This window comes from Dendrobates tinctorius, unplaced genomic scaffold (assembly GCF_039654945.1).
Source record: "Dendrobates tinctorius isolate UK_male_01 unplaced genomic scaffold, ASM3965494v1 ptg000035l, whole genome shotgun sequence".
NCBI classification, from domain to species: Eukaryota; Metazoa; Chordata; class Amphibia; order Anura; family Dendrobatidae; genus Dendrobates; species Dendrobates tinctorius.
This window is the reverse complement of record NW_027361703.1, coordinates 66,454,632-66,731,117: the sequence shown is the minus strand read 5'-3', so window position 1 is coordinate 66,731,117 and position 276,486 is coordinate 66,454,632. Positions and strand designations below refer to the sequence as shown.

The window sequence follows — 276,486 nt, the reverse complement described above, 5'->3', positions numbered from 1 at the left end:
GCAGCACTGCCTGTGACAGATCGCTGATCTGTCACAGTGATCTGTGATGTGACAGATCAGCGATCTGTCACATGACAGTGATGTCCCCCCTGCGGTAATGTAATAAAGTTTAAAAAAAAAGTGTAAAAATAATTTAGAAAAAAATCGCTAAATAAATAAAAAAAAAATATCCCCTAATAAATTCATTTTTTGAAAATAACAAAAAACAAAACAATAAAAGTACACATATTTGGTATCGCCGCGTCCGTAACGACCCACCCTATAAAACTGTCCCACTAGTTAACCCCTTTATTGAACCCCTTAAAAAATAAAAATAAACTAGGCAAAAAATAAAGCTTTATCATTATACCGCCGAGCAAAAAGTGCAATAACACCCGATCAAAAAGACGAATATAAATAACCATGGTACCGCTGAAAACGTCATCTTGTCCCGCAAAAAATGAGCCTCCACACAGCGTCATCAGCAAAAAAATTAAAAATTTATAGCTTGCAGAATAAAGCGATGCAAAAATAATTATTTTTTTATATAAAATTGTTTTCATTGCATAAAAGCGCTGTGGAGGAACGCACACGGACCCGTTCCTCTCATGTCACCACCGTGACATAACTACACAGGCACAGCTCTCCGGCGCCCCCTTTGTCTCTCAGGTCAGTAAGGGAACTGCACCTAGAGCAAATGGTCACCGGGGAGGAGGTCCTGTTACCCGCTGGGGGTTCTAAGATTTGTGATCAGAATAAAAGCATCAGCCCAAGATTAAGTTTATATTTTAATTGCCTTAAGGGCGCACTAGATAATTACAGAAATATACAGTAAATTTGCAGTCAGAGAAAAGATATAACAATAAGGGTACAAGACTTAAGATATTAAGCTGGAGGTCAATTTACCAGATTGTAGGGTCATGTGGGTGCTGGGGAGCTCTGCAGTCCACAGGTACAAGAATCTTAGTTGCCGAACAGACCCCCAAAGCATGGGCCGCTGCTCCCCTCGGCAGGTCTGTCCCCAGGTCCTTCTTAGATCGTCATCGTCTGGATCTTCTGTGTGAAGGAATGAATGTCTGCCAGGGGCTGCTAGTCCTTAAACATGCTAGGTTCCTCCCCCTGTGTCAGAGGGTGGGCTAATAATCTCCACCCTTTTAGCTCTCCGCAGAACTTATTTCCAATATCTAAGAAAGGGGATAACTTTCTACAGCATGATTGGATCAGAACATGAGAGGTACCAGTAATGCGGTTTGTTTTGCCTGTCGTGTGGAGTGCAAACATGGCCCCATTGGGTCACTGTAGAGGGCCAATCTCTATATCTCAGGAATCAGTGCTCTAATCAACTCGGGAGTCACACAGCCAGATGCACGATTTCCTCAGGGTCACCTGGATATTTTCATGTGTCCATAACTCGAAAGATGAGTACATAATCCATGCTCCTAGGATGGAGCCAAAGCGTCTGGGACACACAAAGGATGTATATTCCTGCGTCTGCTAGCAGGTACATTCTAATTGAAGCCCTAGGCTTTTTTCCGGCCCCCTGCTGGCACGGCTCCGTACCTGAGCTTTGAAGCTCTGTTTTGGGCCTATCCTCATTATCACACCAATGGCCCTGGCTATTTAGCATTGGCACACTAAATCCTGCTTGTATTTACTAAGTACACAGCACCTGGGGGTATGTTAGCTGCCTGTAATTCCTGCACTTAGACCAAAGTGGATGCCAAGCTCAGACATGTGGCCCCATATCTGAGGCCGGTTTCACATTAGCGCTTTTTAAGCGCAGGCACGGCCGGGGGTAGCTCCGCCCCCGAGCCGGCTCTCTGCCCGGCGTGCCCGCCCCTTGCTTGTAGCGCCGCCTACTAGCGGACAGCGGCGCCTGCGATCGGCGCACCCTATCTTTAGCATAGGGTGCGCAGATCGTGCGCAGGCCGTGCGCTAGTTGCGCTTTGACCTGCGCTGCGCACTTTTGACGGTGCGCCGTGCGTGCCAAAATCAAACTTTTCGGATTTTGGCGCGCACGGCGCACCGTCAAAAGTGCGCAGCGCAGGTCAAAGCGCAACTAGCGCACGGCCTGCGCACGATCTGCGCACCCTATGCTAAAGATAGGGTGCGCCGATCGCAGGCGCCGCTGTCCGCTAGTAGGCGGCGCTACAAGCAAGGGGCGGGCACGCCGGGCAGAGAGCCGGCTCGGGGGCGGAGCTACCCCCGGCCGTGCGTGCGCTTAAAAAGCGCTAATGTGAAACCGGCCTAAGATGGCTGCTCCTTCATCACAAGCGCCAAAACATAACAAAAGACATAAATGAGGTATCGCTGTAACCGTACTGACCCGAAGAATAAAACTGCTTTATCAATTTTACCACACGCGGAACGGTGTAAACGCACCCCCCAAAAGAAATTGATGAAACGCTGGTTTTTGTTCATTCTGCGTCCCAAAAATCGGAATAAAAAGCGATAAAAAAATGTCATGTGCCCGAACATGGTACCAATAAAAACGTCAACTCGTCCAGCAAAAAATAAAACCTCACATGACTCGGTGGGTCAAAATATGGAAAAATTATAGCTCTCAAAATGTGGTGATGCAAAAACTTTTTACAATTAAAAGTGTCTTTTAGCGTGCGACAGCTGCCAAATATAAAAACCGCCATAAATAGTAAATCAAACCCCCCTTCATCACCCCCTCAGGGAAAAATAATAAAATTAAAAAAAAGTATTTATTTCCATTTTCCCATTAGGGTTAGGGCTAGAGTTAGGGTTGGAGTTAGAATTGGGGGTTTCCACTGTTTTGGCACATCAGGGGCTTTCCAAACGCGACATGGCGTCCGATCTCAATTCCAGCCAAAAAAGTCAAATGGCACTGCTTCCCTTCCGAGCTCTGCCATGCGCCCAAATAGTGGTGTACCCCCACATATGGGGTATCAGCGTACTCAGGACAAATTGCACAATAACTTTTGGGGTCCTGTTACTCTTGGGAAAATAACAATTGGGGGTGAAAAGATCATTTTTGTGGAAAAAATATGATTTTTAATTGTACAGCTGTACGTTATAAACTTCTGTGAAGGTCTTGGGGGTTCAAAGTGCTCACCACATATCTAGATAAGTTCCTTGGGGGTCTAGTTTCCAAAATGGGGTCACTTGTGGGGGGTTTCCACTGTTTAGGCACATCAGGAGCTCTCCAAACGTGACTCGGCGTCCGATCTGAATTCCGATCAAACGGCGCTCCTTCCCTTCCGAGCTCTGCCATACGCCCAAACAGTGGTTCCCCCCACATATCAGGTATCGGCGTACTCAGGACAAATTGCACAATAACTTTTCCAGTCCAATTTCTCCTGTTACCCTTGGTAAAATAAAAAAATTGAACCTGAAGTAATTTTTTTTTGTGAAAAAAAGTTAAATGTTCATTTTTTTTTTAAACATTCAAAAAATTCCTGTGAAGCACCTGAAGGGTTAATAAACTTCTTGAATCTGGTTTTGAGCACCTTGAGGGGTGCAGTTTTTAGAATGGTGTCACATTTGGGTATTTTCTATCATATAGACCCCTCAAAGTGACTTTAAATGTGATGTGGTCCGTAAAAATAAAATGGTGTTTTAAAAATGAGAAATCGCTGGTCAACTTTTAACCCTTATAACTTCCTAGCAAAGAAAAATTTTGGTTCCCAAATTGTGCTGATGTTAAGTAAACATGTGGGAAATGTTACTCACGTTTTTTGAGTGCCGTATCTCTGTGATTTAAGGGCATAAAAATTGAAAGGTGAAAAATTGCAAAATTTTTGCCAAATTTCTGTTTTTTTCACAAATAAACGCAAGTTATATGAATGAAATTTTACCACTAACATGAAGTGCAATATGTCACGAGAAAACAATGTCAGAATCACCGGGATCCATGGAAGTGTTTCAGAGTTATTACCTCATAAAGGGACAGTGGTCAGAATTGTAAAAATTGGCTCGGGCATTAACATGCAAACCACCCTTGGGAGTAAAGGGGTTAACCCCTTCCTGACATCCGACGTACTATCCCGTCCATGGGACCCGGGCCCCTATGCCCATGGACGGGATAGTACGTCTACCGCGATCAGCGGCGCCCACGTGGTGAGCGCCGCTGATCGCGGCCGGGTATCAGCTGATTATCACAGCTGACACCCGGCACTATGTGTCAGGGGCGGTCACGGACCGCCCCCAACACGTTAACCCCTTGCACACCGCGATCAAACATGATCGCGGTGTACCGGGAGTTAAAGGGAAGCATCGGCAGGGAGGGGGCTCCCTCCGTGCTTCCCTGAGCCCCCCACGGCAGCGCAATGTGCAGCGCTGCTGCGGGGGCTCCTTTCCTCCAGGCCCCCGAAATCCAAGATGGCGACGGGGGCCTTCGGGGGGCTTGGAGGAAGCTGGCTTCCTCAGTGCCTGCAAAGCGCAGGCAAGAGGAAGTCTTCTTCAATGCCTGTGACAGATTGCTGATCTGTCACAGTGATCTGTGATGTGACAGATCAGCGATCTGTCACAGGACAGTGATGTCCCACCTGGGACTATGTAATAAAGTTAAAAAAAAAATAAAAAAGTGTAAAAATAATTTAAAAAAAATCACCAAATAAATTAGTAAAAAAAAAAAAATATTCCCCAATAAATTCATTTTTTGAAAATAAAAAAAAAACAAAACAATAAAAGTACACATTTTAGGAATCGCCGCGTCCGTAACGACCCGCCCTATAAAACTGTCCTATTAGTTAACCCCTTTAGCGAACCCCTTAAAAAATAAAAATAAAAAACGAAGCAAAAAATAATGATTTATTATCATACCGCCAAACAAAAAGTGTAATAATGCGCGATGAAAAAGACGCATATAAATATCCATGGTACCGCTGAAAACGTCGTCCCGCAAAAAACGAGCCACCACACAGCATCATCCGCGAAAAAATAAAAAAGTTATAGCTCGCAGAATAAAGCGATGCAAAAATAATTATTTTTTATATAAAATAGTTTTCATTGCATAAAACCGACAAAACATAAAAAACGACCTAAATGAAGTATCGCTGTAACCGTACTGACCCGAAGAATAAAACCGCTTTATCAATTTTACCGCACGCGGAACGGTGTAAACGCACTCCCCCAAAAGAAATTCATGAAACGCTGGTTTTTGTTCATTCTGCGTCCCAAAAATCGGAATAAAAAGCGATCAAAAAATGTCACGTGCCCGAAAATGGTACCAATAAAAACGTCAACTCGTCCCGCAAAAAATAAGACCTCACATGACTCGGTGGGTCAAAATACGGAAAAATTATAGCTCTCAATATGTGGTGATGCAAAAACTATTTTTACAATAACAAGCGTCTTTTAGCGTGCGACAGCTGCCAAAAATAAAAACCGCCATAAATAGTAAATCAAACCCCCCGTTATCACCCCCTTAGTTAGGGAAAAATAATAAAATAAAAAAATGTATTTATTTCCATTTTTCCATTAGGGTTAGGGCTAGGGTTAGGGCTAGGGTTAGGGCTAGGGTTAGGGCTGAGATTAGGGTTAGGGGTGTGTTGGGGTTCGGGTTGGAGTTAGAATTGGGGGTTTCCACTGTTTGGGCACATCAGGGGCTCTCCAAATGCAACATTGCGTCTGATCTCAATTCCAGCCAATTCTGAGATGAAAAAGTCATATGGTGCTCCTTCCCTTCCAAGCTCTGCCATGCGCCCAAACAGTGTTTTACCCCCACATGTAGGGTATCAGCCTACTCAGGACAAATTGCAAAATAATTTTTGGGGTCCAATTTCTCCTGTTACCCTTAGGAAAATAAAAAATTGGGGGCAAAAATATCATTTTTGTGGAAAAAAATGATTTTTTTATTTTCACGTCCAAGCGTTATAAACTTCTGTGAAGCACTTGGGGGTTCAAAGTGCTCACCACACATCTAGATAAGTTCCGTGGGGGGGTCTAGTGTCCAAAATGGGGTCACTTGTTGGGAGTTTCAATAGTTTAGGTACATCAGGGGCTCTCCAAACGCACATGACACCCGCAGACCATTCCATCAAAGTCTGCATTCCAAAATGTCACTGCTTCCCTTCCGAGCCCCGACGTGTGTCCATACAGTAGTTTTCTCCCACATATGGGGTGTCAGCGTACTCATGACAAATTGGACAACAACTTTTGCGGTCCAATTTCTCCTGTTACCCTTGGGAAAATGAAAAAATTGGGGACTAATTGATCATGTTTGTGGAAAAAATACGATTTTTTTATTTTCATGCCCGGGCATTATAAAGTTCTGTGAAGCCCTTGGGGGTTCAAAGTGCTCACCACACATCTAGATAAGTTCCTTAGGGGTTCTCATTTCCAAAATGGGGTCATTTATGGGTGTTTCCACTGTTTAAGTACATTAGGGCTCTCCAAAGGCAACATGACACCCGCAGACCATTCCATCAAAGTCTGCATTCCAAAACGTCACTACTTCCCTTCCGAGCCCAGACGTGTGTCCATACAGTAGTTTTCTCCCACATATGGGGTTTCAGCGTACTCAGGACAAATTGGACAACAACTTTTGGTGTTCAATTTCTCCTGTTACCCTTGGGAAAATAAAAAAATTGGGGACTAATTGATCATGTTTGTGGAAAAAATACGATTTTTTTATTTTCATGCCCTGGCATGATAAACTTCTGTGAAGCCCTTGGGGGTTCAAAGTGCTCACCTCACATCTAGATAAGTTCCTTAGGGGGTCTAGTTTTCAAAATGGGGTCATTTGTGGGGGGTTTCCACTGTTTAGGTACATTAGGGGCTCTCCAAAGGCAACATGACACCCGCAGACCATTCCATTAATGTCTGCATTCCAAAACGTCACTACTTCCCTTCCGAGCCCTGACGTGTGTCCATACAGTAGTTTTCTCCCACATATGGGGTGTCAGCTTACTCAGGACAAATTGGACAACAACTTTTGGGGTTCAATTTCTCCTGTTACCCTTGGGAAAATAAAAAAATTGGGGACTAATTGATCATGTTTGTGGAAAAAATACGATTTTTTTATTTTCATGCCCTGGCATTATAAACTTCTGTGAAGCCCTTTGGGGTTCAAAGTGCTCACCTCACATCTAGATAAGTTCCTTAGGGGGTCTAGTTTTCAAAATGGGGTCAGTTGTGGGGGGGGTTTCCACTGTTTAGGTACATTAGGGGCTCTCCAAAGGCAACATGACACCCGCAGACCATTCCATCAATGTCTGCATTCCAAAACGTCACTACTTCCCTTCCGATCCCCGACGTGTGCCCATAAAGTAGTTTTCTCCCACATATGGGGCATCAGCATACTCAGGACAAATTGGACAACAACTTTTGGGGTCCAATTTCTCCTGTTACCCTTGGGAAAATAAAAAAAAATGGTGACTAAAAGATCATGTTTGTGGAAAAAATACGAATTTTTTATTTTCACGCCCAGGCGTTATAAACTTCTGTGAAGCACTGGGGGGTTCAAAGTGCTCACCAGACATCTAGATAAGTTCCTTGGGGGGTCTAGTTTACAAAATGGTGTCATTTGTGGGGGGTTTCCACTGTTTAGGTACATCAGGGGTTTTCCAATCGCGACATGGTGTCCGATCTCAATTCCAGCCAAAAACGTCAAATGGCGCTGCTTCCCTTCCGAGCTCTGCCATGCGCCCAAATAGTGGTTTACCCCCACATGTGGGGTATCAGCGTACTCAGGACAAATTGCACAATAACTTTTAGGGTGCTGTTACCCTTGGAAAAATAAGAATTGAGGGTGAAAAGATCATTTTTGTGGAAAAAATATGATTTTTTAATTGTATGACTTTATGTTATAAACTTCTGTGAAGCCCTTGGGGGTTCAAAGTTCTCACCACACATCTAGATAAGTTCCTTAGGGGGTCTAGTTTCCAAAATGGTGTCAATTGTGGGGGGTTTCCACTGTTTAGGTACATCAGGGGTTTTCCAATCGCGACATGGTGTCCGATCTCAATTCCAGCCAAAAACATCAAATGGCGCTGCTTTCCTTTCCGAGCTCTGCCATGCGCCCAAATAGTGGTTTACCCCCACATGTGGGGTATGAGCGTACTCAGGACAAATTGCACAATAACGTTTAGGGTCCTGTTACCCTTGGAAAAATAAAAATTGGGGTGAAAAGATCATTTTTGTGGAAAAAATATGATTTTTTAATTGTACCGCTGTACGTTATAAACTTCTGTAAAGCCCTTGTGGGTTCAAAGTTCTCACCACATATCTAGATAAGTTCCTTGGGGGGTCTAGTTTCCAAAATGGGGTCACTTGTAAGGGGTTTCCACTGTTTAGGTACATCAGGGACTCTCCAAACGTGACATGGCGTCCGATCTGAATTCCAGCCAATTTTGCATTGAAAAAGTCAAACGGCGCTCCTTCCATTCTGAGCTCTGCCATGCGCCGAAACAGTCGTTCCCCCCCACAAATCAGGTATCAGCGTACTCAGGACAAATTGCACAATAACTTTTGCAGTCCAATTTCTCCTGTTACCCTTGGTAAAATAAAAAAAATTGAACCTGAAGTATTTTTTTTGTGAAAAAAAGTTAGATGTTCATTTTTTTTTAAATATTCAAAAAAATTCCTGTGACGCACCTAAAGGGTTAATAAACTTCTTGAATGTGGTTTGAGCACCTTAAGGGGTGCAGTTTTTAGAATGGTGTCACTTTTGGGTATTTTCTATCATATAGACCCCTCAAAGTGGCTTCAAATGTGATGTGGTCCTAAAAATAAAATGGTGTTGTAAAAATGAGAAATCGCTGGTCAACTTTTAACCCTTATAACTTCCTAACAAAAAAAAATTTTGGTTCCAAAATTGTGCTGATGTAAAGTAAACATGTGGGAAATGTTAGTTATCAAGTTTTTTGTGTGCCGTATCTCTGTGATTTAAGGGCATAAAAATTCAAAGTTGGAAAATTGCGAAATTTTCAAAATTTTTGCCAAATTTCCATTTTTTTCACAAATAAACGCAAGTTATTTGAATGAAATTTTACCACTAACATGAAGTACAATATGTCACGAGAAAACAATGTCAGAATCACCGGGATCCATAGAAGCGTTCCAGAGTTATGACCTCATAAAGGTACAGTGGTCAGAATTGTAAAAATTGGCCCGGTCATGAACGTGCAAACCACCGTTGGGGGTGAAGGGGTTAAACTTTTAAGCGGCAGCTGCAGTCTACCTAGTTGCATATAACTCAATGTATTGTTTTTGACCGCAGCTGTAGCTAAAAAGTTAAGTGCTATAAAAAGTCGCTGTGTAATCCAGGTCTTAACATAAAACTTCATACCAACAGACAACCAGCACTATGTATCACTGTTCATATGGATGTTAAAGATGGACATTAGGTACATAGCCTTTTAATAATTTTACAACTTTTAAATTAACAAATCATTGTTAGAAAATGTCAGTCGTTATTAAAGGGAATCTGTCAGCAGATTTTATATGTAGCAGGGCTCAAAAATCTTCCCCTGCCCACAGCACAACTTTCTGTGTATATTGTCTATTGACAGTGAGCTGCTTATTACAGGAGGTGGCATGGTCATGGGAGCTGTAGTCGAAACAGGCATAATCTCCTGGTGATAAATCATTCATTGTATTGAAACAACAGCACACAGTCTAATAATTGACACATCTCTGAAATCTCTGTCCCATCCTTATGCTGTCCTCAGATTACAACAAACGATTATACAAAAATGGTCTATTTTCAATTCCACAATGACAAAATTAATCCTAGATCAAACTTTGGCAAGCTACTGGTTCTGCAATCCAGATTTTAACACTGTGCTAATCCCTTGCCTTATATTGCTCACATACTCATAAGGTTAGAGCAAGTCAGTATTATTTTCCTGCTGAATGTTACACAACATATCTCAGAGGACACTTGATAGTTGTATTTTCTCAGTTTGGCAAGCCATGCTAGTGCGAGACAGAGATGTTGGAGGAGGCAAAGACACAAAGGTTAGAGCATTTAGAAGAGGGAGGAAGAAAGAGAGCGGGCTCCGCATGGAAAGTTCTCCGAGCTCTGAATTTGCAGGTCCACAAGCATTAGTGAATACATTTTTAAGAGATGGTACGATTTTCCCAAATGTTGTGTATGATTAATAGCTCTGTCATTCTTTCTGGTAGCTTCTGCTCATAACTGAAGTCACTGTGCTGTTAGAGATCGGTAGCACAATGGAAATGAGCGGCACACCACTGAGCCCATTGGCCTAAATTGTGGGCTCCACAGATTCTGCCACGGTGTCTGGTTTTCATGGGGGAAGAAAGCAATCCTAGTTCTATTAAGAACAGAATTTGGGATGGAGCCTAATAGCACAAATGTGATTTTTTTGTAATATTGTCCATTATTATTTTTTTATGAAAGCAGTTAGATCTCGATACAAGGATGCAACAATAATCAGCTTACAGTGGGTACGGAAAGTATTCAGACCCCTTTAAATTTTTCACTCTGTTTCATTGCAGCCATTTGGTAAATTCAAAAAAGTTTTCTCATTAATGTGCATCCCTTCTTGACTGAAAAAACCCCCCAGAAATTTAGAAATGTTTATTAAAAAAGAAAAACTGAAATATCACATGGTCATAAGTATTCAGACCCTTTGCTCAGTATTGAGTAGAAGCACCCTTTTGAGCTAGTACAGCCATGAGTCATCTTGGGAATGATCGAACAAGTTTTTCACACCTGGATTTGGGAATCCTCTACCATTTTTCCTTGCAGATTCTCTCCAGTTCAGGTTAGATGGTGAATATTGGTGGACAGCCATTTTCAGGTCTCTCCAGAGATGCTCAATTGGGTTTAGGTCAAGGCTCTGGCTGGGCCAGTCAAGAATGGTCACAGAGTTGTTCTGAAGCCACTCCTTTGTTAGTTTAGCTGTGTGCTTAGGGTCATTGTCTTGTTGGAAGGTGAACCTTCGGCCAAGTCCGAGGTTCAGAGCACTCTGGAAGAGGTTTTCATCCAGGATATCTCTGTACTTGGCCACATTCATGTTTCCTTCAAATGCAACCACTCATCCAGTCCCTGCATCTGAAAAACACTCCCATAGCATGATGCTGCCACCACTATGTTTCACTGTTGGGATTGTATTGGGCAGGTGATGAACAGTGCCTGGTTTTCTTCACATATACCGCTTAGAATTATCACCAAAAAGTTCTGTCTTCTCATCAGACCAGAGAATCTTATTTCTCATAGTCTGGGGGACCTTCATGTGTTTTTTAGCGAACTCTGAGGGCTTTCATATGTCTGGCACTGAGTAGAGGCTTCCTTCGGGCCACTCTGCCATAAAGGCCCGAGTCGTGGAGGGCTGCAGTAATAGTTAACTTTGTGGAACTTTCTCCCATCTCCCTACTGCATCTGTGGAGCTCAGCCACAGTGATCTTGGGGTTCTTCTTTACCTCTCTCACCAAGGCTCTTCTCCCACGATTGCTCAGTTTGGCTGGGCGGCCAGGTCTAGGAAGACTCCCGGTGGTCCCAAACTTCATCCATTCAAGGATTATGGAGGTCACTGTGCTCTTAAAGGGAATCTGTCACCCATATTTAGTGATATCATGTAAAGATTATTCAATTCTGTGTCACAAAAGTATTATATTAGTACTTTTGATTCCCCCTGACCCCGCACCTTTGATGCATAAATACCTTTTTTATCAGGGTTGAGAATTGAATGATATCTTTACATGATATCACTAAAAATGTGTGACAGATTCCCTTTAAGAACCTTGAGTACTGCAGAAATTCTTTTGTAACTTTGGCTAGATCTGTGCCTTGCCACAATTCTGTCTCTGGGCTCCTTGACCAGTTTCTTTGACCTCATGATTCTCATTTGATCTGACATGCACTGAGAGCTGTGAGGTCTAAGGCCTGTTTCACACTTCAGTTTTTTGTCTTCAGTTGAAATCTGCCAAAGATTTAAAAAACGGATAAGTTTCCGTTTTGCAGCAAATGGATGTCACCGGACAGTTTTTTTGAACGGATCCGCTGAAGTTCCAACGGTCAGAAAATTTAAAGGAACCGGTGTGGAGAGAGAGAGAGGTATGTTTATGCCGCTTCCAGAACGCTGTTGAGGGTTTAAAATGCCTGGCAGAGGGCATGCGCAGTTAAAAATAGCGGTCCGCTGCTAGAAAAAAACGTTATATTGTCCGTCCACTTCAGCCGGCGGCCGCTACAATTTTAACGGATCCGTCTAAAAACGGATGCAACGGACGACCATCAGTCAAAATCCGCCGCTAATGCAAGACTATGGGGAAAAAACGGATCCGTCAAAAAAGTGGCAGATCCGTTTTTTTTATAAAAACGGCGGATTTTGACTGACGTCAAAAAACTGAAGTGTGAAACAGGCCTTATATAGATAGGAGTGTGCCTTTCCAAATCAAGTCCTATCCATTTAATTAAACACAGCTGGACTCCAATGGAGTAGAACCATCTCAAGGAGGATCACAAGGAAATGGACTGCAACTGACTTAAATACGAGTGTTTGAGCAAAGGGTCTGAATACTTATGACCATGTGATATTTCAGTTTTTCTTTTTTAATAAATTTGCAAAAATTTCTACATCTTTGGGGTTTTTTTTCAGTCAAGATGAGATGCAGAGTGTACATTAATGAGAAAAAATGAACTTTTTTGAATTTACCAAATGGCTGCAATGAAACAAAGAGCGAAAAATGTAAAGGAGTCTGAATACTTTCCAGGCCCACTGTATTTCAAGCCGCCTAACTGTACTATCAGTTAGATTGCATTGTTTAAGCACAGTAGTGCTTTGATCGTTAACCCCTATTTTAGAAATATTTATATTCCATTGAATAAAATTGTTTTACCCTTTTAGGGACTAGGTCAGTTTATTGTTTTTGTGCTCTTATTTTTTTACCTTCTCTTGTTCCAGGAGCCATCATTTTCTATTTTTCCTTTGACATGACGGCAAGTTTTTTTGCAAGACAATATTCATTTTGAATGATGCAATTAATTTCATCGTATAATGGACTGAAAACCGAGCAAAATAAATTCCAGCAAAATAGTTAAATAGCAAAAAGCAATTCCGCCATTGCTTTTTTGGGGGTTTTGTTTTGCATTCATTATGCTGTAAAAATGACCTGACAATATGATTCTTCAGGTCAGTACCTATACAGCAATACCCAACTTAAACAGATTTTTTAGACATTAGTGGTTAAAATATAATTCAGAACTGACAGCTGACACGTTGAAAGCTGTTACATCATGTTGTCAGTACCACCAGCAAGGCGTGGGAGTGCCGTGGTTCAAGCCTCTAAGACTAGGTCACGCTACAACCCTTACCTCATCAACGTAATAGCACAATAATTGTGAATGTAATAAGGAAATCCCATCGTTCCTCCAATATCTAGGTGACACATTAACCCCTTTCTGACCTTGGACGCAATAGTAAGTCCAAGGTCACAACACCCGCTTTGATGAGGGCTCCGGCGGTGAGCCCGCATCAAAGCCGGGACATGTCAGCTGTTTTGAACAGCTGACATGTGCCCTCAATAGGTGCAGGTGGAATCGCAATCCTCCCGCGCCTATTAACTAGTTAAATGCCGCTGTCAAACGCTGACAGCGGCATTTAACAAGCGCTTCCGGCTGCCGGGCCGGAAATATGCACATCGCCAACCCCTGTCACGTGATCGGGGGTCAGCGATGCGTTGGCATAACAACCAGAGGTCTCATAGAGGCCTCTATGATTGTTGATGCCGGATTGCTATGCGTGCCACCCGGTGGTCGGCGCTCATAGCAATGCTGTAACTCTGCTACATATAGGCAATCTGCTCATCGCCTATATGTAGCAGAGCCGATCAAGTTGTGGCAGCTTCTAGCCTCCCATGGAGTTTATTGAAGCATGCCAAAATTAAAAAAAATGTTTTAAAAAACATGAAAGAAATAAAAAAAAATATAAAAGTTTAAATCACCCCCCTTTCGCTGCATTCAAAATAAAACAATAAAAAAAATCACACATGCACATATTAGGTATTGCCTCATTCAGAATTGCCTGATCTATCAATAAAAGAAAAGGATTAACCCAATCGCTAAACGGCGTAGCGGGAAAAAAAATCAAAACGCCAGAATTACGTTTTTTTTGGTCGCATTAAAATGCAATAACTGGCAATCAAAATATCGTATCTGCATATAAATGGTACCGCTAAAAACGACAGTTCGGCACATAAAAAAATAAGCTGTCACCTGACCCCAGATCACGAAAAATGGAGACGCTACGGGTATAGCAAACTTTGGAATTTTTTTCACCACTTTGATAAAAAAGAACCTAGACATATTTGGTGTCTATGAACTCATAATGACCTGGAGAATCATAATGGCAGGTCAGTTTTAACATTTAGTGAACCTAGCAAAAAAGCCAAACAAAAAACGTGTAAGATTGCACTGTTTTGCAATTTCACCACACTTGGAATTTTTTTTCCCACTTTCAAGTACACGACATGCTAAAACCAATGATGTCTTTAAAAAGTGCAATTCGTCCCTCAAAAAATAAGCCCTCACATGGCCATATTGACGGAAATGTAAAAAAATTATGGTTCTGGGAAGAAGGGGAGCGTAAAACGAAAACACAAAGCCGGAAAAAGCTCTGCGAGTTAAGGGGCGTAACAGCACTATAATTGTGAATGTAATAAGGAAATCCCTTCCTTCCTCCATTATCTTGGTGACACTTTAATAACCACACCGTCAAAACAGAAACTAAATGATTAAGACCCGGAATGGGTCGAAACGTCGTATAATATATAGTTGCTTTTTGCACCATTATCCACCTGCTCCCATTCTTATTTTCATTATGGACACTTGAATAAATTTATTTTTACACCATAAACTTAAGAGTGTGCAGTGAATTCTGTACCTCCAGTGCTGTCATGCTTGGCAGCAGCCTTTAAGAGATTAAACTGATGCAATTGGAGTTTGGTACTGTCTTGTATCGGCTATATTTTCTGCATGGAGCAGGCTCAGCTGTTGAGCCATCTCCATACAGTGATAGTGCACAGCCTTTATGCATGTATGTAAAAGGGTTAACCTGCACAACATATTCTCGAAGATCTCGTCCCATCCATATTAGGTGTGATACTAGATGAAAAATTGCTGTTGATTTCACCTTCATAAAAGTACTGAAACATATGTAGGCAATGTTCCAATGTGATTTTGAGTTTCATTGTTGTTTTCATATGTGAGTTACAAATAGTGTCAAGGCAGTTTATTGTATAGTAGACAATGATTATGTGTGACCGTGCTAAATTACAAGTACGGTAAGTGGTTTATACTGCAGCTTCTACTTTAGATTCCTGCCAAGGTATTTTCATTTTCTAAGCTGTTCTTAAATTGTGGTGCTGGGCATACAAATACATTGTCCTAAGCGCGCAAATTTTTTTTTCATTTTCTCATATTACTGTATTGTATGGTAACTCTATTAATCTTGAATAGCAGAGATATATAATAAAATAATCCAACAGGGACATGTTTGGGCCTTATTCACTATGAGTTTTAGGCTATGTGCCCACATTGCAGAAATGCTGCGGAATTGTCCACAGCATTTCCGCAACTCCCCGCTGCGGGTAAAACGCACGCCGAATTCACATGTGTTTTCCCGCAAAACACAAGCGGTTTGCAAGCGTTTTTAGCTTGCAGAATGCTAGCGCTTTTCCAAGCGATTTGAAGCATCGCTTGGAAAAGTGATTGACAGGTTGGTCACACTTGTCAATCATAGCGCTTGACAAGTGTGACCAACTTTTTACTATTGATGCTGCCTATGCAGCATCAATAGTAAAAGATAGAATGTTAAAAATGATAAAAATAAATAATAGAGATATACTTACCCTCTGTCGGTCCCCGGAGTCCTCCCGGTTATCAGCGGCGCTGCCAGCAATTTACGTTCCCAGGGATGCATTGCGCGAATGACCTCTGATGACGTAGCGGTCACGCGACTACGACGTCATCTGGGGTGATTTTCGCAATATATCCCTGGGAATGGAAGTTGCTGGCATCGCCGCGTGCACCGCTGAGGACTCCGGGGGCCGACAGAGTGTAAGTATATCCCTATTTTTTATTTTAATTCTATTTTTTACAGGAATATGGTACCCAGGGCATGGAGGAGAGTCTCCTCTCCTCCAGACCCTGGGTACCATCCTCACATTAATATCCGCATAGCCACATACGTAAAGTGAGCGTTTCAATGCAATCCTATGGCGGCGGTTTCACAGAATTAATGGACATGCTGCGGATTTTACCGCTAAGTGATTCCACAGTGGGAAAATCCGCAGCATTGGCACAGCAACTGCGGAATCCCATAGGATTGTATGGGAATGCGTTTTGTTAGCATTTTTTAAGCATTTCCGCAGTGGCAAAAGCACGTCAGAAACGCTTAAAAAGCGCAACGTGGGCACACAGCCTTACAGTAGGGTCAGGGTCACACAAGCGTATAAAAACACTCATCCAGTAGAGTGGGACGATTTTTCTCACAGTGAAGGAAATAATTATTTGATCCCTTGCTGATTTTGTAAGTTCGCCCACTGACAAAGACATGAGCAGTCTATAATTTTAAGGGTAGGTTAATTTTAACATTGAGAGAATATAAAAAATAAAATCCAGAAAATCACATTGTATAAATTATATAAATGTATTCTCACTTTGCAGTGAGAAATAAGTATTTGATCCCTCTGGCAAACAAGACTTAATATTTGGTGTCAAAACCCTTGCTGGCAAGCACAGAAATCAGATGATTTTCGTAGTTGATGATGAGGTTTACGCACATGTCAGGAGGAATTTTGGACCATTCCTCTTTGCAGATCATCTCTAAATCATTAAGATTTTGAGGCTGTCACTTGGCAACTCGGAGCTTTAACTCCCTCCATAAGTTTTCTATGGGATCAAGGTCTGGAGACTGGCTAGGCCACTCCGTGACCTTAATGTGCTTCTTTTTGAGTCGCTCCTTTGTTGCTTTGGCTGTATGTTTTGGGTCATTGTCTTGCTGGAAGACCCAGCCACGACCCATTTTTAATGTCCTGGCGGAGGGATTTTACGGTACATAGCTCCATCCATTCTCCCATTGATGCAGTGAAGTAGTCCTGTGTCCTTAGCAGAGAAACACTGGCAAAACATGTTTCCATCTCCATGCTTGACAGTGGGGGCGGTGTTCTTTGGGTCATAGGCAGCATTTTTATTCCTCCAAACAAGGCGAGTTGAGTTAATGCCAAAGATATCAATTTTTGTCTCATCTCACCACTGTACCTTCTCCCAATCACTCACAGAACCATCCAGGTGTTCATTGGCAAACTTCAGACGGGCCTGTGTCATGATCCAGCGTGGATCTGACAGTTTAAATGGACAAAGTGAACTTTTTTTTCCTTTGGCTTGGTGCCAAAGTGGGTTGATTTCCCCCAGTGGCCATTAGAATTATTACACGTGGTGTCGTTCATTCTAAGTTGCCTGGTGGTGGTGAGTGGTATCGCACCTTAGTTTTAGGGTTAATGTGCACGCAATTACAAATCAGGTGTTAGGCTCTATAAAAGGGAGCCAAGTGGGTTCAATCACTGTTGGTGATATTGTGTGTTCATTTGGCAAGAAAGCCTGGGGGAGGAAGGAGCTGAACATGAGTCATGCGCAGCCCAGCCAGAGGGGACGAGTGGCAGCTAGGTGGTTTGCAAGAAGGGCTGGCATGGCGTGGTGGAGTCACAGTTTATGGTGTTGGCAGGAAGTGCTTGCATGGCTTGGTAGAGTGACGACTATGGAGAGAGTTGCACTCAGCATGCGGGACTTGGTTGCTGAGAGCTGGACTCAAGCATGCTGGACGTTTTGGCAGAAGCTGGACTCATCTTTGGGACTCTGTTTACTGGACAGCTGCAACTGGTGGTGGACTCTGCTCCAAGGCTGCACTATGGTGAAGGATCAAGTTATGGTGATGGATCCGGGTGGAGGAGAAGATGCACACAGGTGGTGGGCTCTGTTGCTAGGAGCGTACGCAACAGAGCAAAGCTAAGTGGTGTTTCCCCTGTATTGTCATTTTCCCTCATGTGTGTTTAGTGCAGTGGTGGGATTAGTTTCCGCACCGACCAATTCCCTAGTGAGGGTTTAGGTCAGGGCGAGCTAGGGTTTTTAGGTCCCTGTTGCGTGCCCGGTGCGGAACCGGCATAGGGAACGTTAGGAGTGCAGGGACACTGGCTCAGGGGAGCTCAGGAGGTCTCCACTTCCCTATTCCCTATCGCAGTGCCCACCATTGTTAATGTGGTTTCCCTTATTGTTTAAATTCGCCTTACTGGTGGCGGGGTTTCCAGACTTGTATATACGTGTAATGTCTAAATTCGCCAGTTGGAGGCGGTGTATCCAACTGCACGTGTTTATTATTTAAATTCGCCCCACTGGAGGCGGTGTATCCAGGGTCACGTGCGTCACATGGGTTCGCCTTGCGGTACTCGCTGCGTCCAGACACACGTGACAGTGACAGCCTGCACATGTGCCTTTCTTGAGCAGGGGGACCTTGCGGGCACTGCAGGATTTTAAACCTTTACGGCGTAATGTGTTACCATTGGTTTTCTTGGTGACTGTGGTCCCAGCTGCCTTGAGATCATTAACAAGTTCCCCCCGTGTACTTTTAGGCTTATCTCTCACCTTCCTCATGATCAAGGATACCTCATGAGATGAGATTTTGCGTGGTGCCCCAGATCGATGTCGATTGACAGTCATTTTGCATTTCTTCTATTTTCTTACTATTGCACCAACAGTTATCTCAAGTTGATTAGGAGCGTCTTACTGGTCTGTAGGAGCCAGAAATCTTAATGGCTAGTAGAGGGATCAAATACTTAATTCTCTCTGCAAAATGCAAATAAATTTATATAATTTATACAATGTGATTTTCTGGATTTTATTTTTGATAGTCTATCTCTCAATGTTAAAATTAACCTACCCTTAAAATTATAGCCTGTTCATATCTTTGTTAGTGGGCAAACTTACAAATTCAGCAAGGGATCGAATAATTATTTCCTTCACTGTATATGTAGGTTCAACTGTAGTGTTTTGACATCTCCTGGAAACTGTTATTATGGGTGAGGCTGATTTAAATTTATTGTGGGGCATGATTTTCTCTGTCACTTTATGTTAAATGGATAGAATTGGTGATGGTGATTTTTGTCATCTCTTCTTATAATATTCATGGGTCTTATACCCCTTACATGGTTGGTCTACGTGTGTCCCTGCCTTAATATTTAGCAGTGACTTATGTCACTTTTATTATACTGAATTTGGTAACACATTGATATATATGAGTCTTTGCTCTAATGCTGGGAGTAGCTCATGTGGTTGTTTATTTTTATTTATTTATGTCATTTACTTTTTTGATTATTTGTGTCGGATTATTTATTTTTTTATATTGTCACTTTATTTAGTCTGATCATGTGTGCACTGTAACTTTAAATTATTAATAAAATAATTATTTGCCTCACTATGATAATCTGGAATACGTATGCAGAGGGTTTCTTTTCTAGTGGTCCTTGATCCATCTTAATTTTCTGTAGATAGAGAACGATTTTTATATTGCCCATATTTAAAATATCCTCTGTGGCCTCAGCCCTTACATAAGATGGCACCATGCTAGTGCACATGCCTGTGATGTGACACCTTACGGGGCATCATCGGCGGCCTTTCTTTTCCTTGGTGCGAGCAGGAAAGTGATGTCACGGGGGATTTCCCCCGCTCTTCAGCATTGAGGATGAGGCGGGATGTAATGTCAACACCAGGGCACGATCCACCACGTATGCATCGATGTATTAGCAGCTTTTGGGGAGTCCTATAAATAGATGACAGCAACACAGAGTAAGCAACAGCCCCCTAGAAAGCCCGTGCGAAACGTGCGTTGGGGCTGGCGGCAACGCCGTCCTAAGTGGGAACTATGGGTAAGACCTAATGGTAGAACATTATCTTATTTATAATACGCCACTTTGTTTTTGCGAAACTATTATCCTTAATAATTACCGTAGATTACAAAAAATGGATAAATGGATTAATCGGCATTAGTGGTCTATCTTGATGGAGTCATATATGTGCGGGATATTAACCTTATAAGCACTGGCACTTTATATAATTTGCTGCTATACAATAGTCTTCCCACCCACGAATGATATTATTGTGGACAATGTGTTTTATACTTGTGTCCAACTATCTCCTTTATGAGTATTATTGTAATTTTGTTGTTTTATGCTTAGTTTGTTCTTTACATTTTTCAATAAACTTTGTTATCATTGATTTTGGACAATATTACTCCATTTTTTGTGGATTTACATCTAGATGGCAGGCTGCATGATGTAACTATACAGCCTGCCATCCAGAAGAGAGTATCTGGCGGTAAACTCCTATGACCTGGTTAATGTCACAATGAGTGTGAGAAAGTTGTCACTTTTGCGGTGCCATCAGAAAGGTCCTAGGAGTCCACAGTCAATTAAGTGAGTTCAACTCACTGATGTCAGCAGAAGCGCCATGGGAAACGTTGTATCGGCACTCACGCTGACGTCAGTTAGTTGAACTGAGGTCACCAGGTTGTCATGGTCCAGGTGGAAAACTATTTAATTATTTAAATAATTTAAAAAAAAGCGTGGGGACCCCTCTATACTTGATAACCAGCCTTGCTAATGCTGACAGCTGAGAGTTGCAGACCACAGCTGTCAGTTTTACCTGGCTGGTTATCAAAAATGCAGGGGAGGGGGGGCGTGGCTATGTAGCGCGGCGGACGGACGCGCTGAGAGGGAGCTCCTGGAATCCTGACAGTATCCGGTCAGTGGACCCTCACCACCGCACTTTACCTGCCTCTCTCTGGACCCCCCTGTATTCCGGGCACTCCTGGACCCCCGTGAGAGAGCGCTGCTGGGCTCCTGTGTGCTGGCAGCAGTTGAAAGCTGGAGCGGCTGGCGGGGCCTGCAGAGGCGGCGGCCATCTTTGAAGCACACGCGCTGCCTGTGAGACGCGGTGCTGGTCCCCATTGCTGCAGCGCTGATGGACTGGTGAGCACATATCCTTCAAGGACTGTGGAGGACAAGCGGTGAGTGCCCTGAAAGATTAGGCACCACGTTCCTCCTCTTCGCTACGTCACCTAGCCTGCTGGTGCTATTACTTTAAGGGCTTGGGTCCCTTCCTAGCTGCAGTCTTGTGGGGTGCTGTGATCTTCCCCCCCCCCCCGGGTTATAAGGGTCCTTGTTTGCTGCTTGGAGCCGGACATTGTTTCCCTGCGTGGCCTTACAGATCTGTGTCACCTTTGGGGCTCTGCTGCCACTGTATGATAGCCCTGCTGCGCCTATAATAGAGGTCTCCAGTGTACTGTTCTTAATAACCAGCTGTGCCATATTGCTGTTAAAATGAGCCGCTCTAAGGGGTCAGGAGCAGCTGAAAGACTGAAAGAATGTGCTAGAATAGATCATTCTGATGTCTCAAGACCCCTTAAAAATAATCCCTCACAGGCTCAGCGTAAAAGCCACTCTTCTGGAGGCGAGGAGGAGAGTGAGCAAGAGGAGTTAACCCTTAAACAGGCATCTGAACAACTGATGCAGGCCATCTCCTTAACCAGGACATCTCTGGAAAGATTGAGGACGTGCACACTGAGGTGGGACGCCTCCAACAAGATATGCAAGCCATGAGGGGCCGCATTACGGAGGTGGAGACATGGGTGTCCCAGGTAGAAGATACCATCACACCTATGGAAGCCAAGTTAACGAAAGTGGCAGGCTCTATGAATGCATGGAGGCAAAAAGCGGAGGACCTGGAGAACAGAATGCGTCGGAATAATATCCGAATTATTGGGCTCCCGGAACGTACGGAGGGTCCACACCCGGAGCAATTTCTGGAAAAAAAACTACTTTAGGAGACGAATTCTCCCCAACATTTGCGGTGGAGAGGGCCCACTAGGCCTCTTCCTCCTGGAGCCCCACGTAGACCTTTTCTGGCACATCTCCTTAACTGCAGGGACAGGGATGTGGCTCTGCATTTGGCACGGCAGAAAAGCCCCATCAAGTTCAACAACGCCACGATCACGATTTTCCGAGACTTCTCCAAGGAACTTCAGAAACAACGGTTCATGGAGGTCAAAAAGAGCCTCCGGGAGAGGAATGTTATGTACTCAATGATTTATCCGGCGACTGAGTGGCTACGGTCCCACAAAGGGTTTGCTGCAAAGGAATCCTAGTGCCTATATTGCTAGTCAATACCTTTGCATCAATGGTCTGATTGGAGCTCTATCCGCATGCGTCCAATTACCAACAATACCGGACACTGTGCTCAGTGATGGTATCCCCTTGTTTGCTTCATGACGGGCGTACAGGACTCTGTTACCATACTGTTTGTTGTTTATTTACTTTGTTTTTTCTTTTGTTGTGGTTTTATATGTTTTTTTAGGTAAGATTCGCAGCCAATGACAATTTTCATCTTTAGGTGATGTCTCTAAATTTTACATGGGTAATGATATGCCCCATATTCAGCGGAGTAAAACATGGGGTCTGAGTTGATATGTATGACATGGAATGTGAAGGGTATAAAAACTCCCCAGAAAAAGATTAAGGTTTCCTCGCAGGTCAGACATTATCACCCTCACATTGTGGCCTTGGTGGAGACGCACCTGACCAGGGATACAGTTCGGTGTGTGCAGAAGCCTTGGGTACAATGGTCTGTTCACGCATTCCATACCAGCTACTCGAGAGGGGTTTCATTGTTGGTACATAGAGACGTTAGATGGGAAGCCAGGGAGACTTGGAGGGATCCTGAAGGTCGCTTTGTTTTTGTGCATGCACTGATAAATGCCAGGGAATATGTAATCCTATGTGTCTATAACCCCCCTCCGGCTAGTATGTCCCTTCTTTAGAGGGCATTGAGTTTTGCCCTGGATTATCCAGATGCGGATGTTATTTGTATGGGAGATTTCAATATGGTTATGAACAACTGCCTTGATAGATTGAGATTGGATGATGGAATGACTGGGGGAGCCTCTTCGCTGACTACAACTTCGCTGTCACTGTTTATGGGGGAGGGCGGGTGGCTGGATTTGTGGAGGATGCGTCACCCTGAGTTAAGAGAATATACCTGTCACTCGTCCACTAAACGCTCTCTGTCGCGCATAGATTACATATTTGGTTCCAGCGGTCTGGCAATGTGGGTGGATAACATAGAGCATGGCACTAGGGGGATCTCAGATCATAGCCCTGTCATCCTTAAACTTAAATATGTACAATTAAACAACGGGATAGTTTGGAAATTGAATCCTTTCTGGTGGAAGTTAAAAGTGTCCCCCGATAGAACGATCGATCAATTGCATTGTTTCATCGAGTCTCATCCGGAACCTCAAGACATTAATCTTTTTTGGGATGTCCTTAAGGCATACTTGAGGGGTTGCCTGTCCTCCACGATCTCTTAAATTAAGCGGGTAACCTCAAGGGAGGATGAGGAAATGGAGTGACAATTGAAAGACGCAGAGGCTACATATATATCTAACCAAACTAGTGGCAATAGGATTGAGTGGTTGGCTGCCCAGAGGTTGTACGCCCAGCACATAGACACTAAATCTAAGCATAAACTATTCTTCACCTGTCAATCTTATTTTGAACTGGGAAACCAGGCAAGTAAGTTTTTGGCCTATTTGATGCGCCAACACAATACCTCCAATACAATACTGCAGATTCGTAAGGCGGACGGCTAAGGCTAGTTTCACACTTGCTTTTTTTTGCAGCGCGTTTTTCCCGCAAAAAAACGCATTGAAAAAACGCATACAAAAGCATACAACTGCATTTTTATGAGCATGCATGAAAAAAACGCAGCGTTTTTATGCGTTTGTATGCGTTTTTAGTGCGTTTTTACCGCGTTTGCGTTTTTTTCCAACATTAGGTGGCCCCTCACACTAACCCAAACCATGACTTTACTAACCCTAACCCTGACCCTAACCCTAACCCTAACCCTGACCCTAACCCTAACCCTAACCCTGACCCTAACCCTTAACCAAACCATACTTAACCCTAACCCAAACCCTAAACCCTAACTAACCCTAACCCTAACCCTGACCCTAACCCTTAACCAAACCATACTTAACCCTAACCCTAACCCTAACCCTGACCCTAACCCTTAACCAAACCATACTTAACCCTAACCCTGACCCTAACCCTAACCCTGACCCTAACCCTTAACCAAACCATACTTAACCCTAACTAACCTTAACCCTAACCCTAACCCTAACCCTGACCCTAACCCTTAACCAAACCATACTTAACCCTAACCCTGACCCTAACCCCAACCCTAACCCTGACCCTAACCCTTAACCAAACCATACTTAACCCTAACCCTGACCCTAACCCTAACCCTGACCCTAACCCTTAACCAAACCATACTTAACCCTAACTAACCTTAACCCTAACCCTAACCCTGTCCCTAACCCTTAACCAAACCATACTTAACCCTAACCCTGACCCTAACCCCAACCCTAACCCTGACCCTGACCCTTAACCAAACCATACTTAACCCTAACCCTGACCCTAACCCCAACCCTGACCCTGACCCTAACCCTAACCCTAAACCCCCTTAACTAACCCTAACTCTAACCCAAACCCCTAAATTCCATGGTTAACAAAAAAAACGCATGTGCAAAAAAACGCATACATGAGCATGCCAGTGCGCATGTATGCGCATCCATAGGCTATAATGGCCAACATGCTGCGTCTGGAAAATACAAACGCACACCCCAAAAAAACGCAGCGCATGAAAATCGCATACATGCGCTTACCAGCGCGCAGGTATGCGCACCCATGCTAAATATAGGGGAAAAAACGCATGCGCACATATGCGTTTTTTTCCAGCGCTAAAAAACGCAAATGTGAAACCAGCCTTACTGGTGTCTTCGACCGAGGAGATACTTGGTTGTTTTTACGACTATTACAGGTCACTATATGAACCTAAAAGTGACTTTGATAATTTGGGATGCCTGGACTATTTATCAGATGTGGCATTCCCTACATTAGGTCCTGAACAGCGAGCCCTTATGGACGCTGCATTCACCGCGGAAGAGATAGAAAATGTTATAACGGACATGGCTTCTGGGAAGGCCCCTGGACCAGATGGGTTCCCCATTGAATTGTATAGGAAATACCGGGATATACTGATACCACCTCTGGTGAAGGTATTTCAGGGAATTTGGGAAGGGAAGTCTATGCCTGATTCTTTTTATGAGGCTAATATCATAATGCTTAGGAAGGAGGTAAAGGACCCCTTGGAATGTGGATCTTACCGTCCTATTTCATTAGTGAATGTGGACTATAAAATTTTTACTAAGATCCTAGCTACCAGGCTGAACTCAATTATATTGAACCTTGTACATCCTGATCAAACGGGTTTCATGCCTGGTAAGAGCACTTCCATTAATATCAGACGGGTTCAGTCAATAGTCCAATATAGCTCCCTAATACCCGACAACAAATGGGCATTGGCGTTGTTAGATGCCATCAAGGCTTTTGACTCTCTTGAGTGGCCTTTTCTCTCCGCGTGCTTGCAAAGATATGTGTCAGGATCCTGTCAACGTCGGCAAACTGCCACGGCTGAGCAGGGTGACTTACCCACACTACGGGAGGGCCCGGGGTCCGATACTGCAGTGAAAGTTCAAGCAGACAGGACCTGCGACCCTGAAAGTAGAAAGGACAAGAACCTACGCTCATGTGACTGCAGGGAGCGGGGCTTAGCGTCCTACTGCTGCAGATGATGTAATATACTTACTGCAGGGATACTGTAGTAGAGGAGAGGGAAACGCAGGTCAGACAAGCAGAGGTCATACACGGAGAGGGCAGCGCGGTACCAGAGGGATGAGCAGAGAATAGTCAAGTCACAGGCAGAGAGTCATACACAGAGAGGGTAGCGCAGTACAAGAGGGACAGGCAGAACTCGTAACAGGGACGGAACCAGATCAGAACCAAACAAGCAACAAGTTATCAGGAACAAGGCACACGTACTTAAGAGGTCAACTAACTCAGCCGAGGGCAGGAGTACGGAAAACTAGGCAGAGACAAGAAACATGAGAAGCACTACAAGGCTCAGAATAGCAAAGACCAGACATGGCGAAACAGGCAAAGGCAGAGAACAGGGGAAGTACTACAAGGCTAAGCAAGGCAAGGACAAACATGGCACGAGAGACAACACAAGACATGGCACGAGACAAGAGGCAGAGTACAAGCACAGAGCGTGTGCAGAGACGCACTACAGAGCAGAGTGCAGGGGCACAGAATACAGGGAGCGACCGAGCAGACCAAGCAGCCGTGCAGGGAAGCAACACGATACTCAGGCCCCGACCATAGGAAGGGGCGGTCTGATATAGCACCATAGCACCTGCACTTCCGGGTGAAGATCAGGGATGAACTTCCGGTTCAGGTCCTCCAGGACCATAGAGAGCGTTGATAGAACAGACTGGGCTGAACCATAGAGAAGGTCACATGATCAGGGGTTCCAGGAATACATAGAGGATTGCAGAATCAGACAGTGCTGGAACATAGGAATGGTCACATGATCAGGGGTTCCAGGAATACAGAGGATTGCAGAATGAGAGCAGAGACGGATGGTTACGAAGCAACGGCGTGCAGCCATGAGGTAAGGCGTGCGTTCACACCGCTCCAGGCATCTTGCAGCATGAGACATAACGGGCATGAGAATTCAGTGCACGTGCACACCGCTCTAGGAGTCATGCGACATACCAGACATGGCGGGCATGATAGTTCGGTGCACGTGCACCAGGGGTCATGCGGCATAACAGACTTGGCGGGCATGACAGGCATAACGGACATGACAGGCATAACAGACATGGCGGGCATGACAATATGGCTTTGGTGATAAATTTATAAAATGGATCAAAATACTATATATGAAACCCAAAGCCCATATCATAGTAAATAACTCTATATCTGAGTCTTTTCCATTACATAGGGGGACTCATCAAGGCTGCCCTCTCTCCCCCGCCCTCTTCACTCTTGCAATTGAGGCACTGGCAATACGTATAAGGTCTTCCCCGGCATTAAGGGAATTGATGTAGCGGGACGGGTGGACACTATAGGTCTATATGCTGATGATATGATGGTATTCATGGATGAAGCGGAAGAAACTTTGCTGCAAGTGATAGCCCTTATAGATAGATTCAGCAAATATTCAGGCTTACATATAAATTGTTAGGGATGGCGGAACGCACCAAATATAAATAATAGGAGGTGCGTTTGCCGCCCGGGGTCCACCGGGCGGTAGGTGACTAGACCGCTGCTGGACAATGGCAGATGCACCAGAAGGCACGGGTTAACGTCACCTGAACGCTAGGAGCGGCTCTGTTCAGACACAGAGTCGCTGGGCATACATAAATGTAACGCCGCTAGCCCTGTTAACGTCACAGGAGCCGGCGTGTGGCGTCGCAGCCGCGAACACCAATAGCTGCTGTTAATGCAGCGTAGCGGCAACTATAGCCGAAGCGTCGGCGCCGCGAACCAGGCACCGACGGACGCTAGTGTAGGCGAGGAAAGCACAGTGGCATGTAGCTTGCCACAATCTGGAGCTGACTAACCCAACACACAGTCACCATTCGTAATATCCAAGGGAAGGGGTTTCATAATAAGTCAGACACCAGTCCATGCATCCATCACCATACACACACAGCATAATATGCTACACTAGCGCATGGCCGAGCCGCCATGCAGGCTTTTTATAGCCATGCGCTTCCGGGACCTTCCAGTACCCTGGAAAGGACCAATCAGATCCGACACAGGACCTGAACATGTGACCCCTACTCTCCAGTGAGAGGTCACCTTGCGGGTATGCCCAGTAGCACGGCATGAGGACTTAGCCTCTGGAGCGGTTCCCTGCAGAGCAGGTTGCGCTACCATTGCTGCACCAGAGGTGGCAGCAACACCCAGGCTGTCAGAGCGAGTCTGAGCAGTACGCCTGGCTCGCCGTGATTGCTGAGCAACTCCCGGAGCGGTCGGAGGAGAATGGGAGACCGCCGGATGTCTGGCTCTGGATTCCTGCTGTGCAGAGTCAGGAATCCGACGTCTAACATAAATTGGGAGAAGTCGGCTCTGTTACCCCTTTCTCATGCCCCGATGCCGCAGCTAGAGGCTCTCTCCTCACTGTCTATTGTATCTAATTTTAAATATCTGGGTGTCTACATAACCCGTGATAGTGCGTTTGATTCACAACTTAATATCCACCCACTGCTGGAACTAGTTAAAGTTACCAGAGGTAAGACATACTGATAGGGAATTTAGATTGTGAGCCCCATCGGGGACAGTGATGATAATGTGTGCAAACTGTAAAGCGCTGCGGAATATGTTAGCGCTATATAAAAATAAAGATTATTATTTATTATTATTAAAGTTAAATTCGCATCGTGGAGCAAGCTTCCGTTGTCTGTAGCCGGACACATTAACTTGATTAAAATGATAATGTGGCGCCCCCAGGAGTATGGTCGCCACAGTGGCATTGCCTTCCACCAGGGAGGGTGATGTCATGCTTGGAGGCAATGAAGGGTCTCTCTGACAGTTAACCATGTCATGCAGCACAGTTCCCACTCCAGGCCAGAAGAGGGAGCTCTGAACCAGGATTGGGGGAGGAGTGCTCTCTGAGGGCCAGGAAGGGAAATGAGGAGTTAGTGTGAGGAGGGCAACGTGTGTAGACGTGTGGAGAGAAGCTGAGGTTGAGGTGAGGATAGAGAGCTCCCTCACAGTGAAAGCGTATGATCTGGAGCCTGGTCTCCACGGTTGTATGGATACTGAAGGTCTTGCAACAGACACCAGAGGAATATGAAGCTGTAAATGCTCTATTCCCAACTAAGACTCAGAGGCACAACAGCGAAGGGTGAGCCAAGAGAGATAGAGGGCTACGGCTGTCTGCCATACGAGGTAGTTCTAAGAGAAGATAAGAAGGAGGAACTTCAGTGTAACACTGTACTGCATGTACCTCAAGCCAGCGCTAGGAAGGAGACTACACAACCCATCTGATAGAGAGATCCCTGAGTTGCTTCCAGGCTAGCCTGCTCCTGTGCCATCTGTAACCAGGACCCTGGACTGCGTTTGCCAAGTAAAGGAAAATAAACTACACCCTGTTGTGTCCTTGCCTCCTTCCTGCAACATCCTCAGCACTGCTACATCTCTGTGCCAAACACTGCACCCTCTTCCTAAACACTCCGCTACACTGCCCTGGGACCAACAGCCCAACCTGTGGAGGGCTACAACATCATTGCTGCACTACACCATCTGTCCCAGAGGATCTGTCTGCAGCGTCGGCTTAACACCTCCCTTGCCGAACACCAGAGGTGGCGTCACGAATCACTTATAAACTTTGTTTCCATCTCAACCCCTTTTACATGGGCGCCCAGGGCCACGGACCGGGTCACCGCTGCTGTGACAATCCCTCTGAGAGACCGGGCCCGGTACCAAGTACCCCACAGCCCTGGGAGGGTGACCCAATATTACTTCCCAAGCTTAGCTACTCCCTTCAGCACAGTGCTGTGATGGTGCCCAAATCTTTCTTTGTGAATCTCAACTCCCAAATCACGTCTTTTATTTGGGGGAAAACTAGGCCCAAACTTAAATTGGCCAGCTTACAAAGACCTAAAAAGGGAGGTGGAGCAGCGCTACCAGTTTTTTTTCCTGCATTATTTGGCTGGGCAAGCTAAACTTTAAGTAACTGGATACCGGGTAGCTACATTCCCAACTCTGAAAGTCACCTGCTTCATGCTGCACAGACTGATTGCCCACTGGGTTTCCTTGAGTTAGAAAGAACTAATGCCCCTCGTCTGCTGTCCTTGCTCCGATTGGCACGATTAACATGGAGGCAAATCAAGAAAGTAACTGGGTTTAAAGATTTTATAGCTGAAATGCCCCTGTGGAATAATGATTATTTTCCAGAATTGCTAAACCAGCCGTCCACTGAATTTTGGATTCAGCATGACGTCTCTTCGATGGGAGACTTATATGATCAGGGGACCTTGAAGTCTTTTGAGCAATTACAGGTCACGCATGATATCTCAAGATCCCAATTTTTCCCCTATTTACAACTGAGATCAGCACTTCAATCACATGCGAGATGTAAGGGTGTAGGCCGCACTATTTCATCTCTACCTCTGATAGGAATCCTTAAATCGCAGGGCCCTCAGGGTCTCATCTCCTCTTTATACACATACATGCTGTCAGCGGGAGCAGAATCTGCCATAAGTTCTATCAAGAGAAAGTGAGAACAACTCATCCCTAATACGCAGGACGAGGAGTGGGAGGAGATTTTGGAATCTCCGATTGGAGTATCACCATCTATTAACAACAGAATGATACAATTATATATAATTAATCAGTCGTACTTGACTCCGACACGACTTTTTAGGATGGGTCGATTCCAATCATCAGAATGTTTACGGTGCCACTCTCCAGACGCAGATTTTATTCATATGGTATGGCAGTGTTCCACTGTCCTGCATTACTGGAGAGAGGTGACATTGTTACTGTCATCCCTAGTAAAAGCCCCGGTCCCTCTAGAGCCACTTGTCTGCTTGTTTGGGGTGTGGGATGAGATCTGGGATTGATATAATGGGGTCTTCCTGCGTGAGACATTATTTATGGCCCGTAAGGTACTGGCATTACAGTGGATGGGAACTTTGTCCCCCTCCCTTAGAATTTGGATTGACTTGGTGAATTCGATTGTTCCATACAAGCGCACGTTATACCAAAATAGAATGCCTGGGTAAATTTGAAAAGATTTGGGGGAGGTGGAACTCCTCTCATCTTACTTTGCAAGGTTGAGACAACACATACGAGATAGCATGCTGTAGGATACTAGGCTGCAAAATAGTACATATAGGTTGATGTAGTGGTAGTCGTAGTTTAGTTTAGGAATTTCTGATTAGATTTCCTTATCCGAATAATATGTTAAAGGCTTATGAGATTTGTTCGATATACATGTTTTATGATATATAGCCAACTATCATTTGCACATACTGGTAAGGTTATGTACAATGCTACCTTGTTTTTTAAAAAATAGTGTGCAATTTCTTGGCTCTATATTTTATAATGGACGGAAACATGTATGCTCTGTGGAAAATGTTTATTACCATAGGCCAATTGTATGTTGTGCATTTTTTATGTCCTGAAGTTCAATAAACAAATTTAAAAAAATATATATATAGGGGAGCCCACGTCAATTTTTTATAAAATTATTTATAGCGCAATTAATAGGTCAATTGATGCCTCTTTTCCTGGTGTCTGCCCCTAATTTTAGGTGTATTGGCATCTTTTTGGCCCCTTGAAAGTGTTTATGCATTTGATTTTTCCTCCCATTGAAGTCATTGTGGTTCGGGTATGTTCATTGAACCATTTTCCGAACATGTTCGGCAAACATCGGGAAATTCGCCAATCCAATACGAACCGAACTTTGAAAGGTTCGCTTATCTCTAGTCACGACCGATGTAGAGGCCCTGTATATGTCAATCAGGCATGAAGATGAGCTACGGGCCACAGCCTGTTTTTTAAAGGCCAGCAATATTGATGCTCATCTAGCATAACTATTACTCACTTTACTAAAATATATACTGATTAGCTGCAGACCCAAGGGACAACCATGGGGGCTTTGTGTATCCAATTTTATGTCAACTTATTTGAGAGATTGGGAAAGTCAAATATTCCTTACCATTCCTGATCCTGACATCCACAAAGTACAAAACTGGATGCGGTTTATTGACAACATTTGGTTCGTGTGAGACTGATCGTCACCAAACTGGCACAGCTTATTCAAAGAATCAGAATGATATCAACATCCAACTAACCTTCAGATATAGCAAAGAAGTAGATTTTCTTCATGTCAAAATAAAAACAACCATTGAGGGTGACACCTGCACTGATGTATATAGGAAATAAACATCTACCAATGCACTACTTCCCACTTAACATCCACTCTTAAAGACAATCCAACTGCTCATTTCCTTAGAATCAGACATCTGTTCATCGGAGAAAACCTTCAAGGTTCAAGCTAAAGATCTAGCCAGCAGTGTTATGAATGGGTCAGCGAGGAGGATAGCAAGCCCAGGCTAAGCTACAGAAAACCAGAGAGGTTGGTAACTAAGCGGATGCAGACCCCTGATCTTGTCCACACAACTAGCAGTAGCCGTGGAGCGTACCTACGATGATCCTAGACACCTCGGCACAGCCGGAGAGCTAACTAAGCCTAAAGCAAGAAAGGGGAAATGTAAACTGCCCGGGAGCAGACCCCAAAGGAATAGATAGCCCCCCAAACATATATTGTCGGTGAGACAAGATGAAAACACAAACGCAGGCAGAAAAATAGACTGAGCAAACGATGGGGCCCACACTGACTAGACAGGACAGGAAAGGAAAGACACTGTCTGCAATCACGCAAAAAAACATGCAAAAGTCCAACACGTCTGATGCACAAAAAATCACTGAAGTCGCACGACTTCGCCCCCACTATATCAGCACATCAGCACACTGGTATATTCTGAAAGCAAACCAAAGGAGACCAATATAACAGGGGACAAAACAAACTGGCACAAGCAGTAACATATGGGCGGTAATTCAGCACAGCCCCAGCCGGAGCTGGCTGACCCAAACAAGGCAGAGATAGACAAAACCAGATCAAATGCAAACAGAGTAGCAAATGAACCACTTAGCTGAACATGCAGGGACAGAGCAGGAGACATCAGACCTCAGGAGGCATAGGAAAAAAATCACCAGCAGGGATGGAGGGAGTCGGCTATCTTAAATCCCAATCTGAAACCCCAGATCTCCAATCGTCTTCCTCATTATCAGGTGGCAAGCCTCTGTCAATCAGATCAGCTCCACTACCTCCAGTAACCACCAGAGGGAGCCCAGAAAGAGAACTCGCAACCCCTCTGTCAATCTGGGCAGCTCCACTACCTTCAGCAGCAGGGAAGCCAGAGAGAGAATTCACAACAGTACCCCCCCTTGAGGAGGGGTCACCGAGCCCTCATCCACGCCACCAGGCCGGTCAGGATGGGTCCGGTGAAAAGCACAAACCAATCTTTTGGCATGAATGTCAGAAGCAGAGACCCAAGAATTACCCTCCTGGCCATATCCCTTGCATTTGACCAAGTACTGGAGTCTCCGTCTAGCCAAACGAGAATCCAATATTTTCTCTACCTCATACTCCAAATTACCTTTAACCAATACAGGGTCAGGAGGCACCGCCATGGGAACTACTGTCTTTACAAAACTCTTCAACAAGGATTTATGGAACACGATATGAATCTTAAACGTAACTGGAAGAGCCAAACGGAAAGAAACAGGATTAAGGATTTCCAAAATCTTATCAGGTCCATTGAATCTTGGCTTGAATTTTGGAGACGCAACCTTCATAGGAATATTCTTTGAAGACAACCAAACCATATCACCCACTTTAAACCGGAGACCCTATGTCAGTTGGAAAACCGTTGGGCTTTTTCCTGACAGTGGGACAACTTATCCACCACTTGGTCCCAAATCTGCTGCATTCTCTCTACCACAGAATCCACACTTGAGCAGGCCGAAGATTCCACCTGCCCTGAAGAAAATCGAGGATGAAACCCAAAGTTACAGAAAAAGGGCGACATCAAAGTGGCAGAACTAGCCCTATTGTTTAGCACAAATTTTGCCAAGGGCAAAAATGAGACCCAGTCATCCTGATCAGAAGATCTGAAACATCTCAAATAGAAACATCTCAAATAGGATTCCAAAGTCTGGTTTGTTCTCTCAGTCTGCCCATTGGTCTGAGGATGAAATGTAGAGGAGAAAGATAACTGAATTCCCAGTTTGGAACAAAAAGCTCTCCAAAATCTGGAAACAAACTGGACTCCTCTGTCCGACACAATGTTCTCAGGAATCCCTTGCAACCGAACCACCTGTTGTAAAAACAAGGGCACCAACTCAGAAGAAGATGGCAACTTTGGGAGTGGTACATGATGGACCATCTTAGAAAATCTATCACAGATCACCCAGATAACAGTCATCCTCTGAGAGACAGGAAGATCAGAAATAAAATCCATTGAGATATGAGTCCATGGCCTCCTGGGCACCGGCAGGGGCATCAACAACCCACTAGAATGAGAACAGGGCTTGGACCAAGAACAAGTCCCACAGGACTGCACAAAATTCCTGACATCACGAGATAAGGCAGGCCACCAAAAAGACCGACTCACCAAATCTCTGGTACCAAAAATACCTGGATGACCAGCCTACGCGGAGCAATGAATTTCAGACATTACTCTTTTTCCTCCACTGGTCAGGGACATACAATTTTCCCAGAGGGCGACGTTCAGGTTTGTCCTCCTGAAATTCCTCCAGGGCACGTCTCAAATCGGAAAGAGATTTGCGGAAAGAACTACACCCTCATTTAGAATGGTAGTAGGCTCGGTCACATCAAGAGAATCCGCAAAGAAACTCCTAGAAAGGGCGTCCGCCTTAGCATTCTTAGTGCCCGGAAGAAAAGAGACCACAAAATTAAAACGCATGAAAAACAAGGCCCACCTAGCCTGTCTAGGATTCAAGCGTTTAGCTGATTCAAGATAAATCAAATTCTTGTGGTCGGTGAGGACCACAACTTGAGGTCTAGCTCCCTCCAACCAATGTTTCCACTCTTCAAATGCCCATTTCATGGACAACAATTCCTGATTCCCCACGTCATAGGCTAGTTTCACACTTGCTTTTTTTTGCAGCGCGTTTTTCCCGCAAAAAAACGCATTGAAAAAACGCATACATAAGCATACAACTGCTGCGTTTTTTTCAAGCATTTTTATGAGCATGCATGAAAAAAACGCAGCGTTTTTATGCGTTTGTATGCGTTTTTAGCGCGTTTTTACCGCGTTTGCGTTTTTTTCCAACATTTTTAGGTGGCCCCTCACACTACCCAAACCATGACTTTACTAACCCTAACCCTGACCCTAACCCTAACCCTAACCCTGACCCTAACCCTTAACCAAATCATACTTAACCCTAACCCAAACCCTAAACCATAACTAACCCTAACCCTAACCCTGACCCTAACCCTGACCCTAACCCTAACCCTAACCCTGACCCTAACCCTTAACAAAACCATACTTAACCCTAACCCTGACCCTAACCCTAACCCTAACCCTAACCCTGACCCTGACCCTAACCCTTAACCAAACCATACTTAACCCTAATCCTGACCCTAACCCTGACCCTAACCCTAACCCTAACCCTGACCCTAACCCTTAACAAAACCATACTAACCCTAATCCTGACCCTAACCCTGACCCTAATCCTTAACAAAACCATACTTAACCCTAACCCTAACCCTAACCCTAACCCTGACCCTAACCCTAACCCTAACCCTGACCCTAACCCTTAACAAAACCATACTTAACCCTAATCCTGACCCTAACCATGACCCTAATCCTTAACAAAACCATACTTAACCCTAATCCTGACCCTAACCCTGACCCTAACCCTGACCCTAACCCTAACCCTAACCCTAACCCTGACCCTAACCCTTAACAAAACCATACTTAACCCTAATCCTGACCCTAACCATGACCCTAATCCTTAACAAAACCATACTTAACCCTAACCCTGACCCAAACCCCAACCCTAACCCTGACCCTGACCATAACCCTAACCCTAAACCCCCTTAACTAACCCTAACTCTAACCCAAACCCCTAAATTCCATGGTTTAAAAAAAAAAACGCATATGCAAAAAAACGCATACATGAGCATGCCAGTGCGCACATATGCGCATCCATAGGCTATAATGGCCATTTTTAGCGCAAAACGTGCGCATATGTGCGCATGCGCTTTTTTGCAGGGCCAAAAAATGCAACATGCTGCGTCTGGAAAATCCCAACGCACACCCCAAAAAAACGCAGCGCATGAAAATCGCATACATGCGCTTACCAGCGCGCAGGTATGCGCACCCATGTTAAATATAGGGGGAAAAACGCATGCGCAGGTGTGCGTTTTTTTCCAGCGCTAAAAAACGCAAATGTGAAACCAGCCATAGTTACGTTCAAATGGGGAGAATTTTCGAGAAAAGAAGGCACAGAGATTCATCTTAGAAGTCACCGGATCTCTTTGGGACAAAATGGCTCCTGCATCAATCTCAGAAGCATCTACCTCCACCTGAAATGGGAGTGAGGCATCAGGTTGCCGTAGAACCGGAGCAGAGGTGAATCTCCACTTAAGCTCCTGAAATGCCGAAACTGCCTCTGGAGACCAATTCACCACATCAGCGCCCTTTTTGGTCAAATCAGTCAGTGGTTTAACAATACCAGAAAAATTACTTATAAATTTACGGTAGAAATGAGCAAAATCCAAAAACATCTGGAGAGCCTTCAAAGAAGTGGGCTGAACCCAATCATAAATGGCCTGTATCTTGGCCGGGTCCATTTCAATAGCAGACGGGGACAAAATGAATCCCAAAAATGAAATCCTCTGTACACCAAAGAGGCACTTTGATCCCTTAACATACAGAGAATTTTCCCTCAAAATCCGGAACACAGTCTGGATATGTTCCACATGAGAATCCCAATCACTGGAAAAGATCAAAATATCACCCAGATAAATGATCAAAAACTTATCCACAAAGTCCCGGAAAATATCGTTCATAAAAGACTGGAAGACAGAAGGGACATTAGTGAGCCCAAAAGGCATCACCCGGTACTCAAAATGTCCCTCTGGAGTATTAAACACCATCTTCCATTCATCCCCGTGCTTGATGCGAATAAGATTATACGCCCCCCTGAGGTCAAGCTTGGTAAACCAACAGGCACCTTTAACTCTGGAAAATAAATCAGAAATCAGGGGCAACGGGTACTGATATTTAACAGTGATTTTGTTAAGGGAACGATAGTCAATACAAGGACTTAATGAACCATCTTTCTTGGCCACAAAAAAAAACAGCACCTAAAGGTGAAGAAGATGGTCTAATATGACCCTTCTCCAACGACTCCTTGATATAAGATCGCATTGCATCATGTTCGGGTACCGATAAGTTGAAAAGCCGACCCTTGGGAAATTTACACCCGGACATTAACTGAATTGCACAGTCATAACTTCTATGAGGAGGCAAAGACGCGGACTTACTCTCACTGAATACATCAGAAAATTCAGCCAAATAGTCAGGAATATCATGAGACTGGGGAGAGGTGGAGAAAACAGGAGTGTCACTAAGAACACATTGACAACCCCAACTCACCACAGACACAGATTTCCAATCTAAAACAGGATTATGAGTTTGCAACCAAGGGAAACCCATAACAATAGTATCATGAAATTATGCAACACCAAAAATTTACAATTTTCTTGGTGGTCCGGGGCGACCCGCATTATCACCTGGGTTCAAAACTGGGGTTTATTCTCCGCCAGAGGAGTAGCATCAATACCCCTCAAAGGGATAGGAGTCCACAGGGGTATCATGGGAAAACCACAACGTTTAGCCATGTCCAAATCCATCAGATTCAAAGCTGCTCCTGAATCAACAAAAGCCTTAGCGGAAAATGTAGAGAAGGAGAAGATCAGGGTAATCGCCAAAAGGAACTTAGGCTGTACACTGCCCACCGCAAATGTGTGAGCAAAACGCTTTTCTCGTTTAGGGCAGACAGCAATAGTATGAGAGGCATCCCCACAGAAAAAACACAACTTATTACGCATTTTAAACTCCTAATGTTGCGCCCTAGGCCAAACCCTATCGCATAGCATGGGTTCAGAAGTTTGTTCAAAAGGCGGCAACGCCTCTCGTGTAGTTTTACGTTCACGTAAACGCCGATCAATTTGAATGGCCAATGACAGAGTCATCAAGACCAGAGGGAACAGGAAATCCCACCATAACATCTTTTACGGTTTCTGCCAAACCCTTCCGAAAGAGAGCTGCTAGGGTATCGTCATTTCATTTAGTAAGGTCCGCCCACTTTCTGAATTTTTGACAATATAACTCTGCAGAATCCTGACACTGATTCAATGCCAATAAGGTTTTCTCAGCTTGATCAATAGCATTAGGTTCATCATACAACAACCCCAAGGCGTCCACATTAGCCCGAATAGGATCTCCGGGTGTCAAAGAAAAGGCCCAATCCTGGGGATCGCCGCGCAGCCAGGAGATGACAATTTTAACCTGCTGCACAGAGCTCCCCGATGAGTTAGGTTTCAAAGCAAAAAATAGTTTTACAATTATTCTTAAAATTCAAAAATTTAGACCGATCCCCAAAAAACACATCAGGAGTAGTGATTTTTGGTTCAACAGCAGATGATTGAGCGAGATAGGCAAAAATTCCCCGCACTTCAGCAGCGAGCTGCTCAACACAATCAGACAATTGCTTAGTCTCCATTTTGACAAAAAATATCCTCCTACAGCCCCAGAGAAAAAAAAGAGGAAAAAATATACAAAAAAAATTCTGACACTTTTTTTTTAAAATTCTTTCCTTCTTTAGAGTACCCTAGAGTCTACAGCTAGGTTGGTGATTCTGTTATGAATGGGTCACCGAGGAGGATAGCAAGCCCCTGCTAAGCTTCAGAAAACCAGAGAGGTTGGTAACTAAGCGGATGCAGACCCCTGATCTTGTCCACACAACTAGCAGTAGCCGTGGAGCGTACCTACGATGTTCCTAGATGCCTCGGCACAGCCGGAGAGCTAACTAAGCCTAAAGCAAGAACGGGGAAATCTAAACTGCCCTGGGAGCAGACCCCAAAGGAATAGATAGCCCCCAAACATATATTGTCGGTGAGACAAGATGAAAACACAAACGCAGGCAGAAAAATAGACTGAGCAAATGCTGGGGCCCACACTGACTAAACAGGACAGGAAAGGAAAGACACTGTCTGCAATCACGCAAAAAACCCTGCAAAAGTCCAACACGTCTGATGCACAAAAAAACACTGAAATCGCATGACTTCGCCTCCCACTATATCAGCACTCTGGTATATTCTGAAAGCAAAGCAAAAGGAGACCAATATAACAGGGGACAAAACAAACTGGCACAAGCAGTAACATATGGGCGGTAATTCAGCACAGCCCCAGCTGGAGCTGGCTGACCCGCACAAAGCAGAGATAGACAAAACCAGATCAAATGCAAACAGAGTAGCAAATGAACCACTTAGCTGAACATTCAGGGACAGAGGAGGAGACATCAGACTTCAGGAGGCATAGGAAGAAAATCACCAGCAGGGATAGAGGGAGTCGGCTGTCTTAAATCCCAATCTGAAATCCCAGACCTCCAATCGTCTTCCTCATTATCAGGTGGCAAGCCTCTGTCAATCAGATCAGCTCCACTACCTCCAGTACCCACCAGAGGGAGCCCAGAAAGAGAACTCGCAACCCCTCTGTCAATCTGACCAGCTCCACTACCTTCAACAGCAGGGAAGCCAGAGAGAGAATTCACAATACAGCAGATTCCTTGATAGGGGTTACAGTCGTAGAAAAATCGAGAGGATTCAAGAGACCAGCTAAGATCTCAAAAGACTCCCTACCAAACTATCACACTGCAGAAATTTACCGACAATGTGAGATTGAGCATAACTTATAACAGCCAATGGTGTGTCCCTGTTTCATCTGTGCTTCTTTTTGCGCTATTCCAAGATGGCTTCTGCTGCCTCGCTTCTGCTCATGCGATCTGCCTTCCCTGTCTTTATAACCCTGGTTCCCCCTCCCAGTCCTTGCTTGTGTATTCTGCTAAAATTCCTGGCTTTGTATTCCAAGAGACTGGTCCTCTCCAGAGAAACCGTCTCGGCCTTTCCAGCCAACCTTCCCAGCTTGTAGTGGTGCTTGTGCTACGAACTGTGTCTCTTCTCTGCATCTGCTTCAGCCTGCCTGCTAGGACACGTAAGCTCGGCTCGCTTCTGCTAAACTTCGTTGGTATTTAGTGCCAGTATATTTGACTGTTCTGGACTCTCGGCTCTGCACTGTTTCTGGACTCTTATTCTGAGACCCTGATCTGAACTGTGTCTTTGTATCAGCATTTCCCATTGAGTGCCTTGCCAATGAGACTTTACTTGTAGCAGTGCTGCCTATGAACTTCATCTAGTCTGCTGTGTTGATTTGAACTGTTGGTCTCATACTGCATCCACGTTTATTCGCATTGCCTGCAGCAGTGCAGCTTATGAACTTCTTCTGACTTCACTCTGTTTACAGTGTTTATTTGAACTGTGTTCACACACTGCACCTACGTTTTGTGTGTATAATATAGACTTGACACTGAACTCTGGTTCTGCTGCCTTATTTGTCTCAAGCCAAAAGATTCCTGAGTGTAATGCTATAATTGTTACAGGATACACAAACCAGATAAGGAATCTGCTGAGAGAATGGCTACTGACCCTAAAGCCCCCTTCACACATAGCGAGATAGCTAGCGATATCGCTAAAGCGTCACCGATTTTGTGACGCAACAGCGATATCTGTTGCGATCTCGCTACATGTGACACTTACCTCCGACCCGGCTCCCCATTGGTCCATTTCTCATCGTCGGCTTCCTGCTGGCTCCGACGAGCGACTCCATGGACGCGGGTGGAAGACGTCACCCTTGCTGCGTGTGACATGTAAGTGACGACCGCCAACCGCTGCTGCATCGCTGGTGAGATCTGCCTGTTTGGCAGCTCACTAGCGACCATTTAGCAATGTACCAGCGATCCTGACTGGGTCGTATCGCTGTCAGGATCGCTGGTGCATCGATAATGTAACGGGACCTTTAGTTGGAACAATTGTTCTCTATAATGAGATCTCTGCAAAAGGAGATGGGCACTCTTCAGAGTAAAGTGGGAGGCATGGAACATAATCAGCAGGTGTGTGGACAGACTCTGCAAGATCTGAGTACTCGAATGGACGCTCAGGAAAGTAAGTTTAAGAACATGGAGTCCCAGTATGGACAGGCCTTTCAAGACTTAAGTGCTCGGATGGCCACTCAGGCCTTACCCCCTGGGCAATCGCAGGCAGCCAGTCCTCCTAAGCTGCCACCATTCCGATACAATGGCGATCACAACAAATTTTGTGGTTTGTAAACCAGTGTATGTTGTATTTTGATGTGCACGCCGACCACTTTCCCAATGATCGTTTGAAAGTGTTGTGCATAATTAGTTATAGACATCACGAGCACTCGCCTGGGCGAATTCGATAATTGAGTCTCGTGATCCACGTCTAAATGTTTTGGAACACTTTTTAGCTGCTATGGCCTTGATATTCGATGATCCTAACCGCCATGCCTCTGGTGAGACAGCATCATTGTCTTTATGCCAGGGTAAACGTTCAGTTATTTAATATGCCACTGATTTTAGAAGGTTAGCTGTAGATACTAATTGGGATTGTTATGCACAACTGCCTATTTTCAGGAGAGGTCTGTCTAGTGTTATAAAGGATGAGCTAGCTCGTTCTAAAGGTACTGTCACACTTATCGATGCACCAGCGATCCCGACCAGCGATATGACGCGGTCAGGATCAATGGTGCATCGCTAAGTGGTCGCTAGTGAGCTGCCACACAGGCAGATCTCACCAGCAACAAAGCAGCGGTCGGGGGTCGCTACTTACCTGTCAGACAAGGCAATCCTGACGTCCTCCCGCCCGCGTCCACGCGTCGCTCGTCGGCACCACAGGAAGCCCAGCAGGAAGCTGACGACGAGAAACGGCCCAGGCCGTTCTCGCGCGATCAGCGATACCCAGCGGGGGAGCCGGTCGGAGGTAAGTATCAGACATAGCGATATCGCTAGCAATATCGCTATAACGTCACAAAATCAGTGACGTTATAGCGATATTGCTAACGATATCGCTTAGTGTGACAGGCCCTTTAGTCACCACAAGAGCTAGAAACGTTTATTCAACATTGTGTATGTATTGACATTCGCCTTACTGAGTGTAGACAGGAGAAGATGGCGGTATTTAGTCGCATTTTTAACTATTCCCTTTCTTCCAAGGAACCTGCAGGTAAAGCCAGTCGGGAGACAGAGGTGGTGCCCATGCAAATTGACTCAGTACAGAAGCGTGAGAGTAATGAACGCCGTGAGCACCGACTCCGGGAGAGTCTATGCTTCTATTGCGGCTAATCTGACCACCTCCTGATCAACTGTCCTAAGCGGCCTATCAAGGTGTTAGCAGCGGTATGGGAATATGATAAATGTGATGCTGAATCAGATGTCTCTGAATTTAGCCTACCAGTGAATGCTTTTTTTCCGTTCACTCTTGATGACTACTTCTTCCACTGAGCAGAAGGAGAGTTCTCACTGTTCACTCCCTATAAAGGTTTTATGCAATGGAAAGTGGATCTCTAGTGCAGCCATGATCGACTCTGGCTCACGGGCTAATTTCATGGACATTGCTTTTGCCAAAGATCACTGTATAGAGATACTGCATAGAGCTTCCCCAATTGCCATGGAGACAGTGGTTGGGTCACCTTTAATCTCTGGGCCTGTGAATCAGGAGACCGTACCTCTTACCATTGTATTGGAGCCAGATCATCAGGAGCAGCTCTCCTTATTAATCTCTTCTCATTTTCCTGTGATTCTAGGCATTCCTTGGCTGCGTTCACAGAATCTAACGATCAACTGGGAGACCAGAGAGATTACATTTCCAACAAGGAGTGATTCAGCATTAACAGAAGCTGTGCCAAAGACCCTTGATTCAGAACCTCCGTAACCGGTGTTCACTTTACCTTCTGTATATAAGGAATTCTCCGATATTTGTGATAAGAAGAACGCATATCAGCTTCTGCCACATAGGCCTTATGATTGTCCTATTGAACTGCTTCCAGGGGCAGCCATTCCTTTCAGTAATGTACATCTGTTGGCGGCTCCTGAGCTCCAAGCTTTGATGAAGTATATTGATGAAAATTTGGCCAAGGGCTTTATACGTCCTTATTCCTCACCAGCAGGAGCGCCTATTTTTTTTGTAAAGAAGAAGGATGGGACTCTAAGACCTTGTATGGACTATCAGGAACTCAACAAGGTGACCATCCGGAACTGATATCCCTTGCCTTTGATTCCTGAACTTTTGGAAAGAATCCGTCATGCCAAGGTATTTTCTAAATTGGATCTTTGCGGGGCATATAATCTGGTACGTATCCGTCCTGATGATGAATGGAAGACGGCTTTCAGATGTCGGTATGGACATTTTGAATACTGGGTGATGCCTTCTGGGTTGTGCAATGCCCCTGCAACCTTTCAACATCTTGCCAATGATATGGTTAGAGATATACTGGACCAGTTTGTTGTAATCTATCTAGACGACATCCTAATTTCTTCTGACTGTCTTAATAAATAATAATCTTTATTTTTATATAGCGCTAACATATTCCGCAGCGCTTTACAGTTTGAACATATTATCATCACTGTCCCCGATGGGGCTCACAATCTAAATTCCCTATCAGTATGTCTTTAGAATGTGGGAGGAAACCGGAGTACCCGGAGGAAACCCACGCAAACACGGGGAGAACATACAAACTCCTTGCAGATGTTGTCCTTGGTGGGATTTGAACCCAGGACCTTCTGATAGCCACTGAGCCACCGTGCAGGAACATCAAGAACACGTCAAAGTGGTTTTGAGACTCTTGCAAGCAAACCATCTTTATATCAAGCCAGAGAAGTGTGAGTGCCATTGTTCTGAAATACAATTCTAAGGCTATGTCATCTCTCCTCAAGGGATAAACATGGAATCTGGTAAGATTCAAGCAATCCTTAATTGACCGGTGCATAAAAACGTTAAGAAAGTTCAACGCTTTATCGGCTTTGCACATTTTAATAGACGTTTTATCAAAAATTTTTCAGAGATTATCCGTCCAATCACTTCTCTGACTAAGAAGGAGAAATCCTTTAAGTGGTCTTCACAGGCTCAGGAAGCCTTTGATCGGCTTAAATCATGTTTCACTTCAGCTCCGATTTTGATTCATCTGGACCCAGCACTTACTTTCATCTTGGAGGTGGACGCTTCTTATTGGGCATCGGGGGCCATTCTTTCTCAAAGAACTGGAGAGAAGGCTCTGTTACAACCTTGTGCTTTCTTTTCCCGTAGGCTTACCCCTGCAGAGAGGAACTATGATGTGGGAGATAAAGAACTTCAAGCAATTATTGTGGCCTTTAAGGAATGGAGGCACCATAACAGATCATAGTGCTGACCGATCATCACAATTTAGAATTCCTCAGATCTGCTAAATGTTTGTCTCCTCATCAGCATTGGAGGAATTTATTTTTAAACCAGTTTAATTTTGTTATTTTGTACCGTCCAGGTTCACGTAATGGGAAGGCTGATGCTTTGTCCCGAATCAATTCTGCGGATTCCGTACCTGGTTACCTGCCCCAAGACCATTTTATCATATGCGAACTTCATCGGAGTAATCCATGATCCGGGCCTGTGGACGGAGATCAAGGAGGCCTATGATGGTGATGTATTACTTGCTAACCCGCCTGTGGATCTCAATCTTGTCCTTAAGGGAGGCTTGTGGTTCCATGATTGACGTATCTACATTCCTGAGGCCGAACGTCTGCAGATCCTCAAGTTAGTACATAACTCCAATTTGGCTGGTCATATGGGGGTACAGAAGACACAAGAATCCTGAGCCAATTTTTCTGGTGGCCAACTTGCCTGAAGGATACTAAGGACTATGTTCTCTTATGCGAGGTATGTGCTCATTATAAGACTCCTTGTGCTTCTCCTACAGGTCTAATTCAACCACTACCAGTTCCATCTCATCCGTGGGGCTCAATTTCTATGGACTTCATTGTGGATCTTCCTACTTCTGGTGGTATGAATACAATCCTAGTGGTGGTTGAGCGTTTGACTACGGCTGCTCATTTTGTTCCTTGTGCCGGCCTCCCCTCGGCTAAAGAGACTGTGAACTTAGTCATTCAGAATATTTTTTGGCTGCATGGGATCCCAGATGAAGTTATCTCTGACTGTGGAGTACAATTCACGGCAAGATTCTGGAAGGGATTTTGTGCTGCGATTAATATTAATGTTCATTTTTCTTCCATGTATCACCCTCAGACGAATGGTCAGACCAAGCGTACCAATCAGACTTTGGAGCAATATCTACAGTGCTACATCTGCCATCTTCAGGATGATTGTGTCAGGAACACCGCACCGCACTTGCTCACTGAGCCAGTGCGCGTGTCCTGAGTACAAAAACAGTGCTCAAAGATACCTGTGGAGCGGGCAGCAGCGGTGACGATGTATGCTCCAGGACCTAAAACACGTGACTGCTGGGGGCGTGGCCTAAGCTCCACAGAGCTAGGAGCTGCAGGGAAACTCCTAGAAAGGTAGCTACAGGACAATGTTACTAAGGGGCATAGACAGAGACAGAAACCAGATCAAGCCGGGTCAAAGCACGAGATAGCAGGACAGTACCAAAGGGTTAGACAGAGCGAATAGTCAGGACGTAGCAATAGATCAGAAAACCAGGCAATGGACGGTACAATAGGGACCAACTGCAACGGAGTAACAATAGCCAAGCCAGGAGGTCAGAACCGGAGAAGACAATAGTACCAAAACGAGAGACGGAGTACAGAGTGAGGGAACAGACCGGGTCATACACGGGAATCAAACAAGCAATGCAGAATACACACACACCAGGGGGGTCGGTCAGACACACAGCCAGAATAACCGTATAGCTGACAGAGAATGCTAAGTCTGGAGTGAGTATAAATACCCCTCCCAGATCCAAAGAGAGGCCGGCAAAAGTTAACCCTGTGAGAACAGGACATTAACCATGTCCTAACTGTTAGGAGTCGGATTTCTGAGTTTGCTCAGCAGGGATCCAGATCCTCACATTCTGCACTCTCCTCCTATTTTTCACAAAACTTGTGACTCAGCAGTGATCTCGCCAGCAAGATCGCTGTGTGTGACACTGACCAGCGACCGCCCCCCCTGCCGGTTATCGCTGATCGTCCTGAAATGACCAGGACATTTTTTTGATCGCTGGTCTCCCGCTGGCCAGAACGCATTGCTGCGTGTGACAGGCGGGAGACCAGCGATCAGCGTGCTGGTAACTAAGGTAAACGCAGGGTTTCTAAGCAGCGCGCCGTGCTTAGAAACCCGATGTGTACCTTAGTTACCAGCGCGCTGATGCAGGGAGCTGGTAACCAAGGTACATATCGGGTTTTTAAGTGACGCGCACTGCTTAGAAACCAGATGTGTACCTTAGTTACCAGCTCCCTGCATCAGTGCGCTGGTAACTAACGTACACAGCGACGCGCCCGCTCGGCATCGCTGGTGCTGATCGCTGGTGAAGCTGCCTGTTTGATACCAGCGATCCTGACAAGTTGATATCATTGTCGGGATCGCTGGTGAGTCGCTATGTGTGACGGGGCATTAAATCAAGATTGCTGAAGGTTAAAGCCAGTGATCAAATTGTGTCAGTTCCACGTGGTGGAAATGTAAGTAAGGCATTAGCACAACTTGAAAGTAAATGAATTTTCAGGCTAGGCACGGTGGCACCTGCAGACCTCAACGAGCATTTTGGCTTTTGGGCTTTTCTCTCATTTTATTTAAGTGTTTTGTTTATTTATTGTTCTTAAATTCCTGTCTCTATTTGCTATCATTTATCTCTATTCTTATTAGAAGATAGTGGTTGGTTTAATTTTAACATTGCATACTATGAATTATGTCTTTATATTTCCCTCTACATTCTATGATGCTAATTTCCTTTTCATATATCCCATGGAACCACATTTAATTGCATGACAGTGTTTCCCCCATCAGCAGCCAAATTTTTCCTCTATACGTCAGTTAGGCTCATATCATTGTATAAACCGGTCATAAATTTGTTTTCAAGAACTCCCCTGAGTTGGAATACTCCTGGAAATATATAGGACTAATTGATCTGGTCACCATTTGACTGTACGCACTCACTCCTTTATAATGGACTGTGATCACCTGTCGTGGGCAACTTTCGGATTTATTTTTATTGTTTTTCTGATCCTTGATGTCACCAGGGGATTTGGTTTATGGAATTGTATTGGGGTCTTCTATGTTTTTCGAATTCTTAGTTTTGGTTATTCATTGTCTTCCGTATTATTCCCTATCTTATTGTATTGATTACAGTATTTTAATTTTTTCTTTATATTGTGGGTTTGTTTTATACCTTGACTCGTTATAGTATGATTTAATCCTATCTCTGTATTTTAATACTTACCAATCAAATTACTCATCTTCTTGTGTGTTTTTTCATTTACCAGATACTTACCTAGCTGGTAACTAATCTCATAACACTCATATATTTGATTATGTATTTCAGGTATTTTCACCCACAATTGTATTCCATAACAGCAAGCCCACCTTGAATGCCTATTATTCACCTTTGTCACTTCATGTGGTTTCTTGTGACACTTATTAGACATCTTTGACCTTATGCAACTTTATTAGATCTTGTGTCACACTCTTTTTCAAGCCTTGTCATGTTAACAAGTATCGCCTCTATTGCCAAAGATCCAGTCTGATTATGTATATTAGTTGAATTTACAGAATAGTTTCAACTCCACTTTCTTTACCCCAGATACAGTATAACACTTTGTTTTTTCTACCGTTTTCTGAACCCTTTGGATCATTCATCTATCCCTTAATATATTTTAATAGGGATTGTTACCTTCCACTTTTGTGTCATTCCTCACCAATTTATCACTGTTAGGGCTTATACTCATTGGCGAGAAAAAGTGACGAGTGCAATCCGATAAAAAATCGGATTCCACTCTCACCAATGTTATTCAATGGGTTACATCTCATCTGCGATTTTTTTTCTCAGCTGAAATCGAACTGAGAAAAAAAACGCAGCATGCTGCGATTTGCCGCATTACTTGGACGAGAGTTGCCAATGGATGTGAAGAAAAAAATTGCACAGCACTCAGACCATGTGAGTGCTTTCCGATTTTTACGCATCGATGTCCTTTGAAAAGCCGGCAATTCATCTGCCACATACAGTAAAATCACAGCGTGACAGGTTAGAATAGAATAGATGGAATAGATGTATACACATAGAATACATAGATATATAGATGTCAGTGACACACACACACATATATATATATATATATATATATATATTACATAGATTGATAGAAGAAAAGCCGGCAATTCAGCAGCCGTGTACTGTAAAATCACAGCAGGAGCCGACAGGGCAGAATACATGGATTACATACAGTAAATACACATAGAATAGGTAGATATATAGATGTCAGTGACATATACAATTAGTACAGTGCATGTGCAGCTTACTGTGTATGTATTTAATTAATAAAAGATTATTTTTCTGAAAAAAAATGGCGTGGGTTCCTGCGCAATTTTCTTAACCAGCAGAGGGAAAGCCGACGGCTGGGGACAGATGTTTAGAGCCTGGGAAAGGGGTAATACCCATGGAGCTTCCCAGACTATTAATTTTAGCTCACAACTGTATACTTACAGTAACCTTTACTGACTATTAAAATGGGGCCCTATAAAAAATCACGCAGGGTCCTCCTATAATTAATAACAGCAAAGGCTATGCACACAGAATATATATCTCTGAATATGATATGGTACAAAAGTAGATTCAAGTAAAATTAAAAATAAAGGTAGGAATAGGACATAAGTGAATAAATTGGTAATGAAAACATGAAAGCAAGTTAGGTAATAACAATTTTTTTTATTTACATAATGGTAGCAGGGAAAAATGGACCTCAACATTTGTTGTGCAATTTCTCCTGAGTATGCCGATACCCCATATGTGGGGGAAAACTACTTTTTGGTTGCATGGCAGGGCTCAAAATGGAATGAGCACCGTTTGTCTTTTTGAACACAAAAACAGCTGGAATCGAGAGAGGAAACCATGTCATTTTTGGAGAGCCCCTGTAGTGCCTAAACAATGGAAACCCCCACAAGTGATCTCATTTTGGAAATAAGACCCCTCAAATAATGTATCTAGATGTGTGGTGAGCACCTTAAACACCCGGGTGCTTCACAGAAGTTTATTAAGTAGAGCCATGAAAATAAAAAAAATCACATTTTTCACGCAAAAATGTTTTTAGCCCCAATTTTTTTTCACAAGGTTAACAGGAGAAAATGAAACCCAAAATTTGTTATGCAATTTCTCCTGAGTACGCATATATCCCATATGTGGGGAAAAACTACTGTTTGGGCGCACGGCAAGGCTCAGAAAGGAAAGAGTGATGTTTTGGAACGCAGACTTTGATGGAATGGTCTGCAGTTGTCATGTCGCGTTTGGAGAGCTGATTATATGCCTAAACAGGGGAAACCTCCAACAAGTGACCCCATTTTGGAAGCTAGACCCCTCAAAGAATTTATCTAGACATGTGGTGGACAACTTGGACCCAAAGGCTTTGCACAGTATTTTAATTTGTTCAGTGAAAATTAAAAACAAAAAATTTTGTATTAGCCCCAATTGTTTTCATTTTCACAAGGATAGCAGGAGAAAAAGGACCACAAAGTTTGTTGTGCAATTTCTGATACCCCATATGTGGCCAAAAATCTACTTTTGAGGCACATTGCAAAGCTCAAAAGGCAAGAAGCACCATATTGGAGATTAGATTTTTCTGGAATGGTTTGAGGGTGCTGTTGTGAATTCTCTCTCTGGCTTCCCTCTGGTGATAGTGAAGCTGGTCAGATTGAGAGTTCTCTTTCTGGGATCCCTCTGGTGGTTACCAGAGGTAGTGGAGCTGATTTGATTGACAGAGGCTTGACACCTGATAATGAGGAAGACGATTGGAGATCTGGGGTTTCAGATTGGGATTTAAGACAGCTGACTCCCTCTATCCCTGCTGGTGATTTTCTACCTGTGTCTCCTGAGGTCTGATGTCTCCTGCTCTTTCCCCGCATGTTCAGCTAAGTGGTTCATTTGTTATTCTGTTTGCATTTGATCTGGTTTGTTTATCTCTGCTTGGTGCGGGTCAGCTAGCTCCGGCTGGGGCTGTGCTGAATCACCGCCCATATGTTACTGCCTGTGCCAGTTTGTTTTGTCCCCTTTTATATTGGTCTCTTTTTGCTTTGCTTTCAGAATATACTAGTGTGCTGATATAGTGGGGGGCGAAGTTGTGCGACTTCAGTGTTTTTGTGTATCAGACGTGTTGGACTTTTTGCAGGGTTTTTTGTGTGATTGCAGACAGTGTCTTTCCTTTCCTGTCCTGTCTAGTCAGTGTGGGCCCCATCGTTTGCTCAGTCTATTTTTCTACCTGCGTTTGTGTTTTCATCTTATCTCACTGACAATATATGTTTGGGGCTATCTATTCCTTTGGGGTCTGCTCCGGGGCAGTTTAGATTTCCCCTTTCTTGCTTTAGGTTCAGTTAGCTCTCCGGCTGTGCCGAGGCGTCTAGGATCATCGTAGGTACGCTCCACGGCTACTGCTAGTTGTGTGGACAGGATCAGGGTCTGCATCTGCTTAGTTACCAACCTCTCTGGTTTTCTGTGGCTTAGCCTGGGCCTGCTATCCTCCTCGGTGACCCATTCATAAAAGGGTGCCATGTCATATTGGCAAAGCCCGTGAGGTCTCAGAGCAGCAGAAACTCCCCATAAGTGAACTAATTTTACAAATTAGACCTCTCAATGAACATCTAGGGTGCAGTGATCATATTGACACCACATGTGCCTGATTGTTGTTATAAACCATTGCAATGCACGAGCATTGCAATCCCTATATATAAAAATGAGTGTGTGTGTGTGTGTATCACCAACCAATCACAAAGCATCTTTCATTTAATTTCAGAGCTGTTCAAAAGAAGCTGAGCTGTGATTGGTTGCTATGAGCAACAGTTTTCCTTGCAAACAATCACTAAGCATCTCTCATTTCACCAGAGCTGGTTAAAAGAAGCTGAGCTGTGATTGGTTGCTATGACCAACAGTTTTCCCACTTCACAGCACCTCAGCAGACACTGACATGGGTGGAGAAATATAGCATCTTTGGGAACATATGCTCCCAGCCATTGTCTGCCCCCCTGAAAGGAGCACAGAGCACATGACAGAAATGAATCCCCCCCTCCTGTGCCCATATACCATCACACATCCTCCATCCTATAGGTACATCTTCCCTCTTAAAGGGTTCATTGGTATGGAAGTCAGAGCAAATCCATCCAGCGCTTTGGTTTTGACCCCAGGCCTCTCTAAAAGGGATCCCAAGTATGGAAGTTAGGACCGTTCCACTCAGCTCTGTGGTTCTGACCCCAGGGTCTCTTAAAGGGATCATTGGTGTGGAATTTAGGGCAAGTCCACTCTGCGCTTTGGTACTGACCCCAGGCCCTTCTTAAAGGTATCTCTGGTATGGAAGTCAGGGCAAATCCATCCAGCGCTTTAATTCTGACCCCAGGCCTCTCTTAACCCCTTCACGACCAATGACGCCACATAGGCGTCATGAAACCTGGTTCAAATCTGACCAGTGACGCCTATGTGGCGTCATGACTTCAAAGCCCCCCTGCGGGTCGGGTGACCGGGGTCACTGAAAGGTCACCCGACCCGCAGATACAGGGGGCTTTGTAATTCACCACAGGGGGCGTGGCTTCGCCCCCACGTGGCTACGATCGCTCTGATTGGCTGTTAAAAGTGAAACAGCCAATCAGAGCGATAGTAATATTTCATCAATGAAAATTGATGAAATATTACAATCCAGCCATGTCCGACGCTGCTGTAGCATCGGACATGGCTGGAGACACCGATTCCACCCCCCCCCACCGGCGATCGCCCCCCCGCAACTGAATGACAGCGGCGATCTGCCGCCGCTGTCATCATCTGCCCCCCTCCCATTCCCTCTGCTCCCCGCCAGCCTCCGATCCCCCCCTCACCCCCCCGGTACCTCCGGTGTACCCCCGTCCCTCCCGGTGTCCCTCGGGTCCGGATGATGGGCGCCGCCATCTTTGAAAATGGTGGGCGCATGCGCAGTGCGCCCGCCCGAATCTGCCGGCTGCAGATTCCATTCTTTCATTTTGATCACTCTCACAGTGATCAAAATGAAAGAAAAAGTAAATAAACCCCCGATTATCACCCCCATAGGTAGGCAGAACTAATAAAATAAAGATAATATTTTTTTTTCTTTTTTCCATTAGGGTTAGGGTTAGGGTTGAAAAGAGGGTTAGGGTTAGGGTTGAAAAGAGGGTTAGGGTTAGGGTTAAAAAGAGGGTTAGGGTTAGGGTTGAAAAGAGGGTTAGGGTTGAAAAGAGGGTTAGGGTTGAAAAGAGGGTTAGGGTTAGGGTTGGAAAGAGGGTTAGGGTTGGAAAGAGGGTTAGGGTTAGGATTGGAAAGACAGTTAGGGTTGGAAAGAGGGTTAGGGTTGGAAAGAGGGTTAGGGTTGGAAAGAGGGTTAGGGTTGGAAAGGGTTAGGGTTGGAAAGAGGGTTAGGGTTGGAATTAGGGTTAGGGTTGGAAAGAGGGTTAGGGTTAGGATTGGAAAGACAGTTAGGGTTGGAAAGAGGGTTAGGGTTGGAAAGAGGGTTAGGGTTGGAAAGGGTTAGGGTTGGAAAGAGGGTTAGGGTTGGAATTAGGGTTAGGGTTGGAATTAGGGTTAGGCTTGTGGTTAGGGTTATGGTTAGGGTTGGGATTAGGGTTCGGGGTCTGTTGGGGTTAGGGTATTAGGGTTAGGGATGTGTTGGGGTTAGGGCTGTGGTTAGGGGTGTGTTGGGGTTAGGGCTGGAGTTAGAATTGAGGGGTTTCCACTGTTTAGGCACATCAGGGGGTCACCAAACGCGACATGGTGCAACCATTGATTCCAGCCAATTTTGCGTTCAAAAAGTTAAACGGTGCTTCCTCCCTTCCAAGCCCCGACGTGTGCCCAAACAGTGGTTTACCCCAACATATGGGGTATCAGCGTACTCAGGAAAAATTGCACAACAACTTTGGGGGTCTAATTTCTCCTGGTACCCTTGGGAAAATAAAAAATTGGGGGCTAAAAAAATATTTTTGTGGAAAAAAAATTTTTTTTAATTTTCACGTCTCTGCGTTATAAACTTCTGTGAAGCACTTGGGGGTCCAAAGTGCTCACCAGGCATCTAGATAAGTTACTTGGGAGGTCTAGTTTCCAAAATGGGGTCACTTGTGGGGGGTTTCTATTGTTTAGGCACATCAGGGGCTCTGCAAACGTACTGACGACCGCAGACCATTCCATCAAAGTCTGCATTTCAAAACGCCACTACTTCCATTCCGAGCCCTTACGTGTGCCCAAACAATAGTTCCCCCCCATATATGGGGCACCAGCGTACTCAGGACAAACTGGACAACAACTTTTGGGGTCCAATTTATCCTGCTACCCTTGTGAAAAAAAAAATTGCTGGCTAAAAATCATGTTTTTTTTGAGGAAAAAAAAATATTTTTTATTTTCACGTCTCTGCGTTATAAACTTCTGTGAAGCACTTGGGGGTTCAAGGTGCTCACCACACATCTAGATAAGTTCCTTAGGGGGTCTAGTTTCCAAAATGGGGTCACTTGTGGGGGGTTTCCACTGTTTAGGCACATCAGAGGCTCTGCAAACGTAACATGATGCCCGCAGACCATTCCATCAAAGTCAGCATTTCATAATGTCACTACTTCCCTTCCGAGCCCCGACGTGTACCCAAACAGTGGTCATCCCCCACATATGGGGTATCAGCGTACTCAGGACAAACTGGACAACAACTTTTGGGGCCAATTTATCTTGCTACCCCTGTGAAAAAAAAATTGCTGGCTAAAAATCATTTTTTTTTTGTGGAAAAAAAAATATTTTTTATTTTCACGGCTCTGCGTTATAAACTTCTGTGAAGCGCTTGGGGGTTCAAGGTGCTCACCACACATCTAGATAAGTTCCTTGGGGGGTCTAGTCTCCAAAATGGGGTCACTTGTGGGGGGGTTCCACAGTTTAGGTACATCAGGGGCTCTGCAAATGTAACATGACACCCGCAGACCATTCCATCAAAGTCAGCATTTCAAAATGTCACTACTTCCCTTCCGAGCCCCGACGTGTGCCCAAACAGTGGTTCCCCCCCACATGTGGGGTACCAGCGTACTCAGGACAAACTGGACAACAAATTTTGGGGTCTAATTTATCCTGGTACCCTTGTGAAAATAAAACATTGCGCACTAAAAAATAATTTTTTGAGGGAAAAAATTTTTTTTTTATTTTCACGTCTCTGCGTCATAAGCTTTTGTGAAGCACTTGGGGGTTCAAAGTGCTCCCTACATGTCTAGATAAGTTCCTTGGGGGTCTAGTTTCCAAAATGGGGTCATTTGTGGGGGAGCTCCAATGTTTAGGTGCACAGGGGCTCTCCAAATGCGACATGGTGTCCGATAACGATTGGAGCTAATTTTCCATTCAAAAAGTCAAATGGTGCTCCTTGCCTTCCGGGCCATGCAGTGCACCCAAACAGTGGTTTATGACCACATATGAGGTATCTGTGCACTCAGGAGAAATTGCTCAACAAATTTTAGGATCCATTTTATCCTGTTGCCCATGTGAAAATGAAAAAACTGAGGCTAAAAGAAAATTTTTGTGAAAAAAAAGTATTTTTTTTTTTTTACAGATCAATTTGTGAAGTACCTGGGGGTTCAAAGTGATCACTATGCATCTAGATAAGTTCCTTGGGGGGTCTAGTTTCCAAAATGGGGTCACTTGTGGAGAAGCTCCAATGTTTATGCACACAGGGGCTCTTCAAACACGACATGGCAACCGCTAAATATTCCAGCATATTTTCCATTCAAAAAGTCAAAAGGCGCTCCTTCCCTTCTGAGCCGTGCCGTGCGCCCAAACAGTGGTTTATGACCACATATGAGGTATCGTTGTACTCCGGAGAAATTGCCCAACAAATTTTAGCATCCATTTTATCCTGTTTCCCATGTGAAAATGAAAAAATTGATGCTAAAAGAAAATTTTTGTTGGAAAAATTAAAATGTACATTTTTTCTTTCCACATTGCTTTAGTTCCTGTGAAACACCTGAAGGGTTAATAATCTTCTTGAATGTAGTTTTGAGTAGCTTGAGGGGTGCAGTTTTTAGAATGGTGTAACTTTTGGGTATTTTCTGCCATATAGACCCCTCAAAGTGACTTCAAATGTGAGGTGGTCCCTAAAAAAATGGTTTTGTAAATTTTATTGTAAAAATGAGAAATCGCTGGTCAACTTTTAACCCTTATAACTTCCTAACAAAAAAATATTTTGTTTCCAAAATTGTGCTGATGTAAAGTAGACATATGGGAAATGTTATTTATTAACTATTTTGTGTCACATAACTCTCTGGTTTAACAGAATAAAAATTCAAAATTTGAAAATTGCAAAATTTTCTAAATTTTCACCAAATTTCTGATTTTTTGACAAATAAACGCAAAAATTATCAACCTAAATTTACCACTAACATGAAGCCCAATATGTCACGAAAAATCATTCTCAGAATCGCTAGGATCCGTTGAAGCGTTCCTGAGTTATTACCTCATAAAGGGACACTGGTCAGAATTGCAAAAAATGGCCTGGTCATTAAGGTCAAAATAGGCTTGGTCATGAAGGGGTTAAAGGGATCCCCAGTATGGATGTCAGGGCAATTGCCTTCAAATTCTCTGGTACTGACCCCAGGCTCTCTTAAAGGGATCTCCTGCATGTAAGTTAGGGCAAATCCCTCGGCGCTCTGATTCTGACCCCACGGTTCTATTAAAGAGATCATTGGTATGCAAGTCAAGGCAAATCCACTCAGAGCTCTCTTTCTGATCCCAGGCTCTCTTAAAGGAATCCCCAGTTTGGAAGTTAGGGCAAATGCACTCAGCGCTCTGGTTCTGACCCAAGTCCCCTCTTAAAGGGATCCTCGGTACAGAAGTGAGGGAAAATCCACTCTGCGCTCGCTTTGGTACTGACGCCAGGCCTTTCTTAAAGGGATCCCCGGTATGGAAGTTAGGGTAAATCCCTCAGCACTCTGATTCTCACCCCAGACTTCCATTAATGGGATCATTGGTATGGAAGTCAGGGAAAATCCACTCAGTGCTCTGGTTCTGACGCCAGGCCTCTTTTAAAGGGATCCCCACTATGGAAGTTAGGACCGTTCCACTCAGCGCTCTGATTCTGACTCCAAGCTGAGGGGATGATGTGGGATATTAGTGGTAGTTGTCCGGTGGCTCTGGCTGATGGGATGATGTGGGATATTAGTGGTAGTAGTCCGGTAGCTCTGGCTGATGGGATGATGTGGGATATTAGTGGTAGTAGTCCAGTGGGTCTGGCTAATGGGATGGTGTGGGATATTATGGGTAGTAGTCCGGTAGCTCTGGCTGACAGGATGATGTGGGATATTAGTGGTAGTAGTCCGGTGGCTCTGGCTGATGGGACGATGTGGGATATTATGAGTAGTAGTCCGGTAGCTCTGGTTGACGGGATGATGTGGGATATTAGTGGTAGTTGTCTGGTGGCTCTGGCTGATGGGATGATGTGGGATATTATGGGTAGTGGTTCGGTATCTTTGGCTGACGGGATGATGTGGGATATTATAGTGAATGAGGCTATGCGGAATGGGCGGGCCTATACACTCAGCTTTATATATATATAGATAAAATCATTATAATTTGTTATAACTAACCGTAGTTAGTTACTATGCAGTGCCGGGCTCTTCAGCTAGTAGTTTATAACTGTCAGTGCTCCACTGACACAAGCCCCTTAGACCAAGCTCTGCCCATGACAACTTTGGGTCACCGAGGCAACGATCAGGCCCCTGCAATGTCATTGGAGGGACTTCTAAATGCTGTGATCGATACCGATCACAGAATTTAGGGGTTAAACTGCCATTTTTGAATTTCAGTAAATCCCCTTTGAGTCTACTTAATTTTGATTAGCATTAAATCAATTTGCTCATCTCTACAAGTTTTCTCTCTAGCAGAGCAATAGCGACTATCTTGCAAAATACCACCTATAAGAGGTGGCTACACTTTAAACGAATGTCCAATCCTTTAACAAGCCTTGCAACATGACCAGGAATAAGTGCCAAGCCAAAAACTCAACAGTCAGCCTGTTTCTGGGTGTTTGCTCCTTAGCAGTGTAGAGCTAAGTCTGTCTGGCTGAATGTTATGCCATTGGGGCCATGTGGTGGAATTATCGATTTTCCCTAAAGAGATCAGCCAAGTATCAAGTTGTACAGGCATTGCTCAATGGAAAATACTTATGCACAATAGCTCTCTTGCAGAACAAATAGACTATCTAACACATATGCGATGTGGTTACTGCATAAGAAAATATCTGACACACATTTTGGTTTTCACAAAGCTTGATGCTTCCAGTCTGAACTGTGCTTCTTTCTGTACATCCTACAAAGTTCTTTTCTCGATGCAGCCCCTTCATACTATTTACAATATCTGGTTGTTTGGAGAGGAAAAGGTGAGCGCTACCATGAGTCCTGCATCATGCCAACAATAAAGCATTCCGAGACCATTCATATGTGAGGTTGCTTTTCATCTAGGGAAAAAGGAATGGGCGCACTCACAATTTTGCCTTAGAACATTGCCATGAATAAATAATGGGATCTAAACAGTGTTCAAGATCAACTTCTGACAATGGTTCATAAGAAATTTGGTGATGAACCATGCTTTTTTCCAGCATGTTTCACAAGGAAAAAAATGAACAAAACATTGAAATTTTGGATCCATCATACATAAAGGAAACTCCCAAGATCTCAATCCCATTGAAAGCCTGTGGTCAAACTTCAAAAAGTGAATGAACAAGTAACAACACATACATTGGATTAAACTCCAAGCACTGATTAAACAAGAATGAGTTGTCATTAGTCAGGATTTGTCAATAAAAGTTAAAAAAAAGTATATTAAATGCTTATGAATATAAACACATGATCTAAAAATACTGCAGCAGTTTTGTGAAATCAAAATTTGCTTCAGTCTCAAAACTACTTGCCACAACTGTAGACACAAAATTGTAAGGACCTTCTTTTATCATCAAAGCCTGCAAATACGTTCATTTTATGTATTTCTTACACCTAAAGAAAAAATTAGTTGGAAACAAATGTATGTAGTAAACAGTCATGAACTCTAATGGTGCTTATTGTCTACTACATTGAAACTAGAGATAAACAAATAAATTACAGTGTAACTGAATTCCACTCAAATTTTACAAAAATCCGCATTTGCAAAATTTGCAAAATGCATATTTTTTTGTAATTCACTTCAGTGAAAATTCAGCCAGCAATATGGCGAACGCTAGCTGCCATTTTTCTGAAACAAAATGTGCTATCTAAATGTTAAAGAATTAAAAAATTGTTATACTGACCTGATCTCTCTGGCCACTCCACCCATTAAAACCATCTGTCTCATCCTTGCCGCATCTTCGAATCCCCTACCTCTTGCAACAAAAATTTCATATGCCCCACATTGTGCCAGTACTTATGACTCTCCTGGGCGCCATGACACCCAGAAGTCACTCTACAATATGGGAGACACAACGATTCCATGGTGAGCGGCAGGGGATCTGAAGATGCAGCAAGGACTGGAGAGCTGGTAGTGAGTACAGAGGGGTCAGGGAGGTCAGCGGTGAGGTGGGTATAATGATTTTTTTTTATGTTTGCTTATAGGACTGGACAGACCCCAGAACATAGTATATTTGAGGCGAATAACTTCTCCACAAATCGAATTTCCCAGGAAAAACAACATAAACAGACAAAATTATTTTTTTCTCTGATCCACTCATCTCTAATTGCAATATTTCTTGTACCCATTTACACTTTGCTCCATGAAGGCCATTTAAATGCACTTGGTAATTTTCTTTTTTCTTTCAGTTCACCCTGAAGACTATTTAGTTTTAGTTTTAAAAACGAATATTTCGGTCTTCATGCTTTAAATTTGAAAACAGTAATAAACAAAAGTGGACCATGCAAAGAAAAGCCATTAAAATAATGACTGAATAGATATTAAAATCTTATCAGGTAAGATTAAAGGATTGTAACATGCATAATCCATGATACTGATCGCTCCATGTGTCATCATTCAAAGAATGACAGATATGTTAACCACACAACTCTTTTATTCATTCATAGATATAATGTACAGTTTGTGCTTACTAGTTCTAAAACAAGTATGCTTGACCTTTTTCTCCTAAGTAATTTATATGACACAAATATACGGTAATCCCTTTATTACAGTGTATATATACCGTATATACTCATGTATAAGCCGACCCGTGTATAAGCTGACCCCCCTAATTTTGCCACAAAAAACTGGGAAAACTTACTGACTCGTGTATAAGCCGAGGGTGGAATCCATAGACTATGCCCCCATATGCTACTCAATAGAATATGCCCCCATATGCTGCTCCATAGATTATGCCCCCATATGCTGATCTATAAACTATGCCCCCATATGCTTCTCCATAGTTTATTCCCCCATATGCAGCTCCATAGATTACGCCCCCATGTGCTTTTCCATAGTTTATCCCCCCCATATGCTGCCCCATAGAATATGCCCCCATATGCTGCCCCATAGAATATGCCCCCATATGCTGCTCCATAGACTATGCCCCCATATGCTGCCCCAAAGAATATGCCCCCATATGCTTCTCCATAGTTTATGCCCCCCATATGCTGCCCCATAGACTAGGCCCCATATGCTGCTCCATAGACTATGCCCCCATATGCTGCAAAAAAAAAACCGCCATACTCACCTCTCCTGGGTCCATCGCCGCTGTCTGCCGCTTCTTGTGTCAGTGACTGTTCAGCCAGTAGAGGGGCGGCGCACACTAATCACGTCACCGCGCCCCCTGCTGCCTAAACGTCACTGACCCAGGATGCAGCAGAGACAGCGGTGAGCAGCGATGGATCGGGGGACAGGTGAATATCACTATACTCACCCATCCTGCCGCGGTCTCTGCAGCCTCGCTTCTCCACTGTCTCCTTTCCTGTCTTCAGCGGTCACGTGGTACTGCTCATTACACTCATGAATATGTGCATATTCATGAGTGGTAATGAGCGGTACCACGTGACTGCTGAAGACAGGAAGGGAGACAGTGGAGAAGCGAGGCTGCAGAGACCGCAGCAGGACAGGTAAGTATGATCTCTGACACCCCGCTCCCCCTCCCCCGCCGACCCCCAGGTATATGACCCGTGTATAAGCCGAGAGGAGGACTTTCAGCCCAAAAAATGGGCTGAAAATCTTGGCTTATACACGAGTATATACGGTAGTTAAAATTTTGTGAACACTTTAGAACTTTCCATCATTCAACATCAATTTGACCTAAAACAACATCAGATTTTCATTCAAGTCCTAAAATAAGATAAAGATAATTAAATCAAACAAATGACTCAAAAATGTTACACTTTGTTATTTTTCTGTATTAAGGAGAATAATACCAAATCATATGATTGTAAAGGACAAAGGTATGTGAACCTTTTACATTAGCAGATAATTTGAAGAGTGAATTAGAGTCTGATGTTTTCAGTCAATGGGATTACAATTATGTGTGAGTGGGTGACCTGTTTTAATTCAAGAACAGGGATCTATCAAAGTCTGATTTTCATAACACATGTTTGTGAATGTTTATTGTTGTGAGCTCATCTGTTCATTCATCTTTTGTGTCCGAGGATCTCCCTCTTCTGGTGAAGGAAGGTAGTGAGGCTGATTTAGATGAAAGAAACCAAACACCTGATCAGGTGGATGGTGACTGGGTAACGGGAACTTCAGACTGGATATAAGGCAGCCGACGCCCTTCTGAGTCGCTGGTGATTTCTCTGCTGGATTCTTGGAGACCAGTCTGATTCCTGCTTCCCAAAGATAAGTTTTTGCTCTGCTATTGAACTTATTAGTTTTGGTTTTGTTTACTTTGTTTTTTGGAGTTCAGCCATCCCCGGCCGGGGGTGTGCTGGATTCTTTTTCCTTGATCAGTGTTCTCTTTTGCTCTGCTTAAAGAATATTCTGAGTGCTGATATAGGGTTTGAAGTCTAGTGACTTCAGGGTCCTTTTTGCTTATCAGTTGTGTTGGTAATATTTTTTAGCAGGGATTTCTCGGATTGCAGACAGCAGCTTTTCTGTCCTGTCCTTTTTAGTTAGCTTGGGCCCCATTGTTTGCTCAACCTATCTTTCTATCTGTGTTAGTGTTTTCATCTTGCTTCACCGTCATTATATGTTGGGGGCTGCCTATTGCTTTGGGGTCTGCTCTGGGGCAGTCAGTTTTTCCCTTTTCTCTCTTTAGGCTTATGTAGATCTCCGGCTGTGACGAGGTGTCTAGGATCACCGTAGGAACACTCCACGGCTACTGCTAGTTGTGTGATAAGATTAGGGGTCTGCAATCCGCTAGTTTCCAACTTCTCTGATTTTCTGGGCTGAGCTTGTGTTTTGTTTTTTTCCTCCTCGGTGACTCAATCATAACAGTTTATCATAGCACAAACAAAGTAGATTTCCGAGGACCTCAAAAGAAGAGTTGTTGATGCTCATCAAGCTGGTGCAGTCACTGTGTACATACAGTACATTACTGATCCTGAGTTACATCCTGTAATATACTCCAGAGCTGCACTCACTATTCTGCTGGTGCAGTCACTGTGTACATACATTACATTACTGATCCTGAGTTAATATTCTGCTGGTGCAGTCACTGTGTACATACATTACATTAGTGATCCTGAGTTACATCCTGTATTATACTCCAGAGCTGCACTCACTATTCTGCTGGTGCAGTCACTGTGTACATACATTACATTACTGATCCTGAGTTACATCCTGTATTATACTCCAGAGCTGCACTCACTATTCTGCTGGTGCAGTCACTGTGTACACACAATACATTACTGATCCTGAGTTACATCCTGTATTATACTCCAGAGCTGCACTCACTATTCTGCTGGTGCAGTCACTGTGTACATACATTACATTACTGATCCTGAGTTACCTCCTATATTATACTCCAGAGCTGCACTCACTATTCTGCTGGTGCAGTCACTGTGTACATACAGTACATTACTGATCCTGAGTTACATCCTGTAATATACTCCAGAGCTGCACTCACTATTCTGCTGGTGCAGTCACTGTGTACATACATTACATTACTGATCCTGAGTTAATATTCTGCTGGTGCAGTCACTGTGTACATACATTACATTACTGATCCTGAGTTACATCCTGTATTATAATCCAGAGCTGCACTCACTATTCTGCTGGTGCAGTCACTGTGTACATACATTACATTACTGATCCTGAGTTACATCCTGTATTATACTCCAGAGCTGCACTCACTATTCTGCTGGTGCAGTCACTGTGTACACACAATACATTACTGATCCTGAGTTACATCCTGTATTATACTCCAGAGCTGCACTCACTATTCTGCTGGTGCAGTCACTGTGTACATACATTACATTACTGATCCTGAGTTACATCCTGTATTATCCTCCAGAGCTGCACTCACTGAACAGCAACCAAGGAACCATATGACATCAACTGGTGGAATAGAGATCTGCTCCACTGCCCATCACTGAACCCACCAAGATGCTTGGAGAATCCAGGTTGGGACAATCAGGTCACCTGGCCACATACCTCAGTATACTCTATCAGCTTCCTAAGCTTGCTTCTGACTCCTCTCTGTAGGTACCCATTAAAACATGGTTTACTGGTTGGGGTATAAAGAGAATCTTTAGAACAGAATACAAAATATATTAGCAAATCAGGCCCTATGCCTAAAAGTAGAACGGGCCACAATTAGTACAGGACACTCCGATTAGAGCTAGTTACATTAAAGAAATGTAGCAAAAACCGTCCAGAATCAGCCATAACAAAATTTATTGAAAAATATACAAAAAAAACCAGACTAAGCATAAAACATCAAAATTGCAGTCAATGACAAAGAAGATGGTTAGGACACAGATGTAAAAACACACTGTCCACAACAAATATTATTAGTGGGTGGGAGAACCAGTAGCAACAAATTACAAAAAGTGCCAGTGCTTACGAAGTTAATACCCTGCTCATGCATGCCTCCATTAAAGTTAGCCACGAGTGCCTATTATTCCATTTATATAAAATCCAATTGCAAAATAAATTATTTTTACAAAAGGGTAATCAATCATAAATAAGAGGTGTATATCACTTTAAGGGAGCATGATTAACAAAGATATTATTATTCGATAGGTCTTACCCATAGTTCCCACAACAGACAGTGTGCAGCCAGCTTTTTGTGAGTGTTCTTCCTCTGGGAGTAAGTTGGCCTTGGAAGCCCACATGTCACAGATGTTCTAATTCCCGGCCAGCCAGCAGAAGGGTGTGACTCTGTAATTTGCATCATCTTGTGTCCTTTCTGGGACTGTACTATATGTTATTAACTGTTGGTGATCCAATAAAGTATTACCCCACTGTTCTACCCTCACCCTGTGTTTTCTGAGTAGTATTCTGCCCACGGGGAAGGAGTACAAGCATTCATTGGAATGAGCCCTGGTCCATGCAGTGCTTCTAAAGACAGCCAGGCCAGTAGGTCAGTGTGATCTCTCAGTGACCTGCCCCCTATTTTACATCCTGTATATTTTATTGTTTTGAAAAAAAAAATTACATTCATCATGCAGTTGCTTGCGCATGATCAGATCTATAACATCCATTTAATTATTTTATTTATTGATATAAATTTCTTCAGAAAAAAAAATTATTTCTCAAAATGGCGCTGGCCGCTCCTGTGCAGTAGTACAATTGGGAACGAAATACATGCTACCGCATTGGCCATTCGTAATTATCCATAATTTTACTCAGTATAACGGCGCCAACCTGTCACTGTCTGTAGGTTACTCAGCACCATCCTGCTAACAGGTTCCCTTTAAACAATTTGAAAGAGAAAATTTCCTTTACAGATAAAAGATAACTATAGAGAACATTTATTATAAGTAGTCATGAAGATAATCAATAACCATGACTTTATTTACATACTGTTCAAATACCCCAAAGTGACACCATTCTAAAAACTGCACCCCTCAAGGTGCTCAAAACCACATTCAAGAAGTTTATTAACCCTTCAGGTGCTTTACAGGAATTTTTGGAATGTTTAAAGGGAATCTGTCACCTATTTTTTCGTATATAAGCTGCAGCCACCGCCATCAGGGAATTATCTACAGCATTCTTTAATGCTATAGATAAGCTCCCAATGTAAACTGAAAGATAAGAAAAACGAGTTATATTATTCTCACCCGGGGGCGGTCCAGTCTGGCAACACCCATCTTCATGTGATGACGGCTTACTTTATCTGCCCTGTTGAGGGCAAAGTACTGCAGTGCGTAGGCACTGGGCCTCTCTAACCTTTCCCGGCGCCTGCGCACTGCAGTACTTTGCTCTGCCCTCAACAGGGCAGAGCAGTACGCCTGTGCAGGAGCCGCGACAGGCAGCAAGGAAGAGTACGTCATCGCATGAAGATGGGAGGCGCCAGACCGGAACGCGACACCCATCGGACCAGACTGCCTCCCGGGTGAGCATAATATAACTTGTTTTTCTCATCTTTCAGGTTACAGTTGTGGCCAAAAGTATTGACACCCCTGCAATTTTGTCAGATAATACTCAGTTTGTTCCTGAAAATGATTGCAAACACAAATTCTTTGGTATTATTATCTTCATTTAATTTGTCTTAAATGAAAAAACACAAAAAGAATTGTCCTAAAGCCAAATTGGATATAATTCCACACCAAACATAAAAAAGAGGGTGGACAAAAGTATTGGCACTGTTCGAAAAATCATGTGATGCTTCTCTAATTTGTGTAATTAACAGCACCTGTAACTTACCTTTGGCACCTAACAGGTGTTGGCAATAACTAAATCACACTTGCAGCCAGTTGACATGGATTAAAGTTGACTCAACCTCTGTCCTGTGTCCTTGTGTGTACCACATTGAGCATGGAGAAAAGAAAGAAGACCAAAGAACTGTCTGAGGACTTGAGAAACCAAATTGTGAGGAAGCATGAGCAATCTCAAGGCTACAAGTCCATCTCCAAAGACTTGAATGTTCCTGTGTCTACCGTACGCAGTGTCATCAAGAAGTTTAAAGCCCATGGCACTGTGGCTAACCTCCCTAGATGTGGACAGAAAAGAAAAATTGACAAGAGATTTCAATGCAAGATTGTGCGGATATTGGATAAAGAACCTCGACTAACATCCAAACAAGTTCAAGCAGCCCTGCAGTCCGAGGGTACAACAGTGTCAACCCGTACTATCCGTCGGCGCCGTAATGAAAAGGGACTGTATGGTAGGAGACCCAGGAAGACCCTACTTCTTACCCCGAGACATAAAAAAGCCATGCTGGAGTTTGCCAAAACTTACCTGAAAAAGCCTAAAACATTTTGGAAGAATGTTCTCTGGTCAGATGAGACAAAAGTAGAGCTTTTTGGGCAAAGGCATCAACATAGAGTTTACAGGAGAAAAAAAGAGGCATTCAAAAAAAAAAACACGGTCCCTACAGTCAAACATGGCGGAGGTTCCCTGATGTTTTGGGGTTGCTTTGCTGCCTCTGGCAATGGACTGCTTGACCGTATGCATGGCATTATGAAGTCTTAAGACTACCATCAAATTTTGCAGCATAATGTAGGGCCCAGTGTGAGAAAGCTGGGTCTCCCTCAGAGGTCATGGGTCTTCCAGCAGGACAATGACCCAAAACACACTTCAAAAAGCACTAGAAAATGGTTTGAGAGAAAGCACTGGAGACTTCTAAGGTGGCCAGCAATGAGTCCAGACCTGAATCCCATAGAACACCTGTGGAGAGATCTAAAAATGGCAGTTTGGAGAAGGCACCCTTCTAATATCAGGGACCTGGAGCAGTTTGCCAAAGAAGAATGGTCTAAAATTCCAGCAGAGCATTGTAAGAAACTCATTGATGGTTACCGGAAGCGGTTGGTCGCAGTTATTTTGGATAAAGGTTGTGCAACCAAGTAATAGGCTGAGGGTGCCAATACTTTTGTCTGGCCCATTTTTGGAGTTTTGTGTGAAATGATCAATGTTTTGCTTTTTGCTTCATTCTCTTTTGTGTTTTTTCATTTAAGACAAATTAAATGAAGATAATAATACCAAAGAATTTGTGTTTGTAATCATTTTCAGGAAGAAACTGAGTATTATCTGACAAAATTGCAGGGGTGTCAATACTTTTGGCCACAACTCTACATCGGGGGCTTATCTACAGCATTAAAGAATGCTGTAGATAAGCCCCTGGTGGTGGTGGTGGCTGCAGCTTATATGCGAAAAAATAGATGACAGATTCCCTTTAAAAAATAATGAACATTTAACTTTTTTCACAAAAAACTTACTTCAGATCCAATTTGTTTTATTTTACCAAGGGTAACAGGAGAAACTGGACCCCGAAAGTTGTTGTACAATTTGTCCTGAGTACGTTGATGCCCCATATATGCAGGTAAACCACTGTTTGGGCGCATGGCAGAGCTCGGAAGAGAAGGAGCGCCATTTGACTTTTCAATGCAAGATTGGCTGGAATTGAGATCGGATGCCATGTCGTGTTTGGAGATCCCCTGATGTGCCTAAACAGTGGAAACCCCCACAAATGACACCTAACCCTAATCTCAGCCTTAACCCTAGCCCTAGCCCTAACCCTAATGGGAAAATGGAAATTTCTTAATTTTATTATTTTTCCCTAACTAAGGGGGTGATAACGGGGGGTTTGTTTTACTATTTATGGCGAGTTTTTATGTTTGGCAGCTGTCACACGCTAAAAGATGCTTTTTATTGTAAAAATAGTTTTTGCATCACCACATTTTGAGAGCTATAATTTTTCCATATTTTGACCCACAGAGTCATGTGAGGTCTTATTTTTGCAGGACGAGTTGATTTTTTTTATTGGTACCATTTTCGGGCACGTGACATTTTTTGATCGCTTTTTATTCTGATTTTTGGGACGCAGAATGAACAAAAACCAGCATTTCATGAATTTCTTTTGTGGGGGGGCATTTTCACCATTCCGCGTGTGGTAAAATTGATAAAGCGGTTTTATTCTTCGGGTCAGTACGATTACAGCGATACCTCATTTATATCTTTTTTTATGTTTTGGTGCTTTTATACAATAAAAACTATATTATATAAAAAATAATTATTTTTGCATCGCTTTATTCTGCGAGCTATAACTTTTTTATTTTTTGCTGATGATGCTGTATGGCGGCTCGTTTTTTGTGGGACAAGATGACATTTTCATCGGTACCATGTTTTTTTTATATTAGTCTTTTTGATCGCGCGTTATTGCACTTTTTGTTCAGCGGTAGGATGATAAAGCATTGTTTTTTGCCTTATTTTTTTTTTTAAAGGGTTCACTAAAGGGATTAACTAGTGGGGCAGTTTTATAGGGCGGGTCGTTACGGATGCGACGATACTAAATATGTGTATTTTTATTGTTTTTTTATTTACAAAAAAAAATAATTAGGGAATTTTTTTATTTACTTAGGAATTTTTTATAAATTATTTTCATACATGATTTTTTTTTTCTTTTTACACTTTATTATGTTGTCCCAATGTGGGACATTACCATAAAGTGTCAGATCGCTGATCTGACACTGCAATGCCATGCCAGATCAGCGATCTGAAAGGCACTGCTTCAGGCTTTCTCAGCACCGGCTCTCAGCAGGCACTGAGGAAGCCGCCTCCCTGCAGAACCCCGAAGGCCCCCGCAGCCATAATGGATCCGGGGGCCTACAGGGAGTTGGCCCTCGGAATAGAGCGATCACATCGCGCTGTTCCGAGGTTCCAGGGAAGCACGCAGGGAGCCCCCTCCCTGCGCGATTCTTCCCTGTGCCCCCGGTACACTTCGATCATTTTTTATCGCAGTGTGTCGGGGTTAATGTGACGCGGACGGTCCGTGACCGCCCCTGGCACATAGTTCCGGTTGTCAGCTGTGATCAGTCATATAATATTGTGTGGAGAAAAAAATTATCTTCATCGAATAGGTGGCGGCGGCGCCTGCACAGTAGCATCTATCGAGTTCTGATAGATGTTAATGCTACTGCAAAGGTGCCATTTTGATGGATGCAATTTTTTTTTTCTCCAACAAAATGGTGCTGGCGTCACTTGCAGAGTAGCATTTATCAGAAAACAATAGATGCTACTGCGCAGGCACCGACGCAATTTTGATGAAGATAATTTCTTTTTATTTCTCCACACAATACTATATGACTAAATCATAAATGAATATATGCATATTAGCCATTGCAGCATGCTACAGTACCGCGCGGTTCCGCCTGCTTGATGAATGTTAATTTTTTTTCCACACAATACCCTACGCAGCAGGTAAAATAGTAAAATAGGGGCGGGTCACTGAAGGATCGTGACCTGTCATAAACCATACAGGTGAATATATAAGCAGATCACCACATACCCCCCACACACACACACACAGGCCGCTCTGGAGCACCAGAATCTCATTAACTGAAAACTACAAATACAGATTAAACAACTACATTGTCATGATCCAGGACGGTGTTTCGCTTTGGCCTGTCCTGTTCAGACAGGGGGTTAATTGTTTCTGCCTCTCTCTGGCAGAGGGCGGCTATTTAATGCTCACTGGACCTGGGCCCGGTGTCAGTTATACTCCTGCCCTCGGCTGAGTTAAGTGACCTCTTGTATACGTGTGCCTTGTGCCTGATAACTTGTTGCTTCTTAGGTTGTGATCTGGTTCTGTCCCTGTTACGAGTTCTGCCTGACCCTCTTGTACCGCACCGTCCTCTCGTGTATGACCCTCTGCTTGTGACTCGACTGCTCTCTGCTCGTCCCTTTTGTACCGCACCGCCCTCTTGTGTATGACCTTTTGGCTTCGTCTGACCTCCCATCTGCTTGTCCCTCCTGTACCTCGTTCGCCCGTATTGTGTATGATCTCTGGTTTGCCCGACTCTGAGTGTTCTTCCATCTTAGTAAGCAGGACGCTAAGCCCCACCCCCTTGTGGTCACTTGACCGTAGGTCCCGTGCCTGCTTGCTAATACTTCAGCGTTCAAGTCCTGTGCGTCTGTACTTTCCAGCTGTTACTGTCCCCGGGACCCCTACAGCACTGGTGAGTCCCTGCCCAGCGAGGGCTGTACGCCGGCGCTGTCAGGATCCTGACAGGACCCTGACACTATTAGCCTGAAGAACGCATGGTCACCAATGCTCCCCTTCTCCACAGGTATCTTTTAGCACTGCTTCTGTACTCAGGACACGCGCACTGGCTCTATGAGCAAGTGCATTGCGGTGTCTCTGACATTATAACTGACCCATACCATTTTTTTTCTCTGCTCCCATTCACCTGTGTGTGTGATGGATCCTATGCACGCTCTTTCTGAGCAGGATAAGCACCTAATTCTGATTTCTCAGAAACTCCTTGGAGAACAACGAGTCCTGGCTCAGTCTCAGCAGCTGATCGCTGACACTGTGCAGGGGGTTTTTTCATCGGGGGCTCGGGATGTTACATTAATTTCCCCGGAGTCTCCGGTTAAGTTACCAGATACCTTTTCTGGAGATAAAAAGGAATTCAGAGTTTTCAAGGAGGGTGTGAGGTGCCAAGGGGAGAGGTACTAGAAAACAGGTATGTTTCTCCCCGTTTCATTTCATATGTCTCCCTGTACTGATGATGAAGCCAGTTTATTTCACTGTAATCCAGTCCTGGTTTCCTTAGTGATCAGCATGGAAAGGACTGGTAGTTCCCCCTCCACTAATTCAATCCAGGTTTTGGTTTCCTGACTGGTCCAGCTGATATAATCAGGAGGAGCTGGGATCTCTCAGTCTATCATCTGCTGAGCTGGGAGCTGACACAGTAAGATAACATGGACTTGTTTGCTGTTATATAGGTTTATTTTGTAGTTAGCCTGCTATTGTTAGTTAGTGGCCAGACGGCCTTAGACGTTTTATTTCATGTTTGGCAAGTGTAACATTGGATAACAAGTGTGCACAATAAAGATGCCGTGTCCATATTGCTAGTCTGCTGAAGTGACTCCATAGCCACACGCTTGTGCCAAAGCAAAGATCCCAGCTGAGCTATCTATTCCCCACAAATGGTGTTTCGAATGCGGGCACTTGTGGCTGCTGGACTGTGACTGCAGAGAAAACGCTGTGTATGTCCTGGCTGAAAGCTTCTGCGCTTTTGAAGAGCCCAGAGTCCAGTAATATGGAGGAACTAGTGAAGCAGTTATTGCAAGCAAATGTGCAGCAACAGCAGACTAATACTTGCTTCCAGAAGGCTCTGGAGCAGCAACACCAGATGCAGCAAGAGCAGTTGGAAGCAATAAAACAGGCCTTGGTTCGGCAACCCCGAGATGAGGGAGACCGTGCACAAAGCGCTGCTAGTGCGCAGAAAGCCGTACAGAAGACTTTGCTTAAAATGACCGCAGACGATGATGTGGAAGCATACCTCACCGTGTTTGAACGTATTGCAAAACGTGAGCACTTACCACTGGACAGATGGGCTGAGGTAGTTGCTCCATTTCTGAGCGGAGATCCACAAAAAGCCTATTACGATCTGAGTGGAGCGGATGCTATGGACTATATCAAACTCAAAGGCGAAATCCTGGCAAGGCTGGGAGTAAACACGTATGTACGTGCACAGAGGGTGCATTTATGGAATTTTGTGGAGCATCAGCCAGCCCGCTCACAAATGCATGATCTCATCCATCTAGTAAAAAAATGGCTGCAACCGGAGGCTTTAACGTCCGCACAGATGGTGGAGCGTGTTGTTCTAGACAAGTACCTGCGGTCCTTACCCGCTAAGATCCAGAGGTGGGTTGGACAGGGTGACCCAACTACCGCTGACCAGTTGGTGAATATGGTCGAACGCTACAATGCTTCTGAAAGCCTACTCCAAGGGACGTTAGCACCCCACTGGCCCCCCAAGAAATCGCTGGAGAGTCCTGCGAAACCTACTCCATCTTCAAAAGAAGAGAACGTCACGATGAAGGGTAGCAGACCTACAAAGGACTATGGAGGTGGTACGGGCTCACATCAAGCCAGCAGACCTCGTCTGGGATCTCCATCGAGGAGACAAGGGCCTATACAATGTTGGCGATGTCGCAGGCTTGGCCATGTAGCAGCTAACTGCCCAATGACTACAGAGCCAATGGACTGTAATGCTATGAGGCGTCTTTCATTATATGTGCAGTCAGTCTGTGTGGCGGAGACCCTCACGGGAAATGAACAACACGTGTGCCATGTCGAGGTTGACGGTTATAGTGTGAATGCCGTCTTGGATTCCGGCAGTCAAGTAACTTTGGTACATGCCAGTTTGGTGGACTCTAGCGCCCTAACGAACTTAACCGTGGGCATTAGTTGCATCCATGGGGATACTAAGAACTACCCCACTGCCTGGGTTACTCTTGCCACGCCAGTAGGGACAAAAAGACATCAGGCGGCAGTCATAAAGTCTATGGGACACAGTGTAATCCTGGGGAGAGACTTTCCCTTATTTTGGGACTTGTGGAACTTCAAAAGTGGCATGAACCCTCTAGTTGAAGACGGTGCTCCGGAGCTAGCCCCTGAACCATTGCAGCAAGACGACGGAGAACTCATCTCAGAGGAAGTACTAGAATCTGTGGACTCTCCTCTGGCTGTGTATGCAGGCGAGGCAGACCAGCTAGAGGATGTTTTAGAAATGCCTGACCTTGAGGTGGCCCGTGGTAAGTTCGGGACCGCTCAGCACCAGGATCCCACTCTAGCAAGGGCGTGGGAAAACATAAAGGTCTCCGAGGGAAGACCATTGTACCCAGGGGCTCAAAACGAGTTCCCACACGTGGCGGTGCAGCAGGATATGTTGTATCACATAGACAAGGTGCGAGGGGTGGTGGTAGAACAACTAGTGGTACCTAAGTCCTTTCGCCAGGTAGTTTTGGAGTTGGCACATAAACATCCCTTGGGAGGACACCTGGCGGTAGAAAAGACAAAACACCGTATTCTGCAACGTTTCTTTTGGCCGGGTCAAGTGGGAGACGTGACCCAGTACTGTCGGTCATGTCCTACGTGTCAATTGACCGCACCTATGTCACATTTTAGAAGCCCCTTAGTGCCCTTACCAATAATAGAGGTGCCCTTCGAGAGGATAGCAATGGATATAGTCGGTCCATTAGTTAAATCTGCCAGGGGTCATCAGTACATTTTGGTAGTATTGGATTACGCCACGCGTTATCCCGAAGCAGTGCCCTTGCGGAATGCCAATGCGAAATCAATTTCAAAGGAGCTGGTTAATATGTTTTCCCGCACTGGCATTCCGAAAGAGATACTTACGGATCAAGGGACCCCCTTTATGTCTCGTATACTTAAGGATTTATGTAAACTGCTAAAAATCTCCCATTTGCGTACCTCAGTATATCACCCTCAGACTGATGGTTTGGTGGAGCGCTTTAACAAAACCCTAAAGGGAATGTTGAAAAGGGTGGTGGATAAGGACGGGAGAGATTGGGATGCCCTACTACCATACCTCCTGTTCGCTATACGTGAGGTACCCCAATCCTCCACAGGCTTTTCACCTTTTGAGTTGGTTTATGGGCGGTGTCCTAGAGGCCTGTTAGATATTGCCAAAGAGACTTGGGAACAAGAGGTAACTCCTTATCGCAGTGTAATTGAACACATAACACTTATGCAGGACCGAATTGCAGCAGTTATGCCAATAGTTAAAGAGTGTTTAGAGCGCGCACAACATGCCCAAAGCACGGTATACAACCGAGCGGCAAAAACACGAGTCTTTCAACCCGGAAACAGGGTGTTGGTATTGGTGCCTACCATAGAGAATAAATTTCTTGCGAAATGGCAGGGACCATACGAAGTGCTGGAACGAGTAGGTGAAGTAAATTATAAGATACACCAACCAGACAAGAGAAAGCCCGAACAAATATACCACATAAACTTGCTTAAGGCCTGGCGGGACAGGGAGAGTCTGGTGGCAGGAGCTGCCCTTGAGGATGGGCCTCGAGGGGCACCACCTTCTAAGGTAAAGGACCCCCAGGTAGCTCCGCCAGAAGTGGGTATTGCAGACACGCTATCCGAAAGGCAAAAACGAGAGACCAGGGAGTTCATACAGAGGAACGCAGATATTTTCTCGGAACTTCCTGGCCGGACTCACCTAATTAAACATGACATTATTACTGATCCACAGGCGCGGGTACGGCTTAAACCATATCGAATTCCGGAGGCTCGGAGACAAGCCATTGCCCAGGAAGTGAAGAAGATGTTAGAGCTCGGGGTCATTGAGGAGTCCCGGAGTGATTGGGCTAGCCCTATCGTACTGGTGCCCAAACCCGATGGGACTATCCGATTTTGTAACGATTTTCGGAAAGTAAACTAAGTATCGAAATTCGATGCCTACCCGATGCCAAGAGTCGATGAACTGATAGAGAGACTGGGTTCGGCTAGGTACATATCTACTATTGACTTAACAAAAGGTTATTGGCAGATTCCCCTCACGGAATCAGCCAAAGAGAAAACTGCCTTTGTTACGCCCCAGGGATTATTCCAGTACCGAGATATGCCATTTGGGTTGCATGGTGCCGCAGCCACCTTCCAACGTCTAATGGATATTGTCCTAAAACCCCATGGCCAGTATGCATCTGCGTACTTGGACGACATTATTATCTTTAGCAATGACTGGGACACACATTTGTCAAAAGTACAAGCCGTCTTAGACTCCTTAAAAACAGCTCGGTTGACTGCCAATCCCAAGAAATGTACGTTGGGATTGGAAGAGGCTCGCTATCTGGGATATAGCATAGGGAGAGGCGTCGTGAAGCCTCAAGCCAATAAAGTGGATGCTATTCAAAATTGGCCACGACCGGTAACCAAAAAACAGGTTGGAGCTTTTTTAGGGATCGTTGGTTATTATAGGCGGTTCATCAAACATTTTGCGACCATCGCAGCTCCTCTCACAGATCTTACTAAGGGGTCGAAATCTGTCACAATAAAGTGGAACGCAGAAGCAGAGGAGGCCTTTCAGCGATTGAAAACAGTCCTCTGTGACCAACCAGTGTTGGTTGCACCAGACTTTAAATGGGAGTTTATTGTCCAAACAGTCGCCTCTGGGGTGGGCCTCGGCGCGGTTTTGTCTCAAGAAGTAAATGGCGAGGAACACCCAGTGGCCTATCTAAGCAGAAAGCTTACGAGAGCAGAAAAGAACTACAGTGTAGTTGAGCGGGAAGCCCTGGCTGTGAAATGGGCCCTGTGCACCTTGCGCTATTATTTACTAGGTCGCCAGTTTAGGCTAGTGACGGACCATTCGCCCCTAACATGGATGTCCCGGGCAAAAGAAGGCAATGCACGGGTGACACGCTGGTTCTTAGCATTACAAGGGTTTAAATTTTCCGTTGAGCACAGGGCGGGCACAGCGCACAGAAATGCAGATGCGTTGTCTAGAACGCACTGCTTGGTGACTCGTCGTGTCCGACCCCACGGGCTCGAACAGAGGAGGGGGGTGTGTGAGGTGCCAAGGGGAGAGGTACTAGAAAACAGGTATGTTTCTCCCCGTTTCATTTCATATGTCTCCCTGTACTGATGATGAAGCCAGTTTATTTCACTGTAATCCAGTCCTGGTTTCCTTAGTGATCAGCATGGAAAGGACTGGTAGTTCCCCCTCCACTAATTCAATCCAGGTTTTGGTTTCCTGACTGGTCCAGCTGATATAATCAGGAGGAGCTGGGATCTCTCAGTCTATCATCTGCTGAGCTGGGAGCTGACACAGTAAGATAACATGGACTTGTTTGCTGTTATATAGGTTTATTTTGTAGTTAGCCTGCTATTGTTAGTTAGTGGCCAGACGGCCTTAGACGTTTTATTTCATGTTTGGCAAGTGTAACATTGGATAACAAGTGTGCACAATAAAGATGCCGTGTCCATATTGCTAGTCTGCTGAAGTGACTTCATAGCCACACGCTTGTGCCAAAGCAAAGATCCCCAGCTGAGCTATCTATTCCCCACAGAGGGATATAAGCTTTTTTTTTCTTTGAGACCACACTCCTCTGGGAGTGAAAGCCAGAGAGTGGGGGTCATTATATCTCTGTTAAGGGGGGCTCCACAGGCTTGGGCTTTCTCCCTTCCGACCACGGCCCCTGAGCGTATGACTGTGGATGCATTTTTTGAGGCCCTGGGGCATATTTATGATGAGCCTGATCGGATACGTATGGCTGAGGACATGGTGATGAGTGTGTGCCAGGGGAAGCACTCAGCCGAGTGGTTTTGTTCAGAGTTCAGATGCTGGGCTGCTGAGGTCTGCTGGAATGATGCCGCCCTCCGGGGCTTGTTCCGTAGAGGCCTGTCTGAACATCTGAAAGACGCCTTGGCTCTCCTCCCTCCGCCTGATTCCCTGGAGGAGGCTATGACACAGACCGTCCGAATGGATCTCGGGCTACGGGCGAGGGGAGTGATGCAGATTGAGACACCGTTATTCTCCCAAGGAAGGGGAGCCAGTCCTACATTGAAGACCATTGACCTCAAAGAGAAAGAAAGAAGACAACGACTCGTGGGAAAATGCTGCTTTTTCTGTGGCCATTGGGGACATTGGAAAAAGGATTGCCCCTCCTGTCCTCTGACCAACAAGCAACTGAGCCCGGGTGATTGTCGTGGAGATCACCCAGGCTCTCAGGTACCCTTTTCTGCATTTTCAAAAATGTTGTTGCAAGTGGAACTTTGTTGTGGGAGTGTCTCCACATTCACTTCTGCCTTCGTGGATTGCGGATCGTCATTAAACTTTATTGACTCTGACTTGGTATCCAGGTGTAAGTTAGGGACAGTTAGATTGGAGACTCCTATTCACATTGTTGCCATTGACAAAACACCACTGGTTAAAAATGACGTTATGTTTTGTACAGAAGAGTTTCTCCTTAAAGTAAGTTCCTTGCACCAGGAACATATTTCATGTTTTGTTATGGACAACCTGCCTGCGGGACTGGTGTTGGGGTTCCCCTGGTTACAAGTGCATAATCCAGTGATTAATTGGGAATCTCGGGACATTGTTAAATGGGGTCCCTATTGTTCTGAGAAATGTCTTGTTACTGTGTCTGTGTCGTCCTTGGGTCTGGAAGGTATTCCGGAGTGCCTGAAAGACTATACGGACGTTTTCTCGGAAAAAGAGGGCGAGGTTTTACCGCCACACCGCCCATTTGATTGTGCCATTGACCTGGTTCCAGGTGCTAAATTGCCCAAAGCCCGCTTGTATAACCTTTCAGGTCCAGAACGGGCTGCAATGAAGGAATATATTTCCGAGAGTCTCCGTAAGGGACACATTCGTCCTCCTATTTTTCCCGTGGCGGCGGGGTTCTTTTTTGTAAAGAAAAAGGACGGTGGTTTACGCCCATGCCTCGATTTTCGTGAGTTAAATAAGATAACTGTGAGGAATACGTATCCCCTTCCACTTATTCCTGATTTATACAACCAATTGTCTGGAGCTAAGTGGTTTTCGAAACTAGATCTACGGGGAGCGTATAACCTTATCAGAGTCCAGGACGGAGATGAGTGGAAAACTGCTTTTCTCACTACTGAAGGGTTGTTTGAAAATTTGGTCATGCCTTTCAGTCTGACCAATGCGCCAGCAGTCTTCCAAAATTTCATAAACTACGTGTTCTCTGATTTTATTGCACGTTTTATGGTGGTATATTTGGATGACATACTGATCTACTATCCTGATAAACAGGCTCACATTGGTCATGTTTGGGCAGTTCTCCAAAGGCTCCGGGAGAACTGTCTCTTTGCTAAACTTGAAAAATGTTTATTTTTTGTTCAAGAACTGTCGTTTCTGGGGTTCATTGTGTCTGCAGAAGGGTATCACATGGATCCTAATAAGGTGCAGGCCATTGTCGAAAGGGTTCAACCTTGTGATTTGAAGGCTCTGCAGCGTTACCTAGGGTTCGCCAATTATTATCGTAAATTTATAAGGGGGTTCTCACAGGTGGTTAAACCCCTCACAGACATGACTCAAAAGGGGGCTGATATCAAGAATTGGTCAGCCGCAGCGGTAGCAGTGTTTCAGTTTTTGAAAAAATGTTTCATGTCTGCCCCGGTTCTTATTCAACCGGACCCGTCTGAACCATTTCTTGTCGAGGTAGACGCCTCAGAGGTGGGGGTGGGGGCGGTATTGTCCCAGGGACCCGCCACTTTGACCAATTTGAGACTTTGCGCCTTTTTCTCGAAGAAATTCTCTCCAGCGGAGAGAAACTATGATGTTGGGAATCGAGAACTTCTGGCCGTAAAGTTGGCCTTTGAAGAATGGAGGCATTTTTTGGAGGGGGCTGTCCATCCTATAACCGTAATTACGGACCACAATAGCCTAGCTTACATTGAGTCAGCTAAAAGGTTGACTCCCAGGCAGGCTAGATGGTCACTTTTTTTTTCCCGATTCAACTTCTCGATCACTTTTCAGCCAGGATCCAAAAATGTCAGAGCTGATGCCTTGTCACGCAGTCTAGATCCGGTGTCCCCCCTGGAACCTCCATCCTCCATTCTTCAGCCTGGGGTGGTGGTGGCAGGTGTTTCTAACATGTTGGAATGGGAGATTCGGGAAGCCCAGTCTCTTGCACCTCCGGCTAAGCCGGTGAATAAACTTTTCGTGCCAGCTCAGTTTCGTCTCAAGGTCCTCCGAGAGTTCCATGACTCAGTTCTGGGTGGACATCCAGGGATCTCGGCTACCCAGAAGGCCATTGCTAAAGTATTCTGGTGGTCTTCTTTAGCCTCTGATGTTGGGGAATATGTGTCTGCATGTGATGTTTGTGCTCATGCGAAAACCCCCCATAACCGGCCGGCCGGGGAATTGGTACCACTGCCAATTCCTGAGAGACCATGGACCCATTTATCCATGGATTTCATCACCAACCTTCCCCCCTCCAAGGGTAATACCGTCGTTTGGGTTGTGGTGGACAGGTTTAGTAAGCAGGCACATTTTGGCAGCTCTACCTAATGCGGAAACATTGTCCAGATTGTTTGTTGAGCATGTGGTGCGGTTGCATGGGGTACCCTTGAATGTGGTGTCTGATAGAGGAGTGCAATTTGTTTCCAGATTTTGAAGGGCTTTTTGTAAGAGGTTGGGTATTGGTCTGTCCTTTTCATCCGCTTATCATCCAGAGTCTAATGGGCAGACCGAGCGGACCAATCAATCTCTGGAGCAAATTCTGCGTTGCTTGACCTCAGCCCGACAGGATGATTGGTGTTCTATGTTACCGTTGGCCGAGTTTGCATTTAACAACCGCGTTAACCAGGCTACGGGTACATCTCCCTTTTTCTGCAACTATGGGTTTCATCCACATTTTGAAGAATTTTCCCGTTTGAATTCTGGGTGTCCTGGGGCGGATGAGACGATCCAGCGGTTGGGGGAGGTATGGCGGGAGGTCCAGAGTAACATTACGAAGGCTCAGGATAAATTTAAATTTTTTGCAGACAAAAAACGATCCGCGGGACCAGTGTTTCAGGTTGGGGATAAGGTATGGTTATCCACCAAGAATATAAGGCTCAAGGTCCCCTCCGCGAAGCTTGGACCCAAGTTTATAGGTCCCTATGAAATTACCGAAGCAGTTAACCCGGTGGCTTTTTGGTTGCGTCTCCCGCCATCTCTGCGGATCCCAAATGTTTTCCATAGGGCCCTTTTGAAACCTGTGAGGTCCGGTGGGGAGGGACCATCAGCTTCCCCACCACCGGTTTTGGTAGACGGGCAGTCCGAGTACGAGGTGGAACGAATTGTCGACTCCAGGTTGGTCCATCGTGCCCTTCAATATATGGTACATTGGAAAGGCTACGGTCCGGAGGAACGCTCGTGGGTTCCTGCTCGATCGGTTCATGCGGATCGGTTGGTCCGGGCCTTTCACGTCAAGTATCCTGAGAAACCTGGGGGTCCGGTGGCCCCCCATTGAGAGGGGGGTACTGTCATGATCCAGGACGGGGTTTCGCTTTGGCCTGTCCTGGTCAGACAGGGGGTTAATTGTTTCTGCCTCTCTCTGGCAGAGGGCGGCTATTTAATGCTCACTGGACCTGGGTCCGGTGTCAGTTATACTCCTGCCCTCGGCTGAGTTAAGTGACCTCTTGTATACGTGTGCCTTGTGCCTGATAACTTGTTGCTTCTTTGGTTGTGATCTGGTTCTGTCCCTGTTACGAGTTCTGCCTGACCCTCTTGTACCGCACCGTCCTCTCGTGTATGACCCTCTGCTTGTGACTCGACTGCTCTCTGCTCGTCCCTTTTGTACCGCACCGCCCTCTTGTGTATGACCTTTTGGCTTCGTCTGACCTCCCATCTGCTTGTCCCTCCTGTACCTCGTTCGCCCGTATTGTGTATGATCTCTGGTTTGCCCGACTCTGAGTGTTCTTCCATATTAGTAAGCAGGACGCTAAGCCCCGCCCCCTTGTGGTCACATGACCGTAGGTCCCGTGCCTGCTTGCTAATACTTCAGCGTTCAGGTCCTGTGTGTCTGTACTTTCCAGCTGTTACTGTCCCCGGGACCCCTACAGCACTGGTGAGTCCCTGCCCAGCGAGGGCTGTACGCCGGCGCTGTCAGGATCCTGACATACATGACAGATTAAACAACCACAAGATGGGTTTCATTTTAATCAGTATAACAGTGCCAACCTGATAATGTCTGTAGGTTACTGTGCACAATCCTGCTGACGTTCGCTTTAAATTAAAAAAATTGTATTGGGCTCCAGCGTAATTTTAATAACAAACAGAGGCAAAGCTCACGGCTGGGGGCTGATGTTACTAATCTTCGAAAGGGGACAATATCCCAAAAGGTTCCCAGGCTATTGATAATAATAATAATAATAATAATCTTTATATAGCTCCAACATATTCTGCAGCGCTGTAAAGTTTCCAAACACAAGTCATAAGTAACAACGTTAACAATAGATTAAGTACAGCAAAATATGACGACCCTGCTCGTGAGAGCTTACAATCTACAATGAGGTGGGGGAGATAGAGTACAGGTGTGTATTTACAATGATGGTCCAGCCATCTTGAGGGATAGATGGAGATAGTGAATGGGCTACACAAGCACACTTACACATAAAATTACTTTGATTAGTGAATGTGATAGGCTGCTCTGTACAAATGCTTTTTTGAGGGAGCACCTAAAACTGTGCAAATTGTGGATAGTCCTAATTTCTTGGGGTAGAGCATTCCAGAGGATTGGCGCAGCGCGGGAGAAGTCTTAGAGTCGGGAGTGGGAGGTGCAGATTAGTGCAGAGGTTAGTCAAAAGTCGTTTGCAGAGCGCAGCAGTCGGTTAGGTCGATAGACAGAAATGAGGGAGGAGATGTAGGGGGGTGCCGCACTATGGAGAGCTTTGTGGGTGAGAACTACCGATTAGCCAGATGAATGAGAGGGGTAAGTCGAGTAACGGGGAGGCCAATTAATAGAGCGTTGCAGTAGTCCAGGCGGGAGTAGATCAATGCGACAGTGACAGTTTTTGTTCTTTCCATGGTGAGAAAAGGGCAGATTCTGGAGCTGTTCTTTAGGTGTAAGCGGCAAGAGATTGTATATGAGATGTGAAGGAGAGATTGGTGTCAAACATAACACCCAGACAGTGCGCCTTCTGCTGGGGTGTTATTATGGTGCCACCCACGGAGAGGGAATTGTCAGATTTAAGGAGGTTAGTAGACAGCGGGAGCAGAAGAATTTCAGTTTTTGAGAGGCTAAGTTTCAGATAGAGAGTGGACATGATGTTGGAGACTGCGGACAGACAGTCACTGGTGTTCTGTAGTACCGCGGGGGGTAAGGTCGGGGGGATGACGTGTATAGTTGTGTGTCATCAGCATAAAGATGGTACTGAAAGCCAAATCTGCTGATGGTCTGTCCAGTTGGGGCTGTATAGAGAAGAGAAGAGAAGAGAAGGGGGGCCAAGGACTGAGCCTTGAGGTACCCTGTGTAACGTCCGTCTGCGGTTCTGGGCTGCAGCCAGACAACACCCCGAGAAACACTGATACCCTTTACCCCTATACAGGGATCTGGATTTACAACAGAGCCCAGGAGGCGCTGTCTGAATATGAGCAGCGGCCAGAGCAGGACGGTCGTCAGAGGGAAGAACAAAAACGGCAGGCAATAGCAGAGTCAAATTCAGGCCAAGGTCAGAGTCAAAAACCAGGAGGGCGGCAGAGTTACAGAATCGTTAGGAAGTAGCAGAGTCAGAATATCCAGGCCAAGGTCACAAACCAGGAGAGTAGCAGAAGTACAAAATCATCAGGCAATAGAGGGGTCAGAAATCCAGGCAGAGGTCTGAGTCAAACAGAAATCAATCACTAAGTAGCACACAGGGGAACCAAGAATATATCCGGCGGCTTGCAAGACCGGTCCCAAGGTATTTGAGGGATCAGGTCATCCCTCACAGGTTCCTGGACTGGTGATGTCATTAGGGCCGCCCCAGGACCAGGCTCGATGGTGATGCAGTAACCCCCTGACGACTGACAGAGGGGCAGAGCCTGCTCCCACCAGATGCCTGCGCAGGAGCCACTTCTCTGTCACCACCATAACTCACGGGCGAACCACGGCGCCTCCCAGTGGCCGAGGCAGGAACAGCCGTCCCCGAGTCTGACGGTGAAGTGGCGGTCCGGCGCCTCCTAGTGGCCGTGACCGGAACAGCAGGCCCCGAATCCAACGGTGACGTGACAGACCGGCGCCTCCTAGTGGCTAAAGCTGGGACCATAGGCCCTGAGTCTGACGGCGGCGTAATAGAACCACGGCGCCTCCCAGTGGCCAAGGCAGGAACAGCCGTCCCCGAGTCTGACGGCGAAGTGGCGGTCCGGAGCCTCCTAGTGGCTGCGACCGGAACAGCAGGCCCCAAATCTGACAGAGACGTGACACCCTGACAGCGAGAGGAAGCGGAGATGACGTGGAGCCAGGGAACAAAACACTGAAGAGCGGTCAGAAAGATAGGAAGAGAACCAGGAGAGAGTGATGTCCTTATTGCCTAGTGACTGGAGCCTAGAGAGTAGGAGACAGTGGTCAACAGTGTCGAAAGCTGCAGAAAGGTCGAGAAGAATGAGCAGAGAGTGGTCACCGTTATATTTTGCTGTCAGTAGGTCATTGGTAACTTTGATGAGTGCAGTTTGTCGAATATAGGGGCAGAAGCCAGACTGTGAAGGGTCTAGGAGGGAATGAGTGGAGAGGTAACGGGTAAGGTGGGAGTAGACTAGGCGCTCCAAAAGTTTAGAGATGAAGGGGAGATTGGAGACTGGTCTGTAGTTGTTTGTGCAGGATGGGTCGAGAGCGGGTTTCTTTAGTAATGGAGTAAGATAGTGTTTGAAGGAGGATGGGAAAATGCTCGAGGAGAGGGAGAGATTAAAGATTGTAGTTAGGTGTGTTGTGACGACTGGTGAGAGAGATTGGAGGAGATGTGAGGGAATGGGGTCGGTAGTGCATGTAGTCGGACGAGAAGAAGAGAGGAGTCTGGAGACTTCATTATCTGTGATGGGATCAAATGTGGAAAGTGAGCCAGTGGAAATGCAGGGAGGGATGGGAGTCACAGCACTTGGTGGTTGGGTTGCGGATTTTCTGACGGATATTATCTATTTTCTCTATAAAGTGGGAGACCAGGTCATCCGCACAAATGTCTGTGAAAGGGGCTTGTGCTTTTGGCCTAAGGAGGGCGTGAAAAGTGTAAAAAAGTTTCTTGGGGTTGTTGACTAGTGAGGAGATCAATGTGGTGAAGTAGGTCTGTTTGGCGAGGTGAAGGGAAGAGGTATAGATTGTTAACATAAATTTGAAGTAGATGAAGTCTTCTGGTGTGCAGGTTTTTCTCCATCGTCGTTCAGCAGTCAGCACTCCTAGAGCATCGTTGGAGTAGTCGAGCGTGCGATGTGAGCCAGGGCTGTTTTACTCTTTGTTTAGAGGTTCTGAGGGTGAGGGGCGCTACTTGGTCAAGGGTGCTTCTAAGAGTGTTGTTGTAGTGATGAACAGCCAGGACAGGACAGGAAAAAGAGATTAGGGACAGGGAAGATTGTAGGGAGTCTGAAAGTGTCTGAGGGTTAATGGCTTGTAGATTTCTGAATATGTGATAGGTAGGAGTGTGCTGGGGTGGGCGAGGATTTGTGAGCGTGAAGGAGAGAATGTTGTGGTCCGAGAGGGGAAGCAGTTAGTTATTTAGGTAGGAGATTGAACAGAGCCGGACAAAGACCAGGTCAAGGGTGTTACCGTCTTTGTGGTTAGTGATAAAAGCTGGGATGCAGATGTGGAAGTGGGGCTGTTAATGGGAATGTTGAAGTCTCCCAGGACAAGGCTTGGTAGTTCTGAGGGCATGAAGTGCGGTAGCCAGGCTGAGAAGTGGTCAAGGAAGTGGGTGAGCCTGGGGGCCGGTATATGACCGCTACTCTGAGGGGGATGGAAGAGCCTGATGGTGTGAACCTCAGAAGAAGGGAATGAGAGTGATGGAACTGGGGGGATGACCTGGAAAGTGCATTGTGGGGACAGGAGTATGCCGACTCCACCACCCAGGGGCGGACCTACTGCCCGTGCAGCCCGTTCATTGAACAGGGGCCCTGGGGGAGAGGGGGCCCCTCCAGCCTGCAGCACCGCATGGCTAATTCATGGCACCAATGATGTGGCTGGGCTGTGTGTGTCGTGTCACTGTGCGCAGAGGACCTGTGAGAGGGGAGGAGTCAGGGGTCAAATGATCAGGGGCCGTGTCTGCCTCTGTGTCTGTCTGCACTCTGCAGGACTTTGCTGTGCTGGTTGAGGTAAAGTTTCTGTGTGGGGTCAGGAGGGTTTTACAGCGTGGATGTAGCAGAGCTGTGTGTTTGAGGTGTACGGAGCGGAGCTGTGTGTGTACGAGGTGTACGAGGCAGAGCCGCGTGTGTATGAGGTGTACAGAGCGGAGCTGCGTGTGTGCGGAGCGGAGCTGTGTGTGTACAAGGTGTACGGAGCGGATCCGCTTGTGTACGAGGTGTATGGAGCGGAGGCGCGTGTGTACGAGTTGTGCGGAGCGTGTACGGAGCGGAGCTGTGTGTGTATGAGGTGTACGGAGCAGAGCCGCGTGTGTATGAGGTGTACAGAGCGGAGCTGCGCGTGTATGGAGCGGAGCTGTGTGTGTACGAGATGTACGGAGCGGAGCCGCTTGTGTACGAGGTGTATGGAGCGGAGCCGCATGTGTACGATGTGTACGGAGCGGAGCCGCATGTGTACGAGGTGTACGGAGCGGAGCCGTGTGTGTACGAGGTGTACATAGCGGAGCCGCATGTGTATGAGGTGTACAGAGCGGAGCTGTGCGTGAACGGAGCGGAGCTGTGTGTGTACGAGGTGTACGGAGCGGAGCCGCATGTGTACGAGGTGTACGGAGCGGAGTCGTGTGTGTACTTCGTGTACGGAGCGGAGCCGCGTGTGTATGTGTGTATAGGGTATGCGGAGCCGTGTGTGTACGGAGCCATATGTGTATTAGATGTACGGAGCGGAGCCAAGTGTGTATGAGGCATACAAAGTGGGCTTTTCCCACGGACACAGGAGTACATGGCAGAGCCCCGAGGAGCACTTTAAAACTCGTACATGACGTTCCACCAGAAGTGATGTGCTGGTAGCTGACCGGAAATGAGGTAATTTCATGAGGACATTGTGACGGAACCAGGAATGCTTCAGATCCATCACCATATCCTCCTCGGACAGCGCGGACAGCAGGATCGCCTTGGAATCAGGGATGCCAGCCATGTGAGCAGATCATGATATGTCCTGCATCGGGAGGCTCAGGTGGGCATTACAATGGGAGCCGGGCTGCTATATTATCTTTATAGAATCTTTCTTTCTTTGTTTATTTCTTTCTCTTTTCTTTCTTTCTCCCGGTTTCTTTCTCATTCTCTGTTCTGTCTTTCCCTCTCTTTTTCTTTCTCTCTCACTGTTCTTTCTTTCTCTCTCTAATCTTTCTTTTTTTTCTTTCTTTCTCTCTCTGTTCTTTCTTTCCCCTCTTTCTTTCTCTCTCTTTCTTTCTTTCTCTCTGTTCTTTCTTCCCCTCTTTCTCTCTATCGCTCTGTTCTTTCTTTCCCCTCTTTCGCTCTCCCTCTGTTCTTCTTTTCCGTCCCGTCTTTCTCTATCTGTTCTTTCTTTCCCCTCTTTCTTTCTCTCTCTCTGTTCTCTCTTTTTTCTTTCCCCTCTTTCTGTCTCTCTCTGTTCTTTCTTTCTCTCTCACTGTTCTTTTTTTCTGTCCCCACTTTCTTTCTCTCTGTGTTCTTTCTTTCTTTCTCTTTCTTTTTCTCTGTTCTTTCTTTATTTTCCCTCTTTATTTTTCTCTGTTCTTCCTTTCTTTCCACTTTTTCGTTCTTTCTTTCTTTCTTTCTTTTCCTTAGTACCAGTCAGTGTGCCCACAGTACCAGCCACTGTGCCCATAATGCCAGCCACTATGCCCCTAATAGCAGTCAGTGTGATCAGCAGTGCTACAGTTGTGGCCAAAAGTATTGACACCCCTGCAATTCTGTCAAATACTCAGTTTCTTCCTGAAAATGACTGCAAACACAAATTCTTTGGTATTATTATCTTCATTTAATTTGTCTTAAATGAAAAAACACAAAAAGAATTGTCCTAAAGCCAAATTGGATATAATTCCACACCAAACATAAAAAGAGGGTGGACAAAAGTATTGGCACTGTTCGAAAAATCATGTGATGCTTCTCTAATTTGTGTAATTAACAGCACCTGTAACTTACCTGTGGCACCTAACAGGTGTTGGCAGTAACTAAATCACACTTGCAGCCAGTTGACATGGATTAAAGTTGACTCAACCTCTGTCCTGTGTCCTTGTGTGTACCACATTGAGCATGGAGAAAAGAAAGAAGACCAAAGAACTGTCTGAGGACTTGAGAAACCAAATTGTGAGGAAACATGAGCAATCTCAAGGCTACAAGTCCATCTCCAAAGACATGAATGTTCCTGTGTCTACCGTGCGCAGTGTCATCAAGAAGTTTAAAGCCCATGGCACTGTGGCTAACCTCCCTAGATGTGGACGGCAAAGAAAAATTGACAAGAGATTTCAACGCAAGATTGTGCGGATGTTGGATAAAGAACCTCGACTAACATCCAAACAAGTTCAAGCTGCCCTGCAGTCCGAGGGTACAACAGTGTCAACCCGTACTATCCGTCGGCGTCTGAATGAAAAGGGACTGTATGGTAGGAGACCCAGGAAGACCCCACTTCTTACCCCGAGACATAAAAAAGCCATGCTGGAGTTTGCCAAAACTTACCTGAAAAAGCCTAAAACATTTTGGAAGAATGTTCTCTGGTCAGATGAGACAAAAGTAGAGCTTTTTGGGCAAAGGCATCAACATAGAGTTTACAGGAGAAAAAAAGAGGCATTCAAAGAAAAGAACACAGTCCCTACAGTCAAACATGGCGGAGGTTCCCTTATGTTTTGGGTTTGCTTTGCTGCCTCTGGCACTGGACTGCTTGACCGTGTGCATGGCATTATGAAGTCTGAAGACTACCAACAAATTTTGCAGCATAATGTAGGGCCAAGTGTGAGAAAGCTGGGTCTCCCTCAGAGGTCATGGGTCTTCCAGCAGGACAGTGACCCAAAACACACTTCAAAAAGCACTAGAAAATGGTTTGAGAGAAAGCACTGGAGACTTCTAAGGTGGCCAGCAATGAGTCCAGACCTGAATCCCATAGAACACCTGTGGAGAGATCTAAAAATGGCAGTTTGGAGAAGGCACCCTTCTAATATCAGGGACCTGGAGCAGTTTGCCAAAGAAGAATGGTCTAAAATTCCAGCAGAGCATTGTAAGAAACTCATTGATGGTTACCGGAAGCGGTTGGTCGCAGTTATTTTGGCTAAAGGTTGTGCAACCAAGTATTAGGCTGAGGGTGCCAATACATTTGTCTGGCCCATTGTTGGAGTTTTGTGTGAAATGATCAATGTTTTGCTTTTTGCTTTATTCTCTTTTGTGTTTTTTCATTTAAGACAAACTAAATGAAGATAATAATACCAAAGAATTTGTGTTTGCAATCATTTTCAGGAAGAAACTGAGTATTATCTGACAGAATTGCAGGGGTGTCAATACTTTTGGCCACAACTGTAAATGGATGCGGCTGGGCGTGGACATGGGTGTGACTAGTCACGAAATGGGTGTGGTTGGGGCGTTGCCTGAAACTTGCGGCAGCCGCAGCCTTTGTCCCTCTTTCTTTTCTTCAAAAGTTGGGAGCTATGCTAATTATTTACCTATTCAAATTTACCATGTGGAGCGCCGCGGAGCTGAGGCGCAAGGAGGAGAGCAGTGCTGCGGGAGGTGCGCATAGGTTGGTCCTGAGAGTGCGAGCGCCGGTGCAGAGGAGCCAGCCCTGAGGTGAGATCAGCGTCAGTGCTGTACTGCACTGCCACTGTGGGGCAGGAGAGGAGGAGACAGACTGACCCTTCACTCACTGTGCGTGTGGCGCCGGCCGGTGGCTGCAGCCGCAGCGCCAGGGTGTGTCTGTGAAGTCACTGTGTGTCGTGCCCCATAACTAAATGCTGCAGCTCAGGAATGTGCAGACAGTGAATGGATCCTCTTGGTCTGGCCTGCCCTGCCTGCTCCAGGTAAGAGTACCAGAGCTGAGCAGGACTGAGGGACTGGGACCGAGGCAGGCATGATTTTGGGGGGCTCCTGGGAGAGAACTGAAGCATGGCAGGCATGATTTTTGGGGGCTCCGTCCTGGGGGAGAACTGAAGCATGGCCTAGCTGCTCATGAATGGGGGGCCCCTGGCCTGGGGAGAAGGGAAGCATGGCCTGGCTGCTCATGAATGTGGGGGCCCCTGGCCTGGAGAGAACTTGTAGCATGGCCTGGCTGCTCATGAATGGGGGTCCCCTGGCCTGGGGAGAAGTATGGCCTGGCTGCTCATGAATGGGGGGGGGGCCCTGGCCTGGGGAGAAGCATGGCCTTGGCTGCTCATGAATGGGGAGCCCCCTGGGGAGAAGCATGGCTGCTCATGAATGGGGGTGCCCCTGGGGGAGATGCTTGGCTGCTCATGAATGGGGTGGCTCATGGTGGAGAAAAACATGAATCGGGCGGCCCACATAGGGGGAGAAGCAGCATAAACTGGGGGGGGGCAAATGGGGAGAAGCAGCATAAACTGGGGGCCACATAGGGCGAGAAGCACTATGCCAAAAGTAGACCGCATATGGGGGAGAGCATTATGAAACAAAGGGAAATGGGGGTGCCTATATATATTACCCGGAGGCTGTCTTGGGCTATATATGTTATTTAGAGGCTATGCTGGGCTGTATATATTACCTGGAGGCTGTGGTGGGCTGTATATATTACCTGAAGGCCCTTCTGTGCTGTATATATTAACTGAAGGCTGTGCTGGGCTGTATATATTAACTGGAGGCTGTGCTGGGCTGTATATATTAACTGGAGGCTGTGCTGGGCTGTATATATTACCTGGAGGCTGTGCTGGGCGCTGTATATATTACTGGAGTCTGTGCTGGGTGCTGTATATATTACCTGAAGGCTGTTGCTGGACTGTATATATTAACTGGAGGCTGTGCTGGACTGAATATGTTATTTTGATGCGGTGCTGGGCTTTATATATTAACTGAAGGCTATGCTCGACTGTATACCATGTTTTATTTGGAGGCTATGCTGGGCTGTAAATATTAACAACTAGAGGCAATGCTGGGCTAGTGGGCTATATACAGTATGTTATTTGGAGGCTGTGCTGGCCTGTATATATAATTTGGAGGCTGCAACTGGCAAATAATTAATACAGCCCAGCAGCACCCTGCAGATATTATATCCAGCCCTGCATAGCCTCAATATTACATAACAAATAACTTTGTCACCCTATGAAGGGTGGGGGGGGCACAAAAAATTTCTTGCACAGGGGCCCACTACAGTCTATGTCCGCCCCTGCCACCACCAGGTCTGTTTGTGAGTCTCGGGGAATGACAGAATTGTAAGCCACCATGGGAAATGGCAGCAGGGGAGACAGTGTCAGAACCCTGAATCTAGGTTTCAGTGAGGGCCAACAGATTCAGAGTTGTTCAGAAAGTAATTGCTCAGGAAAGGAAGCTTGCTACATACAGAGCATGGATTCCAGAGGGCACAATTGAAAGAGGGAGATGAGGGAGTGCAAGTAATATTAATAAGATTATTATGGTTTTGATATGGAGTAGGGTAGGGGTTGAGGTTGGGGGATGGTGGATCGGGGTTGGGGGAGATGTCCTCTGAAATCAGTGGGAGTGGGAACATAGAGAGCAAGTAGTTCTTTGAAATGTAAGAATTTTTTTGTGCAATGTGTTTGGGCAAGAGGGGCTGAGGTTTTTCAGGAAGGTGAGGAGTACATGGGAACTGTACATGGGAGAGGGAAGTATAGAGGGGCTGATGTGTATGAGTCATGATGGAGGGGGGATGGGGCTGTGAATGTGGATGGCAAGGGAACACAGGAGGATAGAAATAAAGCACATGGTTAAAGGGAGAGCAAAGTGTGATTTACCTGACTGTCATGGAGTAACTGTCTTTTGCTGGATGCTTAGCTAATGCGATGCTTTGCTTGAATGCGTGCGACCGCTCACATGCGTGTTCCTCTTAGAATGATTCTAAATTTATACACCCCACTACAGGGCCAAGAGAAAGAGGGATTGTGGGAGCTGCTTAGTTATAAATTAGCAACAGCTGCTCAACACATCCTGATGTGCAAAAGATGATCAAAGACGCAGTCCTGATTCCTTCTCTATGCTGTAGCACCTCTCCTGAGATAACATCTACAGAGTTTCCCCCCATGGATATACAACAGTAAGTACTGAGAACAATGTAGCAGATGAGTTATAGCAAAGAAGTTGAATGACATGATTACCATTCACACTGCTTGCTAACATTGAATGGAGTGAAATACATGCAGGATGGCTCACATCTGTTTGCTTAGCCTTTACTGGTTAGTTTACGGGGACCCCAGAATAAATTATGTAGGGTCCCCCTATAACGTCTAACTAGCAAAGGCTAAACACACAGCTGTGGGCTGATATTAATAGCCTGTGAAGGTGCAAGAGATATTGGCACCCCCTTCCCAGGCTAACAACATCAGCCATCAGTCGCCCCAGAAATGACGCATCCATAAGATGCGCCAAATCTGGCGCTTAGCCTCGCTCTTCCCACTTACCCTGGTGTGATGTCAAGTGTGGTAATAGGGTTTAGGTTGATGCCAGCCTTGTATTGTCAGCTGACCTCAAGCCCAGGGGTTAGTAATGGAGAGGCATCTATAAGACGTCCCCATTACTAACTCCATAGTCTTACTGTTAAAAAACACAGCAAGAATAAAGTCCTGTAATTGAAATACACAGACTCCTTTATTTGAAATAAACACATCCCACCCTCTTTTTCCTCATTTATTACTGTAAAAATTAATATAATATAAAACCATATTCCTCATCTGTCCGACAACAATCCATTTGTCCTACGAAGTCCTGCACTGCTACATCTGGATTACATGGCTGAGCAGTGGCATGATAGGACTGCTCAGTGATGAATCCAGGACACACTTAGCTGATCTTGGGGCACAGCTTCAGTATCGAGTGGTAAAGTCATAGACTTTATAGGGGGACCCATGTCATTTTTTTTCTGGGGTTCCTTGTAAACCAACTAGTAAAGGCTAAGCAAACAGCTGTGCGCTATTATTAATAGCCTGGGAACCTTTTGTAATATTGTCCCCTTTCCAAGATTAATAACTTCAGCCCTCAGTTGTGGGCTTTCCCTCTGCTGATTATTAAAATTATGTGTGAGCCCATGAAATTGTATTTATTTATTTTACACACGATGTACACAGTGGGTGTTGAATACAACTCCCATCATTGTCGCCTGGTCTTTCTGATCTCAGGGACACCAGGCGACTGTCAGTATTCCGGGTTTTCTAAATCACCTTGTGAATGAATTTGCCCTTTGTTAAGATGGAGGTTACTGTCTTTGTGTGCCCTACTTCCTGTTCATGTGTATAAAACCGGCTCAGGTGCTGCCTTTCCTTGCTGGAGTATTCGGCTTCCTTCAGCTGTGCTGCTGGTTTCTGAGTGTGCTTCTGCTGTGGCTCTGGACTTTCCCTGTTCTCTGTAGGAAAGCTGCACTCATCTTTGGAACTTAACCCTTGGTTCACGGTATCTGGTAAGAACTGTGTTCCTGAACTATGTGTGGTTCTTAACCCTTCACTCTTCCCCAATGAGAGCAGTCGGAACTGTCACCTACCGTATGCCTTAATGTGAACCTGTTTCTGGACTCACCTGTGTTCATGCCGCTCCAGGGATCAACTTGTGAATCAGCCTTTGGACTTTCCTGTGCTCTTGCTGCATCTGGGATTTACCTATAGACTTGTTCTGGACTTCCCTGTGCTTGCTACATACCTGATTGGACTCTCTCTGCATCACTACGTTGTGAACTGCGCCACATCACCTGAGTGTTACACTCACCTTGGATCACATGTTTATGAGGACCCTGTTTTAGGAACTTTACTGAATTGCTATATAGCTTTAGGACTTGTCTCATTTCAGGTTATCAGCATATTGTTTTTGGGTGTCACTGCTGTTATAAAATACACTATTTGCACTAAAGTAAACCGCTTCTGTCTGTTCATTGCCCCACGCTATCAGAATCCTCAGGTTCCTACAATAGTATTACAGCGACATGATCAGAGCTGTCTTCAGCACCCGGCGCCTGGGAACAGCTCAAACTGTACCTTTTTCTGAGGCGCCGGAAGGTGTCACACTGATGACACACACCGATGTAATCGGTGTGTCACCATTATGCATGTGTGCGGGATGTTTTGCGGCCCGTTCTGCTGATAAAGTGCGGACATGAATGTGTCTATATGTATAAGTGCCCCTAGTACATGTGAAATCTGTCACCACACGTGTCGGGAAGCCTGAATGTGTATAGCAATAGTGGAGTTCATGTACTCATTAATCACAGCATGCTTACACATAGGCTTGCCATTTACATTATAAGGCTGTCGGCAAAGCGATGCTTTGGTCAATCACTAGGCCGATAGCTATCTTAGCTGACTCTCCCATATACACAAGCTCATTCAGCTGAGCCCTCCTATGTTCTCTAGGAGAAAGCTGCTGACTGACACATCGGCCAGAGGCTTATCTCAGGGAAAATAAAGCGATCGGTAGTCTGGACTCAGACATGCCTGGTTGACATCTCTCCTGACCAGTTGGCTGACACCCCCATACATTAGACTGTTGACTAAGCAAAACAATATGGGCAGGTTCAGCCGGCATTAGTATAATGTGTATTGGGGCCTATATCTTATATATACTGTGTGTATATATATATATATGGTAATGGAGCATGTGAACCACCTCCTGTTATATCGTAATAAAGTATTTGACTATCCTACTGTCATGATATGATAATAGAATATGTGACCATTTTCCTGTCATAATATAATAAAGTATGTGACCCCCCTCTTGTCAGGATATAAAGTATGTGACATTCCTCCTGTCGTGTGATACAGTGACCGGCATTGTTGTAAATGGCTGGTATGGGTCGCAGCAGAGGAGGTTCGCTGTGCTGTAAGCCTGAAATGTTGCTCTGGGACCAGTAGTTCCAGGAGCCTTGTTTTTGTTTATACTAGTGGGGCTTACAGGGTTAGCCGGAGAGCTGGACGGGACTGGCTAGCCACACACACCTCCCACCTATGGGGGTGGTTTCAGCTACATAATGCGACCATGGTTTGGGTCACATGGTCTAGGTTGTAAGGTCCTGTATGAAGTCAGGCCGGTGTGTTGGAAGGTCCTATGGGTGGACAGACTTCCTGAAGAGCACATGGCGAGACCGTGCACCTCGAAGGCTTCTGTGTTGGATGATCCTGTAAGTGGACTGGACTCCTGAACAGCAGATGGGGAGATGGTGGGCCGGGATGGTCTCAGTGTTGGAAGGTCCCACGAGGGGACTGGATTCCTGAAGAGCACAGGGTGAGACCATGTGTGTGCTGAGTCTGTGACGGCACTGCGTTGAGGAAGCTACCGACCTTCTGAGGGTCTGGAACTGGCGGGAGTGCCCTAGTTGCAAGGACGTGTGTAAGCAGGTTGCGGCATGCAGTGACAGACAGAAGGCAGAGCAAGAGTTAATAACTTTACTTTAACAGGGGAATACTCCACACAGGGAGGTAAACAGTTAAATGAGGGAATAAGCAGTTCAATTTGCAAAGGATATGCAGAGTTCAGGACAATGAATTAGGTAACGGCAGTTCTTGTGAAACACTACGTGTCAGAAGTTCCTCAGACTGTAACTCCTGCTGGGAAGTCAATAGCACCAACGGCTGGGGTGGTGCTTATCCAGGAAGGTCCTGTAGGCAACGAGGATCTGTCTTCTGGCGGCAGCAGTCGGTCTCTGGTACCTTCCGCTGAGCCCCTAGTCTATAAGCTGATGAGGCCAAGTCAATTAAGACCGCAGCGCTGTCCGGGTCCAATATAGACCGGCAAGTATCAACTGGCAAATCAAGGTGCAAGTGTCTGTCCCGCACCCATTTTCTCTTATGTGGCATGTGCGCTGTACTCATGGAACGTACGGCACCTTGCTCTCTGGTAGTCACCGGGCACCCTGCACCTCTCTCTCAAGTCCACGGGGTTGGCGGGGGGGTTAACGGATGCAGACCTGTGCAGCACCAGCATTCTGGTGCAAGCGCACTGCCTGCCCTGCTGCTCGCACGCTGGGGCCTCTCTGCAGCTTTGCACGCTTTCTACCTCAGCTTCCGGCCGGGTCCTCTGACTAAACACGCCCCCTCCTCCTGGGTCATGGGGCCTGCCCGTTCCTCTATTCCTTCCCCCAGGAAACAGGGAAGGCAGCCTCAACAGTTCCGGTCCTGGAAAACAGGCACCCGCAGCCCGGTCTTCTCCCTTACAGGTGATCCCAGTAAGGCAGCTTACCTGAGAGAGAAGACAAGGAGTCAGCATGTGGAGCAGGAGCTCCTGTAAGGTAACTCCAGACAAGGGGGTTATGGTGACGGTAGACAAGTAACTGTTATTGGAACAGACTGTTAGTGCCTATTATGTTCCGTGGACGTTAATGAACTGTGCTGTCACCCACGGTAACTGGACGACATAAGGTCCAGCGTGTTTAGAGACTGCAACCTAATGTTGTGTGTCTTGGAGTAAAGTTGTGAAAGACATTGGCTTGGCACGGCGTGCGGTCACCCACGGTAACTGGACGAAGAGAAGTCTGGCATGTTTAGTGTCTGCGATTTAAAGCCGTATCCAAAACATCACTGCTCTAGAGGAGATCTGCATGAAGGAATGGGCCAACATACCACCAACAGTGTGTGCCAACCTTGTGAAGACTTATAGAAAACGTTTGACCTCTGTCATTGCCAACAAAGGATATATAAAATATTGAGATGAACTTTTGTTAATGACCAAATACTTATTTTCCACCATAATTTGAAAAATAAAACTTGCCAAATCAGACAAGGTGATTTTCTGGATTTGTTTCCTCATTTTGACTCTCATAGTTGTGGTCTACCTATGATGTCAATTACAGGCCTCTCTCATCTTTTTAAGTGGGAGAAATTGGACAATTGGTGGCTAACCAAATACTTTTTTTTCCCCACTGTATAATAAACTATGCGACCACCCTTCTGCCTTGATATGTTCTGTCTCCGACATCTAATTCATAATCTTTAATTATCTATTTGTTTATTTGCACAGTTTTTCATAGATTCTATTGTTTCCAGTGTTTCTGCTCCCTCTAGTGGCCAGAGTCATAACCAAAGTCTTATTGTGTTTTATTTTCACTTTGATCCTTGAATCTTTCCCTCCTTTTGCAGTGCATTCTGGTAAGCTTTGCAGTGCATTCTGGTAGCTTTTGCAAAGGATTATGGTACTTTGCCTCCAGCTTCTCCATTTTCCTTCAGTCTGCATACAGGAAGCATCTCATATCTCTTCTCCCCTTGTGATTGCATCGCTGGTACATATTCATGCTTTCTGTAGCTAATTGCTGTCCTATATTAGCCTGGTTAATTAGTCCTGCCCCTGGTCAGCTATTAATGTATAATATGTATTCCTGATGTACCCTTGAAAAAAGAGAGAAAGGAATAAGCCATAAACAGGGGATCACCTGAGGCAGGAAATGGCGTAAAATTGATTAAGCTTTATTTGACACAAAAAAAAGCACAAACCATTAAAATTCGTGACATACAAATTCCAGAAAGGCCACCTGTAATCCGATACTCCACAATATATAGTTTTACAAAAAGGCCCTGAATGCATATAACCAGCATACCATGATGTATTAAATATAAACCATCTCATGATACATTCAGTGGCTATACAAGAAATACAACATTGGTTCCCACCTGATTTGTGTGTGCATTAAATGTGGGATAATTAGATAGAAACGTGTTACCAGAAGCAGCTTGCCCATATAAGAGGTATATAAATATACAAAGTCAAAGGCTCAAATAGCCAACCCACAAAATATAATGGATGTGGTCCCAAAATCAAACTCTGGACCCCTGACGAAGCCACCTAGGGTGGCGACACGCGTCGGGTCTCTCTTCTGCCTGGCTCCACTCCACATGGGTTCCTCACACAGATAATGTTAATCTGTGCTGAATTTCTCTATAGGAGGCTATTTTAGCCCTTATTATTTAGCATTATGTGCTCTGTATTGCTCAGCCTTATGGGGTGTTTATAGGGTCCAGAGTTTGATTTTGGGGTCACTTTACAATTAAAAAATCATATTTTTTCCACAAAAATGATCTTTTCACCCTCAATTCTTATTTTTCCAAGGGTAACAGGACCCTAAAAGTTATTGTGCAATTTGTCCTGAGTACGCTGATACCCCACATGTGGGGGTAAACCACTATTTGGGAGCATGGCAGAGCTCGGAAAGGAAGCAGCGCCATTTGACGTTTTTGGCTGGAATTGAGATCGGACACCATGTCGCGATTGGAAAACCCCTGATGTACCTAAACAGTGGAAACCCCCCACAAATGACACCATTTTGTAAACTAGACCCCCCAAGGAACTTATCTAGATGTGTGGTGAGCACTTTGAGCCCCCCAGTGCTTCACAGAAGTTTATAACGCCCGGGCGTGAAAACAAAAAAATCGTATTTTTTCCACAAACATGATCAATTAGTCCCCAATTTTTTTATTTTCCCAAGGGTAACAGGAGAAATTGAACCCCAAAAGTTGTTGTCCAATTTGTCCTGAGTACGCTGACACCCCATATGTGGGAGAAAACTACTGTATGGACACACGTCAGGGCTCGGAAGGGAAGTAGTGACGTTTTGGAATGCAGACATTGATGGAATGGTCTGCGGGTGTCATGTTGCCTTTGGAGAGCCCCTAATGTACCTAAACAGTGGAAACCCCCCACAAATGACCCCATTTTGAAAACTAGACCCCCTAAGGAACTTATCTAGATGTGAGGTGAGCACTTTCAACCCCCAAGGGCTTCACAGAAGTTTATAATGCCAGGGCATGAAAATAAAAAAATCGTATTTTTTCCACAAACATGATCAATTAGTCCCCAATTTTTTCATTATCCCAAGGGTAACAGGAGAAATTGGACCCCAAAATTTGTTGTCCAATTTGTCATGAGTACGCTGACACCCCATATGTGGGAGAAAACTACTGTATGGACACACGTCGGGGCTCGGAAGGGAAGCAGTGACGTTTTGGAATGCAGACTTTGATGGAATGGTCTGCGGGTGTCATGTGCGTTTGGAGAGCCCCTGATGTACCTAAACTATTGAAACTCCCCACAAGTGACCCCATTTTGGACACTAGACCCCCTCACGGAACTTATCCAGATGTGTGGTGAGCACTTTGAACCCCCAAGTGCTTCACAGAAGTTTATAACGCTCGGACGTGAAAATAAAAAAATCATTTTTTTTCCACAAAAATGATATTTTTGCCCCCAATTTTTTATTTTCCTAAGGGTAACAGGAGAAATTGGACCCCAAAAATTGTTTTGCAATTTGTCCTGAGTAGGCTGATACCCTACATGTGGGGGTAAAACACTGTGTGGGCGCATGTCAGAGCTTGGAAGGGAAGGAGCACCATTTGACTTTTTCAACTCAGAATTGGCTGGAATTGAGATCAGACGCAATGTTGCATTTGGAGAGCCCCTGATGTGCCCAAACAGTGGAAACCCCCAATTCTAACTCCAACCCGAACCCCAACACACCCCTAACCCTAATCTCAGCCCTAGCCCTAACCCTAGCCCTAATCCTAACCCTAGCCCTAACCCTAATGGAAAAATGGAAATAAATACATTTTTTTTATTTTATTATTTTTCCCTAACTAAGGGGGTGATAACGGGGGGGTTTGATTTACTATTTATGGCAGTTTTTATGTTTGGCAGCTGTCGCACGCTAAAAGACGCTTTTTATTGTAAAAATAGTTTTTGCATCACCACATATTGAGAGCTATAATTTTTCCGTATTTTGACCCACCGAGTCATGTGAGGTCTTATTTTTTGCGGGACGAGTTGACGTTTTTATTGGTACCATTTCCGGGCACGTGACATTTTTTGATCGCTTTTTATTCCGATTTTTGGGACGCAGAATGAACAAAAACCAGCGTTTCATGAATTTCTTTTGGGGGAGTGCGTTTACACCATTCCGCGTGCGGTAAAATTGATAAAGCGGTTTTATTCTTCAGGTCAGTACGGTTACAGCGATACCTCATTTAGGTCGTTTTTTTATGTTTTGTCGGTTTTATGCAATGAAAACTATTTTATATAAAAAATAATTATTTATTCTGCGAGCTATAACTTTTTTATTTTTTCTCTGATGATGCTGTGTTGTGGCTCATTTTTTGCGGGACAAGATGACGTTTTCAGCGGTACCATGGATATTTATATTCGTCTTTTTGATTGTGCGTTATTACACTTTTTGTCTGGTGGTATGATAATAAATCATTATTTTTTGCTTCGTTTTTTATTTTTATTTTTTAAGGGGTTCGCTAAAGGGGTTAACTAATGGGACAGTTTTACAGGGCGGGTCGTTACGGACGCGGCGATACCTAATATGTGTACTTTTATTGGTTTTTTTTTTTTATTTCCAAAAAATGGATTTATTTGGGGGAATATTTTTTTTTTTTCTAATTTATTTGGCGATTTTTTTTTAATTATTTTAACACTTTTTTTTTTTTTTTAACTTTATTAAATAGTCCCAGGTGTGACATCACTGTCCTGTGACAGATCGCTGATCTGTCACATCACAGATCACTGTGACAGATCAGCAATCTGTCACAGGCATTAAAGAAGACTTCCTCTTGCCTGCGCTTTGCAGGCACTGAGGAAGCCAGCTTCCTGCAGGCCCCCGAAGGCCCCCGTCGCCATCTTGGATTCGGGGGCCTGCAGGAAAGGAGCCCCCCGCAGCAGCGCTGCACATTGTGCTGCCGTGGGGGGCTCAGGGAAGCACGGAGGGAGCCCCCTCCCTGCCGATGCTTCCCTTTAACCCCTGTTACACCGCGATCGTGTTTGATCGCGGTGTGCAAGGGGTTAACGTGTCGGGGGCGGTCCGTGACCGCCCCTGACACATTGTGCTGGGTGTCAGCTGTGATAATCAGCTGACACCCGGCCGCGATCAGCGGCGCTCACCACGTGGGCGCCGCTGATCGCGGTAGACGTACTATCCCGTCCATGGGCATAGGGGCCCGGGTCCCATGGACGGGATAGTACGTCTGATGTCAGAAAGGGGTTAATGCACACACAAATCAGGTGGGAACCAATGTTGTATTTCTTGTATAGAAACTGAATGTATCATGAGATGGTTTATATTTAATACATCATGGTATGCTGTTTATATGCATTCAGGGCCTTTTTGTAAAACTATATGTTGTGGAGTATCTGGTTACAGGTGGTGGGTTCTATTATGAGCCTTTCTGGAATTTGTATGTCACATGTGTGACGAATTTTAATGTTTTTAATGGTTTGTGCTGGTATTTTTGTGTCAAATAAAGCTTAATCAATTTTACGCCAATTCCTGCCTCAGGTGATCCCGTTTATGGCCTATTCCTTTCTCTCTTTTTTCACTGCTACTTTGTTGTATAAGTCAGGGTTGGATCCCTATAAAGTAGATATATCAGTGGTGCCCCCATGTCTTTGATTTTTTCTTGTTGTACCCTGTACTGACTGATTGTATATATTATGTTTTCTTTGTAGTTAAACCGCTCCAATATATATTGTTCAATAAATGCACTTTCTCAACTTACAGTCTCCTTATGCGCCCCTGCTATAGTGGTTTAGCTGTCTGTATAGGCTGCAATGACGTCTGCCTCATTCAGTGAGGACAGAACATGATACGATAAAATATTTGACCATCCTCTTGTCATGATATACATCTCAGGCAAAAATTACAAAACCACTGCACAGTTTTATAAACATCAGCTTCTCTAAATGTCTGACATCCATTCCATTCCAGTGTCAGTTGAATTCCAACCAGAGTACACCTCATTCTACTTAATGTGCTTCTGATTAGGTGATCACCTAAACCAAATCTTATTTAATGAAGGAAAGTATAAAAAACCCTGCTGTGGTGTTCACAATCCTCTTGCAATAGGACAAGTTGTATGGCAAAACAAGTGCTAGTGAAATCTCAAAAGTAATAGGAAAGAAAATATAACTTTTAACCATGCCAAAGGAGTTGAAAAGAAAAGTCTTGAGTGAGGAAAAGAAGGGTTCAATTCTGGCTTTACTAGAAGAGGGATACAGTGAGCGTCATGATGCCTCTATCCTTTACATTTCTAAGACGGCAGTCCATTACAAGTGAAGCAGCAGACATTGGGGACAACAAAGCTACAGACCCTCAAAGGGCGAAAACGACTCTCCACTGACCAAGATGACAGTCATCTTATTTGAATGTCACTCACCAGCTACAGGATGACAACAAGTGACCTACAAAAGGAAGGGCAAATGGCAGCTGGTATGAAGTGCACGGCAAGAACAGTTTGTAACAGGCTCCTAGAGGCAGGGGTCGAGTCATGTAAAGCTAGAAAAAAACCTTTCATCAATCAATCAATCAAATTTATTATCGCCAAGTACATATTACATATATACAAGGAATTCTTTGTGGCAAAGAGGCAACATAATATAAAACAACAGATATAACAAGTAACATCTAACAAGACAGATACAGTATATAGTCTACACATGACGATTTAATTGTTGAACAGAGAGTGGATAGAAGCTGTTCATATGGCGGTTGGTGCTGCATTTGGGGACTCTGAAGCGACGTCCTGAAGGGAGTAGTTGGAATGAGGAGTGTCCCGGGTGAGAGGGATCGGATGAAATTTTCAATGCGTGGGATCGAATACTCTTATCATGAAGATCCTGGATTTTAGGCAGGGGGGAACCTATAATTCTCTCTGCTGTTCTGAAAGTCCTTTGTAAGCGGAGTTTGTCATGCGCAGTGGCTCCCCCATACCAGACTATCAGAGAGGAACAAATCACAGATCTGATGACAGCATTAAAGAATAAGATCAGCAGATTCTTAGACAAACCATATCTTTTCAGCTGATGCAGGAAGAACATCCTCTGTTGTGCTTTTCTTATAACAGCATCCACGTTTTCCCCCCATTTAAGATCATGAGAGATGATAACACCAAGGAATTTGGTCTCTGTGACCCTAAGAACCACTTCGTCATGGATTGGAAGTATCTCATGTTGATCTTTCCTAAAATCCACAACCATCTCAGCAGTTTTTTTTAGTGTTGAGTACAAGATTATTGGCTTTACACCAGTCATATATTCTTTCCACCTCACTCCGATACAAGTCTTCAGCATTTCCCCTGATGAGACCAATCAGTGTCATATCATCGGCAAATTTCAAGATTTTTACTGAGTCTGCTGAAGAGATGCAATCATTCGTATAGAGAGAAAACAGTAACGGGGACAAAACACACCCCTGAGGTGCCCCGATGTTTGTGACCAAGGTGTCTGAAGTGAATGGTCCAACTTTTACACTCTGTATCCTGGCTGTCAGGAAGTTATAAATCCACAAGCATAAGTTGAGAGGGACTCCAAGAGCTACCATTTTCTTATGAAGTAAATTTGGATCAATGGTATTGAACGCTGAGCTAAAGGCCATGAAAAGAATCCGGACATATGAGTGCAGTTCATCTGTATGATCCAAAATGTACTTCAGTGCCAGATTGACAGTGTCGTTTGCTGAACGATTCTCCTTATAGGCAAACTGAAGCGGGTCCCATAGCTTCTGCGTGAATTTTATCAGGTGGGACATCATAATTCTTTCGAAGACTTTCATAGCTACAGATGTGAGTGCTACTGGTCTATAGTCGTTCAACTCAGAGGATCCCACTTTCTTGGGGACAGGGATAATTGTGGAATTTTTCCAACACTGAGGTACAACGCACTCTTTCAGTGACACATTGTATATATTTGTCAGTATAGGGGCAAGCTGGGTAGCACATACTTTCAGACACATTGGAGATACACCATCAGGGCCAGGTGCCTTTTTGACCTTAAGTCCCTTGAGGATGCGTATCACCTCTGCCTCGGAGATCACTACTTGGGTGTTGCACAATGAATGATCTTTATATCAACAGACTGAGGAGCTTAGAGTTGAATAGCCACTGTGTGTAGAGCTTGCCTCAAATCTGCAGTAGAATTAATTTAACTCTGCTGCCAGACTTCTGCTGGAGTTCACTATAGTGGGGTGGTTTTTATAATTGGTGACCTCTCTTAATCCTCTCCATGCAGATCTAGTATCTTTTGATGAGAACCTTTCCTCCAGAATCTTTGCATACTCGTGTTTGGCTAACTTGATCTCTTTAGATAGCGAGTTCCTAAGTTTCTTGAATTCAGTAATATCGCCTGCTTTATAAGCCTCCTCTTTTCTCTTACGGATCAACCTGACTTTATTTGTAAACCACGGCTTGTTGTTTCCCCGAAAGTGGACAGATTTGGATGGAATAAACGTGTCTTCACAAAAACGGATATATGAGGACACTGCATCAACCCATTCATCCAGACCCGAGCATGTTTCCTGGAATACCTCCCAGTCCGTGCATTCAAAGCATGCTTGTAGTTGCAATTTTGCCTCCTCAGACCATGTCTTCTTTGTATAAACTGTAGGTTTGGATGTTTTCAACCTTTGCCTGTAGGCTGGAATTAAATGAATTAGATAATGATCTGAAAAGCCCACTGCTGCTCTCCTCACTGCCCTGTAGGCCCCTTTTATGACTGTATAGCAATGATCAAGCGTATTGTTCTATCTCGTGAAGCAGTTTATATGTTGAGTAAATTTGGGGAGATCCAGGTTGAGTTTTCCTTTGTTAAAGTCCCCCATTACGATCACAAATGCTTCTGGAGATCCTTTCTCCCATTCTGATATTTTGCAAGCTAATTCACCAATAGCAGCTTTAACAGATGCTTGAGGGGGAATATATACTGCAACCAGAACCATAGATGAAAACTCTCTTGGAGAGTAAAATGGTCTACAATTGAGTGCAAGGTACTCTAGATCTGGAGAACAACCTTTTCCCAGTATGTTAACATCACAGCACCATCTAGTGTTGATGTAGAGACATACCCCACCCCCCCTTTGTTTACCTGAAGCTACACAATCACCGTCAGCTCTGTAGATAACAAAGCCAGGTAGATCCAGACTACAATCAGGGATGGTCTCATTCAACCAGGTCTCAGTAAAACAAAGAGCAGCTGAATTGGCCATATCAGATTTCATGTTACAAAGTAAGCTCAGATCCTCCATTTTGTTAGATAAGGAACGGACATTAGCCAAGTGGAGTGAAGGAAGAGCTGTTCTGAACCCTCTCCTCTGAAGGCGTGCCAGGACGCCTCCTCTCCTACCTCTCTTGCAGTACACCGCCACAGGTTTCACAGAAGTAATGGATTTTATGTACTCAATTGTTGAATTAGCAATCATGCTCCAAGAAGGGGAGTCCATGAGAAATTGCAGATGATTTCAGAATAGTAAATCGTCCCTTGAAATCATAAGAGTAGGTTTACAGAGTGCAGTGGCCATGATTACACTCAGCTTGTAGCTATAAAGACTGAACAGTCACAGCTTAGCAGAGTTAAATGTACAACTTTCCATAAAGGGTGCTCCCAGCACTGCTGGGGGGGAGGGCATGGGTGCAACAAGACAGGGACATCAGGGGACACGCCAACAGTCTGTCCAAACCTGCCCAGCTCACCCCTTCAGCTCTACCTGGACCACAAGATCTCCAGAACATCTCCAGCACTGCACACTCCACCAGCTTTCATCAATGAGAATCAAAGAAAAGTCAGGCTGAAGTTTGCCAAAGACCATAAGGATTGGACCATAAAGGACTGGAGTAAGGTAATCTTCTCTGATGAGTCTAATTTTCAACTTTGCCCAACACCTGGTCTTCTAATGGTTAGACGGAGACCTGGAGAGGTGTACAAGCCACAGGGTCTTGCACCCACTGTGAAATTTGGTGGAGGATCGTTGATGATCTGGGGATGCTTCGGCAAGACTGGAATTGGGCAGGATGATCTTTGTGAAGGACGTCTGACTCAAGCTACATACAAGGTTATCCTGGAAAAACAGTTGATTCCTTTGGCTCAGGCAATGTTCCCCATCTCTGAGGACTGTTTCTTACCAGCAGGACAATGCACCATGCCACACAGCTAGGTCAATCAATGTGTGGATGAAGGACCACCGCATCAAATCCCTGTCATGGCCAGCCCATTCTCCAGACCTGAACCCCACTGAAAACCTCCGGAATGTAATCAAGAGGAAGATGAATAATCACAAACCATCAAACAAAGAACTGCTTAAATTTTTGTACCAGGAGTGGCATAAGGTCACTCAAAAGCAGTGTGAAAGACTGGTGGAAAGCATGCCAAGACGCATGAAAGCTGTGATTAAAAATAATGGGTATTCCACAAAATATTGATTTCTGAACTCTCCCTGAGTTAAAACATTAGTATTGATGTTTCTAAATGATTATGAACTTGTTTTCTTAGCATTATTTGAGGTCTGCAATCACTGCATTTTTTTGTTATTTTGACCATTTCTCATCTTCTGAAAATAAATACAAAATTTAGTGCTTGGAAATTCGAAGACATGTTGTCAGTGGTTTATAGAATAAAAGAGCAATTTACATTTTACTCAAAAATATACCTATAAAGAGAAAAATCAGACAAAATGAATATTTTGCAGTGGTCTCTTAATTTTTGCCAGAGCTGTAATTATGTAGTATCAGGTTATGTGCACACGTTGTGGATTCGTGTGCGGATTTTTCGGCGTCGAATCTGCAGAATCCGCAGGTCAAAATGCCTGCGTTTTACCCGCAGATTTACTGCGGATTTCCTGTGGATTTAGTGCGGACTTCGCCTACGTTTTTACACCTGCAGATTTCTATAATGGAATAGGTGTAAAATGCCATGGAATCCGCACAAAGAATTGACATACTGTGGAAAATAAACAGCTGCGCTTCCGCGCAGAATTTTCAGCAGCGTGTGCACAGTGGTTTTTGTTTTCCATAGGATAACATGGTACTGTACATGGAAAACTGCTGCGGATCCGACCGCAGGGCCAAATCCGCAACGTGTGCACATAGCCTTAGCCCCACTCCCTGTAACATGGTAAGTATCTGACCATCCTCATGTCATGATATAATAAATTATTTCACCAACCTCATGTCATGATGTGATAAAAAGTATGTGACCACCCTCCTGTCATGATATGATAAAGTATGTGACCACCCTTCTGTCATGATATAGTATGTGACCACCCTCCTGTCATGATATGATAAAGTATGTGACGACCCTTCTGTCATGATATAGTATGTGACCACCCTTCTGTCATGATATGATAAAGTATGTGACCACCCTCCTGTCATGATATGATAAAGTATGTGACCACCCTCCTGTCATGATATGATAAAGTATGTGACCACCCTTCAGTCATGATATGATAAAGTACGTGACCACCCTCTTGTCATATGATAAAGTATGTGACCACCCTCCTGTCATAATATGACAAAGTATGAAACCACCCTCATGTCATGATAAAACGTATGTGACCACCCTCCTGTCATATGATAAATTATATGACTACCCTCCTGTCATGATATGATAAAGTATGTGACCACCCTCCTGTCATATGATATAGTATGTGACCACCCTTCTGTCATGATATGATAAAGTATGTGACCACCCTCCTGTCATGATATGATAAAGTATGTGACCACCCTCCTGTCATATGATAAAGTATATGACCACCCTCCTGACATGATATGATAAAGTATGTGACCACCCTCCTGTCATATGATATAGTATGTGACCACCCTTCTGTCATGATATGATAAAGTATGTGACCACCCTCCTGTCATATGATAAAGTATATGACCACCCTCCTGTCATGATATGATAAAGTATGTGACCACCCTCCTGTCATGATATGATAAAGTATGTGACCACCCTCCTGTCATATGATAAAGTATGTGACCACCCTCCTGTCATGATATGATAAAAGTATGTGACCACCCTCCTGTCATATGATAAAGTATATGACCACCTTCCTGTCATGATATGATAAAGTATGTGACCACCCTCCTGTCATGATATGATAAAGTATGTGACCACCCTCCTGTCATGATATGATAAAGTATGAAACCACCCTCATGTCATGATAAAACGTATGTGACCACCCTCCTGTCATATGATAAAGTATGTGACCACCCTCCTGTCATATGATAAAGTATGTGACCACCCTTCTGTCATGATATGATAAAGTATGTGACCACCCTCCTGTCATGATATGATAAAGTATGTGACCACCCTTCTGTCATATGATAAAGTATGTGACCACCCTTCTGTCACGATATGATAAAGTATGTGACCACCCTCCTGTCATGATATGATAAAGTATGTGACCACCCTCCTGTCATATGATAAAGTATATGACCACCCTCCTGTCATGATATGATAAAGTATGTGACCACCCTTCTGTCATGATATGATAAAGTATGTGACCACCCTCCTGTCATGATATGATAAAGTATGAAACCACCCTCATGTCATGATAAAACGTATGTAACCACCCTCCTGTCATATGATAAAGTATGTGACCACCCTTCTGTCATGATATTGTCGGGATCCCTCAGATTACTCTTTCATCTGATGGACCGATGTTCTTAGGTGTGAAGCACCATATGTCTCTAATCAAAGGCTCCGTCGAGAAGGATAACACAGACACGGGCTGTATAATACCACTCGGGATGCCTCTCAAGACGCCTCTGGCTTATCAGTTAGGCTTCCGTCTTTTATAGTAAAGAATTTAAACATTTACAGACATGCGCAGTACAAATGATTTTACAACTTGTTTTCTACAAAGAAAGTCACTTAGGCGAAAAAGCAGAGGTATTTGACCTTGGTTCACAAGGGAGATGTCTGAGACATCTCCTCGAAGAACAGATAAGGTTTTAAAACAAGAGAATGCAACATAGACAGAACTCAATTTAACTCCTTCAGTTCCTATCATTCCCCCCTTTGACATCTTCATTTTCCACAATCTGGAACACTGGATCCTGCAACAACAGCGGATAGTGGCTCGTTCACCAGGCACTATCCCAGGCCGACGGGTTGCCCAAGGGAGACAGGTCTTCTACCTTCTCCATCCCCCAGATACTGAAGCCACGTCCATCATTGCAAGAGTATGCTCCTTCATGCCAGAAATGAGATGTCAATCTAGGACTCAAAGGAATAATAGTTAAATTCTTGTTGTTTACAGTCAAACTTTTCTACATCTTTTCTTGCATACAGAGATACACCAAAAAACAAGTTTCAATAGCACATATATTACGAAGATACAAACAACAATACGTAATAGACTTAGTATAATCCCAGCTATCCAGCCTCCAATATCCTTAAACCAATTAGCTGGATTAAGAAAGGAGAATGTATCTGACCACCAACTATCCTTAGTATGATCATTGTCTTTATCGTACTGATCTCTAAGTTTTTGAACATCCTCTATTTTCAATTTTAACTTTATAATGCTGTTGGGATCTATATAATGACAGCAAGCGGGTCCGATGACTTGACACATACCTCCTTGCGCTGCAGTTAAATAATCTAATACTATGGTATGCTGATTAGTGGCTATGATGAGCTGATTTTGGACAGCAACGGTGGTGTTCAATATATCCAATATATCCCATATTTGGTCATCTAAGTAATCTGTAGCCCTGACTAATTTATCCCACATTTGAGTAATCATAGGATAAATAAAAATAGAACTGACAATTTTATTAGCCACACTCATCTGCACTATATGTGGTCTCCCAGAGAGGCGAGGTGTATTGTCAGCAGCTCTTTTGTACAACGTGTGTTTAGGTATGCTCTGAGTATTCAACTGGTCATTCGGAATAACAAAGGTAGCTGGAGTCAAACGACCCAGAGTACAAGCACCTTTTACCCCTACTGGCAACCATTTATATGCATTGTCTCCACATATCCAGTACATGTCACTAGGTAGGTCCCATAGGGCTGAATGTTGTAATACCAGTCTATGAACTAAATCTATGAACGCAGATACATTCTGAAGCATACACCAATTTGGAAGTTGTCCTAAAGGGCTACAATACCCTACATCGGGATTTCCACAGGTGGGAGTTCCTTTCTCATATCCAGATGACTCGTTGCAAGGTATATTACCTGAAATATTAAAACAAGTTTCATTATTGCCCTGGGGAAATAAATTGGAATACTCCCAGGACGTGTTATGCAACCTTCTTTCTAGCAGTATTGGTTTGAAGGCATCAGTAGAGTGGGAAGTTACATTAAAACTAACTTGTAGGCCATACATTGGAATTTGCCCCAGGTAGGTTAATCGAGTTCTATTCCTGGGTACCCAAGCCCCCCCTTTATATGCCAGATATTGAAGGTATGTATTACTTCCTGAAAGATTACCCTGCCACCAAGGGTATCCTACCCATCCCACAATAGGTATTCCAACAGTTGTGTTCCATAACTTCACATTATTTGTGGCATTATTAGCAAGTGTATCAGAACAACTGGTCCAGGCAAATAATTCCTCGGGTGGCATAGGAATAACAAGGAACGGAATACTAGTGGCTGATACTGGTGAATGTGTGCAGATCCAGCAAATGATTTGACCAATCATTCAGTAATTTTTCATGATGTTGTATAAACTTATTATTCAAGGACATTGGAGAATTTAGATTGTCCCACGCAGCTACCATTATTACAGATAATGCAACAAAACCAAACCAAAACATTATGCACTCTTATGCTTTGTTAATTCCTGTGGCTAGTTTGCAATGCGATGCGTGGATCCAGGTTGGTCGTCCTTCCAACTTAACAGAAGTAGGCGTTGTTAGGAGTACTTGGTAAGGTCCTTGATATCGGGGTTCAAGGGTCTTTCTGGAGTGTTTCTTGACATATACGTAATCACCAGGTTGTAGACAGTGAGTTCCTTCCACACTATCTGGATCTGGAATGGAAGAGAAAACTAGAGAATGCATTTGAGTTAAATGCTTTTGCAACTGGATTACATAACTTGTCAAATTATCCACATTGAGTGTTAAGACCTGTGGGTAGTACAACCCTGTGTTCGGTGGTCTTCCAAACAGTATCTCGAAGGGTGACAGTTTAGCTTTCCCCGTGGGTGTGTACGTTACTGAGAATAATGCTAATGGGAGACACTCTGGCCATTGTTTATGGGTTTGTTCCATGGTTTTCTGTATTTTCAATTTTAGTGTCCCGTTCATTCTTTCTACCTTCCCTGAACTGTGTGGGTGATAGGGTGTATGAAATGCTTGTTCTACACCTATCATTTGCATTACATTTTGCATTACCTCAGCAGTAAAGTGTGTACCTCTGTCTGATTCAATTGTTTCAGGGACACCGAATCGTGGTACTAGTTCCATCACCAGTGTCTTTGCAGTGGCTCGAGCTGTAGCCGTTTTCACCGGTTAGGCCTCTGGCCATCCAGAGAAGAGATCTACACATACTAGGATATTTGCATACACTCCTACCTTGGTAGCTGTATGTCGTCAATCTGCCGTCTCTGAAACGGGTAGAGAGACCTAGGTGTCGCTTTCTTAGGGACTTTTACTGTTTTACCTGGGTTGTGCTGTGCACAGATGAGGCATGATTGTACAAGTTTCGCGGCTGCGCAACTGAAGCCAGGAGCGATCCAGAAGGCATCTACCATGGCACACATGTGACTTTTTGAGGTGTGATTGGGGCCATGTGCTGCTTGCGCCATGATTGGGAACAGGGACTTTGGTGGGCACATTTTATCCTTATTCTCCCATACTCCATTTGAGTTCAGCTCAGCTCCCAGTCTCCCCCGGTGTACCTTCTCTGTTTGGGCAGCCTTTTGCTGGAGGGATTTCAGGACATCTAGACCCAATGTGGCTGGAATACGCTGACTCCCCGCCACCGTCCACTGCTCTCTCTAGGCCGCCTTGTGCTATTTTAGCAGCCTCGTTCGCCCTTCTATTGCCCTCTACCTCCACGGAGTCACCTTTGTGTGTGCTTTTACCTTGACAATGCCAACCTGGACTGGTAACATCAATGCCTCCATCAATTGTTTCACCAGCTCTGCATTTTTAATTGGCTTCGAATCTGTGAAAATATTAGCGACTTTAACTGCAGCGGCTCTACACGCCTCAGTGAGTGCCTTCAACTCTGCCTCCTGCGCCGACAAGTGAGGAGAGAGTGGTTCCGCTCGGATTACCTCATGTGAGGATACTACTGCATATCCAGTGTAGAATCGTCCATCCTGGTGGTATCTGGGGCCATCTACAAAAAAGAAACTCAAAGTCTGCATTAGGAACAGGTTTTTCATGAATGTGTGCAAACCCAACTGTCTCCTGACTCATCAGTTCTATGCAGTCATGTTCATGCGTCATGTCAAAGTATCCTTCCTCACTCGCCAATACGGTCACCAATTCCCCCTTTTCTGAATCCACAGGCAGGAGGGTGGCTGGATTCAGAACGTTACATCTTTTGAGGAGTGACATACTCAGGAATTAGTAGAGCACACTCAAGTCAGAGCTGTCTGGCCATAGACAGATGTTTTGGTTGAACTTGTAGGAGTATGGCATGGATGTCATGTGGGGAATAGATTGTCAAAAGAAACGTCAGTGTCATCTCACATGCCTTCCCTATTACGTCTCCACTTTTTTCCTTGTGCTCCAGCATACATGACAGGTCGTTTTATTGTCCTTGTTTGCTCAATTTCTTTAGCTACCTTAAGGAGGTCTTTCGGATCTACATGTCTCCATTCAGGTCTGGCTGTCTGTACTGCGTCTCGTAAGTCTTTGTTCATACCGTCAATGAATGCATCCACCAGTATTCTAACATCAAGTGGATTTATGGAAATGTACCCCATGTCTGCCCATTTCAGCTGTAACCGTCCAAAGTACATCTCTACTCTCTCTCCTCTTTGCTGTGTCACATTAGTCAGGAGTACAGACTGCTCTGATTGTTCCACTGCAGCCCATTGTCTTAGTGACTCACAGTACGTCTCCCCAGATCGTGCAGATTTATCATCCATGCCCCAAGCCTGATTCTTTGTCACATCTGTGTGTCTTAATTATATGATCTAGTGCGTCACCTGCCTTTAAACTCACCAACCTCTCTAGGTCTGCCCAGGTACACTTATATGTCTGCTGTACTTCCTTTATGTGTCTGTAAAACAGGAATGGTTGGTCTTCAGGGTCAGGCAGCTGCTTCAGCAAAGCTAGCTGGTCAGAGGGGCTCCAGGGATAATACACCTGTATCTTTCTTATTCTAGTCACACTTCTAGGTCCTGATGGGGTTGGTCGTCTGATGTCTACTGTCAGCTTACTCCTCAAGGGCCAATGTCCCCACTACCCACTATCCACACTATTATGTCAGCTTCTTATGATCTTGTCTGGATAGGATTTAGTGCAATTCTCTTAGGTCAGTAGCACAGGTCACACAAGTAGCTATTCAGTCTGGATTTGTCTGAGTCTGACCACAGTGTTTACAAGTCCATCTGTTTTGTCTGGGTCTCTGGTTACACTTTGTCAATCAAACATTCATAATACACCTTCCATACTGCTGCACATTCTCAAGCATCATTTATTCACTTGCTATTTTCTTCCCTTGTCTGTGCCTTTTTGTACATCCAAACATTCACACTCTGGTATTTTTGCCTTTTTCAATATTTGTCCCACTTGTTTTACTGCTTCCTTCCTTCTCTGTCTCTTGTAATTTGACACAATTTGCTATACAAATCAATCACACAACTAGAAGCAGGTTCAAACACATTAATGACCAAGCAATCACTTACAATTCCCTTCTAAATTAGGCACCATATCTTACTTTTAACTTCCAATCTTCAATTAAGTACTGTTGCTTTAAAATGCACAAATCTTTCAGCGTGTACCTTACGGATAGAATTACAGAGAATTTTGAGCACAACTCACACTCAGCAGAGATAAGAGCGAAGGGAGAAGAAACTGCGCAGCTCCATCCTTCCCCCCTCCCATCAGAATGCAGCGTCGTCCTTCACAGAATTCTGTAGTTCTTTAGACTTATCAAAATCAATTTCTACAAAGAAACTCAAAATCAAGGGATTTCACTGTAAGGGCAGATAACTGTATAATGAGATTAACCATGCCTTGCCCTTTTTCTGGCCAAATGCATTCAGGAAACTTTACAATGTAATGCCACATATAACACGAACTATATCATTACTCAATTCATTCAGTCTCAGATGTAGATTTGAAATATCTATAACGCATCTGTCCGGGATTCCACCACAACTAGAAAGGTCACAAATCTCTTGACACAAAAACGATGTGTGATGATTCATTCATACGTGCTCATTCACTGATTTTTTTTTTTTTTTTACTCAATTACTCATCTCTCATCTTATTCAGAGGTTCTCATAGACATATATACAAGGATTCACACAGCCTGCCTATCTTGCACTTTGGATTTGATTAATACTTTTTCCAGGTTCTTTGCTGCACTACTTCCATATCTATCCTCAATTATATCACATAACCGATTTCCTTCTTCAGGTGTCTTTCCCTGACTGTTCCCCATCTTATCTTTTATTCTTATCCTGTCTCTCTTGTTGTCTTCCTGTTAGTCCCCTGCCTTAGGTGGTGTATTGGGTAAGCTCAAGACTAGGCTCTACTATACCTCGTTACCTTCTTCCTAAGGTGCTAACAGGCTAAATGGAGTGTCTGTTCCTCGGTGTACTACGTGTTTCGTGTACTTATATGCTATGTAGCATCCGAACAGAAATACTCCCACAACACACAGGATTGTAAATAAAGTGTCCATCTACTGGGGTTCTTCAGTCATATCCTGTCACAGGCTCATTTCACGGTCCTGTGCTCATTCGGTCACACTCTTATCTGTCACAAGGTTTATTCGTAAAGGGTGTTGATTTAAGCTTAGGCGGTGACCTCCCCGAAAGGACGCTGTCACATGACCCAGTTAGGCAATATCACCACTCTTTGAACGAATACCTACTGTGCAGCTTATTTTTCTACTTTCCACAACCTTTCAAATCAAGGCAGTCACTCAACAACCTCCTCTATTCCTAGTGCGGAACCGTCTGTTGTGAAAAACTTGTCTGTCCGGGCTGCGCAGTATGAACTGTTCACCCAGCCTTATATTCCGTAATGTCAGACCTCTCCCATTTTGATTTGCATCAGCTCTTTTTCTAAAAATAGCTGTGCACAGACAGAACCTACAGTAACCTCTCATTCGAGCAGAAATTACATATGCGTGTCACACCCGATTTCCTCAGAGTTCTTATATGGACCTGATTTTACGGCCCCCTCCTCTACTAGATTCCCCTTTATACGGACCTTATTTATAATGATAGATTATGAAGAGCAGAGAAGAGAAAAATTGATCTCTTACCTGGCCAGGTGTTTAGGTCTGCTGTTCACAATTTCATCAGTAACTGGAGTGGTCTGTAGATCGGGTAGTCTTGGAGAGGTGCCTATATCAGGTCCCTGTTTCGGGCGCCAGGAAACTGTCGGGATCCCTCAGATTACTCTTTCATCTGAAGGACCGATGTTCTTAGGTGTGAAGCACCATATGTCTCTAATCAAAGGCTCCGTCGAGAAGGATAACACAGACACGGGCTGTATAATACCACTCGGGATGCCTCTCAAGACGCCTCTGGCTTATCAGTTAGGCTTCCGTCTTTTATAGTAAAGAATTTAAACATTTACAGACATGCGCAGTACAAATGATTTTACAACTTGTTTTCTACAAAGAAAGTCACTTAGGCGAAAAAGCAGAGGTATTTGACCTTGGTTCACAAGGGAGATGTCTGAGACATCTCCTCGAAGAACAGATAAGGTTTTAAAACAAGAGAATGCAACATAGACAGAACTCAATTTAACTCCTTCAGTTCCTATCAATATGATAAAGTATGTGACTACCCTCCTGTCATATGATAAAGTATATGACCACCCTTCTGTCATATGATAAAGCATGTGACCACCCTTCTGTCATGATATGATAAAGTATGTGACCACCCTCCTGTCATATGATAAAGTATGTGACCACCCTTCTGTCATGATATGATAACGTATGTGACCACCCTTCTGTCATGATGATAAAGTATGTGACCACCCTTCTGTCACGATATGATAAAGTATGTGACCACCCTTCTGTCATGATATGATAAAGTATGTGACCACCCTCTTGTCATATGATAAAGTATGTGACCACCCTCCTGTCATAATATGATAAAGTATGTGACCACCCTCCTGTCATATGATAAAGTATATGACCAACCTCCTGTAATGATATGATAAACGATAAAGTATGTGACCACCCTCCTGTCATATGATATAGTATGTGACCACCCTTCTGTCATGATATGATAAAGTATGTGACCACCCTCCTGTCATGATATGATAAAGTATGTGACCACCCTCCTGTCATATGATATAGTATGTGACCACTTTTCTGTCATGATATGATAAAGTATGTGACCACCCTCCTGTCATATGATAAAGTATGTGACCACCCTCCTGTCATGATATGATAAAAGTATGTGACCACCCTCCAGTCATATGATATAGTATGTGACCACCCTTCTGTCATGATATGATAAAGTATGTGACCACCCTCCTGTCATATGATAAAGTATATGACCACCCTCCTGTCATGATATGATAAAGTATGTGACCACCCTCCTGTCATATGATAAAGTATATGACCACCCTCCTGTCATGATATGATAAAGTGTGTGACCACCCTCCTGTCATGATATGATAAAGTATGTGACCACCCTTCTGTCATGATATGATAAAGTATGTGACCACCCTCCTGTCATGATATGATAAAGTATGTGACCACCCTCCTGTCATATGATAAAGTATGTGACCACCCTCCTGTCATATGATAAATTATATGACCACCCTCCTGTCATGATATGATATAGTATGTGACCACCCTCCTGTCATATGATATAGTATGTGACCACCCTTCTGTCATGATATGATAAAGTATGTGACCACCCTCCTGTCATATGATAAAGTATATGACCACCCTCCTGTCATGATATGATAAAGTATGTGACCACCCTTCTGTCATGATATGATAAAGTATGTGACCACCCTCCTGTCATATGATAAAGTATATGACCACCCTCCTGTCATGATATGATAAAGTATGTGACCACCCTCCTGTCATGATATGATAAAGTATGTGACCACCCTTCTGTCATGATATGATAAAGTATGTGACCACCCTCCTGTCATGATATGATAAAGTATGAAACCACCCTCATGTCATGATAAAACGTATGTGACCACCCTCCTGTCATAAGATAAAGTATGTGACCACCCTCCTGTCATATGATAAAGTATGTGACCACCCTTCTGTCATGATATGATAAAGTATGTGACCACCCTCCTGTCATGATATGATAAAGTATGTGACCACCCTTCTGTCATATGATAAAGTATGTGACCACCCTTCTGTCATGATATGATAAAGTATGTGACCACCCTTCTGTCATGATATGATAAAGTATGTGACCTCCCTTCTGTCATATGATAAAGTATGTGACCACCCTTCTGTCATGATATGATAAAGTATGTGACCACCCTTCTGTCATGATATGATAAAGTATGTGACCACCCTCCTGTCATAATATGATAAAGTATGGAACCACCCTCATGTCATGATAAAATGTATGTGACCACCCTCCTGTCATATGATAAAGTATATGACCACCCTCTTGTCATGATATGATAAAGTATGTGACCACCCTCCTGTCATGATATGATAAAGTATGTGACCACCCTCCTGTCATATGATATGATAAAGTATGTGACCACCCTCCTGTCATATGATAAAGTATATGACCACCCTCCTGTCATGATATGATAAAGTATGTGACCACCCTCCTGTCATGATATGATAAAGTATGTGACCACCCTCCTGTCATATGATATAGTATGTGACCACCCTTCTGTCATGATATGATAAAGTATGTGACCACCCTCCTGTCATATGATAAAGTATATGACCACCCTCCTGTCATGATATGATAAACGATAAAGTATGTGACCACCCTCCTGTCATATGATATAGTATGTGACCACCCTTCTGTCATGATATTATAAAGTATGTGACCACCCTCCTGTCATATGATAAAGCATGTGACCACCCTCCTGTCATGATATGATAAAGTATGTGACCACCCTCCTGTCATATGATATAGTATGTGACCACCCTTCTGTCATGATATGATAAAGTATGTGACCACCCTCCTGTCATATGATAAAGTATATGACCAGCCTCCTGTCATGATATGATAAAGTATATGACCACCCTCCTGTCATGATATGATAAAGTATGAAACCACCCTCATGTCATGATAAAACGTATGTGACCACCCTCCTGTCATATGATAAAGTATGTGACCACCCTCCTGTCATATGATAAAGTGATAGGAACTGAAGGAGTTAAATTGAGTTCTGTCTATGTTGCATTCTCTTGTTTAAAACCTTATCTGTTCTTCGAGGAGATGTCTCAGACATCTCCCTTGTGAACCAAGGTCAAATACCTCTGCTTTTTCGCCTAAGTGACTTTCTTTGTAGAAAACAAGTTGTGAAATCATTTGTACTGCGCATGTCTTTAAATGTTTAAATTCTTTACTATAAAAGACGGAAGCCTAACTGATAAGCCAGAGGCGTCTTGGCAGGCATCCCGAGTCGTATCATACAGCTTATGTCTGTGTTATTCTTCTCGACGGAGCAATCGATTAGAGACATATGGTGCCTCACACCTAAGAACATCGGTCCTTCAGATGAAAGAGATATCTGAGGGATCCCGACAGTTTCCTGGCGCCCGAAACAGGGACCTGATATAGGCACCTCTCCAAGACTACCCGATCTACAGACCACTCCAGTTACTGATGAAATTGTGAACAGCAGACCTAAACACCTGGCCAGGTAAGAGATCAATTTTTCTCTTCTCTGCTCTTCATAATCTATCATTATAACTAAGGTCCGTATAAAGGGGAATCTAGTAGAGGAGGGGGCCGTAAAATCAGGTCCATATAAGAACTCTGAGGAAATCGGGTGTGACACGCATATGTAATTTCTGCTCGAATGAGAGGTTACTGTAGGTTCTGTCTGTGCACAGCTATTTTTAGAAAAAGAGCTGATGCAAATCAAAATGGGAGAGGTCTGACATTACGGAATATAAGGCTGGGTGAACAGTTCATACTGCGCAGCCCGGACGGACAAGTTTTTCACAATAGAAGATTCCGTGTTAGGAATCAGGGAGGTTGTTGAATGGCTACTTTGATTTGAAGGACTGTGGAAAGTAGACAAATAAGCTGCACAGTAGGTATTCGTTCAAAGAGTGGTGATATTGCCTAACTGGGTCATGTGACAGCGTCCTTTCGGGGAGGTCACCGCCTAAGCTTAAATCAACACCCTTTACGAATAAACCTTGTTACAGATAAGAGTGTGACCGAATGAGCACAGGACCGTGAAATGAGCCTGTGACAGGATATGACTGAAGAACCCCGATAGATGGACACTTTGTTTACAATCCTGTGTGTTGTGGGAGTGTTACTGTTCGGATGCTACATAGCATATAAGTACACGAAACACGTAGTACACCGAGGAACAGACACTCCATTTAGCCTGTTAGTACCTTAGGAAGAAGGTAACGAGGTATAGTAGAGCCTAGTCTTGAGCTTACCCAATACACCACCTAAGGCAGGGGTCTAACAGGAAGACAACAAGAGAAACAGGATAAGAATAAAAGATAAAATGGGGAACAGTCAGGGAAAGACACCTGAAGAAGGAAATCGGTTATGTGATATAATTGAGGATAGATATGGAAGTAGTGCAGAAAAGAACCTGGAAAAAGTATTAATCAAATCCAAAGTGCAAGATAGGCAGGCTGTGTGAATCCTTGTATATATGTCTATGAGAACCTCTGAATAAGATGAGAGATGAGTAATTGAGTATAAAAAAAAAAAAAAAAAAATCAGTGAATGAGCACGTATGAATGAATCATCACACATCATTTTTGTGTCAAGAGATTTGTGACCTTTCTAGTTGTGGTGGAATCCCGGACAGATGCGTTATAGATATTTCAAATCTACATCTGAGACTGAATGAATTGAGTAATGATATAGTTCGTGTTATATGTGGCATTACATTGTAAAGTTTCCTGAATGCATTTGGCCAGAAAAAGGGCAAGGCATGGTTAATCTCATTATACAGTTATCTGCCCTTACAGTGAAATCCCGTGATTTTGAGTTTCTTTGTAGAAATTGATTTTGATAAGTCTAAAGAACTACAGAATTCTGTGAAGGACGACGCTGCATTCTGATGGGAGGGGGGAAGGATGGAGCTGCGCAGTTTCTTCTCCCTTCGCTCTTATCTCTGCTGAGTGTGAGCTGTGCTCAAAATTCTCTGTAATTCTATCCGTAAGGTACGCGCTGAAAGATTTGTGCATTTTAAAGCAACAGTACTTAATTGAAGATTGGAAGTTAAAAGTAAGATATGGTGCCTAATTTAGAAGGGAATTGTAAGTGATTGTTTGGTCATTGTAAGTGATTGCTTGGTCATTAATGTGTTTGAACCTGCTTCTACTTGTGTGATTGATTTGTATAGCAAATTGTGTCAAATTACAAAAGACAGAGAAGGAAGGAAGCAGTAAAACAAGTGGGACAAATACTGAAAAAGGCAAAAATACCAGAGTGTGAATGTTTGGATGTACAAAAAGGCACAGACAAGGGAAGAAAATAGCAAGTGAATAAATGATGCTTGAGAATGTGCAGCAGTGTGGAAGGTGTATTATGAATGTTTGATTGACAAAGTGTAACCAGAGACCCAGACAAAACAGATGGACTTGTAAACACTGTGGTCAGACTCAGACAAATCCAGACTGAATAGCTACTTGTGTGACCTGTGCTACTGACCTAAGAGAATTGCACTAAATCCTATCAGACAAGATCATAAGAAGCTGACATAATAGTGTGGATAGTGGGTAGTGGGGACATTGGCCCTTGAGGAGTAAGCTGACAGTAGACATCAGACGGCCAATCCCATCAGGACCTAGAAGTGTGACTAGAATAAGAAAGATACAGGTGTATTATCCCTGGAGCCCCTCTGACCAGCTAGCTTTGCTGAAGCAGCTGCCTGACCCTGAAGACCAACCATTCCCGTTTTACAGACACATAAAGGAAGTACAGCAGACATATAAGTGTACCTGGGCAGACCTAGAGAGGTTGGTGAGTTTAAAGGCAGGTGACGCACTAGATCATATAATTAAGACACACAGATGTGACAAAGAATCAGGCTTGGGGCATGGATGATAAATCTGCACGATCTGGGGAGACGTACTGTGAGTCACTAAGACAATGGGCTGCAGTGGAACAATCAGAGCAGTCTGTACTCCTGACTAATGTGACACAGCAAAGAGGAGAGAGAGTAGAGATATACCTTGGACGGTTACAGCTGAAATGGGCAGACATGGGGTACATTTGCATAAACCCACTTGATGTTAGAATACTGGTGAATGCATTCATTGACGGTATGAACAAAGACTTACGAGACGCAGTACAGACAGCCAGACCTGAATGGAGACATGTAGATCTGAAAGACCTCCTTAAGGTAGCTAAAGAAATTGAGCAAACAAGGACAATAAAACGACCTGTCATGTATGCTGGAGCACAAGGAAAAAAGTGGAGACGTAATAGGGAAGGCATGTGAGATGACACTGATGTTTCTTTTGACAATCTATTCCCCACATGACATCCATGCCATACTCCTACAAGTTCAACCAAAACATCTGTCTATGGCCAGACAGCTCCGACTTGAGTGTGCTCTACTAATTCCTGAGTATGTCACTCCTCAAAAGATGTAACGTTCTGAATCCAGCCACCCTCCTGCCTGTGGATTCAGAAAGGGGGGAATTGGTGACCGTATTAGCGAGTGAGGAAGGATACTTTGACATGACGCATGAACATGTCTGCATAGAACTGATGAGTCAGGAGACAGTTGGGTTTGCACACATTCATGAAAAACCTGTTCCTAATGCAGACTTTGAGTTTCTTTTTTGTAGATGGCCCCAGATACCACCAGGATGGACGATTCTACACTGGATATGCAGTAGTATCCTCACACGAGGTAATCCGAGCGGAACCACTCTCTCCTCACATGTCGGCGCAGGAGGCAGAGTTGAAGGCACTCACTGAGGCGTGTGGAGCCGCTGCAGGTAAAGTCGCTAATATTTTCACAGATTCGAAGCCCATTAAAAATGCAGAGCTGGTGAAACAATTGATGGAGGCATTGATGTTACCAGTCCAGGTTGGCATTGTCAAGGTAAAAGCACACACAAAGGTGACTCCGTGGAGGTAGAGGGCAATAGAAGGGCGAATGAGGCTGCTAAAATAGCACAAGGCGGCCTAGAGAGAGCAGTGGACGGTGGCGGGGAGTCAGCGTATTCCAGCCACATTGGGTCTAGATGTCCTGAAATCCCTCCAGCAAAAGGCTGCCCAAACAGAGAAGGTACACCGGGGGAGACTGGGAGCTGAGCTGAACTCAAATGGAGTATGGGAGAATAAGGATAAAATGTGCCCACCAAAGTCCCTGTTCCCAATCATGGCGCAAGCAGCACATGGCCCCAATCACACCTCAAAAAGTCACATGTGTGCCATGGTAGATGCCTTCTGGATCGCTCCTGGCTTCAGTTGCGCAGCCGCGAAACTTGTACAATCATGCCTCATCTGTGCACAGCACAACCCAGGTAAAACAGTAAAAGTCCCTAAGAAAGCGACACCTAGGCCTCTCTACCCGTTTCAGAGACGGCAGATTGACGACATACAGCTACCAAGGTAGGAGTGTATGCAAATATCCTAGTATGTGTAGATCTCTTCTCTGGATGGCCAGAGGCCTACCCGGTGAAAACGGCTACAGCTCGAGCCACTGCAAAGAAACTGGTGATGGAACTAGTACCACGATTCGGTGTCCCTGAAACAATTGAATCAGACAGAGGTACACACTTTACTGCTGAGGTAATGCAAAATGTAATGCAAATGATAGGTGTAGAACAAGCATTTCATACACCCTACCACCCACAGAGTTCAGGGAAGGTAGAAAGAATGAACGGGACACTAAAATTGAAAATACAGAAAACCATGGAGCAGATCCATAGACCATGGCCAGAGTGTCTCCCATTAGCATTATTCTCAGTTAGGTACACACCCACGGGGAAAACTAAACTGTCACCCTTCGAGATACTGTTTGGAAGACCACCGAACACAGGGTTGTACTACCCACAGGTCTTAACACTCAATGTGGATAATTTGACAAGTTATGTAATCCAGTTGCAAAAGCATTTAACTCAAATGCATTCTCTAGTTTTCTCTTCCATTCCAGATCCAGATAGTGTGGAAGGAACTCACTGTCTACAACCTGGTGATTACGTATATGTCAAGAAACACTCCAGAAAGACCCTTGAACCCCGATATCAAGGACCTTACCAAGTACTCCTAACAACGCCTACTTCTGTTAAGTTGGAAGGACGACCAACCTGGATCCACGCATCGCATTGCAAACTAGCCACAGGAATTAACAAAGCATAAGAGTGCATAATGTTTTGGTTTTGTTTTGTTGCATTATCTGTAATAATGGTAGCTGCGTGGGACAATCTAAATTCTCCAATGTCCTTGAATAATAAGTTTATACAACATCATGAAAAATTACTGAATGATTGGTCAAATCATTTGCTGGATCTGCACACATTCACCAGTATCAGCCACTAGTATTCCGTTCCTTGTTATTCCTATGCCACCCGAGGAATTATTTGCCTGGACCAGTTGTTCTGATACACTTGCTAATAATGCCACAAATAATGTGAAGTTATGGAACACAACTGTTGGAATACCTATTGTGGGATGGGTAGGATACCCTTGGTGGCAGGGTAATCTTTCAGGAAGTAATACATACCTTCAATATCTGGCATATAAAGGGGGGGCTTGGGTACCCAGGAATAGAACTCGATTAACCTACCTGGGGCAAATTCCAATGTATGGCCTACAAGTTAGTTTTAATGTAACTTCCCACTCTACTGATGCCTTCAAACCAATACTGCTAGAAAGAAGGTTGCATAACACGTCCTGGGAGTATTCCAATTTATTTCCCCAGGGCAATAATGAAACTTGTTTTAATATTTCAGGTAATATACCTTGCAACGAGTCATCTGGATATGAGAAAGGAACTCCCACCTGTGGAAATCCCGATGTAGGGTATTGTAGCCCTTTAGGACAACTTCCAAATTGGTGTATGCTTCAGAATGTATCTGCGTTCATAGATTTAGTTCATAGACTGGTATTACAACATTCAGCCCTATGGGACCTACCTAGTGACATGTACTGGATATGTGGAGACAATGCATATAAATGGTTGCCAGTAGGGGTAAAAGGTGCTTGTACTCTGGGTCGTTTGACTCCAGCTACCTTTGTTATTCCGAATGACCAGTTGAATACTCAGAGCATACCTAAACACACGTTGTACAAAAGAGCTGCTGACAATACACCTCGCCTCTCTGGGAGACCACATATAGTGCAGATGAGTGTGGCTAATAAAATTGTCAGTTCTATTTTTATTTATCCTATGATTACTCAAATGTGGGATAAATTAGTCAGGGCTACAGATTACTTAGATGACCAAATATGGGATATATTGGATATATTGAACACCACCGTTGCTGTCCAAAATCATTGTTGTTTGTATCTTCGTAATATATGTGCTATTGAAACTTGTTTTTTGGTGTATCTCTGTATGCAAGAAAAGATGTAGAAATAGATAAGGAAGTTTGACTGCAAACAACAAGAATTTAACTATTATTCCTTTGAGTCCTAGATTGACATCTCATTTCTGGCATGAAGGAGCGTACTCTTGCAATGATGGACGTGGCTTCAGTATCTGGGGGATGGAGAAGGTAGAAGACCTGTCTCCCTTGGGCAACCCGTCGGCCTGGGATAGTACCTGGTGAACGAGCCACTATCCGCTGTTGTTGCAGGATCCAGTGTTCCAGATTGTGGAAATTGAAGATGTCAAAGGGGGGAATGATAGGAACTGAAGGAGTTAAATTGAGTTCTGTCTATGTTGCATTCTCTTGTTTAAAACCTTATCTGTTCTTCGAGGAGATGTCTCAGACATCTCCCTTGTGAACCAAGGTCAAATACCTCTGCTTTTTCGCCTAAGTGACTTTCTTTGTAGAAAACAAGTTGTGAAATCATTTGTACTGCGCATGTCTTTAAATGTTTAAATTCTTTACTATAAAAGACGGAAGCCTAACTGATAAGCCAGAGGCGTCTTGGCAGGCATCCCGAGTCGTATCATACAGCTTATGTCTGTGTTATTCTTCTCGACGGAGCAATCGATTAGAGACATATGGTGCCTCACACCTAAGAACATCGGTCCTTCAGATGAAAGAGATATCTGAGGGATCCCGACAAAAGTATGTGACCACCCTTCTGTCATGATATGATAAAGTATGTGACCACCCTCCTGTCATAATATGATAAAGTATGTGACCACCCTTCTGTCATATGATAAAGTATGTGACCACCCTTCTGTCATGATATGATAAAGTATGTGACCACCCTTCTGTCATGATATGATAAAGTATGTGACCACCCTTCTGTCACGATATGATAAAGTATGTGACCACCCTTCTGTCACGATATGATAAAGTATGTGACCACCCTCTTGTCATATGATAAAGTATGTGACCACCCTCCTGTCATAATATGATAAAGTATGGAACCACCCTCATGTCATGATAAAATGTATGTGACCACCCTCCTGTCATATGATAAAGTATATGACCACCCTCCTGTCATGATATGATAAAGCATGTGACCACCCTCCTGTCATGATATGATAAAGCATGTGACCACCCTCCTGTCATGATATGATAAAGTATGTGACCACCCTCCTGTCATATGATAAAGTATATGACCACCCTCCTGTCATGATATGATAAAGTATGTGACCACCCTCCTGTCATATGATATAGTATGTGACCACCCTTCTGTCATGATATGATAAAGTATGTGACCACCCTCCTGTCATATGATAAAGTATATGACCACCCTCCTGTCATGATATGATAAAGTATGTGACCACCCTCCTGTCATATGATAAAGTATATGACCACCCTCCTGTCATGATATGATAAAGTATGTGACCACCCTCCTGTCATATGATAAAGTATATGACCACCCTCCTGTCATGATATGATAAAGTATGTGACCACCCTTCTGACATGATATGATAAAGTATGTGACCACCCTCCTGTCATGATATGATAAAGTATGAAACCACCCTCATGTCATGATAAAACGTATGTGACCACCCTCCTGTCATATGATAAAGTATTTGACCACCCTTCTGTCATGATATGATAAAGTATGTGACCACCCCTCTGTCATGATATGATAAAGTATGTGACCACCCTTCTGTCATGATATTATAAAGTATGTGACCACCCTTCTGTCTTGATATGATAAAGTATGTGACCACCCTTCTGTCATGATATGATAAAGTATGTGACCACCCTTCTGTCACGATATGATAAAGTTTGTGACCACCCTCCTGTCATATGATAAAGTATATGACCACCCTCCTGTCATGATATGATAAAGTATGTGACCACCCCCCTGTCATATGATAAAGTATATGACCACCCTCCTGTCATGACATGATAAAGTATGTGACCACCCTTCTGTCATGATATGATAAAGTATGTGACCACCCTCCTGTCATGATATGATAAAGTATGAAACCACCCTCATGTCATGATAAAACGTATGTGACCACTGACCACCCTTCTGTCATGATATGATAAAGTATGTGACCACCCTTCTGTCATGATATGATAGAGTATGTGACCACCCTTCTGTCATGATATAATAAAGTATGTGACCACCCTTCTGTCATGATATGATAAAGTATGTGACCACCCTTCTGTCACGATATGATAAAGTATGTGACCACCCTTCTGTCATGATATGATAAAGTATGTGACCACCCTTCTGTCATGATATGATAAAGTATGTGACCACCCTTCTGTCATGATATGATAAAGTATGTGACCACCCTTCTGTCATGATATGATAAAGTATGTGACCACCCTTCTGTCATGATATGATAAAGTATGTGACACTGACCACCCTTCTGTCATGATATGATAAAGTATGTGACCACCCTTCTGTCATGATATGATAAAGTATGTGACACTGACCACCCTTCTGTCATGATATGATAAAGTATGTGACCACCCTTCTGTCATGATATGATAAAGTATGTGACCACCCTTCTGTCACGATATGATAAAGTATGTGACCACCCTTCTGTCATGATATGATAAAGTATGGAACCACCCTCATGTCATGATAAAATGTATGTGACCACCCTCTTGTCATATGATAAAGTATGTGACCACCCTCCTGTCATAATATGATAAAGTATGGAACCACCCTCATGTCATGATAAAATGTATGTGACCACCCTCCTGTCATATGATAAAGTATATGACCACCCTCCTGTCATGATATGATAAAGTATGTGACCACCCTCCTGTCATGATATGATAAAGTATGTGACCACCCTCATGTCATATGATAAAGTATGTGACCACCCTCCTGTCATGATATGATAAAGTATATGACCACCCTCCTGTCATGATATGATAAAGTATGTGACCACCCTCCTGTCATGATATGATAAAGTATGTGACCACTCTCCTGTCATGATATGATAAAGTATGTGACCACTCTCCTGTCATGATATGATAAAGTATGTGACCACTCTCCTGTCATGATATGATAAAGTATGTGACCACCCTCCTGTCATATGATAAAGTATGTGACCACCCTCCTGTCATGATATGATAAAGTATGTGACCACCCTCCTGTCATGATATGATAAAGTATGTGACCACCATCCTGTCATATGATATAGTATGTGACCACCCTCCTGTCATGATATGATAAAGTATGTGACCACCCTCCTGTCATATGATATAGTATGTGACCACCCTCCTGTCATGATATGATAAAGTATGTGACCACCCTCCTGTCATGATATGATAAAGTATGTGACCACCCTCCTGTCATGATATGATAAAGTATGTGACCACCCTCCTGTCATGATATGATAAAGTATGTGACCACCCTCCTGTCATATGATAAAGTATGTGACCACCCTCCTGTCATGATATGATAAAGTATGTGACCACCCTCCTGTCATGATATGATAAAGTATGTGACCACCCTCCTGTCATAATATGATAAAGTATGGAACCACCCTCATGTCATGATAAAATGTATGTGACCACCCTCCTGTCATATGATAAAGTATATGACCACCCTCCTGTCATGATATGATAAAGTATGTGACCACCCTCCTGTCATGATATGATAAAGTATGTGACCACCCTCATGTCATATGATAAAGTATGTGACCACCCTCCTGTCATGATATGATAAAGTATATGACCACCCTCCTGTCATGATATGATAAAGTATGTGACCACCCTCCTGTCATGATATGATAAAGTATGTGACCACTCTCCTGTCATGATATGATAAAGTATGTGACCACTCTCCTGTCATGATATGATAAAGTATGTGACCACTCTCCTGTCATGATATGATAAAGTATGTGACCACCCTCCTGTCATATGATAAAGTATGTGACCACCCTCCTGTCATGATATGATAAAGTATGTGACCACCCTCCTGTCATGATATGATAAAGTATGTGACCACCCTCCTGTCATATGATATAGTATGTGACCACCCTCCTGTCATGATATGATAAAGTATGTGACCACCCTCCTGTCATATGATATAGTATGTGACCACCCTCCTGTCATGATATGATAAAGTATGTGACCACCCTCCTGTCATGATATGATAAAGTATGTGACCACTCTCCTGTCATGATATGATAAAGTATGTGACCACCCTCCTGTCATATGATAAAGTATGTGACCACCCTCCTGTCATGATATGATAAAGTATGTGACCACCCTCCTGTCATGATATGATAAAGTATGTGACCACCCTCCTGTCATATGATATAGTATGTGACCACCCTCCTGTCATGATATGATAAAGTATGTGACCACCCTCCTGTCATATGATATAGTATGTGACCACCCTCCTGTCATGATATGATAAAGTATGTGACCACCCTCCTGTCATGATATGATAAAGTATGTGACCACTCTCGTGTCATGATATGATAAAGTATGTGACCACCCTCCTGTCATATGATAAAGTATGTGACCACCCTCCTGTCATGATATGATAAAGTATGTGACCACCCTCCTGTCATGATATGATAAAGTATGTGACCACCCTCCTGTCATATGATATAGTATGTGACCACCCTCCTGTCATGATATGATAAAGTATGTGACCACCCTCCTGTCATATGATATAGTATGTGACCACCCTCCTGTCATGATATGATAAAGTATGTGACCACCCTCCTGTCATGATATGATAAAGTATGTGACCACCCTTCTGTCATGATATTGTATGTGACCACCCTCCTGTCATGATATGATAAAGTATGTGACCACCCTTCTGTCACGATATGATAAAGTATGTGACCACCCTTCTGTCACGATATGATAAAGTATGTGACCACCCTTCTGTCATGATATGATAAAGTATGTGACCACCCTCTTGTCATATGATAAAGTATGTGACCACCCTCCTGTCATAATATGATAAAGTATGGAACCACCCTCATGTCATGATAAAATGTATGTGACCACCCTCCAGTCATATGATAAAGTATATGACCACCCTCCTGTCATGATATGATAAAGTATGTGACCACCCTCCTGTCATGATATGATAAAGTATGTGACCACCCTCCTGTCATATGATAAAGTATATGACCACCCTCCTGTCATATGATATGATAAAGTATGTGACCACCCTCCTGTCATATGATAAAGTATATGACCACCCTCCTGTCATGATATGATAAAGTATGTGACCACCCTCCTGTCATGATATGATAAAGTATGTGACCACCCTCCTGTCATATGATAAAGTATGTGACCACCCTCCTGTCATGATATGATAAAGTATATGACCACCCTCCTGTCATGATATGATAAAGTATGTGACCACCCTCCTGTCATGATATGATAAAGTATGTGACCACCCTCCTGTCATATGATAAAGTATGTGACCACCCTCCTGTCATATGATAAAGTATATGACCACCCTCCTGTCATGATATGATAAAGTATGTGACCACCCTCCTGTCATATGATAAAGTATATGACCACCCTCCTGTCATGATATGATAAAGTATGTGACCACCCTCCTGTCATGATATGATAAAGTATGTGACCACTCTCCTGTCATGATATGATAAAGTATGTGACCACTCTCCAGTCATGATATGATAAAGTATGTGACCACTCTCCTGTCATGATATGATAAAGTATGTGACCACCCTCCTGTCATATGATAAAGTATGTGACCACCCTCCTGTCATGATATGATAAAGTATGTGACCACCCTCCTGTCATATGATATAGTATGTGACCACCCTCCTGTCATGATATGATAAAGTATGTGACCACCCTCCTGTCATGATATGATAAAGTATGTGACCACCCTTCTGTCATGATATTGTATGTGACCACCCTCCTGTCATGATATGAGAAAGTATGTGACCACCCTCCTGTCATGATATGAGAAAGTATGTGACCACCCTCCTGTCATGACACGGTAATAGCCCAGTCACACAGATATAACGTGCTGCCACGTCCTCGCCCTTCTACCACTAGACCCCTCGCTATGGCTGCTGGATAGTAGAAGCGACCACTTAGAGATGGTGGTTGTCATGGTTTCCGGGGGTCACATGTAGTTGCGGGCTCCTCTTTGGCTGACACAATACGGCGGTGACTGCGGTAGGCGGAGGACGCTCTTTTTCACAGGGCTGTGCGGTGACAGCGGCCGGGCGGGCGGGCTGGTGTGCAGAGCTCGTTATCACCCTGCAGTACGATGCTGAGCTCTGCATACAGTTTGTGGTCTCCTCCCGCGGATTTTCTCTGACAACGTCTCCCTGGGCAGTATGTGATCGGCGGCGTGCACTCATTAGCTGCTGCCCTCCTCGGTGCCGCTGGATTGTGCCCGTTACTGCCCTCAGCTGCTGTATGGATTGAGCCGCTTCGGGCCTGCTTCTCCCAGAACCTGTGTAACTTCAGCCCAGCCATTGTAGTGCAGCTGCCTTGATGCCGTGCCGCAGGACATCACTCACTAGCTCATCTGCATCCATGTACTTATATCTTGCCTAAAACAAAGGTGCATGTCCATCAGGTGAAGCCAGGAGAGGATCCATTGCACCTGGGCGAGCTGCCATTGTGCAGCAGCCTGTATTGTTTCTCTATACCTCCAGCCCATCCATTCCTCTGCAGGGTCCAGGCACACCTCTCTTCTCCCGGTGCCCCTGCAGTCCTCCTGTGAGCGGCCCCCAGGGATGAGTATAGAAATCCCAGAGGGGCTGACGGAGCTGCTGCAGCGCTTCACGGTGGAGGTGCTGAGGACACAGCCGGAGGACCTCCTGGAGTTCGCCCTGCAGTACTTTACCCAGCTGAAGGAGTCCCAGAGCCAGGGGGCTGCCCTCAGCCATGGCGCGGACTTCAGGCATCTTAAAGGGGTTAACTTTGCTGAGGAACCCATGCAAACCGACTCTGAAAATGGGGACGACGAGGACGACGACGAAGAGGAATTTGTTGGTGAGTGTCACTGTGATGGGTATGTTATGTGTGAGTGTATGTGCATATGTGTCACTATGTGTGTGTGTATATGTATGTGTGTGTCTGTATGATATATGTGTTTATAATGTGTGTGTACGGCTATAATATGTATGTGTGTACGGCTATAATATGTGTGTTTATTTGGTATATGTGTTTATAATGTGTGTGTACGGCTATAATATGTATGTGTGTACGGCTATAATATGTGTGTTTATTTGGTATATGTGTTTATAATGTGTGTGTACGGCTATAATATGTATGTGTGTACGGCTATAATATGTGTGTTTATTTGGTATATGTGTTTATAATGTGTGTGTACGGCTATAATATGTATGTGTGTACGGCTATAATATGTGTGTTTATTTGGTATATGTGTTTATAATGTGTGTGTACAGCTATAATATGTATGTGTCTATATGATATAAGTGTGTATATGTATGTGTGTCCGGATATAATATGTGTGTCTGTATGATATATGTGTTTATAATGTGTGTACGGCTATAGTATGTGTCTATATGATATATGTGTGTATATGTATGTGTGTACAGCTATAATGTGTGTCTATATGGTATATGTGTTTATAATGTGTGTGTACGGCTATAATATGTATGTGTCTATATGATATAAGTGTGTATATGTATGTGTGTCCGGATATAATATGTGTGTCTGTATGATATATGTGTTTATAATGTGTGTACGGCTATAGTATGTGTCTATATGATATATGTGTGTATATGTATGTGTGTACAGCTATAATGTGTGTCTATATGGTATATGTGTTTATAATGTGTGTGTACGGCTATAATATGTATGTGTGTACGGCTATAATATGTGTGTTTATATGGTATATGTGTTTATAATGTGTGTGTACGGCTATAATATGTATGTGTCTGTATGATATAAGTGTGTATATGTATGTGTGTCCGGATATAATATGTGTGTCTGTATGATATATGTGTTTATAATGTGTGTACGGCTATAATATGTATGTGTCTATATGATATATGTGTGTATATGTATGTGTGTACAGCTATAATGTGTGTCTATATGGTATATGTGTTTATAATGTGTGTACAGCTATAATATGTATGTGTCTATATGATATGTGTGTACGTACGGCTATAGGTATGTGTATGATGTGTCTATATCATATGTGTGTATAATGTGTACAACTAATATGTATGTGTATATATGTATGTACATCTATAGGTATGTGTTAATATGTATATATGTGCATATTGTGTGTACAGTTATAAAATGTATCTGTGTATATGATATATGTATATATGACATAAAGATAAATGTGTATATATGTGTAAAAGAAATCCATGCAAGATAGATTATAGGAAGGATTTTTGTGACTTTGACAAGGGCCAAGTTTGGATTTCTAGATGGCGGGATTAGAATATTTCCAAAACCGCAGCTCTTGTGGGGTGTTCCCATAATGCAATCTATCGTTCCTGCCAAGAAAGGACAGTTGGTGAACTGGCAGCAGGGACATGCCAAAGTCCATTGGTAAGTGTGAGGCGCTGTGGCTAGCCTGTCTGGTCAAACGGGTGAAAAAATTCCAGAAAGATAGAAAGGTGTCAGAACACTTTGCCCCTCTCAGCTTGCCATTTTTGGGCTGTGGATCTGTTGACCAGGATGATGATCTCAGCCTTCAGTCAACAGCACCTACAATGGGCATGTCAGCATCAGAACTGGGACAACGGTGGCCTGTTCTGATGAATCAAGTTTTCATTCATAATTAGAGGATGTCTAAGTTCATTTTTGAAAGATTATTCAGCAGCGGCAGACTGAAGAACATGATAAGACATTGACCTGGCCTCCATATTCTCCAGAATCAATCCAATTGAGCATCTTTGAAAAGTGGAATATGGAGTCCAGTCATGTCTCATGACTTGCAGGACTTGAACTACCAGCTGCTAACATTGTGCTGCTACTGGACATTCAGAGGACCTGTGGCGTCCAAAGGTCACAGCTGTTTTGGTTGCATGTAGGTAGACCTACACAATTAGACACTGTCACTTAGGTTGTTCTCTGGCTTGAATATTTTTAAGCTGGTTTAAAAACAATAAGCAACTGTCCCCCAATGATGCCCCTCATGTCCAATTCCAATGCTTATACAGTCTCTATCATTTTCTATTTCTTGGTCCCATCAATGGCTAAGCAGTATGTTCTGCCATTACCAGCATGTCGAGATGGGACCAGAAAGTGAAGACCAGTGGAGACTGGGATAGTGTTGGAGCATGGGATCTGTGAGGGGGAATATTAGTTCATGATGTTCAGTGTATGCATATGAAATAGACTTGTATGTTATGTGTGTTTATGTATGTGATATGCATGTGCGTGTATGTACGTTTGTTTTTATGTATCTGTGTGTATGATGTATGTGTGTCTAAATGTGTGTGCTCTGTAGTTTCTGTTGCCTTCAAAATATCTCCAGTAAACTGAACAGCTAGTGTTATGTTTTATACATACAAGGAATAGATAAGTGAGCAGCTTGTCATTCATCATCCACCAGATTCATCTATATTAACATCAGCCCCGAGACGCTGACTAGGATATCGGTCAGAGATGGCGAACCGTCTTCTTGTTGAACAGATAATTTTGTTAAATTCAGACTTCTAAAAATGTGAATATTATGAATGTCTAAAGTGCAATGCATTACTATGTATGTTGTATGGATGGGATCATGACAGTGAGTTAAATTACATGGTACCCTGCCAATTACATTACAGTATGGCATATGGACCATTTTACAATCCATGGATTAAAAATAAATGGGATGATGTGGTTCATGTGTGACCAACAATATCTATCTGTCTATCTACAGTGCTGTGCAAATTACGTGGGACAAAGCATTTTTGTAAGTTGGTTACCAGTCAGTGATTCAAACCAGTTTTAACTGCTTTGAACAGGCACTCACACCACAGGCACTCACAGCACAGGCACTCACACCACAGGCACTCACAGCACAGGCACTCACACCACAGGCACTCACAGCACAGGCACTCACACCACAGGCACTCACACCTGTTCAAAGCAGTTAAATCTGGTTTGAATCACTGACTGATAACCAACTACGATTTTACTTAAAAATATGCTTTGTCCCAATTAATTTGCACAGCTATCTATCTATGCAAGAATTCAGTGGCCATGCAATTTGTTTAATGCATTATTGCAGTGCATTCACTATAACAGTATGTGACGCCGTGCTTCAGACTGTAGGTACAATGCTTTGAAATTTACCACCCCTAACTTTCCAAGGGATTCACAGGGTCAAGGACAGTGTGTGGGCAGGCATTGTGATTCACAAGAGCCCACTCTTGGAAAGCAATTCCAGCCCCTTGCAATAAACAACCTCTCTGCATTCCCTTAAGGCCCTTTTACATTTAGCAATGCACCAGCGATACGACCCGGTCAGGATCGCTGGTGCATCGCTAAATGATCGCTAGTGAGCTTTCACACAGAAAGATCTCACAGTGATGCAGCAGCGACGCAGCGCACGATACTCACCTTTCACACACAGCGATCATGCGTCCTCCCGCCCGCGTCCAGCGTCGCTCGTCTCACACAGCAGGAAGCTGACGACGAGAAATGGAACTGCGCGATCAGCGACAGACAGCAGGGGAGCGGGTCGGAGGTAAGTATCACACATAGCGATATTGCTGCTGCGTCACAAAATCAGTGACGTTTTAGCGATATTGCTAGCGATATCGCTATGTGTAAAACCCCCTTTAGGGTATGTGCACACTTTGCGGTTTCTGCTGCGTTTCCGCAGCGTTTTTGGCTGTGCAGAAATGCAGCAGATTCTGCTGCGTTGTACAGTACCTTTATTTCCTATGGAAATAAAAAAAAAAGCTGTGCACATGCTGCGTTTTTTTCCGCGCGGTTTTGCTGCGGTTTTCAATCTGCAGCATGTCAATTGTTTGGTGCAGAAACGCTGCAGTTTTACACCTCATCCATTATGAGGTGTAAAACCGCAGGGCAAAACCGCAGAAAAAACGCAGAAAAACCGCAGCACTTTGTCCTGTGGATTTCCTGCAGTTTTCTCTACAAAATCCGCAGAGACAAAAAACTATGTGTGCACATACCCTTAGGGTATGTGTACACGCTGTGAATTGCGCTGCGTTTCTGCAGCGGTTTTGGCTCTGCAGAAACGCAGCAGATTTTGCTGCGTTGTAGAGTACCTTTATTTCCTATGGAAATAAAAAACCGCAGTGCACATGCTGCAGATTTTTCCGCGCGGTTTACAATCCGCAGCATGTCAATTGTTTGGTGCAGAAACGCTGCAGTTTGACACCTCATCCATTATGAGGTGTAAAACCGCAGGACTTTTGTCCTGCGGATTTACCTGCGGTTTTCTCACCAAAATCCGCACACCCAAAAAACTACGTGTGCACATAGCCTTAGAAGAATCTATTGTAAATACATACACATAAATGAATGCATACATATTTGAGCTCCGTCTTAGGGCAGGTGCACACGTACAGTATTATGCAGCGCTTTGGACGCAGTACATGTCCGCTGCGGCCAAAGCGCTGCCGGCTTTTGAACATAGGTGATTCCGCATGTGTTCACTGAACCGTGCAGAATCACTGCGTCCTGTACATTGGACGGGTGACATTCTGAGAGTCTCTGCAAGATAAATAGGCATGCTGCTGTTCTTGAAATCCCATCCACTATGCTGTAACATCTGGACGTAGCGCCCAACCCACAGCGTTTACTGACTGTGGGAACATACCCTTTATTGATAACTGGTCAGCGAACCGTGCTCTTAATATGATAATGCTAGGCTTCTTCTTTACCTATGCCATGAAGTATAAGAACGAGTAGAAGAAGGTGTTTCAGGCTGGCCTCCGGTATAGCTGGCATATGAAGGAGGCAGACAAAAGATTCAAGAAGTTCACACCAGCACATTAACTGCACATACTATACATGTACGGTATTGCGCTTAACGCCCGACCGGGTTCGGATTCTTCTTCTATGGGTCGTTTTCTGCTGCAGATTATTTTCTGCACTGTGTGGATTAGATTTGGAGTATGTGATACAATAGTCTGCCAGAGTCACGATTTTCTGATGACGTTTCTTTGTTATTAAAGTTTGATTCAATGCTGCTTAACATGCGAGGTAGCTTAAAGGGACAATCTCAGCAGTATTAACCCCCTTAACTTTTCATATGCCCCCGTCGGTAATTGAAAGATAAATGTATTAATACCTTTCTATTTGCTCTGTGTTGCTCTATTCCAGAAAATTTCCATGATTTTATAAATATGCAATTGAAACATCAGGTGCTTTGTACCACCCTGAGCGCCTAATGGAAGTCTATAACTGTTACGGCGGCGGAACACGCCTAAAAAAATATAAACGTGTTCGCCGCCCGGGGTCCACCGTGCGGCAGGTGATATGACCGCTGCTAGAGAGGCAGAGCACTGTAGCGGTAATATGCACGGGGTTAACTGCACCCAGTGCACTAAAGCAAGCTCTGTTAAGGTCACAGAGCTGCACGTTTAAAGTATACAAAACCGCTGAGTCTGTTCTAGGTCACAGGTCCAGCAGAGCAGACATGGTATAAATAGTCACAGGAGTAGCCTTAGACATCAGGACAACTCCGTCTAGACCTACCGTGAGAGAGAGGTGCGAGACGTCGCAACTGCGAACGCTCGAACTGCATACGCAGCGTGGTGAGAGCGGAGCCTCAGCGGAGACGCCGCGATATCGCTGGCGCGATGCAGGACGCTAGCTGCTGAGACAGAAATAGCTGGAGCGCGCTGACGCTAGCGCTGCTACTGGCGGCTTCCCAATCACACAGTCGTAATATCAGAGGGAAGGGGTTTCATAATAAGTCAGCCACCAGTCCAAGCATCCATCACCATACACACAGCAGCAGTATGAAAATACTAGCGCATGGCATATTGGCCATGCGCACTTTTTATAGCGTACGGGACCTGCCAGAAATCTCCAGAGCCCTGAGCTAAGCCAATGGAATCAGAAGCAGGACCTGAGCACCTGACTCCTGAACTCCAATGGGAGCTCATTCCAGGAGCATGCTCAGAAGCTGGCTGAAAGGACTTAGCCTCTGGAGATGAATGTGAGGATCTGGATCTCTGCATAAGTATGGCAGGACACAGATTCCTAACAATAACTTCAAGTCATTTACATCTTTAGTTACATTGTCTCGCTTTTGATTGATAGCTGTATAAGTCGGTGATGTCTGGCATCCAGCAAGAGATTTTGCCCATGCTCATATCTGTTTGGTCCTTGCACCTGCGCTTTAAGGTGTCCTGCTGAGGGCATCAGCTTCAACGTGCTACTGTGCATGTTCTGCCCATTGATGTTGTACACCCCAAAAGAAGACCAGCTTCCATTTTGAAATGTGATTTCATTACTTTGGAACTCTTAAAGAAGATTCCAAAAAGATAAGGCTAGTATATCATTATTTATGAATTTCAGTCCTGTTGCTCCTGAATCTTGATTTTATATACAGTACTGTGCTGAAGCTTTAGGCAAGTGTCTACAAAATTCTGCAAAGTAAGACTGTTTTAAAAAATAGAACTGTTGGTGGGTTATTTTTATTAATTAACAAAATGCAAAGTGATTGATTGAGCAAATTAAAAATCCAAATCAAAATTTGGTGTAACCGCGCTTTGACTTAAAACTGCATAAATGCTTCTCGATACACTTGCACACAGCTTTCGAAGGAACTCGGCAAGGAGGTTGTTCCAAACATCTTGGAGAACTAACCACAAATCCTTTGTGGATGTAGACTGGTGCAAATTCTTCAGTCTTTTCATTTAATCCCACACAGACTTGATGATGTTGAGATGAGGGCTCTGTGGGGGCTACTTCAAGGATTTGTTGTTCTTCTTTTTGCTGAAGATGGATCTTAATGACGATGAGGGTATGTTTCCACGGTCAGTATTGGCAGCGCTTTGGACGCAGCTCTGTCCAAAGTGCTGCTGGCTTTTGTACGCGCGGTGATTCCGCATGTGTTCATTGAACCATGTGGAATCACCGCATCCTATAGATTAGACTGTGATATTTATCTTGTGGAGACCGAGCGTCTCCACAAGATAAATAGACATGCTGCAGTCTAGAAAGACGTACCACATGTGGTTATACGCAGGATTGCCACCTGCGTCTTTGAACGCATAGTGGAGATGGCATTTCATAAAATCCCATCCACTATGCTGTCAAATCTGGACACTGCGGATTGGACGCTGGGGCTGTACACAGTGTCCAATCCGCAGAAAAATACTGAACATGGGAACATACCCTGACCTTATGTTTGTGGTCATTGTCCTGCTGCAGAATAAATTTGGAGCTAATCAGGTGCCTTCCTGATGCTTTTGCATGGTGGATGAATACTTGCCTATATTTCTCAAAATTGAGAACACCATTATTATTGACCAAACTCCCAACTCCATTTACGAAAAGCAGTTCCTCCACCATCCTTCACTGTTGCCTGCAGACACACATTATTGTACCGCTTTCCAGTCCTTGGGTAAATAAACTGACTTCTGTTAACTCCTTCACTACATCACGCATGTTTACGTCATGTGTCCGTGCCTTTGATGCGGGCTCGCACGCATTTTTCCCTGCAAACAATGTTTTATTCAATTAGCCACCACGTGCCTTTAACAGCCGCGGTTGTCCCCATTTCTGGGGCGGCTGAGAGCTTATATTTTTAGTCTGGCCCCATGGCCCCTTCCCAGGCTATTAATATCAGCCCGCAGCTGTCTGCCTAGCCTTTCCTGGGTATTAAATGTAGGGGGACCCCACTTACTTCATTTTTTTTTTTTGGGGGGGGATCCCCCTTTTTAATAACCTGTAAAAGCTAAGTATACAGCTATGACCTGATATTAATAGCCTAGGAAGCTCCATGGGTATTACCCCCTTCCAAGGCTATATACATCAGCATTCAGATGTCTGCTTTCCCTCTGCTGGTTAACAAAATTTCACGCTTTGTTTCTTTACTTTATTGATTTATTAATTAAATGCATGTACAGTAAGCTACACACGTACTGCACTAATTATATACACTCACTGGCCACTTTATTAGGTACACCTGTCCAACTGTGTGTTAAGACTTAATTTCTAATCAGCCAATCACATGGCGGCAACTCAGTGCATTTAGGCATGTAGACATGGTCAAGACAATCTCCTGCAGTTCAAACCGAGCATCAGTATGGGGAAGAAAGGTGATTTGAGTGCCTTTGAACGTGGCATGATTGTTGGTGCCAGAAGGGCTGGTCTGAGAATTTCAGAAACTGCTGATCTACTGGGATTTTCACGCACAACCATCTCTAGGGTTTACAGAGAATGGTCCGAAAAATAAAAAAAATCCAGTGAGCGGCAGTTCTGTGGCCGGAAATGCCATGTTGATGCCAGAGGTCAGAGGAGAATGGGCAGACTGGTTCGAGCTGATAGAAAGGCAACAGTGACTCAAATTGCCACCCGTTACAACCAAGGTAGGCAGAAGAGCATCTCTGAACGCACAGTGCGTCGAACTTTGAGGCAGATGGGCTACAGCAGCAGAAGACCACACTGGGTACCACTCCTCTCAGCTAAGAACAGGAAACTGAGGCTACAATTTGCACAAGCTCATCGAAATTGGACAGTAGAAGATTGGAAAAACGTTGCCTGGTCTGATGAGTCTCGATTTCTGCTGCGACATTCGGATGGTAGGGTCAGAATTTGGCGTAAACAACATGAAAGCATGGATCCATCCTGCCTTGTATCAACGGTTCAGGCTGGTGGTGGTGGTGTCATGGTGTGGGGAATTTTTTCTGGGCACTCTTTGGGCCCCTTGGTACCAATTGAGCATCGTTGCAACGCCACAGCCTACCTGAGTATTGTTGCTGACCATGTCCATCCCTTTATGACCACAATGTACCCAACATCTGATGGCTACTTTCAGCAGGATAATGCGCCATGTCATAAAGCTCGAATCATCTCAGATTGGTTTCTTGAACATGACAATGAGTTTACTGTACTCAAATGGCCTCCTCAGTCACCAGATCTCAATCCAATAGAGCATCTTTGGGATGTGGTGGAACGGGAGATTCGCATCAGGAATGTGCAGCCGACAAATCTGCGCCAACTGTGTGATGCCATCATGTCAATATGGTCCAAAATCTCTGAGAAGCACCTTGTTGAATCTCTGCCACGAAGAATTGAGGCAGTTCTGAAGGCAAAAGGGGGTCCAACCCCTTACTAGCATGGTGTACCTAATAAAGTGGCCAGTGAGTGTATGTCACTCACATATTTCTGTCTATCTACCCATTTATGTATTGAATACCGTATAGAATTTCAAAACTATCTTTAAATGACATAGAGAATTACTCTATGTAAAAGCTGATGTTTAAATTTCATTGCATTCGCATGTCGTATGGATGTCATTCAGATGCTTGGTCAGAAAAATCGCATTATACTCGCATGAAAATCGCATGGCACTTGCATGACACTCGTCCAGCTTTTCAGGAGCTACATCGGACAGCTTTTATTCATGCTGATGGGTATGAGCCCTTATTAATCACCTCACACTGATCAGAGATCTAAGCAGAAAATGAGTGACTGGCTCACAGTCAGACTGCTCCAGTTGTTCCTAGTAACCAGTCAGAGCTCAGCTTTCACTTTACCTCTGCAGCTTCAATGTTGAAAGCTGCTCTCTGGTTGCTATAGGCAACCAGAAGGATCTTACTATGAGGCAATTCTCAGAAATGAGTCCCTAGTTACTGAAGCCCTGCTCTGTGTAACACAAGTGATCAGATGATCATAGCTTCAAGTAAATAGTGCTTCTGTGGAGACTATTGTAAGTGTAAAAAAAAAAAGGTTTTAAAAAATAAAAAATATACAAATATTTGGTATTGCTGAGTTCAGAAACGCTCGATTTATCAAAATATAAAAATTAATCCGATCGTAAATGGCATAATGATTAAAAAAAAAATCAAAACACCAGTTTTATTATACTCACCCAGGGCGCGGTCCGGTCTGATGGGTGTTGCAGGTCCGGGTCTGGCGCCTCCCATCTTCTTGCGCCGCCGCCCTCCTGCTTGCTTCATGGTCCCCAGCATCGCACTCCTGTGCAGACATCGGGAAAGGTCAGAGAGACCCAGCGCCTGTGCACTGCAGTACTTTATTCTGCCCTCAATAGGGCAGAGAAGTACGCCTGCGCAGGAGCATGATGCCAGGGAGCCTGTGAATCAAGCAAGAGGATGGTGTTGCGAGAAGATGTGAGGCGTCGGACCTGGACCTGTGACATCCATCGGACCGGACCACACCAGCCCGCCCCCCTGGGTGAGTATAATAAAACTTATTTTTATTATCTTGCAAGTCGGATCGGGGGCTTATCTATAACATCATGATGTTGTAGATAAGCCCTGAAAGGCGGTGGCTGCATCTTATTACGGCTGTAATGTAAAATGTCTGTAAGGTAGAACTTTCTAGAATCCTCAATTCTTTCCAGAAAATCGCCTTGTCACACAGCAGCATCCCCCCTCCTTATCAGCTGTGTGCCCGCACTGGTAATAGGACACTTCCTCTATAACATTTGGCCCCTCTCCACAGAAGGGAATGCTAATTAGTTAAGGGAAAGCATTTCCTTTGTTCTCAGATCTGTGGCTGAATGAAACTATGGGTGATATTAAAGAGACTGTACCGCAAAAACCATACGCCGTCGAGATATAATAATCGTATCACTGTGTAGGCAATGAAGCCAGCTTTCTACACCCCTAAGTTTCACGATTCTCGGACTTCCAGAAACTGAGATATGGATTGCTCCCAAATGGAGTGTCCTAAGTATGGCATGCTTGGAGTTGTTTCACTCTATTCGGTAAATTACAAACAATGATGCCCTATGTGTGTTGGTACGGGCTTCTCTCGTTTAGATATAGTTATTCTAAGTTTTGTAGCCAAATCATAACTTAGAGAAAGGGGGGTTGGACCTCACTAGACCGCCCATTTCGTGAGGTCACAGACCCTAGGCTATAGGTATTCCCTACCAAATTCCAGTGAGTTCAGCTGGAGTCCTCCTGCCAGAGAGACGTGCCGATGAGTGGGGACGTTTGGTTAAGCGCCCCTCCCCCAGCCACATGGTCTGTCTAATACCAACTACGCACATATGAGTGTTACTTTCTGTTCTTTTATCCACGTTGTTTTATATTTGTATTTGTACATATGTCTCAATTTATTACAACTTTTGGATTTGTAATCACTGCCCGACTTTGGGAAATAATTTTACGATTTATCAGTTTGACTTCATGCTCTAAGAAACGAACTATGCGCCTTTTTAGATAATCGCTACTAATTTCAGGGGTTTGCCGCGGACCCTCTTAATTAACTCTTTGATTAAGTAAAGCGTGGCTTGTGGCAGTGTGGTGTGCGCGGCTGGCGAGGCTAGCTGGCAGTACAGAAGGGTCTTATATTGCTGAAAGAGTGGTTGAGGCCACTGCATTGATAATTCCCTTACTGCAGTTGTCTAATTGTCCGTGCACAACAAGCAGCCCGTCCGGCGACTAATTATCCTAGGTGCAGTTCCCTGACTGACCTGAGGGTAAGGGGGGCGCCGGAGAGCTGCGAGTTCCAAAGTGGAACTGAGAAAGTGGGATATACATAAATCCCCGCAGTTCTTGGAAGGTTGTTAGTGTTACACCGCTCCGCCATACTCACCCGGCCTCCGCTCCCACACCGCAGTCGCCCTCCGCTCCCACGCCGCAGCCTCTCTCCACCCGACGGCCGCGGCGGTCACCTGAGACAGGTCCGCGACCGATGACTTCCCTGCATGCTATGCGCATGCGCCATAGGCCGCGGCCGCGCCTCCTTCCTGCTTCTTATGCTCCGGCTGTGCCCTGACCCGGAAGCACCTTTGGACCAATGGCTGACCAGACGGGGCCATATCAGGCCGCTTCCCCCTGAGGGAGGCTACTGATCGTTGTGTTTCCTGACACTCTGGCCTCGCTCCATCGTGCACACTCTGCTCCTGCAGTTCCAGTCTCGGCTGCTCCTCACAGCAGCTTCTCAGTCCTGCTATCAGCGTTCCTGTCGTCCAACTCCAGTCCTGCCTTGTGTTCCTGCCGTCCTACTCCAGTCCTGCCTTGTGTTCCTGCCGTCCTACTCCAGTCCTGCCTTGTGTTCCTGCCGTCCTACTCCAGTCCTGCCTTGTGTTCCTGCCGTCCTACTCCAGTCCTGCCTTGTGTTCCTGCCGTCCTACTCCAGTCCTGCCTAGTGTTCCTGCCGTCCTACTCCAGTCCTGCCTAGTGTTCCTGCCGTCCTACTCCAGTCCTGCCTTGTGTTCCTGCCGTCCTACTCCAGTCCTGCCTTCAGTGTTCCTGCCGTCCTACTCCAGTCCTGCCTTCAGTGTTCCTGCGTCCTACTCCATTCCTGCCTTCAGTGTTCCTGCCGTCCTACTCCAGTCTCAGTCTTACTCCGGTCCATCCTGAGCAGCCCCTCTCGGTACCGGCTACCGTGGTACTCGAACCCCTGGGCCTGCTCCTAACGGTCCCTGTATAGGGGTCGGTTCCACCTGGCAGCTCGCCCGGGGCCCCTCGGTGCCACGGTCCAGAGGTTCCACTCTCGGAGTTTCCCGCTCCAGACCACCCGCGCTAACAGTTAGTAGTGGTGGGGCAACCAAAATACCCCCCTGCGATAAATTGTTCGAGCAAGATTAGCTTGCTGTGTTTTTGCCACATGGTGCCAGTGGTGGGATAACTAAGATAAGCCCCCACTGTGCCTGTGATAGCCGTGTGCCAGCAGTGCGTCACGTCCCTCCGTCCGCTGACAAACCCGTGTCGGTGGTGGGATCGTGACGTTTTGGTGGCACCAGCCGCGCCGTTCGTCACAATTTGGTGGCAGCGGCGTGCCTCCTGCTTGTGTTCGTGACAACCGCCAAACCTGGTGACAGGTTCCCTTTAAGGCACAAAAAACGACAAACAAGCAACAACTGGAGTCAAAACTTAGGATAAAAACAAAATGAGCAAATAGCAATAGTCCATGAAAATGATATAGAGTACTGGGTTATCATAATTTTATTAAAAAAAAAGCCTAAAAGCCATCCCTCCATCTCACGGTGACCCTATTCAGGACGTTCCTAACATCTAGTACTAAAACCTCACCATTTGTCTAATGATGTGAATGCGAATAAGGGCTGAGAAGAATCATGGCCCCGACTAATGGACACCCAGCAGCTGGGAGCTATATAAACTCAGTGTCCAGCGTAAAGAAAAGGGAGACCATGCCCTGATTTCCACAGAGTACAAAAACCAAAAGCAATGCACTGGAATCTAAGTTGGTGTGTATGCAGCGTGTAGGCGCATATTCACACTGGCCACTAAACAAACAAAAGCTAAGATTAAACAAAATGAGAAAATGCCCTGCAGTAAATAAATTGCAATAAAGCATGCAAATAATGTAGGCTACTTGATTAACATAATTTTGCTAAAAAAAATGTCAAAGACATCCCACTGTGCCATGGTGATCCTATTTGGGACAGTCCTTTAGATTAGGTTTTGTTTTCTATTTCAGTTTTTGCATGCTGTGCAAATAAGAGCATAGCCTCTCTTTTATTAGCGCTGGACATTATGCTTATATAGCTCCCAAAGCTGGGCGTCCACTAGTCGGCTGTTATTCACATTCACGTCATTAGGCTGTGTGCACATGGTGCGATTTCTGCTGCTTTTGCACAGCGGTTTTGCCCCTGCGGAAAAGCAGCAGTTCAGCTGACCAAATACAGTACAATGAAACCCTATGGGGTTTCAAAAATGCTGTGCTGACGGTGCGTTTTTTTCCGCACGGTTTTGCTGCGGTTTACAAACCGCAGCATGTCAATTGTTTGTGCAGTTTCCACAGCGGTTTCATACCTCTACCATAGTAGAGGTGTGAAACCACAGGGCAAAACCGCAGACCAAACCGCAGGAAAACCGCAGGTCACTTTACCTGCGTTTCCGCGCGGAAAAAAACGCAGCGGAATCCGCAACGTGTGCACATAGCCATAGACACATGGTAAGGTTTTAATAGTAGAGGTTCTGACCACTCTGAAAGGAATCACCGTGATGTGGTGGGATGGCTTTTACGTTTTTTTTTTATAATCAAAATTATATTAATCAAGTAACCAATATTATTTTCATACACTATTGCTATATATTTATTTACTTCAGGGTATTTCCTCACTTTGTATTTATCTTAGGTTTTGTCTGTTTAGTGGCCAGTGTGAACAGGCGCCTACACGCTGCATGCACATTCCAGTTCAGCACATTTGGTTTTGTAACAACTGAAGTCAACAGTAAAGGCCTGGCAAAGCATCAAAAAGAAGGAAACCCAGCGTTTGGTGATGCCCATGGCTTCGGGCAGTCATTGCCTGCAAAGCATTCTGTACAAAACTGAACCTATTATTTATGGTAATGTTCATTTGTCCAGTCACTTTTGAGCCCCTGAAGTGAGGAAGCTTTGTAGAAAGTGGTTGCTACTCCTAAATGTTTCCCGATATATTTTTGTTCATCTCCTTTAGTTAAACCTGAAAGTCTATTCTTCAGTTACATGTCAGTTGTTTGATTTTTAAATAAAAAAAATAGCGGCATGCAGAGCCGAAATCACGAAGATTCTGTCACTGTCCAAATATCTCTTGAACCTAACTATATGAAAAATAAAATAATAGTCACTGTATAGTGTATGTCCCGACCAGCTAGGATAAAATCGGAGTGTTTGTAATGGTAAGTGGAGTACATCATGGGGATGATGTGGAGTCCTACTCCTGAATAGTGTGTGATGTCGTCACCACACCAGCTGCTGCATAAACTGCTCGAAAAATGTTTATAGTCTGAATATAAACTGTTTGATGCAGCAACAAAGTAAGATTTTTCCATTGTAAAAGCTTCTGTGTGTGTTAGCCTTAAATGGATTATTTCTTGAGAACATCCTGTTTCCATACACCCTATTACGGTACTGGGACATTATAGAAAGGTGTTAACTGCTGGGGATCTCTCTTTCTGAACAGAGAGCCCTCCTTGTATCACATGGACAGTCTGTTATCTGAATAGGCTGACCTGTCACAATAATATATTACTATTGCAGCTCCATTATGATGGAAATGTCTGGCTTTGTTCTTTCCCCAGCGAAATCAGCTTTTTCCTCAGGCAGCCCCATTTAAGGGTGGTTTTACACTTATCGCATTTTTTGCGGCCCGTTTCCGGGCCGTATCGCCCCATTTTTTGTGGTGTACCGCAATAACGGGCCGCAGAAAAATGTTTTTTTGCGGATCGCCGTTTTTTTCCCTCAAAACTATGGAAATAGAATTGTAGAAAAAAAATGGTGTTCCGGAAGTGACGGTGCGCCTCAAAAACAAACCCTGTTGATTGAAATGGGCGCCCTGTCCGTACGCCATAAAAAATATCGAGCAAGCTCGATATTTTTTCACGGCTGTACGGCACACGGCGCACCATTGAATTTTTGCGCCCGATTTTACTGCCCATAGAAATGCATTGAGGCCACAAAATCGGCCCGCAAAAATAATCTCTTCGAAGTTCCTCGAATCTCTTCGAACTTCCTCTATAAACTGGATAGAAGCTACAGTTATAACACAGTTTGTACCACCGTACCAGGAGCTTCTGCTCTTACTCCGAAAACAAGAGTCTTTCTGGAATATTAAAGGGAATCTGTCAGCAGGTTTTTGCTATTTAATCAGGGGACAGCTTCAGGTAGGGGCTGAGACACTGATTTCAGCAATGTATCCCTTATTAGGCTGTATGCTGTTGATTCTATATATTTTCAAAAGTTGTCGTATGCAGTCATGAAATGAGCCATTTCTTAATGATTTTGACCTCCTGAAGAATTCAAATCTGACAATGAGCATTTTTAGTTGACTCTTGTTTTTATGAAATCAAAGAGATTTCTTTTTACTGCTAAATATAATGTCTAAAAGTTTCAGTAGTGTAGATCATTATTAATTTTGCAAATGTAAAGATTCAGAATATTTTGTTGCACCAATTTTCTGATATTGAATTAGAGGAAATTTTACAAAATTCAAATAACTAAAGCATGTCTAAACACTATTTTGAATTGTAAACAGTTACAGAAATTGCACCTCGTCTTATAATTGTCCAATAGTAATCTGCAAGCATTGATGGATTCCATTTTCCTTGACATCCTTTCTTTATATCTTGGTGAATTCTCTCCAGGGCTGTGGAGTCGGTAAGCCACAGTTGCGACTCCGACTCCTGGATTTTATCAGGCTCCGACTCCGGCTCCGACTCCGGCTCCTTCATAAATGGCCAATTCATAACAACAAATTTACTGTTGTAAAATATTAAACATCGTGCTTATTCAGTTTCTCACCATCATATAAGTAATCAGACCACTTAGAGCAAAAACTACATTTATTAGAATACAATTAGAATATAGCAAATAACTTTTCTAAACTTTTCTAAACTGTAAGTAAATATGCAATAAACACTTTTATGCAGTTAATAAGAAGAAATCTATAAATTTGTCCTCAGAAAAAGTATTGCCTCTCTCAGATCCTCCTTCATGGATGCCCTCAAATCTGATCTAATTATTTTGAGAGCAGAGAACAACCTCTCTACACTAACTTGTGTTGGTGGCAAAGCAGTAACCACTCGGGCAACATCTCTGACAATGTCAGGATACAGAGGAATCGCTTGTTGCACTGTTATTTTTGATGAACGGTCAAATTTCTCAATTTCTTTTAGTGCACATGAAAAATTCTGCTGAAATGTACTGGCTGTGTTCCTTGATGGGGATGACTCCTCTTCTATGCGGGAACGCTTTGCACGGTCCTTGTGATCCAAATATTTTTCGAAATTAAATTCTTCATCAGTTGATGATGAGGGTGACGATGTGGAAGGACGACCAAATTCTTCTTGTTCCTCCTGACTGTTCTGCAACCCTTTCATCCTTACTGCTATTTCAAACAGAGCTTCTTTTCCTTTACTTAGCTGTTGATCATCTAGAAGAATCCGATGCATTGGGTCTACATAAACAGCTGCCAAAAGAATGTTATTTTGTAATAGTAGCTCCTCTCTCCGTTTCATTGATGTAGCAATGCCACTTGCAATTAACCCTCCTCTTTGGGACAGGCGAAACATCAGGTTCTTCCACTCCTTTAAGAAAATACCTGGAGTTAAGTCCTCTGCTTGTAATTTTTTAGTCACTGTAAATGGGTGCTCTAGCAATTTTTCCAGCTCAGTCACCTGATTCCACTGACTTTCATTTAGCGTCAGTTGAGGGTTAGCCATGTCTACAAGAAAGGTTTTCAGTTCAACCAAGCGCTGAATCATTAAGTAAGTACTGCCCCATCGTGTGGCTTGATCAATAATTGCCCCTTTTCCAGCACGTCTCTTCAAAATTGAGTCAACTTTAGGGGTTCTGGCAACAGTAGCCAATTTTCTCACCTTGCCAATCAGTGCAGCAGCATGTCCTTCTTGCAGACTGTCTCTTATAGCCAGCTGTAGCGTATGCACAACACAGCGCATGTGATGAATGAAAGAACATATTGACACAGTTTCAACAAGATCATCTAAACTATCATGTTGCTGTTCATCTGAAGCAACTTCAGTTTGCTCCTCAGTTACAATACTGTGTTCCTCTATTTCAAACATTTCTGTGTCTGTGGACCCAGAATGTTCTTCTAGCTGCTGGTCACCATCATTACTCTCATTCATTAGCTTAATAGTACTTATCATATTTGAAGCATTGTCAGTTACGACAGAAAGAACTTGCTCTTTTTTAAGTTTATAGTCTTGCAGAACCTTTTCCACCAAGACCTGGAGAAACTCACTGGTGTGATGAGCTTTGGTGTCTTTTACTGCCAATGTCTTGGTAACTATTTCATTTTTGTCACAAACAAATCGGACATTGATGGCAAAATAGTTCACTCTGTGACGTGTGCAGGCATCCATTTTAAGAAACAGAAAGCGTCCCTTGAGAGTTTTTTTAAGTTCTTCCTTTTGTTTAAAAGCTTCTTCGATTACTAATTTTCTAATACTCTCTCTCTCCAGAGAAACACCAAGCTTGCGGGCCATTTCCCCATTCAGACACATAAAAGCTGGTCGCGTTAATAATGAAATAGGCACACTATCCTTTACAACAAGCTCTATGGTCTGTTTTTTAAATGTATCTACTGTCATTGTCACAGTAACTTTGTCACTGACAAAATATCTTGCAACTGATGGCTGCAAAGTTCTCTGCTCCTTTGTTTGGCTGGAAGAGCTGGGCACTGGTTCATTGGTTTGGATGCAGTCTTTCTCATCCACTGCTTTCAGTACTTCTGGATGAAAGCGCTGTAAATGTCTCTTTAGATTAGAAGCTCTGGTAGGAGCATTTTTATCTTTGCCTGAATATGCACTCATCTTGGCTTCACAGCATTTGTTTTCGTCTGGATCATTTGTCATACACTGACAGACATAATGTTTTCTATCTTGAGTGATGGTGAAATGTTCAAATACAGCTGATTTAATGTGATGCTTCTTTGACATTCTCAGGTTTTTAATTCTGCATTCACAATCCAAATGACAATTGTTTTTCCTAAAAACAATTGTACAAAATTATTGCCAGGTCGTACAACTGATATAGTGGTCAGTAATACTGTTATTATTCCTCATGTACTCACAGTTAACTGATGCAAAGTTTGTTGAAAGGATAATACTTCTTACAGTCTTCCTCTTCTGAGTAGCAGGCAGCTGTGAGATGCTTGGAAGACGCACACCTAGTATGATCTAGTCTAGAGGAGGAGTTTTACTACTAAGAATTTGCAACACATTTTCACTTTCAGTTTCATACATTGTAAGTAGGGGGGTTGGGGCAGCATGAGGTTAACCAAGTATAAGATTAGATAAGGGCAGTGGAGAACAGTGACACACAAGAAGTAAGAAATGTCTCTATCTCCAGCAGAACTGCTTATCACTGTTGTTCATAGTTTGATAGAACATATATATTTGAGTAACATTTATAAAATTCATATGAAAGTTCAATTATGAAATATTAATACATTTTTTTTAAAGCTGGAGTCGGAGTCGGTACTTTTCTACCCACTCCGACTCCGACTCCAACCAAAACTAACTCCGACTCCACGACTCCGACTCCACAGCCCTGATTCTCTCATTGTGCTTGTCGCTCACTGCTCTGCAGTTTGTTGGAAGAAAGTCTAGCTGTGAATGTAAGAAATGAATCTTTAACCCCTTTCCAACATCGGGCATAAATTTACGCCGATGTCGGACTCCCTCACTTTGATGAGGGCCCCGGCGGTGAACCCATTTCTTTCCCGGAACATTAGCTGTTTTGAATTGCTTTGTTAACGCAAGAACGAGGCATATCTGAAAAAAACATAGAAACATCAATATGCGAAGAAACTAAGCTAAGAAATCCTAAAACTGTGTACATTACACAGAGAGCGTTCATAAAACTAGGTGATGCAACTGCAATTAGGATTACATCATTGGAGCTGAGTTGGCGTTTTTTGATTGGTCACCCTAAGATAATAGAATACTGAATGCTCAATAGACTAAATAGATGACGTAACAGACTAGCTACTAACAATGCAATGATGATGATATAATAATACTATTTTTCTATAACCTGCCTGAAAGTTGTCATAAGTAATTACAACCTCCTCTGGATCTTGAAAATTAGAGCCAATCAGAAAATTTAGGCATCATGTTCTTTTTCAACACCACAAAATGTGTTCAGTTCAAGTGTTTTTGTTTCACTTTTTAGGCTGTGTGCTGTAATTTCAATACAAACAGTATTTTATCAACTGCAGATTATCAATGCCAGGCTAGGACTCACGTGCAGGTCAGTCTAGGTAATCTGTGTAATCCAACCCTAACCACTGATTGGCAGCTTGCTGACAATATTCACTGTACACAGAAAGCTGCCAATCAGTGACATTCTGACCACTGCTACATCTACAATAGAGAAAACGGGGATTCTATCAAAATGGCACCAAGCAGCCTAGTAAGTTATACATCCCTGGTATCGTGCTCACTGTCCTTATAAAATAAATAAATGTGTTTGTCTGCCTTTTATTACATTAAATACAAGAAATCTTCATAACGCAATGGATATGGATGCCGACTGATGTGTAGAACTCTCTTTTTTAGAGGACACTGAACATTTACCGGAGTGAGTGGCTGCATGTTTCTAGAATGTGCGAAAGATGTCACTTTGCCAAAATAGAAATATGATAAAGTTTAATGCTCTGGTTTATTGAAAGTAAAAACCAGTACTCTTTAACTTGTATATTAAAAAGCTGATCGTCTTCTAGCATGTAGGACAGCATTTTTTGTGCATCATCATATAATTAGTTTTTCATGGGCCAAGAAATAGGTCACACTCACAATACCAAAAATATAAGCTGTTTTATAGGTGCATAATTATATGCATTTGCAGCTTTACATTTTTGGGGTCAGAGCTTAGCCATACTTGTGTAGCTGGTGGCCCGTCCTTTCAGCCAGCAAACTAACATAATCAGTGGTTTTAGAGACACAAACCAGAGCTCTAGCTGGTAATTTGTATTGTTTTCATTTCCTTCTAGTCAGATCAAACAATTATGTGATCAAGTGAACATGTGTAAACTCGAGGCAGATTCAGGATTTGCTGCAGAAATTTTGGCATCATATCTGTATCTCTTGGCCGAAAAAAAACCTTTGCCATGGATTTCTACTAGAGTTGAGCGACTTTGGTCAGATCGGGTTTCGTGAAACCCGAATGAAACAAAATTTGAGTCGGATGAAACTGGTCCGACATTCATCCACTCAATGCCGACTTTTATTCCCCATTGACTTGCATTGGGGTCGGGTTTCAGACGAAACTCCGACTTTTTTTTGCCCTAGTCGGACCAGTTTCATCCGACTCAAATTTTGTTTCATTCGGGTTTCACGAAACCCGATCCGACCAAAGACGCTCAACTCTAATTTCTACCACTCAGTCTGCAGCAAAAACATTGAAAGAATTGACAAGCTGCAGTCTTTCCTTATTTTTCTGATGCACTTTTTTCCCCCTAAATTTGGGGGAGGAAATGGGGGTGCGTCTTACAATCAGAATTGTAGCTGCGATAGAGCTTATTGGCTGCGGTGGAGTGGGGTCCCAGGGTTGCTATTGCAGGAAGCTTCTGGTGGAGGAAGGAGTGGGGTGATGCTGTGGGCCCCATGCTAGTAGGACGGGGGGTGTTTGACAGTGCAGGGGCTCCGCCAACATTTTGTGAAAGCCCGGAGCCACGCACTTTCCATACTCTTCAATGCTGTGGACTCCGAGGAAAATGGCCACCGGAGGTGGCGCATACAGATTGAGATCTTGGTACCGAGAACTTGTCTCTCGAGATCTCGGCTTGATATCAGCAACTTGGATTAAGATATAACCTTTATTCGTATTTAAATAAAAACATCCATCATAAATAAAGTGCAAGGTGCTCAAAAAAAGCTGGTGAAATTAAAAAAAGGTATTGGTCCACATAGCTTCAACTAGGAGTACCTGTCATAAAGCTCAATCAGATGACAGCAAAATCGGATCCAATACTAATGCCCAGTATCACAATGCTGCAATTTAACCACCAGGCCTATGTCAACTACACCATATAGCTTCATCCAATAACAACAGATGATGCCCAGTATCACAATATTGCAGTTTGCCCACTCAGCCGTTATCAGTTACACAATGTTGTGTTAGCTAGTAACTACAAAAATGCCTGATATCCAGTACTGTGGGTTAAATATCAGGCCTATGTCAACCTCATAGTATTATACTAGGTAACACCCACAACGTAGCATCTCAATGGGTCTGCATCAATGATTGACCTAACATATTGCTACAGCACTTTCTGTGTACACTGATCCATGTGGCAGACTTTAATACAACACAATAGTCTGCACACTAGCTTACGTGCCCCTTACCCCTTAATTCATGAAACCATCTGGGAGCTCTCAATATAAAGGGTTAATTTGAACAGCAGATACTATGATAGGTGTCACAAAGGAATTATAATACCAAAAACTATCCTCATTTAGCAGTGAACACCTCATTTGCCCTCTCACAGGAGGGGACCAACCGTGACACAAAGACAAGGCATATAATAAATTGGAACAGTCTCACCATATGGAGGGAACTCGATCATTTAGATGCTTTATCCCTATTAGATGGTGAATACTTTTTCCCCTTCTACCGACGCGTTTCGTTGGACTCATCAGGGGAGTACCAAGGGGCTGATATAGCCATGTAGTCAAGGTGACCGTTTCATAGAGTAACTTGCCATCATGTGTGAACAAATTAGCGCATCATCCATCTTTATAATAGCGCCTTGCCGTCCGGAAGATGAACACTTCTGGTTCAATCCTTATGGAAGATCCGGTCTCTGGACCGCAAGCGTCATCAGCGTGCCCGCTCTGTGGAACGCATGACACTCTGAGAGCGCGGTACAGAGATAATGCGCTGGCACCTGTAGGCGCAATAACAAGGAGGAAAAATGCTCTGATTAATCCAGTCCTATTCAGGACGTAAAATACATAACCTTCTACAAAGCATTAAACCAGTAGCCCCTTTTTTTTTAGATAATTAAATTACACATCTATAGCGGGCAAAGTATACAATTAATTATAAATACACCTACAATGAATTATTAACCATAATAAGGGTACAGGTAGTATAGGGACCCTAGGTTCATCATAGGTTTTTGGGGTAACCCCCCCTCTTTCACTATTCGATGCTTTTCTAAATCCTGTTTATCTGAGAACGTCAGTTATTATCTTTATAGTTCTTTCAATCTGACTATGTCCATTGTCCTCTATAGAGTTTAGGGAGTGTACCATATCTTCAAAATGCTCTTTGGAGAACCCCTAAAGGATATCCTAAAAAGTCCTTCTGTGATTTGGTACCTGCACATAATTAAATGGTTAATAATTCATTGTAGGTGAATTTATAATGAATTGTATACTTTGCCCGCTATAGATGTGTAATTTAATTACGGTATCTCAAAAAAAGGGGCTACTGGATTATTGCTTTGTATAAAGTTATGTATTTTACAGCCTGAATAGGACTGGACTAGTCAGAGCATTTTTTGCTTAGCCTTTACTGGTTTAAGGGGACACAGGAAAAAATTACATAGGGTCCCCCTATAAATTCTAATCGGCAAAGGCTAAACAGACAGCTGTGGGCTGATATTAAGAACCAGGGAAGGGGCCATGGATATTGGTAACCAACCTAGGCTACAAACATCAGCCCTTAGCCTCGCTGTTCCCACTTGCCCTCTTGCAGTGGCAAGTGGGGTAATAGGGTTGGGGTTGATGTCAGCTTTGTATTGACAGCTGACATCAAGCTCAGAGGTTAGAAATGGAGAAGTGTGTCTAACACGCTCCCATTACTAACCTCATAGTCATATTTTTAAAAAGACACAGCAAGAATAAAGTCCTTTAATTGAAATAAACACACCCCACCCTCATTTCCCCATTTATTATAAACTGTAAAAGTGAAAATAATAAAACAAATCATATTCCTCACCTGTCCAGCGATAATCCATTTTTCCCACGCTGTAATTCCTCTGTGTTTCATCTGGATGCTTAGTTGAACGGTGGCATGATGCAACCTTTCAGCCTGGCATCCAGAAGACACTGAGCTGAGCATCAGAGCACAGCTTCAGTGTCGAGCGGTAAGGTCATAAAGGTTACTGACAGTCACTGCTAGCTGTTCCCATTCTCAGTTCATTGTGAGCCGACCAATGAACTGCGGAGACATTCATTACGTCACCGCTAGCACCGTGAAATTTCTCACAGATGGATAACGACGTTGAACAAATGGATTATCATCCACTACTTTTCAATATCTGTATTAATTTTATAAAAGACGGGATTAATAGTATTTTTTCTATTTTTGCAGACAACGCCAAACTGTTTACTATAGCACAGTGTGTGAAAAATGTCCATAAGATACAAGATGACGTGGGCAAACTGGGTGTTTGGGCATCCATGTGACAGATGAGATTCAATGTGGATAAATGTAAAGTAATGCATCTGGTCACTTAGAGCATATGGTTCCCACATGGTTCTCCTAAAACTAGGAGACTCACTGGTATAGAAGCATCTGTGTGTACTTGTAGATCACAGACTAAATAACATCATGCAATGTAGGTAAGCAAGGCCAGTAGGATATTGTCATGAATTAAATGAGTTATGGACTCCGCTGGACAGTGATGACCTCATCGGGAAGATGCAGTTCAGTTCTAGACACCAGTTCATAGAAAAGTTACAAAGAAGAGCCACAAAACTGATAAGGGGCATGGAGGATCTCAGCTATGAGAAAAGATCAAAAGAAATAAATGTATTTACTCTTGAGAAGATGCATCAGAAGGGAAGATATGATTAACTTGCACAAGTACATAAATGGCCCATACAAAAATATGGTCAAAAGCTGATTCATGCAAAGCCCCTTTCAAAAGACAAGGAAGCTCTCCATCCACATGGAGGAAAAGCTCCAGGGGAGACAGGGCTTCTTTACCATAAGAACTAATGATCTGTGGATGTTCTGTCCTCACTGAATATGGCAGACTTTATTTGCAGTTATACAGATCAGCTAAACCGCTATACCGGGGTCCAATAAGGAGACTGTAGGTTGAGTCTGTGCTTTTATTGAACTTGATATATTGGAGGGATGAAACTACAAGCAAAACATAATATATACAATCAGTCTGTATGGGGTACATCAGGAATACATGTTATGCATAGTACATAGTGAATCAACATTTATACACTAATAGCTGACCAGGGGCAGAACTAATTCACCAGGCTAATATAGGACAGGGATTAGCTACAGAAAGCATGAATATATACCAGTGATGCAATCACAAGGGGAGAAGAGAAATGAGATGCTTCCTGTATGCAGGCTGAAGGAAAATGGAGGAGAGTAAGGAAGATGGGGGCTGAACTAGCCAAATGCACTGCAAAGCTTACAAGAATGCACTGCAATGGAGGGAAAAATTCAGGCATCAAAGTGAAAGTAACAAGAGAAGACTGCGATTATGACTGGCCACTAGAGGGAGCCAGAAACACTGAAAACAATAGAATCTATGAAAAACTGTACATTCTGCATATTCACCAGTAAATCATCAAACAGACAATCAGAGATTAGATGTACAATGTGTGCCCCCGACAGTCTCTATGGGATATGGGATCAATTGAGGAGGCTGGTACTCTATGGCATGTGGGATTGAGGCAGCTGGGATTCTATGGAACCTGGGATTGAGGAGGCTGGGACTCTATGGGATGTGGGACTGAGGCAGCTGGGATACTATGGGACCTGGGATTGAGGAGGCTGGGACTCTATGGGATGTAGGATTGAGGAAGCTGGGATTCTATGGGACCTGGGGATTGAGGAGGCTGGGACTCTATGGGATGTGAGATTGTGAGATGGCTCGGAAGGAATTATATGGAATGTGGGATTGAGGAGGCTGGCCTGGGACTCTATAGGATTTAGGATTGAGGCGGCTGGGACTTTATAGGATGCGGGATTGAGGAGCCTGGGACTCAATGGGATGTGGGATTGAGGCTGCTGGGACACTATTGGATATGGGATTGAGGCGGCTTGGACTCAAAGGGATCTGAGATTGTGGAGGCTGGGATTTTATGGCACCTGGGATTGTGGAGGTTGTGCCATTAGGAGGCTTTAGGCACCTGGGGCACTATAAGGCGTGTGACATGAGGGGGCTGAGACTCTATGGGACCATAACTTGTGAAGACTGGGACATTATGGTGCTTAAGGGCAGTTAGGGCACTATAAGGCCTAGGAAATCAGGAGGCTAGGACACTAAGGGACCTGGAGTTTTAGGCAGCTGGGGCCCTTTGTCACCCATCAATTGAGGAGAATGGGACACTGTGACCTGGACCTGAGGACGATGGGACAGTATGGTGTCTGGGCTTGAAGACAATTATTAACAGCTAGTTAATTGTGGAGAATAAGACTTGTTGAGTCTGAAACACTATAGGTTCAAAGCTTTGGGTGTCTGGGAATATTTATGGAGCATAGGATGTGTTGATGTATGGGTAATATTTGGGTCTGTGACTTGTCAAGACAGGTATTTTGTAGGATCTTGGACTTAATAAGGTTGGAAATCTATGTGTGCACACGTTGCGGAATCTGCTGCGGAATTTTCCGCGCTGATTTGTATAAATCCGCAGGTCTATCTGCGGATTAGCCTGCGGTTTTCCCCAGCGGTTTGACTCCTGTCATGAAGCAGGTGCCAAACCACTGCTGAATCCGCACAAAGATGTGACATGCTGTGGATTTAAAACCGCAGCAAATCCGCACGGAAAATTCCGCACCATGGGCACTGTGTTTTTCATTTTGCATTGCCTTAAATGGTACTGTACAATCTGCCAAATCCACTGCGGATCCGCAACGTGTGCACACACCCTTAGGCTATGTGCACACTCTGCGGATTCACCCGCGGATTTGTATCTGCGGATCCGCAGGTAAAATGACCTGCGGATTGGCCTGCGGTTTGACACCTGGACAATGGAATAAGAGGCAAACCGCAGCGGAATCCGCAGAAAGAATTGACATGTCAATTCTTTCTGCAGATTCAAAATCTCAGCTTTTCCACAGTTGAAAAACCGCAGCATGTGCACAGTGGATTGTAAATCACATAGACTTACATTGTACTGTTCACTGTCTGCAGAACTGCTGCGGATCCGCAGAGGCCAAATCCGCAGCAGAATCCGCAGCGTGTGCACATACCCTTAGACTTAAAGAGACTGTGGTAATTTGAGGCCTTTATCTTAAGATGGCTGGGACTCTATGAGGACTAGGACTTTCAGAATGCAAGGAGATTAAAAGAGGCAGTTACACTACAGGATTGGGAGTTAGATCTATACACTATGGTCTGTTGGAAATGACTCAGTGCTGTGCCTCATTATACAGGATGGGAATGTGCCCCAATAATGTGTCCTGTACCAGGACTGCACCATGTATGTCCCATAATGTGCCCTGACATGTTCTGTGCCCCATTATACAGGACAGGTGTGTGCCCCATAATGTACCATATGTGTCCTGTACTAGGACTGCTCCAATGCCAGGTCAGAGCCTGACGCCATGTGTGCCCCATAATGTGTGCTGACATGTGCGGTGCCCCATGATGTGCTGTGCTGCGACATGTGCTATGCCCCATAATGTGCCCTGTGTTTCATAATGTGCCCAATAATGTACCATTTGTGTCCCAAAATGTGTCTTGTTCCAGGACTGCATCAACACCTGGTCAGAGCCCGACGTGCTGTGTCCCATATTTTGGCCCATAACAGATCTGCTAGAGCTCGAGTTATGTGCTGTGCCCCGATACACAGTACAGGAGTGTGCCCCATAATGTGTCCTGTGCCTCATACCTTATGATATGATATAGTACAGGACTGCACCAACACCTGGCCAGAATGTGCACTGTTCTGATCTCTTTACAATTTATTTTTTTTCAACTGTTTGACTGCGCCCATACTTGTATATGTTTGAGGAAAAGGTGTGTGTCAATGGGTGTGGCTTTAAACATAGGTGTGACTTAAAAATGGGGGTGGTTTTCCTACACACAAACACAGAACCTGTTGTTAAAAATTTGAATCCCACCCCTGGGTGCAGAACTTAAAATATAAAGGGGTGTTCCTATTTTTTACATTTATGGCATATCCGCAGGATGTGCCATAAATGTATAGTCAATGAAAAATCCCACAATTGGAACCTCCAGGTATCTTGAGAATGGAGCCCCAATGAAAGCTGCTGTCAGTGAAGAGGTGGTCAGAATGCTCATAGAAATGAATGGGAATTCCGACCCCCTCTTCCCTGACATCAGTGCATGTCATAGCCCATCTCACGACATATACAGGTCCTATTGGCAGGACTTGCACTGACTACACGCTGATTGCGCGAGAACGTCCTGGACCGTTTCTCGTCGTCGGCTTCCTGCTGTGGAGACGAGCGACACGTGGACGCGGGCGGGAGGACGTCAGGATCGCCTCGCCTGACAGGTAAGTAGCGACCCCCGACCCCTGCGATGTCGCTCGTCAGATCTGCCTGTGTGGCAGCTCACTAGCGACCACTTAGCGATGCACCAGCGATCCTGACCGCGTCATATCACTGGTCGGGATCGCTGGTGCATCGCTAAGTGTGACAGTACCTTTAGAGTCTGACGGCTATAAGTGACCTGTTCAAAAGTCAGCGACATATACAGTGGGGGAAATAATTATTTGATCCCTTGCTGATTTTGTAAGTTTGCCCGCTGACAAAGATATGAACAGTCTATAATTTTAAGGGTAGGTTAATTTTAACATTGAGAGATAGAATATCAAAAATAAATTCCAGAAACTCACATTGTATAAATTATATAAAAGTATTTGCATTTTTCAATGAGAAATAAGTATTTGATCCCTCTGGCAAACAAGACTTAATACTTGGTGGCAAAACCCTTGTTGGCAAGCACAGCAGTCAGACGTTTTTTGTAGTTGATGATGAGGTTTACGCACATGACAGGTCAGGAGGAATTTTGGTCCACTCCTCTTTTCAGATCATCTCTAAATCATTAAGATTTTGAGGCTGTCGCTTGGCAACTCGGAGCTTTAACTCCCTTCATAAGTTTTCTATGGGATTAAGATCTGAAAACTGGCTAGGCCACTCCATGACCTTAATGTGCTCCTTTTTGAGCCACTCCTTTGTTGCCTTGGCTGTATGTTTTGGGTCATTGTCTTTCTGGAAGACCCAACCATGACTCATTTTTAATGTCCCGGCGGAGGGAAGGAGGTTGTCACTCAGGATCTTACGGTACATGGCTCCATCCATTCTCCCATTGTTGCGGTAAAGTAGTCCTGTGCCCTTAGCAGAAAAACACCCCCAAAACATAATGTTTCCACCTCCATGCTGGACAGTGGGACGGTGTTCTTTCGGTCATAGGCAGCATTTCTCTTCCTCCAAACACAGCGAGTTGAGTTAATGCGAAAAGCTCACTTTTTCTCTCATCTGACCACAGCACCTTCTCCCAATCACTCACAGAATCATCCAGGTGTTCATTGGAAAACTTCAGACGGGTCTGCACATGTGTCTTCTTGAGCAGGGGAGCCTTGTGGACACTGCAGGATTTTAAACCTTTACGGCGTAATGTGTTACCAATGATTTTGTTGGTGATTGTAGTCCCACCTGCCTTGAGATCATGTAGAAGTCCCCCCCCCCCCCCCGTGTAGTTTTAGGCTGATCTCTCTCCTTCTTCATGATCAAGGATAGCCCACGATGTGAGATTTTGCATGGTTCCCCAGATCGATGTTGACTGACCGTCATTTTGTATTTCTTTCATTTTCTTACTATTGCACCAACAGTTGTCTCCTTCTCACCCAGCATCTTACTTATGGTTTTGTAGCCCATTCCAGCTTTGAGCAGGTCTATGATCTTGTCCCTGACATCCTTAGAAAGCTCTTTGGCCTTGCCCATGTTGTAGAGGCTAGAGTCTGACTGACTAATGGAACATGTAGATATAATTCCACTTGTTTAATATGCAGTGATAAATAACCATCATTTTCTAGACTTTAGATCTGTAGCTTTATGTGATATTTGGCGCAGGTGGAAAATTGTAGCAATTTTACAACCTCCATTTAGATCATATGATAATCCCTGTGAGAGGATACAAAATGTCCAGGCTTCACAAGATGTATCATCCTATTGTTATTGATGTGTAACCTGAGTTCTTCTTGGCTAAAAATACATTTAGTGCAGGAAATATTGAACAAGCCACACTTGACAGTTTATGCTTCCCAGTGAGACAGATTCTCCGGGCTGCGATTTGCTCCGGTATTGTCATTGTGTTAGGTATCTAATTAATGACCATCCGTGGCCTTGGATTGGCCGGCAGAGATACGTGCCTGGTGATTCTAGACACAGTTAGGTTTGACTATGTCACTCTACATGCGGTTGCAAACCTGATCCAGGCATTGATGTGAAAAGAGTAATGATCATGCTGGCGACATCAATGCTAATGTACCATTCTGCTATTAAAAATGACTTCGAAATCTGGAATTAACAGCCTGAAAAAGGACACCCCATCAAATGGTGAGTGCAGAGTGAAACTCCAGACTGGCAGATTAAGGTTCTCTGGGGAATGTTGTGATTCTTATATACAGTATCTCAGTCATTCTTACTCATTATCAATTTACACAATTCTGCATTTTTAGTCTTGCATAAATATATGTCTGTCGGGAAGAAAGAAGAGTTTTGTTGTCTTTTTATGGTGGATGCGTCTGTTTTCATCATGATTAATATTATTTATTTCATTAATCCGTAGATTTGCTCAATTAAACTCCTCTGGTTGTAAATGGACATTATCTGTAAACGGGGGGGGGGGTCGTGAAGTATTTTTCCTTTTATTTATCTAGTATTAACTAAGTAAATATTTAATTTTAACTTGATTTTGGTGGAACACATGGTGTCGTGATATGTCATGATGAACTTTATCACAATGATCACTGCCAGCTGCATTGTCTCTACAACATCAGTATATATAATAGTATACTGTATACAGTTACATCATACAGAAATTAATACGGTACTTATCCTTAACATATTTTTGTTAATTCTCAGCAGAAACGAATGGCTTTAGAGACATGAACCTGGAATCCTATTTTTATAAACATATATGCTATTTCGCCTTATGGCAAATATTTTTCATGATTTTCCTAGTGCAATATTTGATTTGTCACAGCCGAAGTGACGTGAAGTTGTGATCTGCGTGCACTGTAAATGCATCTTTCAATACACCAGTTATACTTGTTTGGACTTGGACAAGTAGCTACAGAGCTAAGTCACTGTTCATTCACATCTGCTTTGGAGGCCACATCGCAGATTCCATCATATTCCATGATAAAACAGTGTAACACTAAGCTTTCTTTTCAAGTAAAATGATGTACACTCTGAAGGAACCTATTAACCACTTAGTAACCAAACCCAATTTTTCAAGCAGAATTCAAACGGAATGTTTCAACAGTGATACTGAGATTTGTTGTTTTGTGACACATTGCACTTTATATTATTGGTATATCAGAAATTTGATGAAAATGTAAAAATAAACAGCAATATTCAAACTGTAAACGTTTATACCCTTAAAGCAGATAGCCGCACTGCACAAAAAATGTAATACATATCATTTATGAACTGTCTACTTTACATCATAATCATCTTTCCAACGTCATTATATTTTGTTGGGAAGTTAGAAGAGTTGAAAAGTTTAGCACCATTTTTTTTTGTTCAAGGAAATTTATAAAACTTATTTTTTTAAATAGCTTCCTTTCAAAGTGAATTTGAGGGGTCTATATGTCATAAAAAAAACAAGAATAACTAGATACCATTTTAAAACAGCCCCCTAAAAGTATTAAAAATTGCTGTCACTTAATTGCTATCAGTTTGTTAACCTTTTTGGTGCTTCAGAAAATTAATACAAAGTGGCATGAATGGAATTCAGATTTACATTTTTTCTGCAAAAATGTTGCCAGTGGGGTTAATGAGGGATCCCCCTCTTTCTGTTAACCATAACCATCTAAAATCTTGTCGCTATTGATAGCAGAATTTAGAGAGCTAAACAGCCACAGTTGATACGAACACTGAACATGGAGAAAAGCAGAAAGATGTCAGCTATAGTTTACCTGCTGCATTTTTGCCCATTGGAGGGCACTATTCTCTTACTACTCAGGTCAATTAAAAATGCGTATTGATGGTCGTTAAGGGGTTAAAAGTCAGTGGGAACTGCCACTATAAGGGTTCATCGTTGTTCAAATTCTATTTGTCTGGGGGAGAGTTGGGGTGAGGGTAATGGTTTATGGAAGCAAAAAATATCATTCCTAATAGACATGCGTTCTTAAAGGGGTCTCCCACAAACAAAGTACATTTTAATCAATAGTTCTTGGAATTTAAATAATTTCCACAATTGGATGTGTTAAATAAAATGTTCCTGTGCTGAGGTAATCTTATAAATGTGCCCCTGCTGTGTACTGTGTAGTGGCCGTGTCTGACCGTATCGTACAGGGACATGGTATGATCATACCACATCTCCTGGGCAGGGGAGGAAGAGAGCAGGGCCGGCGTCACCACCCAGCGCACTCTGGCAAAGTGTTGTGTCCCTAGACAGATGGGGAGCCCACTCGCCGTCAGGGACATCAGCATGCTATGGTGCCTGTGAGTCGGGTTAGGTCTGATGCCAGTGCTGGCAGCGGGCCCACACCGCACCTTAAACAGTTTCCAATTCTCATCTCTCTCCGTCCCCCCCAACACCGCTCTGGTCTCCACTGCTCCGGACTCCTCAGCGTTATTTGACTTTCTATGACGTCTTAGTGCAGAGAGCGCGCTGACGTCACTACAGAGCGCCCTCTGTGCAGAGAGTCTAAAGATGCTGAGAGAGCGGAGCAGAGAGAGGTGAGTATTTGATTATTTTTTATGAATCAAGCATTACATGGGACCCATTATACTGTATGGAACTCTATGTGGGGCCGTTATATTTTATGGAGCACTATATTGGGCCGTTATACTGTATGGAGCAATATGTGCAGCCATTATATTGTATGTAGCACTATGTGAGACCATTATACTGTATGGAACAATATATTGGGCTCATTAAACTGTATGGGGCAACTTATGGGGCCCATTATACTGCATGTAGCACTATGTGAGGCCATTATACTGTATGGAGCAATATATGGGGCCTATTATACTGTATGGAGAACTATATGGGGCCCATTATACTGTATGGAGCACTATGTGGGGCCATTATACTGTATGGAGCATTATATGGGGCCTGTTAAACTGTATGGAGCACTATTTGAGGCCATTGTACTGTGCGTAGCACTATGTGGGGCCATTATACTGTATGTAACACTATATGGAGCCATTATACTGTGGCGCAATATATGGGACCCATTATACTGTATGTAGCAATATATGGGGCCCATTATATTGTATAAAGCAATAAATGGGGCCATTATACTGTATGGAACATTATATGGGGCCATTATACTGTATGGCTCGATATATAGAGCCCATTGTACTGTATGTAGCACTTTGTGAGGCCATTATGCTGTATGAAGTAATTTATGGGGCCCATTATATTGTATCAAGTAATATAAAAAGCCCATTATACTGAATGGAATAATATATTGGGCCCATTATGCTGTATGGAGCGCTATATGGGGCCCATTAAACCATATGGAGGACTATGTAGGGCCTGTAACACTTTATGGAAGACTATTTGGGGCCGGTAGTACTGAATGGAGCACTGTGTTGTGCCCATGTGACTATATGAAGGACTATGTGGTACGCTGCGAAGATTCACCGGTTTCTGCGCCATTGTAGAATTTACAGTAGATATCACTCGTAACGTAAGAAGTGAAATCTTTGGCATTGTACTTTACCTATATTTCTCTGCCATATCTGTGCAAACTGAATTGTGGTGTGTGGTACAGGGGCCCTCTGAGACTCTTACTCCCTGGTTTCACGAAAACCTGGAGCCGGCCCTGTAAAAGTATATACACACATTACAGCAGGGGATCGCAGCTGATTCTTTTTGTGAGGTAAAACATTTCCTTTTCTGTTTTTAAGCAGTGTTTTACCTCAAAGAAAGAATCAGCTGTGATCCCCTGCTGTCCTATCTGTATATTTTTTTTGCTTCCTCCCCTGCCCAGGAGCTGTGGTATGATAAGACCATGTTCCTGTACGGTCAGACACGGCCATTACACAGTACACAGCAGGGGCACATTTATAAGATTATTTCAGCACAGGAACAGTTTATTTAAACATATCTAATTTTGGATATTATTATTATTCTAAGATCTATTTATTAAAATGAACTTTGTTCTTGGGAAAACCCCTTTAAGTCTAACACTGTTGTTGCCCCAGTTTGCATTAGCTATACTGCCATATTTTTTTTAACCTTTTTTCTGCTTTTGGATGTAGAATTTTTTAAAACATGACTCTAGCCAAAAAAATAAAACTCTCACACTGCTCCAAAAATCAAAATATGTATCAAGCATTAACCATATATTGCATATATTATGCTGTGCCTGTTGGGTGCCCGTATTGTCTATTTTTTGTCATTCTAGCACCTGTATAAGCTTTGTAACATTTATTTTTCAGTTCTTAAGGTACTGTCACACTTGGCGACGCACCAGCGATCCCGACCAGCGATATGACACGGTCAGGATTGCTGGTACATCGCTAAGTGGTCGCTAGTGAGCTGCCACACAGGCAGATCTCACCAGCGACATCGCAGTGGACAGGGGTCGCTACTTACCTGTCAGATGAGGCGATGAAGACGTCCTCCCACCCTGCTCCACAGCAGGAGGCTGACGACAAGAAACTGTCCAGGACGTTCTCGCGCGATCAGCGATAACCAGCGGGGGAGCGGTCGTTAGTAAGTATCAGACACAGCGATATCGCTAGCAATATCACTGCTACGTCACAAAAACCAGTGACGTTATAGCGATATTGCTAGCGATATCGCTTAGTGTGACGGGCCCTTTACACCTTATTGTGTGGAGCCCTGCATTGTTTTCAGCATTCACACTTTTTCTGATAAACCTTGGAACCCTCTCTAACATGTTTAATTAAACTCTCAGTTAATTAAAAGATGAATTGCATTACCTATGCCACATATGCATATAAAATAATATGATTTGCACAAGGCCATAGGTAGGTCTGCTTCAAAGATGGATTATCACAACATGTGTCTCCCCCATGCTTGCTGTGACAGTCTGTAAATGTCACTGGCCATATTTGCTCTTTAGCTTTTCTTTGCTATTATGTTTTGCGGCTTCCTGTGCTCCCTGCACAGAGGAAAGAGATTTAAAGTAAAGGCTATTTTCTCTCTCTGTAAATAACCTGGTTTTGCTTCTGAACTAGGCCACATAATGCTCTAGCCTCTGTATAATTCCACCGGTTTGGAGAAGTGCTGGTTTTTCTTTTTTTAATATGAGTAATTAAAGGGCAATTTTCATCAGGTTTTGCTATGTGATTGGAGCGCACCATGATGTAAGGAAAGAGACCCTGATTCTAGTGATGTGTCACTTACTGGGCTGTGTCTTGCTGTTACAATATAATCAGTGTTTTGTCAGCAGATTACCTTCACTTGTGCCTTGTAATCCAACCACTCCCCCACCAATGATTAGTAGCTTTCTGTCAATATACACTGTACACAGAAATCTGCCAATCAGTGGTGGGGGCGAGGTTATACAGGGCTCAGCATTCTGGGCTCTGCTGCACCTGCCGAAGAGAAAACAGTGATTCTATCAAAACTACTGCAACCAGTAAACTAAGTGATACATTGCTGGAATCAGGGTTTCTGTCGATACATCATGCTGCTGTCAGGTTCCCTTTAAAAGTAATTTAGCAATTTAAGGCTTAAATATAATAGTTGCAGTGTGACCTTTTTATGATGGAAGAATGAAAAGCTGTTAAATCTTGAAAATTATCTTTCTTCTTGTTATTTTTACTTTAAACTGCAAATTGATTGCTTTAGGCTCTGATGCTTTTTGTTATACTATTTTCTAATGTTTTACTATAACAGCATTTTTAATTCATATGTACAGTATCTTTTCTGATTGTAAAAAGACGTCTGCCAGCAGTTTTGACAGTGTTAGCTAGATATGAGACCTGGAAAGCTGCTGGAACATACCTTTGTGTATATTCTTCTCCTCATTCATGCTGATAAATGAAACTTTTAATCCCCCGTATGTCACAATTGCAAGTCCCTCGATGTTTGTCCCTTAGTGTGCAGTGCCATGGGCCGTGAACGCTTTTCGGCTTTGCTGTGAGTGACGGCTCTAGCAGTCTCCCAGTTTGATGCTAGAGATGGCACTCAAGAGCAGAAATGAGGAGTTAAGAAGCATTACTTACCTGATAAGTCCCTTGGCGCTACCGCACTGGGTGTGACCACTGGCCCATGTGGTTGTCAGCCTAGGACCACTGATGCCTGTGATTGGCTATAGAGTGGGCAGGTGGCACATTAAATGTCAAAAATCTCTATGTAAAGGGGTTTTCCAGAATGAAATATTTTCTTTTAATGGCTTGTGGAGGTTAACCTCTTCCCTCCGTAGACAGTTTTCATTTTTTCGTCCCTTCAAAGAGCCATACATTTTTTTTTTCTTTTGACATATCCGTATAAGTGTTTATTTGCAGGATGAGTTATAATTTTGAATGGAATGGCAGTATTCATTAAAAAAAAAAAAAAAATGAAAAAAAGCAGTGATACCAATAACAGAGCACAATACCAATGCAATGCAGGCTGCAGCAGGCCCCCATAATAAATGACAGAGACAGCACGGGTGGAAAGTACTGATAAAACAACCACCCACTCAACTACAAATCATGGGTGGGGGTGATTGCCTAGTATCATAAATTCACACAGAAGCTTGTATAAGGAGTCAGACACATATGTGAAGTACACCATGCTGGCATACAGTCTAATGGTCACTCCGATAACTATTAACCCTAGCATTCTTTAAGTGCACCTAAGAGGGACAGACATCCAAATTCCCCCACCAACACTATAGCACTTGGCTGCATTTTCTAAAAAATACATGACATTTTAGTTGATATTTTGGCCAAAATTCCCAAGATCGCAACACGCATTAAGGTTCCTCTTATGATATATTTCCACGGTCAGTAATCGGCAGCGCTTAGGACACAGCACATGTCCACTCCGTCCAAAGCACTGCCGGCTTTTGTACGCGCAGTGATTCCGCATGAGTTCATTGAACCGTGCAGAGTCACTGCATCCTATACATTGACTGGGTTATTTATCTTGCGGAGGCTGAGTGTCTCCACAAGATAAATAGACATGCTGCGGTCTAGAAAGACGTGCCACATGTGCGTATACGCAGGGAAGCGGGAGGTGTCCCTGCACGCTGTCATGCCGCTCTCACCGCATTTCTCCGGAGTCGGGGCTCAGCACCCGACGTCATCACTTCCGGTATCGTGGCCGGTCAGGGGGTCTCGTCAAGTGCGCGCGCGCACCTCTCGCGCTTGACTCTGGCTGTTCACTCAGCACGCGCTCTGCTTTGCCTTGTACCCAGGCGTGCTTCCTTGCACGCGCTCTATTTTGCATTGTACCCAGGTGTGCTTCTCAGTGCACGCTATACGCACTCCTGTACTCAGCGTGCCCCCGTGTCCATGCTTTACACACTCCTGTACCCTGCGTGTCCCCGTCTTCACCTTGCTAGACACGGTCTCTCGCGCCTCCTAGCCAACCACCTGGTTCCAGCAGTCGTGGTACTTTACCCCCCTGGGTCTGCCCCTGATGCTCCCTGTATAGGGGGTGGTCCTCACTAGGTCAGCTCGCTCAGGGTGGGTTGGTATCATGACCCAGAGGGTCCACTCCAGGAGTCGTCACAGTATAATCAGGCCATGGACCCCTCTGGTACCCCTGGCCACTGCCCAAAAGGAACTAGAGAATCTGATTAGGATTATGTCCTTTTTGAACTCTATGGCATCCCGTTTGTCGGTCTTACAGTCCTCTGACCCTGGGAATGCTTCCCAGTTGGCCAGCATCCAACAAGAGCTCACTGAGCAAAGCGACACCCAGGCCCATATCCTCAACTATATGGTGTCGGTAGATAACCGGCTCTTTTCCCTACAATGTGTTGCCTCCGTTTCTGCCCAAGCCTCGGTCTCGCATTGTAAGCACTGTCCTTGAATAATATGATTGTGATCAGACCGGCTGATAAAGGTGGAGGTATTGTAATTCCAAATCGATGTTAAAAGCTCATTTAGTGACTACTTGAATTTTATACAACCATATAATGTTCTTATGGCTGAGGGCCTTTCTCACAACATTTTTAATAGTAAAGAAAATATTTTTTTAAATATTAAGAACCCTAGCATTCCTTTTTTCTATCATTTACCCAAAGTTCATAAAAGTCTGTACAATCCTCCTGGTAGACCCATAATTGCGGGTATTCTTCAACCTCGAATCTGGCACACTACATTGATAGGATTATGCTACCGGATGTTTTTAATCAGGGCTGTGGAGTCGGTAAGCCAAACCTGCGACTCCGACTCCGACTCCTCAATTTGCCTTACACCGACTCCAACTCCGACTCCACGACTCCGACTCCCACACATATTGCTTATATTTAAGTGAAAAATGTATTGTAGTACAATGTGAACCTCAGACATTTAATCATTTTTATGATCCAATAATCAAGATATTTAGATAGAACAGAATATATATTGGTGTACTACCCGGTTTTCATTCTTTTTGGTACAGATACGATATGGATAGACAGATATGGATAAATGGATAGATAAAGCAGATTTCTAATCTGCTTTTGCTATTGAGTAACATTATCTATGAGCTCAAAAACCTTTCAGGTGATGCAGTTTTTTAAAAAGATGATCAACTTTTGCAGCTGAAAAACGTATCCTCAAAAAACACAGGAAAAACGCTGTGTGTGAATGTAGCCTTAGATCAGGAATATAACAGCCATTTATAGGACATTTCATAACTTTCCCAAACTCCTATGAAAAAATATTCAGCACATCCTGCATTGAATTACTGTACCCAATTTATTATATATTTTAGGAGTCGGTCCATTTTATACCGACTCCAACTCCGACTCCGACTCCACCAAAATGAGCACCGACTCCGACTCCACGACTCCGACTCCACGACTCCGACTCCGACTCCACAGCCCTGTTTTTAATCTAAAATGTCACCTCCGTGACACTCCTCTCACTGGCTATGGCTCCTTCAAGAAGTCGCATGGAAACCGCATTATGTTTTTATTACAATGGATGTTACTGCACTTTCTGCTAATATTCCACATGATGTAGACGTAATTTTGTTTTTATCACTTTCTTAAATTTGATAATGGGCTCTCATTGGCACAAAAAGATTTTCTCATAAAAGGAATTGATTTTATATTGAAAAATATTTTTTTTTACATTTGTTAATATATTTTATCATCAGATCAAAGGGACTATGATGGGCTCGAAGGTAGCACCTATGTTTGCTAACCCTTTTATGGGGATTTTTGAAGAAATTTTTATTTTTAATGATACTTGGCGCAAAAATATTATTTTATATAAAAGATTCATAGATGACCTATTTTTTATTTGGGATAATTCCACCAATAATATTGAAACTTTTAATCAGGAAATTAGCTCTGACAGCTGGGGTCTTTCTTTTACAGTTTTTCATAGCAATCTCTCGATTAAATTTTTGGATGTGACCCTTTTCATCAAAGAAGAAAATATTTGCAGCAAAACATTTTTTTTAAAAGTGGATACTAATAGATATAATATCCACTATAGCAGTGGACACTATAATAAATGGCTGAATAATATTCCCAGCTATCAGTTTTGTCACATTAGAAAAAATTGTTCACTGGATGTTGATTTTAAGGAACAGTCCAGTGTACTAAAGAAAAGATTTTCCTCTCAGAATTATCCCTCACATTTGATTAAAAATGCTTTTAAAAATTCTATAAAATTGAGTCAGAGAAAATTACTGGAACCTTTGGATAAAATAATGGCTAATAATAATTATTCAATGAACTTCATAACACAATTTTCTGTTGAACATAAGGAAATCCGTAAGGTCCTCCATAACTATTGGCATATTTTATTAAATGATCCCATTTTAAGTACAATCCTCCCAAGAAATCCTGGGATCACGTTTCCTACAATTAAGGACCTCATAGCCCCCAGCCGCCGGAGATCACATACGAGTTCTAATTGTAGTCATACTACCAACTCTATCAAGGGACTCTTTAAATGTGGTATTAGAAATTGATTATGCTGCTCCAATATAAACCATAAAGTGGACCCCATAGTTTCTTTTTCCACAAAAGAAACATTTATGATTCCTTTTTTTCTGAATTGCAACTCTGAATTTATAATTGATGTCATTGAGTGTCCCTGTGGCAAGCAGTATGTGGGGAGAACTACGCCACCCCTACATCTTTGACTTAATTCCCATCGCCATAATATCAAAAAAGGTTTGCTCACCCATGGTTTGCCCAGACATTATACTTTGATACATGGGAAGGATTTTAAATCCCTTAAGATTAGCCGAATTGATCATATTCCTAAACATGTTCCCAACATAATCTATGAAGTTAAATAGAAAAGAAGTATACTGGATTTATAAATTAGGTAGCCTGAAACCACAAGGTTTAAATTAAATAATTGAAGTTTTTATCTAAAATCGCAGTCCCTTTTTAAAGAAAATTTTTTAATGCCTTTTTATATGTATTTATTTATTTTTCTATACTCCTGTGAGGTTTTAGTTATTTATATACTTGTATATATTATGACTATTATGTATTTATATATTTATTTATCTTTTGTGTAATTTCTTGAATTATATGCCTACTCAATGCCTATGCGGTAATTTGTGGTACGTCCTTGTAATTTCTTATATATAGATTTACATTGTTTAATTTTTCTTTTGTGTATATATATATATGTATATATATATATATATATATATATATATATATATAAAAAATGTCCCCTTTCTTTCCTTTTCCTTTTCCCTTGGAATGAGTTCCTTATACCTGTTTAATTCGGGCTTCTCTTAGGAGTGAATGTCTTCACTGCCTATATTGAAGCTCGCTGCTTCTTATGCTATGATTTCATGGACATAATAATTCTTTCTAAAAGGTGCTTTATGATGAGTGCCTCTATTTATGTTGTGTTAATTTGGGGGATTGTTCCCGGCGGGCTGGTGTGGCTCGATCATGTCTTGCTGGAGATCGGTGCGACCCTTCCCCTCCTGCATGACTTTCTACTGCTGTGGGAGCGCTAAGCATGAACCTGCTCCTGTCTTTTCAATGCAATGATTTATTCTTTTTCCTGTTATATGTAAGTCCCGCTCTGTTTTTCCCTGGTAGTGTGAGACGGTATATCTTCACTGTCCTGCGCTAATTTGGAGCGCTATCTTGAAGTCATTTTTTATTTCTCATCTAGTTTGGTATTGTCTAAAGGTAGTAATAGATTTTCAACATATTTAATAAATAATTTTTTTTTTACATATCATTTAGCTGACAATTCATTTAGATCTAATTTTAATAGCAATTAATAAAAATGATTTTATTTCACATTTTATATGAGGCTTCAATGGAAAAATAAGTCTTCTTGACTCACTTGGTAGCTCAGATGTAAGACATCTGCTTTCAAACTTGAATGCCCTCCTTTTTAGGCTGTGTGCACACGTTGCGTTTTTGCCGCTTTTTCCGCAGCGGAAACGCTTAAAAAACGCTATTAAAACGCATCCCATGCAATCCTATGGGATTCCGCAGTTGCTGTGCCCATGCTGCGGATTTTACCACTGCGGAATCGCATAGCGGTAAAATCCGCGGCATGTTCATTATTCATGCGGAATCGCAGTGATTCTGCCGCCATAGGATTGCATTGACACTCTCCCTTTATGCATATGGCTGTGCCCACCATGTGTAAAAGTGAGCGCTTCATGTGCGGATGGTACCCAGGGGGTGGAGGAGAGGAGACTCTCCTACATGCCCTGGGTACCATATCCCTGTAAAAAATAGAATTAAAATAAAAATTAGTGATATACTCACCTTCTCGCAATGCATCCCTGGGAGCGGAGCTTGCCGGCAGTGTCGCTGAGGGCTTCGGGGGCAGTCGGAAGGTGAGAATAACCATATTTTTTTTTTATTATTATTATTTTTAACATCCTTTACTACTGATGCTGCATAGGCAGCATCAATAGTAAAAAGTTGGTCACAATTGTCAAGCGCTATGCTTGACAAGTGTGACCAACGTGTCAATCACTTTCCAAGCGATGCTTCAAATCGCTTGGAAAGCGCAAGCATTCTGCAAGCTAAAAACGCTTGCAAAATGCTTGTGTTTTGCGGGAAAATGCATGCGAATTCTGCATGTGTTTTAGCCGCAGCAGGGAGTTGCGGAAATGCTGCGGACATTTCCACAGCATTTCTGCAACTTAGTCGAGTGCCCATATACCCATCACACATCCTCCATCCCATAGTCCCATGCCCATATACCACATCATACATATTCGCCATCCCATAGTCGAGTGCCCATATACCCATCACACATCCTTCATCTCATAGTCCCATACTCATATACCCATCATACATATCCTCCATCCCATAGTCCCGTGCCCATATACCCATCATACAGATCCGCCATCCCATAGTCCCGTGCCCATATACCACATCATACATATTCGCCATCCCATAGTCGAGTGCCCATATACCCATCACACATCCTTCATCTCATAGTCCCATACTCATATATCCATCATACATATCCTCCATCCCATAGTCCCGTGCCCATATACCCATCATACATATCCGCCATCCCATAGTCCCGTGCCCATATACCCGTCATACATATCCTCCATCCCATAGTCCAGTGCTCATATACCCATCACACATCCTCCATCCTATAGTCCCGTGCCCATATACCCGTCATACATATGACATCATAATGAGCGGCGGGGCTTGCAACTTATGACGACAGCGTCGCCATGGCAACCATTATGACATCATAATGAGGGGCGGGGCTTGATACACATACTTTTTCCCCATTATGTAGATAGGGGCAAAATTGTTTGGTGAATTGGAACGCGCGGGGTTAAAATTTCGCCTCACAACATAGCCTAGGACACTCTCGGGGTCCAGACGTGTGACTGTGCCAAATTTTGTGGCTGTAGCTGCGACGGTGCGGATGCCAATCCCGGACATACACACATACACACATACATACATACATACATACATACATACACACACTTGAGCTTTATATATTAGATGTTGGGTTTTTTCTTTCACCATCTATTCTGTGACTTTTTAGTTTAAAAAAAACAAAACTCTGCGGACACATCTTAGCTGTAAGTCAATAGGGAAGTAAAAACCACACTACAAAACATTTTTATATTCTTTTTTCACTTTTAGTGCTGTTTTTTTTATCAAAATGTAGTAGGTATGGCAACTTTTATCATGTTTTCATATAGGCTTCTCAATAAGTCTGTGAAAAAATGCATGAAAATAAGTTTATTAAAAATGTTTGAATTGAAAAGGCCATCCATAAAAACTCTTGGAAAAAAACACATGGGGCAGATTAATCAATCGTAGTGCAAGCCAAAAGTGGGGTTACACCACCCAAGCAGCGGCGTTATACCACTTCCGTTCGGTACATGTTTGCCAATCGGTGGTTGGTTAATATATTTAATATGTTCATATAGCAATTGTGGTACAGTAAAGGGTGTTTTACTGGATGGGAGATACATTTTTAATGTTTGGCCGGGTTTTTCCCTAAAGACAAGACCTGCGATGATGTCATGGACATGTGATCAGCCCATGTGATGTCTTACCTCAGCGGTAGGAGGGGTTATGGGCTATGTAATGGAGGATGGCATTTGGCACATGGTGAGTGTGTGTCTGGAAGTTACAGGAACTTGGCTGGACTTAGCCTGAACTTGTATACAGGATCCCGGCGCTGCAGGACTATAGCAGCAGGACTCTCATCAACCCTGGGAATGGCACCTGGCGGATGCCGCAGGACCTGGCAGCAGCTTAGATAATCCTGTCCTGTGCAAGGGGTGAGTCTGGGACCAGTGGTTCTCCAAGCTGGAGTACATTTATGTTTTTCCTGATTTTCTGTTAACCTGCTGTTTGCAACGTGACATTAAACCACTGAAATTAGACTTTAAACTTGTGTGTTGCCTCGTTACTGCAGCCCTGCCATTACCTACCAGAGCGAATCCCTACAAAATTCATAATAGATTGTTCTGTGTGCGCTGTCTGCCATTGTTCTTGGTCCTGTATATACATGAAATTGACGTTGCGCGCACGTAGCCCAAAAAAAGAAACTCCTCCAAGATGAAAGGCTTCCTGAAAACTTGAAAACTTGTGGGCTTTGACTACGTCAAAAGAACTCCAGAGTGCTGTTACCCTAGGAATATAAGTGGAATATTTATTCATTTGTTTGCTCTTTTTATATATACACTTCTGGATACTAAATGTTTGCAGAGCAGCTGGCATTGCCCTTTGGGCATCAGCTTTGCTCTGCGCAGCAACAGAGCGATCTGTGACACTACTTTATTTCAGATACCATACACTGGTCTTGAAGACTCTGCTAATTAACACATTAGCAAAGGCAACTGGGTCTATCCAGGATAGTATTGGGTAATTACTGGACACTAAATACGCTATAACTCCAAATCTTCAGACACTTTACGTACATGATCGTAGAGATACCAACACTTTTATTATGCCCTTTATAAGTTTGCATGTGGTGGTATAGAGTATTAGGGGAAAGATTCATTACAGGATATGTTCCATTGCCTGCAATTTACAGGTCTTATTGCAGTAAGTAGGACATTTTAAGGGCAGTTTATTATGAGAACAATTTTAGCTGGCTCTTTTACATAGTTTATCTAGATCAGGGGTGGGGAACTTTTTTTTTTTTTTTGCCAGGGGCCATTTGGATATTTACACCATCCTTTGGGGGCCATATAAAATTATCAGCTTGAAAATTATCCTGCTATATTTCGTCAAAATTTTATTAACTGACCCCTAACGTGATGGCTGGAACCGCTTTCCTTTGGTGATATGGAGGATGATGCTACTTATAACTGCTTTCCCAGGTTTGCCTAAGTCTGGAGCGCAGGCGACTCCTTGCGATGATATCTTTTGTAAAGTACAGCTTGCAGCAGTAAGTTGTACGGAACACAGATGCACACTGATGTGCAAAAGGGTAATGATGTTTTGAACTTTTGACTTTCAGGCTACATATCAGCATCTATTACTGCTTTGAACACGAGACTACCATCATTTTATAGACAATCATATTGGCCATCTCATACATAAATTTGACTTGCAACTATTTAGCATATTAGTTATGCAGATTCTTGTCATGTTGCTACATTGTTAGGCTATGTGCGCACGTTGAGTATTTGCTTGCAGAAATTTCTGCAAGGTTTCTGCATCTCGGCAGGAAAAATGCTGCCGCAAAAGCACGCGATTTTGCCGCGATTTGGTGTGTTTTTGCATGCTTTTTTGTATATATTCATTATTTAGAAAATTTCAATAATATAACAGGAAAGGAAAAAGGGTAAATATATTCCAGAGATAGTAAAAGAAAAAAAACAATTGCAATAAACCACAACGATAACACTACAAGGCTGCGGATTTGCGAACCAAAAGGGTTGTAAGAAGAGTTTAAAAAACAAGGGGCAGTGGTGGGGAGGGACATGGGAGGAAAGGGGAGGGTAGGGAGTCAGAAAGTCCTGCTTAAAATATAGAGATTAACTAAGCGATTTGGGAGATCAAACTCAAATCAAGGCATGAACATTACAGAACAGGTTATATGTAAAGAAGAAAAGTAAAAAAAAAAAAGGGAATAACAAAAGAAATTTGTAGGGAGATAGAAATTAAGGATTACTGGTTGTGCTGATTTGGTGATCTTCTGAGATCCAGGCTATCCATGCGTTTAGAGTCTTTAGGTTCTTAGATCCTGAGTCTAATTTTCTCGTATATACCGATTTGGTTGGATTCTTTTATCCATTCTTTGCAGGTAGGGATTTCTACATCTTTCCAGTGTCTTGCGATAGTTATTTTAGCTGCGTTGAGGTATCAGTGAGCCTTTTTTAAAGTGTAAATTTGAAGGATCCAGATTGAACAGAATGAAACTTGACGTTAATAGGATGTCTACGTTTAAGGTTTATTTTATATGCTCTCTAACTCTCTCCCAGAAACTTTTAATTTTTGTGCATTCCAGCCAAATGTGAGATGGAGAACCCTTCTCTTTGGTGCATCTCCAACAAAGAGGGGAGATTGAGCTGTCTATTTTCTATATTATTCAATATGTCAGGTGTTTTATACCATCTTGATATGATTTTATAGTTACGTTCTTGGAATCTCACTGAAGGTGTTAGGAAGTGGATGTTTTTGCAGATTGTATGAATTTCTTCTGAGAGAAATTTTGTGTTTAGTTCTAATTCCCATTTTTTTAATGAAATCTGGACTCTCCTGTGTTTGGGTTAGGTTCTTATTTATTTTGGCAATCATTTTTCCCTTTCCTTTTGTGTTCATAAATAGATTAAGAATTGGCGGATCAGGTGCTGAGGTAGAAATGTGTGGGAGATAAAGATTTGTAACTTCCTTTAGCGTTTGAATTTCCTCATCTTTCAAGTGAAGGTTTTTAGTGAGTGAGCTGATCTTGTTCTTGCTCATACATCTGTTTTTGTACACCAAGGAGTAAATCGGCATGTTTGTGAAGGGAATCGAGAGCCTGATTTTCCTCTTAAGAGATTTATAATTATTAGGGATCAAATGCAAGATAAGAGTGGCTTTGCATATATTTGGAATAAGATTCATTTTTTATTTGTTTTTTGCCATAATCTGAGGGTAGTCATAGTGTACTGGTTTGTGATATTATTGTATTTATATCTATTAAATGGGGTGAGCCATAGGTAGTGTGAGAAACCATCATGAAGATCGTTCAACTCAAGTGGAACCCAAGGTTTTGTGGGACAAGGGGATTGCAGCTCAATCACTCTTGATTTGTGGGTTGATAATCTATATCTTTCAAAATCAGGGAGACCCAAACCTCCTCTACATCTTGATTTTATCAAGGTTTTATGATTTATCCTATGGTTTTTATCTGCCCATATAAATTTTGAAATTATATTTTTGAGTTTTTGAAAAAATTGTTGAGGAATGTCTATTGGGAGGGTTTGTAGCAGGTATAGGACTTTGGGAAGAATTATCATTTATAAGGTTGACTCTACCAAACCATGAAACCGGAACATCTCTCCAATTTGATAAGGTAGACTCGACCAAGTGAAACAATGAAGACTTTTTTGAGCTAAATAAAGATATTTTTTAAAAAAGTTTTGTGATGTAATTTCTTGGCTCAACACCACCTTTTTTATGCTGATGCAGTGTGACATCAAGGTAATGGGATTAGGGCAGCAGATGTCATTGACACATAGCTCTAGGCTTAAGGGGGTTTTACACATAGCGATATCGCTAGCAATATAGCTATAACGTCACCGATTTTGTGTGTGATACTTACCTCCGACCGGCTCCCCCACTGTCCATCGCTGATCGCGCGAGAATGTCCGGCTCCATTTCTCGTCGTCAGCTTCCTGCTGGGCTTCCTGCTGTGACGACGAGCGACGCGTGAAGGCGGGCGGGAGGACGTCAGGATCGCTGTGTGTGAAAGGTGAGTATCGTGCGCTGCGTCGCTGCTGCATCGCTGTGAGATCTTTCTGTGTGAAAGCTCACTAGCGATCATTTAGCGATGCACCAGCGATCCTGACCGGGTCGGATCGCTGGTCGGATCGCTGGTGCATCGCTAAATGTAAAAGGGCCTTTAGTAATGAAAAGATGTCAGTCCAATACCCACATTACTAAGCTGATAAGTAAACACAAAAAACACACAAACATACACAAAACCTACATACACATTGTCACCAGCTTATCTAGGAGCGTTAACAGAACAAACATACCTTGGCTGTAAACAGACATCAGCTGTTAGATTAAAAAGAAATGAAGAAAAAAAATTGTGTGGGCTCCCGTTTAATTCTAATAACCAGTAGAGGGAAAGCTGACTTATGAGGGCTGATGTTAATATTCTGGGAAGGGGGTAATACCCATGGAGCTTCCCAGGCTATTTATATTAGCTCACAGCAGTATACTTAGCCTTTACTGGCTATTAAAATGGGGAACCCCAAAAAAAGGAGGTGGGGTACCCATATAATTAATAACCAGCAAAGGCTATGCAGACAGCTGCAGGCTGATATTAATAGATATTCAAATTCTGGCACTTAGCCTCACTCTTCCCACTTGCCCTGTAATGGTGGCAAGTGGGGTTTATATTTGTTGGGTTGATGTCACCTTTGTATTGTCAGGTGACATCAAGCCCACAAGTTAGTAATGGAGAAGTGTCTATAAGATGCCCCCATTACTAACCCCATAGTGATATTGTATAAAAAAACGCAGACACTCAGAATAAAGTCCTTTATTTGAAATAATGACTCGGTCTCCTTTAATAAACTTAATTAAACCATACTTACCGAACACCTAATCCACTAATGCCAACTTCTCCTGCAACAAAAATAAAATAATAAACCACAAGTATTCCTCACCTGTCCGCAGAGAAGATAATCCAAATGTCCCACGATGATCCTGATCACTTTGAGAGCAGTCAAATTAGTGATGTGACTGCTCTCAAAGACAGCCGACGATACACTGACAGGAGGTAATCGCTCCCACAGTGTATCACTGAGCTGTTGTGAGAGAGTTCACCGGAGTTCATCTTCTCCGGTGATCTCCCTTACGGCACTACTGCTGCGTGGGAAAGTTCTTGCGCAGCAGTGCTGTAAGTGAGAGCATCAGAGGTGATGAACTCCAGTGATCTCTCACGGTGGCTCAGTGATAGACTGCGGAAGCGATTACCTCTTGTCAGTGTATCTCCGGCGGCCGGGTACAGCGATCACATTCCCCAATGTGACTGTTCTACATGTGAGATCGCCGTGGGACAATCTGGATTATGTGGACTGCGGCGGACAGGTGAGTATACGTTGGTTTATTATTTTGCATTATTTCTAGGAGACAATGGCATTGGGGATTAGACTTTAAGGTGAGTATAATTTTTTTTATCTTTATTTGAATGTGTATGTAATTACTTTTTTTACTGTGAGCACAGGAGCAGGCTGATGATACTACTTCTCCCATAAGCGGCCCCTACTGTTACTGTTATTTACTGTTATCAGTGACCGCAGATATAGCCTGATGGCAGCAGTAGTCTCATCGGCCCACGACAGCTTTTTACCGCAGGTCAACGCTGTGGGTCACAGTCAGCTGCGGGATAACGCTGACATCTGACAGCGTGATCCCACCGCGCCGTGACCGACAGTATCGGTAACGTTATCGCGGGTGAGTTTCAGCTGCGGGATGACGCTGACATCGAACAGCATGATCCCACAGCGCTGTGACCTATGATCTTACCTGTTGTAATGTTACTACCGATAAGAACCACCGCGCCTGTGTTTCCCACGCTATCACACAGATGACGGCGTGGGAAACACCATAGAAAGACTAGACGCAATGCAAAAACTCAGCAAATCCGCAAACATTTTTATACCTGCATTTTTGCTGTGGATTTGACTGAAGTCAATGGGTGCGGAAACGCTGCAGAAAAAAAAAACGCACTGCAAATATGCACAGAAATTTACTGATCATGTGCACAACACTTCAAGAGTGTCATGATTCTATTGTGTTTTTGGATAATTTCCATCCTGAAAAAAACGCAGTAAAAACGCATCGTGTGCACATATCCTTACTGTTTTGTTTCTGGTGGTGGAAAAATCATTTCTTCCTGTATGCTAGAAATTACAACCTGTTCTCACATTCCTGCGGCCGGGAGTTGCGGAATTGCCGTGGAAATATCTGTGGCAGTTCCGCACGTGTGCACATAGCCTTAGACTAATCATCCTAGCCACATCATTTCCTGGCAGCTTTTAAAATAATTTTTTCTTTGAAATGTTGAAGCGATTCAGAATTAAACACAGCTGAAATAACGCATCCAGTGTCTAATTCAGGTTGCTCATAGTTAGGGCATCATGATTGTCATGACAGGTTCCTTTAAAAAAAAAACAAACTCTGTGGTGTTAAAAACCTTGATTTGCGTTATAAGTTAAATTGCCTTTATCACTTCAATCTCTAAAAAAAATTCACCATTAAATGGTTTAATGAGGAAATAAAAGTGATTCTAGCAATGTAATGTGATGTTAGCAGCTAATGTTTGTATTAAGAGGATCTGCAGCAGCTGAGGTGCTCAGAATGAGGATCTGCAGCAGTTGAGTTGCCTATAATGAGGATCTGTGGCAGTTGTGGTACCTATGATGAGAATCTGTGGTAGCTGAGATGCCTATAATGTGGATCTGTGGCAGCTGATGTGCCTATAATGAGGATCTGCAGCTGCTGAGGTGCCTATGAGGATCTGGTGCAGCTATGGTGCCCATAATGAGGTTCTGTGGTCTACCCTCGCCTACTGTATCCTCACCCATCCCGTTGTAGATTGTGAGCCCTCACGGGCAGGGTCCTCTCTCATCCTGTACCAGTCGTGACTTGTATTGTTTAAGATTACTGTACTTGTATGTATTATGTACACCCCTCCTCACATGTAAGGCGCCATGGAATAAATGGCGCTATAATAATAATATGTAGTTTGTATTTGTCACGCTGTGATGGTCTTCGGTAAGGGAGGGGACCTCAAACTGTCCTTGGAACTGGGACCCTAACTATCCCTGTCCCGGGAGTACTCTTGAAGTTAGAGAGGCCCGGGTCTCTGACCTTGCTATGCTCCTATTAAACCCCAATCTGTCCCCTCTACCACCCCATGAGGCATGGGGCAGAAATGTAATGTAAACAAGACACAAAGACAAAACAGGGATGACAGAAAACCTTTATCATACAAAAGCACAAACCAACAATAGGGAGGAGGATAGGGACTGGGAGGAATAAACTAAATGGGGACCAGGAGATAAACACACACATACTACAGCAAACCACAGATAACTGCTATATCAACTCAACTCCAACCACTTAGCTTTAGCAGTCAAGCCAAGAAGACCAGTCTTTCACCGGCAAAGACTAAACGCCCAGGGCCAGTATATATAGAGGGAATACATGATAAGCAGGTGCAGCTGAAAACAACTAGGCTGTATGGTCTCAAGCTAGCATGGAATGAGTCCTTAACCCTGTCAGCACTGAAGGAAAAGCAGCCCATTTGAAATAGGACATGAATCACACCATCTCTAAAGAAGAGTGCGATTCATTACTCAACGTGACTGTCTAACCCCAGATCTCTCAGGGGGACGTGACACCCTCATGAGAGTATTATGTACAAAATATTTATATTTTGATGCTGATTTCAAAGTCATTGACATTTTTTTTCTCATTTTCCCTCAAGAAAATCAACATCAGCAAATGTACCCCAATATCCAGAAAAATAAGATTTTCCTTCAAATTGTTTAGGTAATTTTTCACCAATTACAATAAAGTTGTTTGAAGCCACACTTATCAATGAGGAAGTTATTCAGGAATAACCAGTGCGTTTCCTTCCAAAAACAGCACCACACTTGTCTACAAGTTGTGTATGTTGTTCTGCACTTTTATTATGTGCAATTTTTGATGCTTGGGGGAATGTAGCTTTTTGTGGTTTGCTCAAGCCTACATGTATCAGCTGCTTAAAGGGGTAGTCTCATCTTGTACATTTTTGTCATATAGAAGTTGCAAATTCCACTGATCAGATGTATCTTGGGTACGAGGGCCTGATGCTCGCCGCTCATAGCCCAGAGATGGACATAATACCCAATGATTTGTATAGGAATTGTGACTTAAGGTACTGTCACACTTAGCGATGTACCAGCGATCCCGACCAGCGCTATGACGCGGTCAGGATCACTGGTACATCGCTAAGTGGTCGCTAGTGAGCTGCCACACAGGCAGATCTCACTAGCGACATCGCAGGGGACGGGGGTCGCTACTTACCTGTCACACCAGGCGATCCTGCGTCCTCCCGCCCGGCTCCATGCGTCGCTCTTCTTCACAGCAGGAAGCTGACGACGAGGAATGGTCCTGAACATTCTCGCGCGATCAGCGATAACCAGCGGGGGAGCCGGTCGTAGGTAAGTATCAGACACAGGGATGTCGCTAGCAATATCGCTATAACGTCACAAGTTATAGTGATATTGCTAGCGATATCGCTTAGTGTGACAGTACCTTAACTCTTAAAAGGGAACCCAAACGCTATTAACCAGCAGATATAGAGTTAATCTGTCAGGTAATAGAGTTCCAGTGTTGTCTGACCACCTTAGGGCAGTTTCACACGTCAGTGGCTCCGGTGCGTGTAGTGACAGTTTTCTCACGTACCGGAGACTCTGACACATGTAGACCCATTCTTATGAATGGGTCTATGCAGATATCAACGTGTTTTCACAGACCATGTGCAAAATACGCTGACATGTCCTTTTTTGTGCGACAGCACGAATCACACGGACCCATACAAGTCAATGGGTGCGTGTAAACACGTACTGCATACGGATCACGTCCGTGTATGATCCGTGTGCGTCAAAAGCTTTGTGAGTGATATGTATTCACACGGACACCACACGGACGTGACACATGGACAGCACACGGATGTCACACGGATGGCCTACTTATCCACACGGACACGGATAGCTCCGGGATCGTTTTCTCCGGTACCGGAATTATCTGGATGTGTGAAACCGGGCTTACTGAAAGTGTGGCTAAGGGGGAAAAGAAACTTTTTTCCTCCCAGAAACCTCCGGCTATCAGTCATAGAGACACGCACGGGGCAGCCACAGTCAGCGCTTTGTATACAGTGAGTGGCAGCTGTAAGCATGCCATGACATTGGAAACACCACTCCAGGGTTTTTTTTTGTTTTTTTTTTACTTCACCGCTGAAGTGCTATCACTGTTCCCTGCCCCTAGAAATATACTTACCAGCCTCCGTCTTTTTCTGTTATCGGCACAGCTCTAGACGGTCTCCAGTAGGTTATGGCCTGCCGGATCGCTCCAGTGTTTGCTGTGAGAGACAGAAAAAGGCCCTCATAGACTTACATTGAGAGCTTGTGACCATTCCCTCTGGTTCCCCGTCAGCCACAAGTCACAGTCACAACATGGTGGATCAGGTCAGGAAGAGTAGAAATTGGTGACTGGTAAGTTTTATTGCTCGAGGCAGTGAACTTAGATTAGTGCCATCCCGCCAGCTCTGTAATGAGAAAAAATGCTGGAGTGGGGCCATAATTGACAGCTCGCTCTGCAGCGCACCTGAGAACCATTCTTGAAATCCCATCCACTATGCTGTAACATCTGGACGCAGCACAAGTACGCAGCGTCCAACCCGCAGCGTTTACTGATCGTGTGCACACACCCTAAATCAATTTTCCTAGGATACAAAAGGTAACTTTCTGCCAATATATGTGTCATAGGCGAACTCAGGAAAAAATGTATGAAATGGGGGCACCAAAAGGAAATTTTACACAGGGCACCATTCATCGATAGGCCGGCCCTGGCTAGGGAATGCCATAACCGTTCCACAGATTGCTGTCATTGTGCGGTGCACGCCCTGACGTCGCCATCTCCAGACCACTGCATTTATGCCACAATATTGTTACAGCTTGCCGTTTTCCCACAATTTGTGAGCTCGGCCCTAATCTTTGTCCAAGTGCTCTTTCATATGTAGATGATGAAAAGTGAAAATTGTGCTTATTGAAAGCATCAGGCACCTGATCTGTCGTTTTCTGAAAGGCATCTGTGTAGGGTTTCTTTTTAAAGAACCTGACGTCAGGCCTTATGCTACAAGTTTACAACCTTGCTTGTTTGACTTTGCTCCAATATAAATAATACTGTGTAAATTTATTGGACCAGATTTCTTCCACTAATCCTATTGTTTTTAAAGAAAATATTATCCTTACTTAGTCTACAATGTATGAAATGGCATTTTATTATGCGGCATACGGTATAGATAGTATCATTTCCCCAGTGGTTCCTGTTAATTGCTCTGCTTGTGGACTTGTGTGTTCACTAAAAGACATTAGCTAGCTATCAATGCCACACACTTCTTATAGACTTCCATATTGGTATATTTAAAGGGGATCTGTCACCAGATTTTTGCTGTATAATTTGAGAGCAGAATAATGTTGTAGGGGCTGAGAGCCTGATTCCTGCAATGTGTCATAATTTCAATAAAATCAGTGTTTTATGAGCCAATCATCATGAGGACTAGGCGTCGCCTGCCTCCTAGTAAACTAACCTGTACAATCCCTCCCTCACCCCTTATTAGCAGCTTTCTGTCAATAAACAGTGTACACAGAAAGCTGTCAATCAGTGGTGTGGGCGTGATTATACAGAGCTCAGCATTCACAGAACTGCTAGATCTGCAGCAGAGAAAACTGATCTTATTAAAATGATACCAATCAGCCCAGTAAGTGACACATCACCAGAATCAGGGTTTCAGCCCCTAAATCATGCTGCTCTCAGATTCCATAGCAAATACCTGGTGACGGATTCCCTTTTAAGCGCTACTGTAATTTAATTATGGGACCAGAATTCGTTATAGTTCAGAAATGAGCTTGTATCACGTCTTTCCAGCGACTGTGAGGGTCTCAGCTGGATTATTCTGTAGCCTAATATCTCTTACATTAAATTACCCTTTTCACAGTTAGAGAATGATTACTTTTCCTCCTGTTAGAGAAGTTGCTTTCTCGGTTGTTTTTTTAAATTACCTTCTAATTAAAATCTTTCTATTAACTGTTTTTTTTTTTTTGTGGTCCATTTATTCTGGTAGTCGTTAGAAAACTGAGATGTGATTTATATATTTTTTTGTGTGAATTGGAACTTGAATCTACATATATATATATATATAATGTAAATGCTTAGGAGGACTGTCATCAGGACAATATAGGAATGACCATGGCCAAGTGCCCAGACTAACTTGTTGCATGTAAATGGCCCACACTTACCTCTCACCTGTCCTCCATCATTGCAGGAGACATAATTGCACTTATATTACCGTATTTAACAAGTGCAAATTATTGGTTAATTACATGGGACCCATTTATGTTGTCAATTTCAGCCGCCGTCCTACTGTTGATCGGTTGACGTGACTTACCATATGTTCATATTACATACTGACATATTGATCGGTTGACGTTAATTACCGTATGTTCATATTACATACTGACATATTGATCGGTTGACGTTACTTACCGTATGTTCATATTACATACTGACATATTGATCGGTTGACGTGACTTACCGTATGTCCATATTACATATTGACCTATTGATCGGTTGACGTGACTTACCGTATTTCCATATTACATATTGACCTATTGATCGATTGACGTGACTTACCATATGTCCATATTACATATTGACCTATTGATCGGTTGACGTGACTTACCGTATGTCCATATTACATATTGATCGGTTGACGTGACTTACCGTATGTCCATATTACATATTGATCGGTTGACGTGACTTACCGTATGTCCATATTACATATTGATCGGTTGACGTGACTTACCGTATGTCCATATTACATATTGACCTATTGATCGGTTGACGTGACTTACCGTATGTCCATATTACATATTGACCTATTGATCGGTTGACGTGACTTACCATATGTCCATATTACATATTGACCTATTGATCGGTTGACGTGACTTACCGTATGTCCATATTACATATTGATCGGTTGACGTGACTTACCGTATGTCCATATTACATATTGATCGGTTGACGTGACTTACCGTATGTCCATATTACATATTGACCTATTGATCGGTTGACGTGACTTACCGTATGTCCATATTACATATTGATCGGTTGACGTGACTTACCGTATGTCCATATTACATATTGATCATAGAATCATAGAATCATAGAATCGTAGAGTTGGAAGGGACCTCCTGGGCCATCTGGTCCAACCCCCTGCTCAAAGCAGGATTCGCTAAATCATCCCAGTCAGATGTCTGTCCAGCCTCTGTTTGAAGACTTCCATTGAAGGAGAACTCACCACTTCTCGTGGCAGCCTGTTCCACTCATTGATCACTCTAACTGTCAAAAAGTTTTTTCTAATATCTAATCTGTGTCTCCTCCCATTCAGTTTCATCCCATTGCTTCTAGTCTTTCCTTGTGCAAATGAGAATAAAGTTGATCCTTCTACAATGTGACAGCCCTTTAGATATTTGTAGACAGCTATTAAGTCTCCTCTCAGTCTTCTCTTTTGCAAACTAAACATTCCCAAATCCTGCAACCTTTCCTCATAAGACAGGGTTTGCAGACCGGTCACCATTCTGGTCGCTCTTTTCTGAACTTGCTCCAGTTTGTTGATGTCTTTTTTAAAATGTGGTGCCCAAAACTGGACACAATATTCCAGATGAGGTCTGACCAAAGAGGAGTAGAGGGAAATAATGACTTCACGTGATCTAGACTGTATGCTTCTGTTAATACATCCTAGAATTGCATTTGCCTTTTTTGCTGCTGCATCACACTGTTGACTCATATTCAGTCTGTGATCTATTAGTATACCCAAGTCTTTTTCACATGTGCTGTCACTTAGCCCTATTCCTCCCATTCTATATATGTTTTTTCCATTTTTATTGCCCAGATGTAGTACTTTGCATTTCTCCCTGTTAAAAACCATTCTGTTAGTTCTCCAGTTTATTTAAATCTTTTTGAATCCTCTCTCTCTCTTCTCTAGTATTAGCTATCCCTCCTAGCTTTGTGTCATCAGCAAATTTAATCAGTTTACCCTCAATTCCTTCATCTAAATCGTTGATAAAGATGTTGAACAATACAGGGCCCAGGACAGAGCCCTGTGGTACCCCACTTGAGACATTCTTCCAACTGGATGTGCAGCCATTTACGACCACTCTTTGGGTCCGATCACTAAGCCAGTTATGAATCCACCTAACAGTTGCCTTGTCCATTCCATACTTAATCATTTTTTCAATAAGGATTGTATGAGAGACTTTGTCAAATGCTTTGCTGAAGTCAAGATATACTATATCTACAGCATTTCCTTGATCCACCCAATCAGTGATACCGTCATAGAAGGAAATTAAGTTAGTCTGACATGACTTATTAGTTACAAACCCATGCTGACTCTGTTTAATCACTTCATTCTTATCCAGGTATTGACATACATGTTGTTTAATAATTTGTTCAAAGATCTTTCCTGGTATAGAAGTCAGACTCACCGGCCTATAGTTACCTGGGTCCACCTTCTTCCCCTTTTTGAAGATAGGAACAACATTTGCTCTTCTCCAGTCTTCTGGCACTTCTCCTGTTCTCCAAGAATTTTCAAAGATTATAGAGAGGGGTTCAAAAATTTCTTCTGCTATCTCCTTCAGTACTCTGGGGTGTAATTCATCTGGACCTGGAGACTTGAATTCATTTAGGCTAGCTAAGTGTTTCCTCACTATCTTTCTGTTTATAGATATCCTGGATTCTTCTATTCCCTTAATAGGACAGTGAATAACAGTTGATGTTACATTTCCTTTCTGAGAGAAAACAGATGCAAAATAGGAATTTAAAAGTTCAGCCTTCTCAACATCCTGTCTTACCATTTCATCATTTTCATCCTGTAAAAATCCTATAGCATCTTTGACTTTTCTTTTACTTTTGACATATCCCCAAAATCCTTTATTATTGCTTTTGACATCTCTTGCAAGCCTCAATTCATTTTCAGCTTTAGCTAATCTGATTTGTGCCCTGCAGGTTCTGCAGACAGCATTATATTCTTCTTTAGATATGCCTCCCTCTTTCCATTCTATAAACATTTTTTTCTTCCTTTTTAGCATGTGCTTAAGTTCTGTGTTCATCCATCCTGGTTTCCTTAACTGCTTCCTATTCTTCCCTCTTTTCGGAATTGTTAACAACTGTGCTTTGAGAATTTCATTTTTCAAGATTTCCCATCCTTCCTGGACATTTTTGTCTTTAAGGATATCCAGCCATTGGATCCCTCCAATTCTCTTTCTGAATCCCTTAAAATCTGCCTTTCTGAAATCTAACCTTGATGTCTGAGTCTTCACAGGTCTTCCGCCTCTAGTTATCCAAAATTCTAAAATAGCATGGTCGCTACCTCCTAGGGTCCCAGCCACTTTTACCTCCTCAACCATTTCCTCCCTGTTTATAAGGATTAGATCCAAGGTAGCAGTTCCCCTTGTTTTCTCCCTTACCTTTTGGAAGATAAAGTTGTCAGCAAGAGAGGATAAGAATTTCCTTGACCTGTTAGTTTTGCCTGAGAGAGATTCCCAACAAATGTCTGGATAGTTGAAATCTCCCATGACAACTATGTCATATTTTTTGGAGAACTTGGCCATTTGATGCATAAAGAGTTCATCCATAGCTTCAGCTTGCACAGGCGGCCTGTAGTAAATGCCTACAATGGTGTCCTTTCCATTGTTCTGTCCTTGTATTCTTACCCAAACAGTTTCCACAGAACTCCCAGTCTCTGAAGCTTCAATCTCTGTGCAGATATACGCGTTTCTAACATACAATGCGACACCCCCTCCTCGTTTATCAAGTCTGTTTCTTGCAAATAAGTTGTATCCTTCTAGTCTTGTATTCCAATCATGTGTATTGTCCCACCAAGTTTCAGTGATTCCAATGACATCATATTTCTTTTCCTGTGTTAGTAGTTCCAATTCTCCTTGTTTGTTGCCCATGCTTTGTGCATTAGTATAGAAACATTTTAGTTTGTGATTGGTTTCTCTTTCTCCAATATTTTTATTAATTAGATTCTTTCGTCTTTGTTCTTCCTTTCCACTTCTAATAGCAGAGTTCTCAATAGCATTTGTCAGGTGTATGGCTTTTTCTGGTCTTTTGCTTCCCTTCCCATGTTGTTCTAGTTTAAAGCTCTCCTTACAAGTGTAGCAAGGCGACTTCCAAATACATGTTTTCCAGTCTTCGTAAGGTGCACCCCATCTCTAGCAAGTAGTCCATCGTATAAGTAGTTCACTCCGTGATCCAGAAATCCAAATCGTTGCTGACGGCACCATCGACGTAGCCAGTTATTCACCTGCAGAATCTTATTCCACCTCCTTGTTCCATGGCCATCCACTGGGAGGATGGAAGAGAAGACCACCTGCGCTCCCAGTTCTTTCACTTTCTTGCCTAAGTCTTCAAAGTCTCTGCAGATGGTTTCCAGGTCGTTTCTTGCAGTGTCATTTGTCCCCACATGTAGTAGCAGGAATGGGTAGTCATCTGTAGGTCTGAAGAGTCCTGATATCCTGTCAGACACATCTTTAATTTTTGCACCTGGAAGACAACACATTTCTCTTGAAGTTATATCCGATCTGCAGATAGCGGCCTCAGTTCCTCTCAACAGGGAATCCCCCATGACCAGCACTCTCCGTTTCTTCTTCACAACATTTTTCTTTCTCCATCCAGGAGGACTCTGAAGGCGTACAAGGTTGCTGCTTGTTGGCAAAGTCTTATCCTGATGTATTTCTTCATTGTTTTCCTGCGTGAGAGCCTGGTACTGGTTTCTGAGCAGTATGGGTGCTGACTGCCTCCTGATCCTCCTGCTTCTCTGGGTCACATGTCTCCATTCCTCTGTTTCTTCAGGTGCACTTCGAATTTCTTCTCTTTCTGTAACATGAAGAGATAATTCTGCTCTGTCCAAGAACTCTTCACCTTCCTTAATGATCTTCAACGTAGCTAACCTCTCTTCGAGATTTTGCAACTTTTCCTCCAACAGGGACACAAGCTTGCATTTGTGGCATGTGAAGTTTGGCTTTTCCACTGGTAAGTCTGTGAACATGTAGCAAGAAATGCAGCTCACCAAATGGCTCCTGGCCTCTTCCATCTTGAGATTTCTTAAAAACGATGAAAGATGAGCCCAATTCCTCTTTTCAGCTGCAACGGCCAAAACCCAGTGATCGTTGAGCTCGCGGAGACTCTTCACTTATCCCAGAAGGCACTGGGAATATGCAAATGATCTCCTCAAGACTCTTCCCCTGGTTTTCCGATTTCCTCTTTTCAGCTGCAACGGCCAAAACCCAGTGATCGTTGAGCTCGCGGAGACTCTTCACTTATCCCAGAAGGCACTGGGAATATGCAAATGATCTCCTCAAGACTCTTCCCCTGGTTTTCCGATTTCCTCTTTTCAGCTGCAACGGCCAAAACCCAGTGATCGTTGAGCTCGCGGAGACTCTTCACTTATCCCAGAAGGCACTGGGAATATGCAAATGATCTCCTCAAGACTCTTCCCCTGGTTTTCCGATTTCCTCTTTTCAGCTGCAACGGCCAAAACCCAGTGATCGTTGAGCTCGCGGAGACTCTTCACTTATCCCAGAAGGCACTGGGAATATGCAAATGATCTCCTCAAGACTCTTCCCCTGGTTTTCCGATTTCCTCTTTTCAGCTGCAACGGCCAAAACCCAGTGATCGTTGAGCTCGCGGAGACTCTTCACTTATCCCAGAAGGCACTGGGAATATGCAAATGATCTCCTCAAGACTCTTCCCCTGGTTTTCCGATTTCCTCTTTTCAGCTGCAACGGCCAAAACCCAGTGATCGTTGAGCTCGCGGAGACTCTTCACTTATCCCAGAAGGCACTGGGAATATGCAAATGATCTCCTCAAGACTCTTCCCCTGGTTTTCCGATTTCCTCTTTTCAGCTGCAACGGCCAAAACCCAGTGATCGTTGAGCTCGCGGAGACTCTTCACTTATCCCAGAAGGCACTGGGAATATGCAAATGATCTCCTCAAGACTCTTCCCCTGGTTTTCCGATTTCCTCTTTTCAGCTGCAACGGCCAAAACCCAGTGATCGTTGAGCTCGCGGAGACTCTTCACTTATCCCAGAAGGCACTGGGAATATGCAAATGATCTCCTCAAGACTCTTCCCCTGGTTTTCCGATTTCCTCTTTTCAGCTGCAACGGCCAAAACCCAGTGATCGTTGAGCTCGCGGAGACTCTTCACTTATCCCAGAAGGCACTGGGAATATGCAAATGATCTCCTCAAGACTCTTCCCCTGGTTTTCCGATTTCCTCTTTTCAGCTGCAACGGCCAAAACCCAGTGATCGTTGAGCTCGCGGAGACTCTTCACTTATCCATATTACATATTGACCTATTGATCGGTTGACGTGACTTACCGTATGTCCATATTACATATTGACCTATTGATCGGTTGACGTGACTTACCATATGTCCATATTACATATTGACCTATTGATCGGTTGACGTGACTTACCGTATGTCCATATTACATATTGATCGGTTGACGTGACTTACCGTATGTCCATATTACATATTGATCGGTTGACGTGACTTACCGTATGTCCATATTACATATTGACCTATTGATCGGTTGACGTGACTTACCGTATGTCCATATTACATATTGATCGGTTGACGTGACTTACCGTATGTCCATATTACATATTGATCGGTTGACGTGACTTCCCGTTTGTCCATATTACATATTGATCGGTTGACGTGACATACATCCGTATTACTGTACATATTATGTCCATGTTACTATTACTGCACCACACTGGGGACTAGTCCTGGACTTCCTGTAAGTGCATTGACCCGCGCCCATTGTACTTCCAGTCTAATTTGCATATGATTTCCATGCCATATTTCTCAGGACTCACAAATCAGATCCCCACAAAAATGTCTTATTTTTACTTGGGAACACATGCCTAAACATTTACTATTACTTCTAAAAATGTGACTGCCTATCCCACCAGCATTGCCAGTGCTTGTATTCACTACTTACTGCTCATTGAGTGCTAAGTAGATGGCAGAAGAGAAGACAAAGATGAACCGCTTCTCCTTAGGGTTCCTGTTGCATCTGCCATCCCAAACCAGACCTGTTCCTGTCTGCGAGAGCATTGCAGCAGCAACAATACAAGATGTCACTCCTGTCTCAGGACACTAACTGCCTGACTGCCAGTTGGCGGTCTCGGGAAAGGGCCTGGGACCAGAAAGATCCTCTGGGATCTGCATTCATTGGGGAACCCGGTCTGCATTGTGTGATAATTGTGGGACCTGTAGTTGTTTAGGGTCTATATTTATTCTGTGGTAAGTAGTCATTTAGGGTTTCTGATCCGAGTTCAGTTTTCATTTTAGGTTGTGATGAAGTGGAATATATGTCCTACTTGTGATTCAAATGCCTTTGGTTTGGGGGATGCCCTATAACAATGGGCAGAGCTTAAAGGAATATTCCCACCTCCAAGATCCTATCCCAGTATGTAGTAGGTGTAATAATAATAATATTAGCAAATACCTCCAATTAGAAATGTAGTATAGTTCTTCTGATTCGCTATGTTGCTTACCCCATGTAGGGCATTTCAGTAGCTTAGGTATCCATGGTTACGACCATTGAGAGCTGTCTGTCACTATATGAGTGGTCATAACCATGGATACCAAAGCTACTGCAGTGCCCTGCACATGGGGTAAGTGACATAGCAAATACCTCTAATTAGAAATGTAGTATAGTTCTTCTGATTTGCTAATATTATTATTACACCTACTATATGTTGGAGATAGGATCTTGGAGGTGGGAATTTCATTACTGATTTTCCATACTCCATTGGATACGTCCCTTAGAAAAATACCCAATGAGGGCTCTCTGAGACATTTTCCGATACCCAGGTTATTACAGTTGTATAATGTATTTCTGAGATTTGGAAATAGCCTGTTTATGCCATGTATTCTGTAAGTGCAGTACTGATATGTGCTACAATGTTTCCACAAAAAAAACATTTGCACTGGTACAAGCCATTACTAATAAAGTATAGCCAAGCTTTTAGTTACATGCAATTTTTAATATATATATATTTTTTACAGCTCCTGTCATAAGCCGGTTTTCAAGGCGCGCATCAGGTAAGGACTAAGTACAACTTACATATGAAAAAATATATTTAAGTGTGCAATACTTATTTTCTCAGTAGTTGATCTTTTTTTAATGGCTAGCTGAAAACATGATAATAGCAAACTTACGAATGTATCATCTTCTCTGTTAGCCATTAATGGGAACCTGTCAGGTGATTCATGCTGCCCAAATCGTGGGCATCAAGAATGGCAGCCTCGCTGCACAACTTCAGCCAGGGATATTATTCTCTGAAACGATCCGGCATTTTAGAGAAATATACTCAGACAGGACTTGCCCGGCTCTTCCCAGCGCCACGTTAAGTGATTGACAGGTCTCCCCCTCATGTGGGCACAGAGAGGGACTTGACCTGTCAGTCACATCTATCAGTGCTGCGAAAAGCCAACCAGGGGTCGCATCTTCAAAGTATATTTTTTCTGAAACCCCGAAACATTTCAGAGAATAGTATACCTGATTGCAGTTGTGTAGCCAAGCTCTGATTCCTGCTTCCCCTGGTTCAGGCAGCATGAATCAACTGATTTTCTATCCACTGGCTATCACGGTACAAAGATATATTTTTCCTGACACTTATTTTCATATTGTGTGTAGTTCCATCTCTTGATACATGTGAATGTGTATGTAGTGCTCGCCATACTGTAAAAGTCAAAACTGTGTCTAAGTAAGATTTCTAGATATCAGGGATTATATTCTCTGGCTACAATAAAAATCATGCTGGTGGAAATGTTTCTCCTATCGGGTCCATAATTAAATTAATCCTATCTCTGTTATGTTCTTTATGAAGTTTCAGTACCTTGTGTTGCAGATTCTCCTCCCTATGTGTGATCCCCATTACTAAACAGAACCGCCATTTTGGTGAAGCCTGTATTAAAGCTTTATGACTAGTGTTGAGCGAGCACTGAAATGCTCTAGTGCTCAGTACTCGAATCGAGCACATCAGAAGCTCAGACATGCTCAACTGAAGGAGCCAGCGTAATGGAAGTGAATGATGGAGCATTTTGCTGTAGGACTCCCTCTCCTCTGCGACACCCAGCTCAGGTTATTCAAATGAGATCCGAGCACTACACAATACTTGGCATTGCTTGATTCTCAATATAGCACCCCGATGCTCTATCGAGCACTGCAGGGCACGCTCACCCATCACTACTTATAACTAGTGATTAGCGAGTATACTCGTTACTCAAGATTTCCTGAGCATGCTCAGGTGTCCTCCGAGTATTTGGCGTGCTCGGAGATTTAGTTTCTGTCACTGTAGCTGCATGATTTGCGACTGCTAGACAGCCTGAATACATGTGGGGATTGCCTGTTTGTTTCGGGCATCCCCCCATGTATTCAGGCTGTCTAGCAGCCGCAAATCATACAGCTACCGACAGAAACTAAATCTCCGAGCACGCCAAATACTCTGAGATCACCCGAGCATGCTCAGGAAATCTCGAATAACGAGTATACTCGCTCATCACTAGTTATAACTCAGTGTGTAAAGAATTCACAATGATTAATAAAAATATTTAAGAAGATAATTGTAAGCCTTTTTCATGGATTCCACTTTCTTTGGTGTCTTTGGATCTACCAAAAAATATATATTTTTTCTTTTAGGCTGATTCCACTACAAAGAGTAAACGTAATGCACAGTAATATCAGGATGAGTCGCTGTGAATATACTCCGTGTTTTGTCACTTCTTTTACCCGCTTCAGGCTTTGAAATCCAGGAAGCGGTTGAAAGAATTAGCGTGTTCATTCTTTGGGCGTTACGGAAGCTGCTCATTGTTTATGGGTCAAAATAAGCAAAACAAACATCGGCTGCGGAGCTGCCGCAAAAACGGCTGAAAATGTGATGCAGAAGACCATTCATGAAGAAGACCGCTGGCGTTTTCCTGAAGCTTCTTTGCATTGAAAAATTCCGCGACTCCGGCGTTTTAAAGACGTTGTGTGAACATACCCTGATTGTGAAAAATGTAGTCTTGTTTATCTATTGATTTTTGTGATTGAATTTGACAGGATTCTTTAGGTAGTGTTTAAGAATAGATATAAGAATGGTATGGGTAAGAATGACATTTTTTAATTTTTACACTTCTGGTGTATGATGTGGGATCTTGTATTTTTTTAAACACAATCTAGGGATTAATATTGGTCGTGTTTAAATGATATGAACTTTTATTCAACTTTTATGGCGAAGAAAAAGCAGAAAAAAGAGATAGCGATTGTCTATCATTTTAGGCCTTCCTTACGTACAGTTTTTTTTTGAGGGTTTCTAACCACTGAGTCACAGGGTTTCTAGCCAATTGTAACAACTTCAAGAGGCCTATGGGTGAACATCAGAGAAAAAATCACCATAACCAAAGCTTGCCTTTTTTTCAAAAAGGGAATATGTTACCGGATGTTGGAGGCCTATGAAAATGGCCTGGGTCCGGTCCGATGGGCGGTATTTCTTCTTTTTTCTCCACCCCATCCGTGGCCCCCGTCCGCGATCTTTTCCGGTATTAGAGTAGTTCTCCATAGTTCCGGAACACAGCTAAATACTTCCGGGACATAATGTACCGGCGCATGCGCAGTAATGATTATCGGCTTTGCCCGCAGTTGGGCAAAGCATACTGCGTGAAGCAAGATTGCTTTGCGCATGCGCGAACTATGGAGAAGACATACTCTAATACCGGGGAAGATCGCGGATGGGGGCCACGGATGGGGTGGAGAAAAAAAGAAGAAACACCGCCCATCAGACCGGACCCAGGCCATTTACATAGGCCTCCAACATCCGGTACCGATTCCCTTTAAGTGTCACAAACCCTACAAATGGTACAAAACAGCTAAATCAAAAACTCTCTCTATATAGTCCCAATTCATTATTACGTTTGTTCCTGTTTTTTGGTATTTTAAGCCTAATTTTGAGTCGCAACAAAGACCTCTTTTAATTTGCATTTCATTTTTTAAGTCTATTTTACGTGTTACAGTTACCTATTTTTTATGTTAACCATTAAGGATATGATTTTTCTTTCCAGATGTTTGTAGCTGATTTATCAATTGCAATTTTTTAAAATATCGCTACATTTTTGATAATATGTAGTCCGGTCATCCTTCCCCGGAGAAATTTTTTTGCTCGAAAGATAGATGTGTGTGAGACATTTTAATGGAACAAATGACTTTTTGCGTTAAAAAAAAAGGCACCAAAAAAGTTTAAAGACAAAAATAAACATCATCTAAACATCTTACTACAGTGATTTAAAAGAGCACGCAATTTAAAGGAAAAATGAGATTTCTTTACAGTTTGCCACACATCTAACAGTGCACCAGTTTTTACCCTAATGCAGCATACACTTTATTAATCAACGGGATACATGTATCTTAAGAGAAATAAGTTGCATAGTCTGTAGCCCTGGTTACAATTCCAGATAACATTTAGTCTTGAGTAAAAAAAAAATGCTACAAGTAAAGGATTGTGATCTGTATCCATGATCCTGCCATTATAACCCATGGTGTGTGTTTATATGAATTTTTATTCATTTTGGTTAGAGTAGTGTATAGTGACTGCCAAAAAATTTAGGTTCAAAGCCCAGCCAAAGTGTGAACAGTAGTTTAAAAGGCCACATTTTTCAAAACACACATATAGGGCCCAATTGCATTTTTATTTTTAAAGTCACTTTTCTTTTTTTGTCTTGTGGGTATTCGTTTACTTTTTTTGTGCCAATTCTTCAAAATGGTGCATGTGGTTTATGAATTTTGTGCCTTTTTGGAGAAAAAAAAAAAGTTGTATGTTGAGCTAAAGTCGCAAAATTTGCAGAGAAATTTCAGACTTGCATCAAACCACTTAAATGAAAGCTCAGAATACATTTGTGCAAGCTTTTCAAAAGCCGCAATTGATGAATCAGTCTCTAAGATCTGGAAACCATGCCCACAGTAACAAATGCTAAAAAAAGAAGAGAAAACATGTGAACGGATATAAAATCAACATTAAGAAAGACACAAACTAAAAGAAAAATAAGGTGCAAATGAAAAAACACCAAAAATTAGACAAAAAAGGCACATACGCAATAATTAATTAGGGCCTACAAATAGAGTATGTGCACACGTTGCGGATTGCAGTGCAAATTTTTCTGCGCGGAATCTGCATCTCTTGGCAGAATCCGCAGGTCAAAATACGCACATTTTTTACGTGGTTTTCCCTGCAGATTTCCTGCAGATTTATTGCGGATTTTGTGCGGATTTGGCCTGCGTTTTTACACCTGCGAATTTCTATAATGGAATGGGTGTAAAAACGCTGCGGAATCCGCACAAAGAATTGACATGCTGCGGAAGTTGAACCGCTGCGGATTCCGTCCGGAATTTACCGCAGCATGTGCACAGCCAATTTTTTTCACATAGGTTATCATTGTACTGTAAATCACTTGCGGATCCGCATCAAATCCGCAACGTGTGCACATACCCTTAGAGTTTTTTTCTTGCTGTTTTGTGCCATCTGTAGGGTTTGCTCAAATGCAATTATGAATCGAACCCTTAGGCCGGGGTCACACTTGCGAGTGTGATGCGAGAAACTCGCATGGGTCTCGTATCTCATTACCCGGCGCTGCCGCCGACACTCGGGACCACAGTGTGCGACTGCATGTATTTCTATGCAGCCACACACTCCGGTCCCGAGTGCCGGCGGCAGTGCCGGGTATTGATGCAATAGACTCGCGCGAGTTTCTCGCATCACAATCGCAAGTGTGACCCCGGCCTTAGTGCAATCCAAAGTGTTTATTCAGAGGTCCATTTTTCTTACGTATGAGAAAACCAAACCTATTATTTTGATCAGAGTGTGGTCCCAAGTCTCTTCCGTTTTTCTCTTACAAGGAGTAAAGAAAAAAGTTTCTTCACCTTTTATGTGACAGATCGTCAAAATCGGACCATTTGAGTACAGTCTGATTTTTTTCATGAACCCATAAACTTGCATTGGTGATTTTGATCCCTTGGACCAAAGTTGGACATGTCACCATGATTTTCCGTGAACTGCTTGCTCGGTGAAAAATCAGACAATTGAATAGCACCATAAGTCAGTACAAGTGCTCTCCATGAAAAGCACAGATAGCGATCATGTCTGAAAATCGGATGTCTGAATGAGCCCTTAGGCACCAAAAATGACCTGTCAATGATAGAGACTAAGTTTTTTTCTGTACTCCTAGAAATTGCTCCGATCACTTCTTAATCTGCAGTTATCATTTGATAAATGTTAATTTAGTGTGCGCACTATTCATTTTCTGGTGTTCCAGAATGGCATGTTAGTAAACAGAGCTTTCCTCTTGACCTCCTAGAAAGAAAATTACAAATATTTTGAATTCTTACTGCGCTTTTCCATTTGAAAACAAGTTAATTCTCTTCCAATAGAACATGTTTTGCTAATCAAGCCATCTGCACATTGCTTGTATTCCAAGAGAAATTTCCTGAACTCCTCATTTAGCTGTTCCATCATTCAAATGACTACAGCGGACCTGTCACCAGACTGCTTTGTAAAAATTTAATTTTATTGCATAGGTGCTACTATCGCTTATTTTGGTCACAAAGAGAACAATTTGTTAATCTTCTACAAACTTTTAAAACATTCAAAGTCTGAGTTTCAATGCACTCATATTATCTTCAATTACAGTAAGATCCTGAAAGACTTCAATTATTTATAGACATCTAACAAATAGTCGACGATTCATTTCCAGTTATCTGTTTAATGTTGCAACATGGTGGTACTGCCTAATAAACGTGAAATTGGTGCTAGTGATTGTGTCACTATATAGTAGCTAATATTTCTAAAATTCTTAAACACTACTTGTAATAAGCTCTGCCCTATGTGTGTACTTGAGTAATAATGCTATATCTGGCTTTTATATGACTTGTATCTTGCCAGAAAGGAGATCCAGGGAATGGCACTATCTTTGCCACCAAGTGAGATCAAGGTGCAGGAACTTCAGATTGCTTGGAAGTAAAATTTATTCACACTGATATAAAACAATTAAAGGGAACCTGTCACCCCCCCCCCCCCCAGGCGTTTTTAAGTAAAAGAGCCACCTTGTGCAGCACTGATGCTGCATTTTGTCAAGGTGGCTCTGTTTCTTAACTTCCGTTCCACCGCAGAAATAATCGTTTATAAAATTGTTCAAAAATACCTGAAATTTGACAGGGGGGCAGGTCTTTCTCTCTCTGACAGACGCTTCGCATCCATCAGGCATTTCGTATTTGGCGCCGCCTCCTCAGTTTTCTTTTGAAGTGCTGTCGCCTGCGCCGTACTATAGTTTCGTGGGCATGCGCAGTTAGCGCTGCCCGACGTGCCCGTGCTCTCAGATCACATCCTGGCCTTCATATAGCGCGGCCACAGATCCCGCCCCGCAGTCGCTTATGATTTATTCACACTGCGGGGCTGGGAATCTTGGGCATGAGAGCCGCAGATAACTACTGCGCATAACTACTGCGCATGCATTACAGAATGCTGTAGATAAGTCCCTGATGGTGGTGGCCGCAGCTTATAGGCCAAAAATGGGGTGACAGATTCCCTTTAATCATTTGCTGGACAACTGCTCCACTAACTGTGGTAATGAAGAGCACCAATCATCTTGAGACGTGGTTAGGCACCGCAAAATCTGCTCCAAAGACTGGTTCTCTCAGTCTGAACGTAGGTCTCCGGATGATAGGCTGGCGAAAAGGTCAAACTGATACCCAGCCGTTTACAAAAAGCCCTCCAGAGCTTAGACACAAATTGTACCCCCCCCATCAGAGACAACACTCAACAGACACACCATACAATCGCACAACATGCTCAATAAAAAGTTTCGACAAAGTTTCCGCATTCGGCAGCCCTGCCAATGGTGCAAAATACGCTTGTTTGCTGAACCTATCCACCACCACCCAGATCACAGTTTTGCCATTAGGAGGAAGATTCTTGATAAAATCCATGGACAGATGGGTCCAAGGTTTATCTCGAATTGGCAATGGCACCAATTCTCCGGCTGGCCGGTTATGGCAGGTTTTTGCACGGGCACATGTCTTACAGGAGGATACAAATACAGCGACATCAGAAGCCAATGAAGAACACCAAAACAGCCTATCGATGACTTTGCGTGTGGCCGAGATTCCCGGATGCCCACTAAGATACGAGTCGTGGAATTCCCGGAGCACCCTTAACCGTTACTGGACAGGCCCAAAAAACGTATTATCCGGCGTGGACGGAGGAGCAAGAGACTGGGCCTCCCGAATCTCTCACTCTAAGGGCTCATACTCACTTGCGAGAGACTCGCACGATTCTCGTGCTTTTCTCTCGCATGAAAAGCTGGCCCTACCGCCGGCACTTGGACCAGAGCGTGCGGCTACATGTATTTCTATGCAGCTGCACGCTCTGGTCCGAGTGCCGGCGGCACTGCCAGGTTTTCATGCGAGAGACTTGCACGAGAATCGTGCAAGTTTCTCGCAAGCGAGTATGAGCCCTTACGCCGAGGAAATTCCAGCCACAACCACCCCAAGCTGAAGAACGGAGGAAGGAGGTTCAGGAGGAGATATTGGATCCAAGCATCCGCCTTTATATTCTTGGACCCAGGCCTAAAAGTGATGGAAAACTGAAATAAAAAAAAAAAGTGACCACCTAGCCTGCCTCGGGGTTAAACTTTTGGCAGACTCAATGCAAGACAGGTTCTTGTGGTCCGTGATAACCGTGATTTGATGGACAGCTGTTGTGAACTCATTTTCTGGTCTGCCTCTGGTTTCTGGTGAGGGAGCTGGTTGTGCTGACAGAGGAGTTGTGAGTTCTCTTTCAGGGCTCCCTCTGGTGGTGGCAGGAGGTAGTGAAGCTGATCTAATTAACAGAGACCTGCCACCTGATAATGAGGAAGAGGAGTGGACATCTGGAGTCTCAGACTGGATTTAATAATCAGGTGGCATACAGATTTTTTTTGCCTAAACAGTGAATTGGATATTTCTTTATATGAGACTATTACATAGAACCTCACCTTAATAGTGAGCTGGATGGCTCACCATCACAATTCTCACAAAAGGTACGACTCCATATTAACTGTTTTTTTTTTTGTTGTTGTTGTTTTTCTATATGAGCATTCACTTATGGTCCATTTACTATATAACACCCTTTATCATTTTATTAGGAATTGACACATCCTTTACTACACTACCGCCTTACTTAATTATCTTAAGCAGTCGGGTAGGTCCACTTTTCTATTTTTTTCAATTTTATTTCTATTTAATTTCCCCCCCCCCCTTTCTTTTTTTTTCTCTTATTTTCTTTGTTACGTTATTCCGTCTGATCAGCTTCAGACATGATTAACAGCATGTTCATCAGTAATCTTATCTGTTACATTGCTGTCTCAATTATTGAACATAATGTCCACAGAAAATTATGATGATTTGGTCATCTTTTTGATTGTAATTTTGTTTTCTTGTTTGTCATGCTTGACCGCAGACTGACGAAGGCCAGGTTGTTGGCCGAAACGTTTTTGCAGACTGCCTAAATAAAATTCTTCTCCAATCTCATGAATACTAGAAGTTGAGTGCCAAGTTATTTTCATTATCACTTCTTGGTTTGGGTAAACTACTTGTGCACCCTGCAGCAGTGCCACGCTATACTTCAGACTGGATTTAAGACAGCCGACTCCCTATTCCCATGCTGGTGATTTTTTCCTGCCTCCTGAGGTCTTATTTTCCATCTCAGTTCCTGCTATCTCAAGCTAAGTTATCTTTGCTAATGTTCACATTTGATTTGGTTTGGTCTATTCAGTTTTTTGTGTGGTCAGCCAGCCCTGGCTGGGGCTGTGCTGAATTTCCACTCTTATGTCACTGTATGTGCCAGTTTGCTTTTTGTCCCTTATTAGTTTGGCCTTTTTGCTCTGTTCTCATGTTCTCAGAATATGCCAGAGTGCTGATATAGTGGGAGAAGTTTAGTGACTTCAGGGTATTTTTTGCTATCAGAAGTGTTGGACATTTTTGCAGGGTTTTTTGGCGTGATTGCAGACAGTATCTTTCCTTTCCTGTCCTTTCTAGCTAGTGTGGGCCCCATCGTTTGCTCAGCCTATTTTCCTACCTGTGTTCGTGTTTTCATCTTGTCTCACCGTCAATACATGTGTGGGGGCTGACTTTTCCTTTGGGGTCTGCTCTGGGGCAGTTTTAGATTTCCCCTTTTCTTGCTTTAGGCTTATTTAGTCCTCCGGCTGTGACGAGGCGTCTAGAATCATCGTAGGTACGCTCCACGGCTGTTGTTAGTTGTGTGGTTAGGATCAGGGGTCTGCAATCCGCGTAGTTACCAACCTCTCTGGTTTTCTGTGACTTGGCTTGGTCTTGTTTTCCTCCTCGGTGACCCATTCATAACACTAAACCCTTCACTGCAGGGCTTTTAACAGAGAAACCTGTGGCTTTCAGCCACATGGAAAACCCGGGCCTAGACTGAAATGAATTGCATGACTACCATCCTGCAGTCTGTTTCACAACACAACATCCCAGTGCAGGTTTTCTCTACCTCTGCTTTGGACACTAGCATGTCCAAGCCTAGCACTCATTTTTAGTCAACTGCCGTGACTGCCATTTACTCCTATGGCCTTCATACGCCTCCGTGCACAATCTGGGGAGAACATACAATGACCCCTTCCTTTGACATCGGTCACTGCTTCACCATTGCAATCACAGCTACACCTGCGACTGCAATGCCCCCTTATGATCTCAGTACTCCTCCATGCGCATTCTGGGGAGAAGAAAAAGCGACCCCTACCTGCGACACCAGTCACTTCATCACAATCCCTTCTTAAGGAATATGGTTATTTTGTTTTTCCGTAATTCCAGCTATATATATTTAAAATACTAGATGTAGTAGTTTTTGATGTAGGATGTATTCATTTTTGCATCAAATAATTTTAGTAAAACTGAAGATTTTGTAATTTTGATATGATTAACCTTACTTTCATGTTATGGATTAAAAATGTTTTATGAAACCAGTCTTATCAATATTTTCAAAATTATTCTTGTGTTCAGTGAGAAATTTATTAAAACTTACTTTTCAAAGGGGGCTGTACTCATTTATGTGGAGAACTGTGCAAGGCAAATCCCCGAATGGTCAGTTTATTACTCATTTTCTAGTTTTATAGAGGTAAAACTTGCACAGTCAGGGGTTAATTGTTGAATTGCCTGCTGACAGGAGAAAAGATCATGTATTATTCAGAAATCTGACTTATCCCACATGCTGAGTCTATGCTACTGTGTCTTTTAAAGTATTCTTATCATGAAGATGGAAATCCAATATTTAATGCTGCCACAATGTCTACTGTGTTATTCTATACTAACCATAGCTTGTGTATGCACCATCGTAAATTAGGTATATTAATATTAATAAGGTACTAAATGTAGAAGAGTATATAAGGTTTACAGACACATAATAATTATCAGTGTATTAATCAGTGAAAAAAAAATCATCAAGAGCAGCCAAAAATATGAATAGTTTGTGCATGTGTATATGTATGTATGTATGTATGTATGTATATATATATATATATATATATATATATATATGTGCGTGTGGCAGCAAATGGAGCCCACCTCGAACTGCACTGAATAGGTATGAAACTGGGAGAGTTTTTCATTTATTTGGAGCAGATTTCACATTTCTATCGTTTTTTGTTGCTTTCCAGTGACTGGTCAAAAGTGCTCCATGACTTTACGGGCACACTGTCTATACAGTTGAAATTAGAAGTTTACATACACTATCTAAAAAGACACGTGCATGTATTTCTCAGAATCTGAAATGAAATCAGAATAAACCATTCCCATTTTAGGTCAATTAGGATTACCATAATTATTAATATTTGCCAAATGCCAGAATAATGAGAGAGAGAATGTTTTAAGGCATATTTATTTCTTATTGCAAAGTCAAAAGTTTACATACACTAAGATTACTATGCCTTTAAACAATTGAGGACTGCCCATATGATGATGTCATTTGTTTGGAAGCTTTTGATTGATTGTTTGTTTTTTGCAACATCTGAGTTATTTAGAGACACACCTGTGGATGTGTTTTAATGCATACCTGATACAGACTGCTTCTTTGGGTAGCATCATGGGAAAGTCTCAAGAAATCAGCCAAGGGTACAATTTCAAGATATGTGAAGGTGCCTCTTTCATCTGTAAAATGGAATTTTTGGGCATAATGACCATCGTTACGTTTGGAGGAAAAAGGGAGAAGCTTGGAAGGTTAAGAATACCATCCCAACTGTGAAACATGGGGGTTGCAGTATCATTTTGTGGGGTTGTTTTGCAACAGGAGAGACTGGTGCACTTCACAAAATCGATTGCATCATGAGAAAAGAAGATTATGGTGGCAATACTGAAGCAACATCTCAAGACATCAGCCGGGAAATTAAAGCTTGGGAGGAAATGGGTCTTCCAAATGAATGGGCAATGACCCGATGCATACTGCCAAAATGGTAACAAAGTGGCTTAAGGATAACAAAGTCATTGTTTTGGAGTGGCCATCACAAAGCCCTGATCTTATTACTATTGAAAATGTATGGGCAAAGCTAAAAAGGCAGGTTCGAGCAAGGCGACCTACAAACCTGGATCAGTTACACCAGTTTTGTCTGGAGGAATGGGCCCAAATTCCGACCAACTATTGTGAGAAGTTTGTGCAAGGATATCCCAAATGTTTGACCCAAGTAATTAAGTTTGAGGGCATTGGTACCAAATACTAATGAAATGTATGTAATATTTTGACTTTGCAGTAAGTAATAAAAAGGCCTTAAGTCATTCTCTCTCTCTAATTATTCTGGCATTTGGCAAATATTAATAATTATGGTAATCCTAATTGACCTAAAACAGGAAAGGTTTATTCTGATTTCATGTCAGATATTGAGAAAAACATGCATTTGTGTCTTTTTATATAGTGTATGTAAACCTTCTGGTTTCAACTGTATATGTATATAATTTTTACAGTATGTATATATACAGTTGTGCTCAAAAGTTTACATACCCCGGCAGAATTTTTGCTTTCTTGGCCTTTCACCAATAGAAAACTTTTGGCGCATTATTTAATAAAAAATCTGGCAAAGAACCACAAATATTGAGCAGCTAGCATTCTACATTAGACAAGAATGGAAACAGAACCTAAAGGATAAACTGGAAGTAAGTTGGCGTGCATGCAGCTTTTAGGAGTATGTTTACACTGGCCACTAAACAGACAAAACCCAAGATAAAAAAATAATAAGCAAATTCCCTGCAGTGTATAAATATACAGCGAGAGTGCTTAGTTCACATAAGTTTGGTTAAAAAAAATGTAAAAGCCATCTCACCACTTCATGGTGACCCTATTAGGAACAGTCCTAATCTCTAACATTAAAACTTTACCATTTGTCAAGTGACAAGCATGTGGATAAGGTCTAAGAAGGACAGACTCGGCTAGTGGACACACAGTGATGTGGAACTACATGAATGTACTATCCACCTCAAAGAAAAGGTAGGCCACACGTTTATATGCAGAAGGTGCAAGCAAACTGCAAGAAAACCTAAAGGATTGAAAATGAGTTGATGTGCATGCAGCTTGTAAGCCATGTTCACACTGGCCATTAAACAGAAAAAAAAAAGATAAAAATATAATACGCAAATACCCTGCAGTATATAAATAAACAACAATAGTGCATGAAAATAATATAGGATGCTTAGCTAACATAATTTTAAGCAAAAAATTGTAAAAGCCATCCCACCACATCACGGTGACCCTATTCGGGACGGTTGTAACCTAGCATTAAACAAGAATGGAATTCAGCTGAAACAAACCAAATGCATAGTTTCACTATTGCATAAAATAGAAGTAGAACATAAATATAAAGATGTACACCGGCGCTCCACTTAATGCAAACTCGAGCCGCAGGCACTGAGACAGCCTCTGTGCTGGTGGCTGTCGAAAAAGAAACTTAAAGAAAAGACAAAAGAGCACCGCGCTAGAGTTGCAGTTATATGAGCCAATATCTCAAAAGTAGTGACTAAAAATCATGGAGGCATAACAAATAAATGAGAAAGTCGTCTGCCTACCTTACTATGAGTAAATAGTCCAGTGTAAATGAGGTAATCCTATGAAGGAGATTCCTGATTCACCAAAAAAAAAAAACTACAGAAGTGGCTGCAGCAGAAGATTCTGTGCGCTGGAGCAGGGGAGTGGGAGCCAGTAAATATGCAGGTACTGGCGTGAGACAGCAGCGGCACAAAAGGAAATGCTGTACACTCCAGGTGGAGGACAAGTGGGGACAGGGGAGCGTCCCCCCCCTGAATGGTGGAGCCCACCTGAAACCTCACCAAGAGTGGAAGGCGCGCGGCGTGCACCGGCCGAGAGACGCCGCTGTCAGTGCCGGAGTGTCGGGGGACGTGGTCTGGGTGACGTCACCTAGAGCAGGGAACTGAACGCAGGGGGAACGGAGGTTGAGAGACCAATCGCCTACGCGTTTCGAAGGTGCCACAGGACCGTTGCTTTGGCGGATCTGCTGAAGTCTGCATTTTAAAGGAACCGAAGCCTGGGGGAGAGAGAGAATTTTCACCGCTCCCCGGAACGGCATTTCATAGTTAAAATGCTTCCCGGTGTGAAGCTTCCGGGCATGCGCACAGCAAAATAGCGGACCGTCAAAGAAAAAAACGTTGCAGTGTCCGTCCCATCCGCCCGGGAGACGCTGAAATCTTGGCGGATCCGTCGAAAAACTGGTGGGACGGACGAACATCAGTCAAGATCCGCCACTAATGTAAGTCTATGTGGGAAAAAACAGATCCGCCCCTTTTTGGCGGATCCGTTTTTTTTTAAATTGGCGGATTTTGACTGACGTCAAAAACCGGAAGTGTGAAATAGGCCTTAGGCTCAAATAGAATATTTAGTGAACAGGCAAAACTAATGTTGCGTCTCAGTGCAGTCCAATTTCCTCAGACACAATAGAGAAGACGGAAAAAACATTTTCTCCATCTTCTCATCTGAGAGAATCGGATCACACTGATCAGAGTGTGATTTGCATAATTGACCCGATTCTCTCGAATGAGAGAATACACGGTCGTCTGCACCTAGCTTAATGGTGTGCCATTTATGCAACCACATTATTTTAGTTCTTTAGTTTTCTTTTTCTATTCAAAATATCTGTTTCTTTTTTAATTGACTTGTGCAGATAGGTGACATTAAAGCTGGAAACTTTTCACACATTTTTTATATGACACAATCCTGGCATTTTAATAGGGGTGTGTAGACTTGTGCTCTTTTTTTTCTTTTTTTTTTTTTTAAATGGAAACCGAACATTTGTCTCTTTTCGTGTATTGTATCTTAAAAAGGATGGTCAATCTCTTACAGGAATTAGTGGCTTCTACTTAAGGATGCTAAGAGGCTCAGAGCTTTAAAACTAATAACTTTGAGAATATAACAATTATTATTTCCATCTGAAAGGCTTCATTTTAGGTCACTTATTTTAGACCTCTGGAAATTAGATTAAAAAGATAGAAATGCTGTATAAGTAGTTTGTGCAGAGATAGATGGATAATAGAGCTGCAGACATATTCACACTGCCTAATAACAAATATGGATTTGTAATGGCTAGAATTCTTCTGGGGAAGAATATCTCTAATTCTGCATTCTGTGGAACACGACAGGTTTTGTTTTGTAATCTAACTGGAATTGTTTCTGTATGCTGTAGACTTCTGCTGTTGCAGGTATGCAGTAAGATTTCTTCCCTAACCTATGGCTCAGGAATTTCTGCTCTGTGGCTACCAAATTTTGAGCGAGGAAAACACTTAGCCCAGATTTGCAGTAGTCCAATTTAAATTTGGAGTCTGAGCTCATTTCTGTAGTGTTGGATAAAGCCCTGTCCCTGAAGGGAGTGGGCGCTATTAAATGGTTGCTGGTTATGGTTATTTTTATTTTGAGCTACTAAAGGGGTTGTGTGATACATAAAATACCTTTTCTAAATATTTATTTTTAACTTCTACACATGTATTTATTTTAAGATATCCTACTCATTCTTTCTATGCAGTGAAGCCATATATGTGCTTTTTTAACTTTACTTCCTGTGAAGTTTCATTTGAAGGGAGTCTTAAGACGTCATCAGAGGGATGGTTCTTTAGTCATTCCTCCCTTCTATCACAGGAAATCATCATGGGGCAGTACTGCAACCACTTACCACAGTTTTTTTTCATTCCTGTACTCTGAAGACATCCAGAATAAATCTTGTTAATAGAAGCTATGGGAGAGGTGACTGCATACTTCTTCTGGCACCCGCAGCTTGCATATGTTTCTTTGAATGGAATCGTAATCAGTTTGTGGTGATAGAAGCAATGTGTCACTCACAGTTCTTCTATCACCGCCCCTTATGAATGTCCTGTTTCAGAGAAAACAGTTGTGTGCAGCTTCTATCAGTGCTGTTGATTTTTGATGTCATCAGGGGATGGCGATGAAAGAAGCTGTGGTAAGTGACCACAGTTCCAACCCCTGATGATGTCCTGTTTCAGAAGGGATGATAGAACATGCAGATAAGTGAGTGCAGGGCCATCTTCCTGATGATGTACCATTTGAGACACCTCTCAAAAAAACCATCACCTGAAGTAAAACATAATTTCCATCCCTGCATTTAGAAGACTGCCCCCTCCTTAATGGACTGATAATAGAAAGATGCCTGGGACACAACATGCACATCACTGCCACATCTGCCTACTGTATACCTATAATATTCTTGGTACCTGGTCTTCTTCTATATATATGGATATCATGAGTGGGACAAGTTCTGAGGCTCCTCTTCAAATCTGGCACATTGCACTACCAGACATGCATACCACTGGTCATAAGTGTCAAGTATAATATCAGTCCTCAGAGGCCACGTACAATCTATAGTGCTGATCTCATATGTCCAGCCTGCCTAGTAATATTATATTACCATATCACATATTAGATGCACAGTGCACATGTAAAACTTTAACCCATATTGCTTTTGGTTGTACGTTCATTATATCGTCTTTATTATAACTACGGTATGTGTTTTGAAGGTAGCTCATGACTATCTCCATGCTCTGAATGCTGAATCACTTGATCTATGCATCTATAGACACATTTAAAACACATTACGGTAATTTAAAAAAAAAAAACCACACATAAAAACAGCAAAAAAATTCACATCGCATTGTGTGAAAACATAAAACGTTTGATCCAAACAGGACTTTCAGCAACAATACAGCTTCTAAAATATTCCCACTTCACAGGCATTTGATTGAGACCTAAGACCCTATAGGTTCCCACGTTGAGTATTTAGTGAGTTTTTAATGCTGCATCTTACAGATGATTTACCAAAATCTCTTGGCCATTGTTCTTCTATTTATAAGTTGTTAGCGGACTCTCAGTGCGTTTTTTTTTATTTGGCAACACGTCAATTTCTCTTGTGGTAAATATGCTGGAAATACCACAGGTTAAACATGCATGTAATCCGCACATTGCTTTATCAATAAAGTTTTATCAAAGCTAAGTAACAGGAACTATCCAAAACACAGCAGTTTTATTTAAAACATGACATACCAAAAAGAGACAAACTGTCCCCCCCCAAAAAAAAAGTAACCTAACTTATCTAATTGGCGCAGAAATGTTGCAGCATTAAAAATGCACCAATACTGGGATCTTCACCCAAGGAGATGTACGCCTTAAGTTGATTTTAATCAATAGATCTTGGAATAATAATAATTTCCACAATTTGTTGTGTTTAAATAAAATGTTCCTGTGCTGAGATAATCTTATAAATGTGCCCCTGCTGTGTACTGTGTAATGGGCCCTTTACACATAGCGATATCGCTACATGTGATACTCACTTCCGACCGGCTCCCCGCTGGCTATTGCTGATTGAGTGAGATCGGCCTGGTCCATTTCTCGTCGTCGGCTTCCTGCTGGCGCCGACGAGCGAGCCATGGTCGCAGGAGGAAGACTGTCACCCTCGCTGTGTCTGACGGTAAGTATAGACCGCCGACCGCTTCTGCATCGCTGGTGGGATCTGCCTGTTTGGCAGCTCACTAGCAACCATTTAGCGATGCACCAGCGATCCTGACCGGGTCATATCGTGGTCGGGATCGCTGGTGCATCTCTAAATGCAACGGGGTCCTAATGGCTGTGTCTCACCATACAATAAGATGGTCTGATCATACCACACAGCTCCTGGGCAGGGAAGGGAGTAAGAGTATACAGACAGGACAGCAGGGGATGCGATCATGTTGTGCTGATGATCTCCATGGTGACTCCCGGCCGCAAGATGCCTGTGGGGTCCTTCAGGGCCCTGCAGGGAAGGTGTCTTGTGACCGCCTGCTAAGAGCAGGAGCTGACATGCCTCTTCCCCTGCCTGTCAGAAGCATTGCAGAGTATCAGACCAGCGATCTGTCAGTATAAGGATGATGTCCCTTAGTGGGACAATGTAAAAAAGTAAAAGAAAAAGTTATTAAAAAAAATGTAAAAAAAATCCCCAAATAAAGAACAAAAAAACCCAATACATATATTTATGTAAAAAAAGTACACATATTTGATATCGCCACATCCGGAACGACCTGTTCTATAAAACTGTCCCACTTGGTAACCCCTTCTGTAAACACCGTAAAAATTATTATTTTTTCTATAATATAGTTTTTATTGTCTAAAAGTGCCAAAACATAAAAAAATATACCGTATATACTTGAATATAACCCGAGATTTTCAGCCCATTTTTTTGGGCTAAAAGTTCCCCTCTTGGCTTATATTCGAGTCATATACACCAGGGGGTCGGAGGGGAGGCGGGGGTGTCATGTCATACTTACCCGTCCTGGCACGGTCTCTGCAGCCCCCAGCTTCTCCGCGATCTCCCTTCCTTCCTTCAGCGGTCACATGGTACCGCTCTTTACACTCATGAATAGGCGCATATTCATGAGTGTAATGAGCGGTACTACGTGAACGCTGAAGGCAGGAAGGGAGATTGCAGAGAAGCTGGGGGCTGCAGAGACCGTGTCAGGACGGGTAAGTATAGCGATAGCCCCTGTCCGGGGTCCATCGCTGCTTGCTGCTGTCTGGCACGTCATCTGTCAGTGACGTTCAGACAGCAGAGGGCGCGGTGACGTGGTTAATGCGTGCCGCGCCCCCTGCAGTCTGAACGTAACTGACAGATGACGTGCCAGACAGCAGCAAGCAGCGATGGACCGGGGGACAGGTCAATATCTCAGGTGCCAGCAGTGACACCGGCAACTGGCCCCAGCGACGGAGAGGTGAGTATGTCTTTTTTTATTTTTAAATGCAGCAGCGGCAGCACATGGGGGCATAATCTATGGAGCATCTTATAGGGGCAGCCTATTGGGGCATAATCTATGGAGCATCTTATGGGGGCAGCATATACGGGCATAATCTATGGAGCATCTTATGGGGGCAGCATATGGGGCATAAACTATGGAGCATCTTATAGGGGCAGCATATACGGGCATAATCTATGGAGCATCTTAGGGGGGCATAATCTATGGAGCATCTTATAGGGGCATAATCTATGGAGCATCTTATGGGGCAGCATATGGGGCATAATCTATGGAGCATCTTATAGGGGCAGCATATGGGGCATAGTCTATGGAGCATCTTATAGGGGCATAATCTATGGAGCATCTTATGAGGGCAGCATATGGGGGCATAATATATGGAGCATCTTATGGGGGCATAATCTATAGAGCATCTTATGGGGGCAGTATATGGGGGCATAATCTATGGAGCATCTTATGAGGGCAGCATATGGGGGAATAATCTATGGAGCATCTTATGAGGGCAGTATATGGGGGCATAATCTATAGAGCATCTTATGGGGGCAGCATATGGGGGCATAATCTATGGAGCATCTTATGGGGGCAGCATATGGGGCCTATTCTATGGAACATTTTAAGGGGCAGCATATGGGGCATAATCTATGGAACATCTTATGGGGCCATAACCTTTATAGAGCAACATATGGGACATATTATTCTAGGGAGCATCTTATGGGGCCATTATTAACCTTTGTGCAGCATTATATGGGGCATATTTTGTATGGAGCATCTTATGGGGCTATCATGAACTGTATGGAGCATTATGTGGGGCTCCTGATTTAGTATGGATATTCAAAAACATTTAACCTACTGATGTGTCAATTCATTTTACTTTTATTGGTATCTATTTTTATTTTTTAAATTTACCAGTAGCTGCTGCATTTTCCACCCTAGCCTTATACTCGAGTCAATAAGTTTTCCCAGCTTTTTTGTGGCAAAATTTTGGGGGGGGGGGGGGGGGGTTGTCGGCTTATACTCGGGTCAGCTTATACTCGAGTATATACGGTAAATGGGATATCACTGTAATCGTACTGACCTGAAGAATAAAGCTGCCTTATCAATTTTATCACACGCGGAACGGTGTAAAAAAAAACAATTTGTGTTCATTATACCTCCCAAGAATAGTAATAAAATGCGAACAAAAAATGTCATGTTTTTATTGGTACCATTTTCTAGCACATCAACTCATTCCGCAAAAAAGAAGCTGTCACATAGTAACATAGTTATTAAGGTTGAAGGAAGACTTTAAGTCCATCTAGTTCAACCTATATCCTATCCGAAGGCCTGTTTCACACATCAGTTTTTTTTTGCTTCAGTTAGCTACTTTCAGACTTCCGGCTTTTTGATTCCGGCACCCTGCGGCGAAAATTTCCCAAACCGGATCCAGCGATATGTGGTGCCGGATCCGGCTTTTACACCATTGGGATACATTGTTGCCGGATGACGCCTCATTAACATGCGGCGCATCCGGCTTTTCCCGGATCCGGCGAAAAGTGACCATGCGGCGTTGTGAAAAAATGTTGCATGCAACGTTTTTTCCCTCTGCCGGACCGCTTTTCTCTACTGCGCATGCCCGGCATATTTCCTCGGGCGTCAATTAACCCTGCAAGCGGCAGTAAAAATAAAATCTCTCCATGTCAATTAACCCTGCAAGCGGATCTCTCCGCGTCAATTAACCCTGCAAGCGGATCTCTCCGTGTCAATTAACCCTGCAAGCGACGGCAAAAAATAAAATCTCCCTCTCTCTCTCACTCTCCCTCCCTCTCACTCTCTCTCTCTTTCTCTCTCTCATATTCACTCACATTTGCTGATCTGTTCCTTTAAATTTCTCCTCCACCGTATCCGGCCAAATGAAGCATCCGGTGTCTGCGTTTTCAGCCGCATCCGGTACTACGGATTTTCACCGCAGGCCGCCGGATTCCAAAGCCGGAAGTCTGAAAGTAGCCTTAAAATCCGCTAAAATGGCGGACAACGGATCCGTTCTTGGACAGATGACGTTTGCCACCGGACCGTTATTTTAACGGATCCGTCGAAGGAAGAATTTTAATGGAACCGCTGTCTGGGGGGGCGGGGGGAGAGAAAGAGAGAGAATTTTAGGGTTATATTTCCGAGAAAGGCAAATCCTCCGGGCATGTGTAATGTCAAATGCGGATCCGGCCGCCGAAAAAACGTTACATGCTCCGTTCAGGCATGTTGGCGGACGCCAAAATTTTGGCGGATCCGCAAAAAAACGGGATCTGCCAAGCAAAATGGCGGATCCGGTTTTTTTGCACAACGGCGGATTTTGACGGATTTCAAAAACTGATGTGTGAAACAGGCCGAAGTTGCTCCGGCCTGTTTCACACTTCAGTTTTCTGGCGTCAGTCAAAATCCGTCATTAGCGGAAAAAAACGGATCCAACGGATTTACCTGGCGGATCCGTTTTTTTCCCCATAGACTTGTAGTAGTGACGGATTGTGACGGATGGCCTTCCGTTTCGTCCGTCGTGGCACGGATCCGTCGGAAAATAGGTGTCCATCGGCCAAAAAAGTCCCTAGGGCCTATTTCACATTTCCGTTGTCGGCGGTCAGCTGACATCCGCCAAAAGTAAAAAAAACGGATCCGTAAATTTAAAGCGACCGCGGCCTGGAAGGAGGGGAGAGAGAGAAGCTTCCGGGCATGCGTACTTCAAAATAGCGGACCGTCAAGGAAAAAAAACCTTGCAGAGTTTGTCTCATCTGCCCGGAAGATGCTAAAATTTTGACGGATCCGTCAAAAAACGGGTGGGACGGACGACCATCAGTCAAGATCCGCCGCTAATGTAAGTCTATGGGGGAAAAAAACGGATCCGCCCCTTTTTTGGCAGATCCGTTTTTTTTCGAAAATTGGCGGATTTTGACTGACGTCAAAAAACGGAAGTGTGAAACAGGCCTAGGAACGTCGCCGTCCGTCATCAGCTAGAATGGATGCCTATGGGCGACGGATCCGTCACTGTCCATCTTTTCTGCTCCTTTAATTTAACCCGAAAAGCCTTTCTGGCACCAAAAATCTCTCGCTCTCCACAATCGTGTTCCTTTAAAGTCCAAAATCTGCAGTTTCGACAGATCCGTCAAAAAAACGGAAGAAACAGATGAAAATACCGGATGCGACTGATAAAATGGATCCATTTTTTCGGAGGATCCGCTAGACAGATCAGTCGAAAAAACATCCGCTGCATCCATTTTTCACTATTTTTGACGGATCTGTTGTTTCGTCAAGACAACGGATTTTGACTGACGCCAAAAGACTGAAGTATGAAACAGGCCTTAGAAATCCGTGCAGGGGAGTAGAGGAGCAGTGCCGCTTCATCCGTCATTGCCGCCCAGCCGTGGCCACTTCAGCGATAAGCGCCGCCCTGCTTTGGCTCGTGTATGGTAATAATGCTCAGCCCAGTGAGGCACTGCAGTGCCACTGCACTGTACGCTGCACACTCTGGCTTTATGTGGGTTCTGGACCATGCGTGGAGACTCTCGACGTTACTCAGCGTCCCGTCATCTCTGTAATAACCTATACTTTTGTCTGATGAAGAGCTTGGCCACGGCTGAAACGCATTGTGTGCATTGTGTCTAAGGCCTCTTTCACACTTTCGTTTTTGACAATCAGTCAAGATCCGCCAATTTTGAAAAAAAACGGATCCGCCATTTCTCTCTCTCTCTCCCCCCCCCTTCCCGGCCAGCGATTCCTTTAAATTTCCTCATTTTCAGGATCCGTCTAAAAACGGATCCTGTGCCATCCGTTCACATCAGTTCAGAACGGATCCGCTTGTCTGCCTTTTTGGCAGATTTTAACTGATGCAAATAATAATAATAGTGTGAAAGAGGCCTAACTTGCCCTAACATGTTGATCCAGAGGAAGGCAAAAAAAAACCATGTGGCAAACAGTAAGCTTCACTTTGGGGAAAAAAGTTCCTTCCCGACTCCACATACCGCAATCGGACTAGCTCCCTGGATCAATGGAATATTAAGGAAACTAGTGTATATACCCTGTAATATTATACTTTTCAAGAAAGGCATCCAGTCCCTTCTTAAATTTTAGTAGGGAATCACTAATTACAACATCAAATGGCAGAGAGTTCCATAGTCTCACTGCTCTTACAGTAAAGAATCCGTGTCTGTGATTATGCTTAAACCTTCTTTCCTCCAGACGTAGAGGATGCCCCCTTGTCCTCGTCACAGGTCTAAGAGTAAAAAGATCATTAGAAAGGTCTTTGTACTGTCCCCGCATATATTTATACATTGTAATAAGATCACCCCTTCGATTTTCCAAACTAAATAACTCCAAGTGACTCTGAGCCGAAATATGGAAAAATTCTAGCTGTCTAAATATGGGGATGCAAAACCTAGATTATGCAATAAAAAGCGTCTTTTAATTTGTGACAGCGACAAACATAAAATCCCGATATAAATCTGGTATCGCTGTAATCACACCGACCTGAAGAATAAAGTCGTCTAATCACTTATACTGCACGAGAAACGGCATAAAAATAAATAAAACCAAGTCTTCACCTGCTGTTGATTTGTTCATACTGCCACCACAACTCTGCGCGGAGTACTTGCATCAGGGTTTCCGTGTAAATCTCTGAAATACATGATTCAGATGGAACCCCTCGTTGAAGATTCCCTATAATGAGGCACTGTGGGTGCCATAGTGTCGGGGTCGTAAACGACAATAAATCCTCATTCACCAGTCATTCCAAATCATTGTGCGAGCGCAAAACATCTGGTACCAATTAAGAATGACTCAGACACGCAGCTGATTCAGTCTTAGCTAATGTCCCGCATCCACACCTGTCAGGAGCAGTACAACAACTGGCTTTATTTACAAATACACAATACTATATTGAGTGTTAGGGGAAGGCGTGCATTAGGCGGGGTTTATGCAGTATACATCTAGTGTCCAGTCTCTCTCTGATTCGTCAAAAAGTCTCCCGATGGTTACTTCTTCTTCACATTCCTGAGTTATCTTTTTTTAGGAGAAATGAAACTTAACTCTTTAGACACTGAATTTAAGTGAAAGTGAACACTGGCAGCCATCTTTAATACAGTTACATTTGCATTAGCAAGCAATTAGGAAAAACTTATTGTTTCACAGTATAAAAGTATAAAAGTTATATAAGAAAATATATTTTCACCTTGACAATCCCCCCTAAACACTAAGTTTTTCCCTTAATGAAAGATCCTTCGAGACTGTCCATGCGATGGGAAAAGGGGAGGTGGATTTCTTCATCCAGACACCTCAGAAGCTCTCCCCTAGCGAGAGGCCTCCAGGCAGCTGAACCCTTCACTAACCTCACATGGAGTTCTCCCGCTGTCCCTAAACTAAGTCTCTTAACATCATCTGAGAATGGGGGGTTTTGTCTACTCTCTTGAGGGGAATATACTTAGGGATCTCCCCTAGATCAGTACCATCGTACTCTGGTGGGTCTACTTCTTGATTGAGGAAGGTGCCAGTCGGAGTTGCTTTGGCAATAACCTTTTTATACAAGGGAATAACACAACAAAGAGTTATCGATCCAATTACAAGGAGGGCAATCAGTACTATACAAGCTTGTTGAAGGAATCCCTTGAGTCCACCCAACCAGCCGGAAAAGAAAGATGTGTCTACTCCAGCATTAGTTTTCAATTCTGCTGCTAACCCAGTTATCTTTTTAAGGGCTATCATGGTTTTTCCATTCACTCCAGAGTTCTGAGGGATATAGGTACAACACTCCTCTCCCACCATCCCACAAACTCCTCCTTTCTCAGCTAATATCATATCAAGGGCTAGTCGATTTTGGAGTGTCATTCTAGTGTTAGGGCCCAATTCTTCAACTATACCTTGGAAGGCATCTTGGCTGAAATTGACAAACCTTTGTTCACTGTAATATATGTAATTGATCCATTCAACATTTTTATTAATCTGCACCTGTGGGATTATAGAAGCAAAGCCAGCATAGATCTGGTTCTGGGCTTTAAATTGGTCAGGCACCCCCCTTGGCACTCCAATAGCATCAATATATACTAGTGGATCTTCTTCATAACTCATATGGAGCTGATCGAGGCTTCTCCTTTTCCTGGTAGGTTCATCAGGTATCTTTGGATCCCAGGGTAGAATCTTGAACTGCATAGCTAGTTTAACAAGGGTGCATTGGCCTGTCCAGGCATTTGGCAACCTAGGGCGGAGCTTACCATCTCCACATAACCAATAAATGTCATACATATATTTTGTATGTTTGATTAACAAGTCAGTATCTAGAGAACTATTCTCTTTGCAGAAACCTGTCTCGAAGATCCCTACTGGTGTACCTGTGGTGTCGTGGGAATTATAGCAGGTGTAATTGTCAGCTAATACAGTTACTTCTCCTGGGACCTTTAGTTTGGGTTCCTTATGAATTAGTGGGACGTAATCTGGGCAATCAGTGGGCTTCAAACCTTTCAACAAATTCATGACACAGGCAGTGGTGTTGTCATCAGGGAAAAGCAATTCATGTGTGTATAGGTGTGTATTCGCAGCAGCACAAGCAATACATCCTACAGAGATATTCTGGACTTTTACATTGTACCTCACCCATTCTAACCACAAATTTTTCCTTGGGGCTGTTTGTGTTTCTATGGAGAAAACCTCTTGCCAACTGAGACCTGGAATGGGGATCACTTCATTAACTACATTTTGCAAACGCTCACCTGGGCCTATTTTAGGTGTACTGGTAACGGGGGCCTTGGTTGGTCTGAAGCTAATATCCTGAAGCCGTATATGGCCTAAATACGCATAAGGTCCAGCACTAAATACATAATTATAATGCCTTCCTAGTACGAACGTCTGCAGATCAGCAGATTGAGGGCTTTCAAGATTTAGGAGAAGGGGGTGACAGCTTCTACCCCATTTACAGCCCCTAAATGGTTGCAGAAGGGCTGTTAGATGCATTCTCTCACGAAGACTCCTACCCGTCCCATCCTTGGGGAACATGGCTTCGCTAGGTTTATATCCCCAATCATTCCCCGTACTCCAGGCAGCATCTGTCCAATAATGACAATTATTGTTGTCTTGTCTGGTAACACACATATAGAACTGGATGATCCCCTCTACCACCCGTTCAGTCTCAAGGCACTTGACTACATCACAGAAATCAAATCGCCAGATATTCACCGGGGCTGTCAGGTTTACCCAGAGAATAAAGGGACCAGAATTCTTATTTACAATAGGGGCCGAAGAGGTAGGGGCGAGGATGGCCCCCAGTCCCAAGGTCAAAAACAACAGCAACATTTCCCTTCAGTCACTACTGTGACTAAACACTGGTTCGGTCTCTTTTACAGTGTGAAGCATGAATCCAGGTGCTCTTTCCTTCAAGTTTTACTGCAGTGGGGGTGACCAGGATCACCGTGTGGGGTCCTTCAAATCTCGGCTGGAGACAATCTCTGCGCACAAACTTTTTCACATACACCAGGTCTCCTGGCACAAAGTCATGGACCACGTCACCTGTGGATTCTGGAAGAGAAGCAGAAACTGTAGAGTGGGTGTTAGACAGTTCCTTAGACAATGCAATCACAAATTGTACAACTTTATCATTTGTCTCAGACAACTCTTGTGGCCTAATGTCTCCTATTTTAGGTGGAGCACCAAAAAGAATCTCAAAGGGAGTCAGGCCGTGTTTTCCCTGTGGGGTGTGTCTGATATGGTATAGGACCACGGGGAGCAAATCTGGCCATGGGAGTGGGTGGTCCTGGCTCATTTTAAGCAACTGGGTCTTAATTGTGGAGTTCATTCTCTCAGCTTTGGCTGAACTGGAGGGGTGATAGGGGGTGTGCAGACCCAAATCTGTCCCTAACATGTGCCACAATTCCTCGTAGACATTGGCAGTGAAGGCTGGGCCTTGATCTGATTCAACAACTTCGGGAATTCCAAATCTGCACGAAATTTCAGTGATGAGCTTCTTAGCTGTAGTTTTGGCAGTCATGTTGGTCACTGAGTAGGCTTCGGGCCATCCTGAGAACATATCCACAGCCACTAGGACATACTCATACTTTCCTGACTTGGGCATCTGAATATGATCAACCTGGATTCTCTGCCAAGGGTAGTCTGGTTTGGCAAGATGCTGAAGTGGAACCTTGGCGGTGGCTGTTGGGTTACAGATGGCACAGACTGGGCAGGCTCTTGAGTAGGCTGTGACAGTGGTAGAGATTCCTGGGGCCCAGTAGAGCTTCTTGATACAGGCCAGAGCTTGGTTCTTTCCTCGATGAGTTGATCCATGAGCCCATGCTGCAACGGCTGGATACATTCTTTTGGGTAGACAGGGTTTCCCATCCACCTTATAGAGTCTAGGAAATTGGTATTGTCCGGCAGAACTACGATTCCCATGAATGGCTCCTGCAGCTTCCCACTGCTTCTTTTCTTCTTTAGAGGTCAACTTTTGTTCTTCCCACAATCTCTCTTCAGGTGGTCGGGCTGGCTTCCAGACAGATCCGGTGGCAGGGTATTCCATTTCCATGTCTTCTATCAACTCCCTCTTCTTTCTTCGGGCTTCGGACTTCTCAAAGTCTCGTTCTTCTTCGGCTTGGGTAGCTTCTTTGGTTGCCTGTTCTCTTGTTTGTGCTCTGGTAAGCACAGGCATCACAGGTGTATCAGTGCCTTCCCAACAGGGTTTTTCTGGTGCTGTTTCTTCTTCTTCCCACTTTGCTGAGACATTCTTTATGGCACCAGCTTTGGCAGCTTGGTCTGCTAAATGGTTTCCTCTAGTCTCCTTCGAATTGACTTTCCCGTGAGCTTTGACCTTGATCACCGCAATTTGTACAGGTAGCTCCAATGCCTTCATCAGGGCTTTAATCCTTAGTGCATGTTTAACAGGGGTTCCTGTAGCCGTAATGAACCCTCGGGACTTCCACAGGAATCCAAAATCGTGACAGATTCCATAGCCGTATCTTGAGTCAGTGTAGACATTGGCCGTCTTCCCTTCTGCTAGATAACATGCTTGTTGTAGGGCCACAAGTTCGGCTTCTTGAGCCGAAAGGTGAGGTGGCAAGGCTTCAGCCAGAAGGACTTCTGTTTCAGTGGTGACCGCATATCCAGTGTGGAACTTGCCATAAGAGTCTGCAAATCGAGATCCATCAGTCCATAGTTGCAAATCAGGGTTGAGAAGTTCTTGAGTTACCACATTTTGTGGTGCAGAGGCTTCTTGTTCCAGTGCTTTTACACAGTCATGCGGTTTATCAGGTGACCTCCCGTCTGGTAAGTCCTTATACCCGTCAGGGAACTCCCCCCTAGAATGTGGAAGCAAAGTGGCTGGGTTGATGGTAGTACATTTCTGGAAGGTGATGTTGGAGGGCAGAAGTAGAGAGCATTGAAGTCTGAGATGTCTTTGGCTCGTTAGATGCTTAGGAGATGTTTGTTGGAGGACAGCAGAGAGATCATGTCCAGCTTGAATGACCAAGTCATGACCAAGTGCTATGTCAGCAGACTTATCCAGAAGAACATGGGCTGCATGCACAGCCTTGAGGCAGGAAGGAGCAGTTCTGGCAACAGGGTCTAGCCTGGCTGAGTAGTAGGCCAGAGGACGGAAACGATCAGCATGTTTCTGTGCCAGCACACCAGAGGCATGTCCTTCAGATTCTGAAACAAAGAGATGAAACGGCTGAGTGTAGTCAGGGAGACCCAGAGCAGGGGCGCTGACAACAGCTTCCTTGAGAGCCAGGAAACAGTCCTTTTGCTGAGCATAGATATACGGATTTTCAGCATGATCCCAGTCCGGTCCTCCAGTCTTGAGGCAATCATACAAAGGTTGCATGAGTCTTGAAGCATCCGGAATCCACTGTCTGCAGTAGGTAATGAGTCCTAAGAAAGACTGCATAGCAGAGTATGTCTTTGGATAAGGGATATCCTCGATTGCATGTTTTCTGTCCTCGGTGAGGTGTCTCGAGCCTTGAGAGATGCAGTGTCCGAGGAAGACGACTTTCTCTTTGCACCACTGGACCTTGGCCTTTGAGACTTTGCAGTTGGCAGAATGAAGAAAAAGGAGCAAGGACTCAGAAGCAGCAAACAGATTCTCTTCAGTTCCACAGAGGAGTAGGTCATCAACATACTGGAGAAGCGTGACATGAAGATTCTGTAACACCCACGGATCCAGGGTCATCTTCATAGCATGAGTGAACTGGTTAGGGGAGTTCTGGGCACCCTGTGGTGTCCTGGTCCAGGTCAGCTGAGATCCTTGAAACGTGAAGGCAAATAAAAACTGTGAGTCTTCATGAAGCGGGACACTGAAGAAAGCATTAGCCAGGTCAATAACGGTGAAGAGTGTTGCTGAAGTAGGCACTTGAGAAAGCAAGGTGTTTGGGTTGGGTACCACAGGAGTTTCCAAGATGGTGGCTGAATTGACTGCTCTGAGGTCCTGTACAAGTCTGTACTTCGGAGGGTCTCCAGGAGCTGTCTTCTTCTTCACTGGAAACAGGGGTGTGTTACAGGGTGAAACACATCTGATTAGCACTCCAGAATGTAAGAGGGAGGTAATCTGAACTCCAAGGCTCCGCTCTTGGGCAGCCTTAAGCGGATACTGAGGTAGTCTGGGGTATGGGTGCCCAGGTTTGAGGTGGACTTTTACTGGAGGCACTTTGAGCAGACCCACATCCTCAGGTCCAGTTGACCACAGAGTGGTAGGTAGATTGGGCAAATCCGGGGAAGGTGTCGTTTGCAGAGTCATCATCATCAGAGGGAAAGCCTTAAGGACACAACGATCTTCAGTGCCTTGTTGTGAGGCAGGATCTTGTAATTGCAATTCCATCCCTTGATCACCGAAGATGATGGTAGCGTGAAGCCTTTGAAGGAGGTCAGCTCCTAGAAGGTTGACGGGGCAGGTTTCAGACACCAGAAATTTGGCAAAGACACCAGAGAATGGGCCAGCTGGGACGGGAACAGTGAGTGGTGATGAGGTTTGTTGACCTTCAACTCCAATACATGTGAGGAAATCTGAAGACAGGGAGATTGTAGGAGGCAGCTGAGATGACGAGATAACAGAGGTGGCCGCCCCAGTGTCCACTAAGAACTTGAGAGGTTGATTGTCCACTTCCAGGGTCACTGTACCACAAGACGAGGAAGTACAGGTGGCGGGAAAAGTGGGCACCGGTTGGCCTGAACTTCATGAGTGTGGAGGAGGAAGAGGTCTCTGAGGGTGCCCCCTGCGAGGACAACTTCTTCTCATATGACCAGGGCTGGCACACTCCCAACACAGAGGTCTCCCTTGGTCATCACGAACTGGTCTGTCCCTGTAGTTTTGGCCCTGGGACCCTCTCGGCCTCAAGCGTGGTGATCCATACCGATCCTGAGCCTGATACACCATAACAGGTACTTCTGAGGCTTCTGCCATATACATGGCTGGTTTCTTCTTGCCTTTGTCCTTCTGTGCTTCCTTCTCTGCTTCCTTTTCTGCTTCTTTTTCTTCCCTTTGAAGCATTTTCTGATAACTCTTCACAACAGTGAGGGCCTGTTTTAGGGGACCATCAGGTAATTCGGGACGAAGCTTCATGACCTTATCCTTCAGTGGATCTTCCAGACCATCAATAAAAGCACGGACCAACAAGGCTGCCTGCGTCTTCACATGAGTTGAATAACCCAAGTCTTCAAACTGCATAGTTAGTCTGGCAGCGTATTTCTCCACAGCTTCACCAGATTCTTGTTGTATATCCTGTATTGATCCTGCTTCGTCACAGAGACGATCCTGGGCCCACTTTGTGAGTTGAGCGATAAACTCCTTTCCAGACTTGAACTTGTTGAGAGGTCCTGCTTTAGTGGGGTCCAATTCCTTCATGATGGTGGGGAGAAAATATTCGGAGGCTTTGATTGAGGTGATGCCTGATAGATCAGACCATGTAGCCCCGTAGATGCTCCTAGTCTGTTCCAGTTTCCTTACATACTGCATGGGAAATTTGTCCGGGTCAGGTAACTTGTTAACAATAGCATCAATTTGTACCGGAGTGAAGGGTTTGTATTTCAGCTTCAGCCCTTCTTCTTCGTCATGTGTCACTGCCTCATCCTTCGGGGCAGTTGGGGATGCTGTGGGTATTACCTCATCCAGGGGCTTTATACCTGTGTGCATCAGTGGTATCATGTATTCAGCTACCAAGGGCATGATGCCCTCTAATCCGGATTCATGGTAACAGACGATCCTAACTTCTTGTAAATCGAGATCTGGGGTTGATTGGAGACAATTCTTGATGACTTCAACGTGTTCCTTCATACAGGGGCCCAGTGGGTATCCAAAGAGTCCTGAAGATATCAATGGTATAGCCAAAGTTCTACGAGGAAGTGTATCTCTCCCTAGCCGTCCTGCAAAGATAAGCACTGTCTGTAAGGCGGTCTGCAATATTGTACGGCAATGCTCGGGTGTCCTGTAATCATATATAGGGCCTGCAGTGTGTAACACTATATCACAGGGCAAATTCCCTCCCTGGGTGGACATAGCGTCTCCTGGATGCAAGGGGCCATAATTGGTAAGGTAGGCCTGACACTCTTGGGTTATGGCTGGGCCTCCCTTTTTAGCTATCTGTTGGGCCAAACCACCTCTATGCGACAGGGTAGAGTTAGCTGGGTTCACTATGGCTCCTACCTGGTGGGTAACTATGTCCCCATACCCCACTGAGAAAAGAATCTGGGAGCCCTGAGGTGTGATGTAATAGCGTGAATGACAGGGGAACCAGATTTCAGGGTCATGGGGCAACCTAGAGGATTTGTTGAGAGGGGTAGGTAGTGGGCTCCTTCCGGGCCGGGGGGATTCGAACGGACCTAATAGCAGTGGCGGGGCAGGGGGAATTGTAGCAACCTGATTGTCAGAATCTTCTGATCCCTCATCATCTCCGATAGCTTGGCGCCTCATACGCATTACGGACCGGAAAGCCGTACTGCCGGTCAGGGCATCAAGAGTGAAGGGACCTTGACCAGGTGTATTTACAAATATCACAGTGGGTTGCACCGGGAGACTAGGCCCAGAGGCCGGAACAGAAACAGGAACATTAGAGGTGGGAACAGCATCGGTCGGTGCCGGAGGTTTCTCAGGAAGTGGTGGTCCCTGATAGTACTCGCCGGAAAGTGTTACCAGCGGACATAGTGGCTGGGGAGGAATTCCGGGTGCACCAAGATGGCTGCCGGTGGAGGCGTGGCATGCCCCACTTCCGTCCATGGTCTGGGCGGAACCCCAAGGACGGCCCGCCCCACACACACGGCAGGTTTCCACCCAGGTTGGATTCTGCACGCCACAAACAGGACACACCCACGCTTCTGGAGAGCTCGTCTTGTCGCCATTATAGGGCGGTGGTTGGGACTGCATTTTCATCATCAGTGGCACGGCGGCCATTTTACAATCTATAAGATCACAGTTCAAAGGCATTTTATAACCAAACACAGGTTCCGCATTGTCTGATCCTCCTTCCCCATCAATCTCTTTCCATCCTTCATTCTTCAAGCCTCGCGCAACTCGCAGATGAGCTTGTGCTTGTTCTAACAATCCTTTATCTTTCAACATGACTCGTTTGTTCTCTATGAGATTATGCCACATAGCCGGCTGTAATCTCCCTGACGAGGGCAATCCTACATGCTTATACAATCTCTCAACATTCTTGACTGCCTTCTTGCCTTCCCGTGACGCTACTATTGCCTTGACCTCCACAGCATCCTCATCTAACTTGTGGGGCACAGACTTCTTCTGCTTTAAGATACGCAGCATGACTCTTACAGAATACTATGGTTCTCTGCAGAAAAACCACTGGTAGCGATATCAACACTGATGTTCCACAGTACGGAGCCTCACGTTCGACGTACTAGGAAAAGAGCCTCGCGCTCAATATTTCCTTTCCCTAACCTTGAACAGCAGTGATTACCAGATTATCCTGCCACGATATTCCAACAGTCGGGAGGCGGTCTCCTAGTGAGAGCCCTCCACAGAAATACAGGTGGTCCCTTCTCGGGACGTCTTAATTACCTAGTTGGTACAATATCACAGAGGCTGCGTCTCCTATCCCTTCCTCTAAGTTGCCCCACAATCTGCAACTAGCTCAATTTATCACTCCACTTCACTACTAGACAATAGTCACGGGTAGGGTGGTTAAATGGAGTACAATGACCGGTGGAGGAGGTGTGGTGTACACGAGGACGCGCAGAATGCGACGTCTCTCAGTTGCTGGTTCAGAGCGTGGCACAGGATCGCACTCAGTCTCACCACTCGACCAGTCACCCCTCAGACCCAAGGAGACCACAGACAAACCAATAACGGCTGAGACACTAGCAAGTGTGACACATACAGTGTATATGATCTCACTTACCGTGTTTTGGAGGGTGATCAGTCCTCGAGGTCAGCCACTACAGGTATCATCCACAGACATCCAGGCATGGGTCCAGAGGAGCCTCGGATCACTGTCCACGCCCCCCGTTGGGCTCCAAATTGTCGGGGTCGTAAACGACAATAAATCCTCATTCACCAGTCATTCCAAATCATTGTGCGAGCGCAAAACATCTGGTACCAATTAAGAATGACTCAGACACGCAGCTGATTCAGTCTTAGCTAATGTCCCGCATCCACACCTGTCAGGAGCAGTACAACAACTGGCTTTATTTACAAATACACAATACTATATTGAGTGTTAGGGGAAGGCGTGCATTAGGCGGGGTTTATGCAGTATACATCTAGTGTCCAGTCTCTCTCTGATTCGTCAAAAAGTCTCCCGATGGTTACTTCTTCTTCACATTCCTGAGTTATCTTTTTTTAGGAGAAATGAAACTTAACTCTTTAGACACTGAATTTAAGTGAAAGTGAACACTGGCAGCCATCTTTAATACAGTTACATTTGCATTAGCAAGCAATTAGGAAAAACTTATTGTTTCACAGTATAAAAGTATAAAAGTTATATAAGAAAATATATTTTCACCTTGACAATAGGACCTGTGATCTTGCGGTATCGGTCTTTTTAGGCGTGCATAAAAGTGCGGTCAACCACAGTTTTGTGCAATTCTGAAAAGAACGACAATGCTGAACAGACACCAGATGGAGTCCAGAGTAACTCATTCGCCTCATTAAAGTGAATTGATCCATAGGGGGTTGCTTTTCTAGCACCTCTGTATATGGAGTCTTCAAACTAGTCTAGGAAAATCTGTGCTCCAGGAGGCAAATAGCGCTCCGTTCCTCCCGAGTCTTGCCGTGTAGCTAAGCAGAACTGTACAGCCATATATAGGGTATTTCTACATTCAGCAGAAATTGTGGGACAAATTTTGGTGCCATTTTTACCCATTTACCAGCATGAAAATGTTACATTTGGGGCTAACACACAGTCTTGGTGGTAAAAATGTAAATTATTTTGTCTTCACTGCCCAATGGTATAAAATTCTGTGACACACCTGTGGTGTCAATATATTCACTGCACCCCTAGATGAATTCAATGAGAGGTGTAGTTTGTAAAATGGGGTTACTTATCGGGGGTTCTGCCAATGTGACATGGCACCCTCAGACCAGTCCAACAAATTGTGGTGCACCTTCCCTTCCGAACTTTGCACTGTGCCTCAAAAGTAGTTTTCGACCACATATCAGGTATCGGTGAACTGAGGAGTAATTGCACGACAACTTTTTGGGTGCATTTCTCTTGTTCCCCTTGTCAAAATACAAAATTTGGTGCTAAATAACATTTTTGTGGAAAAATGTGATTATTTTATTTTCACGGATCATTATAAACTTCTGTGAAGCACCTGGGGTTTCAATGTGCTCACCACACATCTTGATAGATTCCCTGAGGGGTCTAGTTTCCAAAATGGGGTCACTTGGGGGTTTCCACTGTTCAGGCACATCTGGGGCTCTCCAAATGCGACATAGCGTCCTCTAATTTTTCCAGCAATTTTTGCATACAACAAGTCAGATGGCACTCCTTCCTTTCCGAGCACTGCCGTGCACTCAAAAAAGTAATTTTCCTCCAAATATTGGGCATCGGCATACTCAGGAGAAATTGTACAACAAATTGTATTTTTTTAACAAATAAACATAGGTTATATCAAAGAAATGTTACCACTATCATGAAGTACTATATGTCATGAAAAAACATTCTCGGAATCAGTGGGATCCATTGAAGTGTAACAGAGTTATGATCTCATAAAGTGACAGTGGTCAGACTCAGAATTGAATAAATTGGCCTGGTCAGAAAGGTGAAAACAAACTGCAGGGTAAAGGGGTTAAACCAGATTTGTGTCTCTTATTGAACTGCACAGATCAAGGTCCCACTAACACTGGTTCACACGAAATATTCAAAAAAAGATGACATCAAGCACTTCTAGTATAACATTTATTTTACTCACAAAGATCTAATAAAAAAAGCATCACTGGCATAGTAAAAGAGAAGAGCATAAGCTTACATTTTTCAGAGCACATTAGTACTTAAATAGCCTGCTAAGCAACTCCCACACAACTCTATGAAAGGGAAGCTGCCAGGAGATGATACATGCTGCCCACGGGCATCCTTATTCCAGCAGATAGGTTTTTATTGCAACATTTAAGAGAAAACCTAGGCCCTGATTCATTATTACATTGTGTCTGTTTATTATCTAGTTTCTGGTGTTTTTCATGTGTTCTTCATTTGTACCTAATACTTTTAATTTTTGCCATTTTTAAAGTCCATTTTATGTATTTATCAATGTTTTACATGTTCGCCATCATCAGACAGGTTTGTAGTTTACAGATGTTTTTGCTGATTGATCAATTGCAACTTTTTAAAAAGTTGCAAAGTTTGTTGCAAATGTACTCCAGTTTCCTCTCCCCGGATTGATTTAGCAAAATAAGTGATTTTTTTTGCTCTAAAAAGTCGCAAGACAAAGCAAGGGCAAAAATATAGACTGCAAAATTCATGCATCGCATGCGTCAATTTGAAGAATTTGGTCCAAGAACCAGCAACAGAAACCACAAGACAGAAAAGAAAAGTGACTACAAAAGTGCAATTGATGAATTGGGACCATCATTTTAAGGAGAGCAAGGAAAGTGTCAACTGGGCAGATTTTCTCCACCTTCTGCCTGCAAAGCTCCACCTCATTGACAGGTCTTCCTCAATACTCAAACACCAAAACACGTCAGTAAAGCCAATCTGGGCAGGAAGAAGCAGGCGGGAAGCCTTGTGACTCTGACTCTTCAAATTGTGTTTACTGTGAGAAACACTGCAGCATTTAATTGTGAAGCACAGTTCTTTATAAAGAGGGAGTCTGTAGGGATTTTATGATGCCTGTAGTTAGTGTAGCATAAATCTGCTGACGGGGTCTCTTAAAAATCTCATTAGTATAAGGCAATCAGTGAAATGATTATGTAAATGACTAATGTGACACAAAAAGTGTTACGCATGTGGTTGTGGAACCACTGTGCCACAGTCTGGGGAGAGCCTGGAGGAGCATAACTAAGCAAATACCTGGTTCTTCACTAGAGCCCCTGATGGTGTGGTTAGACTTGAACCCAAGTGGATGCCAGATGCTACTCCAGGACAGACCCCGAAGCCATGGCAGCTGACCCCCAAGGGGATAGGGAAGCAAGACTTGCCAGTAACTGGTTACCAGGAGGTATGCAGCTGGTAGACAGATGCGGGATTAGGCACAAGCAAGATAGGTACAGGAACATAGGACGGCCACAGGTATGGGATCAGAGTTGCAGGTTCTAACAGGTTAGGAACAGGAGTAAGCACAGGCAGAGCGGGTTCGGGTATAATTACAGCAGACTGGGTGAACTGGGTCAAGTATATGGGAAGGACAGGATCAGACTCAGAGATTATGAGTACAGGGACCTTACAACTAGGCAGCAGAAAGCTCACTGTTACTAATGTTGGTAAGGCACCTCCCATTTGAGGAAGGTGCCTTAAATATCTAATGCCTGCCAGCCATTGGCTGAGGACATTTTCAAAAGTGCACGTGGCCCCCATTAAGAAGCAGGGACCTGCACACAGCAGGCCCAGGGAGGAGACAGATGATGGTGTCCCGATCAGTGTGGCAAGGTGGGTGAACATACCGGCATCCCTGCTGAGAGGTGGAAGGTGACACATGCAGGGGCACCGGCTCTGTTCTAACTCAAAGAAAAGAAAAGAAGTAATTTCTAATAACAGTTTGGCATGTGGGAATTTCCAAATAAATCAATATTGATATATCAAATCTGTATTATAAGTCAGACTTTACAGATAATTTATATCTAATTACTTCTCTAAAATGCCTCCCTCTTCATAAGTTCAATGTCTCCAATCAGTGTGTTTACATTGTTTCTCATGATATACTTTCTGTGTAATTTTGAACTCTCTCTCTGTTTGTGTGTGTATGTATATATATATCTATATAAGAGGCATCGTGATTACTCGCTAATCCTGCCCCCTGCACAGAAGCTCCGCCCCCACCACATCACCACATATAATCCCGCCCCCCCACCACATCACCACACATAATCACGCCCCCCCACCACATTACCACACATAATCCCGCCCCCCCACCACATCACCACACATAAACCCGGCCCCCCACCACATCACCACATATAATCCCGCCCCCCACCCCATTACCACACACAATCCCGCCCCCACCACATTACCACACACAATCCCGCCCCCCCCACCACATTACCACACACAATCCCCCCCATCACATTACCACACACAATCCCGCCCCCCACCACATTATCACACACAATCCGGCCCCCACAGCACATCACACACAATCCCGCCCCCCACCACATCACCACACATAATCCTTCCCCCCACCACATCACCACACATAATCCCGCCCCCCCACATCACCACACATAATACCGCTCCCCCACTGCATCACCACACATAATCCCGCCCCCCACCACATCACCACACATAGTCCCGCCCCCCACCACATCACCACACATAATCCCGGCCCCCCACCACATCACCACACATATTCCCGCCCCCCCACAAAACGCACATCTTACTGAATCCAGTTTGTTTTTGATTTTACACTGTGAATAAAATGTATCATTAGTATTCAGATTTTTAATGATTATTATTAACTTCATTTTAATTTAATTTACCACCTGCGTAAGCGCTATTGAATGTTGTCATTATTTACTTTAGTTTAATCACCAGCAGCGTTAATTAGATAGCAATGAGCGTGCCGAGCGTTAGCTGGCTGGAAACAGCTAGTGTGTATATATATATATATATATATATATATATATATATACTGTGTATGTGTATACAGTGGGGCAAAAAAGTATTTAGTCAGTCAACAATAGTGCAAGTTCCACCACTTAAAAAGATGAGAGGCGTCTGTAATTTACATCATAGGTAGACCTCAACTATGGGAGACAAACTGAGAAAAAAAAATCCAGAAAATCACATTGCCTGGTTTTTTTTCATTTTATTTGCATATTATGGTGGAAAATAAGTATTTGGTCAGAAACAAGCAAACAAGATTTCTGGCTCTCACAGACCTGTAACTTCTTCTTTAAGAGTCTCCTCTTTCCTCCACTCATTACCTGTAGTAATAGCACCTGTTTAAACTTGTTATCAGTATAAAGAGACACCTGTGCACACCCTCAAACAGTCTGACTCCAAACTCCACTATGGTGAAGACCAAAGAGCTGTCAAAGGACACCAGAAACAAAATTGTAGCCCTGCACCAGGCTGGGAAGACTGAATCTGCAATAGCCAACCAGCTTGGAGTGAAGAAATCAACTGTGGGAGCAATAATTAGAAAATGGAAGACATACAAGACCACTGATAATCTCCCTCGATCTGGTGCTCCACGCAAAATCCCACCCCGTGGGGTCAGAATGATCACAAGAACGGTGAGCAAAAATCCCAGAACCACGCGGGGGGACCTAGTGAATGAACTGCAGAGAGCTGGGACCAATGTAACAAGGCCTACCATAAGTAACACACTACGCCACCATGGACTCAGATCCTGCAGTGCCAGACGTGTCCCACTGCTTAAGCCTGTACATGTCCTGGCCCGTCTGAAGTTTGCTAGAGAGCATTTGGATGATCCAGAGGAGTTTTGGGAGAATGTCCTATGGTCTGATGAAACTAAACTGGAACTGTTTAGTAGAAACACAACTTGTCGTGTTTGGAGGAAAAAGAATACTGAGTTGCATCCATCAAACACCATACCTACTGTAAAGCATGGTGGTGGAAACATCATGCTTTGGGGCTGTTTCTCTGCAAAGGGGCCAGGACGACTGATCCGGGTACATGAAAGAATGAATGGGGCCATGTATCGTGAGATTTTGAGTGCAAACCTCCTTCCATCAGCAAGGGCATTGAATATGAAACGTGGCTGGGTCTTTCAACATGACAATGATCCAAAGCACACCGCCAGGGCAACGAAGGAGTGGCTTCGTAAGAAGCATTTCAAGGTCCTGGAGTGGCCTAGCCAGTCTCCAGATCTCAACCCTATAGAAAACCTTTGGAGGGAGTTGAAAGTCCGTGTTGCCAAGCGAAAAGCCAAAAACATCACTGCTCTAGAGGAGATCTGCATGGAGGAATGGGCCAACATACCAACAACAGTGTGTGGCAACCTTGTGAAGACTTACAGAAAACGTTTGACCTCTGTCATTGCCAACAAAGGATATATCACAAAGTATTGAGATGAAATTTGGTTTCTGACCAAATACTTATGTTCCACCATAATATGCAAATAAAATGAAAAAAAAACAGACAATGTGATTTTCTGGATTTTTTTTTCTGTTTGTCTCCCATAGTTGAGGTCTACCTATGATGTAAATTACAGACGCCTCTCATCTTTTTAAGTGGTGGAACTTGCACTATTGCTGACTGACTAAATACTTTTTTGCCCCACTGTATATATATATATATATAGACACACACAGGGTGGGCCATTTATCCATTTATATGGATACCCTTGGGTGGGCCGTCTTCAAAATAGTTGCCATGGTCACCACCCATCTTGAAAAGTTTTCCCCCTCCCATATACTGATGTGCCACAAACAATAAGTTGATATCACCAACCAATCCCATTTAATTTTGGTGTATCCATATAAATGGCCCACCCTGCATACATATATATATACTGCATATATATACTGCTCAAAAAAATAAAGGGAACACTTACCCAACAGAATGTACTAGGATGTGTTCCCTTTATTTTTTTGAGCAGTATATATATATATATATAATATATATCATGGTCCTGTTTGCATTATTTACTATTGGATTGGACCTGATGAGCAGATCAAATCGTTTTGAAAAGATGTCGTGGAAGAATTGTTTCATACACCCTGTATCAACTAGGCGCCCCAGACTCTGCTGGCTACGCATTCTAAGAACCCTATAGACATTAGATAGAATTTGTCTGAACTCACTTATTTTAGTGGGATAGGCTGACTTTTTAGTGTTTATTGGGATGCTTCAAACTCTACTCCAACAGATGACATTGGGGGAGAAAAATAGCCAACTTGTTGAATTTCAGTGGCCAATCCTTTTGTTCGGTGCTGAGATAAGCCACTTCCAAAGGTGTCTGGCAGGATTTCTCTCATGGAGAACACAGGAAAGCCTGGCCAAGCTAACCATTCCTATGTGTAGTAGAGTATAGAAAGATAGCTATCCTAAATGATTGTTTGGCTATTTATGTGTTTGGGGGCTTTTACTCCAGTTAGTTTTCTGTTTGCATATATTTTATGCCATGTCCCCTTTGTGGCATTTTAACTCTTGATTCCAAAGAATCTGAATTTGAGAGAGGTCTCCCCTTATGTATAAATTAAAAATACTTAGCCACGCATTTTCATTTCTGTGTTATCTCATGTAGAACATTGTTTTAGGAGAAAATAGGGATTTTAATGCCACAATTTCTGCAGGAACTTGGCTTAACTGACAGCCTTGCCTTCATCAGCAGCCACGAAGCCAGCACTGTCCTTGGCTGTTTAATCCTCTAGAGCAGTGTTTCTCAGCTCCAGTCCTCAAGACCCACCAACAGGCCATGTTTTCAGGATTTCCTTAGTATTGCACAGGTGATGGAATTAATGCTTGAGCAGGTGTTGAAATCACCTGTGCGATGCTAAGGATATCCTGAAAACTTGACCTGTTGGTGGGTCGTGAGGACTGGAGTTGAGAAACACAGCTTTAGAGTCTAGATGCGCAGTCAATCATGATCACAGCATCTAGAGGGTTGTGATTAGAATTCAGTGAATTTTTCAAAATTTGGTTCCGGTTATGATCGGCGGCGAATATTGTTTTTGCAATATTCGCCGAACACAGATGAACGTCATTGAAGTCAGTAGAAATGAACGAATATGTTCGGAACCAAACATAATTTTGGCACGAATAGGGTACCAATATGACACAAATATGGCAAATACAGATTCGGCGATCGATTCCGAACATATTCACTCAATTCTAGTTGTGATAGGGAGGGTGCTCCCTCCATCATCTGGGTTTCCATCTAAATCTCGAAAAACAGTATTCAGATAAAACCATTCACTATATTCAAGTAGATAGTAAACTTTTATTTTACATGGTGTCTACTCTTTTGTGCACCTCTAAAAAGACCGACCCCACCATACAAAGTACAACATAACTAACTGCCTCATAGTGAATGATTTTGTCTGAATCACAGAGATTCAGATTGAAACACGGATATAAGTGCTCAGCGTTAGCTCAGGATACTCCCATTTAATCTGAAATCAGATACGTGTATATATGCAATAAATATTTTATCGTTACAAAACTACTCAACAAAAATAAAATGTAAAAATTAATAAAAACAATGAAAGCAAGGGGAGGCCAATGGGAGACACAAAATAATAAAAATAAAGAAATGCAAAGCAAATCAAAGAATGGCATAATACTACCAATAAGTGATGATAATATGTATAGGGACAAATTGATATCCAGAAAATTAATTACAATGCAACAGTACGAGTTAAATATATAGAGATTCTGTGCAATGTAATGCATGAAAGCAAAATCTAGAGATGCATTATAATCAAACACCCAAAAAATAAAAAAAATACAGTAATAATAATAATTATGATGATTTTTATTTATATAGTGCCAACATATTCCACAGCACTTTACAATTAAGGAGGACATAACCAAAAGTGTTGGCACCTTTGAATTTCTTCAAGAAAATGAAATATTTTTCCCAGAAAATTATTTCAATTACTCATGTTTTGTTATACGCAATTTTATTTCCTTTGTATGTGGGTCGCCAGCCAGGGCTGTGGGGTACTCGGTACCGGGCCGGTATCTCAGAGGGAAGTGTCACAGTAACGGTGACCCGGTCCGTGGCCCTGGGCATCCATGTAAAAGGGGTTAAGAGTGGCTGTTAAAGCTTATAAGTGGATGATACGTGACGTCACCTGTGGTGCTCGGCAATGAAGGGGTTGAGCCGACGCTGCAGGCAGATCCTCTGGGACAGATGGTATAAGGCAGCAAGATATAATAGCTCCCCACAGGTAGAGCTGTTGTCCCAGGGCAGTGGTAATAGGTGTTGAGGAAGAGGTTGTAGTGTTTGGCACAGAGATGTAGCAGTGCTGGAGGGTTTGCAGGAAGAATGCAATGACACAACAGGGTGCATTTTCCGTTACCTTTACTGTGCTTTGTAAGTGCAGTCCAGGGTCCAGATTACAGATGGTACAGAGGCTATCCAGCTTGCAAGCAACTTAGGAATCTCTCTATGCAGATGGGTTGTATAGTCTCCTTTCTAGCGCTTTCTGAGGTACTTGCAGTACTGTGTTACACTGAAGTTCCACTTACTTGTTCTCTTTTAGAACTCCCTCTTATGGCAGACATATGTAGCCTCCTTCTTCTGGCTCACACATTGCTGTTGTGCCTCCGAGTCTTATGTGGGAACAGAGCATTTACAGCTTCCTATTCCTCCGGTTTCTGCTGCAGGAACATCAGTGTCCGTACAACCTTGGAGACCAGACTCCAGACCATGCGCTACAGCTAGAAGTGAGCCTGAACTCTGCTCAATCTTCCAGCTCGTCTCCTCACGTCCACACACGTTTCCCTCCTCACACGAACTAACTAATTTCCCCAGTTTTGGTTCAGAGCTCCCCCTGTCGGCCTGGAGTGGGAACTGTGCTGTGTGTTGTGTTTACCTGATAGAGAGACCCTTTATTGCTTCCAAGCATGACATCACACTTCCTAGGAAGAAGGTAATGCCACTGTGGCGACCATTTTCCTGGGAGCGCCACATATGTATTAGAACAACACAACAAAGCAGTGAAAAAAAGGCAAAGTGGACATAATTTCACACAAGACACAAAAAATGGGTCGAACAAAATTGTTGGCATCCTCAACTTAAAGGGAATCTGTTTTTGGTCTATGAGCTGCCGCCACTGACATCAGGGGCTTATCTACAGCATTCTGTAATGCTGTAGATAAGCCCCCGATGTAACCTGAAAGAGAAGAAAAAGGAGTTTTATTATACTCACGGGAGGCAGTCCGGTCTTGGTCCGATGAGTGTTGCGGTCCGGCGCCTCCCATCTTCATACGATGCTGACCTCTTCTTTCCTTCCTGTCGTGGCTCCGACGCAGGCGCACTGCTCTGCCCTGTTGAGGGCAGAGCAGAATACTGCAGTCAGCATGCGCCAGACCTCTCCCAGCGCCTGCGCACTGCAGGAGTCTGCTCTGCCCTCAACAGGGCAGAGCAGTGCCCCTGTGCAGGAGCCGCAACAGGATGGAAAGAAGAGGACAGCATCGTATGAAGATGGGAGGCATCGGACCGGATGCTGGGGTGAGTATAATCTAACTCTTTTTTCTTATCTTTCAGGTTACATCGGGGGTTTATCTACAGCATTACAGAATGCTGTAGATAAGCCCCTGATGATGTCAGTGGCGGCAGCTCATAGTCGAAAAAAAAGGGTGACAGATTCCCTTTAATATTTGGTTGCACACCCTTTGGAATAAATAACTCCAATCAGTTGCTTCTTATAACCATCAACAAGCGTCTTATACCTCTCAACTGTAATTTTGGGCCACTCTTCTTTTGCAAACTGCTCCATGTCTTTCATATTTGAAGGGTGCCATCTCCCAACAGCAATTATAAAATCTCTCCACAGGTGTTCAATGGGATTTAGATCTGGACTCATTGCTGGCCACTTCAGAACTCTCCAGCACTTTGTTTCCATCCATTTCTGGGTGCTATTTGAAGTACATTTGAGGTCGTTATCCTGCTGGAAGACCCATGACCTAGGATGCAAACCCAGCTTTCTGACATTGGGCACTACATCTTCAAATTTCATGATAAATAGTCAAGGCACCTAGTGCTAGAGGCAGCATAACAACCCCAAAGCATCTTTGAACCTCCACAATAAGTGATGTGCTTTATCATACAGCTCAATCTTGGTCTCATTTGTCCATAAGATGCTTTCCCAGATAGATTTTGGCTTATTCATGTACATTTTGACACACTGCAATCTAGCTTTTATATGTCTCTGTGTAAGCAGTAGTGTCCTCCTGGGTCTCCTGCCATATTGTTTTGTTTCATTCACATGTCGATGGATAGTTCGCACTGGCACTGATGCACCCTAATCCTGTAGGATCACTTTTTCTCAGCCATCCACATCCAGGGAGATTAGCTACAGTTGTAAATTTCTTGATTATGTTAGGCACCGTGGGCATAGGAACATCAAGGTCTCTGGAGATGGACTTGTAACCTTGAGTTTGTTGATATTTTTCAACAATTTGTGTTCTAAAGTCTTCTAAGACAGTTCTCCTCTTTCTGTTCTCCATTCTTAGTATGGCACACACAGAGACACAATGCAAAGATTGAGTCTACTTCTCCCCTTTTTATCTGGTTTCAGGTGTGATTTTCATATTGCTCACACCTGTTACTTGCCACAGGTGAGTTTGAACGAGCATCACATGCCTGAAACAGAGTTGTTTACCCACAATTTTGGAAAGGTGCCAACAATTTTGTCCAGCCCATTTTGGGGGTTTTGTGTGAAATTATGTCCAATTTGCTTTTCTTTTTCTCTATTTTCTTCTGTTGTTCCAAACTTCCAATAACCACAAAGGAAATAAACATGTGTATAACAAAACATGTGGAATTGCTATAATTTTCTGGGAGAAATACTTCATTTTTTTTTTTTAACAATTTGAAGGGTGCCAATACTTTTGGCCATGACTGTAATTCAGTTACAGGAGGGGTGAAGGCCCTGCTTCCAAGCTTACAACCTAATAGAATGTGTCACCACATCAGCCTCCACCTCAGACCCCGACACGCGTTTCAACCCTACTTCATTAGGGGGTTCACACTGAAGTCCAAATCCTTCTCAAAAACTTTTTCTGATTTTACTCAGTTTCTGCTACAACAAGTCAGCAAAAAGACTCATTGTGCACGTACCCTAGCAATCAAAGGTGAGGTGTACAAATAGGCAACCTCATTGATAACAATTTTGTGTGGTGGAGTAAGGAAGGGACCTAATACTCTGGCACGTGTTGCTGCTTAGAAAGAGGTTTATGTATATGACCTATTAAATTTGTCCATTGTGATGTCCGAGAGAGGTAGTAAGTGACATCAGAGAACGATTGTACAAGGAGACAGTACAGAACACTGATCACTAGATAGAGCCCCTGCATGTTGCACTGCATGTCGGCCACCATTGACATGGGGTGGTCGTGCTGGTATGAACACTAGACATGTCAGACAATATACAGTACTTAGGTGCTTGGTGCTGTTTTATACACAGTGCATTTCTGAAGCCAGGATTCTGCTTTTCTTCTGGACTGCCCTGTGTTTTCATTGGCATCTCATTAAAAATTTGTTTTGTATGTTATTCTATCAGTGTCATCAGCTACATATTGCTACATTGCAATGTGAGCAGATGGATGTGGTCAAAAGTGCTGACAGGTTTCCTTTAAAAGCAGATTCATGACGGAGTCACTTACTGGAGTAACTGGGGAATGTCAAACTATATCCATTGCATTTTATGTATTGTATAAACTATAGTATAGACAGCACATCGCCATCACAAACAATTAGGAGTTAGTACATACTATAATAGATTTGCAAAAAAGGCATTGTCCATTCTATGAAATAATTTCTCAGTTCAAAACCATGTATATACAGTAGTTTTGTAATGGATGGAAGAATGTTTCTCCCATTTACATACCCTCATACTGTTTGTAGTATTTTGTCAAAACTAAAGAATAATGCATGGAAAACATTAAAAAGTTATGAAGAGTATTCAAATGACTAAAAACCCTGACATTTCTGTGCCTCCTTTTGATATAGCCGGATGCGCTTACTGCTAGTGTAACTAGTGACTTTAATAGTTTGTCCATTCATTCACTTAAGGAGTTAATGTCTGCTATTATAGAACGTTGGGGACATATGGAACTTTATGGGTAATTTTTTCGGATCCTTCTTTTGTATTATAGTGTGTGCAGAAGCCTATAATCCAGATGAAGAAGACGATGAAACGGAAAAAAGGGTAATGTCCCCAGTATTTATCTGTGTTTATTAGAAATAATTTACTTGCATACTGTATATGTAATCCTTGCTCAGCTGGGAGTATGAAAAAATGTCACTGCGGTTGTAGATTAAGTTTTTGGGCTAAGTCAGTACTGCTGATCTGTCTATTGGTCAAAAACCAATTGATTGTTATATTTTACTGTTATTTTAGATTATCAACCCAAAAACAGATGATCAGCGACACAGATTGCAGGAAGCCTGCATAGACATCCTCCTGTTTAAGAGCTTGGATCAAGTAAGTATATGTATTCTCAATTAAATAAATTGCACATAAAGTGGGTTTATCACGCAACCTAATTTTAAATGTCTCTTGATGTATGGATAAACGCAAAGGTAATCGAACGCTACGAGTTATTGTCCTGGTGATTGGGATGTAACAAAATGTGTTCCAATACTCCAGCGAATGGTCAAATGGTGAGAGTCCGAGATGTTCTTCTTACTACAGATACAAAAGAAGCTCCTTTTTCTTTTTATCAGTGAAAAGAAGGCTAGGTTAGCAGCAAACATTAGCCAGCCAGCCCCCCTGTGTCGACCTCAGTGGGGAATTTGAGGTGCTGGAATCAGGGCTGAGAGTAGGCAGTGGACACGAGGATATGTTTGAAAAAAATAGTGTAAAAATAGTGTACTTTTATAACGGATACGGAGATGCAAGACTAATTACTACATTTTGCCATTGGTTACTGAAATGATAATGAAAAATTCATGTAAGAAAATAATTAATAAGAAGTCCAAAGAGCTGTTGAAGGACACAGAAGCAAAATTGTAGCCCTGCACCAGGCTGGGAAGACTGAATCTCCAATAGGCAAGCAACTTGGGGGTGATGAAATCAACTGTGGGAGCAATAATAAGAAAATGGAAGACATACAAGACCACTGATAATCTCCCTCGATCTGGGGCTCCACACAAGATCTCACCCCGTGGGGTCAAAATGATAACAAGAATGGTGAGCAAAAATCCCAGAACCACACGGGGGGACCTAGTGAATGACCTGCATAGAGCTGGGACCACCATAACAAAGGCTACCATCAGTAACACACTAAACCGCCAGGGACTCAGATCCTGTGAAGCATGGGGGGTGGAAACATCATGCTTTGGGTCTGTGTCTCTGCAAAGGGACCAGGATGACTGATCCGTGTACATGAAAGAATGAATGGGCCATGTATCGTGAGATTTTGAGTGCAAACCTCCTTCCATCAGCAAGGGCATGGATGGGTCTTTCAGAATGATAATGATCCCAAGCACACTGCGAGGGCAACAAAGAAGTGGCTTCGTAAGAAGCATATGAAGGTCCTGGAGTGGCCTAGCCAGTCTCCAGATCTCAACCCCATAGAAAACCTTTGGAGGGATTTGAAAGTCCGTGTTACCTAGCGACAGGCCCAAAACATCACTGCTCCACAGGAGATCTGCATGGAGGAATGGGCCAACATACATACCTCCAACAGTGTGTGCCAGCCTTGTGAAGACTTACAGAAAACGAGTAACCTCTGTCATTGCCAACAAAGGATATATAACCAAATATTGAGATGAACGTTTGTTAATGACCAAATACTTATTTTCCAAAATAATTTGCAAAATAAATCTTGCCAAATCAGACAAGGTGATTTTCTGGATTTGTTTTCTCATTTTGACTCTCATAGTTGTGGTCTACCTATGATGTCAATTACAGGCCTCTCTCATCTTTCAAATTGGGTGAGCTTGCACAATTGGTTGCTTGGTGGCTGACTAAATACTTTTTTCCCCACTGTGTATATATATATAATATATATATATATATCCAACAATGTAGACCAGCTCACTCCTGTGAACCACCTGGAACCTCAGCTGACCTGGTTAACTCCGTTGTGCCCGGATCTGGATGTAGGAGTCCATCCATACAAATGTGAACAACGACAAAGCAAAGTCCAGCAATAACGTGAGCAATCCAGGATGCTGTTAAAAAATTTTTTCTTTTTATTCATAAATCCATTAAAATGCAATAGTCCAAGCAGTTCAAAACAGCAATAACGCAGGAAAGTCGTGCAGATAGGACTACGCGTTTCAGCGGTAGAACCCGCCTTCTTCACGGTCCAGAATCTAATCTGCTTTCCAAACATGCAACCTTATATACATCCCACTCCCATCAGGGTAATTATAAACATATGTGAGAGACTTAAAAACATGTGCTATAAAAGCAGATCAAACATATAAACTATCCACATATTGATCAGTATACAACATGCATAAAGATTATAAAGGAAATAATTCAACATATTGGAGAAAAGTACATTAGGAATGTCCGATAACCTGACCATAAGATTTAAGGCCCTGTGCACACAGTGCCGACTCCGTGTAGTTCCGCAGCAGATTTGGCCCTGCAGAACCGCAGCAGAAAAGCAACAGAACAGCACGTGATGCACAGTACCATTTAAGGCTATGTAAAACAAAAAAGGCTGTGCACATGCTGCAGATTTTTCTGCGCAGATCTGGTGCAGAATAAAAGAAGCAGCATATCGCTTCTCCTGTGCGGCTCTGCTGCAGCTCTCCACCTGCTCCATTATAGAAATCTGCAGGCGGAAACTGCAGGGGAAATCCGCACAAAAACTGCACCAAATCTGCGACAAATCTGCAGGCAAAACGCAGATCATCTTACCTAAAGATTTAGCAAAATCTACGTGGAAAATTCCACAGCAGAATCGGCACCGTGTGCACATAGCCCCAGTGGTACAAAAACATAGAACAATAATATTAACCAGCATTATATAATACAAGTATATCAATAGTGCATAATGATATCCAGGCGGTTATTGAAGCCCTGTGGCATGCGAGTCCCCAACTCAAATATCCACCTACTTTCTCTTGCAAGCACTTTTTTATGAAAATCTCCCCCTCTCAATGGTTTTTTTACATGCTCTATGCCCATAAAGGAGAAACCGCGTAAATCCCCATTATGTTTTTTTGAAAAATGTCGGGATACTACTGATGCACCAACCATAGGCAAATTACTAGCGTCTGACAGGTGTTTGCGGATTCTAGTTTTAAGGGGGTTCATCGTGCAACCTACATATTGCATACGGCATATATTGCAATTAATTAGATACACTACATTCTCCGTATTACAGTTTATAAACGAACAAACATTAAACTGTTTTTTATTGGAGATAGATGTAAATGTTTTATTTATTAGCAAAACCGCAGCACTTACAGATATTGGCACCGCATTTAAAAAATCCTGTTGTTTTTAACCAATTGCTAGGGGAAATTTTATCCGGAACTTTGAACATGCTGGGTGATAATAATGTAGCTAAAGTCGGGGCTCTTCTTGCCACAAAGGCAATATCATTATTTTCCACAATATTTTTCAAAATATCATTCTGAGATAACGGAAGATATTTTTTGATGATTTTAACAATAGAATTAAACTGAGGACTATAATTGGTACTGAAAACCACCCTAGATTTTTTAGAGTCAAACTGTCTTTTTTTCTCAGTAGATTCCAACAGCTTAACCCTATCCATGCCTGCTACCATTTTCCTGGCTCTGTCCAAGGACCAATTAGGATACCCCCTTTTTTTAAAATTATTACAGGTCATTTCAATTCCTTCCTCCAATTTGTCACTAGATGTAGTATTCCTTTTTAGTCTAATAAGCTCCCCCACAGGAATATTCTGAATGACATGTTTGGGGTGATTAGAGGAAGCCATTAAAATACTATTGCATGCAATGGATTTTTTATAGGGAGATATCAGAACCCCATCATTGTCCAGATCTGCGGTCAGTTTCAAATCCAAGAAGTTAATTGATACCTCATGACCACTACTAGTAAATTTTAGATTGAAATCATTCAAATCCAAATAAGAAAATAAACTTTTTGCAGACGAGAGACTACCCCTCCAGACAAATATCAGATCATCAATAAATCTCCCCAGCCAAACAATATTATCCTTGTATGGGTTATCAATATTAAAGATATAATTTTCTTCCCACACAGACATAACCAGGTTAGCTAGGGAAGGTGAAAACTTGGCACCCATGCTCACACCCTGTGTCTGGAGGAAATATCTCTCATCAAACACAAAATAGTTGTGGCTTAAAAGAAATTGAATTGAGGAGACAATAAACCTCTGAATGGAATCCTCATAATTACTGTATCTGGACAAATAATATGTGATGCATCGTAACGCGACGTGATGGGGGATAGAAGGATATAATCCCACCACATCGCAAGATAACCACACATAATCAGATTGCCAATGAAATTTTTCCATAATCTGTATTATACTTTTGGAATCTTTAAGATGACTTGGTGTTAATGGCACTAAAGGTTGAAGATAAAAATCAACCCACTCCCCTAGTTTCTCACTAAATGATCCGATCCCAGACACGATAGGTCTGAGAGGGGGAGGAAAAACCTCTTTATGAACTTTAGGGAGTGAGTGGTATATTGGGACAATCGGTGTTTCACAAAAAATAAATTTTTTAATTCTGTCTGAAATAGCACCCATACTAATTCCCACCTGTAATAGATGTAATAATTCAGAGTTAAATGAATTAGTTGGATTAGATGGCAATTCAATATAGGTGCTACTGTTTTCTAAATCCAGCAAGTTCATTTTCTTATATAAACCAGCATTGAGAGCCACAATAGCGCCCCCCTTGTCTGCCTGGACAACAAGGAGATCGCCATTAGCCCTCAATTCATCAATTACCCTATGTTCAGAAATACTCAGATTAAATTTAACCTCTTGATGTTCTACTTGATTATAAAGAGACACAAGCTCACTTTCAATTGTTTCCTGAAAAAAATCAAGGATAGGAGGTCTCGATTTTACTGGGTAGAACATGGGATTACGAGTCTGAAACCTGTCATTTAGATTAACCCTATCCTCCAACTCTGTCTCCCCCTCTAGTTGTCTTAAATTAGAGACAGCTACCTGTTCACTAAAATGAATACAGTTATTATCAGATGATATACTGACAGATGATAAATCATTATACACATGAGTATTGTCCTCATTATAATGAACTTTAAGGGTCAAATTACGTGCAAATCTATTGATATCAACAATAGTGTCAAATAAACTGAATTTTTTAACTGGAGAGAAACCTAGTCCTTTAGACAAGAGTCCAATCTGTGAGTCTGTCAAAATGTAACTGGAAAGATTGAATACAGGAATCTCCATTAACGGCGCTTGCGAAACGTCATATGAAAACCTTTTGGACTTGTGTTTCCTTCCTCCCCTCTTGCATATTCGTTTTTTGGCAAGGCACCTTCTTGTTGAAAGTTCCTTTTTTGGTGTTTTTTGCCACCAGTCTGAATACTGGCTACTGAAGCAACTGAGGAGTCCGTTAATTCATCCGATGTTTCCCCAAAAGAGGTATCATAATTGGCCGTAGAATTAAAAGATACTTTAGGTTTCTTATACCAGGACTTATGTTTTCTCAGAATAGAGGGAGGATTACTAGCCCAATTATTTATTTTGTCATTCTTGTAATCATCAAGATCTCTCTGAAATTTTCTTTTCTTTATAGCTATAATAGAATGCTCCCTTCTTTTTAAATTATTATACATGCGGTCCTGGAATTTAGTGATGGTATCTGAAGTCTCCAGATTTTTAACAGAATTTTTGATAAGCTCAATTTCGTTATTAATTTTAACAAGTTCCTTATCCTCCTCCTCTATAATCAGTTTAATCAGTTTAAGTGAACACTCACTCAGAATAATGTCCCAGTTTTTTTGAAAGTCCGAATTGAAATGACCTGTAATAATTTAAAAAAAAAGGGGGTATCCTAATTGGTCCTTGGACAGAGCCAGGAAAATGGTAGCAGGCATGGATAGGGTTAAGCTGTTGGAATCTACTGAGAAAAAAGGACAGTTTGACTCTAAAAAATCTAGGGTGGTTTTCAGTACCAATTATAGTCCTCAGTTTAATTCTATTGTTAAAATCATCAAAAAATATCTTCCGTTATCTCAGAATGATATTTTGAAAAATATTGTGGAAAATAATGATATTGCCTTTGTGGCAAGAAGAGCCCCGACTTTAGCTACATTATTATCACCCAGCATGTTCAAAGATCCGGATAAAATTTCCCCTAGCAATTGGTTAAAAACAACAGGATTTTTTAAATGCGGTGCCAATATCTGTAAGTGCTGTGGTTTTGCTAATAAATAAAACATTTACATCTATCTCCAATAAAAAACAGTTTAATGTTTGTTCGTTTATAAACTGTAATACGGAAAATGTAGTGTATCTAATTAATTGCAATATATGCCGTATGCAATATGTAGGTTGCACGATGAACCCCCTTAAAACTAGAATCCGCAAACACCTGTCAGACGCTAGTAATTTGCCTATGGTTGGTGCATCAGTAGTATCCCGACATTTTTCAAAAAAACATAATGGGGATTTACGCGGTTTCTCCTTTATGGGCATAGAGCATGTAAAAAAACCATTGAGGGGTGGAGATTTTCATAAAAAAGTGCTTGCAAGAGAAAGTAGGTGGATATTTGAGTTGGGGACTCGCATGCCACAGGGCTTCAATAACCGCCTGGATATCATTATGCACTATTGATATACTTGTATTATATAATGCTGGTTAATATTATTGTTCTATGTTTTTGTACCACTGGGGCTATGTGCACACGGTGCCGATTCTGCTGTGGAATTTTCCGCGTAGATTTTGCTAAATCTTTAGGTAAGATGATCTGCGTTTTGCCTGCAGATTTGTCGCAGATTTGGTGCAGTTTTTGTGCGGATTTCCCCTGCAGTTTCCGCCTGCAGATTTCTATAATGGAGCAGGTGGAGAGCTGCAGCAGAGCCGCACAGGAGAAGCGATATGCTGCTTCTTTTATTCTGCACCAGATCTGCGCAGAAAAATCTGCAGCATGTGCACAGCCTTTTTTGTTTTACATAGCCTTAAATGGTACTGTGCATCACGTGCTGTTCTGTTGCTTTTCTGCTGCGGTTCTGCAGGGCCAAATCTGCTGCGGAACTACACGGAGTCTGCACTGTGTGCACAGGGCCTTAAATCTTATGGTCAGGTTATCGGACATTCCTAATGTACTTTTCTCCAATATGTTGAATTCTTTCCTTATAATCTTTATGCATGTTGTATACTGATCAATATGTGGATAGTTTATATGTTTGATCTGCTTTTATAGCACATGTTTTTAAGTCTCTCACATATGTTTATAATTACCCTGATGGGAGTGGGATGTATATAAGGTTCCATGTTTGGAAAGCAGATTAGATTCTGGACCGTGAAGAAGGCGGGTTCTACCGCTGAAACGCGTAGTCCTATCTGCACGACTTTCCTGCGTTATTGCTGTTTTGAACTGCTTGGACCATTGCATTTTAATGGATTTATGAATAAAAAGAAAAAAAATTTTAACAGCATCCTGGATTGCTCACGTTATTGCTGGACTTTGCTTTGTCGTTGTTCATATATATATATATATATATATATATGTATATATATTGTCAGCTCAACTTCCACTCCTGGTGTCACTCCCCTGGCCGACATGAATAACATGTGCCAGTAAACCAGCGATTTTCTTCATCAGTCTGTTGAGTGCGGTTTTTCTGCTTCTCCGTGGAACTATTCAGCATTGTGGATTTCCTTGGAACAGCACCTTCAGCTGCCAGGCATCAGAGCTCCGAGTACCGCACACCACCTGAATTCACATGGTAATAGCGGTGCCATCCGCGTTTTCTTTTTTCATATGTGTATATATATAATTATCATTATCATTATTATTCATTTTTATAGCGCCACTTATTCCATGACGCTTTACAAGTGAAAAAGGGGCATGCATAGACAAGTACAATAAACATGAGAAATACAAGGCACACACAAGTACAAAAGGAGGGAGGACCCTGCCCGAGAGGGCTCACAGTCTACAGGGGAATATATATATATATAGTATCATAGCAATGATGTAGACTGTATCAAACAGTTTTACAATATTATCGACAGCTAGACGGGCAAGATGTCAAGATATTAAACAATCTAGTATAGACTGTAGGTGGCACGAGTAACTGTAGAAAAAAGAGAGGAACACTTGCTGCAAATTAGGAACACACACCACCAGTGTGATCAATAAAATATAAATAAATAAATTAAAATTTGCGCTTAATAAGGACTCCCCCAGATGTGGAGGCTCAGTAATGTGTTTAATATCTTAATAATGAACCCCTTTAGTAGCTTGTAGTGAACTAAAAAATACACACAAATGAATTGGATTGCTCCAAGTTAGGTAGTTATTACCTTAAGGTGTAATCTGAGTGGATGTCTGGAGTCCAGAGGAGTGTGTGTATTTTTTTGTGTAAATCATGTTTATTGAATTAACAATATAAAAATAAAAGTGTGTGTATTTTTTTAGTTCACTACAAGCTAAAGGGGTTCATTATTAAGATATTAAACACATTACTGAGCCTCCACATCTGGGGGAGTCCTCCCCCTAAACTCCCATCCCTCTCTCCAGCCCAGGGACCTAGTTGTAGTCATTTTGCAGTTTCATATGGACTCCACTATTCTTTGTCTATCTTAAACTTTTCTGCCTGTAAAACATTGACATCCTCCGTGTGTTGTTGAAGCCTCTGTCTAAACAGAAGCCTGATCAGTCTGAAAAGACCCTGAGCTGGACACTTTGGATTTCTTATTTTTTTTCTTAGACGTACCTATGCATCTTGCACTCCCTGGTCTCGTCTTCCATAAAGCTAAAGGAAGAAACTGAGAATGTTGAAGTGGAAGAATCAAACCAACTGAACTCTTAAAATAAACCTTTGTAAAACAAGTATATTACCAAGGGCCAGTAAATAATAAATAATGAAATAATCTTTTAAACCACTTTTTCTTCTGTCGGACAACCCCTTTATTATATAAATTAGGATGGACTGGCATTGCCGTGTCCCACTTACCATGGACTATAAGATGTAGGGTCTTTTCACCAAGATTTTTTTTTCACTAGAAACTATGTAGTGTAAAACATATGACAATATAGCCCTAAACTGAAATATAGCTAAAAATGATGTTCTAAATTTGAGTAAGATTGCATGGAGTATACCATATGAATCTTTCCTTGTTGTTGCACTGTATAGGTTTTTGATTTGTTTATTTTTATTTATTTTTTAGGAACAGATGTCTCAAGTTTTAGATGCAATGTTCGAGAAGTTGGTCAAATGCGGAGACCACATAATTGATCAAGGTGATGACGGGGACAACTTTTATGTTATTGACAGGTACAACGTTCTTAACACTTCAGGAAAGGAGATGAGTATTAATATTGGTGCCGTCACTCCAAACATACATGTGTATGCATAGAGAAAAACTACAGTTGCATATGCTTCTTAGTAGCAGTGTATTATTTATATATCCACTACAGTATTGTGAAAAAGTGTTTGGCAAGTGTGGAGAAATTACTGCAATGTAAGAATACTTTCAAAAATAGAAATGTTGATAGTTAATTTTTATAAATTAACAAAATGTAAAGTGAATGAATAAAAGAGAAATCTAAATCAAAGCAATATTTGGTGTGACCTCCCTTTGCCTTCATATCAGCTTCAATTCTTCTAGATACACTTGCACACAGTTTTGGAAGTAACTCAGTAGAGAGGTTGTTCCAAACATCTTGCAGAACTAAACACAGATATTCTCTAGATGTAGGCTTGCGCAAAATCCTGCTGCTTCTTCAGGTAATCCCAGAAAGATTTGATGATGTTGAGATAAGGTCTATGTGGGGGCTATATTATTTCCAGAACTCCTTGTTCTTCCTTATACTTAATGGCATTGGCTCCAATTGTATTCTGCAAGGACAATGCCTCCAAACATACAGCCAATCAGATGCCTCTCTGATGGTATTGCATGAGGGATAAGCAACTACCTGTATTTCTCAGCTTTGAGGACATCATTATTCCTGACCGAATCCCCAACTCTCTTTGCTAAAATGTGGCTCTGGAGATGAAGGAAACTCCAACATGCTTTGTTGGTCCCTGCAGACACTATTGTACTGCTCTTGGGCCATTATCGAACAAACTAAATTCGGTTGCCACTAAATATTTTACATTTTGACTCATCATTGCAGAACACCTGCTGCATTTTTCAGGACCCCAGTTCCTATGTTTTAGTGCAGTTGAATAGCTCGGTCTTTTTTGGTTCCAATTCTTCCATAAAGACCACTTCTGGACATACTTTTAACAGTAAATGGTGTAGCTGGTTCTCTCTAGTTGCTGCCAGATCTGAGCTGATGGCACTGCTGAACATCTTCCATTTTCGAAGAAAAATAAGCATGATGTGACTTTCATCTGCTGCACTAAGTTTCCTTGGCTGACCACTGCATCTGCGGTCCTCAGCATTACCCATTTCTTGATAGTTCTTCAAAAGATCTTGAACAGCACAGTCTGAATCCTCAGTTTGAATGAAGTCTTTGCCGTCGAGAGACTTTGCTGATGCAGTATAACTACCTTGTGTCTCGTTGCTGTGCGCAGTCTTATCTTGGTGTATGGCTTGTGATATGCCTTCCACATCCTCTCCTTTGTAGCAGAGTTTGCCTGTTCCCCTCCAGTTTTTAAGCCTTCTACACATTTGTTTCAGTTATTGACTGTGTTTTAACCTATATGTAACGCTCGCAGCCTGACTGGATGGCATGAGCGCGGATTGTGGTCTGTTATGATTGAGTCACCGAGGAGGAAAAAACAAAACACAAGCTCAGTCCAGAAAATCAGAGAGGTTGGAAGCTAGCGGATTGCAGACCCCTAATCCTATCACACAACTAGCAGTAGCCGTGGAGTGTTCCTACGGTGATCCTAGACACCTCGTCACAGCCGGAGATCTAAATAAGCCTAAAGAGAGAAAAGGGAAAAACTGACTGCCCCAGAGCAGACCCCAAAGCAATAGGCAGCCCCCAACATATAATGACGGTGAAACAAGATGAAAACACTAACACAGATAGAAAGATAGTTTGAGCAAACGATGGGGCCCAAGCTAACTAAAAAGGACAGGACAGAAAAGCTGCTGTCTGCAATCCGAGAAAACCCTGCTAAAAATATTACCAACACAACTGATAAGCAAAAAGGACCCTGAAGTCACTAGACTTCAAACCCTATATCAGCACTCAGAATATTCTGAAAGCAGAGCAAAAGAGAACAATGATCAAGGAATAAGAATCCAGCACACCCCCGGCCGGGGATGGCTGAACTCAAAAAACAAGGTAAACAAAACCAAAACTAATAAGATCAATAGCAGAGCAAAAACTTATCTTTGGGAAGCAGGAATCAGACTGGTCTCCAAGAATCCAGCAGAGAAATCACCAGCCACTCAGAAGGGCGTCGGCTGCCTTATATCCAATCTGAAGTTCCTGTTACCCAGTCACAATCCACCTGATCAGGTGTTTGGTTTCTTTCATCCAAATCAGCCTCACTACCTTCCTTCACCAGAAGAGGGAGATCCTCGGACACAAAAGGTGAATGAACAGATGAGCTCACAACAGTGGTCCCACTGTGCCACAAACCAGACTACCCTGGAGTGGCATGACTAGGCAGCTACCTTGGAATTCACTGGAGCCTCTAGTGGTGAGTTCAGGCTTGTGCAGCAGATAGCGACCAGGTACCACTCCAGGGCGGTGTCTGGCTGTAGCAACTGATCCCACTGGGGACAAAACACTAATGACAGGTGCAGGCAAGTACAGACGGGCACAACTGGTACTCTAGCGACACGACTGGTACTCTTGGCAGGCAGACGGGCATGACTGGTACTCTGGTGGGCACAACTGGTTCTCTTGACAGGCAGGCGGGCACGGCTGGTACTCTGGCAGGCAGGCGGGCACGGCTGGCACTCTGGCAGGCAGGCGGGCACTCTGGCAGGCGGGCTCGGCTGGCACTCTGGCAGGCAGGCACGGGTAGGATAAGAGAACAGTTAGGAACAAGTTCATACTGGAGGGACCAGAACCGTAGGAAGCTTGACGGAAGCAGAGCAGAACCGCAAGGTGCGGAACGGGAGCAGAGCAGAACCGCAAGGTGCGGAGCAGGAACGGAGCAGAAGCGCAAGGTGCGGAACCGGAGCAGAGCCAGAGGGTGCAGAGCAGAGTCGCTGGGTGCGGAGCGAAGAACAGAGCAGCAGGTTGCGAAGAGAAGAGCAGAGTCGCAGGGTGCGGAGTGAAGAGCAGAGCCGCAATATGCGGCGCAAAGAGCAGAGCCGCAGGGTGTGGAGCGAATAACAAAGCAGAACCGCAGGGTGCGGAGCGAAGAGCAAAGCAGAGCCGCAGGGTGTGGAGCGGAGCAAAGCAGAGCCGCAGGGTGAAGAGTGAAGAGCAGAGCAGAACCGCAGGCGTAGACTCGAGGTTACACACAGCTGAGTAGGGAAGGAAACAGACAAGAACACGAACAGGTATAAGAAACGGATTTAGTATAGACAAGGACAGACATGGGAACAAGTACAAGACAAGGGATTCAGGGCTGGGTATGCAGCCCCCAGGGAGGCGGAACACAAGACACAGAGAGCACAGAAACTAGTCTGGGTATACAGCCCCCAGAGAGCCGGAAAAACAGGACAGGACCTGGCAACTCAGCAACAAAGTACAGACTGACAGAGTTTGTTGCTCAGGCATATCCTTATGGGTGGAGATGCCTTAAGTACTCGATACCTATTGGCAATTAGGCTGGGACCAAATTAGGGGTGTGTACTCTGTCTCTATAAGACTCAGGAAGTGCCGTCGCCCTAAGCATACAGCCAAGAAGCATGCAGCAAGCAAGGACACGAGGCCCACAGTATGGAGCAGGCAGAGGACAGAACTCATAGCATGGCCCGGAGTGGTGAGTGAGATAGGAAATAGGAAGCCATGCAGTGATGCCGGCAGGGATATTACACTACTAGCAGAAGAGCCCTGCGCTGCCCGGGCATAGTAACTAACTACGGTTAGTTATAACAAATTATGATTACATCTATATATAAAGCTGAGTGTATGGCCCCGCCCACTCCGCATAGCCACATTCACTATAATATCCCACATCATCCCGTAAGTCAGAGCCACCGGACTACTACCACTAATATCCCACGTCATCCCGTCAAAGCCAGTAAAAGTAGAATAGTGAAATTGCACAGAAACATGGTTCACTAAGATCCCAGGTTTTCTACTGATCAGGCTGATATTCTCACTTACAATACATAGCATGGCCGTAAAAGCCATTACCAAAAGAAGAGAACCATATTCTGTAAAACTTATTTTTTATTTATTTCATTATTAAAAAAATCCATGAAATGCTACTTCAGTATAATCACCGCAAATATACCCCAAACTAAAGGGGACACCAGCCACTGATACAATGTTACAATGTTAATCAATAATATTAATCAATAAATGGGGACAAAAAGATATGGCTGGACATATAAATTTTAGATTTTAGGCAGGAAATAATTATTAAGTCGTCACAATCAGGGATTTCACAATTCAATGTGGGGAACAATAGCGATTTATATAGTAAAACCAGTGCAAAAAAGCATCTCCATAAGCCCCATGTATCCCCATACGTTATGTCCCTACACCATGTCACAGTCTATTTCCCACCTAATAATGCCCAGCAAATGGCCAAATGGCAAAGAGATGTATATCAAGTCCCCAGTACAATCAAATATGCAAATCAGAATTGTTGCTGTGTTGAAAACAACTTTGCCTAAAGCCTTTCACACAGTCTTGTATATAGACAAAAGTATTGGTAAACCTACACATTACAACTAAAGCTTTTATTACATCGCATTCGAAATCCACATGCATGTTATATAGAGTTGGTTCAGCTAAAACAGCCTGCACTCATCTGGGAATGCGTTCTACCTACAAGATATTGGAGTGTGTCTGTTGGCATTTGCAACCACTCATCCAGAAGACCATTGATGTTGGGTGAAAGGGCCTTGATCACAATTCAGTGAACACTTTAGAAAGACGCATTCTTTCACAAATATTAGTAAACGCAAAGTGCATGGGTAGGGGATGGATTTTAAACACTAGTGGCAATGGGGCTAAATGACAATACTGAATTCAATGATTAAGAAGAGCATCCCAATACTTTTGTCCATAAAATGATATACCATTTTGAGTATATTTTTTGACAAAAACTAACATACACACTTATATAGTGTGACATTTTTTCAAAAACGTTTTAGTATAAATACACTCTTTCATAATAAAGTGTTTTAAATGAATTCAAAATAAATTAAATGGTCAGTCCAAATGAGTTAGCAAATCTGGCCTTAGACTACAAGTCTGCAGTTACTCTATGTGACTGTAGACTTGTAAATCCTCACAGCATACTCTTCATGCTGTCAAGATTCTCCAGTGCTGGCGGCGGGCACATGACTGCAAGTATACAATTTGCATACATGCAGTCATGTGCCGACTAGACATGCACATCCTCATTCAATGCAAGTGTATTGAGCAAGGCTGGAAACGTCTAGTTGGAATGTGGCTTTAAGTATGCAAATTGCTCTGGAAAATCCTCAGAGATTTCACAAGTCTGCAGTTACATTGAGTGACTGCAGATTTGTACCCCATGGCTAGACAACCCCTTTAAGTACAACGACCTTGTACTTAAGGCAATGAGGTCACTCATTTATACACTGATGGTTATAAAGTAGCAGATGGTGGAATTGTGATTGTCTGCCTTTATAAGCTATGGTAATAGATCTGTCATGGTGGCGATTATTGTATTTATAGGAACATATATTGCATCCATCTGCCACTTGCACTTACAGTAAGATGGCCTGTATTTGACTTAATCACAGTCTTTCAGAAACTGAGAAATTATTTTAACATTTTTCGGTTTTGCAAAACCAACACAATGCAGGAATGTTAGTGTGACTAACAGTGAGTTTTACTTTTCCAGGGGGACGTATGACATTTATGTAAAGGTAGATGGTGTGAGAAAATGCGTTGGTTGCTATGACAACCGAGGAAGTTTTGGGGAGCTTGCATTAATGTACAACACACCTAGAGCTGCTACAATTGTTGCTACATCTGCTGGATCAATATGGTGTCTGGTGAGTACCGCTGTAAGAAATCATGACTGCCATGCCCCACTGCTGCCAAAGGTTGTGCAACCAAGTATTAGGGAAGGTTCCTGTAATCCTGCCCATGTCATAGTCTATGCTTCATACATGCACGTGATCATACACCAGCAGGTGAAAAGGAACCATTTGTTCCACATGACGTGATCAGAGTATCTACTATCCCCTAAGGATTTCCTAATGTTGTCAGTATTCTGAACAACCTAGAATTTTAAAACCAATGTTATAAAATTATATTTTTATTGGACTTTTAATATATTTTGAACTTTGATCGTTCACCTATATATTGCCTATTCACAATGTCAACAGCTGGATTTGCTATGGAATCTATTTAGCTTTGTATAAAAAAATTCAATAGAAAATCTATTGAGGTTACCTTGTAATGATGTTTATTACATTGGCTGCATTTATGCAGGATATTACTGAACCAATTAGATGAGTAATGAATTATTAATTTACCATTGCCTAGAATATAATATGCAGCATTTGGCAGCATGGGGGTATAGAGCATCTCAAAATTAGTGTTATTAGTGTAATCACTATGTGTGTATGTAACTTATATATACTGTATATACTAGCTGAAGAGCCCATCGTTGCCCGGGAATAGTAACTAACTGCCGTCCGGCTCTCTCCCTCCGCAGCCCCGCTCTCCACTCGCTTTCCCCCTCACTCCCTCCAAAGCCCCACTCTCCACTTGCGTCCCTCTCTCTCCCTCTGCAGCCCCGCTCTCTCCCTCTGCAGCCCCGCTCTCCACTTGCGTCCTGCTCTCTCTCTTAACAGCCCCGCTCTCCACCCGCCGTCCCGCTCTCTCCCTCTGCAGCCCCGCTCTCCATGCGCCGTCCCGTTCTATCACTCTACAGCCCTGCTTTCCAACCTGGTCTTCCATAAGGCTGAGTTCACACATGGCGTTTTTTTCGCGTTTCCGCGGCGGTTTTAACCGCGCGATTTTGCCGCGAAAACGCGAAAAATAAGCATCCCATGCATTCCTATGGGATTCTGCAATGCTGTGCTAATGCTGCGGTTTTTACCGCGGCGGAATCGCTTCGTGGCAAAAACCGCAGCATGCTCATTAATTTGCGGAATCGCGGCGATCCCGCACCCATAGGAATGCATTGTTCTGCTTACTTCCCGCATGTGGCTGTGCACACCATGCGGAAAGTAAGCAGAACATTTGCGGATGGTACCCACGGTCCGGAGGAGAGGAGACTCTCCTCCGGACTTTGGGTACCATATCCCTGTAAAAAATAGAATTTAAAAATAAAAAATATTGTTAATCTCACCCTCCGACGTCCCGCGCAGCCTTCCCGCTTCTCTTCACGCTCTCGTTCCCAGTAGTCCTTTGCGAAAATGCCCGCGATGGCGTCCGTTATCGCGGGATCGCGAAGTCTCGCGGTCATTCGCGCGACGTCATCGCGAATGACCGCGAGACATCGCGATCCCGCGAGAACGGACGTCATCGCGGGCATTTTCGCAAAGGATTACTGGGAACGGATGCGCGGGACGTCGGAAGGTAAGAATAACACCATTTTTTATTTTTTTTTACATTTTATCTTTTACTACTGATGCTGCATAGGCGGCCTCAGTAGTAAAAAGTTGGTCACACTCGTCAAACACTATGTTTGACGAGTGTGACCAACCTGTCAATCAGTTTTCCAAGCGATGCTACAGATCGCTTGGAAAACGCTAGCATTTTGCAAGCTAATTACGCTTGCAAAATGCTAGTTTTTCCGCGGGAAAATCGCGGGAATTTAAAATGCGATTTTCCCGCGGACTGGAATTCCGGAATTCTCACGGTAATTTCCGCGAGAGTTCCGGTACGTGTGCACTTAGACTAACACTTCAGCAGTGCCACAGGCTTATCGCCTCCATGCCACTCCGCATTGATGCAGTAATTGATGCAAAAGGAGCCCCGACCAAGTATTGAGTGCATTTACTGAACATACATTTCAGTAGGCCAACATTTCGGATTTTAAAATAATTTTTTCAAGGTGATGTTATTAAGTAATCTATTTTACTGAGATAATGACTTTTGGGTTTTCATTGACTGTAAGCCATAATCATCAACATTAACAGAAATAAACACTTGAAATAGATCACTCTGTTTGTAATGATTCTATATATGAGCTTCACTTTTTGAATTAAAGAACTGAAATTAACTTTTTGATGATATTCTAATTTTGTGACAAGTACCTATGTAGTGTGTGTGTGTGTATATATATATATATATATATATGTTCAATCATAGTGGTGTATGTACTGTTAATATTGGAAAAGAGACATGTACTGGTACAGTACCTCTTATGATAACTTTTTACAATCAGTTTTGATCATCATTCATAAATAGCAGCGTTGTTATTGAGCTTTTCCTACATTTAGATTGAATTGTTAAATTCTAATGAATACATTGTTAGGATTAGTGTTGCATATAAATGAGATGCATGTAAATGAGATCTTCCAATATACACCAAATGTATTTCAGGAATAGTATTAGGACGATTATTGAGTGCCCCCTGGTGGTTGTTGTGTGTAACATTATTGTTGCGTGAGATTAAAAAAATAAATACAAGGTCTTATTTATGCACACTGCAAAGCATGGATGGAGCACTACACAATATTTTCATCTCATAGATGTAAAATAAACTCTGCATGCCTGTGTTAAAAAATCAGTTATCATAACCATATGATAAGGGCAAAAGATTCTTATCTAAGACTGTGGATAAAACTTAGCTTTTATTGTATTCTATTAATATAATTAGTCCTAGCCTTCTACACCCGGCTCTACATAACACACAGAAATCCATCTTACATCTTTTCTTACCTAACTGCATCCCATATTAAGATAACCGCACCTCCCCTGTGTATGAGGATAACAGCACCTTCCCAGTGTATGAGGATAACAGCACCTCCCCAGTAAATGAGGATAGCAGTACCTCCCCTGTGTATGAGGATAACAGCACCTGCCCTGTGTATAAAGATAACAGCACCTCCCCTGTTTATGATCTGTCTGGGATGATTTAGCGAATCCTGCTTTGAGTAGGGGGTTGGACCAGATGGCCCAGGAGGTCCCCCTTCCAACTCTACGATTCTACGATTCTATGAGAATAACAGCACCTCCCCCGTGTATGAGGATAACAGCACCTCCCCTGTGTGTGAGGATAACAGCATCTCCCCAGTGTATGAGGATAGCAGTACCTCCCCTGTGTATGAGGATAACAGCACCTCCCCTGTGTATGAAGATAACAGCACCTCCCCTGTGTATGAAGATAACAGCACCTCCCCTGTGTATGAGGATAACAGAACTACCCCAGTATATGAGGATAACAGCACCTCCTCAGTGTATGGGGATAACAGTACCTCCCTGTGTATGAGGATAACAGTACTTCCCCTGTGTATGAGGATAACAGCACTTCCATGTAACAATGCTGCACATGTCTAGTCTCCTCTGGACACAGTGGTATCTCTCAGCTTAAAACAAGAAGTCTCGCACCGTTGTCAAACAGTGAGACAGCAGAGAGGCCCACATCAATTTCTCTTTCTCAAACCCCTTAATGACCGCCGATACGCTTTATAACGACGGTAATTAAGGGTACTTAAACAACAGCGCAGTTAATACACGGCGCTGTGGAGTAAGTAATTAGCCCCAGTGTCTGATTTTTTCCGGGGTCTCGGCTGCCGGGGGTAGCTGAGACCCCAGAGAACATGAATCGGGTCGGTTTTTACCGACCCCGCTTTTGCGATCGCCGTTATTAACCCTATAACGGCGATTGCAAAAAAAAAGCCACGATTTTGCATTTAATTTCTCTTTCCTCTGATGTGATCGCACATCAGAGGAAAGAGAAATAGGATCTCCCCCCCCCCGTACCTCCCGGTGGTCCTGGATTCCCTCCCGGTGGTCCTCTGTCCCGCTGGCGTCCTCCGGTGGGCGCCGCCATCTTGGATCCGGAAGAAATTGGCGGGCACATGCGCAGTGCGCCCGCCGCGAATCTGCCGGCTGGCAGATTCCATTCATTCATTTTGATCACTATGATAAACTATCATAGTGATCAAAATAAAAAAAATAGTAAATAACCCCCCCCCATTTATCACCCCCTTAGTTAGGCAAACATAATGAAATAAAGAAAATATTTTTTTTTTCATTTCTCCATTAGGGCTAGGGTTAGGGTTGGAATTAGGGTTAGGGTTGGAATTAGGGTTAGGGCTAGAATTAGGGTTAGGGTTGGAATTAGGGTTAGGGTTAGAATTAGGGTTAGGGTTAGAATTAGGGTTAGGGCGAATTAGGATTAGGGTTAGAATTAGGGATTAGGGTTGGGATTAGGGTTAGGGGTGTGTTGGGATCAGGGTTAGAGCAAGAATTGAGGGGTTTCCACTATTTACCAACTTTGGGGGTCTAATTTCTCCTGTTACCCTTGGGAAAATAAAAAAAATGGCTAAAAAAATCACTTTCGTGAAAAACAAAAAGACTTTTATTTTCACGGCTCTGCGTTATAAACTTCTGTGAAGCACTTGGGGGTTCAAAGTGCTCACCACACATCTAGATAAGCTCCTTGGGGGGTCTAGTTTCCAAAGTAGGGTCACTTGTGGGGGGTTTATACTGTTTAGGCACGTCAGGGGTTCTGCAAACGCAGCATGACGCCCGCAGACCATTCCATCAAAGTCTACATTCTAAAATGGCGCTCCTTCTCTTCCGAGCTCTCCCATGCACCCAAACAGTGGTTTCCCCCACAAATGGGGTATCAGTGTACTCAGGACAAATTGCACAACAGCTTTTGTGGTCCAATTTCTCCTGTTACCCTTAGGAAAAGTGGTTTACCCCCACATTTTGGGTATTAGCGTATTCAGGAGTAATTGCACAACAAATTTTGTGGTTCATTTTCTCTTTTAACACTTGTGAAAATAAAAAAAAATTGATTCTGAAGTAATTTTTTTGCAAAAAAATTTTTCCTTCCACATTGCTTTAGTTCCTGTGAAGCACGTAAAGGGTTAATAAACTTCTTGAATGTGGTTTTGAGCACCTTGAGGGGTCTAGTTTTTAGAATGGTGTCACTTTTGGGTATTTTCTGTCATGTACACCCCTCAAAATGACATTAAATATGATGTGGTCCCTAAAAAAATGGTTTTGTAAATTTTGTAGTGAAAATGTGAAATCGCTGGTCTACTTTTAACCCTTATAACTTCCTAACCAAAAAAATTTTGTTTCCAAAATTGTGCTGATGTAAAGTAGACATGTGGGAAATGTTATTTATTAAGAAATTTGTGTGATACATCCCTCTGATTTAAGGGCATAAAAATTTAAATTTTTAAATTGCAAAATTTTCAAAATTTTCGCCATATTTCTGTTTTTTTCATAAATAAACACAAGACATATCGAAGAAATTTTGCCACTAACATGAAGTACAATATGTCATAAAAAACAATCTCAGAATCAGCGGGATCCGTTAAAGCGTGCCTGTTGAGGGCAGAGCAGAGTCCTGCAGTGCGCAGGCGCTCGGGAGAGGTCTGGTGCCTGCGCACTGCAGAATTCTGCTCTGCCCTCAACAGGGCAGAGCAATGCGCCTGTGCCGGAGCCATTTCAGGACGGGAAAAGAGGATGTCATCGCATGAAGAAGGGAGGCGCCGGACCGGACCTCAACACCCATCGGACCGGACCGCCCACCTCCGTGAGTATAATATAACGTGTGTTTCTTCTCTTTCAGGTTACATCAGAGGCTTATCTGCAGCATTACAGAATGCTGTAGATAAGCCCCCGATGTCTATGCCGGCAGGTGAAAGGCCAAAAAAAGGGTGACAGATTCCCTTTAATCTGTCCAATTACTTTTGGTCCCTTTAAAACAGGGTGGCACATGTTAAGGAGCTGAAACTCCTAAACCCTTCATCCAATTTTAATGTGGATACCCTCAAATGAAAGCTGAAAGTCTGAACTTCAACTACATCTGAGTTGTTTTGTTTAAAATTCATTGTGGTAATGTCTAGAACCAAAATTAGAAAAATGTTGTCTCTGTCCAAATATATATGGACCTAACTGAATATTGGGAAAACATATATATTTTGGCCTCCTTTTAAATAATGATTTTTCCAGGTGATAGGTCTCCTTTAAGTTAGCTTGTTTCTTTGTAAGCCAGCTTTCCCTATATTGTCATACAGATGTAATATTTAAGACTAAATCCATCGTCTTTATTTTCCTTTTTTGAATTGAAGGACAGAGTAACTTTCCGAAGAATTATTGTGAAAAACAACGCTAAGAAGAGAAGAACGTATGAAAACTTCATTGAATCCCTACCATTCTTAAAGTCTTTAGAAGTAAGTTTTTGAGGCAGGAAAAGAAAATCTGTATGTAGAGTGACCTTACAGCAATTATATTTAGTTTTTTTATTTATGCTCAGTTGTCAGAACGTTTAAAGGTGGTAGATGTCATAGACACCAAAGCCTACAGTGACGGAGAACAAATTATTGCTCAGGTATTTAACATTTTATTATCAGAATCAGGGCTTAAAACATAGGTGTCCATTTCAAAGCAAAACCAGTTTACATCTTACTATGAATGTTTGGGGATTTAAACATCGAGGCTAACCAGCCATCAGCCACTGTGTGGGGGGTGAGGGCAGATGGGGATAGCTTCCTCTTGAATGAATACACTGGACTCATAAATAGTGATGAACGGCTCCCTCCTTATTCGGTAAGCTATAGTGCTTACTGAAGAAGCTGCATTGGGAACCTGTGCTGTTCGGACTAGTAGGAGACCAGACCACAATATTTATTGTTAATGATTGATGCTGTTTCCGCCAGAAGTGTGATCCAGAGTGCATTATATTTTTCCACAGGGTGATGGAGCAGACAGTTTTTTTATTGTCGAGACTGGTGAAGTGAAAATAACAATGAAAAGCAAGGTATTGTTGATCCGGCTTTCATTCATTTCTGTTGAAAACAAACCCAGTGAGTTATAAGTTGCCTATCGTTACCTGTGAACTTTACTGTAAAAAGTGATATTATTTTAATGAACATCCATACATATTGTTCTCTTGCGACAAAATGTTTCATAGGTGTAGAGCAGATTGCTAGGAACAAATGATGAGCGAGCGTGCTCAGACAAGGTGTTATCTGAGCATGCTCAAGTGCTAATTGAGTATCTTTGGCGTGCTCTAATACTATCAATTTGCCGTGGCTGCATGTGTCATGACTGTTCGACAGCCGCAAGGATTGCCAAACAAACAGGCAATCCCTTGTTTAACAGCCATGAGACATGCAAGCGCAACGTCTCGAACATATTATTCGGCACAACGAAGATACTCTATTAGCACATGAGCATTGCGGATAACACGTTATCCGAGCATGCTCGCTCATCACTACTGGGAACCTCAAGAATACAGAGAAATACTGTGTACAGAACTATTAGCGCATATTATCGCATCTGGCAGTTTCCATATGGCCCATGGTGTTCTATGGAGAGTGATCAGTCATGCATGGCAGACTTATGGGGAGGGCAGGATCTTCAGGGTCAATGAGTGGCCTCACTGAGTGCTTCGAAGATTATTGACATAGCAACATGAATTGCCATATACTGTATCTTATAGTGTATAGTAGAAAACTCCTATAGAGAATTTTAATGTTTGGAGCCATATTTGACTAAATATTAATTACTAAAATAGCAATTTTTAATATGATCTCATTCTAATCACTTTGCTTAAATTAACGGTGATCTAAATGAAGATAAGGGCTAATAAGAGATTTCAAACTAAAATATATGTGTTTCTTCAGGATCTGTCAGAAGATTACAGATTGCAGTTTCTGCAGTTTGTGAATAGCATTCTGCTATGGTTGCTGAACCGGAGGGAGACATAATAGGGCAGGACACAGCGGTCACATAGCTGTAATATGTGGTTTGAAGTGTAAAGACAATAAGATAGAAAGGTTGGATGAGTTCACATTTGCAATGTTAGAAGAATTAGACACTAATCCAGAGGCATGGCGTGTCAACATTTCTTAGTTCTAGTTATCTACATGTCCCTAATCTTTAGTTACAATTGAAAAAAGAGAGGAAGACATAGATATATTAATACTATTCTTGAGTTAGACAATTAAAAGGAGAATTAGACGCAGTCATGTTGGATGATAAATTTTGTGCATCCAGTAAATTAAATCACCATTTTCATGAAGTCACACTCCTTTGTAAAAACGAGGATCAAAAAGTGTCTACATAAAACTTGACAAACTTTGTGTTATGACATATACTGTACTGCAGAATTCTGGCTCAATGTAAATAGTAAATCTTTCCATTGTTCTCTAGTGATCTATTGTGGTTAAAGGGGTTGTCCTCTCCTTGGACAACCACTTCTGAATCACCGTTTTTCCCTGGTAAATAACAACCCAATGCTTACTTCTGGTGCCAGTGCTGTTCCAGCAGTGTCTGCACTGGCTCTCCCAGGAGTCACATGACATTGTTACGTCACATGATCCCTACGACCAATTAGCGTCCACTTCACTCTCCCCTTCTTCGGACGTAATTTAGATCCAGAGGAAGTGGGAGAGTGTTACGTCTGAATGAGAGGTTCAGTGAAGTGGCCACTGATTGGCAGAGGGATTTTGTGATATAAGGAATTGATGCCGAGCCCTTGGAGAGCCAGTGCTGACACCGCTGGAACAGCGCCAGCATCGGAGGTAAGGGTAGATGTTGTTATTTTACTGGAGGAAAGATAGTGATTGAGAAGGGGTTGTCCAAGTAGTGGACAACCCCTTTAAGCAACATTTTTTAAAAGTTGGTCTGGAGGTTCTAAGTATATATTTTTTATTAAATCGTATAAGCTTTCTTTAAGGGCCAAGAGGGGAAGCCCAACGGTTCAGCTGTCCCCATGAAGTTTGTCATGTAAAGTTATTCCTGCTCTATGGCAGTGTATTTCATACTATGCAAAATAGGGATCCAATAAGAAGAATGGATAGGACCTTACCCAGCTCTAAAGCCGTGAATTCCACCATATACTATAAGGAAAATTAGTTATAGTGCTTCCTTCCTTTCTGCTCTCATAATGCGGGGGTCCCAGGCTTACTACAAATTGTCATTTAAAGCTCAAAATGTGCACGCAGCTCATACTGCCTTATATTGCTACTGTGAGCCATTGATTACACTGTGCTTGTTCTTCCGTGGGAGGTACAGTTTAAAAATACATCATAAAGTCTGCACTCCCATATGTCACCTCATGTGCTCAGGGTAAAGGGCTACTGTTCGAAATGCACAGAAGGAAGTTGTGTTAGAATAAAACATAAATGTTTATTTTCCTCATATATTTTTGTGTATGTTGATAATCCATTTTCTTTTTTGTTATATTTAAATCTTTCTTATAAAATGCATTGTGATACCTTCAACTATATATTAGACCACTTGGCCTGAATATTTTCGAACAAACAACCCTCGATCTCAACTATCAACTCCCGGTGAATGAAAAAAATGCTTGTTCTTTTTTTAGCCAGCTGAAAAATCATTCTTTCGCAGCAGCAATTTGCCCGTGTAAACAGGACTTATACTGCCAAGAACAATGGTATTCTATAGTCACAGAACAAATGTATTAGCGATCGTTCTGTGCGCGCGGAAGTGGTCGACCAGTCTAAAAAGGCAATTAATTTGATGCAGCTGATCGGTGATGATTTGTAGGCCCCAGTTAGCGCATGTAAACCCGCCAATAATGATGATAACCCGTCTTTGGTCATCTTAGGGTAGTTTCACATTTGCGTTTAAGGCCGCAGCGACGGCCTGCGCACGGCCGTCGCTAAGCCCCGCCCCCTGCCGCGCCTCCGCCGGTAGCTCCGCTTACGGGCACATGACGCTGCATGCGTCCTGCGTCCCCTATCTTTAGCACTGGGGACGCAGGCTGAGCGCAGGTATGCGTTTGGCAGCACATGCGTCCTTTTGACGGTGCGCCGACCAGCGCCAAACGCAACCTGTAGCAATTTGGTGCGCTCGGCGCACCATCAAAAGGGCGCATGCTCCGCCAAACGCATACCTGCACTCGGCCTGCGTCCCCAGTGCTAAAGATAGGGGACGCAGGACGCATGCAGCGCCATGCGCCCGTAGGCGGAGCTACCGGCGGAGGCGAGGCAGGGGGCGGGGCTTAGCGGCGGCCGTGCGCAGGCCGTCGCTGCGGCCTTAAACGCAAATGTGAAACTACCCTTACATGATCTTTTTGTAAAATAATGACTAATGTTGCCTGTTCATTGTGTTTTCTGTCCTAGTCCTACTGAAGAAATAGAAGCAGAATGGGCAGACACTTTACTTACTAGCTCGTCTGCACCTTTTTCTAGCCGATTCCAGACATGATACATAAAAAGAGAAGGAGGCAGCACTCCAACAAACTGCAGAAAAGTGTACCTTTAATTAACCACACGGACACAGTTTGTTGGAGTGCGGTCTCCTCTCCATTTTCCATATCGTGTTGGATGATTTGGGTATATAGCCAAGATAACTCGCATACATAACTTAATATGTTGGTGTGGTTTCATTGTATTTTGTACATGGATATAGATATGACATAGATGTTTATTTTTACATATTTGAAATCTTTAATACTTTTTTTTAGAGTAAAGCAGATATAGAACAGAACGAAGCAGTGGAAATTGCTCGGTATTCCAGGGGGCAGTATTTTGGAGAACTTGCCTTGGTGACCAACAAACCCCGCGCTGCCTCCGCATACGCTGTTGGAAGTGTAAAATGCCTAGGTAACTTCTATTATTATCTTGCACTAAAGTGTTATTATTTGTGTCCTAATCAGCCATTTTACGGAATAGTATCTGTCCTGTACTTCTGGACAGCACGGTGGCTCAGTGGTTAGCACTGTTGCTTTACAGTGCTGGAGTCCTGGGCTCCAATCGCATGAAGGATAACCTCTATACACAGTTTGTATGTTCTCCCCGTGTTTGCCCGGGTTCTCCGGTTTCCTCCCACACTCCAAAGACATACTGATAGGGAATTTAGATTATGATCCCCAATGGGGACAGTGATGATGTCTGTAAAGCACTGCGGAATATGATGGCGCTATATAAGCAAAGCATAATAATAATTGTCTAGAGAGAAAGAGAAACTTTTTTTTATATATTAAACGAAGTAATATATTTGCCTTGCGACAAAGTACTACTGAGAAATTAGCCACCGTGTCTTTTCCTTTCTCGCAGCCATGGACGTGCAAGCTTTTGAAAGGCTCTTGGGACCCTGTATGGAGATAATGAAAAGGAACATTGCAAATTATGAAGAACAGCTGGTTGCACTGTTCGGAACAAACATGGACATAACTGACCCAAGCTCCTGAGTAACAAAAGCGGCATTGGAGAAGATGGCAAGAGAAAAAAATAGCACAGTTGTGGTCAGTCCACAGAGAATGTGTCTGTTTTTTTTGTGTAGATGCCAAGCATATTCTGTGATTTCCTTTCTTTTTTTTTTTTTTTTTAAACAGAAGCCCCTTAGTGGCAGAAGAGCTTGCAATCCATGACTGCTTTGCAATAGCTTGCTGATCCCACTTAACCTTGTGATATTTAATTTTTTTTTTAAGTTATTAAGCAGGTTTCTCTGTGAGGAAAGTTGTGATTTTCTAGAAAATAGACTTCATTTGCAATTCTTCCTAAAGTAAACAGTTATTCTTAAAAGAATCAGTATATTGATATAGATGGATCAGTGCTGAATCTCCTCCAAGCTGTAGATACTAAGCTAAAGGATCACATCTGCTACTTATAGGGTAATCATCCATAATGGCTTCCCTCCCACGAGGACCTCAGCAGTTCTACTAATCGGGTAGGCTTAGCATGGTTTTGTCCACTGCCTCATTTAGAATGGAAGTCAATGAAACCGTAAGCATGCCACCCCACCGACTACACGCCATTTTCTAGAGTTTATAGAGCGCGTGACTGTACTTTGATTGATATTTACATTGACTCCAGGACAGGATTAATATGGCATCAAAACAACAAAGAATAAACACAAAACTGATATAAATGTTAGCATCCAAGACATGAACACAACGACACATACAAAGAGCAAAAAGAGGATTGTATCCACAGTCATATGTATCATTGACAGAGACAGGAATAAAGGGAATGTCAGCTCCCCCCAATAAAAGTGTGCCAATGGAGGGTCCTGTGTGCCATTATGTCCAAGGTCCTATAAAGAATAGTCGCTCAGCCTGTTATAACTTGATTTTATCTCTTCAGTATTAAATCCACAATTACTTTATAGGACTGAAAGCAAAGTATATCTATGTGTTTCAGACAGGGTCCATGCTATGATTATGGGGCTCTGTCCTACGTGGAAGCAGGCTCCTTTATGATGTCACTAGTTTTAGCTCTGACGCCATGTAAAAACTTCATTAACTACTTACAATAGAGGATTTAGGGGAACACTCAATATTATTATTATTTATTATTATTATAGCACCATTTATTCCATGGCACTTCACATGTGAGGAGGGGTATACATAATAAAAACAAGAACAATAATCATGAACAAAACAAGTCACCGACTGGTACAGGAGGAGCGAGGACCCTGCCCGCGAGAGCTCACAATCTACAAGGGATGGGTGGGGATACGGTAGGTGAGTTGGGAGCTGGTCGTGCAGCGGTATGGTGGAACGAGAGATACTGTAGGGTTACCCATCAAATTATTTTCACCGGAATTCTGGAGTAAAGCTGTTTCAAAGGTTGCAAACTGTTGTGTAAACATTTAGCAATTTTTGGCATTTTCATGCCAGTCCTGGCCACCTCAGGCGATTTTTTGAGAAGTGGATGGAGCGTATACGAGAAAGGGTGTGATCTAGCAGGAACAACACGTTAATCATAAAGTATGCAGCGTAAATGACTGAAATATACTGCGGTGTCCGAGTGGTCTTCATTTGTTGTAGTGGTGAATGGCAGCCGAAAGATGCTCGCCTGTTAATAAACTTGGTGCATCTTACTCCAGCATACTCTTCAACAAGGCTGACATGAAAAACGCCAATCTTGATGAATCGGAGCCAAAGTCAATAAAACTCACATGCGGAAGAAATTGCCATCTACTGTATCTGTAATACATGGACGTGCTACTATCAGTCCCAGTGGATTTTAATCTTTAAATAGCTTTGTATTTTTGTGTATGTCTAAAAGTAATCATGGTATTTAGGGCAACTTACATCTACCTTTATTAACTACTACTATACCCTTGTAAAATAATTATTTTATTTGCTAATTTATTAAGAGCTCTATGGAAAAGTTTCACGTTGCACATGTAAAAGTGAAAAAATAATTTATTATTGAAAAAACAGTCACAATCCATTTGTTTTTGCAAAGTCGCCATTGAGGCCCATAAAAGTATTATGACCTCTGTCATAAACTCCCATTACGATGGAGGGCAATCTGTTCTACCATTACTTATTTTGGTGGTGGAGGAGCAAAGTTTGTCAGAGCAGAAAGCTGGTGCCAGCAGGAGTCTGGTAGGCCCCATATACACTATACTACCAATGTGAGCCAGAAAAAAACAATTAGACTTATCTAGAAAGATATCATGTTTAGAAGCACTTTATATTTTGCATGTTCTATTTACCAAGCCTTGCACTCTAATTGCTTTGACCCACCAGTAGAAAGGATTGTGGGGGACCACTTTCCTTGTATACAGAATATGAGGATGTCTAATTTACAGTGTGGAAAAAAAGTGTTTAGTCAGCCACCAATTGTGCAAGTTCTCCCACTTAAAAAGATGAGAGAGGCCTGTAATTGACATCATAGGTAGACCACAACTATGAGAGTCAAAATGAGAAAACAAACCTAGAAAATCACCTTGTCTGATTTGGCAAGATTTATTTTTCAAATTATGGTGGAAAATAAGTATTTGGTCACCTAAAAACATTCAAGATTTCTGGTTCTCACAGACCTGTAGCTTCTTCTTTAAGAGGCTCCTCTGTCCTCCACTCATTACCTGTAGTAATGGCACCTGTTTGAACTTATCAGTATAAAAGACACCTGTCCACAACCTCAAATTGTCACACTCCAAACTCCACTGTGGTGAAGACCAAAGAGCTGTCAAAGGTCACCAGAAACAAAATTGTAGACAGCCTGAATACATGTGAGGAATGTCTGTTTGTTATCCCCACATGTACTCAGTAGCCGCAAATCATGCAGCTGCGGCGACACAAACTAAATCTCTGAGCACGCCCAAACTACTCGGACATCACCCGAGCATGCTCTGAAATCTCGAGTAACGAGCATACTTGCTCATCACTAAATATACATTTTTGAATGGCCATAGAAAAAAAGAAAAACCTTGCTTGTACAGTTGAGAACCTCAGGGAAGATAAGCCAAAATTAAACATTAATATGAAATAAATTGGGGCACATTTACACTTGTCAAAGTGCGGATTTAGTTTAGTAGCTTGCACTTGTATGTTCTGAGTACGATCGGTAATACAATCGTTCTGTGCGCGTAGACTGCTTACATAGGACAATGTGCTGCCATGAACGATAAATTTTAAGCAAGCAGGGTTGAAAATCAGTTCACCTGACGAACGAGAAAACTGTTTGTAAGGTGAAATGATTGGCATCCTGTTTGAATTTTCTAATTATCATAAAACGAGCATTCCTATGAATATTCGTTCTCAATAATTGTCCTGGAACCCGCTTCGAAAAGTGCAACAAAGCCGCCACGCATAATGCACAGCAATGTAAAAGCAACATTACTGATCAAGTGTTTCGTCTTTCGGTTCTTCCCTTAGCTGCTCCTGGGTTCGGAAACCTTGACGCAGTTAATAGAAGTGATATGCGCATTCTCTAGTTTAATTTATAGATGAGGGAAGCCGCTTCAAGAAAAAGACAGCTGGATTCCTCCTGAGGGGGCTTTGCCTAGGAAAACCCCACCGAGTCCCCCAGCCTCTTATAGATGTCATGCGTCCATAACCTCAGAGCATGTGCAAAAATGTATTTATTTTTTTAAATGGAAGTTTTTAGTATAAACCACATTAGAAATCTCTCCTTGTTTCGGAAGTTGTCGAGGGAGTTTTCCCTTTTCCTGAAGTGTTTTTTTCTTCTGATTTGATGGTGCCCAGTTACAAGCAGATTCTATAAGGAGACGTTTCAAAGAAGTGACATGCACTTTTATTTTTCCTCAAGGCGTTTTCAAAACTTCAAGAAGAGGAAAAAATATGTTCAAACCAGGAACATATGAACATTACGTCATTTTACAATAAATAGGAAGAGTCTTTGAAGCATTTTTTGATCAATTTCACAGATTTTTATTGGAACATGTGCGCATACCACTAGTGTCAGCATTTAAAGGCCGTGTAATTGGCTATATCTGTTCCGAAGAAAGTATTTGGATATCAGGCCACATTAAATTATATATATTTTACTGCTTATCTATTCTATTTCTAAACACTGTTTTTCGGTGATTACTTTGTATCCCCGTTCATACTGCACCCACACACACAAATGATACACAATTTGAAAGGTAAACTTGCCCCCTTCAGCAAGAAAGTAGCCAAACAAATCACACATCCACGATTTGATCACAAAATACAGTTTAAACATTAATTTTCATAAACCTGCAGTAAGGAAAAATGACCTGCAGGTGGCACCACAGTACCCCAAAGCACACTTACAACACATTGATACAAAACTATGTAAAGCAGTCAATACAAGAGAAGATCGTATTCTGCTACAGATGGATCTGGATATGTTGGGAACTTGGGCCGAAAGGTGGCAGATGCAGTTTAACAATGATAAATGTAAGGTTATACACATGGGAAGAAGGAATCAATATCACCATTACACACTGAACGGTAAACCACTGGGTAAATCTGACATGGAGAAGGACTTGGGGATCCTAGTTAATGATAAACTTACCTCGAGCAGCCAGTGCCAGACAGCGGCTGCCAAGGCAAACAGGATCATGGGGTGCATTAAAAGAGGTCTGGATACACATGATGAGAGCATTATACTGCCTCTGTACAAATCTCTGGTTAGACCGCACATGGAGTACTGTGTACAGTTTTGGGTACCGGTGCTCAGGAGGGATATAATGGGACTAGAGCGGGTACAAAGGAGGGCAACAAAATTAATAAAGGGGATGGGGGAACTACAATACCCAGAGAGATTAGCAAAATTAGGATTATTTAGTCTAGATAAAAGACGACTGAGGGGCGATCTAATAACCATGTATAAGTATATAAGGGGACAATACAAATATCTCTCCGAGGATCTGTTTATACCAAGGAAGGTGACGGTCACAAGGGGGCATTCTCTGCGTCTGGAGGAGAAAAGGTTTTTCCACCAACATAGAAGAGGATTCTTTACTGTTAGGGCAGTGAGAATCTGGAATTCCCTGCCTGAGGAGGTGGTGATGGCGAACTCAGTCAAAGGGTTCAAGAGAGGCCTGGATGTCTTCCTGGAGCGTAACAATATTGTATCTTACAGTTATTGTTAGGTTCTTTAGAAGGACGTAGATCTGGGGATTTATTCTGACAGAATTTTAGAGGCTGAACTGGATGGACTAATGTCTTTTTTCGGCCTTACTAACTATGTTACTATGTTGCATTTGTAAACATTCACTGCTTTTTCGCTGATTACTTCGCCCCACACACACGATACACTATTTGAAAGGTAAACTTGCTCCCTTCAGCAAGAAAACAGCCAAAAAAAACACACTGTTAGCGTGGGAGGTTAGGAGCCGGAATCTCCAGGAGTGGACCCTCTGGACCGTGGCAATGAGGGGCCCTGGGCGAGCTGCCAGGTGGAACCGACTCTATACAGGGACCGTTAGGAGCAGGCCCAGGGGTTCAAGTACCACGGTAGCCGGTATCGAGAGGGGTGGCTCAGAATGGACTGGAGTAGGAGTGCAGGACTGCAGCGTAGTAGGTCGGTGATGAAATCCATGGCGATGTTTTCCCAAGGAACCACAGGAACGGGCAACGGAAGCAACATGCCGGACGGAGGTCTTCGTGGCACTTTGTTTTTAGCACAGGATGGACAAGAAGCCACAAAGTCAAGTACATCTTGACGAAGCGTGGGCCACCAATAGTGACGCGTGATAAGATCAAGGGTCTTAGTTACGGCATGGCCGGCCAGTTTGGAGGAGTGTCCCCATAGGAGGACCTTTCACTTGAGGTTCTCAGGCACAAGCGTCTTGCCTGGAGGAGGAGTAAGCCAGTTCACTGGAGCCACTGTGATGATCCTAGTGGGATCAATGATATGCGAAGGTTCCTCTGTGGTTTCATGTGGCTGGAAGACCCTGAACAGGGCGTCGGCTTTCGTATTCTTGTTGCCAGGACGGAAACGGAGCTCGAAGTCAAATCGGGCGAAAAATAAGAACCATCTGGCCTGACGAGGGTTGAGTCTCTGGGCAGACTGGAGATAGGCCAGATTCTTGTGGTCCGAGAAGATGACAAAGGGATGGACAGCTCCTTCCAGAAGGTGACGCCATTCCTCCAAGGCCAACTTGATGGCCAGGAGTTCCCGGAAGATCTCATTGACGAACTTGAAACACCGCCGGAGCATTGTAGAGACCAAAGGGCATGACAAGGTACTCGTAATGGCCGTCTCGAGTGTTGAAAGCGGTCTTCCACTCGTCACCTGCACGGATACGGACCAGATTATAGGCTCCCCTGAAGTCCAGCTTGGAGTAGACCCGAGCCCCTCTGAGATGGTCAAACAGCTCCGGAATGAGTGGAAGAGGGTACCTGTTCTTGATGGTAATTTCATTCAAGCCCTATAGTCAATGCACGGCCGTATAGTTCCGTCCTTCTTTTTGACGAAGAAGAACCCGGCTCCCGCGGGCGAAGAGGATTTCCGTATAAAGACTTTGGTGAGGTTCTCTCGGACGTACTCGGACATGGCGGTGGTCTCTGCGGGAGACGGGGTAGATTCTGCCCCTTGGATGGGTTGAACCGGGAACAAGTTCAATTGGGCAGTAAAACGGCCAGTGTGGAGGAAAGACCTCCCCTTCCTTCTTATCAAAAACATCGGCGTAGGAGCTGTAGGCTGGAGGAAGACCCGGAAGGCCTGGAGGTGAACGAGGAGCGGCCGCCAGGCGGACTGAAGTCAGACAGCGAGCTTGGCATGGGTGCCCCCAGCGGAGTATCTCCCAGAAGACCAGTCGAGAACAGGCTGATGAGTCCTTAACCATGGAAGACCGAGTAGAATGGAGTGAGAGAGCTTAGGTAAAACGTAAAAGGCTATCTTCTCTCGATGTAAGGCTCCAACTTGCAACTCCACTTCTTCAGTGACCAAGGTGACGGTCACCTGTAGCGGTTTGCCATCCACTGTGGCAATCTGGATAGGGTTAGAAAGAGCAACCACGGGAATTTGGTATTTGTCCACCTCTTCAGGTCGAATGAAGTTACCTGCCGAGTCCGAATCCACGTAGGCCACCTTGGACCCACGTCTCTCTCCTGAAACCAAAATCACAGAAATCGTAAGAGGTTGAGAGGGATCATCATCACCTAGGGAGGCCTCTCTTACCTGACCTAGGTGGAATAGTTTCCCTGTCTCTTAGGACAGGAGCGGACATAGTGTGACGAATCACCGCAATAGAGGCACAAACCTTGTGCCCGCTTCTCTCTCTGGCGCAACTCGGCCAACTTTAGGCGATCTATCTGCATGGATTCGACCAAGGAAGAAGAAGAGGACCCGGCCGAACAGGGACTGGCAGAATGGGTGAAAAGGGAAGCTGACCCGGTGGACCTCCTGTCTCTCGCTGACTCCCGAGCGCGCTCTTGGAAGCGTAGGTCAATGCGAGTAGCCAGCGAGATAAGGTCCTCTAATGTGGACGGGGTATCTTGACCTGCAAGTTCGTCTTTTATTTTGCCTGAAAGACCGCGCCAGAATGCCTACCAAAGCTGCATTTTTCCAGCCGAGCTCGGAGCGAAAGCGACTAGCGTACTGTCCGACCGTGAGAGAACCCTGATGTAAGTTAAAAAGTGACTCAGTGAGAGAGGCTAACCGGCCCGGCTCATCGAAGACTCTGTGAAAAGTATCCAGGAAAACCGGGAGACTCGAGACTACAGGGTCGTCACGTTCCCAGAGAGGGTTCACCCAAGACAGGGTCTCTCCCTCCAGATGGGACATGATGAAGGCCACCTTGGCCCGGTCCGAGGGATATTGCTGCGGCAGCCATTCAAAGTGGAGGCTACACTGATTTAAGAACCCCCTACAGAGCTTGGGATCCCCGGTCAAGCGAGGCAGTTTGGCGAGGCGGGGCGTCGGGAGACCTGTAGACGCGGGGAGGTGTCGGGGCTGCAGTGGCAGCCTGGAGGGCCGACAAGCGACTGTCAAAAGAGGCCATGTAAGACAAAATATGGGCTTGAGTATCTTGTTGCTGACCCAGCTCCTGTTGGAGACTGGCCAGCTGAGTGGCATTTCCAGGATCGGCCACCTGCAGGGCCGACAAACGAGTGTCCATAGACTTCATGACCGACATAATGCGTCCCTGATTCTCCCGCAGGAAGAGCAACTCTTTCTGGGTAGCAGTCGTAGTACCGGCGGAGTCCATGGCCTGATCGTACTGTTAGCGTGGGTGGTCAGGAGCTGGAATCTCCAGGAGTGGACCCTCTGGACCGTGGCACCGAGGGGCCCCGGGCGAGCTGCCAGGTGGAACCGACCCCTATACAGGGACCGTTAGGAGCAGGCCCAGGGGTTCAAGTACCACAGTAGCCGGTACTGAGAGGGGCGGCTCAGAATGGACTGGAGTAAGAGTGCGGGACTGCAGCGTAGACTGTAAGGCTGGAGTATGGATAGCTGGATGGAGCAGGAACACCGAAGGCAGGACTGGAGTAGGATGGAACTGGAACACAGGAACAGGACTGGAGTAGGATGGAACAGGAACAGGACTGGAGTAGGATGGAACAGGAACGCTGGAGCAGGACTGCAGTAGGATGGAAGTGGAACACAGGAACAGGACTGGAGTAGGAAGGAACAGGAACGCTGGAGCAGGACTGGAGTAGGACGGAGAATACTGCAGGGAACACGGGAGACAGGGCTGCGAGGCTGCTGCAGGAAACACCGCGGACGGCACCGAGAGGCTGCAGAGAGCACAGGAGGAAGCAGGACCCAGTGTGCAATTTAACACAACGATCAGGCGCCTCCCTCAGGGGGAAGCGGCCTGATATAGCTCCGTCTGGTCTGCCATTGGTCCGAAGGTGCTTCCGGGTCAGGGCACAGCCGGAGTACAAGAAGCAGCAGCGAGCCCATCAGAGGTGACCGCCGTGGCCGTCGGGTGGAGAGAGGCTGCGGCGCGGGAGCGGAGGCCGGCTGCTGCGCGGGAGCGGAGATCGGCCGCGGCGCGGGAGCGGAGGCCGGGTGAGTATGACGGAGCAGTGTAACACACACATTCATGATTTTATCACTAAATAAAATTTAAACATTCATATTTTCATAAACCTACAGAAAGACACAATGACCTGCAGGTGGCACCTCAACCGGAAAACATTTTTTGACCTCTACTGTCTGTGTTCATCAGCTTAAGAAATACATTTACATTTGACCAGCTTTCTTGTGCTGAAATTGCCTGCGCCCCCGACGACCAATGTGCGAAAATTTTGCACGGGCCAAGCTAGTAATGATTTATTTTAAAAGAATTATAAAATATTTGACTAAGGATCCTAAAAACCCTTTTAAAGCTGGCCATGAACATAAGAATAAAATTGTCCAATCCCGATCAGTCAGGTCGGCGACTATTTAATGCATATAGGGCCTCCCAACGCTCCTCAATCCCAAATGTTCAGGGAAAGAAGGACTGGGTATGTTGGATTTCAACATGCCCAATCTTTTGTTCCAGCAGAATAATGCGTATGTTTTTAGTGAAGTTGGTTGAAATAGTCATTGGTCTTGGACAGACTTAATTTGAACATATAGTCAAAATTATTCCACCCTCATTGCAAGTTTGGTTTACTAGAAAAATTGACAAACTTTCTGCTGTTTGCAATAAACCATTCAAAAAAGAACAATTTAAATAGCTCAACACAAAAGAATATATTAAATGGTTTCTTCAAAGTGTGCACAAAAATACAACTTTTATTGACTACTGGAGTCTCAGAATCATCCATCCCTTGCATGACACGCCTCCTTAGTACATCTTTTAGCTATTTTGACCTGCTGAAAATGTGATACTTAGCCAGACACCATCTTCTAGCAGCGTTCCTGAAGAATCTTAGCCCGTTCCTCAGGGGTAATGACTTGTTTGGGGAAAAAGGGGGATAACTTAAACCTTATTGCGATCAATTGTGACAATGACAAATCTAACGTAGCAGAAATTTAGGCCTTCAATAGACCCCCAGCTACTATGGCAGCCCATTGGCACGCCATGCTCACGTTGATTGGTGATAATGGTGCAGTGGCTGTTAGAATTAATATCTGCCACGTTAAAGCCTGAAAGCTAAACTATTACAATGGGAGCAAGGCTACATCAGCTACTCTTAGGCCTCTTTCACACTTCCGTTTTTTACAATCAGTCACAATCCGCCAGGTTTTGAAAAAAAACGGATCCTCAATTTTTTTTTGAGGATCCGTTTTTTTCCCATTGACTTGCATTAATGGCGGATTGTGACGGATTGCTGTCCGTTACATCCGTTTTTTGTGAGGATCCGCCAAAAGTTGCTGTCCGTCACCATCCTCAAAAATTTCAAAACGGAGCTTGTAACGTTTTTTTCTCTGGCGGATCCTGCAAACACTGATTTAACCCGAATTTCTTTCTGGTTGCCGGACAAAAAAAAAAAAAATTCTCTCTCTCTCTCTCTCTCCTCTCTCTCTCTCTCTCTCCTCTCTCTCTCTCTCTCCTCTCTCTCTCTCTCTTCTCTCTCTCTCTCTCTCTCTCTCTCCCCCCTTCCCGGCCAGCGATTCCTTTAAATTTCTTCATTTTCAGGATCCGTCTGAAAACGGATCCTGTGCCATCCGTTCACATCAGTTTACAACGGATCCGCTTGTCCGCCTTTTTGGCGGATTATAACTTGATGCAAAAAACTGAAGTGTGAAAGAGGCCTTAGGTGCCGTCCATGTAACACCCGGGAAATGCACTGTGTGGAGCGAGCGACCGTTGTCAGGAGGTTAAAAATTGCATTTGGTGTTGAATTTGGAGAAGCCACTTGTATTATTAATTTTTAGAAGCCACTTGTATTATTAATTGTGTTCAGTTCTTTAAATTATTCCTGTTTGACTGGTTAATTTCAAACAACAAAAAGTTTGTAAATGTTGCTATTAAATCTATGATGCAATGGGGGTGGAATACTTTGATTGCCGTTCTAGTTATTTGGCATACACTGTACATGGATTAGTAAGTGTTGCACAGAATAAAAGCAAAATGCAGCACAGTGCAGTAGTATGGGGGACACAACAGAGCTGCTGTTCCTTCTCTGTCCGAAATAACAACGGAGCTGCTGTTCCTTCTCTGTCCGAAATAAATGAGTTCATTAGCATCATTTCAGAGATGTGGCAGCAGAACATCAGTAACAAGCTGCAGGAGTCTTCCAGTGACTACATAGGAAAGTAACACCTTTTCTTTGCCTTAGTGTAATTAGTTTGCCGGTAGATGAATAGGCACGTTGCACAAGACTTGTATAGTACAGAGCATGTGCCAGTTTTCTTTCCTATTGTTTTCCATCTCATTTGAGAAATGACCTAGTTCTGTCTTCGCAACGTTCCCATATTATCACATCTGCGTTGTGTCCTAGTGAGCTCTGTCACAGATAATTATATACTTCTTGTCAGGAATCTACCATCTACATAAAACCAAAGTGGGCAGAACGTGAATGCTGACACACAAGCACAGCTGGTCATCATGGCCTTTCACACATCACGCCAACCACATAAGCAGAATCCACCTGATTCATGGCTTAGAGAGCCATATGGTGGCCATCCACTTCTTCTGCCAGTGGACTGCATGTGAAAGATGTTCTGCAGGCCTTCTCTGGTGATATGTATGATAAGTGACTACAAGTAGAGCACTATAAGTATTACAAGACATATTGAACAAATGGCATGTTGATTCTATACATTGGTTGAGATTTAAACAAAACATTGATTCATAAAAGAGTGATGGAAAGAAAACCCTCACAAATAATGGAACAAGTATCTTCACTCAACCTTATAAATGACAAAGACTATTGTAAGTGATGACAATCTCTGCACAGCGCTGCCGAATAGGTCAGTGTTAAATAACCAAGAATTTATCATTTAAATGGTTATCCCCAACTACAGATGGGGGGATCGATTCATGGGACTCCAGTACACTGCCAGGTCAGTAGTCTCTGGCCGCTAGACGGGAGTCTCACGAGTCTCTTACCTTCTGGGATCTCTGGCACGGTTTTTGATTAGCTGGGCTTGTGTGATGTCATCTGTGTGTCATGCCTCAATAATGATGTCACTCTAACCTAATCAAAGCCGCACTGGAGATCCCAGAAGTTAAGATTTGCGAGCCTCCCATTCACCGGCTAAAGATTACTGACCTGGGTAATGGGCCAGAGCCCTGTGAATCGATCCTCCAATCTCTACCCCAACAAATGATTTGTACTGCTGTATTGCCATCCACAGATCCGGCTTGTATACTCCAACAGTGGCTTGGGCTAATCTATTACAGATATTGTTATGTATCATTGACAAGCAGAGGCTTTGGAAATGCTCACATATGTGGAGGCTGAAGGCCACATACACGTCAGTCTATTGTCGGCCAAGCCCGCTGATCTCCTTGCGGCCAGACGACAGACTAATGTGTATGGGACTGCCAATCATATTGTTTCCTCGAGATAAACCGTCATCAGACATGTCATAGAGGACACAGGAGCACTCAGCAGAATGAATGATTAGCTAGACCATCGTTTGGCTGACAACCATCTTATGTGTTTGGGGGCCTCTACTGTCGGATCACTGTTATTTGCCATGTTGGGTGCAGAATTAACTTCCTGCAGATGACAGCATATCTTACAAAGTGTGTGTCACAAGATATTTTATGTGCAGATTTATAAGATGGGTTCATGGGAGAGAAGTCACTGGGACATTCTTACTACAGTAAACTGTGGACCAGAAATCACTGACAGGACATTGTACGTCATAGGTTTCTACTCGCAGATCAAACACCAGTTAAAAATTCGAGTTATTTTTGGTTTTGAGGTTCGCTCAATGCCAACTTGTTGATGCATTTTAGATGCTGAAAAAAAGAAAAGTATTAAAGGTATGCAAGTCAACATATCAAAGGCGCAGAGAAAAAAATGTATGTTTAACTGTCTAGGATGGGGGTAATAATGAATATATACACTCATCAACATTTCAATTGCAACTCCCAAGAAAAAAAGTTGTGGAAATTATTGAAATCACAGGATAGACATGTTAAAAGGAATCTGTCAGCAAGTTTTTATTATGTAATCTGAGGACAGCATGAGGTAGGG

General features: G+C 43.4%; 1 protein-coding gene across 2 annotated transcripts; it reads left to right on the top strand.

The window, feature by feature from the left end:
- The first annotated feature begins 127,996 nt into the window (after nt 1–127,996).
- On the top strand, nt 127,997–274,331 carry PRKAR2B (protein kinase cAMP-dependent type II regulatory subunit beta). Of its 2 annotated transcripts, none has more exons than XM_073573573.1 (11): nt 127,997–128,920; nt 191,329–191,364; nt 237,001–237,053; nt 237,246–237,329; nt 246,206–246,312; nt 251,944–252,097; nt 258,320–258,421; nt 258,505–258,579; nt 258,943–259,008; nt 262,687–262,825; nt 263,279–274,331. In XM_073573573.1, exons 1-11 carry the CDS (start codon nt 128,662–128,664, stop codon nt 263,410–263,412), a joined length of 1,209 nt encoding a protein of 402 aa, XP_073429674.1. In that variant the 5' UTR covers nt 127,997–128,661; the 3' UTR covers nt 263,413–274,331. The 2 variants fall into 2 exon arrangements, with proteins under 2 accessions (XP_073429674.1, XP_073429675.1); XM_073573574.1 differs by lacking the exon at nt 127,997–128,920 and adding an exon at nt 158,886–159,004.
- The last annotated feature ends 2,155 nt before the right edge of the window (nt 274,332–276,486 follow it).

What these genes read in the sequence shown, in the direction of transcription:
- PRKAR2B (XM_073573573.1), top strand. Translation starts at nt 128,662, where the DNA reads ATGAGTATAGAAATCCCAGAGGGGCTGACGGAGCTGCTGCAGCGCTTC. An exon ending in TGTTTAAGAGCTTGGATCAA is followed by an intron (nt 237,330 to 246,205) that starts GTAAGTATATGT and finishes TTTATTTTTTAG; the next exon opens with GAACAGATGTCTCAAGTTTT. An exon ending in CTGGATCAATATGGTGTCTG is followed by an intron (nt 252,098 to 258,319) that starts GTGAGTACCGCT and finishes TTTGAATTGAAG; the next exon opens with GACAGAGTAACTTTCCGAAG.